This window comes from Capra hircus, chromosome 1 (genome assembly GCF_001704415.2).
Source record: "Capra hircus breed San Clemente chromosome 1, ASM170441v1, whole genome shotgun sequence".
NCBI lineage: Eukaryota > Metazoa > Chordata > Mammalia > Artiodactyla > Bovidae > Capra > Capra hircus.
In genome coordinates, this window is record NC_030808.1 from 57678847 (window position 1) to 57913144 (window position 234298).

At 42.9% G+C, this 234298-nt stretch overlaps 2 protein-coding genes across 6 annotated transcripts; one reads left to right on the forward strand and one right to left on the reverse strand.

Moving 5' to 3' along the window:
• Positions 28990-103345, forward strand: BOC (BOC cell adhesion associated, oncogene regulated). Of its 5 annotated transcripts, XM_018066629.1 has the most exons (22): positions 28992-29101; positions 29594-29650; positions 31451-31613; positions 33185-33276; positions 65646-65825; positions 66490-66768; positions 84400-84546; positions 86329-86472; positions 87745-88038; positions 88396-88668; positions 90367-90674; positions 94640-94802; positions 95211-95321; positions 95695-95901; positions 96265-96446; positions 96870-96975; positions 97238-97360; positions 99473-99694; positions 100413-100648; positions 100817-100893; positions 101381-101574; positions 102594-103342. In XM_018066629.1, the coding sequence occupies exons 5-22, from the start codon at positions 65729-65731 to the stop codon at positions 102779-102781; spliced, it is 3351 nt and encodes a 1116-aa protein (XP_017922118.1). In that variant the 5' UTR covers positions 28992-29101; positions 29594-29650; positions 31451-31613; positions 33185-33276; positions 65646-65728; the 3' UTR covers positions 102782-103342. The 5 variants fall into 5 exon arrangements, with proteins under 5 accessions (XP_017922221.1, XP_017922109.1, XP_017922169.1 ...); XM_018066732.1 differs by lacking the exons at positions 29594-29650; positions 31451-31613 and having other exon boundaries at positions 28990-29101; positions 94643-94802; positions 102594-103345; XM_018066620.1 differs by lacking the exons at positions 29594-29650; positions 31451-31613 and having other exon boundaries at positions 28990-29101.
• Positions 103445-229649, reverse strand: CFAP44 (cilia and flagella associated protein 44). The gene is made up of 35 exons (XM_005674928.3): positions 229438-229649; positions 224801-224902; positions 222138-222284; positions 221531-221690; positions 215981-216143; positions 213603-213705; positions 211391-211607; positions 209317-209431; positions 206296-206460; positions 203359-203514; positions 202600-202647; positions 201880-201979; positions 201112-201206; positions 197415-197624; positions 196700-196810; positions 181942-182103; positions 178060-178290; positions 161406-161551; positions 160571-160841; positions 157221-157276; positions 156890-157052; positions 154299-154429; positions 151055-151251; positions 147547-147721; positions 147222-147399; positions 143984-144487; positions 138406-138609; positions 137279-137474; positions 120841-120951; positions 119578-119708; positions 118386-118502; positions 117282-117483; positions 113119-113279; positions 110850-110984; positions 103445-107310 (listed from the first exon to the last, which is right to left on the reverse strand). The coding sequence occupies exons 2-35, from the start codon at positions 224895-224897 to the stop codon at positions 107137-107139; spliced, it is 5532 nt and encodes a 1843-aa protein (XP_005674985.2). The 5' UTR covers positions 224898-224902; positions 229438-229649; the 3' UTR covers positions 103445-107136.

Below are 234298 nucleotides of genomic sequence, written 5' to 3' on the forward strand. Positions count from 1 at the left end.
GCTCCCCCATCCCTGGGATTCTCCAGGCAAGAACACTGGAGTGGGTTGCCATTTCCTTCTCCAATGCATGAAAGTGAAAAGTGAAAGGGAAGTCCCTCAGTCGTGTCCAACTCTTCACGACCCCATGGACCGCAGCCTACCAGGCTCCTCCATCCATGGGATTTTCCAGGCAAGAGTACTGGAGTGGGGTGCCATCGCCTTACTCTAGAGAAAAGTGGCTGTGCCTTTATTTCCCATGCATGGCATCATTTCTGACCTAGAGTGGGCTCAGTAAAAGTTTATGAAATTAATTAATATATTTGAAAACAATAGACTGCACCCAGAGACATACCAAGCCAGAAAACTTTCTAATATTTGGATTTACAGTCCCCCTAAGTTTGGTTTGAGGAAAAAATGGCTGTCTATAAAAACAAGGTCAGTGTAACAGGGGCTGGTAGAGGGCAGCCAAGCGAAGCTGGGGTTGGGAGCCTTGGAAGAGGTGGGCTTATCTGGATGGGAATAAGTTCAGAAGAGAGGAGAAACAACTAGAGTGGTACTGAGCATGTATTTGTCAAATTAGTGATTACTCAAAAGCCCCAGTTTCCAAAGAAGCCACCAGATCTAACCTTAGTTCATCCTACCTCCATTACGCTACCCCAACCCCCAAAGAAAGTAGCAACCACCCACCACAGCTGTGCCTCATTCCTCATTCTTCATCTCCACTTTCCTTCTCTCCCCCTCCTCCCCTGAACCTCCCAGCCCCCTCCACACGCACACCTTCCCTCATGCACAGATCACAGCAGGATCACCCCATCCCCAGATGCACACTGTGCTTGCTGCCTCCCGGGCTCCCGGGCTCCTCCTGGGTTCCCAGCCTGGGAGCAGAGAAAACCTGTTTCCAGTTACGGCTTTGGTCACACACAGATGCCTTTTCCATTACTCTTGTTTTTCCTCTTGAAGTGTAACATTTCCAATTAATTCTCCACAGGGGAGGAGGCCCTGTGTTAACCACCCCCACGTGGGCATGATGGGGGGCTTGCAGGGTTTCTGGAGGCCTGCTCTGGACTGCCAACAGCTGACCCATGGGCAACCTGCAACAGGAGCTTTCTTCCCTGTGGGGGAAGGAGAGTGACCCTGTGGACAGTTTCAGGACATGTCGCAGGTTTGCCCACCTCTGTGGCTAAGGTACACAATGGGGACCCTCTTCTAAGTTCCTCTCACTGACGTTCTGACAGCCTGAAAATACTAAATGAATCTTGATGGCAAGAGAACATGGAGTTTATGTTCCAGAAGCTAGGGGAAGAGTTAGAAAATAAGGTCCATAATGTGTGTTAGTCACTCGGTCGGTCTGATTCTTTGCGACCCCATGGATTGTAGCCCGCCAGGCTCCTCTGTCCGTGGAATTTCCTAGGCAAGAATACTAGAGTGGGTTGTCATTTCCTCCTCCAGAGGATATTCCTGACCCAGGGATCGAACCTGGATATCCCACATTGTGAGCAGATTCTTTACCATCTGAGCCACCAGGGAAGCCCCAAGGCCCATAACAGATCCATGAAAATCAAGAGGATCTCCTTGTGGAGCTCCACTTTTTTACCTGCCTCTATAGCAGGGATCCCCACCTTCCGGGATCTAACGCTTGGTGATCGGAGGTGGCGCTGATGTAACAATAATGGAAATAAAAGTTAGTTGGGGCTTTCCTGATGCTCACATGGTAAAGAATCTGTCTGGAGTGCAGGAGATCCAAGTTTGATCCCTGGGTCGGGAAGATCCCCTGGAGAAGGGAATGGCTACCCACTCCAGTACTCTTGCCTGGAGAATCCCATGGACAGAGCACAATAAACAGAATGTACCTGACTCATCCCCAAATCATCCCCCTCCCCCGATCTGTGGAAAAGTTGTCCTCCACAAAACCAGTCCCTGGGGTCAAAGGTTTGGGAACCACTGCATAGCATATAATTTCCTCCAGAAATTACAGCAGGGTATAAGTGAGAATGTTAGGAGTTCCTTCTGTCCTCTGAGGAGAGTTTATATCCCTGTCCATGTGATATAAGTAAATACACCAAGTTGCTTTGAAATTGAACAGTGGACTCAGCTCAATCACTAGTCCCCACAGATTAGCCTCACAAAGAGGAAATTCAAATCTGAACTTCAAGAAAATGAAAGACTTGAATTTCATGGGTGCTGAAGTTTGGGCAGATTCATCAAAATTGCACGTTCTTAACCTGTGAGTGTCAGGTGTCGGCTGTGATGAGTCCTTGGTGTAGTTTTTTGAGCTCCAGTATTCCAGGCATTGTACTGCAAGCTTGACAGCCACTGCGAGGTTAGCCAAGATCATGGCCCTGCCGTGATCTTGTGTGGTGCAGGGCCTCCATGGGCCAACTCCATCTGTGCAGAGGACCTGGACTCCACTCTTGCCCATCTGGGGCTCCTGCCAGGAATCCTTGACATTGGAGATACATCTGATTGATTCTGGGTTTGGGAAAAGGGACTGAAGCAGAATCCCTTCAGCAGTGGGAAGAACAAAAGTCATGGGAACTGGGTTGTGGGAAACAGCAGGAGGAGGCGAGGACTTTTGTTTGAAGGGAAGAACTGGAGAGTCCTGTCAGATTTGAGGCTGAGAGAGCTCTGACAAGCAAAGGACACATGCTGTTTATAATCTTAAGTTAAGTAGGCTTGATTACACCTTGAAAGCTTTGTGGCCTCTCTCCCAGGCACCTGGGTCCAATTATCCAGGGCCCCATCTACCTAGAAGAGAAAACTGCATTTGACTCTCCCAGACTGACTTCACTCTCTCCAGACTCTCATCCTCTTTCTCACATGAACTTAAAGGAATGCAGGGTTAGAGGGGACCATGGCTGCTGAAATACACCCTCCAGGATTTCATCACTGTTTCATGTTTTACAACAGTCTTAGGTTGATCATCAGCAACTTACTCCTCTGCCCAGGTTGTCCTGGTAAGAGAATGAAATGCTTATTTTTTTTCCCAACTTCACTGAGATGCAACTGATACATAGCAATGGGTAAGTTTAAGGTGCACAATGTAACAGTTTGATATTTATATATATTGTGACATGATTACCACAATAAGGTTAGTTAACACATTTACCAACACACATAGTTATACTTTTTGTGTGTGGCAAGAGCTTTTAAGATCTACTTTCTTTCAATTCAGTTTAGTCGCTCAGTCGTGTCCGACTCTTTACGACCCCATGAATTATAGCACACCAGGCCTCCCTGTCCATAGCAACTTTCAAATACACAGTATAATATTGTTAACCACAGTTACCATGCTGCTGTATACATTTGATCCCCAGAACTTATTCACCTTATAACCGCAAGTTTGTATCCTTGGACCATCTTCATGCTGCTCCCCCATTATGCACCACAACCACCAAACCACTACTGTTTCTCTGCATTTAGTTTTTTAAGATTTGTACATATAAATGAGATCACACAGTATTTGTATTTTTCTGGCTTATTTTAGCATAATGCCTCAAGGTTCATCTGTGTTGTCTCAAATGGCAGGACTTCCTTCTTTTTTATAGCTGAAATATATATATATATTATATATATTTATATATATATATAGCTCACATTTTCTTTATTCATTTTCTATCATTGGATGCTTGGGTTATTTCCATGTCTTGGCTATTATAAATAATGCTGCTATGAACATTGGGGTGCAGATATATCTTTGAGATAATATCAGTAATTTCATTTCCTTTGAGTATATACTCAGAAATGGACTTCCTGCACCATATGGTAGCCCCATTTTTAATTTTTTGAGGGACCTCCATACTGTTTTCTGTAATGGCTGCGCCAATTTACATTCCCACCAACAGTGCACAGGTGTTCTCTTTTCTCAAGCATTTGTTAACTTTTTGATAACAGCCATTCTAGCAGGTATAGCTCATCATGGTTTTGATTTGTATTTTCCTGGTATTAGTGACTTTGAGTAACTTTTTGTGTACCTGTTGGCCATTTGTATACCATTTTTGGAAAAATGTTCAGGTCTTTTGCCCATTTTTAAATCAGGTTATTATTATTGTTGCTATTGTGTTACATGCATTCCTTATGTATTTTGGATATTAACCCCTCATCAGACATATGATTTGCAAATATTTTCTCCCATTCTATAGATTGCCTTTTCATTCTATTGATAGTTTTCTTTCCTATGCAGAAGCATTTTAGGTTGATGTAGTCCCACGTGTTCATTTTTGCTTTTGTTGTTTGTGCTTTTGGTGTCATAGCAAAAAAAAAAAAAAAATCATTGCTAAGACTAATGTCAGGGAACTTTTCCCTATGTTCTCCTCTAGGAGTTCATGTTTTCCAGTCTTACTTTTGTGTCCCTAAGCCATTTCCAGGTAATTTTTGTGAGTGATGGAAAATAAGGGTCCATGCTTTTTTGGTGTTTTTATGTATTGATTATTTAAAGGATGTATCAGGTGATTTAAAATTTTAGGGAATGGAAAAGTGGTTGGGCAATGTTCAGTGCATATTCAATACAATCAGATCACAGGAATGAGTGCTTTGAAAGAAAATAGAAAAAAATGTGGTCTTAGATATCTGGAAGTAACCTTCCAAATGGGTAGGCAGAATTTACCCAATGTGGAATAGATAATTACATACTTAGAGTGAAAGTGAAGTCAGTCAGTTGTGTCCAGCTCTTTGGGACCCCATGGACTGTAGCCTACCAGGATCCTCAGTCTATGGGATTTTCTAGGCAAGAATGCTGGAGTGGGTTGCCATTTCCTTCTCCAGATCTTCCCGACCCAGGGATCGAACTCAGGTCTCCTGTGTTGTAGGCAGACGCTTTATCATCTGAGCCACCAGGGAAGCCCAATACATACTTAAACATGAAGACTAATGGGTGAGGGGAGTTAGATCTCCTTTAACAGAGTAGCTAGGGAAAGCTCTATAATGATACATTTAAGCAAAGACCTGAAGACTGAAAGAGCCTAAAGAGCCACCATCTTCCCTGGTGGCTCAGTAGTAAAGACTCTGCCTGCCAATCAAGGCAGGAGACATGGGTTTGATCCCTGGAAATATCCCCTGGAGAAGGAAATGGCAACCCATTCCCAGTACTCTTGCCTGGGAAATCTCATGGACAGACGAGCTAGGCAGGCTACAGTCCATGGGGTCCTAAAAGGACTGGACACAACTTAGCGACTAAACAACAAAAAGTGAAAAAAGCTAGTCTTATAAAGAACAGGTAGAAAATTTTTCCAGGGAGAGGAACCAGAAAATGCAAAGTCTCTGAGGTTTGTTCAAGGAAATGAAAAAAGACCATTGTGACTACAGCTAATTTTTAAAAAACATAATGAGATAATAGTACATATAAAATTTTGCATATAAAATACTGTATTTTCATCTAACATAAAAATGCATTTCCTATGTATTACTTTTTTCAAAAATATAGTTTTAATAACTTGCAATAATCCATTCTATAAATGTAATATAATTTGCATCACTATACCTTTCAAAAAATAGTTTCCAACTTTTTGCTTCTACAAATGAGAGCACAGCTTTATATACAAATACATAAATGTCTGAATTTATTTTTGTCAGGAAAATTACCAGGAGTGGGACAACTTTGGTGAATAAACGTTTTTAAACCAAATTGCTCTCTAGAAAGTTGGTCTATGTTACTCTTAAAATTTTAAATTCCAGCAGTATATGCTGCTACTGCTGCTAGGTCGCTTCAGTCGTGTCTGACTCTGTGCGACCCCAGAGACGGCAGGCCAGCAGGCTCCACCGTCCCTGGGATTCTCCAGGCAAGAACACTGGAGTGGATTGCCATTTCCTTCTCCAACAGTATATAAAGTCCATTCAAAACGCAGTAGTAATTTGAGCAGGATTTTAAATATAAGCTAATTAAATAGAAATTCTTAGTGTAGGACACAATTAACATTATTGAGAGATGTTAGTATAGAAGTTGCTGCATAATATATAAACCCAAATACATGGAAGAATCAATATAAGAGGAAAATTATCTCAAATCAATACATGGCTTTTGGGAAATTGTTTATTTGGAAAAAGATTAGATTATCTCCTTGCTTCATACCACATACATTCCTGATGGATTAAGGTGTAAATATTTTCAAAAGAGTAAACTATAGAAGAACTCTAAGAATATGTAGGTATATACTTATAGGGGAGGAGAAACAAGAAAGGAAAAGGTTGATGGATCTAACTGCATATGGATTCAAAACTCTTCTACTCCTACAAAAGTCCTGTCAATATAAATCCATTCTCTGAGAATAAAATAGGTGCACTTAATAGGTTTCTTTGTAGTAATAGCTAATATGCAATGAGTGCTTGTCAGGCACTTGCTAAGTACTTAATCTGCTTTTTATTATTTACTCCCTGTGAGGTGGATACTATTATATATAGCTCCTGACTCAGAGGTGCTAGAGTTACCAGTGATTGGTAGATGGTCAAGCACCCGTCAGCGTGCCCAGGACACTCACTGACCAGAGGCTCTTGTTCCTCTGCTCCTCGCTCTCCCTTTGTGTCAGCCTGGCCCACTTGGCAGTCGTCACCTGCCCATCAGGGGCAGCTGCTGCTGCTGCTACGTCACTTCAGTCGTGTCCATTAGGGGCAGCAGAAGAGCACATTGTGATCTCATTCATTTCGAGAGCAAAGACTGCTGTTTTATGAACACTGGTCACCTCTGACTTTCTCCTCTACTGTCTAAGTGAACCCAGAAGTCACCACAGAAAAGGAAAATATTATTAGAACTTGTATCACTGATCCAGGGATCGTCTCCACTGAGCTGAGACAGAAAATTAACATGTTTATCAAGAAAGATGACACTTGTCAGCAAAGAGTCTTTTTCAGGCCGTCGGGATAAACAGAGGGAGTCCCTGGCTGCCCTCAGGGCTGGTCCCTGGGCAGGGTGTCTGCACAGAGCTAGTAGAACATGCTTCATCCACCTCTGCAGAAAACAGGCTTCAGACCTTATCCTGCCTCCAATCCTGCCCTAGACAGGCCTCCTCTCTCAGCCACAAGCATCTTCCTCTGTGTATTTTATTATAAGAAGATATTCAAGAGTGATTAAGGAAATAGAAATGATTTCTCAGAAAATTTTTAAAATGCTAAATAGGTATGATGTAGCTAAACAATGACTAACACTGTCCGCTTCAGCTCCTTGGGAACTCTCTTGGGCCAAGGCATTGTTTAGGCTGGCTTATGGGCCAAGGATCAGGAGATGGCTCACCCCCACGTGCCCTTCAGCCATCAGTCACCTCTTCCCTATTTACCTATGGAAAGAGCACAGACCCAGACCTGGGTTCAAATCCTATGCTGCGTGGTCTTTAACAAAATCCTTAACCTAAGACTTAATCCTAAGCCTCAGTGTCATTATCTGTAAAACAGGGAAACGGACCTAAATTAACACAGTGCCAGGAGTGGTCTGAGGATAGGAGCAATAAGTAGGCTTCTGAGGCTGACTCTTTCAACCATCAGCGGGTCAAGAGGACACCGTCGTCAGTGATATGTGTGGCACAGATGGTCACACAGTGGTGGTGAAGGTTTCATTAGAGATAAAAATGTCTCCATGGAGGGCAATGCTGGCAGGTCCAATGAGACAAGGCTTTGAGAAACCATGAGGGAATCAGTATCCACAAAGAGAGTGGAGTCTGATTACTGGTAAGTTGTATTGACTCCCTGCAGAGGGCTAGTGAGAAACAAGGCCATTAGTAAACAGCTGAAGACTGAATGTGTGAGCCCAAAGGCTTCTTTCGTAGCTTACAAAGATGCGGCTAAGAGTAGGATGTGCAAAAGACAGGTCTCATAGATAAAGCTGCAGCGCTCCAGAGATATTTCAGTGCTCAGCAAAGCAGGACTGCTATGTTAAAATCAGGGGCCTCAGTGGAAAATACTAGGACCCTGAATCAGTGTGGAATCAATAGGACAGGAGCCCCTAATTCTGCAAGCACCACTTCTTACACTTCCAGAATTTGCAGAATTGGCTCCCTCCTGGTTAGTCAGAGGTAACATTTCTCCTGGGCTGGAAGGTGCTGCAGAAGGCCCTCCCTCAGAGGCCTCAACTCCTCTTTCAGATGATAGGGTTAAATCTCCACACCCACTCCAGCATTTGTTTGTAGACTTTTTAATGATGGAGATTCTGACGGTGTGAGGTGATACCTCATTGTAGTTTTAACTTGCATTTCTTTGATAATTAGCAATGTTGAGGATCTTTTCATGTGCCTGTTGACCATCTCACCTGTTCTCTCGGTTCCCTCTCCCACTATCAAGTTCTGACTCTCACTTCATCTCACCTAGATTATTACAATTGCCTGATTAATCCTCTAGTACTCTAGTTTGTATCCTCTACCTTTTTCCACAAGCCATAACTCAAAGCATGTCAGTTTCCTGCTCAAAAACCTTAATGCTCCGTAATGACTATTAAAAAAAATCCCTAACTTTGCCTGTCAATACTTGGTCCTTTGAGCAACTTTATCTCTGTCATTTGTCAGATTTCTTCTCCTCTGAGAATGTCCCTGCTTCCTAGCTCAAAGCCTTATCCTTTTTTTCCTTTATTCACACCACAGCTAAGGTGCTACCTCCTTCTGGAAGACTTAATTGATTTGTTCACCCTCCCTTCTTGCCTCTCCCGCACTCCCCCAGTCCTCCAGTTCTGAGATCACCCAGCCCACTAGGCTGAGCTTCTCTTAAATCTTGTCACTAAAGGCCTGTATGAACGTCCAAGGACAGAGGCCTGTTTCTCCATGTCTCCATGACCAAGCAGAATGGCTGGCACATAATAAGAATTCAGAGATTATTTGTTTAAACAAAACAACTGAATTTGCTTTTCTGTGTTTCAAAAAGGTAGCCCTTTCTAAGGTTGCCATGCAGACCTCTGCCACTGCATGTAGAGCTTGGCGTGTGGTAGTATTTGAATATTATTTGGTGAATGATTGGATATTTTGTTGTTGTTCGGTGGCTAAATTGTGTCTCACTCTTTGCGACCCTATGGACTATAGCACACCAGGCTTCTCTGTCCTCCACTATTTCCTGGAGTTTGCTCAGATTCATGTCCATTGAGTCAGTGATAATATCTAACCATCTCATGCTCTGCCAGCCCTTTCTCTTCATGCTTTCAATCTTTCCCAGCATCAGGGTCTTTTCCAATGAGTCAGCTCTTTGTATCTGGTGGCCGAAATATCAGGAGATGTCATTTTTGCCTTTTCATACTGTCCATGGGGTTCTCTAGGCAAGAATACTGGAGCAGTTTGCCATTTCCTCCTCCAGTAGACTGAGTTTTGTCAAACTGTTCTCTATGACCTGTCCATCCCAGCTAGGTGGCCCTGCATGGCATGGCTCATAGCTTCGTTGAATTATGCAAGTCCCTTCGCCAGGAGAAGGCTATGATCCATGAAACTACCTTGCTTTTCCCTAGTGAAACTTTACAGCCCTGCAACTTATCACCTTAGTACCAACCAGGTAAACCTATTTTTTTCCTAAAGTAATAACGGAAAAGGGCTAAAATTCAGGCTCTCCAGAAATGGTGAGCATTTGAACCGAGTTTTATAGAAAGCCAGTTTTTATTGCCACAGAAGACCCCAACAGTCAACGATTAGCCTGGCTAGGCCCCTGCCTATCTGGATATTGGAGCTGGAGGGGCCAGAAACCAAGGGGAGGAAGGGAGAACCAGAGACAGACAGTACCAGTGGGACAGTGTTTAAATAACCAGACTGCAGCCCTGTGAAACAAGGAAGGCGCTCAGCGTCCCAACAGACTAGTAGTGACGAATGCAGAAGCATTTAGGATGGCAGTGGGTCTAGGGAATCAAGTAAGTCCAAGGGGACAAAACAAAATTGGAAACATGAATAAGTACTGGGAAGTATTTTGATCTTTCTATTTCTTCTACACAGAGTGTATCAATCATTTGTTTGGTTAATTAAGTCAATCTGGGTAAAAGTTTGTATTGTTTAGTAAACAAATTCACTAGGTAATAAATCACGTTCTATTTCTTGTCCCACACACCCACACACTCTCTGAGCTGGGCAAATCCTTTCTAACTGAGTGTACTTGGAGGGGAGGTAGAAGCAGAATGCACTAGCGTGTTTATATGTTCATACATACATACATGTGCCTTTGTACACATACCCTGGGTGTTGGGTCAGACCCTTTATAGGGATCTTTTTTCCTACCACTCATCTTACTCTTTATAAGCCAGCAGTAGGCTATGCAGGCTTCTCTCCTAAGATGCCTTACAGCATTCCTGCAACAACCCAGGACTAAAATCAAAGGTTGTGGCCACTCACAGTTTTAACCTAGGGGGCTTTTCAGGTGAAGAGTCAGAGGATTGGGGCTGTGGGGAAAAGTCTCTTGTGTAGGGTGACAGGAGGGGAAGGAGACTTTCTAGTTTCTCTACTTTTTTCCCTTGGCTTTTCTAGGTATGATCCTGCTGTGGGGCCCGGGGGCCTGCAGCCAGGAAAGGGGTTAGCAAACGTTTCCCCTCAGTGTTTCTGAGGGATTCCTGACAGAGCCCATCAGAGCTGCCTTTTATCACCGCTGCACGCTTTAGTGCATCTGTCACGGCTCTCAGACATCGTGTTCTCTGCTGGATTAATCCTGCCTGCATTCAGACTCAGGATGTGGGCCACAGGGAGGGAGCGGACAGCAGGGAGGGAGGGGAGAAGGGGTGGGAAAAGGGGTATAGGTGAGAGAAGAAAAAGCAACTTGGAAGCACCAAGTGAAAAACCTAGCAAGAAAAGGAAACTAATTTGCAAAATTAAGGGGAAAAGACAGTTTGGCCATATTAAAGCTAAAAATCTGAAAAGAGAACAAGGGACGAAACATACAGAGGAAGAGGAGTAGGCCCAAAGTCTCAGAATGTGAGGGAAACTCAGTATTGGAGCAGAGACTCAAGCTCTAGGCTAGTCCTGTCAGAGGTGGTTTATTTTTTTTAGAACATTATAAAGCAGATGGATTGTTCACCGATTCACTCTGTCACTTGGAGCACATTAGGCAAGGGCCGTTGACATGCGGGCTCCGTGCCAGCACACACTCAGAGAAGTTCTCATGGACTCAGTTCTGCCATGTCTGACTCAAAAACCTACAGAAGGAGATTCAATACCCCAGAGCCTCAGTTTTACCCTCTGTTAAAACCTGTACCCAAATCAAACCCGCTAGAAGAGCACTTTGGCATTCCCTCAGTGAAAGACACTTTCAAAAGAAAAAGACTGCTGGCTTGGCATGTGATGAATTCTAGGTACAAAGGTGCCTGTGCATCTTACTGCCCATAGAGCCACCTGCCACCCCAGCCCCAGCTGGCTGACACCTCATCTTTTCCAGTGCCCTGATTCTGAGAGTCTCTCAACTGAGAGACTAGAGGCGCAGACATAGGAGATCTCTGTCACTCTGGTTGAGCGTCTTGAGGACAGAGACTAAACTGAATTCATTTCTATTTTCTCTCTGCACTGGGGACATGACACTTAGTAAGTGCTCAGTTACTTGTGTTCGTTGTTTGAGAGGGAGTGAGGAAAGGCTGCAGAGAATCCGGGAGTCTGGACTGAGCCTCGAAGCCTCAATGTATGGACTGCATTTGGCTTACAGAAGGAACTCAGAAAGGGTGCTTCCCTTAGTAAGTGTGTGGAGAGGAAAAGAAAAATAAGGCAGAGGAACTGAGAAATAAAACGCATGCCGAGTTCAAGGAACAGAGAGCTTGTTAAGTGTGGCTAGATGGACGTCCCCAAAACCTTTGTGAGAATGGCTAGAGGAGCTACTTTTGATGTGCAAAGTTCTGATGTCTCTACACTCAGAAAAGTGGTTTCAGTAGCCCTGAGGGCCAGCAGTGATACCTCCATTTTGTGCAAACACAGCTGGTTTATTTTCTTACAGGTAGTCTGCAAACCACACTTGGAGAAGTGCAGGCCCTGGGATGTGGGAGGTGGGGGCAGTGGGTGTGGCCTGAGTGTACGGAGAGATGTGTCCGGGTTGGTTGAGAAGAGTTTGGACTCTGTCCAGGAGGGGAGCCATCCAAGGCTTCTAAGCAGGGCAGTGACAGGGCCAGATCCGTGATGGAAATCAACTGTTCTCACTAATGCTCAGGGCATTTTCTCTTTGCTTCTGCTCCATTAGATATCATTGCTTCAAGGACCCTGAACAAATAACGTTCCATTAAAGCCTCCAGGTTTTGTAGGATCCAGAGTTCCAGTTACCAGTGGAATGTGAAGTTCACAGGCCACGTTCAGGCTTGCAAGGAGAGGATTAATTAGGTAAAAAGGCAGTTGCACACATAAGTGGGTGCCCACGCCCCAGTCTGGCCTGGTGTTTTGGTGCACTCATTCAGACATACAATGCTCTTTTCAGTTCTAAGCACCACCTCTTGAAACAAGTTAAAAAGCGAGTTCCAAGTGAGATGCCCAAGTGCTGTGTTTTACGCAGGCTAATGATCAACAGCCTTCTGTTTTTATGGTCCTGGCAACCAGGCTGGGCTCTCACTGCTAAGGATGCCTTAGAAAAGAATCCCACGTCTCACATCTGACTACATGGCTGAGTGTAGAAAATTATGTTTTAGGTTTAAAAACAAAAGGGATGGCTTTACGGAAATTATTGGCTTCTATTTGTGCCTATGGGGTTTTATTTAACATTTTTTAAATGCCGTATGTTTTTCTGTGTTGGAACAGTGAAATTAAAATGGACATTTGTTAAACGTTTTCAGTTGATAAAGAATCTGCCTACAAGGCAGGAGACCCAAGTTCAATCCCTAAATTGGGAAGATCCCTCAGAGAAAGAAATGGCAACCCACTCCAAAGTATTCTTGCCTGAAAAATCCCACAGACAGAGGAGTCGGACATGACTTAGCAACTAAACCACATTATTCTTTGAACAGTATTTTCACATATAATATCTCTATTGATTCTTAATCTTATGAGATAAGTATTATCATTGTCCTTGTTTTACAGATAAGAAAATGAAACATAAGGCTTAGTGATCTGTTTAAACCCATACAACTGGAAATCGTGGCAACAGAATCCAATCTCAGGCCTTCTGATCCCAAGATCCATGATTTCACAGCTGCTGCAGGAACCCCAGTGAACAGTGAGAACAGATATGTCAGTTACCCCCTCACACCTTGACACTGCTCTAGCACAGCTTCAGAGCCAGCTGCCTCAATATTTTGTTCGTTTCAAATATTTTTGAGAAAGAAGTGTGTAAGGTCATGGAAACCATGTCTAAGTTGATGGTTAACTAAACTGGAAATAAGATTGCCTATGAGAATGAACCCGGGCTTCCCTGGTGGCTCAGATGGTAGAGGATGTGCTTGCAAAGCAGAAGACCCAGGTTCAATCCAGGGGTCGGGAAGATCTCCTGGAGAAGGGAATGGCGACCCACTCCAGTATTCTTGCCTGGAAAATCCCATGGACAGAGGAGCCTGGCAGGTTCCATAGGGTCACAAGGAGTCAGACACAACTGGTCAACTAACACTTTCACTTCATGAGAATGAAACTATAAAGTTAACTTTAGTAGACAAGAGATATCCCAGGTCAACTTATGGGGAGAATGCCTCCCAAATCTGTTAAGATGTCATGCTATAGCTAAGAAATTAGATGACAGGCAGAAAGGGGAGTTGGTCATCATTCCAGAGACAAATGTGGCAAGACCCACCTGAGCTCAGCGTAGGGGGAGATGTGGCCCCGTGACGACCCATGCAGTCCTAGTGGCATAGACAGCTTCACTGTGAGAATAGATGTCCTTTAACATTTGGACCAAAAGCCCTAGTCCCCTTGTGTTATTTCCATGCACTCTTAAGTAACCCTAAGATTTTACTTCCCTACTTAATATGTCTGAGGGGTCTGTGAGATTCAAGTCCCCAGGCTTTCCTGGTGACCCCCAATCTGGTCCCTGGCCAAGCACTCATGTACTCTTTTGAAACATCCAGAGCAAATCCTAGAGGTGCTGTCTGTAGCTCCAGAGTAGGCCTGAACATTTGTGAAGGCCAGGACTAGCCCCTGGCCGCTTGAATGGTCCTCCAGTTTTTAAATGAGTGACTTAAAATGAGAAACTGATTTTTCCATTATGATTTAAAAGAAGAAAATCCCCACCTCCCCGCTCTGTTGAGCCATTCTGAACTTACTTCCATTCCTACAGTGCATTCACTGCCAGAGAACTTCAGACACGCTGTACCCACTTTTCTCTTTCATCCCCCTCTTCCTTTTTACCTGCATGGACCCCCTTCAGTTTTTCAACTTTTTATTCAAGTAACTTTATAAAAGTTGCAGAAACAGTCCAGTGAGTTCCTTTATGTCCTCCACTCAATTTCTCTATTGTTATCATCCTTAACAACCAAGTTCAGTAATCAAAACTAAGAAACATCATTACAATACTATTAACTAAACAATGGACTGTTTTAGATTCCATCAGTGTTTCCTCTAACGTCCTTTTGCTGCTCTGAAGTCAGTGCAGGATCCCACATTGAATTCAGTTTTCACGTATCCTTGATCTTCTTAATCTGCAGCAGTTCATTAGTCTTTCCTGGACCTTGACAGTCTAATCTTGAGGAAACTGGTCAGTTATTTTATCAACTGTCCCTCAACTTTTATTTGTCTGATGTTTTCCATCTGGGGACAAGAATGTCACAGATGTGATCGGTCCTTCTCAGTGTACCATGCTGGGGTGGCATAATATCAATGTATCTTACCACCAGTGATGTTAACATTAATCACTTGGTGGTATCTCCTGGGTTTCTTCACAGTAAAGGCAGGTTTTAATCGTTGTGACTAATATTAGGGGCAATAGTTTGAGACTATGCAAATACCTTGTTGTTCTTCAAACTTTTGTCTGCTAATTTTACCATCCATCACTCAGTCTTGCCTGAAAAATTATTGCTGTGGTGTTCTAATAAATATTTTCCATTTCCCTAACTGCTTCAACATTTATTATTTGGAATTCTTCTCTAAGGAAAAGCTCCCCCTTCTACTTCATTCATTCATTCAGCTATTTATTTATATCAACCTGGATTCATGGATATTTATTTTGTTCTATGGGTTATAATCTAATACAATCCATATTTGTTTTGTTGCTAAAATTATTCCAACTTTGGTTACAGGTTGGGTACTTTGCCCTTTATTGTGGACTTCTTTGCTTCTCTAGCAGCATTAGATGCTCCTACCTCAACTTATATTTATCTCACCCCAGCCCTGGAATCCGGAGAAGGCACTGGCACCCCACTGGCACCCCAGTACTCTTGCCTGGAAAATCCCATGGACGGAGGAGCCTGGTGGGCTGCAGTCCATGGGGTCGCTAAGAGTAGGACATGACTGAGTGACTTCACTTTCACTTTTCACTTTCATGCACTAGAGAAGGAAATGGCAACCCATTCCAGTGTTCTTGCCTGGAGAATCCTGGGGACGCGGGAGCCTGGTGGGCTGCCTTCTATGGAGTTGCACAGAGTTGGATACAACTGAAGTGACTTAGCAGCAGCAGCATCTGCAGCCCTGGAATCAAACACTCTTTTAAGAATCTCTAATTCCTCAGACTGCAGAATAGGATGTAAAAACCGGGATTTAGGTGGTGGGTGTGTTCGCTCCTATTGGGATGTCGCTGCTTTTAGGCCTCGTAGCAGATAGAGCTAGGAAATCTACAGATGAATACTAGGAGCATGCTAGGTACATAAATACTCCTATGCTTCTGTCTTTCTCTCTCTCCAAACACACACATGCACACAGCCATGACACACTGATACCTCTGACTCTCATCTAAAACCTAGATTTCATTCCAGCCTTCCTTCTTCCCTTATTTGTAACTTATTACCCTGACGGTGAAAAGCCTGACTTTGATTATCTACAGTGTATTTAAGTATATGTTCAACCCTCATATATACACAAGTAGTAGATTTACTAAGTAGAATACAGTGTTTGTGTACAGTTCTTTTTGCCATTAGCTTTACAGTATCCAGCCAAAATACTGATTTCCAAAGTACTTAATTCTTTTCTTCCCCAGCCCTACATTATGATTCTGTTATTCATTTGTAATATAGTTAGGTTCAGTTGTTACAGTTTATATTCCATTTGGGGTTCCTCCTTCATCCTAGTTCATTTTTTTAAATTTCTATAGAATAAATTTTCTTTATGAAGTCTGAGTGTGTGTGTGTTAGTCACTCAGTCATGTCTGACTCTTTGCAAGCCCACGGACTGTAGCCCACCAGGCTTCTCTGTCCGTGGAATTCTCCAGGCAAGAATACTGGAGTGGGTTGCCATGCCCTTCTCCAGGGGGATCTTCCTGACCCAGGGATTGAACCCGGGTCTCTGGCATTACAGGCAGATTCTTTACCATTTGAGCTATGCAACAGTTTGTTTTTTCTTTTTTTTAATGACGTATAATTCTATGAGTTTTGACAACTGCATGTTATTCATTTTTAAGGTTTTTTTTATGTTCATAAAACAGAAATGTTTTCTGGCTCTATATATTTAGGCATTTCCATTTGTTTTTCAAAGTGTTTTATAACGTTATGAATCAGTCATTCCTGAGGGAGAAAAGTTTCAGCATCTCTGTGTTCCACATCAGAAGGCCCCAAGTTGAGGAACGAAGCTGAGTCTGCATGCAGCCACTGCTTCAGATTTGGTCAAATCATGATTTTCCATCACCTAAGGAACCCAGGTCTGCACAATCAGTTTGGCTCTGCTGTCAATCTATATTGGCTCTTAAGATATCAAATAACTGATGGGGGGAGGGCCTGGGGGACCAGGCTTGAAACAGAAAGAAATACTACAGACTGGCAGTTGCAAGGTTCCTTTTTCTTTTCCTTCCTTTCTTTTGCCCACTGCTTTCCATATTCCAGAAGTTGTTCAATGATAATTAAGGCCCAGGACCTGACTAGGGGAGTTTCATATCAGGTAAGGAAAATTGAAAATACACCATAATGTGAATGTCATCCCCTGTGTTGAGAAAAATGACAGTTTGAAATGATTATTAAAGCAGTGCAGTAGATGTCATAAGAGTAAATAGCAAGTGATAGGGGTCCTTGGTTAACAGGCACCGCTCACATGCCAGGAAGGTGAGATGGGCACAGAGGGCCAGGGGAGCTAATAACTGAGCTCGATTTTGCAGGACAGGTAGGAGTCTGGTGCAGATGTCAGAAAAGATATTCCAAGCCAGGGCACTACATACCCAAAGACCTAGAGAAATGAATGATCTGGAGTGTTCTAAGGACGTTCTATATAGTGAGGGAGGGAATGGGGAAATGGTAGGAGAGCATATTGAAGGGATACTTGCTAGGGACTAGTGTGAAAGGTGCTGTGTGCTTTGCTAAGAAGTTTGATTTCATCCTAAAAGTGGTGAGGTCGGAAAGAGGAATCGATATGGCATGACTGAATTTGCTATTTCTAAAGATGTCTCAGGAGAAGGCAATGGCACCCCACTCCAGTACTCTTGCCTGGAAAATCCCATGGATGGAGGAGCCTGGTAGGCTGCAGTCCATGGGGTTGCTAAGAGTCGGACACGACTGAGCGACTTCCCTTTCATTTTTCACTTTCATGCATTGGAGAAGGAAATGGCAACCCACTCCAGTGTTCTTGCCTGGAGAATCCCAGGGATGGGGGAGCCTGGTGGGCTGCCGTCTGTGGGGTCGCACAGAGTTGGACACGACTGAAGCGACTTAGCAGCAAAGATGTCTCTATCAGGAATGTGACAAATGGAGGCAGATGGGAAGTAGGGAGATTAATCAAGAGGTTGCTGCAATATGAGAAATGATGCAAGTCTGGATTAAGGCACTTGCAGAAGGGACTGAATGCAGGCAATAAATTCTGGGGAGACTTTGGAGGTGGCACTACAGAAGTTGGTGAGTATGGAATGAAAAGAGTGAAGGGGGAAAAGGGCGCCAAAGATGATCTCCAAGTTTTTCTAACAGTTAAATAGATCATGGTGTTACTCACCAAGGCAGTTTTAAGACTAACTTTTCTTTTTTTGTTGTAGGTTTACATCAGATAGATATAAAAAAAAGAGCGAGAGAAAGAAGCAGATTTTTTCTTTGCTAACATTACTCATTTTACTGAGGAGCATCAAATATAAGAAAGTTTCACTGCTCCATGCCATTATTCATAGACACTGCTGTAGAATAAAGGAGATGATTCCAGTCTCAAGGGAGAGTAGAAAGTTACAGTTTCAGGAAGGTTTGAGTTTGGTGTGTTCAGGCAGCTTCATGGGGATGTGGCCAGTGTGGTTGTATAGAGTCTGGTACTCAGAAGGGCCTCCTGCTCTGCGGCCATCATCTTGAAAGTCTGTCTTTGAATTTGTATTTTGGAAATGAAGTTAGACTGGACAATGGAGCATACACGGGAGGCTTGGGGTCTTGGCTCACATGGGTCCTGCCTCCCTCTGCCTTCCTGGGATAGGTTCTCAGCTGTGCAGTCCTTTGAACCCTAGTACCCTAGCTTTCCCCAGCCTTGCCCACCACGCACCTGCTCCTCAGTTGCCCTCTGCCCCTGGCGGGGGCCAGAGCACGAGTATAGGGAGCGTGGGAATACAGCATGTACCCACTGCATCTCAGAGAAGGCCAAGGCAGTGGCTGTCCCCACCCTGGGTTGGTAGATCTATAGCACTCTCAACAGACAACTGGACTCGGGCCTCTAATCCATCCCCTAGCGTATCTTGTATAGAGGTTGTGACTCCTTGGGCGTTCACTTTTCCGCTCTGGGTATGGGAAAAGGAAATTGACACCCTGATTCTTGACTGGGACCCTCCCTGCATTTTTATTTTCCACTGAATTCTGCAAATAATATAGCCTACCTGTGGGTGTGTTGACCAATGGCAGAAAATGTGGGTGGTGGAATTGTTTCAACTCATCAAGCATCCTCCAGAAACTGGGTTCTCGCTTGACCTGTCAGAGGAGGAACACGACATTCAAAGAAGGGTTAAACAGGGTGTAAAGAGAGACTGAATCAGGAACAAATCCTGTTGCCACAGACTTTCTGGAAAAGATGCAAGCCCTTTCGTTTTGGGACCAGCTGGGCAAGGTCCTGAGTCTTACTGATTGTGGCCAGACTTTTAGGGACCGGGCTGCATACACACAATAACCTATAAATCATTTTTAAAACAAACAACTACTCACAAATGAGTGCAAGTAAAACTGACAAAATCTGAATAAAGTAAATGACTGATGTATCAGAATCAAATGTTAAGGTATTGTTAAAATACCTTTGATTAAGATATTGTACTCCATTTAGGCTAGATGTTATGCTGTAGTTAGGGGGAAATCTCTGCTATTTCTTACAACCCACGTGACTCTATCTCAAAAGAAAAAGAAAAAAAAATGCAACTAAAAGTCAGTCATGTGCTATCATTTAAATGTACCATTAACATCTAAATGCAAAATACTATGCAATAGCCATCCAATTTTATATTTAAGACAAATCAGTCTTTATGTGCTTTAGTTAAGAGCCTGGTTTTTGGTTTTATAACTATGATTTCTCCTCAGGTGAAGTACCAGTTATTAGAATCCTTTCAACATTCTAGATTATATAGATCCATTAGGCTTCAACTTCTATGACAGAGATACTTTATTTTATTAATTCCTCATTTAAGTATTTCTATATTGGGCATTCACTTTGTGCCAAGTATCAGGCTAAGCTCTGGGGGTACAAAGATGAAACAGGGATTGCCTTTGTGCTTGAAGATATTCCAGTCAAGAGGAGAAGTGCTCATGATAGATGCTGTAATAAAGGTAAGAAGAGGGATCCATGCAGGACAAGTGGAATCGGAGAGGAGAGGTTCAGGCAAGTTTTCTAGAGGAAGTGATGTTCGAAATCAGCCCTGAATATTCACTGGAAGGACTGATGCTGAAGCTGAAACTGATACTTTGGTCACCTGATGCAAAGAACTGACTCATTTAAAAAGACCCTGATGCTGGGAAAGATTGAAGGCAGGAAGAGAAGGGGAGGACAGGATGAGATGGTTGGATGGCCTCACCAACTCAATGGACATGAGTTTGAGTAAACTCTGGGAGTTGGTGACGGACAGGGAGGCCTGGCGTGTTGCAGTCCATGGGGTCACAAAGAGTCAGACACGACTGAGTGAACTGAACTGATTTTAGAGGAAAATCTTAAAGAGTAAGAGGGTAAATATAAAAGAGAAGAAAAGGTTTAAGGCAAAGAAGACAGAAATTGGGCAGGCTGGGAAGCATGAGAAAGTGTGGTGCTCTGAGGAAGGGCAAGGAGATACTGGAGCACAAGATACAGGCAGATGGGCCACTGGGGAGCCAGGCTGGAGAGGTGGGCTGGACCAGAGTGTCCCCTTGTACCAAGGGAGCTGGGAGATGCTAAAAAGATTTAAATAAGGCAATGACATGACTGATCCCATCTTCACCTCCCCTGGATAAATAAGGAAAAGATTTCTGGATTTTTTTTTAATTTTTAAAGAATGAGGAAATCAGTGGGTTGTATAATTCATTTTTCCTAGTCCTTTCTTATCACAGGCAGAAGTTCATAGGCAAGCTGCTTCTCAAATGGCCCACCAAGTCTCAAATGATTCCATTTTTCAGTTGATGAATCCAACAAATAGAGGGCAAAGAAGATGAAACTGGGTTCTGAATCTGAGTTGGAGAGCACCACCAGCCCAATAGCCCTGTCTTCCTCTCAACTTCCCTTTCTTTGTCATGGCCTCTGCCCCGAGGGCTACTCCCCAAAACCCAAAGAGGCAGGGTAGGGTGGAGATAAGGTGGGGCACAGCTGGGTTTTCTGTTGCTGTGACCAAAACTCCTAGTAACTCCCTAGTAACTCATGATAGAGCAAGAAAATAATACATTGGGAGCAAAACAAGCCAGCACACTACCTGTCTCTAAGCTTGCTCTGGATTTGATTCCGCTCTGCTCAGTCCCTGATATATTGATTCCCTTCTTTGGAAGTATCTCATCACTAAATACCCTTCCAGGATGTGTGAGAAACTCCTTCCCTCTTAAATGGCTGACTGAACAAATTTAACAGAGGCTGTTACCCACTGAGTTTGGTACCAAATCTGAGGTCTCGTTCTGTTTGAATTTTTGCTTTCATCTGGAGTCTGTTGCCCCCTGCCCTCTGCTGCCATCAGCCTCACAATATCAAACAGCTGGAGTCTGGGCAGCTCCAGGATCCAAATTTCTCAGCCTAATACATGAAGGGGATAGGGGAAAAAGGGACAGAGGGAGTTGACTAAGAGAGGAGTTTCACGTGGGACTAACTGGGAACTGTGCTTCTATCAGAGGATCTTACAACTTGGAAAAATGCAGCCTCTTAAAACTCTGTGTCAAGAGACAGATTCCATTTGTTTGAGATTTAAGGAGTGTGCAAAATCAAGCATGCAGCATGGGTCATGGAAATGGCTCCGGATTTCTCCATTTCTCTGCCCTAGCTTTGCCTCTCAGAGAAGGCAATGGCAATTCCCAGTACTCTTGCCTGGAAAATCCCATGGACAGAGGAGCCTGGTGGGCTGCCGTCTGTGGGGTCGCACAGAGTCGAACACGGCCGAAGCAACTTAGCAACAGCAGCAGCAGCTTTACCTCTGACTCAAACTTTTATCAATATAACCACCACTTATAGAGCACCCACCAAGGATTACATTAAATAAATATGTAAAACAATGGTCAAGGCATTAGAACTGACCACAGAAGTGCTAGCTGTAAACAACTGGTATTCTTATACCAGATGACCCACTAAGAGTCATATACTAAGAGAGAGACTCCATATATGTTATTTTGAATTTTCACAGATGAAGAAAGGGGGATTTAGAGTATCCAGGCTCAGACAGCTGAAGACTGGATCCAAATCCAGACTGATCCCACAGTCTTGCTTTTTTATGTCATCGTCCCCTTATAGTACCCTGGTCTGTAGGCAGCCTCAAGGACATCTGAAAAGTCATTCCTTAAAGAACACATGGCTAGTAGGAACACCTGAGTTGGCAATGCTGGATGAGATAAGTCAGTCCCAGCCAGCTCAACTTGAATAGGGAGTAAATGGCATTGTACCAGGCTCACCTGTAATTCTGCCTCAACCATGCAATTTAGGGTTTAATTATATGCTGTTTTGAGTTGTTTACTAATTGTTTCAGAGGTCAATCTTTTACTTTTATTCATCATTCTTCATCTAGTCATCAAATATATTGGAGCAACTGGGCACATTCCTCCTCTGGCAGCCCTTGTGATAACCAGCATGGAGAGGTAGGCCAACTCAGATAACTATTAATGGTCTACTAAAGAGCAAATGAGGGCTAATTTGCCTTTTTTTTTTTTTTTTCCGTTTTGGGTGTGCCACGTGGCTTGTGGGATCTTAGTTCCTCTGCAGTAGTAGCACAGAGTCCTAACCACTGGACCCAGGGAATTCCCTAATTTTCCTATAATAAATTAATGAATTAAGTATTACATATATTTTGAAAATGTTTTGAGAAATTGCCTGAATAAATAAAACTTCATATATTCAACAGCTAGAATTTGAAACTAGGAAGTTAGATGCACAAATATTCTATTTCTAGTACCTCTGATCAAGATAAAAAGTCTTTATACAAACATTAGCTTTGGGAATAGGAATGTATACAAAAGCCAATTTTCTAATTACTGTTAGTATTGTGAATTATAATATCTAGCCTTTAATCTAGATATGTTAACTCATACATCAGAACTGCATTCTCTTAAGGTATTCAGTCCTTGGACTCTTCTATTAGTTGCAGTTAGTAAGTCACCTTAGCTCTTTGAATGCATTTGGATGTCCTTTAAAAAAAAAAATCAGTCATTTGGTAGCCCACAAAAGATTCCTTAATGACTTGACAAAATTCAATCATCTTCTTGATACAACTTTCTTACTCCACTAAGAAGCCTGTAATTAATTCATGAAATGGTTGCAGGGAAACCATATGTTGCACTTCAAAAATCCCAAGTTTTGGAATTAATACTAGTACTCAGTTGGTAGGGATCTTGGCAATTTATTTGAGTTTCTTCCATATCTGTAAAATAGAGATAATCAAACCTGTAGGAAAAGGTTGCTGTGGGGATTCAGGATCATATGTACACACAGAATCCAGAACAGAGGCTGTGAGAGGTAAGTGCTCAGTAAATGTTAGCTTATTTCTCTGAGAATTGTTGGGAAGATTAAATAAGATCATAAATATAATAGAGCTCACATAGTAAGAAATTATTGTTTTACTCTTCCCACTTGAGCACTGTCTCCACTGTACTGAATATTTGGCAATTGTTTTCTTTATCTAGTCTGTACAGCCATCCAAACTGGATAATTCAATCAACTCTCCACTTGGAGCCTTGTATTTGATGATCTCATTGTTGTGGAAATCTGAGAGATGAAAATGTATATTGGAGTCATGAAAGGACAGTTTTGCAATACCAACCAAAAGCCTTTAAAATGTTCTATCTGTTGATCCAAAATTTCTACTCATAGAAATTCACCTTTAGATGATCAGAATTATTAATGAAGATTTATGATAAGATGTTTAGTCAGCTGTGGTGCGTCATCATAATAAAAATAGAAATAACCTAAAAATATGACATTAGGAGGATGGTTGAATAAGTAACCTCTATTTGAATGGTATATAGATGTTCAAGTTGAACTTCAGAGATGATTTACTGACTTGGGAAAAATAATCACATTTGAATGTTAAATTTGAAAAGGAGGATCACAACTTTTATATACAGTGAACATGGTTTTACAAAATATGAAAGTACCAAATGTATAGTGAAGCAGTGAAAAGTGAAGTCACTCAGTCGTGTCCAACTCTTTGCAACCCCATGGACTGTAGCCTATCAGGCTCCTCCGTCCATGGGATTTTCCAGGCAAGAGTACTGGAGTGGATTGCCATTTCCTTCTCCAGGGGATCTTCCCAACCCAGGAATCGAACTTGGGTCTCCCACATTGCAGGCAGACGCTTTACCTTCTGAGCCAACTGATCCCTAAATTACCAAAGCATAAGAAAAAAAATACAAAATATTAAATAAAGGTATAAATTTATTGCTGTTGTTTAGTCATTCGGTTGTTTCCAACTCTTTGGAGGCCTATGGACTGCAGCACGCCAGGCTTCCTGTCCTTCACTGCCTCCCAGAGTTTGCTCAAATTTATGTTCATTGAGTCAGTGATGCTATCTAACCATCTCATCCTCTGCCACCCTCTTCTCCTTTTGCCTTTCCCAGCATCAGGGTCTTTTCCAATGAGATGACTCTTTGTATCAGGTGGCCAAAATATTAGAGCTTCAGCATCCGTCCTTCCAATGAATATTCAGGGTTGATTTCCTTTAGGATTGACTGGTTTGATCTCCTTGCTGTCCAAGGGACTCTCGGGAGTCTTCTCTAGCACCACAGTTCAAAAGCATCAATTCGTTGGTGCTCAGTCTTCTTTATGGTTCAACTCTCACATTCGTACATGACTACTGGAAAAACCATAGATTTGACTATATGGACCTTTGTCAGCAAAGTGATGTCTTTGCTTTTTAATAAGCTGTCTAGGTTTGTCATAGCTCTTCTTCCAAGGAACAAGTGTCTTTAAATTTCATGGCTGCAGTCACTGTCTGCAGTGATTTTGGAGCCCAAGAAAATAAACTCTGTCACTGCTTCCAGTTTTTCCCCTTCTATTTGCCATGAAGTGATGGCACCGGATGCCATGATCTTTGTTTTTTGAATGTTGAATTTTAAGCCACCTTTTTCACTCTCTTCTTTCACCCTCATCAAGATGCTCTTTACTTTCTGCCATTAGAATGGTATCATCTGCATATCTGAGGTTATTGATATTTCTCCTGGCAATCTTGATTCCAGCTTGTGGTTCATCCAGCCTGGCATTTTTCATGATGTACTTGGCATAGAAGTTAAATAAATAGGGTGATAAGATACAACCTTGTTGTACTCCTTTCCCAATTATGAACCGGTCACTTGTTCTGTGTAAGGTTCTAACTGTTGCTTCTTGACCTGCATACAGGCTTCTCAGGAGACAGGTAAGGTGGTATTCCCATCTCTTTAAGAATTTTCCACAGCTTGTTGTGATTCACAAAGTCAAAGGCTTTACCATAGTCAATGAAGCAGAAGTAGATGCTTTTCTGAAATTTGTTTTCTCTATGATCCAATAAGTATTGACAATTTAATCTCTGGTTCCTCTGCCTTTTCTAAACCCAGCTTGTACATCTGGAAATTCTTGGTTCATGTACTGCTGAAGCCTAACTTGATGGATTTTGAGCATTGCCTTGCTAACATGCGAAATGAGTGCAGTTGTTCGGTAATTTGAACATTCTTTGGGATTGGAATGTAAACTAACATTTTCCAGTCCTGTGACCACTGCTGAGTTTTCCAAATTTGCTGACATGTTGAGTACAGCACTTTAACTGCATCATATTTTAGGATTTTAAACAGCTCAGGTGGAATTCCATCACCTCCACTAGCTTTTTGTTCATAGTAATGCTTCCTAAAGCCCACTTGGCTTCACACTCCAGGATGTCTGCCTCTAGGTGAGTGACCACACCATTGTGGTTATCCTGGTCAGTAAGACCTTTTTTGTATAGTTTTTCTGTGTATTCTTGCCACCTCTTCTTAATTGCTTCTGCTTCTCTTATATCCTTACTGTTTCTGTCCTTTATTGTGCCCATCCTTGCATGAAACGTTCCCTTATACTGTATATCCATTTATACTGCCCTTTTAAACATCTTCCAGTTATAATCAGTTAGAATCATGTACTCAGTGAAATTGAAGTATGGATTTGTATGATGAAAGACAAAAATGAGAGAAGAATGAGTGGAAAAAATACCCTGTTAACAGTGTTACCTCTGGGTAGTGGAATTAAGGTACTTTCCTCCTTTTCATGCTTTTCTGTATTTTCTAAATTTTCTTCAGTGAACACATTTTATAATCAGGAAAGCAGATTTATATTAAAACAGAGGATAAATGATCAAATCCTTCTCTTTGCCTATATGTTAGTAATTTTCTCAGCACAATCCTTCCCAGATATCCTTCACCACGAAGGCGCTCCTTCTGTTCACAATACAAATGGAGAGCCTGCAATACACTAAGGAGGGAGCATCCTCTCTTAATGTCACTCACCGTGATTCCTTCCAGCTCACTCTGAACACTTAGTGATATGGTGACTTATATAGTGACCTTATATGGTGACCTACAGCCTCTGCCTGCCCACCCTCAACATAATAAATGTCATGATCACTTCCTTACTAAATGTTCCTTCTTGATTAAGGCCCAGGAATCCCCCAAGGAGTGAAATGCCAGAGGGAAATCACCACGAACAAGATCAAGAGTAGCAGAGAGCACCTGATCGAAAGCCCATGCTCCGTTTTGAGATGGTTGGGGGTGGGGGGTGGGAACGGGGTTAGAGTGGAGTCGGGAGGGCAGGGATAAGGAAACTAATAGAGTGGAGAGGGGAGAATTAGGCAAGGAACTTGCTCCAGGCAAAGGGAGAGAGAGAGTTTCTTACAGGAATAATAATAATAAACACAATTATGTTAATACAAGGAGCCATAAAAATAATAAACACGTGTGAGGTGCCAACAGTGTGCTTAGTGCTCCTGCAGAATTAAGCCTACTCAATTAGGTTGTGATCTGCATTCGGCCTGAACTCTATGGGAAAGAGGAGCAGCTGCATGAGCTGTCTGGGATGGAGAGAAGTACAGGCCATGGGTCTTTTCTCTTGGTTAAATACTTTTGGTAAGGACTTCAAGCTTCTTTCCTTTCTGTTGTGCTCTGAGTGGTTGACTCAGAGTTCAGGGGACACCCAAAGGCCAGAATGGAGGGAATCAAGAGTCCTAGGAGAAAGTCTTCAGAAGGAGACAATGGGAAGGGATAAGAGACATTTTGAATAGTATATGAAGAAATATGGAAGAACCAGTGTAAGAGTTCCATGCATTGGTGTCTCACATTGTCAGTAGGAGTTGTACCTGGAGTCATCTTTGAAAAGCACACAACTCCGTACTCTGCTTGAGGCTCTGGGGAGACAGAGTGTTTTCACTGCAACGGAAGGCTGGCTGGCCCATTTCCTTGGAGAATGGCCCAGGAGGGCCCCCAAGCCTTGTAACCCTGAACGCTAGAAGAGGATAATAAGGTAGAAGCTAGTATGGTTATTGAGTGGAGAGAAAAATATGTCTTGGAGAATATTAGGGGGAGAATGGTGGAGATTAAGTGGGGAGGGTGGGGGACTGGAGAAGAAAGGAGAGGGAAGAATACTCCTTCAAAGAAGGAGTTCATAGTCTTTTTCACCTTGTTGAAAATGGATCATCCCCCTTATCCACTTTCCCCTGGAGACAGACCCAAGAATCCAGGCACACGGGGCTGAACATACCAGATACATCAATAAAGAAACTGGCTCATGCCTGAATTTTCCAAAAGCATGAGAAAAAAGATAGTACAATGTATTGATTGAAAGATATTTATGTTACCCTTTTAAACATTTTTTGATTCAGGTTCAATTAAAATCATATATTCAATGTAAAGTGAATTTTTGCGGATGAGAAACTCAAGAGGACAAAACCAAAGTCAGAAAGGTTAGGTGACTTTCTCAGAGTCACACGGTGGCCCCTGCCTGCGGGGGCAGTGCTCCTGCCACACAGGTTGCAGCCCTTTCATTCACCCCACTCTAGGCCTGCCTGACCAACTTTCAGAACAGCTTTCTTCCCACTTTGGCACAAACTCCAGGTTCACTTTGAACAAATTTCAGCCTTAAGCCCCCTGGGTCTCAGTGTCCTCAAACTGCAGTGTAAGGGTACGAACTGGATGACCCTTCACTATCTCTGTTCCATCCCTTACAGATTAAGAAGACCCCATTTGCCCCAACTCAAAGCATGTTTGACTTCTCAATATCCTGCAAAAGTAGGTTTTAAAATGTGGCCAGGGACCCACAGCATGAGCATCACCTTAGAACTTAACAGAAGTGCAAATTCTTGGGCCCACCCCAGACCCTGCCGCCTCGGGCTCAGCAAGGTTTTAATAAGCCTACAGGGGGTTCTGATGTAGCTGAAGTTTGGGAGCTGATACTCCGAGTGTTATCTGCCCAACACTAAAGGGAGGGCTTAACACACGCACACAAGGAGGTATCTAACTCCTCTGCGGCCGCTCCCCCTCCCTGGCCTCAGCTCTCTCATCCTTTTCCTCAAGCCTCCTTCCTGGGATGATGAATGGAGGTCAGGGCAGGGCGCTGTAAACCGAGGAGGACGCGGCAAACTCTCTCCTCCGACCCACCGGGTAGGTCAAGGGAGGTAGCCCTGGGGCTTCGGTTTCCTTATAATTTTCTCGACAGCTGTTGCCCCATTTGGGGGTAGAGGGTAGGGGAGCATTTAATAACAAAGTCTACTTTTAATGATTTATGCAATCGTTTGTTTGCAGAATGAAGGAGACCATTAAGAAGGGCGGGGATGGGTATCATAAAAAGACCTGGGGAAAAGAGACAGGAGAGAGGAGAGGACAGTGTAGGCGAGCTAGGGTCTGAGGTGAAGCTAAAGAGCAAGTGGGGGTTCAGGGGAGCCGTGAGTGTGGGAGAAAGTTAGAAGACTTTGCTTTTGGCATGGGAAAGAAAAAGAAGCTGGGGGAAAGCACGGGATTCAGGCGCAACAGAAAGAAAGTGGGTATTAGCAGAGAAATTGAGTTTGGGGAGACTTTTTTTTTCTTCCAGCTTCCTTTCCAAGACTTTCTTGGCTCCACTTTGCTCCTCCCCTCCTCCCCGCCTCCTCTGCTCCCCTCCCCCGCGCGCGGTAATGGGAGGCTCCTAGGCAGGAGAAGCAAAAGAAGGAATTGTTTGCGAGTTCAGTCATCCAAAAAAGCTTCTTCCATATGGAGGGACGGGGTGCGCAGGGCGCGGCGTTCCCTGCCTTGTCCTCCTGCCACCGCCGCGGCCGCAGCTCCCTGCCGCGGGGACCCTGAGCCCCGGCCCGCCCGTGTCAGCCGCCGCGAGCGCACACTCACACACGCGCGCACACACTCACACTCACGCCCGCCGCAGCCACACGCGCCCGCACGCGCCCCCCTGCTCCGGCCGGCAACTTCTCCGTCCGGGGCTCCTTTGTTGCTCCCGCTGCGGCCGTCCTCCTGTTTTGTGTGTCTCTGGGTGTCACTGTGCGGGTTGTGTGTCCGTGCGGCCCCGGGCTGTGTGGCTCTCTCCGCGCCCACGGCGCTGGCCCCCGGGCCCCGGCTCGCCCTTCCTAGGAGCCCGCTGCACCAGAGGTGAGTCACGTCGCTGAAGTTTGTTTTCTTTTCATAAAAAGTTGTGTTTGTTGGTTTGGGGAGGGGAGGGGGCGGGTTGGCGGCCGCAGGCCGAGCGATGCCGAGGAAGCGCCGGCGGGTGGCTGATGGGGACGCGCCGGCGGCGGGAGCGGTCCGAGCGCTCTGCCCGCGGGCTCCGGCGGGGGCTGCGGCCCAGGCTGGCTGCGGGGTGCCGGGCTGCCGTCTCCGGGCCCGGGAGCGCTGCGTCTCGTTCCCTGCGGGCGCGGTCTGGCCGATCATTCCCGGAAGCTTCCCTTGTGGAAGAAGGGCCGGGACAGCCACCCAAACTTCCCCCAAAGGTTGACACCAGTTCCAGGCTCAGAGCGCAGCAGGGCGGTGGGGAGAAACCCACATGAAGTCTGCAAATACACAAAACTATCGCACGCCCCTTTGGCCTCTTAGTACCGTCTTGGCGTTTAAAAAAAAAAAAAAAAATTCTTTTTTTTTTTTTAGATAGACTGAACGGACTGGGAGCAAAACAGCGCCAGGGAAACATCCCCCGCTGGAAAGGTGGAAGGGCTGAGGCTGAAGTGGGGGTGTCCAGAGGTGTCTGTGGGCTTGGAGCAGCGTGCGGTCAAATGTGTGTGTGTGTGTGTTTTCGCGCACAACGTCCTCTTGCGGGGGTTTGTTTGTGTAACTGTGAGAGGTGGGGAAATGATCCCTTGGAACAAGTGGGAAGGGGCTGTGGGGAAGGGCAGGAAACCCAAGAATTTTCTGCTGGATTTTTGAAGGCTCTGCTTAACTTTCAGGATGCCAGTGTTCGTTTGCTCTTCCAGATGGTAGGAGAATTGGGGGTTGGGGGGTGGGGAGAGAACTGGAGGAGATTAAGGAGCCCTGGGGATTTGTTTGCTCGGTTTTGTTTTGGGGATGGGGTTACAGTGGCAGGGTTGCTTGGAAGGTTGTGTGCCGCCAGAGATGTGGCGGTAGAGCTAAGAATACCCAAACCACACACCAGCAATCCCGAACAGGCACTTTCTGGGTGTGGTGGGGTATTCTGCCGCTCCCCCATCCGTTCTCAGCAAGCTCAGATGGGTTCGAATAAGTTTTTGACCCGGAGTTACCTCTTTGAATGAACTGAGTGAAAAGTATGTTTTGGTTTCAGACCCTTGTGCTGCTTCCAGGTGCCCTGTACCCACCTCACATTCATCACCTGGATCTTTGTTACCCAGAACTTGGTGAACATCGCCGGTGAATGAATGAAATTTTCAAAATTCTTGAATGCACACACATTTCTGATTTATTCCACAATTGGGCCTGCAGGCAGCCCAGCCCTGTCATGGTTTGTCATCCCTTTGGATATAGCCAATAAATCAGTCTTCGTTTTCTCAAGGGCAGCATGAAACAGTCTCCTTGGACTAAGGTGGGGGCTCAGGCTCCCAAACATCTGTGTGACCTGTTTTCTGCACTTTACTTAAAGTGAATCTGAGGCAAGAGTTTGACCATTTTGAGGTGTGTAACAGGTTTCCCAGGAACGTTTCTGAGGTCTTATAATTGGTACTTTTTAATGGTTTCATAATTGAAACCCAGAAGGTTCCCATGGTAACCTTGAAGCACCTTGGGGTCCCTGGGACAGAGGTGGGGGGAGGTGGGGGGAACAGCGCTGGAGTTACGGTTTTCCTGCGGCATGAGTGTTTGAGTGAGTGTATGGAAAATGAAAGAAGTAAGAGTTGCTGCTTTGCTGACATTTCCTGCCCACACTTATTGCTCAGAGCTTGGCTCTTTAAGAAGCTGGAGGCCATCTACACCTATAAAATCTGAGGGTTGAGACACTGTCCTGTTCACCCTCTGTCAAGAGATCTCAGAAGAGTAACATTACAAGACACATTTTCTCAGGAGAAATCGCCCAAGCCACAGCGTTGGCTTTACTGGGGAGAGGAAGTTGATAGAAGCCAGGATAGTTGCTTCTTTGACCACAGCTGGGATGAGAAAGGGGGAAACAGAGAGAACCCTGCTTAGCTGTTGATTGGTTGGTCAACTTGTGTTAAGAGGGTAATTTATATTCTCTTCCCTCCTCCAAATGGGTCCAGAAATTTTCCTTTCTTTGAAATGCTCTTTCAAATGTTTGGGCTTCTAGTTCTCTTCACCAGCTTACCTGTGGTTTCCATATCCTAAGAAGGAGTAAGAGATTTTACTCGTGGAATAATTCAGTGGACTTTGCCAGGGATCCCCAGGGTGTAAGCTGGGATGGTGAGACGTGAACCTGGTGGTCATAGTCTTCCATGGGACCCTGGGGATCTGAGTTCAGTTTTTGACAAAGTCCCCAGGATGGTTAAGAAATAAGAGTTTTTCCTTCCGTATCTTTTAACCAAGCGAGAAGAAGCTGAAGAGGACCCAAGTGTACTAGATAATTGCTTCCGGTACTTTCTGGCCTCTGAATAAGAAAGTATTGACCTGGCACCAGAAGATATTGTACATTGGGAGTTTGCTTTCTTTCCTGCAAATTCCAAGCCTCCTTGCTATCTAGGAAAATAAGGTGGGTGGAGGAATGGGAATTGGGGAGGGAGAGAAGTGAAAGTGATTTGTTACTGTTTTAAAAATGTATTTACTTTAACATACGGAATTTCTTGTCATCACCATGCTTCGATTCAGCAAGCCATTTAGCAGGCGTTTCTAGTGTATCAGACCTCACCCAGACTGGGAGCTTGTTTGTCCCTGAATAGGCTTTCTTAGTCAAAGGACGGTTCTTCAAAGTACTCCGCCCAACCCCCCCCCCCGCCATTTTTATTTATTGTACAAGCATCTACTAATAATAAAATGTGTTTTAAAATTACTCATGTTCCTGTACTATAACACAACTGCCTCTGTTCATCCATGTGCATACAAACTTTTCACATAGCTGCAATAAAAGTGTAGACTCTGTAGTCAGACAGGCCTGAAGTGTCTCTATACTTTTGACCAAAGGCTCATAGAGAACAGGTATATCCAGCCTGTATGTCCCCTTTGCTATTACTGGGAACAGGCTAAATCCTGAGAGTGCTCCCACATGGAGGCTTTACATGTAATATTTTCATTTATGAGGCTAAATCAAATATTTGAGGCTGGAGGGTGCGATGGAAGATGGTGTTTGTTTTTAATCTAGAAATCCATGTTTACAAAAAGCCTTCCTAAATAGGGCTCTAGCCTCCTTGGAGCCCTCAGGGTTGGAAATGGGTAGAGAAGGGGAGGTGGAATCAGGAAGTAAGGCTTAAAGGCTCCATCTCAAGTGGCACTGCCCTGAGGATTAGGAAACTTGGATGGGAGCCCTGGCTCTGCCGTGGACCCCGTTCACACTGACTCCATCCACCGAACCGATCAATTCCTGTGTCTCCATCACTTCTGTCAGCTCCTCCCTAAGCTAGCCAGTCTCTCCTGCCCTTCCCTTTATTGTTCTACCATCCCGCCATCTTTTCCTTTCCTGCTACCACCATGCTTCTGCATGCCCTGGACAGTTGTGCTGACACATGGCTGGACTCCCCGCTGTCTACCCAATGCCCCTGCATGCCCACCCCCTGCCACCATCCATCCTTCATCAGTCCCATAAACAAGTCATCACTCAAAGTTTACAATCTAAATTTCTTAGCCCTGTCACATGTGGCTGTGTCTCATGATGATTACCTTGACAGGACCCTTCTACTCCAGCCTGACCCATCTATCAGATGACCCTTGATTTTGGTGAGTGGGGGGGTCATTCCTCACCTGCTGCCCTACCACCTCCAACCCCTTCCCTGTTAGTCCACCTTACTTTGTATGAGGGCTGCTCATAATGTGTTCTTAACAGATATTTGGTAAATATTGATGAAAATGGTAATGGTTTTGTAAGATCAATGACTGGTTTCAATGTAATCCTTGTTCTTCATCCATTGTTTATTCCATTTCTAGCAAAGGGCCAGGTACCTGGAGATGTAAGGAAGCCTATGATTTAGAAAAAACTGCCTTTTCTCCGTATTCTCATTTGTAAAATGGATTAATAAGGAATTAGTCTGGTTTATAGCAATGCACCTTATAAAAAGCAAATACTTTCAAAGTGTTTGTTTATTTTGTTTGAGACACTTTCTTTTTCCTCAGGCCCGGAACAAACTTCCTGGAACCCATGACCCGTGAAGTCTTGTCAACATTCACACCATCTGAGGCTATCAGCAATGAAGTAGAAGAAGCAGGTGAGGTTTTCTGCCCACAGTCTAATATGTCTGCTGCTTGGGTCAGTCATATTTTCACAGTTTGTCTTGCCAGGTGAGGATAGAATGTTTCTCATCCTTCAGTATTGGAAGGGTCCAGTTTTGAGTGGAATCTGGACAAAACAGGTTGGTTCAGCTCAGATACTCTTGTAGTCAGAGCTTCTTTTCCCTCGGATGACCAAGTGGACTCTCCTTTCCTGAGCCAAATTCTGTTCAACCTGTTGGATTTACTATGGATTTGGAGTCTAAAACTACTGTGGAAAAGTCCTGCTTGGGTGTGGGTGAGGAAAGCCCTGTGTTCATGTGTCTACCAATGGTATTACAGCAAATGCCTTCTGGTCTGGTGTACCAGGCAATGTTTATCTCACAAAACCTAGAGGGATTCCATGTCATTCCATCTTCCATCTTTATTCCATCTTCTGAAATAAAATTAGGAAATAGTTTGTCTTTTCCTAATGGAGAATTTGGCCTTATCTTCAAAGAAGGTCTTTGATGTTTGGGACAAAGTTATTGGGCAGTAAGAGTTTTGAAATCACAGGAGAAAAATGAGAGCCCGTGATACACAATCAACTTACCTTGCTTGCCAGAGAAAATGTTGAGAAAAGTCTCAACTACTTCTCCTGGTTAGTAACAGGAAAGTGCATAATATGGGTTGAATTTTTTAAAAAATCATCTAAAAGGAGCTGAGCAGCAGAAAATATGGCAAAGAAATGCTTATGCACCTCCAAACTGAGTTTGGACATCAGTGGACAAGGAGGGTGATGATAACTCGTGTGTTGGTTGGAGCCTTCATCCTTTCAACACATTTTTTATTGAGTGCCCGGACTAATACCAGAGCCTGCACCTTCCAGAATTCCATGACTGCAGGGAAAGGACATGCAGGCGCACAGCAATGCAGACTCCAGTGTGAAAGTTCTTGGACTGGGTAGTGAAGCGAGGCTTCCGGAGTGGGGAGAGCTAGTATCTCAGGCTGTCCTAGAGGTCAAGGTGGGGCTGGCAGGACTGAAACATCCTTCCTGCAAATGGACTTTTCCTCAGAGGATAATAGGCTGAAGAATTCTTAAGACAGGCTATTTCAAGTTCAGAGTTTTTTTTTTTTTTTTAATTTTAGTAAAGTTAAAAACTGGAATCTCTGCATTGAATACAGAATCTCAGAAATGTGAGTCTTCGACCATGATCTAAAAGCAGTGACTGATAGCTTTCAGGGGGCAAAGGAGAAACACGTGATTGTCTTTTCTTTCTCATCCCATCAGATTTTAGCTGTGAATGCCAGAAAGATGTGCCTGAATTCATCTTTTCACTTTTCAGTTTTGTTTGCCCTTTGTTCTACTGTCTGGGGTAGCTTTGCTTAGTTCCAAAGTCATTCCCAGAGTAGGAAGTGAGGAGATGTTTATTTTAGGGACACAGAAAAGTTCCTGGGCTCTCCATTTTCCCAGGACCTTCCTTGACTGCTAAGAGGTGGCTTAGACAGGATGGGAGCTCCAGGTAAGAGGAGGAGGGTGTGTGGAACCAGCTGACCTTGGAGGTCCCCTTGCCCAGGCCAGGCTGAAATTGGACCCTTAAAGGGACAACTCCCTCACCTCTCCTGGCCTGCCAATATTTTTCCAGAATAGTCCCAGCCAAGTGGCTTTACTAGCCTGAACTTACCTAACATTACAATCCCAGCAGGTTTATTAGGTGTGGGTCACTGTTAATTGGAGAGGAAAATTGGGGGGTTCTGAGTTTATTACTTTTCTGTGAAAGCAGAGGTTGCTCTTAATTACTTCACAAAGCATCTCCCCCACTTTTCAGTCTGATGACTATCATCCCACAGAGGTGTGACAGGAGCGCGTCCTTTTTTTACACACCTGTGCTCACGTGAGGAGGATTTCGTCATGTAGTCAGTCAACACAGTACCTGCTTTTGCAAGTGAGACCACATAAAGTGATGGAAATTCATGACTGTTTACTTCTGTCATTATGAATGGATGTTTTGTAGTGAACAAGTTCCATAAAAATCCGCTGTGTTACAGCCAAGAGGTAGAGTCTAATGGCTCTTCCATTGCACAGGCCTGCCAAGCAGTCACCTGCAGCCCTTCCTGGACAGCGTTGGTGGTCTCACCGTTGTGAAGACCACGTCAGCGCCAGGTGAAAGCCCCACAGTCAGGTGCCTTGTGTTCTGTAGGCTTCTGTTCCAGAGGCGCGGGCTGGGTAATCAGGCCTGGCTTTCGCCTGCCTGGACGGTGGCAGCTTGCCAGCACGTTTCACTGGGTGGTCTTCAACAATGGGAGAGAGTAGGGGTGGGGAGCTCAGCTCTCCTACCCAAAGGGGAACAAGAAGGTTGGCAGCCAATTCCCTGTCACTGAGACACCACAAAGGTCTTGAGTGTGGGTGAAAAGAACGAACAGGTTGCTGAAGGCAGTATTGTGATGGAGTTCATCTTTGTTCCCCTGATTTTACAAAGAGTTGCGTGCATGTGGAGATGCTCTCTTAAGAGGGCGAGCGTACGTGAGCAGCAGGCGCCCTTCCTTCAGGGCAAGAGGGAAGAATCATTCCCCATTCCAGCAATCATCTATGGACCCCAAGGACAGGCTGAGACCGGAAGATCCCAGAGCAAAAGAGATAGCCTTGCCTGCCTCCATCCTCCTTCTGATGAGAACAAGACCTGCCATTTAGTGAGACCTGCTGCACACCAGGGTGCTGTGCTTAGTCCTGTGAGCACTGTCCTGCAACCCCCCAGCAGTCCTGTGAAGATGGGCAGCACGATCCTACTCAGCATATAAGGGAGCTGAAGCCTAAATGACTGTAGGGAACTGTTATGGTCTCACAGCTGGTAACTGGCAGAGCCAAGATTGCACGGCTGGCTGCTAAATCCAAAACTCAGGCTTTGAGAAGAAAAAAAAAAAAAAGTATCCAGACAATCACTCCCTCTAAGCAGAGCTCCCTTAGCTTGGGAAAACTGTTTCTTTTGCAGCTAACAAAGTACAAGGGGCCAGTGGCGGCCTTTGTGAGACTTGCTTTAAGAGACATGAATTGAAAACTGGGGCCACAAATGGAAGGTCCTGACTGGCTTCGCAGCAGTCAAGGCATGAGGGAAGCCGGGTCCTAAGACCCAGCTGATGTCCAGCTCCTCAGGCAGTGCTGAAAGCTGCTGCTATCTTGGGTCTCCTTGGAATGTGTCTCCCAGCATTTTTTTCCCTCTGGGACATCATCTGAACTGGCTGTCTGAGTCTCTACTTCCACTGCAGGTGCCAGCTGAATCCATGGGCTCCTCGGATCTCTGCAAGTCTGATCAAGTAGGTCCTCTGGGCCTCGGTGGGGTGAGGGGGAAAGGAGTTTTGCCCAGCAGATACTTTTCCTGGTCGGAAGTGGCAGCTTGTGCAGAAAAATACCCTGGGGAAGGAGGCAGCAACTTTGACAGACAGGTAACTGACAGGAGATGGTACCTGCCAGGCAAATACTCACAGACCAGTCAGCAGAAAGAGTTCTACAGGCTGTTACCTGCAGAGCGAAACTGACTCACTCTCCCTACTGGCTTCCTACTGCAGAGCCGGGAGGTTCGCCTGTGATGAGCCTGCAGTTGCCCTTGGTTCCTTTTTTTTCTTTAACAAATGTGGAAAACCTGAAGCCAGGATGTTCTGGCTTTATATGCATGTGCGTGTATGCGTGTGTGTGTGTGCGTGTGTCTGTGTGTGTGTGTCTGTGTGTGTGTGTGCCTGTGTGTGTGTCTGTGTGTCTGTGTGGAGATGCGGGGATGGGACTCAGGACACCTGGGTTTAAAATATAATTATGTGACCAACTAGTTGGATAACCAAGAGGAAATAATGGGAACTCTGAGCCTTTATTACCTCATCTTCACAAGGTGCCTTCTCGGGGCACTATAAGGATACAGAGAAATGCACAAAGGAACACTTTTGATGCAGAAGGTTCTACTCACCTCAAAAGCCTCTGGCATCTGTGCTCACCCAAGATGAGTTAGGAGAAAAGACACTTGAGGGCACAGGCAGAGGTCAGAGTCTGGACCAAGGGCTGCGTCTGCTTCTGTGGCTATGTTTATTTTGTTTTCTTTCATTTTTAGTGGAGTATAGTTGATTTAGCATAGTGGACTTCCCTGGTGGCTTAGATGGTAAAGAATCAGCCTGCAATGCAGGAGACCTGAGTTTGATTCCTGGATCAGGAACATCCCCTGGAGAAGGGAATGGCAGCCGACTCTAGTATTCTTTCCTGGAGAATTCCATGGACTGGTCTGGTGATCATGGAGTCACAAAGCCCCTGGGTTCACAGAGAATTGGGCATGACTGAGCAACTAACACTTTCAACACAATTTTCATAGTTGATTTGCAGTATTAGTTTCAGGTTATAGCAAAGTGAATTAATTCTTTTCCCATGTTGGCCATTACAAAGTATTAAGTAGAGTTCCCTGTGCTATATAGTAGTTTCTTATTAGGTATCTGTTTTATATATATGTTTAGTTGCTCAGTTGCGTCCAACTCTTTGCGACCCTATGGACTGTAGCCCACCATGCTCCTATGTCCGTGCGATTCTCCAGGCAAGAATATTGCAGTGGGTAGTCATTTCCTTCTCCAGGGAATCTTTCTGACCCAGAGATAGATCCTGGAACTCCTGGATTGCAGGCAGATTCTTTACCACCTGAGCCACCAGGGAAGCCCACTTCGTATACAGTAGTGTACATGTGTCGATGCCGGTCTCCCAATTTACTCCTTTCCCCTTTGTCGCCTGGTAACCATGAATGTGTTTTCTGTGTCTGTGACTCTACTTCTGGTTTGTAAATAAGTTCATTTGTACCTTTTGTTTTTTAATAGATTCCACATATAAGTGTATTTGTTTTCTAAGAGTGGGGGCCTGAACTGAAGGCAGTTAGGTTGGAGACAAGCTGCTTTTCCCTCTCTTGTGGGAAAAGACAGTGAAGGTCTCAGGATCTAGCAGGAGTTGAGAGAAGAAAAGATCTCATGTCAAGAAGATCCTGAGAGAGGAAGGAACAGAGGAATCTGAGGAGTGTTAGGGGGACCCCACCTGAGAGAACAGAGGCTTGGAGTGAATCTTATTAGACAAAGATGCGGAAGAAACATGGTCTTTGCAGGGGGCAGCAATGTTTCTGGGGCCACTTCCAGGTTGGAGATTGAGTGGCATCCTGTTTAAGGAGGCGCTTTGCGACCAGACAGGCTCAGGTTTGTACATGACTTTGCCAGTTGCTAGGTGTATAACCCTGGGCTAGTCACCTAAACTCTGAAAACCCAGGTTCTTAAAGTTGTTGCAAAAAGGCAGCAAGATACTGCATATAAAGCACACAAAATGCACTGTGAACATTCACAGAAGGTGGCTGTTAATAAGAAAGGAAAGAAAAACAGATTAGAAGAAGTGTTCTTGCTGGATTGGGTGGCTGGGAAGATGAGTAGGTAGAAGACGCACTGATGGAACCCCAGTGGCCCAAGGCTATGTAATGATGAGGGAATGAGAAAATGGTGAAAGTGAGGAGCCCACATTGGGGCAAGGCCCCAGCCCAGAGGTACCCGTCTATACCAGTCCTCAGGCCTGGTCACTTAGGAAACAGCTTCCACCCAGCTTCTCCTTTGCCTCTTCCCTGATTCAGCACATTCCATTCTACTGGTTAGGCCCCAAACTTGAGAGTCCCCTTTGACTCTGTTCTTTCTCTCATACTCCACTATAAGTTGGCAAATGATCTTGGCTTTGCTTCTAAGATGTATTTAGAATCCTGCAACTTCACACCATCCTCGTCTTCCATCAACATTTGCTTACCTAGTCTGTTGGGATATCTTCCTAAGTGTTCTCCCTGCCTCACTCACCTCTGACCTCCCTGCCCATAGTCTATCCTTCATAGAAAAGTCAATGTCAGCTTGCAAAAGTGGAACCAGGCGAGGTCACTTCTCTGCTCAACACTCTCCATTGTTGTATTCAGAGAAAACTCCACACACCATCACGCCCTCCACATACCCTAACCCTAGCCTGTTGCATCTGTGACGTGAGGAGCACTAGATGAATTTGAGAGTGGTTCAGTTCCCCACACATGGGGACCTGGTGGGAGTTAGGCCCCTTGCTGGGCACAGAGGAAGCAGGCATGGTCTCTGCAGTGGCAGAGTTGACAGCCTGCAAGTGCAAGGAAGAGCAGGTTTGGATGTCTGCCCATGAGGGGGTAGATCTGACTTCATCTTAGTCATTTCTGACTTGGTTCTAGATTTAGAAATTAAGGAAGAGTAAAAATAGGGACCAGTATCCCAAGAGGTCTCATGCTGGCAATAAATGTGCTTGAGAAATTACACTACCGAGATCCCCAGACCCAACATCTATAGCATCTCAGGTTGCTGGGAATGGTCCAGGGCTTCCCCTCCAGATTTTTTTTTAACTTAAAAAGAAATTAGTAGCCTTAAAAAAAAAAAAAAAGCAGTTTAGGTTAATAATAAAAAATTAAGTGAAAATTACAGGGAGTTGCCACATACCCTCAACCCCCACCAATTGCTCCTATTACTAACATTTTACATTGGTGTAATGCATTTGTTACAATTGATGAGTCAGTGTTGACACATCATTATTAAAATCCATAGTTTACATTGAGACTCATTTTTTTGTTATACAATGTATGGTTTTGGCAAATGCGTAATGACCCATGTCCACCATTATTACAATGTCAGACAGAATAATAGTTTTTCCTGCCTAAAAATCCCCTGTGCTCCACCTCTTTGGCCTTCCTTCCTTTTCTCTCCCAGTTGCTGGTAACCACTGTGCTTTGTACAGTCTTTGTAGCTCATTTCCAGAATATCATGTAGTCGGCATCACAAGTACATGTAGTCGGCATCACAAGTACATGTAGTCCAGACTGGCTTCTTACACTTAGCCATCTCCTTCAGTCATTTTTTAAGCATGGCCTTCTCTGAACATGCCGCCCCCACCCCATCCATCTGGGGTACAAGGTGCTGAGACCACCTGCACTGAACCCAGGGGTCTGCAGTGCTGCCGCTCTGTCGTTGCCCATGGAACACGCCTGGCCCTGGCGCTACTGGAGTTCAGCCCAGGCTGGGAAACTGTCAGTTGCTGCCTGTGTTTTGGTTCCACATCTGGAAACATCAGCTGAGCAGACCTTCCGTCCTACTCTTAAGGAGAGAGACAGGAGGAGCCTGCATCAGGCTGTTTGCCTTCCTTCTCAGGAGTTTGTTTTATTTGCTCTGGAGCTTCGGACAAGCTGCGGGGAAGTGACCCTCCGGGGCAAGCAGGGCAGGCCGCACTCCTTCACACCACATCCGGCGGCCCCACAGCTCCCTCAGCCTCTGAGGGCGCTGCCCCAGCCCCAGTGTGTCTGCCGAGTACTGAGGGGGATCCAGCACCGGGGCTGGTTTGTGGTCATTCAGGAGGAAGAACGATCCGGCACAAACAGAGCAAAAGCATTTTCCCTGCCAAGAGGTGCTTCGTTCTGCAGTCAGCCTCAAAAGCAAACGAAGATTTCTTGGGAGTGTGGTGGCAGGAACCCCAGCTTTTAATGTCCTCACCAGCCACTTGATAGCAAGGCTCTCTGGGGATGGGGTAATGATGGATTTTATAACGGGCAGAGAAAAGGGCTCTTCCAACCCTGCTCCGCCTCAGGATCACAGAGGAAAGGGCACTGCATATGAATGGGGTCAACTGGGCCATCTGGGTGAACCAGGCTGAAAACTGCTAACCAGGCAGTGGTGAATGGAGAGGGAACCAACCCTGGGGAGCAGGGACTGAAACTTAGACCCCAGCTTTCATTGCTCCCTGGGTGGAGTAAACACAGAGCCACGGCCAGCTGGTACCTTCTCACTCCAAAGGACACCAGGCAGGTGGCTCAGAATTCAGTACACAGGAAAAAGAAGACACAGCCTCCTTGGAAAGTGAGCTCTCAGACTGTAGAAACTCCACACCCGTGACCTCAGTTCTTCCCACCTCTTCCTCTGGCTTGCTCTTTGCTGAGCCCACCCTCCCATCTGCAGCCTGCCATTCAGTGTTCTTCCTACTTGTACCCCGTGGAAGTGGAGACTAATAGTACCTGTCCAGGTTTGTTACCAAGAGGGTGAACACTAGTGTAGTGGAGTGTTTCAGTTCAGTTCAGTCGCTCAGTCGTGTCCGACTCTTTGTGACCCCATGAACTGCAGCACACCAGGCCTCCCTGTCCATCACCAACTCCCGGAGTTCACTTAAACTCACGTCCATCGAGTCAGTGATGCCATCCAGCCATCTCATCCTCTGTCCCCTTCTCCTCCTGCCCCCGAACCCTCCCAGCATCAGGGTCTTTTCCAAAGAGTTTAGTGCTCCTCAAACTCTTCAGAGATGAATTCTCTACAGACAAACTGTTCTTGCCTTTGTTGTTAGTTTTGGAATCAGGGTGGTGCGCCCTGCCCCCTCTTGTCTTCTGGCTCTCCCTCCAGCATCTGGAAGGCTGTAACTGATTATTGACCATCGACACATGGGAGGCTTGGCCCTTGTCTCAGTTTGCCTGTGGAGGCTGAGGACAGAAAACTGGTGAACATGTGAGGGTGAGGCCTGTATTTCCTACCAAATCCAGCCTTCACTCCTGAGTCACCCCCTCACACGCTGTCCCCCCGGGAGATACAGCGAGAGTCCTGATGGGGTATCCCAGACCAGCTTCTGTAGGTACAGCCAGGCTAGGGGCCTTGTCTGCTAAACCGAAAGATAAATACATGATATGACAAAGCATTTGCGGGGTCGGGGGGCTTTTTTCTCCGTGATTTTTTGGTGGAAAAAAAAAATCTCAAAAGCACTGAGTTTATAAATATCTTGTGATATTTGAAACACACCCTTTAGTACAAGGATTGGCATTCTGTACTGTGGGGGCCATGCCAGGACCTCCCCATGGCATGGGTCCCTGTTAGAGTAGGTTATGCCGGAGGGTGTGGTGTGGGCCTCGCCACGTGAGGCTCCAGTGAGTGCTGGTGGAAGGAAGTCTCCAGGGCTGTCTGAGTCCTCTATAGCAGTTTCTTTCCAGAAAAAAGCCTGTGGGAATTAGTGCAGGGTCCCAATTTTACTTACCACTACCCTCCTCCCCTCTCTCGACAAAGTCTCCATGGCCGCGGAATAGGGTGGCTCCTGAACTGCTGAGTTCTGCAGCTTTCAAAGTCAGGAGGTAAGAGGACCAGCCTGACCCACCATGATAGGCAGGCAGAACTCATTTTCCCCACACAAGGAGGCTAATCAAAGTGCTGGCACTGATGCCCATGGTCCAGACTGGGAAATTAGAGTGAGGCTTTGTTTCTTTTGAAACTCAGTCAAGATAAGGTGTGAGACCCTTCCCCGGGCGGGGGTTCTGACCTGTCTTCTACCCTCTGAAACTCATGATGCCCGCTTCATCCCGCCTCCCTTCAGTCACTGAGGTTTTACACTGAGCTGCTTCTCCAAAGACCCAGCAGTAAAGCTTGCTGAGAGCAGTGCTATTTGTGCCTCCAGGCATCTTCCACATGGCCCCAAAGACATGTTCTTAACCGTTTAAGCGTGGCCTTTCAATTGATCAGCCAACAGATTATTGAGCACCATGCCTGGGGCCCTTAAGATGCTTAAAACCCAGACTCAATATTTCCCAAGTCCAAGCAAGAGGTCATTGAACTGCATTATCTACCTTCTCTCATTGGAAGATCTCTTGACTCAGAGGGGGTGCTAGATGTCACCGTTATTGCCATCATGATTATTACTACTTTGGCTTTTGAGATAAGCTGCTGGTTTTATAATCCTTTCCCAAGAAAGGGGTGGGACTTCCTCTCTGGCCCAACACTGGGGAGCCTTTGAAGATTGAAGAGGGGTATACTGCCCTCCATTACTAGAACCTGGATGCTCGTGGAAACCTGCCTGACAGTGCTGTTCGGCTTAATTGAGGTGACATGGGGGATGGCGGGGGAAGGGTGTCCTGGAAGTTGGTGAAGAACTAAGGAGATTTGGGACAATCTTGTTCTAGTCATCCTATAGAGAAAGCAAGTTTTAGTATTATTTAAAAACTCAATACACAAGAGCAGAAAGAAGACAATCATGAACCCCGTGTACCCATTATTCAGATTCAACAATTTTCAAGACAAACAGAAGAGTTTGGGGTTTGTTTTTTTTTTTAATCTTTGTTTTCATTATTCTGCCCTGTGAGCAGATAGGGCAAAAATGAACGCCACAAGGGTCCCCTTGCCAAAAGCACTGTGTGATCGTCTCCCCATGCCCTCCTAATAAGGCCGTGTAAAGGAAAGAACACCAGTCCAGGGCACTCGGGTTTGAGTCTCAGTTGCTCCAAGCTACCCTGAGATGTTTGTGTGTCTCCTTTACCAGATGCTGAGCTCTTAGAGAAAGCTTGGACTTGATCTTTGGATCCACAGAGCTTAATACTGAATGAGCAGTCAATACATGTTGCCTTGTGTCAGGCAAGGGGTTGTGTGAGTCAGGATGGGTTCCATCCGGACAGTTGTAAGTGATGTGAGTACTTAGTTCACCATTTGGGGAGGAAAGAGGGCAGTTGATGAGTAAAGTGAGTGAAAGTGTTAGTCAGTTGTGTCTGACTGTTTGTGACTCCCGTGGACTATAGCCCTCCAGGCTCCTCTGCCTGGATTGTCCAGGCAAGAATACTGGATTGGTTTGCATTCCCTTCTCCAGGATCTTCCCCACCCAGGGATTGAACCTGGGTTTCCTGCCTTGCAGGCAGATTCTTTACCATATGAGCCACAAAGTTGAGTCAGGGGCTGTTATCTGAACCCTGGGGGGTCCTCAATGGGTGAACTATCAGGTGTGATTGTTCTATAGTGCAGGGGCTCCTGGTTTTGCCCAAAAGGAAGTCAGCAGCAAGCGAGAAAGGAGAGAGCTGGATTGGAGCTCTGCCTCGCCCCCAGGTTCAGGCGTCTGCAGGCCAGAGTATTGGGGGATAGGAGTCTAAGCATGGCAACTCCAGCTCCAGCCCCATTTTTCTGGGTGGCCACAAGCAGTCTGCAAGCCGCCTGCACCACCAGGGCCCAGAAGCACTGTTTTATTCATTTGGGAGTTGGCAAGAAGCCGGCCGGTCCAAGCATGAGGACCAGAGTCTGCTTCTGGCCTGTGGAGTGCTGCGCAGCTCAGCTGCTCTGCGGCCCCCTGGGCAGGGGTGCGGTGGTGTGAAATGGGTATTGGAGCCACTACAGGCGTGACCCTGGGTGTTTACCAACAGGGGCCTCAGGCAGGGTGTTCCAGGGCCCACACAGACCCCAGGGAGGTCTCAAGCCCTGACTTTCATCAGCGACCTACCCCTCCCTTTCCCCGTCTGGTCTTTTTCAGTTTAAACTTCCAGCTCTGTCCTCCCCTCCCATACACGCATGATGTGTATGTGAGTGTTTCAGTTTTTATTCTTGGCAGAAGTTAAGACACAAAATGGATTTGGAAGGAGATGAAACCAGTCTGGGTATATGCCGGGCAGCAGCAGCTTCATTCCTGGAGTGGGAGGACCGCAGATGGGGAGGGGTGGGGTGGGACCCACATCTCTAGGTGGGGGTGGGGAGCTGTCTCCTTCCCGGCAGGGGCCAAACTGAAAATCCATTCCTTGGGGAAGGCTAAGTTGTTAGCCCTTTGGGATGTCAGAAAGCCAGTTCCTGGGGAGCCAAAACCCTCTGGTGCGATCTGGTGTCAAGTGGGTGTGGGACCCCTAGATGGCCCACACCTGTTCCACTTCCTGGTGGTCTGTGAGCCCCTGAGACTGTTCTGCGTTTGTTAAGAGAATGGCATTTCAGGTTTTCATGTGCAAATGCTAACGTGCATATGCTTGGAAAACTGCTAGTCTCCTGCTAACTTCCCTGCCCCCCAAAGTGGGGGTGGCCCCAGCAGAGATGGCTACGGTCCAGGGACCTGTTGGAGTATCTGCTACCATGGAAGTTGTGTTGGCCCCCAAAGTAGATGCTCTTTGCAATGGTGGTCTCCTTTTGGGTTTTTATTTCTGTGGGAGGAGGAGAAAACTAGGAATCTTAAAGTCCAGAAAATATCTGGAGAGATCTGAGAGAAACGATGAGAAAACGTTTTATTCATTAAAATATATTAAGATATTCAGTTTGTAGAATAAAAAAATCTTTTAGCTTTAAAAATGGCAAAAATTTCTCTAAAAATAATACATCAGGTAACATCTTCATACAAAGCTCGCAGTTCCACAGTTTCAACCATGGCGTCCAGTGCACCCGGGGCATTTCTGGAAGCCCTTCGTTGTCCCAGTGACCAGCACATCTATGGCAGAGACTCCCAGCGGTTCCCAACCCTGGCTGCACATTACAGTTTCCAGGAGAGAGGTCTGCAAATGCTGACGCCGGGGCCCCACCTCCACAGGTTCTCACTGAATTTGCCCGAGGCGCCACTCAGGCATTGATGTGTTTTAGTGTCCCTGTGTGATTGTTCTACGCAGCCAGCGTTGGGAACCTCCAGTCTTATGGTTATTGTGTAAGAACAGAAGGAAGATGAGAGAGGCCAGATTAACAAACGGAAGAATTTTATTGTCTCTCACTACATGCTGGTGCATATTACTTGGATCCAGACTCAGTGGGCTGCTGCCAACTTTTGGACGGGATTGAGGTGCTCAGACCTCAGGACTGACTCAGATGGGGTGGGGGACAGTGCATCTTCAGAAACTGGCTGCAGAGTGCATTGTGGGACCTGTTGAACCAGTCCCTCCTGAAACATGGTAGCTAGTGCATGACTCCAACCCAGACTGATTTGGGGTTTGTTTTTTTCAGCCTTCCTCAATTTCCTTTTTTGGTTTGCCTGCTTGAGTCTATCAAAGACTCCCAAGACCAGCAGGCAGAGGAAGTAGGTAACCTTGGCTTTGACTCCTTTCCTTAAGCAAGATGCGTAAGGGCTCTAAGCCTCAGTTGCTGCATCTGTAGAATGGGGATGACAATACTATCTCCTTCACAGAGGTAGATCCCCTTGGTGGCTCAGATGGTACAGAATCTGCCTGCCAATGCAGGAGACACAGGTTCTATCCCTGGGTCATGAAGATCCCCTGGAGAATGAAGTAGCAACGCACTCCAGTATTCTTGCCTGGAGAATTCCATGGACAGAGGAGCCTGGCAGACTACAGTTCATGGGGTCACCAAGAGCCAGACATGACTGAGTAACTAACACTTCCACTTCACAGAGGTAGAGGTTAGACAAGATAATATGTGCATACTGTCTCACACATAGTAACTCAACAAATTATCATATACTCTTTTATGCTAAGTCTGAATGTTTCTTCCAATTCTGAATATTTGCTATAATCTCATATTGTGATAGAACCTGGTGTGTTATGCTCACTAAATCAGGATGAATTTTAATTACGTTTACAAATCAGTTAAATTAGAAAATTAGTGATTTAGCAGGAAAAAAGAAAGGCAATCTTTAAATGTTAATATGCCCTCCATCGTAATTTCAGCAAACTAAGTGCTTGACGGATATTTTATATAACTTACTAAACAAAGTAAATTTCAGGGTTGTGGTGAAGGTTGTTAAAAGAATATTAAATGTATTTTCATTTTTTCCAAAATACTTGTCCATCTTGTGTGGAAGCAACAGAATCCTGGAGTTTGGGGAGAGGTTCTTTACAAGCCAGAGGAATTGACTTTAGAAATGGATGCAGGAAACTCTATAGTTGTGATCATGGAGCAAAAAGCAACATCTTATAGCCCAAGGAGTTGTTAGGAAATGAGGTCCCAGGCATAGGGGAAGATAAATTTTCAGTGATGATGTAATAATATTTGGGGACCGTTATATTTTTAATCTATCTTTTTAATTACAAAAGCGATAACTATGTACCCACTTTGAATGTTTCTGAAGTGTTTAACATGAAAAGTGCAAATCTCCGACTCCTCAGAAACAACTGATGTTAACATTTAAGTGTCTCCTGACCTTATCCTGTGACAACCCAAATAGCTGTACACCACATATTCACAGGTGATTTTTAAAAATTACAAACATGGGATGCTGTTTTACAAATTGCTTTTGGGATATTCTCCAGGAACCTCTTAGGCCAACATTTCCCAAAGTGTATTTGATGAAATTCTCCTCACTAATGGTACTCTGAGGAAAAAGAGGAATGTGGTCGAGTCAGTCCAGGCCTGTGGTCAAGTCAGTCCAGGCCTGTGGTTAAGTGAGTTCAGCCTCAGTCCCCCTCTTGATGACTCACGGTGTGTAATAGCATATTAAAGGCTCTGACAAGGCCTGCACTAAAGACACCTAAGTTGGTTTTCTTAACAGGGTTTCCCTGAATTCTTTTTCTTAGCCCATTTTAACCCATGATAGGTTGTTAGAAGTGCTGTTTCAGGCCCTCCTTGCCAACCTTCCCTCTACCTCCTCCTGCTCCTCCAACTGCAGCCTCATGGGGTAGGCAGGAAGAAAAAAGCTCATCTGCTCATTTAATTAACGAAACGTGTGCTCCTACTAGGTGCCAAGCGTGCGCTAGACGCTGAGGCTCTGGTAATGTGTAGACTCTGCCCTGGGAGGCTCCAGCACAGCCCTGGTATTAGTCACCCAGGATGGTGCGCACCTGGGCCTGTGGGCGGCAGCAGGGACCCTCCATAGCTGTGAGCCGGGGGTGGGGGGGGTGGGGGGGTGGGGGTGGGGAGGGGCTCAGACTCTCCCCACCCCTTCCACCCGACCCTTCGACACGTCGCCCATCCCTCGCCCCCCACACTTTGTTAGGCTATAAATAGTGGTGCCTGACCCAGCTGGCATGATGCCATGTGTTTGCTTTCTCTGTGTGTATCAGTCCTGCTCCCAGACCACTGGGCTTCACACGCTGGGGAGAGCTGACGGAAGTTGGGGTCCCACACTTGCAGCAGAAGGCAAGGACAGACAGTTGGACTGGAGCATGCTTCAGGTTTCCAGATTGGTATTTATTTGAAGTTTTAGGTGGTTTAAAAGAGCTTTCTAAGTGAGGAAGATTGGGGGTGGGTGAGGGAATGAATGTGTATATTTGGGGGTCAGAGAGGTGAAGAAAGTCTGTTTGTATGAGGTCAGATAGGAAAAAAGTAAACTGTCATGATGCCAAAGCGTACTTACCAGCTGGAGAGCTGGAGTTGTTTGCTGTGTTAGTGCGTGTGCACATGCGCGCGCGCGCGCGTGTGTGTGTGTGTGTGTGTGTGTGTGTGTGTGTGTGTGTGTGTATGGCCTGTCCTAGAGGCACTGATGTACATGCCCAGAGCAGGGTGCCTGCGAAGCCTGGGAGGCAGGGTCTGGGCCCTGAGGTATTTACCTGTTGTTAAACCTCTTTTGTTGAAATACCAGAAGCGAATCTGCAACAGGGATCAGACTAATGGAAGACCTTCCTCAGGTGACCCTAAAGGAAGTTACTCAGATTGAATCAGTTGCTGTCATTCATTGAAAAGCTGCTTCGCACCAATTGTTACTCTAGACAGTTTGCTAATGTGATGTTTTTGCTTCAGCATTCTTGTGTGAGAGATTTTATTGTCCTGTGTCAAAACGCCTCCTCCTGAATGTCAGGGTCAGGGTTTCCTGCTTGCAGGAGAGTCTAGGAGAGACACTGCCAGTTTCACAGTACAGCTGGGTCAGAGGCCAACTGAAAAGAGGCAGCTTCTGATCCCGTCAGACCCTGACTTAGCAGTTCAGCCATTTTGCCCCGTGGCTCAGCTTTTCAGTCGAATGCTTCAGGTTTTCTGCCGGCATGCACGAGCTTGTTAAGCGGTGGGGGGCATGTGTGTCTGTGTGTTAGGGATTGATGTGTGAGTGTGTTGGAGTTGGGGCTGGTCTCGCCCAGCACTTGGCTTGAATCAGCCCCAGAAGCACACAGGTCAAGAAGTGGCAGCCTGAGTCTCATCACTCTGGGTCACAGAACCTGAGACCAATTTTGAGTCTTGAGGAAGGTACAGGTGTGGGGCCTTCGTTGCTAATCATGAGGAAGGGGCATATAAATCAACTGCAGGTGGCTGCTTAGTTGGAATTGGTGGTAATTATGCTGCCTAACAGAGTAAATCGGAGAAGGCAATGGCACCCGACTCCAGTACTCTTGCCTGGAAAATCCTATGGATGGAGGAGCCTGGAAGGCTGCAGTCCATGGGGTCGCACAGAGTGGGACACGACTGAAATGATTTAGCAGCAGCAGCAACAGAGTAAATCAATATTTTCAATACCCGTCAAAGTCCTAAGAAAAAGTTCCCTCCTGACTATGTGACTACACTTTTCTCTCCTCTCTACCATACCCTTTCACTTTTATGTCTCCAGTTGTTCATTCACTCAGCAGGTCTTTGCTGAATACCTACCTTAGACACTGAAGATGTCCCTGTAATAAGATCACCGACATTCCTGATCCCTGAAGCCTTTGGTCCAGTAGCCAGTAAACAGTTAACATGATCGTGCTTCCACCGATAAGTGCAGTGTGACAAGAGCTTCTGGTCCAGCTGCTGCCTGACATAGAGTGGATGCTGGGCATGTGCCTAGCGAAGGGAAGCCAGTTTCCTTGGGTGCCTGCTTCTCACACTCTCTTCCCTCCTCCTCCCAGGACAAATCTCCCAGGACTGTGCTAGGAATGAGCATGGATGATGGGAAGGGGGGTTCTTTTAGCACTTGTGAAAAGGACTAAGTTGGAGGACTGACCTGCTGTGCTGTGCTGGGCCTGAGCGTACACATGTGGGTGTGTGCATGTGCTCAAGTGTGTGCCACATTTTTTTTTTTTTTTTTTTTTGTCGTGACTGATGCCTTTGCTAGTAGTTCTGGTTCTTTGCCTGCACTTTATAAAACCCAGTCTGTCTTTGCTCTTTTCTCGAGGCCCTGCCGCATTGAGTAAAGTAGAAAGATGTTGTCAAAGTGAATGCTAAGTAGCTTCCAAGTTCTTCAAGGATGGAAAACTGCCTGGTTTTCTCTCCGTCCCCTCCACCCTCCATACAGTGCGTGGCACCTAGTGGGTGCTTAGTGTGGTTTTGCTGAACTGACCTGAATCCTGCCTTAAGCCCACCCTGGGATTTGTACCTCTTGTCAGGAGTGACTTTGGCGTTGCCAGCTGTTTTATCTGCTCCACTCAACATGAACACTAAGCAGAGCAGCCTTGTCTGTCTTACTCTTCTTTGGAGCCAAATCCTGTTATTTTCTGGATCGTTTGTGAAAAATGCCTTTCCTGTGGTTCTGTGTATGTTGCAGACTTGCTCTCAGGTGTATTTCCTGGGATAATACATCCTGTTCTTCCCAGGGTTCCATTGTCTCGGTGGGCACCTTTCAGCGGAATCCGTGTTCTGGCCTTCTCTGCAGCTGGCTTATGATAGCAAGGTTTGTGTTCACACACGGCTCACTTGTCCAAAGTCCTTTGTCCTAAGAGATAGGACTTAAGCTGTTAAGATCTGCCGAAGTGCTGTTCGGGTCTGGGACTGGTTTATGTACTGCTGGTGCAGTCTCCTGGAGCTGTCATTAACGCCTTTTACAGTGGATCTCACATCAGCCATGTACATCAAAAGCCTTGGAGGCGGATGCTCCTGTTTCCTCTCCAGTCACTGTTAACCATTTTACTTTATTGTTTACTTGTTTGGCTATAGCCTGGGCCATAAGCTGTGATTAGAAACAGGTAGGTGCAAAAAGAGCAGGTGGGTTGTTGTGGTTTTGTGCGCTAACTGATGAGGTTGGAGGTGGGCTCCATTCTGGGGCTGGGAGTGAGGGGAGGGTCACAGAGGGGCTGAGGGTGTGTTTTCCTTTCTGTAAACACTTCTCCATAACTTCTTGTCCCAAATGACCTGCTGTCTGACAGGCATCTTTCCCTTTTCTCTGCGAACAAGTAGAGACACCACAGAGAAATTATCATCATTATCATCATTATCATCATCAAGAAAGTGCAGAGAGAGGGCATAAATGGGGGGATGGCAGGAGAGGTTATTAGCGTAAGTGATATAAATGTTGACTAGTGTTGGGTGGAGATGGAGAGGCTAGAATTGTCTTGCCACAAACTTGGGAATTATAGTACCGTCTGAGGATCTCCCGTCTCATCAGGCTATTGGGAGGTTCTGTGAAGCACTATAGAATGTAAGTGTTACTGCTTTTTTTCCAACAAAGAATATTTCTTGAACTTCTGATGCATGTGTTGTAGGGCAGCGACATCACGCCGTTGCTTCGTTGTGTACAACTTAGAGGAGCAATGAGCAAGGAGAACATAGCACATGTGTCTGGAGTTCAAATGCAACATGTCCTTAAGTCTTAAAGGACATTAATCTCAAAGCCCACCAGGTGGCAATGCCACTGTGTGAAATTAGGCCTGCAGTGAGTGGCTTTCAGCAGAAAATACTAAGCAATTTACCCAAAGGCACCCCCCGCCCCCCATCAAGGGTGGAAGTGGCAGAGCTCCTAGCCGAACCCGAGGTTTTTCAGTACCTGATCCTACAGAGTTTCAGTGTTGTCACTGAGTAGAGAAGCTCTGTCTATGATACAAATTTCAGATGAGCCCTAATGTCCTTTTGCGGTAAAGCATCAAGAGGGGTTTTAACAACCTCTCTCCCCATCTCTAAAGGGAACAGTAGCGCTCCCTGGGCTGTGACAGTGATCATGCGTGTGTGCCCTAGCACTGGGCTGGGCACAGAGTGCGTGCTCAGCATATCCAGAGGCCTTACCCGCAGCTCTGCTCTCATCTCTCCTACCCTCCCCATGCTTTCTGTTCAGGCCTCAACTTGTCCTCTTTCTCACTTAACAGCTTTCTTTCTCCTTCTCCCATCCCTCTCTGCTTGCCTCCTTCCACACTGGCCTCAAGCTCAGGCCATGTTGACACTGGCTAGCTGAAATCCAATCACAGTAACATCCTAGATGAGATTCCTTGCAGTTCAGGGGCTACGGGAAGCCTGAAGTTTGAGGCTTAGTGGGTTCTCCTTATCTCTTCTCCCAAAATAAAAGAAGGCTCTTGAATGAAACCTCAAGAGCATGTGCTGGGGCTCGTGGCCTTCCACAAGGGCTGCCTACTCATCCAAAGGCCATTTGGGTTTGAAAAATAAAGGCCACCATTAAAGTCCTTTCCCCATAGAAAAACCCCTTGGTTCCACCACTGATAAACGTGTCTCTGCATTCCTTCTATAGGTTCATGGGTCAGATTAATGTTTTTTCTCAATCCCAAATTTCTAATCTGAATAAACCCTTTGGTTCAGCAAACATTGACTGAACCCCTAACGTGCCAAGGCTTTTCTAGGTGCTGAACCCTTTGGTTCAGCAAACATTGACTGAACCCCTAATGTGCCAAGGCTTTTCTAGGTGTTACTGAGATAAATTGGACACATCCTTGCCTTCGGGAAGTTTATATTCTGGGAAAAGAGACACATCACAGACAGACAAATCCACATATCATCATGGAAATGTTGCAGGAGGTGTGCAAACTGCTGTGGAAGCTGGGATGAGAAATAGTCACTGGAGGCATTATACAGTGATGTGGAGGTCAGTTTTGAAGGATGATGAAGGGAGAAGATGTTTCTGGGAGAAGGAAAGTGAAAAAGCAGCTTGCCCAGGGTTTAGGACTTGTGGGAGGAAGACAAGGGGAAGGTTGACTGCAGCCCAGTTATAACGAGCCTGCAAGGTTGTGTGAAGGAGTTTGAACCTTATTTAGTCATATTTCAAGTTTGGGATGCTATCAAAGATGTGAGTCTTATTAGCTCATTTGCTTGTTTGTTTTTAACTGAACTCAAAAGGAGCGAAAAATCAGTCCTAATTCCTTCACATTTTCAAATCAACTTTGAAATCAGCTTTTATTTGTTTCATATTCCCTTCTAGGCCCCTCACCCAAGTGCTTGAATGCTTTTAACAAAATGAGATCTGTTTTTTCCTTAATATCTTTTAAACATTTTTCATGTTGCTACTTGATATAATGATCACTTTTAATGGCTGCACAGTAGTCCATCGGTTATTCCACCTTAAGTTATTTAAATCAGTATGGTAGACTGAAAAGAGTTTTTAAGAGTCAGCCAGACCTCATTCAAATCTTAACTCTCTGGTTTGCCATCTGTGTGATCTTGGACAAAATATTAAATCACTCTGAGCTTTAATTTCCTCATTTATAAAATGGTTGTACACCTACTGTACAGGGCCATTGTGAGAATTATATCAAACCAGGCAAATTATGGATTGTGGCCTATAGGAGGCATTGCTCAGTGAATGAGATGACATCTGTTTGGTTGAGCTTGATGTTCAAGGAAGGTAGAAGGAAGGTAGGTGACAACGTGGAGGCTTGTTAGTTGGGCAGAGGAAAATCAGGGAGCCAGTTTGAGGGCCCTCAACATGCACTGTCTGATACACAGTAGCTACTAACACATGTGCCTACTGAGTGCCTGAGTGGTGGGTAGTCTGCGCTGGTATGTGTAGTAAATAGAAGATATACACTAGATTTAGGAGACTTGGTATAGGACAAAATATAAACACTATTAATAATTTCATATTGATTGTGTTGATAATATTCTGGATATATTGTGTTTAAAAAGAATATAAAATGATTTCTACTTGATTTTTCACTGTGGCCACTAGAAAATTTTAAATGCTGTATGTGGCTTGCATGGTGTTTCTCTGGTTGCTTGGACCAGAGTTAGAGTCCCCAGGACCAATCAGATACTGGGGTAGGGAATCGGGGAGTGGTTGGGGGAGCTCGGAGTCAAGGATACTCCCAGGTTGAGCAGCTAAGTGGATGGTGAATTGTTACATTGTTTTAGGTAAGACCAGGGAAGAGTAGATGGGTTTGAGTCTGTTTGGAGAAGAAGCAGGGGTGTCCTCTGAGCAGTGAAATGAAAAGTATTGGTCAGGATCAGAGAAGCTGTCCCTGCTTTCCTGAAGAGCTGCCATTCTGGTCTCACCACATCACACACATCGTGGTGAGATTACTGACCAGAGTGTTCACTGCTGGGAGGGTGGGAAGAGTGTGGCTGCTCTGCTGAGCTCCCCCAGCACTCCAGCACTGATCTGTACCGGAACCCCAGCTGTTCCCACTTGCTCCTTTGTGGTGACCCCCAGGTGTTCCCACACACTTGTCTGTAACACATGCAATGTGTGGAGTCAGAAAAACCAGGAATAGGACTCTGTACAGGAGTCTTCTGTTTCAATAGGAACAGAAGTTGGAGAGGAAGGCTGCTCTGCAGGGAGCGCAAGTGCCCAGGGTCCTGGTCAGCCCTGTGCAGTTGGGTGTGTCTTCACCTACTCTGGTTCGAGGTCTTCAGACCTTTATGGGTCCCTACAGCCATGAAATTAAAAGACACTTACTCCTTGGAAGAAAAGCTATGACTAACCTAGATAGCATATTGAAAAGCAGAGACGTTACTTTGCCAACAAAGGTCCATCTAGTCAAGGCTGTGGTTTTTCCAGTGGTCGTGTATGGATGTGAGAGTTGGACTGTGAAGAAGGCTGAGCGCCGAGGAATTGATGCTCTTGAACTGTGGTGTTGGAGAAGACTCTTGAGAGTCCCTTGGACTGCAAGGAGATCCAACCAGTCCATTCTGAAGGAGATCAGCCTTGGGATTTCTTTGGAGGGAATGATGCTGAAGCTGAAACTCCAGTACGTTGGCCACCTCATGCGAAGAGTTGACTCATTGGAAAAGACTCTGATGCTGGGAGGGATTGGAGGCAGGAGGAGAAGGGGACGACAGAGGATGAGATGGCTGGATGGCATCAATGACTCGATGGACGTGAGTCTGAGTGAACTCCAGGAGTTGGTGATGGAAAGGGAGGCCTGGCGTGCTGCGATTCATGGGGTCGCAAAGAGTCGGACACGACTGAGTGACTGAACTGAACTGAATTGATGGATTAGATGGATATGATGCTGACACTGACTTCTGGGTAGCATTTCAGAAAACCAAATGCTCTTTAGGTTTTAGAACTAGGAATTGAAAGTGTACCTGGCTCTGGAAATATCCACTGTACCATTTCCTGAAGGGTTGCTGGGATACAGAGCCTTGGAATCAAGATAAAAGCAAAGAAAAATGATGAGAACTTTTATATACTCTCCTTTGGTCTTGCCCAATTTCACCACCCCACCCCCCACCTGCCCTGGGGGTTGAGCTTAAAAAACCACAGATTTTTGATGGCATTTCGTGGGGAGTAGAATAGAGCAAGCTCGGAGGACAAAAACAAACCACAGCAAGCACTGGCATCTGCCTTGGTTTGAACAGTTTTATCTGACCTAGCCTGCTTGACTTTGGGCAAGGAAGGTGACAGAAGGCCCATATAGTAGGTTCTAGCATCACTCTGGCAGGGGCATTCTTAGCAAAGGTACAGCAGCATTTTGCCTTTTTTTTTTTTAAAGCCACTGTTACCCACCCAGACCCTGCTTGTAGTTGTCAGTTGGGTTAGGAGTTTCAAGTTCTTGGTTGGGGCTAGTACACCTCTAGGAGCATGTACATGGTTCATTCCTTCAACCACCGTTCGCTGAGCTCTTCCTGTGTGCCAGACCATGGGATTAAAATTTTAATTGTAGGAGAGATTGTAAAAGTTTTTATAGTCTTTCTTTGGTTTTATTTTCTATCTTGATTCTAAATTTGTGATTTTTCACGCTCACAGAACAAAAGCCTATGTTTCACAACTTACAAAACTGATTCTTTAGGAATTCTGTCAGAGCTTGGGCACCAATTTCATTTTTTCTGAGAAGCTGAAATGAACTCTGTTCTCTCCTTACCATCTCTCCCCTCCTTTCCTTCTCAGCCCTGAGGAAAGATCACCTCTGGTCTCGGGGAGCCCCAAGTCTCACTTCTGGCCGATATACTCACGACAAGGCTTCATCTGCTAGACAACCCACTCCATTGACTTGGAGGCCCCATATGCCCTTAGTTTGGCGTGGCAGACCACAAGCAGCACCAGACCAGCCAGGGGAGAAAGTTGGACCCCAGCTTGGCAGGCTGGTGTGTCCTCCTTTACAAACCCCTACAGCGATTTATTTGTAAAGTGGTTTCATCCTATTGCAAAATTTGTGACTTTTTCAAGGCAACTGTGGAGAGCTAGGAATTGACTGCAGGCTTAACAGCTTGGGGAGGTAGGTGTTGCTGACTTGAATGCCTTAAACTGACTGGGATGGGTGCTGGGGGATAGGTAGGTAGGGGTGGGTACCTAGGCATAGAAAGCTGAATAAGCAGGAAGGAGTCTGTGGTCCGAGGCCCCAGTGGGCCATGCCCACCCACCACACTGTCTCCCCACATGGGCACGGACTGCACACACCTGCGACACCACGTGCCCCGGGCCCTGCACAGATGCTGCTCTGCTCTCTGGGGAGCTCCCACTCCTTACGTCTTGCTGCCAAGCCCAGGCCCCATCTCAGCATCACCTCACTTCCTCCCTGCTGCCTTTCTGCCAGTTCAGACCTCTCTAGATTAGAGCTCTCTGGAGACCCAGTCCTTTTAAAAAGGAGAAAGAAAGAAAGAAGGAAAAAGGGAGAAAAAACAGAAAGAATGAAACTAGGCCGAAGAGGCAGTGGTGCCTTGAGCTATCTCACTGCATTACAATGAATATGGACTCTATTAAGCTCCGTTCTGCCTGTTAGTGTTTCCCCGGGCAACACAGCCCCCATATGGCAAGCATGCAGCAGATTAGGGGAGGCCCCTGGGCCTCATTGAAGGCCGGGGGCTTGACTGGCAGTTGAACCCCCTCCACACCTCCCTCTGCTCCTCACACTTGACACTGCCTGTGTTTATCTAAAGCAAGGAGGGGGGGCCATTTGGAAGGTTTTTGTCCTGCTCTGAGAGAAGGGAGAGGAGGCTGGAGGTGTGGGGTGGAGGAGGGGGGCGTTGTAGAAGGCTGCAGAGGTGGGGTGGAAGGGATAGGCGAGGAGGAAAGGCCTCATAAATATTCAAGAGGAGCCATGAATGGAGAGAGAGAAATAAAGCAGATGGAATTCCTGTTAAAGAACAGCACAATCGCCCTGTTTTGAGCCCTCCAAAAACAAAAAAAAAGAAAAGGGAATGGCCTTCTAGGAGTGTAGGAGCTGCGTTTATCCAATTAGCAGGGTTGTCAAATGGAATTTATATGGAATAGGGGTAGGGGGAGTGAGAAGCGAGTGTGGAAGAAAGGAAGTGGTTTTCCTTTTCTCTCTCTTTTCCACTTTGGCAATAACATTTGTAGAGTTTTTTTCCCCCCGTCTTTCTCTCTTTAACGGTAGATTAAAAAAACAACAACAACAACTCTTTGAGGAAATGAGGCCATTTCAGGAAAAGATAAATGTGACAAAGAAAGGAGATCCATTAGTAACTTTTTCCTCATACAGTGGAGGTGGGAGAGGATTAAATTGTCCAGTGGACAAATCAAGAGGCCAGACCTTCTCTTTACTTGAAGGCAGAAGTAGCTTCTCTCTCTGTGAGGGGGATTCCTCCCAGATACTGTGTCCAGACTCTTCCTTTCCCCTTGCCTGGATGGGAAAGGAATCTACCTTCCAGAGAAGAAAGCTCTGTCCATATTGGTTAGCAGCTTGTTTAAAGTTTTGGGTTCAGTGTGAATTGGGATTAGCTAATCTCAAAGTGCCTCTGATTATTTACTTCGCTTCTCAGAACCATCATAGTTGCCTTCTGCCTATAATGTTAATTTCCATCTCTTCTTCCTAGTCTTCTATGGCATGCTGCTGCTGCTGCTAAGTCCCTTCAGTTGTGTCCAACTCTGTGCCACCCCAGAGACGGCAGCCCACCAGGCTCCCCCGCCCCTGGGATTCTCCAGGCAAGAACACTGGAGTGGGTTGCCATTTCCTTCTCCAGTGCATGAAAGTCGAAAAGTGAAAGGGAAGTCGCTCAGTGATGTCATGACCCAATCTCAGTTTCTTCCTTGCCCCTTTTCATTCCTTTAGAATGGTCCCCAAAGTGGGGTGCAAACTCCAAAGGGGAAATACAAGGTATTCCATTAGGGCACTGGAAGAAAATAGTAGAGGTTCTTTTAAAGGTTTATTTCTGTCCGTAGAAGGAATAGGAAAGGCATTCCATTTTTCTGATATTTAGTATCAGGATTGACGATCGTGCTTTTAGTCTGTACACTGGGCAGTGATGTGGCGCAGCAGAGATCCTCATTGCTTGGAAGCCGTGACAACAGGGACCTCAGTCCATTAATCATTCACTCCCCAGCTCTCCTGTTCCTCTGTTAAGTGGATTTACAGATTATATTATTTAGTTTTAACTAAATTAACCCTCACAGTCTCTTCAAGTGGCTTAAAGAGATTGCTGCAAAGAAACTAGGTTGAAGAGTATGCTGATAATCCAGGCACTTGCAAACAGGATGAAAACAGCAGAGCTGACCCTTCTCAAGTCACATTAGGAGGTAAAAACAGTAACAGTGGAATCACATCTGATGAGAACTCAACAAATTAACATTCAAGCAGTCCCTTTGAAAGAGATTACATCAAATGATGAATCTAATCCTAAATAGGCTTTCTGCCTTAAGGTACTAGCTTAATGATATTATAAGATAGTCGTGATTAACATGTCATTAAAATATAGTTTCACTTTTCAGTTCAGTCCCTCAGTCGTGTCCGATTCCTTGCGACCCCATGAATCGCAGCACGCCAGGCCTCCCTGTCCATCACCATCTCCCGGAGTTCACTCAGACTCACGTCCATCGAGTCCATGATGCCATCCAGCCATCTCATCCTCTGTCGTCCCCTTCTCCTCCTGCCCCCAATTCCTCCCAGCATCAGGGTCTTTTCCAATGAGTCAACTCTTTACTCTTAAATTTCAGTTTGGTAGTATGTGCATTTTATTTGTAAATAAATATGTGTGTATTAGGGATATTTGCCCAGAATATTTTTCTCATGAGGGAGCAAAATCAGAAAGGTTCGGAGACCACTGTTGAAGGGAAGTGTCTAGTTGAGGCACAGACCTCCAAACAGACCCCTCCCACCAGGTTAGCATCACCCTCTGCAGTGCCCTCCAGCTCTTTACATATGCATATCTCAGAAAGTCCAGTTTCAAACCCCCCGTATCCAGAAAAACTTTTCCTGAAGGCCTAAAATTGAAGATGCTTTCCTCCCTCTGATCTCATTTGCCACTTCCCATTTGTGACTAAATTGGTGACCCATTAAGGTTTTGAAGTAAATAATGCTGAAATTGTTAGATGAGAGTAATCTCAAAACTTCAGTGGTTCTATGCAGCAATGATTTATTCTCCTGTCGTAGACTGTGCTGTCTTCTTCCCTCTTGTAGCTATGCTTTCTGAAACATGGGATGTGGTCCATTGGCAATGGAAGGAGGGAGAAGCAGCCCTAACTGTCTTGGCCTGGAAGTAACACAGAACATGCTCACTTACACATCAATGGCCGGCACGTGTCTCATGGTCACGCGGCCCTAAGCCAACTGCAGAGCAGGCTGCGAAATGAGCAGTTAATGGATATTTGCACTGATTGACCCATGTTCCAAGCTTTATTTGAAGCTTCTCAGGACAGAATCCATCTTCTAGTACTGCTGCTGCTGCTGCTGCTAAGTCGCTTCAGTCGTGTCCGACTCTGTGCGACCCCATAGACAGCAGCCCACCAGGCTCCCCTGTCCCTGGGATTCTCCAGGCAAGAACACTGGAGTGGGTTGCCATTTCCTTCTCCAGTGCATGAAAGGGAAAAGTGAAAGTGAAGTCGCTCAGTCGTGTGTGACTCCTAGCGACCCCACGGACTGCAGCCCACCAGGCTCCTCTGTCCAAGGGGCTCGCCAGGCAAGAGTGCTGGAGTGGGCACCATCGCCTTCTCCCTCTTCTTCTAGTACAGTACCTTGCATTTGCTGTTCTGTCGCTAAGTCACGTCTGACAGTGACCTCATGGACTGTGGCCTGCCAGACTCCTCCTCTGGGCTCCACTGTCTCCCGGAGTTCGCTCAAATTGATTATAGATGGTCTTCTATAGGATAGCTCATGGTGATATTTTTTTCTTCTCAGGAGTTATAATAATATTGCATTACACATAGTTTTTTTTTTTTTTAATAGCAAATACATGCACAAACTTTGGATAAGGAATAAGCTAGAAATACATCAGAAGCTGGCTGGAGCATGACTCATACTTAGGACCATCTGACCACTGTTGTTCTTCTCTGTGTGATCTCAGAGTGGTCTGGGTAGATGTTCTGGTTTTGAACTGTATTGCCTAATGTGGTAACCACTAGACCTATTGGTTAATATAAAATTAAAAATTCATTTCTTTAGTCACCTGCCAATGCAGGAGATTTAAGAGATGAGTTTCAATCCCTGGGTGGGGAAGATCCCCTGGAGGAGGGCATAGCAACCCACTCCAGTGTTCTTGCCTGGAGAATCCCATGGACAGAGGAGCCTGGCAGACTACAGTCCATGGGGTCGCAAAGAGTCAAATATAACTAAAGTGACTTACCATAGCAAACATTAACCACACTTTAAGTACTTAATTGCCACAAGTGCCAGTGGCTACTTGTTTGGACAGTACGAATATAGAACATTTTCATCATTGCAGAAAATTCTATTGAAGGCATTCTTGTGAAGAACAATAAGAGGTTGTTCTAGATTGGACTCTAAATGGTAAAAGAATGAAAATGACCACACAAAAAGTTACTATTGTAGATAATGAGCCAGGTAACATTTTTATGCATAAGGAAGTAAATTCAAAAACATTCTAAATTTGGTTCTAAAAGCAGTTTAAAGCAGTTGGTTAATGTAACCCAGAAAGTCTTTGGGAGGCAAGTGTCAGTATAGTAAGAGCGTTGGACTAGGCGTCAGGAGACCTGACTTGCAGTCCTGGATCCCTATTCTTAGTTGGGAGACTGTCCATCAGCTTCTCTGCCCCTGGCTTTCCTCATTTAGAACACCAGATTCCTGTAGGTATCTTTTCCTCGTGTTTGCGTGTGTGCTAAGTTGCTTCAGTCGTGTCTGACGCTTTGCAACCCTAAGGACCGTAGCCCACCAGGCTCCTCTGTCCATGAGATTCTCCAGCCAAGAATCCTGGAGTGGGTTGCCGTGCCCTTCTCCAGGGGATCTTCCCGACCCAGGGATCGAACCACAAATGTCTCCTGCATTGGCAGGCAGGTTCTTTACCACTAGCGCCACCCGGGAAGTCCTATCGTTTCCTCAGGTCCCTCCTAATTTAAAATATTTCCCTTTAGTTACATCTGTGGGTAAAAGCTTTTTATGTTAAAAAAAAAAAAAAATGCCCTTTCTTAAATGCTCTTCCTAGATCTGCCTATAGTCACATATGCAGCTGTCTGAGAATTCAGTTTACTTGTTTGCCCAAGATTTCCCCAGTGTCACTCCTCTGTGCACCAGGACCACCCTCCTTCTTGAGACCGAGGGCTGCCAGCCCACACCCTCCAGGCACTCAGCATCACCTTCTCAGGGCAAAACTCTCTGCCTTGGGAAAGACCTGTCATAACTCCACAGAGTTGCGAACATACGGAAAAAATGTAACTTGGGGTCAAGAATACTTCTTTTTTCATCTAGCCAGTCCTCATCAGCCAATGGAATAAGAACATTGTCAGATCTCATTCTTGCCCCTGAAAGGGTGATTTTAAGAAAGACTCGTGCGGCATGGGTGGTAGAGAGCAGTGAGCACAGCTGCCTTCCAAAGAAGGAAGCTCTGTGCTGTCCCTTGCTCTCCTCTTGTTCATGGGACATCCATAGGGGGTGTTTGGCATTTTAGACGCTGGAGGCTTCTCTCTGCGAGAGCTACAGTGCATGGCTGACCGGGGGTGACATATGGCCTCGGGCGCCCCTGCCTCACTCTCGCTTCCGCCGGCCCTCTTGGGAGAAGGTGGAGCTGGCCTCCTCCAGCTGATGATCGACTCTTGGTTGTTTGTAATTTTCTCTCGCAAAATAAATACTCCAAGGCTGTAATTTCTTGTGCTTGGTCTCAACCTTAGACATGTATTCTGCTGCTGTTGTTTTTGGAAAGTTTCAGAAACGTCTGCTTGGAGATTATTTCAGTGGGTACACGTATGTCAGCAGTTCAGCTTCTTGGATGCATTTTCTTTTATTTTTCGTGTTCAAATAACCCTTAAAAATAGAAAGTACCTAGGCCTCAGTGAGGAAGTCATGTCAAGAATTCGTTTTCCCTTCACTCTTCTGATTTTTTTTCCTTGCTCTCTTTTCCTGAGAATATGCAGAGAAAATAAGACGGATCTACACAGACTGCATTGCCAAGAAAAATAACAGGCCTTACTGTTGCCTTCACCCAACTTTGAAATTCTACCTTGTTCATTTCACAGTGGGACAAAGTTACACTGCAATTAGGTACTCCAGTTAAGCCTCACTTGCCTTTTTTATCATTTAAAAAAAAAAAAAAAAGTTCTCAGAAATCTATATTTTTGCAACTATTTTTCTAGACCAAGCCCTCTAGGTCCCTTGGTCCAGGAAGTAGCTCAGTCTCCCCAGCTGCTGAATACGATGCATCACAGGCTGCGGGGATCCCTCCACCTCCATACTGTTGTCAGTTTCTCTTTGACACGAAGGAGACCCCACATGTCCTCTTTGGGCTCATTGAGGGGTACCTGCTTAACAACCCTGTCATGGGGATTCATGAGTTAACTCCTTTCTCCCTCTTTGGACACCTGCTTCCTTACTCTCCTCCGTCCCCAGCTACATTCTTTCCTCCTTGTTGCTTTTAAAAGCAGGATGGTGTGGCTGGCACCAGTAGTGAGGTCTGTTTCCATTTTGAACCTTATAAATCATGCAGGGTGCAGAAGTAACAGGAATTGTTTGGCTGGTCCTCGTTAAGCAGGAGGGGGTCTAGGCCGAATTTCCTCAGTAAAACCTCTGTCAACTTTACAACCCAAACACCTCCGTGGCCCCCATGCGCTAGGATGAGAAACAGCCGTCCTCTCCTCTGTCGGCTTGTCTTCTTCCTGCTCTTTATTAGTCTTCATTCGGCCTCCCTGCCGCCTCCTTCCTTCCCTTCTTCCTTTCTTTCTTGGGGCATGGAAAGAGCAGGTCATGAGCAAGCAAGTTCCCTAAAATCCTGTAACTGGTCACTCTTGCCATATTCTAGATAAAAATGTTATTTCATTGAGGGAAAGTAGAAAATTAAAACTAGGATCTGGGTGATTAAAACTAGGATCTGGACACCAAAGGTTTGCTGTATTAATGAACTTTTCCTTAACAAACAGGGATTCCGAAATCTGAAAATCAAAATTTTACATTGTTAAAATTCCTCCTTGCTCTACCTCATCCTGTTCAGAGGTCAGTTCATTAAGCACCCACTGGGTGCAGAGAGCTGGTAGGAAAAAACATGAAAAGGCTACTATTGTGGTTAAAAGCACAGAACTTTGGAATGAGCCCAACCTGATTTCATTCCAGGCCTACAGTTATACGACCCTGGGCTAGTTACTTACCCTCTGGAACTCAATTTCCTTGCCTATAAAATGGGGATAACGGTCCCCATCTTATAGAGTGATTCTGAAGATTAAAAGAATACCTCATGAAAAGAGCTTAGCCAGGTACCTGTAGTGGTAACAGGCATGCCTTCCCCAGTCATGTACATCCTTAGCAGCTTTCCTTCATTTCACTGTTCTAATGGCGTGGATCTATTGGATTGTCTGAAAAAGAGCAGAAACTATCTACACCTAGAAGAAAAATACTTGTCAGGAAAAGCTTAACATTTTTCTTTCAAACCTCTTTTAGAAAATGTTCCTGTCCTTTTCCAGAACAGTGGAGGAGACTTGGAGGCGGGGTGGATCCTCTGATGTCAAGGATACGAGGCAAAGGGAAGGGTTAAAACTCAAGGGGAAAGGACTCTTTCCTAGAAAACATTGCAAACCCCAGTGCAGAGCTGGGTTCAAGATCTGGTTTGGAGGGGTGCTTGTTGGGCAGAGCTATGTAGCCCTGTTCACTCAGCAGCCAGGTGACAAGCTGAAGAGCCAGAGGACCGTGGAGAAGGGGAAGGTTTAGGCAGATCTTAAGTACTTCCTAGCACAGAGCAGGAGCCTCAAGCCCACCCTTCAGCCCCTGTGTGAGGAGCAATGGGGGCTGAGAGGCCCAAGACGGGCTCTGACACCAGCCCATGCAGGTAGCCAGAACTCCAGAGACTGCAGATCTAACACAGCCCTCAGTTGGGCAGCTTAACCCCCCTCTGAGTTTTCACGGTTGACTGTAAGTTTTGGAAAGAGTTGCTGGTTAGATAACTGGTCCAGAAGAGTTAGCACTTTGAATCTAAGTCACCTTCCTGGGAATAATTATGAAAACTGCCCCATGTGCATGATTCAGGAAGATGCATCCACTGCCCAGGTCATTGTGACGCTGCCTTCGGGGACCTGAAACTCTGAAGTCTTCCTGCCTGATAGGAGGTTGGCACACCTTGCACGTTGGTCTCATGTTCTTTCTAGAGCAGTGAAAAGCACAGACGCAAGATCGTGGTTTAGGCTGTGACAGAAGTGTGCATACATTTGCCTGATTCTGATGAATCCTTTAAACACCGTAGCCTAAACGAGGCATGAAAAATAATATTGTAGAAGAGGAGGAATTAAAATTTTCAGCAGTCAAGAAGAGAGTGGCTGATAGCTGAGATCTGTCATCCAGTGGCTGGAGGAGCAGTGCAGTCTGGACCCCAGAGACATGTTCTGGGTGGAGATGCAACAGAGTGTCAGGAGTACAGACTTTGTAGAGATGGAGAACACTAGAACTGCAGCACCAGGGGCAGAGAGAGGAACAGGGGCCTTGGCTGATACGTGATTTGTGTGTGTGTGTGTGTCTTGGGGGAGGGCAGTGCAGAGGTTACAGACAAGCTGAGGAGGGTTGGTTGGTTCCAGGAATCAAAGAATGTTAACAGAGATGTTGGTGACGAGCTGGTGTGAGTTGAAATAGATCTTTCATGAGCCTTGGACACTTTAGGGATGTTACTTGTTAGTCCTAGTAGTCGTATCAGTCGCTCAGTCATGTATGACTCTGCAGTCCCATGGACTGTAGCCACCAGTTTCTTCTGTCCATGGGATTTTCCAGGCAAGAATATTGGAATGGGTCGTCACTTCCTTCTCCAGGCGATCTTCCCAGATCAGGGAAGGCATCGGCAGGCGGATTCTTTACCACTGCACCACCTGGGGGTGATAGTAATAGCACCTAAATGAGGGATGCGGGGTTCATTCATTATACCTGTGACAGTGCTATGCACAGTGGTCCGTATTAGTGGCATGGCGTGCCACATGGCCGTGGACAGCTGGGCTCCTGCAAGAACATGGTGAAAATATCTGCCTCCTTTCCAGCATCGTTGCTAAACATTCACTGTCCCGAGCCTGGGACATGATGGCAGGTCTCAGCCTCTCCATCTGCTGGGCTCTCCTGTCCTTGTGGCTGTGGGTACCCTGGGCACGGCTCTGGCATTCTTACCATGACATCACCTTCCAGCTCAGAGGAGCAACTTAGAAGCAGCTTATTTTAGATAAGAAATGGCATGTTGTGTTCCTTGGTCTTCCAGCAGTCCAGCCAGGTCCACACTTTGGATGTCACCACCATGGGGGTGTCCCAGGCATTCTCACCGAGGCCCTTTCTCTCTCTCTTTCTCACAGCAGAGCGTGGCAGGGGATTGTGGCACCTCTTTGAGTGACTCTGGTGGCTTGGAACGTTGGCTTTGGACCCTTTGTGACGCAGCATGCCTTGTGGGATGATGACCATGCAGAGAAGGAAGCAGCCCGAGGTCACACTCGCCTGCCTCCTCTTGGCTGCGGCGGGCTGCTTCGCGGACCTGAGTGAGTGTTTTCCTTGATTTCTCTGAGGCCCCCTGGGAGGAGCACTTTGCCCCCAGTGTCAGAGAGAATCATTTGACAAGGACCCTCTAAAAAGGCCTTCTTCCTCCTGGATTTCTTCCACTGACCTTCAGGGACATGTTCAATACTATGAGATGAGAAATGAGCTCAGTTACATCATATTGGTTGTTACTTTGCTGTTTTAATCATTTCAAACATATGCTAGGGAGGAATAACAGTAATCACTGAACTGCCTTTATTGAGCACTTATTATATGAGGTTACAGCAGGCAGTTTATATGCATTGTGTGTAAGCTTCCCAGCAATATTATTAGTCCCATTTTACAGATGAGAAACTGAGACTCCAAAAGGCTAAAGTCCCCTGGCTCAGAAGCGGTGGCACTGGGATCCAGATGCAGGTCTTATTCAAATTCAAAGCTTGAGCTCTTGTCGTCCCACCATCCTGCCACTCCAGTCTACTTTCTGGGAACCAGGCCAGGTTGGGGACTGCACCTAAGGTCAGCAGAGTTTCTTCAGAGAAGGATCAGCCCCTCTCTGGATGGCTCAGCTCTGAAAGGCTGCCTGGGAGCTGTGCTTCTGAGCACATTGTGCTGTCGGTTTCTTGGGGGGGGTGTCAGTTCATCGCTGCATCCCTGTTTTTCCTCCAGATGAGGTTCCTCAGGTCACTGTCCAGCCTTCTTCCACTGTCCAGAAGCTTGGAGGAACCGTGATCCTGGGCTGCGTGGTGGAGCCCCCCTGGATGAACACCACCTGGCGCCTGAATGGGAGGGAGCTGAACGGCTCGGACGACACCCTGGGCATCCTCATCACCCGCGGGACCCTCGTCGTCACTGCCCTCAACAACCACACCGTGGGCAGGTACCAGTGTGTGGCCCGGATGCCTGCAGGGGCCGTGGCCAGCGTGCCAGCCACCGTGACACTAGCCAGTGAGTCGTGCTCCTCCGCCCACCGCCTGCTCTTTCTCTGCTCCCCGTCCCAGTCAACACCCCCCCGTTACCTTATCATAAAAGGGGCCTTACCAGCTGACCTCTCTCATCAGACAGTGGTGGCCGCCCAGTAATCTCCAGTGTCTGGGGGACCTTTGTGCTCTCTGGGTAGGGGCCTTACCAGGAGTGAGTGTCTATCCCGAAGGGGGCTTGACGTGGTTGACCTGTTTCTGTGGGCCCCAGAGCTGGGCCATGCCATGCCTTTCTACCTGGTCACTCTGTGGTCCTAGAGGGGGTGGTGCCAGCTCTTTGCTGCCCGCCCCACCCCCGCCCACTGCATCCTCACAGCAGTTGCAGTCAGAGCGTGTACAGGGCTACGCATGGTCTGAACAGATACTACGCATTTCCTCTCAGCCTCCTGCATCTCTGAGGGGCAGGCCTATTCCAAATGCCTGGAATAGAAACTAGAACACAATGAAAAGGCAACTGTGTGATAAAGAGGGAGAGAGGAAGAGATGAGGAGACACTTCGTCCAAAGAGGATGCCAAGAGAAGTCTGCTTACTACTCTTACATTTAATTACCACTTGGATATACTGTTGTCCCCAAGCTTAGTGCACACATTACCTGATTTGCCATGGGAAATGAGACTTGGCTGATTAGAACTCCCGAAGGCTACAGAGCAGCCCCAGCACCTGTTCTTATATGCTGAGTCTATGGCCAGGAAACATTTAGCCCTTGAACAATGAAGGGTTAGGGTTGCTGACCCTTTAGACAGTTGAGACTACATATAACTCATAAGGGGTCCTCTGCATCTGAGGTCCAACCAACCTCTGGTCATGTGGTACTATAGTATTTATTATGGCAAGAGACCCATGGCCAAGTGGACCCAAGCAGTTCAAACCCTTGCTGTTGAAGGGCCAACAGTATTAAGAATTACTTCCCCTTCCCTGTTGGCCCAGTCGGTAAAGAGTCTGCCTGAATGCTGGAGACCCTGGTTAGATCCCTGGGTCAGGAAGATCCTCTGGAGAAGGAAATGGCAACCAACTCCAGTATTATCCCATGGACAGAGGAGCCTGGGGGTCTACAATCCATGGGGTCACAAAGAGTCGGAAACGACTGAATGACTAACACTTTCACTTTCTCTGCTGGCTGAAGTGTAGGGAACAGGGAACCTTGTTGAGAGTTTAATGGTGTTTGGACTTACTCTTCGAGGTCTCCTGTCCCCTCATGTCCCCTCAGCAGTGCCCCTTGTCCCAGACACCCTGCCTTCATATCACCATCATCGTCTCCCTCGTTGACGTTGTAGTTCTGGGAGGCTGGGGTCCTTATGTTACGGGTCATACCAGAGGCAGGAAACTTATAAAATGCTCCTGAAAGTCAGCTGGGCTCCCTGAAGCGTGAGGCGTGAGTCCTGGGAGGAGAGTGGTGAGAGCTGGCAAAGTAGAAAAGCAGGGGGAAGAAAGACCCTTCGTTGCCTCTGGCTTCCAGATGCCTCTGGCCTTCAGTCTGTGGGAGAACAGATAAGACAGAGGCTGCCCTAGTGTGCCTGTTTCCTTGGGAAGCAGTCTAGCAGCCCTGCCCTCTGCTCAGAGGCGGTGGGGAGGAAGGCAGGGGGTCCCCAGCTACCCTCCTGTGGGCAAGGCTGGGGGGTGCTGCATCTTAAGAGCCCCACACACAGTGGGAGCCACTTTTCCTTAGTGGCTGCAGCAGTACTCACTGACCCTCAGTGCCACACCTCTAGAGAGCAGGCTTAGAGTTCGGGTTACAGTCAGGGTTCAGTGAGGGAGGCAGGCCCTGGGCCCCCAGCTGTGCTGGTGGACTAGGGGAGGGTGCTTCACTCAGGTGAGAAGGTGGGGAGGGATCATCTTGTCATAGCAAGAGGGGCTGAGGTCAGAGCTGTGCTTCTTACCGTCATACTTCTCTTGTATATTTTTTTAATGATAATTAAAATGACACATAGAAAGTTCATAATATACAGAAAATGTCTCCTCACCATCCTCGCAGAGCCACTGTCGTCATTTTAAAGTAAACCCTTCCGGCCTTCATCTGTACCCGTATTTTTACAGCACTGAAGATAGTTACTATCTTAAGTCTCTCCCCTTTGACATTGTAGGACAAGCATTTTCCATTGGCCGTATGACCATATTTGCATTTTTTGTTCAGTATAAAGTGCATCCAGTAAAGTACACAAAGTGCACTAATATCAAGTGAACACTTTGTGTTTTTTGCATGTACGTTCTGTGTAACCACCTCGCCAGCAGGCTCCTAGTTCATCTGTCTTCTGTTACCCACCAGAGCAGAAGCACAGTTGTGCACGGCCCTGGGACATCCCAGAGTGACTCCACTCTAAGGTGCTGCACCCTTCTAGTGCTGAGCAAGCAAGTCCCTGCCAGTTGTTCATCTTTACAAAGAAGAGGTGCTTTTTAGCAATGTTTGTGCCTTTGAAGGGGCCCACTGCTCCTCTAGGAGGTTTGCTGCCCTGCAGATAGTCAGCCCTTCTCTGTGAAGATCCAGGAGACTCTGTAACTTAGCCCACTCAGGAGCTAGGCTGCACCTTTCACTGTTTGGAGGAAGGGAGAGCTGGAGAGGAGAAGATTTATTTTGGAGCACTCTTTCTACTTCAAGGTGAATCTGTGTGAGGAGAGACAATTTATAGCCTTTATTTTTAAAAAATTCCTGGCCCCTCTTTCTCTGGTGCTTGAAGGGATCTGCAGTTGGCAGTGAGGACAAAGGGAAGGGTTTGGTTGCAACCCAAGGAGGCACAGTGAGAGAAGAGGGGGCTTGTGCAGAAGCCGAGGCGAGTCTTGTTTGAAAGCCAAGAGCTATTGGCGTGTCACTTAGACATGAATCAGAGGGAAATGTTTGGGCCTGACCAGAAGATGGATGGAGAAGTGCTGGAAATGGAGAGTAGGCCTGCAGGGTCTGTGTCCTGGGACAGAGGGAGTTGGTGGACTGGAACTACAGCCTCCCAGACTTGGAGGAGGCAGTGACGGGGTGACGGGAAGGTGGGAGAAAGGGGTGCTGTCTTTGGGTTAATGCCATGGGGGATTTGGCCCAGACTCAGCAGCTAGATTAAGTTTCCGAAAGCACATTCCTGAGCAGAATGGGGGCTGTGTTTTGCCAGTTGGCTGGTGTGCGAGGGAGGCTGAGCTGGAGAAGGGATTACAGGAGGCACGGTCTGCATTCAGAGGCGAGGCTGGGCAGCAGCTTGCTGGCGTGCACACACGCACGCATGCACACCCGCAGTTGGTGTTTTAAGCTTCCTTCTCCTCCTCTCCTCCGGCCTCTCCTGTGTGCATTCAAACACTTGTCCTCAGACAGAGCACGTGCTGTTTGACCTCCCTGGCAGGACGCTGCCTCCTGTGTCTTAGTGAACTCCTAGAGATCACTGGGGGCTTCCTGTGATGGGGGCCAGGAATGGGGATCCAGGGATGTGGAGGAGGCTGCCAACAGAGCTTTCCTGGTCCAGACCACTTTCTCTCTGATGCCAGGGGGTTCACTTGAACTCCACCCCTGCCTGGTGGCATCAGGTAAAATGGAGCCACATGAAGCCTCGGTGGTGCGCACCCACCCTCTCCTCTGAGTGGTCCTGCCCACGTGGAGACCTGCTGTCCTTCCTGCTCTCCTCTATGGAGAAGTTTTTTTTCTTGTTTCACTTAAGCTTTCCTTGTGGTGAATCTCTCTTGTTGCTAATGCTTCACTTCAGACCATCTTGTCTGATTCCTTTGAAATGTTTTTACTTTGATCTCCTTTCTTCTTCTTGCCTGTCTTTTCGCAAGCTTGACACCCAGAGGCCAACCATTCCACGTGGCTCTGAGGCTCCCACTCTATGCACTTGAACCAAAAGCAGACGTCGCCCACGGACACCTCATTCCTTGTTCTGGCCCCTGCCCGAGACGGCCTTAGCATCATTCTCCACACAGCATAGCAAGTAATCATGACCAGTTCAGAGCCGCATGCTATCTTCTGTCCCTTACTGCAGTTATCTACCATTCAGATAAGCTCCTACTTTCATTTTTTATCTTTTTCCCTATCTTTTAAATTAATTCTTCCAGCTATCCTATCATCCCCAGATCCTGCTGGTACTTGGAAACAGGCAGTAACTGAGTGGATGTTCTCTATCTGGGAAGATACATAATTGGCTCTATGACTTTACACTGGCTAATGTGAAGTCTTAAGCTGGTGCCGGTTTAGTTGTGAGCAGATCCATAACCCCTCCTTAAGGTCTTTAAGCCCTAGGGCCAGTCAGAGAGTGATCTTTCTTATCAGAGATCAGAGGCAAGACAGAAGAGGTAGGAGTTCCCCTTCGGCAGCTGTCTCCGTGACTCTGTGCCTTTGAGGAAAGGTCAGAAGGAGACAGGGGCCCTTTGTTACCATAATTTAACCCAGGAGTGAAATGAAGAGCCAGACTGGTGTAATGGAAAAAACATGAAACTTAAACCCAGGATCTTTTAAGTTTTAACTCTGCCACTGAAGAATTCATGTAGCTTTGGACAAATCCCTTCATCTCTCAGATGGTCACAACTGTGAAATGAGCTCAGTACTGATTACATCATCTGCCTTATGGTTTTGTTTTTTAGAGACTCAAACGAGAGAATATATGATAGTACTATCTTGAAGCAGCCTTTATTCACTCACCCATGTGGTCAACACATATTCGTGGAGCATCCTCTTGGAGGAGGCTCTGGGGCACGTTCTCTGTGCTGCCCAGCTCTGTTCTGGGAGCAGTGCTTAGAATGACACAGTCCAGGGGGCCCAAGCTTCCATCTCAGCCAGAGCCGAGAGAGAGGACTGGCTAATCAGGGGCAGAGGACAAACCCGTTTCCTGTGATTTCTGTAGCTCCCTCTCCTCACATGTTCTCCAGCGCAGATTGCTACCTCCCTGCCACTTTGAGAGCAGCCCACAGGGTTGCTGCATGGATATTGTCACTGTAGCCCAAAGAGGTGTCCACTTATGCCTTTGTTGGTTCACTGATGCGAGTTATTGCAACCAGACAGCACTGGTAGGCTGGGCTAACCCTGGCCCTTGGTGTGGTTAAGTTCCACGAACAGAAGCCATGTCTCCTCTTTCTCAGCTCCCTAAACTCTGAGTCCCATCAAACACTTCCTTAAGGTCTTCTATGCTGTGACCCTGAATTAGAACAGGCCACTAAGGCCAGTTGTCGACATTTTCTTAAAACATTTCTAGCTTCCTTTATCCTTGTTTTTAGTCAGGGTTCTCTAGAGAAGCAGAATCAATCACTACACACACACACACACACACACACACACACACATATAGACACACTTATGTAATTTTAAGGCTTTCCTAGTGGCTCAGACAGTAAAGAATCTGCCTGCAATGTAGGAGACCTGGGTTCCATCCCCAGGTTGGGAAGATCCGCTGAAGAAGGGAATGGCAACCCACTCCAGTATTCTTGCCTGGAGAATCCCCATGGACAGAGGAACCTGGCAGGCTACAGTCCATGACGTCACAAAGAGTCGGACATGACTGAGTGACTAAGCATACATGTAATTTTATGGAGAACATATATATAATTATATGTACACTCACATGTATGGGGAGAGAAATAGAGAAAGGAAAAAAGAAAGAAAAAGATTTATTTCAAAGGATTGGCTCACATGATTATGGAGGCTGGAAAGTCCAAAATCATCGGGCGAGCCAGCAGGCTGGAGATTCATGCAATCCACTAGGGAACCAGGAAACCAAACATTCTCTAGCCCTGAGTTCAATAGCTTGATGTTTTGCAGGTTGGTGTCCTGAGAACTGGGGAGTGTTTAGAATTTACAACAGTGCAGTAAGACCTGCTCTGGGCTATTGATCTCTCAGTCTGATGGAGAAGATGGACTGCAGTTTCTGTTAGCCATAAAACAAGTCAGAGCCATGAGTTGCCTGAGAGACATAAACAGATTTTAATGGGAATTCAGGGGAAGAGTGATTCATTTCCATTTCAGGGAATTGAGGAAGACTCAAGGTTGAGCCTTGAAGAATGTGTGTGGGACAACCTTTATCTCCAGGGTTTTGAGTCCTCTCATCTTTCTCAGGCCTTCAACTAAGTTCAGCTCTCTACACTGTGCACTTAGACCTAAGCCCAGTGCTGTTTCTGGGACGGTGCAGATACTTCAGTCAGTGCGGTCAGATTCTGAAATCAGGATGGGGTAACAAGAGACAGTCACCCGGTGGCTGTATTTCCCTAGGAGAGGAAGGGGTCCGCAGCTGAAAGCTGGGTCTGAAGCTACCTGCCAGACTGAGCTTGAGTCTGCCTCCTTTGCTGGGGGAGCTCTAGACAGCTCCACATGGGAGTGTAGTTGGAAAAGGAAAACTAACTCGAGCTTGAAACACAGCTGTTTTATGCCCATACATGCCGTGTGCTTTACTTTGCCAGTTGGACAAGAATGAAAGATACTGACTGCTAAGTCGCTTCAGTCATGTCCAACTCTTGTGACCCACTGAAAGATAGCTTAAAATGCCAAAGGTATTGAGCAACTTGAGTACCCTTTTAAGGAATAGCTTACAGCTTTAGGCCAAAGTCACGGTAACTCTTCTCTGCTTTCTACTAGTACAGGCAGAAATTCACACCTCACAGGAATCTCCTCTGGTATTCATCTTCAAAGGGCATGGGCAATACTAGTCCCATTGGTCTGGGACAAGCGCTCAGGCAAATGTGTGGTGTAAGCTCAGGGCATCATGGCAGCAACTTTCTGCCCCACACAGCCAGGGTTCTAGTTCTCTATTTAGCAACTGTCAATATTTACCACACACACACACACAGACTCAAAAATTCCATGGTGCATCTTCTACCAAGGACATGCTTAGAATTCCCCATTCCTCTCCTCAACCTATCCTTGGCACACTCAGCTGCAGGCTTTAATAAAATCCTAGGTCCATTTTCTCAGCTAAGAGAAAAGGGAAGGACCACACAGTGAGTTAAGCAGGTACAACTACAGATTCAATGAGCCAGAACAGACCTGGAGAAGCCTTTTGCACAGGAAGATGAGGGAAGCATTGATTAGTTTGCTTGAAATCCCTAAAACTCTTTAAGAACATGATGTATGATGGTTCCTTTAAAATGAAAACAAATCAAGAGGGAAAATGAGTTCCTTTGCTCCCCTTTTTTTGTGTGTATGTGTGTAAGAGTTTAGGGATTTCCACTCTGATCTTGTTTATAGATTTTCAACCATTTTTTGGAATCTACTGATAGTCCCGGGAACTATAGAACGGTGAGTCTGTCTTGCAAATGGGACAAAATGTTTAAATAAAGCACTGTCACTTAAGACTGAGGAAGACAATGGTAAGCAAAAGGGGGAAAAACTTACTGAGGTAGAAACAGCATGTTGTTTTTCTGTAGGGAAAACTGTGCTTAATTTTTAGTGATGGTGCTCCTTTTCTACGTAAAAACATTTGAAGGAATCATAGAGTAAGACTCAGGCATGACACTTCAGCACCCCTCTCAGCCCTGCCTCCTCCTCCAGACCCAGCAAAGCTGCCATCTCCTTGGCTCGTCTCTCACTTTCCCTGGGTGCTCTAGCTGCCTGTAACAACCTCCTTTCCCCGAAAATTCCCACTTCCCTTGGGTTAATAAGTGCAAGTCGCTCAGTTGTGTCTGACTCCTTGTGACCCCATGGACTGTATGGTCCATGGAAGTCTCCAGGCCAGAATACTGGAGTGGGTAGCCTTGCCCTCCTCCAGGGGATCTTCCCAACCCACGTCTCCCGCATTGCAGGCGGATCCTTTACCCGCTGAGCCACAAGGGGAGCCCTGGTGGCTCAGACAGTAAAGCGTCTGCCTAAATGCAGGAGACCCGGGTTCAGTCCCTGGGTCGGGACGATCTCCTGGAGAAGGCAATGGCACCCCACTCCAGTACTCTTGCCTGGAAAATCCCATGGATGGAGGAGCCTGGTAGGCTGCAGTCCCTGGGGTCGCAAAGAGACAGACACAACTGAGCGACTTCACTTCACCTTGGGTTAATTCCTTCTTGGTGATCAACCTTCAACTATCTTCTCCTCTAGGAATCTTTTCTTGACCCCCCTTTGACTCTCCAGGTCTAGAGTGGGGTCTCCTCTTCTGAGCCCCCTGCCATCCTGTGTTCACTTCTCTAGGCCTCTCCAGCCACCGTCTCTTTGCCCTTCACCTCTGTGATCACCACACCGCGGCATACGCTTGGCCTTCGGTGAATGTCTAGGGAGAGGCAGGCTCCCAGATAAGATATGTTGACGTCTAGAAGATCAAAAAGAGCATGCGAAAGGCAGACAAAGATTTCTTCACCCAGACTGTGGTATAGTAGAAGTTTCGAGGAAGTAAATAAGAAAGGGTGAAGCAACACTTGGGATGTAAACAAGCTGAAGATACAAATAGATTTAGGAAGGGTTTAGAAAAATTGATGGATGTCAGAAGCATAAAGCATAAAAGAAGTTAAGGTGTTGGTGGAAATTCTGCAACCTTTGAAGGCAGACGCCAGTGACTGTGGCTGCAGTCCTACCAGGCACCTCCCAGGACCCTGTCAGAGAGGGTGGGCAGATGGCATGGGTCGTCACCACTGCTTTTAGGACTACACAGTTCCCAAGTGTGTGTGGAGGGTGGGGGCAGCGGGAACTCCCCTGGCCTTAAGACACTGCCCCTACCTCTTCCACCTGGAAGTCTGTTTTTTCAGGGACACACTGAAGGGCTCACGTCCATTGTTCCTCTGAACGCCTTGGCTTCGGTCTTCTCTCCTCTTTCTTCCTTGTACAGGCCGCCAGCCTGCCAAACACTGTGCCAGGAACCAGTTCTGGCTCTGATGAGTCCAGACCACCGGGGTTCACATTAATTTTCCCATTGCTAAGTTTCTAGTTTATATTTGGTTGATCAGAGAAATATGTGTGATGTGGGTTGCTGGCAAGTAAATCTTTTTTTTCCTTCTTCTCTCTCTCCCCAGTGTATTTTTTCAAACCATTTTATTCCTTCTTGCAATCCAAAAGAAACTCCCTAGTTCTGCTAGCCAGCCCTACCTCACAGCAGCTCTGGAGTCAGATAAACGGGATGGTCTACAGACGTCTCTGTTCATCTGGTTGCCAGACTCAGTGGAGAAACGGCTCCCATCCTTATTTTCAAGGATTAATAGCATTTCTCGTTCTTGTGTGTCTTTTTTTTTTTTTTAATATTTTTTAATTGGTTCAAGCCAAGAAATTCCTGAAGCATTAGGCCAGTTTACTGCAAATCATTTTAATGACACTGCAAACTAGGTTCTTTCTATTTTCCTTCTCCTTCCTCTCACACTCCTCTTTTTATGCCCTGTCTCCTGTTGTGCCCACCTCCACTCTTGACTTTGATCTTCTGCCCTCTTCCCTGTGGCTCTTTCCTCTCTTCTCCACCCAGAGCTTTTTCCTGCTACTCAAATCTAGGTGCACACCCCACCTTAATTCAAAAGAAAGAAACACACGATTTAACAACTAATGTGCTTGGCATCTGCAAAGGTGTTGTTTTTTTTTTTTTTTTTTACCCTCATAGGAACTGTTTTTATTTAAGTAAAAGAGAGCATGCTTTACTTTCATCAGAAAGTATGTTTGCAAAATTTCATGTCATGTTTCCATGGCTGTCAGGAGAGTGCTTTGGAGCCGAAATTATTCATGCAATTGAACAGGCAGAAAAAAAAAAATCCTAAAGAGAGTAAATGTATTTGCCCATTCTTCCAGCCTGCAAAAGGAGAAGTGCTCACTCCACCAGCCCCCCTTCTAAATTGCCTGGAGATCGAGGTAACCTAATCTAGGCTCGCACACTGGTGAAGGTGGCAGGGATGACGCTTAGGGACACTACTCTGGCAAATTGTTATAGCCAGCCTATGTGTTGCTTTAACTGTCTTTTCGATTAAAGCCCCCCATGGTTAGGAACTATGTCTTGATCTTCTTGGTATCTTCTACAACTTCAGCCTGGCTGAGTGAATAGTGATGTCTGGAGGGATGGTATTGTGCCAGATGCCGACTACAGAATATGCTGAGTTTGCTCAGCTTTGTGGGCTCCCGTTGGGTCTGACTTCAGTGGCCTGTGTGCCAGGGCTTCGGACTGGTGATAGGTTTAGTCACTCCACAGAATGCGTGCCTCAGAGGCCTGCCCATCCCGCAGTCAACCCTATTCACACATCAAGAGCAGGCAGTTCCATCTCTACAGGCAGCACCATCAGGCTGCAGCCTCCACTCCACTTCTGCAGTCCATCACCATGACTTTCCACTTGTAGAGAATTTTCTTTCAGAGGCTTGATCTGGGGGTCATGCCAAGCCATGGCTCCTCAGGTGACTTGGAGACCAAGAGTTATGCTGTGATTCTCTTCCCATCCGTGAAGTAGTTCAGGGCAAAGAGCCCACCCAGGGAGGCAGGTGTGGGACCCTTCCCCTGCTCAGACACCGCCTCCAAGTCCATCCGTAGAGCAGCGAGTCGTGCACTCTTAATTTTACTCACCTTGTACCTTTGCCACCTTTCAAAAGGTTCAGGGCCAGGCCACAGGGTCAGTGTGTCACTGGGGTACTCCATTAGGTGAAATCTTTCTACACTTTGTAATATTGCCTGTAGACGCAGGAAGCCAGTACAGGGACAAGTTGAGCCCTGGAAGCAGGACAGCTGGGAGATGGAATGATCAGTCAGCCCAAACTTGCTGATGGCCACGAGGCTGCCCAGCCGCCCTGGAAGCACTGCCAAGTGAGCCCAATGTGGTGCCCCCGCAATCGGTGGATCGCATCCAAGCCTCAGCAGATGAGTGCAGGCTTGTCCTGTGAGCCCTGAGAACAGGCAGGAGGGAAGGGCAAGACTGACCAGACACAAGAAATACCTGGATGGATTAAAAGCCAGAATGTTTGTGATCGTTCAGCTGAGCTGATGGAGACGGGGGTGTTGTTAACTCTAGGAAGCCTCTATCTGAAGGTGCTGTCTTACCTGACTTCTTTCTTTGCACTTTTAATTTGCACCCTAAGGGAGGATGCCTCCCTGGTAGCTCAGCTGGTAAAGAATCTGCCTGCAATTCAGGAGACCCTGGTTTGATTCCTGGGTCAGATAGATCGCCTGGAGAAGGGAACGGCTGCCCACTCCAGTATTCTAGTATTCTGGCCTGGAGAATTCCATGGACTGTGTAGCCCATGGGGTCACAAAGAGTCAGACACAACTGAATGACTTTCACTTTCAAGGGAGGACTCAGGGAGAAGAGAATCAAATGAGGAAACTCCTTGAATGTAAAGGTTAGGTTTATTGATTACATGGGGGCATTTTGTGGAGGCACAAGGCACCATGTAATGGGGCATGGAAAGTATGTAAGAACTGAAGGATGAGCCTATAATGAAGATCTAACAATTCTGTATTAAGAGAATGTAAAAACAAACACGAAATATTGTGATATAATTCATAGATCTACTCAACCTTTAATTCATAAAGGAAAGATCAAAGCTAGAAGGTGGAGAGAGAGAAAGTAAGTCAAAAGGGGCTCAAGATAAAACTTGTCGATTGTAGTTTCACGAATGATCCTGATGGTGACAGCCACACTCACATGCCTCTAAAAGTTTTTATTTTCCTCCTTTTTTCCCCACGGACAAGAAGGTAGGAGCCTGATGTACCCTGGGAATGTGAAGAGAAATGTCAGAGCACATTCCATGATTGTATCCGAAGAGATCCCTGTCACCTGTGTATCAAAGCTCCTATGGAAGTGACTTATCAGAAGATAAATGTTCTGTTAAGAAATTGAGTGCTTAGTAGGCAGGGAGCTGGGCAGGGTTCTATATGGAGCCTAAGATATTAGGACTTTCTCAGAAAGCAAAAAGTTCTGGGACTAATAAAGAAGGTCTGTAAACTCAAGAGATGGCCCCAAAGACCAGGACTTCTGACCTGTTGAGAGCTGAGGGACAAGAGTGGGCCTCACGGCATTTGATTAGTGCAGACAAGTTAATAAAATAGCTGGAAGAATACACAGAGAGGATGCAAAAGAAGGGTCTGAGGGAAGGTAAGAGGATTAAAGCTGCAAAAACATTCCTCTAATGGATTTCTCAAACACACCAGCCAACAGGCAAGGGCAGGTGTCCTGTCAAACCATTTCCCCCATGAAACCTGATCTATCATTCTGCAGTGAGGCTGGAGGCCTGCTAACCCTATTTGTAACTGAAGGGCCTGCCCCTTATTCCCAGGGAAGTGCTCTGAGCAGCGCAGGGACTCGCCAGGAAACCAGCTTTGCAGACAAAGGGGCCTGGGAACAGGCTGGTTTCCTTCATATGCAGCCAACTAGATCTCTCTGCATCTGCCTCTCATCTGGTGGCTGATTAAGCTGTTATTGATCATGAAGCCTCTGCCCCTCCCTGGCCTCCTTCCTGCCCAAAAAGTACTAGAAAAGGGGGTGCTCTGAGTTTCAGATCGCTCATCACTTCATTACTCTGCCTTTGATCCCTTAGTGAAACTCAACTTATGCTCCACCAGCCAAATTGGGAGCATTTGTCTAGTGAAGCAACAGCTAAAGCTTAAGCTCAGGGTGTGGGGTGGGGGGAGGACAGGGCTGGGGACCCAACTGCTGCTTGCTTGTTTTGAAGCCAGTAGGCTCGCCTGCCAGTCGGCCCTTGTGGGGAGCTAGAAACCCAGCTGGGGTGTCCTGGGTCCTGCCTGCCTGGGCTGTTGTGCATATGTTGGCATCAGAACAGAAGGGCTGCCCGGCTGACCAGTGCCCAGCTTGTGCCTCCCTCACTGCACAGCCCACTGTTTCCAACCCAGCAGTGAATCCTCGGAGTGCGCAGAAGGCCCCCAGAAGGGGGTGTGTAGCATTTTCCAGTCTTGAGTCAGTGAGGTGTGTACATGGAGGAGAGTGTGCTCTGTGCACAGATAAGTTCTCAGTTACAGAGGGCAGGAGCCCAGGGCTAAGCTGGAAATGGCATTCTGATGCCAGACTCCTTTCAGTTACTCACATCTTTCTTGCAAAATGCTTTGTTAGGCTTAAGTATATTCTTGGCTTGAGGCAGATTTTCTTGGAATGAAGTAAAGGAGAGGGTGAAACAAAAACTCTTGGTGGAGTAGTTTTAGATTTATTAGACCATGCAAGAGACATGCTTCTCAGTGACTGAGGAATTTTCCAGATGCCCCTGGGCTCACAGTGCTCACAGCTCTCTCTGTGGGGAGTCTCCTGACTTGGCAGGTACCTGTGCTGAGGATTAAGGCTTTTGCATTGCTGAGGTACTTTGCTTATGAAAAGCAGGTAGTAACATCCAGCTAGAACTCCCTGAGCACAGGCTGTCCACCCTTTCCCACAGTCCACCATCCTCCTCGCTGAGAGAAAATGCATCAGCTCTCTTGGCTGAGAGGTTCAGCCAGGACTGGGCTATGGATTTTGGGGGGCCCAGTGCAATGTGAAAATATGAGGTCCCTTGGTCAAATGTTATTTAAAATTTCAAGGCAGTGATAGAAGAGCATTAAACCAAGCGTTGGCCTCTTCCAAGTGAGGGGCCTGGCACAGCTGCACAGGCTGCATGCTGACAAAGCTGGCCTTGAGCACCGTCTTCCAAACTCTTCATTCAACAAGGACTCAATGAACGTGGTGCCTCCTGAAGACTGGGCAGTGGGGCTTGGGGCTGGGGCACGGAGTGAAAATTGATAGTTTGCCCACTAGGAATTTGCAATTTAGTTAGGGTTGGACATCACCAACTTAGCTTCCCTCATAGCTCAGTTGGTAAAGAATCTGCCTGCAATGCAGGGGACCCAAGTTCGATTCCTGGGTTGGGAAGATCCCCTGGAGAAGGAAATGGCAACCCACTCCAATATTCTGTCCATGGAGAATCCCACAGACAGACGAGCCTAGCAGGCTAGTCCATGGGGTCGCAAGAGTCGGACACAAATTAAGAGACTAAACCACCATCACCAACACAAAATTAAATAATGATGAGATGATTCCTTAAAAACCCAGAAGGCTCCACACCCACCCAAAGGAAGGAATCCATGAGAAATCTCACCTTGACCCACAGGAACCAGTTGTGTTCAGCCTGGAAAGTGAAATGGGGCTACAGAGATGAACCACGCATTCTGTCATCATTTTTACCCCACTACTTGGCGAACCGCATGTATTTCTTCTAGGGTTATTTTCATTTCAGTTATTGTATTCTTCAACTCTGGTTGTGCTTTATACTTTCTTTGTTGAAAAGCATCTTGTAGCTTCTCATCCATTCTTTTCTCACGTTCTTGGGTCATCTTTAGAGTCATTGCTCTGAACTCTTTCTTGGTAGATTGCTTGTCTCCACGTCCCTCATTTGTTCTTGGGTTTTGTCTTGTTCCTTCTCTGGAACATGTTCCTGTCATGGCATTTTGTATCTGTATTTGTATGTATGTGGAAGGTTAGTTATGTCTCTCAGCCTTGGAGAATTGGCTCTCTGTAGGGGACTCCTGTGTTTGTATGTATGTGGAAGGTTGGTTATGTTTCTCAGCCTTGGGTAATTGGCCCTCTGTAGGGGACTCCTGTGTGTATTTGTATGTATGTGGAAGGTTATGTCTCTCAGCCTTGGAGAAGTGGCCCTCTATAGGGGATTCCTGTGTATCTCAGCCCTACACTCCCCTCTTGTCACCCTGTGGCCAGGGACCAGCAGGTCCCAGGGGAGGTTCTGACCTGTGTTTGCGGACTCAGTTCCACCAGCTGTGTGACTGTATTTTTCTTGCTTTTCTGGTGTCTGCCCTCCCAGCGTTTGACTCTGGGCTAGAGGCTTCTGCAGGCTTCCTGGTGGGAGGGGCCGGTGCCTGTCTACTGGTGGGTGGAATTGGGTCTTGGCCCTCTGGGGGTCAGGACCATATTTAAAGGTGATGTGTGCTCAGGAAGTCTTTATTTTCAAACATTTATTTATTTGGCTGCATCAGGTCTTAGTTGCAGTGCCTAGGATCTTTGTTGAGTCATATGGGACCACGCAGTGCACAGACTCTGTGCGGCGCAGGCTCAGTAGTTGCTCTGAAGCATGTGGGATCTTAATTCCCCAGCCAGGAATCCAACCTGTGTCCCTTGCACTGCAAGGTGGATTCTTAACCATTGGACCACCAGGAAAGCCTCTCAGGAAGTCTTTAGGCCGCCTGCCTGTTGGTTGTTTGGTGTGAGGTGTCCCAGCACTGGAGCCTACAAGTGTTGGGTGGGGTCAGGTCGCAGTTTTAATATTCCAACAAGATGTCAGCCTTCAGGTGAGTACTCCTGGATATGTTCGCCACCAGCTTTTATGTCCTAAAAGAGAGCCACAGCCATCCCCTGCCTCCCTGGAAGACCCTCTAAGACCAACAGGTAGATTTGGGCCAGGCTCCTATGAAGTCACTACTTCTGCCCTGGGTTCTGGTGTGCTTGAGACCTTGTATGCACCCTCCACGAATGGATCTCGGTTTCCCCCAGTCCTGTGGCACTCCTGTGATTAAGCCCCAGTGGCCTTCAAGGCCAAATGCTCTGGGGGCTCCTGCTCATCATACCAGACCTCCCAAGCTGGGGAGCCTGCCTCTACTCTCTACTCTCACTCCGATAGGAGAATTTCTTTGACATAATAATTCTCCAGTTTGTGGGTCGCCCACCTTGGGGATATGGGATTCAATTATATCTTAAGTGTGCCCCTCCTGCCATCTTGTAGTGGTTTCTTTGTGTCTGGATGTAGAATATCTTTTTTGGTAGGTTCCAGCCTTCTTTATTAATGGTTGTTCAGCAGTTAGGTGTGGTTTTGGTATTTTCGTGGGAGGAGGTGAGCTCAAGGTCTTCTATGCTGCCATTTATCCTAACAACATGTATTTCTTATTTCACATATATTAGACCTGTTTTACCTCTTTCCCGTGACCCTGGAAGTAAACACTCAAGAAACATTCCATTTTCAAAATATCCACATTTAGATAAAGATTGGCCACACGTGGATAAAAAGCTGATGGAAAATTTGTTGTGCTAAGCCCTTGAGCTCACAATGTCAACCCAGCTCAACTACAAAATCTGAGTTCACAAATAACACGCATGGGCATCTTGTACCTGACTGCAGGGGCCCAGCTCCAAGATAATCATTGATTTGGTCATCTAGTGTTCACTGAGCATCTACTTAGGCCAGAGGACAAGATAACAACACTTGGTCCCTGACCCTAAAAAGTTCACAGTTGAATACTGGAATCAAAGGGACAATGATCCTTTCATAGAAATAAAAGGGCTTTCCTGTGCTGCTCTGGCTCGACTTGACTGAGAGCTTCTAGAAAGTTGCGTTAAGTGGGAAACCTCCTGACCTCACTGAGTGCCGTGATCACAGGGCTCTCCTTGGTGACAGTAGTTTGTTTTTGGTAATTATTTCATGTCTTCTGCGAGAAACCCGACTCCCAACTGCTGCTGTTGCCTTGTCTGGGAACGAACCACAAAGGCAGGTGGAGTCTTGCTGTGAACTGCAGTTACACTGTGATGGTATCAGTTCTCAGGAGCTGAGTAGAATGTGGTGTGGTCAGCACTCAGAAGAGGTGCCTCCAGGGCTTTCTAAGCACCTTTGTGGAGAGAGTGTCTGGGTAAATATTTTCATCTCTCTTATCTTATTCTTTATTAGTTTTATTTCCTCTCTTAAATTAAATTCAGCTACAGTCCTGAAAACCGAATTTGGCATGTGGTTTTGTTGCACAAATAGCCCATTTTGTTCAGCGACATCAGTGATTTGGCTTCAAACAAAGAGAGTTTTGTTGTGTGGGCTGTTGGATTGTTTGGGAAATATCCTGCTTTTGTTCCAGATGGATCTCCATCCAATCCAGTTTAAATCCCATCTTCCTGCCACCAAGGCAAGTTAGAAGAGACTGCAGCCTGGTGTCAGGACCTCGGTTCCCCCGCATTCCACTGCCATTAAACCCCACTGGAGACATTCCTCTTTGCCTTAGAAAACCCTTTGGGTATCCACAATCTCCATCCCCAGCCCAGACACCGAATTAGCCATGACATGACATACTGTTGGCCCTTTGTTTCTGCGGATGGGAAACCCGAGGTCACGCAGGCCGACTATAAGCACCGTACAACACAATTTTATATAAGAGATTTGAGCATCTCCATTTTAGTAGCCACTGGGGTACCTGGAACCAATCCCCAAGGATACTGGGAGAGGACCACATAGCCGTGCATAGCAGGAATCAGCCTTCTGGTTGTAACTACGATTGGTCATCAAGCAGAATCTCAGGCCTTTTTGATGTGGATGTCTGATTAGGCTATTCTTTACTGAACTGGAAAAAAGACATAAGCATTCTCTGTCATTGTTCCTTTCAGTCTCCATGAGCTGTGCCAGGACATTTGTGCCTTGACCATGACCCATTTCTAGCCAGGTTCAGTGGGGCCAGTGGGCCTAGGCCCCTTGCTGCCTTAGGTCAATATAAGAGAAGAGGCTGGTCTGTGTCACAGGCACCACTTGATGGAATTCTCTACACTCACCCACCAGCAGCTTATATACAGCCAGTTGTACTCACATGCAGTGATGCGAGCCATACATTCCCTCCGGTCAACTCTAGACCACAAAAGGCTGGAGGAAGGACTCAGAGCACCCCCAGAGGACCCTTCAGCATGTGAGGTTCTTGCAGCTGTTGACTGTGACTAAAGACACTGAGGCATAAGCCCAGCCTGATACAGTGCACTGTTCACCTCTCTCTTCCATCTAGGCCCAACCAGCCCCTTCTCTTCTCTCCACAGATCTCCAGGACTTCAAGTTAGATGTGCAGCACGTGATTGAAGTCGATGAGGGGAACACAGCGGTCATCGCCTGCCACCTTCCCGAGAGCCATCCAAAAGCCCAGGTCCGGTACAGTGTCAAACAGGAGTGGCTGGAGGCCTCCCGAGGTGAGTAAACAAGCAGGAGCCTGGAGGTCGGGGCCAGGAGGGAAGTTGGTGCCTCTACAGTGCCTCCCAAACCCTGTCAATGCCCCACAGCACCTTCCCCATGCTGCTCAGCCATCTGCAACCCTAATATGCAGCTCTACGAGATACTGAAGGGCCTCAGGGTGGAGGTCCCCTGAATCTATCACAAGGAATCTCCTCATCCTTTGAGGCCCTGCCAGATGTTGCTGAGCTGTTGCCACTGGAACAGAGCTCTCAGCTCGGAGTTCCAGTCCCTCCCCGTGCCATCTTCCTGCCACCAGGCACGCACTGGAAGGCTGCCTGATGAGCCAGATGCTCCTGGAGCTGTGGGCTCCCTGGTGGGAGGCGGGGCTCTTCCCTGCACAGTAGAGCAGTCTCTCTAGAGGAATCTGAGGTTTTCCCTCTCCCCGTCTTCCTGGTGTTGCAGCCATCACAGCTTCCTGCTCAGGCCACGGTGGGCATGACAGCTGGTCCAGGGGAGACTGAGTGTTCATCCGCAGAGTGCCCACAGGGCACTTCCTCCCACAGATGACCTGCACTTAAGGCCAAGTAGACCCTGTGGCTGGACCCTACACCTCAAAATGTATACCTTTTAAAATGTCCTAGAGATTTTTAAATATTTTTGTTAACTTTCTGGTTATAAAACTTTATGGTTATATGTTTACTATAGAAAGTTAAAAAAAAGGATTTTTTAAAAGATCAAAAGTCTAATCCTGCCACTCAGAAATAACCAGAGATTAGGGTATGAATGTCTACTGTCCCTGGCAGTGGCGCCTGGAGGAGGCCTGCCCATCCCACAAGAATCAGGGGCTTTTTCCTTCCTATTTGGCATTTACTTAAGCAGCTCCCACCCGGGGCAGCCCAGTGATAGGCAGGCACCAGACTCAACAAGCCAGATTGCAGGGACATCCAGATGGCCAAGGGCAGGCCACCAGAAAGCTCAGAGCTGATGACCAGTGCTTTGCCTGTCAGGAAGTCAAACACTATCCTAGTTGCCAGGTGTGCAGATACTGTGAATCTGTCCCCTGTGGACAGAAGCTGAACTCAGCCCTGGGACCCCACCCCTGTGACACATCGATGCAAAAGCAGACAGAGCCTAGCAGGCCAGTGATGCCGAGGGAAGGGCTTCCATGGTATTCATGGAGAGGGCTAGGGTTGGGGATTAAAATATTCCTCCTTGGCTGTAGAAGTTCAGCAGTGAGGTGGCTCACAGTTGTGACCATGACAAAGGCTGATGGGAAATTCTGAAGGCAATTCCCTCCTTCCTGGTGGCTTGGAGGAGTGATCAGCTCATCTCCCGTGTATGCAGCACGGCCTCTCGGTCCTAACAAGGGTCTCGGAGGCAGCATACATCATGCCATCTTACGAGTGAAGAAACAGGATCTGAGAGGCTAATTAACCTGCCCAAGATCACACAGTTAGTGCTTGGCAGATCCCCAATCCTGCTTCCTTTCCGTGCTTCTTGAGCCCCTTGAAAATAAGAAATGCTCCTCCACAGGCCTGTGTACAAACTCAGGGTGGTGGTGGGGTGTCAGCCAGCCAGTTTGTTAGCTGGCTGTGTAGTGGCAATCCTGGCACGTCTGTACCACTTGGTGTGAGGCTTCATGGGGAGAGTAGCGGTTTCAGTTTGGACTTGTTGGGACGCGGGTCAGCTCCTGGCTTCTGCCCTACCTGCCCGAACCTTTGCGGGGGCTGCGGGGTGCACTGTTCTGGGCCCACCCTCACCCCCTGCCCCCCTACGCCCCTGCCCTGTCCGCTCCTCAGACAACTACCTGATCATGCCGTCGGGGAACCTCCAGATCGTGAACGCCAGCCAGGAGGACGAGGGAATGTACAAGTGCGCCGCCTACAACCCGGTGACGCAGGAAGTGAAGACCGCAGGCTCCAGCGACCGGCTGCGCGTGCGCCGTAAGAGGCGGGTCTTGCGGATGGGGGTGGAGCGGCTGGTGGGACATCTGGGACTCGGGATTCAGCGGCGGTGGGAGGTCCCTCCTTTAGCCAGCCTCTCTCTGCACGTGGCCCTCGGGCTTGTCAAGGGGCCGGGGGTGGCCAAGCTCACTGGTCGTGTCAGCACCCTGTGAGGGACGTCGTCTGACTCCTGCCTTTTGAGAGCTTTCCTCCGCTGTGGTACTTTTAGAGGAGGGGGACGGGTTGGGATGTGTGTTCTGGGGCAGGACAAATGACAGGAGCGTTTGTGCCTGTGTGAGGCACCGGGCGTGCTTTGCATTCTTTTGTCTGCACTGCAGAAGCGCCCAGCATCTCTCTCGGGACAGTCCCTGGAGGCCCACGTCACTCTCCATTTTTGTGAAAACAGCGGCTGCCTTGGCTGAGCGAGTCCTATGCGGCAGGCGCTTTTTCAGGTTCCCGTGTATTCAGTAGAGTGACATCTTATGTGGAGTTAGAGTTTAGAATTGGCACCAGTGGCAGATCCATGAAGCTAATGAAGCAAAGCTTCAATGGGTCCTTGCTCACCCAATTTTGTATCTGTAATACTGTGTTTTTCTTCAAGAGGGACTCCCAGCTGTGTAAGTTTCCGATCTTAACAAACACTGAAGCTTCCCTTGGTTGGTGCGTAAAGAAATATCACACAGAATGTGTGCTTCTTGTGGGGTTCTGAGGAAGGGCCCGTGTAGGAGAGCAGCACTCCTCTCTATCAGTTCTGTGCAGTTTCTACCTCACATTAAATAAAGCTCTCTGCCTCCTCAGCTGAGCACCTGATGAAATACTTGATCAGCTTTTGGATATGAAAAATGCGTATCTTTAAACCAGAAAGTGTTTCCCAGGTGGCACTAGTGGTAAAGAACCTGTCTGCCAGTGTAGGAGACATAAGAGACGCAGGTTTCATCCCTGGGTCAGGAAGATCCCCTGGAGGAGAGCATGATAAACCACTCCAGTATTCTTGCCTGGAGAATCCTATGGAATGAGGAGCCTGGCGGGCTGTAGTCCATAGGGTTGCAAAGAGTCGGACACAACGAAAGCAGCTTAGCACACGCACAAACCATAGCTTTAAAGATCTGTCCCACTCAGCCCAGCAGGATGCTCCCCACCAGGCTGTTTGATTCCAGTTCCAACCCTCCAGGCTGCGTCCTGGGGTTGGGCTACCTGAAGCAGGGTGGGGGGGGGATCCTCTGCACCCCGTCCTGGTCCCACACACGGTCCTTTCTCTCTTCGCCCCTCCAGGCTCCACTGCTGAGGCTGCCCGCATCATCTACCCACCAGAGGCCCAGACCATTGTTGTCACCAAAGGCCAGAGTCTCATCCTGGAGTGTGTGGCCAGCGGGATCCCACCCCCAAGGGTTACCTGGGCCAAGGATGGCTCCAGTGTTGCCAGCTACAACAAGACACGCTTCCTGTTGAGCAACCTCCTCATCGATACCACCAGCGAGGAAGACTCGGGCACCTACCGCTGCATGGCCGACAACGGGGTTGGGGAGCCTGGGGCCGCAGTCATCCTTTACAACGTCCAGGTGTTCGGTGAGTGCCTCCTGCAGACCTCCTTTTCCTTGGCCATCTCTTATCTACATAGCCTCGCTAGAAGCTCATAAGCAAGGTTCAGACAGGGTTACATGCCTTTTGAGAGATCACATGCCGAATGAGTGAGTGGGGAAGAACTGAGAGCATAAGAGGCCTTGGCTCCCAGGGACCAGGATGTAGGGGCTGGCAGTCCTTCCCAGCTGTGACTCTGATGGAGGAGATGTGGGGCCTTTCCTCTCCTCTACGAGTGTCATGGGTAAGGAGCGACGCTTTCCCCACAGCGGTCCCCTCCCCAGCCTGTCTGCGCCTGGGTTGAAGGACTCTGCCTTTCTTACCTCTGCTCTGGTTTCTTGGCAGAACCCCCTGAGGTCACCATGGAGCTGTCCCAGCTGGTCATCCCTTGGGGCCAGAGCGCCAAGCTCACCTGTGAGGTGCGTGGGAACCCCCCGCCCTCCGTACTGTGGCTGAGGAACGCTGTGCCCCTCACCTCCAGCCAGCGCCTCCGACTGTCCCGTCGGGCCCTGCGGGTGGTCAGCATGGGGCCCGAGGATGAAGGTGTCTACCAGTGCATGGCGGAGAATGAAGTTGGGAGCGCCCACGCTGTGGTCCAGCTGAAGACCGCCAGGCCAGGTGAGTGCAATCCAAGGGACTGGGACACCAGCTGAACATTTACAGAACTTAAATTCAAGTTAAAACCCCTGTGTATACAATAAATAAAAATGGCTTTAAATATAATATATAAATGGTTCATTTGTACTACTGAAAATCTGCACTTCTGACTTGTTAGTAAGTTAATATAAATTTGAACTTACAACTAATAATATTAGTTGCTCAGTCATTGTCACAGAATTGGACACGACTGAGCAACTAACACAGTTAAATTCAAATTTACGTTAACTTACTAATAAGTCAGAAGTGCAGATTTTCAGCAGTGCAGATAACCCATTTAAATACTGTATTAAAAAAAAAAAACTTTTAGTTTTCAGAATCTCTTGAGTTCCTAGAGTTCCATAGAACCCAGTTTGATAACCACTGTTCTAACACAAAGCAAAGCACGTCTGTCTTTCTTAGCTTGATTCATTTTGGTTGACACGTGCATAGATCATAATTTTAATAATTGCTCGGCAAAGGCCAAGCATCTCCATATAAGTAACAGGCTAGTACTTTCTGGTCTACATAGATTGAGCTGCTGTTTGCTCAGCACTGGTCTAGGCAATGTGGGGGATGCAGAGAAATGTAATAAAGACCCTGCCGTCAAGAACTTTCCTGGGAAGGAAATAAAACTTACTGAAGAATCAACTGGAGAAAAATACAACCAGGAATAACGCTGAGTCAGCATGATCAGGAGCCAACCTCCTGTGGTGCAGGAGGTCAGGTAATAAAAACTGTCATGGTCCGTGTGCAGGTTGGAAAAGAATTTCTGGACATGAGGGAGAAACAGAAGAGACTAAAGTTTACAAGAGTGGGAGATGCTGTTAGAACAGTGGGCCAGCTCAATGGAGAGCCAAATCCTTTCACAGGCTAGTTGCCAACTTTTATAGCCTCAAGACAGAAAATTCCTACTGCAATGGTGGCATTAGGTGATTGGTTAGGATGCTATAAGATGGATAATAGGGTGGGTATTTTACCTAATATGGGGTCAGGGAACTGGCAGGTTTAGATCCAGAGGCCCATGGCAACAGTTGCTATGGAGCTTGGTCACTTCCAGAGATTTTTATCTTGTGAACTTGGTACAGAGCTTCACACCTGTGATCTTGGTATAGGGCTCCACAGAAACTAGTGTTGGCAGAGTCCATGGACGCTTCCTGAAGGGAGTGAGGCCCCTCCTGCCTCTGAGAGTCTCAGACACATTTACATTCATAGCTCACACCTCCAGGTCCCCACAGTGGAGCAGGAAGAGGCCCACTCTGTGCCATGGTACAGATCCCCCAGTAAGAGGGGGACATGTCCCCATACCACGCCCGCCCCCCTCCCCACACACACTCACAGATATGAGAAAGGGCTCCTAGCACCTTTAGAGCAAATTGAGATAGTTCAGCCAAGACACACGTGAATGCAGGAAAACAGGCTGGTGGCAGGAAGCCTGGGAGGGGCCCTCAGGCTGCATTTCCACCCTGGCAGGCAGGGGCACAGCCCTCCGTCCCCACAGAGCCTGGCAGAGTATTGAGGGGACTGATGTCACCTCAGGTCCCCAACCCAGGGCTCTTCTTGCCCTAGCATCTCTTCCCTCTGACTTCTCTCCCCATTTTCTCTGTGTGGGGATGGCTGAGCAAGCAGCCAGGGGACTAACTGCTTGTCCCTATCTTCTCCCCACTGCTCATCTTCCAGGTACCACCCTGAGACCATGGTGGGATGCTCAGTCAGCCACCGTCACACCTCCAGTGCCACCCTCCAGACCTGGCGGCCCCGACCAAACGCCCAAGGGCCACCCAGGGCTATTGAGGCCCCAGGCATCAGAGCAGCCAGCCTCCCCACAGTGCCCCAGGGATCAGGGGCCGGTGGCCCCTGCTGAGGCGCCCATCATCCTCAGCTCACCCCGCACGTCCAAGACTGACTCGTACGAGCTGGTGTGGCGGCCTCGGCATGAAGGCAGCAGCCGAGCACCGGTCCTCTACTACGTGGTGAAACACCGCAAGGTATGATATCAGGTGTTGGGGCTACTTCGCTGTGAGGCTGGCTGGGGTATCTGCACCCTGCCCATCTCCCACAGAACTCCTGAAGCCTGCAGGTGGTCTCCAAGGCTGATCCCAACCTCTGTGCCCTCCAGCGTACTTTCCTACCACCTCCCAGGAAGCTGGCTGTGAGTTGGCTGTTGGGGCCCTAAGAGGCTCAGGAAGAAGCCATGGGTGTGCCTCTAGGTCTCAGGCCCGCCAACCAGCTTCCAGTCCCAAGGAGAGTTCATAGACTTCCTGTTAACCATCCCCCTCCTCTCCTCTGCCATTTGTTGTTGATGTTTTGTTGTTTAATCTAAGGAAGCTCTGCTGGGTACATACCTGCAGGAACTCGGGCATGGCAAGCTAGCTTTAGAGCCAGGAAAACAAATATTTGTGAACAAGTGTTTTCTCTGAGGGCTACAAAATGCTGCCTCAGTTCTCAGGACTCCTTACAGCTCAGGTTTGGCAAGCAGGCATTTGAGCTGAAAAACACATCATGGTGTTCAGACCTCAGCTATTTCAGACAGAAAGAAGTCTGTCCAGGTGGATGTTTTAGGGGCTGTCAAGGAGGGGATCTCTGGGTCTGATGGGATCAGGGACAGAACTGGGCCCTCCTGTCTTCTTAAACACTGTGCCCTCTGAGACAGGATGGGGCCCCCAGGCTGCCACCCTCGTTCAGGGCTTACACTCTCACCTGCTGTTCCCAGGGGAGAAGGACATTTCCTTTAAGAAAATATCCTGGGAAACATTTCTGTTTATCCCAGGTGCATGCTGGTCTCTTCCTAAGGCCATTGAAAAGTGTGAAAGTGTTAGTCCCTCAGTCATGTCGGACTCTTTGCAACTCCATGGACTGTAGCCCACCAGGCTCCTCTGTCTGTAGGATTTCCCCAGGCAAGAATACTGGAGCAGGTTGCCATTTCCTTCTCCAGGGTATCTTCCTGACCCAGGGATCAAACCCCGGTCTCCTGCATTGAAGGTGGATTCTTTACCATCTGAACCACCAGGGAGGCCCAAGGCCATTAGACAGTAGAAAACTATTGTCCTTAAAGGGTTTTAAAAAATCTTATTTGATAAGCAGTGCTTCCCTGGTGGCTCAGACGGTAAGCGTCTGCCTGCAATGCGGGAGACCAGGGCTCGATCCCTGAGTTGGGAAGATCCCCTGGAGAAGGAAATGGCAACCCACTCCAGTATTCTTGCCTGGAAAATTCCATGGACTGAGGAGCCTGGTAGGCTACAGTCCATGGGGTCACAGAGTCGGAGATGACTGAGCAACTTCACTTTCACTTTCTAATGTATCATAAATGCTAGATTTTATTACGCATTTATTTGTTGCTTATAAAAGTGCTAGTTGTACTTGGTAGAAAATATGGAAGATAAATGACTGTGGAACTGAAAACATTTATCAACTTTCCTCCCTCTCCAAAACCAAAGGAAACCACTTTTCCCCAGGGAACAGTGCAGGCTCTGCAGAAGCTGGGCTCCTGCTCTGGGCCCCTTCGTTGCTCTCTTCTCACCCTTTCCATGCTCTCTTGGAGACCTCTGGTCAGGACCTGTCCACAGAGGCACCTGTGGTCAAGCCACCTCCTAGGTGGGGGTGAGAGGAGGCAGTTTCTCATTAACCCTTGGCCTGCTGGCCTCCTCATAGGCAGCTAGCAGAGGGGGTGGATGAGTTTTTAACAAAAAGCAGTATTGTTGAGCGCGGGTTATGGTCCTAATCTTTATTTCCCCATGTAACTGGACACCTCTATCGCAGAGTTTGAGACAAAGATCAGGGCAGGCCAAATGCTCATGGTCCCCAGGAGACAAGAACCAGCGTGACAGCAAGAATAATATTTTTTGGGCCAATAGGTGGCCGTAAAACCGCCTCCCCAAGAGGCAGGCTGGCAGAGGCCACACGAGGTGATCCGGAAACACCAGGCTGAGGCCGCATTCACCCTCTCAGTGTGCATGACAGTGACTAATTGCCATTCCATTTCTTATTTTCATTTCTGAGCCCACTGAAGTGAGGCCAGCACTGGGAGGCCCAGGGAGAAGGGGCACAGGGGAAGTGAGAGGAGAGGGCCCCGCTGGGCCTGGCTCCTGTCGGGATCTGGCCTGTGGGGCACTTGGAACTGTTAGGTGGACATTGCCAAGGCACAGTTATGTTTTGAAAGCAGTTTCATTCTTGAGGGACTAACTTGTCATAAAGATCATCACACAGGAAAGGACTTTGAAAGCAAAAATCAGCCTTTGGGTTGTATTTTTTCAGCCCCCCTTTCTTGCTGGAGCCTGGGAGTCATTCATCTCATTTTCACTTTTTCACATACATGAAACCAGTTTTCATTTCCTGGTGCATCTGCAGACCCTGGGCTACTGTGTTTGGGTTTCCAGCACCATTGGGGATTCTCAGTTTGTAAAAACTTCTCCCCTTGGAACAAATCCTGGAAGCCTGACATGAATGAGCCCAGACCATCCCTGGCCTTTGAATAGTAGGTTTTGTTCTACTTTGGAATATTCTGCTTGGGGATAAGAGCTTTTCCTACCAGCTGTTTAATTCCTTCAGCAGACCAAAGCTTCAGGCCCCAGCAGGCTCTTGGAGATGTGCATAGTTGGCGGGAAGGCTGTGTCCTCAAAGATGGGGTGGGGGAGGGGGAAACAGCCTCTCGGCAACGCCTATCCGGAAGTCTGGAGCTCCTTGATTTTTTTTTCTTTACAGAGCTAGGAAATTGAAGGCATTAAAGAGTAATCTGTGATGGTTATGGTTCATCCATGGATTTTAAGTTCTGATCTAGGCCTGAGGGCAGGAGTAGAAAAAAAGAGGGTTGAAATCCTCACTGAGGGAGGAAGGGGAGGACAGGTACTTGTTGAGAACCTACTGTGTGCCAGCTTCAGTGAGTCATCGGGTTTAATCTTCAGAATAGGCTGAGAGATTTAACTTGCTTCATTTAAGGAATGAAAAGCGTAGGGGTCGGGAAGATTAGGGAAGTTGCTCAGGGTTTCACCCAGCTGGTAATCTGTGTGTGGTAAGAGACACAGCTCGGATTTGAATCCAGGACTAGTCTAGCTCCCAGACTTTCTTTCTAGGGTAGGTGCCGTTTATGAGCTTGTTTTCTGGAGTCAAGCCAGGATTTCTGCACTCACTAGTGATGTGGTCTTAGGCAAGTCACTTGTCCCTCTAAGCCTTAGCCTCCCTGCTTGTGAGGTGGGAACGGTATTAACACCCATCTCTTGGACTGCTGTCATGGAAATGCATTATGGTGCATGTAGCATGCTTTATGGTGCATGTAACCATGTGTTGTAGCACATAGAAGTTAGTGTTAGTCACTCAGTCATTTCTGACTCTTTGCAACCCCATGGATCGTAGCCCACCAGGCTCCTCTGTCCATGGGGATTCTCCAGGCAAGAAGACCAGAGTGGGCTGCCATTGCCTTCTCTAGGGGATTGTCCCAATCCAAGGACTGAACACAGGTTTCCCACATTGCAGGCAGATTCTTTACCATCTGAGCCACCAGGGAAGCCCCAGCACATCCTAGCACTCAGCAAATGTGGCCGTTTCCACTGGTGCTATTTTTATCATTCTCATTGTCATCTCATTAGAATATGAGGGTACTGTTTGGTTTCAGCAGATCGAGGAGAAAGAAGTTAAATGGGGATGTTTTTAGAAAGGGGGAGAGGCCTTTGGAGAAACTGAGTAGTGTCAGTCGGGCGTTGTGCTCCTCCCCACTGAGTTTTCTTTCATGAAATGGTTAGATGAGGGATCCAGGAGCCTGGCTTTCCTGGCCCAGCAAGGACGATGTCCTGGGCTTGCAGGACCAGTCTGCCTTCTGTAGGGCCAATCTCCCCACCAACCTGGCCCATCTCCCTCCCTTTCTTCTGCCTTCTTGGGCTCAACTCTGCTTTCCTTGTAAGCCACGGCCACTTGTAGTTCCATGCAAGAGGCTGGTCCTTATACCAGCCACCTTCTCTAGCAGGTCACCAACTCCTCTGATGACTGGACCATCTCTGGCATTCCGGCCAGCCAACACCGCCTGACCCTCACCAGACTAGACCCTGGAAGCTTGTATGAGGTGGAGATGGCAGCCTACAACTGTGCAGGTGAAGGCCAGACGGCTATGGTCACCTTCCGAACTGGTAAGGGTCCAGTATTCCCTGGCTTAGGGTCTCCGTGGGCCTGAGCAGTCCTACAAGGTCAGGTGGAAGCCCTGTTCACCTTGCTCCAGCTGTTCACCTTGAACTTTATCTTCCTTCTGGCTTCTGCCTCCCTGTGGTCTGTGTGCCCTGTCGAGGCTGCGGTCCCACCTCCCGTCAGGAGAGGCACCAGCTGGCCTCTGGCATTCCTTTGCCCCCTTCGCACTTGGGGGCCACGTGCAATTCCATGCCCATCAAATGGAGCTAAAAATCAGACCACACTTCTAATGCCCTCTGTTATCTGCATGGTCTTGTCAGACAGCCTGGTAGAACTTCAGGCAGAAAAGACTATGGAAGGAGAGCCCCAACGCACATTCTCTCTCGTGCTGATCTCAACCCATTTCTACCCAGGACGACGGCCCAAACCTGAAATCGTGGCCAGCAAGGAGCAGCAGATCCAGAGGGATGACCCTGGAGAAAGACCCCAGAGCAGCAGCCAGCCGGACCACAGCCGCCTGTCCCGTAAGCCCCCAGCAGCCCCGCGGGCGGGGCCCAGGGCCACTGCCTCAGAAGGTTCACTGCTGCAGTGAGTGGGGCCTGGGAGTCCTTGCGACCTACTCCTGGCCTCTCCCTGGTTGACCACAGGAAGAGAGAATGGATTGGACCTTTTCAAGAGCTCCTCCCTAGACAGTGACCCAGGGAGCCCTGGGATCTGATGCGGCCCGCAGGGGTGCGGGGCTGTGGGGTGGGGCTGGCTCCCTTCCCACCAGGGTGGAGGGCTGTGGGGTGGGGCTGGCTCCTGTCGGGAGCAGGCCAAGTCTAGTCACGTTACCACCACCCTCTCATCACTTCCTCCCTCCCGCTTCCTTCCTGCCACGTGGATGGTCTCCTCCAGCTCCAGAAGCTCCAGACAGGCCCACCATCTCCATGGCCTCTGAGACTTCAGTGTATGTGACCTGGATTCCCCGTGGGAACGGTGGCTTCCCCATCCAGTCCTTCCGTGTGGAGTACAAGAAGCTGAAGAAAGTGGGGGACTGGATTCTAGCCACCAGCGCCATCCCTCCCTCCCGGCTGTCGGTGGAGATCACAGGCCTAGAGAAAGGTAGGGCCCTGGCCAACTGCCCTCCCTGGTCCCCTGGTGGCCACCAGCTCCCTGGAGGAGAAGGGAAGCTTTGGGAGGGTCTTCTCTCTGCTTGTCCCCCACCCACCACCAGGCTCTCGTGGCCATTCTTGGTCATGTTACCTCAGCCCACCAAGCCCCTACTTCTGCCTCCCTCTCTCCATAAATAGTCCCAAACAACCTCCTGGCTCTTTTCTGATGAGGGTGGGAGTTCTGGAGTCCTTTAGGGCTTGCTTTTGGGGAAAGACTGCCCAGAAGACCCCTCTAGGTCCTCAGCCTGCATGGGCTGAGCGGGAGGCAGGTGGTGTCTCCTGGCCCCCCAGTTCAGGGAGTGTCTCTCCCCAGGCACCTCCTACAAGTTCCGAGTCCGGGCTCTGAACATGCTGGGGGAGAGCGAGCCCAGCGCCCCCTCCCGGCCCTACGTGGTATCAGGCTACAGCAGCCGAGTGTACGAGAGGCCCGTGGCAGGCCCTTACATCACCTTCACTGATGCCGTCAATGAGACCACCATCATGCTCAAGTGGATGGTGAGTGGTCTGGTGCAGCCGGCAGCGGAGTGACGGGACCAAGCTGTGTGCTGGACAGAAGGGGACAGCACTGCGGGCGGGAAGGAGTCACCTTTCTCCCTTGGCTCATCCTAAGCTACCTCCCCTTAGGTGTTCCTGGGAATTGGGCCGGAGAGGCTCACCCTCACAATACCCAGGAAGCCTCAGAGGGCTCTGAAGAGATGGGAGTTTGTTTCTCTAAAAGCTGGGGACTCCTAGGCTACGTAAAATAACGAGTAATCTCTATGTCATTGTCCAGAGAGCCTGGAGATCATCAGAAATGTCTGGGTCCCCAGTGGATTTTAAACTGTAGGCTGGGTGACATTTCCACCCACCAGTGGTTCTGCTCACACGATGATTTCTCTGTGCTCCATTGTCAACTTGTTTCTTCTTTATTCCCTGCAGTATATCCCAGCAAGTAACAACAACACCCCAATCCACGGCTTCTATATCTATTACCGACCCACAGACAGTGACAACGACAGTGACTACAAGAAGGATATGGTGGAAGGTGAGAAACCCTTGTGAGGTTTTCCCCCTGTTGTCAGGGGAGCCAGAAGCTGGTGAAAGGAGAAAACCTGGGCTAGCATGCCCCGTAGTGTTGGCTCTTTCATGATATACTTGGGGTCATTGGGTTCCTAGGCCCTCATGCTTCCTTCCCAGGGTGATGGCACAACAGGACCATGGATGGGCATCCAGAACACCTCCTCCAGCGGGGAGTGAGCAAACACGTGCGTGATCACCACGTCTGACTCTCTCGGTCTCTCCCCCAGGGGATCGATACTGGCATTCCATCAGCCACCTCCAGCCAGAGACCTCCTATGACATTAAGATGCAGTGCTTCAACGAAGGAGGGGAGAGCGAGTTCAGCAACGTGATGATCTGTGAGACCAAAGGTGAGTCTCTTCGGATTCGCCACTCTCCTCTTGCTCTTCCCAGCAGGTTGGGCAAAGCCACTGCTGTGTGTGCTGGGTTTCTCTTCTCCGGAATGACTCCTTATCTTCCAAGTATCCCCCCAGCTTTGCCACTTTAACCCATCTGTTCATTGGCCTGTGCCTCTTAGCAAGTACAAATGGGGATGCCATCATGATGGTTTTATGGAACGTGGGATTTAACTCATACTTGATCTCATGGACTAGAACCTGGTCTTGAGAGCTTTCTATAAACACTTTATTCCTATGATAATATCTGGTACTTACACTGGTTGCTTTACTTAGTTTAACTATAACCCAATGAGAGAAACCGAGCATCAGGACATGTTATACCTTGACCAAGGTCACACAGCTAGTTAGTGGCGGAGCACTCTGTGGACCAAGTTCATCTAACTACAAGGCCAGACTCTCTCCCTGCACTGAAACATGTTAAACATAGTCATAAAATAATAATTTTTGCCCTTGGTCAAATGGATAGATATTTCCATTTTGCAAACACTGAAAGGTGGATTGTAAGAAAACAATCTGGAGAAGATAGATCTGGAGGATGGAGACAAGGAAACAGTCGGTTTTCCTGTGACATCAGCTCGCTCTCCCGTGTGTCCTTCCTGCCCTTGTCTGTCTTGTGCAGAGAAGTGGGGGGTGCACACAGCCAGCAGTCCCCTGTCAGGTGACACAAAGTGCCCAGGGCAGAGAACAGAGCCCTTGCATGGGCTTTGCAAGGGTCTTCTGGAAGAACTGAGCCTTCAGACGGGTGGAGGGAGCCGCCTGGGGGACAGGACAAGACTGCACGTACCTCCATCTGGGAGGAGTGTGTGGCCCTGGAAGCGAGAGGGGGCAGCGCTCAGAGAAGAGGCCAGGGACGTTGGAAGGTAGTGGTATCATCCAGGACCCCGTGGGCTGTGAGGTGGAGAAGGGTCATCGTTGGATTTGTCAGGAAGGTGACTGTGTAAACTGAGGGGCGAGCACTGGGGCCGTGAAGCAAAGGTGAAGAGAAGCAGAGTGGGTGTGAGTTTCTTTTCTGAGGACGCATAGGGAGGACCAGGGACATGGTGCGTTGAGGTTGAGAGAGAGCAAAAGGAATTCAGGGTGAAGTTGAGGTTTTGAGCTGAGGTCGCACTCAGGTGGAGGTGCCCTTTATCGAGATGGGAAGACCAGCAGAGAACCCCATCCTGGGCGGAAGGAGCGAGGTGTGAACCACTTGGAGACGCACCGAGTCTGGCTCTTCTGAGACCCTGGAATGCCAGGTGTCCTGTGAGGGAGCAGGTCTCATGCCCAGCCCTGGGCATGAGGGTATCTGGCAGTCGGCAGGATATAGGCTGAAATTATGGGAACAGAACAGAGTGAAGAAGAGGAGGGAGCGTAGACTGAGAGGGACCAGGAGGACTTGTCGGTGTCTGAAGCAGAGACAGGAAGAAAAGGGCAAGGAGAGAGAAATACAACAGCAGCAGCACTCAGAGAGGTTGTGGGAAACCCAGAGGACTGTTGTATCAGAAACTCAGGGGAAATTCAGCTGGGAAAAGGAGTTGACGGCGTCAGACACACCCTGATGAGAGCAGAAGGATGAGGAGGCGCCACCTCAGGGACTGTGGATTGGTGTTTCCCAAGCACTGTCGGTCCTAGGGAGCCCAAACCCCATGTCCCAGCTCAGACCCAGGGCTTTGCATCTCCAGTGTGCCCAGGAATAGCAGCGCCACGCGGAAGTTCTTCCATTTTCAGTTCTTTTTGGTTTCATGCATTTTAAAATATTTTCTTCCCAAAGATCCCCAACTATTCTTTTAGAAAGTTCCTATACCACTTCTGCCCCAAAGACCCAGCCTGACCCTCACTCTAGGTCCATAAATATTTCAGGATATATTTTGAAATGTAAGGATCAAGTTTCTTCAGCCACACTCAGTTTCACATTAGAAGTCTGTTTTGTGCTGAGCTTGGACACCACACTCCTCTACCAGAGACACTGCCTTATGAGTTTGACCCCATTTCTCACACCTGTGGAATCAGGGTATTGTTGTCCTATTTGTCGTGAAAGAAATGTCAAAGAAATAGAGGCTGACGTGAGTTTTGTCCCCATTACAGCTCGGAAGTCTTCTGGTCAGCCCGGTCGACTTCCACCCCCAACTCTGGCCCCACCTCAGCCACCACCCCCTGAAGCCATAGAGCGGCCGGTGGGCACGGGGGCCATGGTGGCCCGCTCCAGCGACCTGCCCTACCTGATCGTTGGGGTCGTCCTGGGCTCTGTCGTCCTCATCATCGTTGCCTTCATCCCCTTCTGCTTGTGGAGGGCCTGGTCTAAGCAAAGTGAGTGAGCGAGCCTCCTCGGCACCAAGGGGAAGGAGCCCTGGGCAGGAAGAGAGGAGGCGGGGCCTTGCAGCCCCCAAGGAGGCCTCTGCCTGGATCCTAGGCACTCTGCTTCGCGCTGATGGAAGCTTAGGCTCCTGGTGGGTCCTCCAGAGGGATGGGAGAGGCAGAGGATGCTCACAGGTCTTGGAAGGTGGAGAGGCGGGAGTGGGAGTTGGTCTGTCCTCACGGCCTCCCCTGGGGCTCAGCGCTTACCTGGGTCTATCTCCTTTTACTATCTGAAGCTGCCGATTGACCACACGCACGTTGACCCCACCTCTTCCTGCCTCCTCAGGTCTGCGGCTGCCTTGAGCTGTCCCCCTAATCCTCGGTTAATCTGAGTTACCCACTGAGTTCTGCTTCAAATGGCAACACATCTGGTCGCCTTGCTTCATTTAAATATTGCGCTCCTTCTGTTCACTCACCCCTTTGTTCTCCCAGACCCTGGTCCTATGTCCCCTCTCCTACTGCAAAAAAAAAAAAAGTCTAGCTGTGAGGAAGTGGGTGACAGGAAGAATTTTCTGAGAGAATATTCTCTCACCTGGGGCAGTGTCAATTCCCTGCCTACCTCATTTGACCTTAAATCCTCAGGAGTTTTCTGAGATTCATATGGGACTTTTTTTACCAGCTGCCCCAGGCCTCCTTGACTTACTCATAGCTCTGTCTTGTGTTCTTCCAGAGCATACAACAGACCTGGGATTTCCTCGAAGTGCCCTTCTGTCCTCCTCCTGCCAGTACACTATGGTACCACTGGGAGGGCTCCCAGGCCACCGGGCCATTGGGCAGCCCTACCTCAGTGGCACCAACGGCCGGGCCTGTGCCAACGGGGTACACGTGAACAGGGCCTGCCCTGTAGCTGCCGTGGGCTACCCAGGCATGAAGCCACAGCAGCACTGTCCAGGGGAGCTTCAGCAGGTAACGTGGCTCTGGGAGCAGCGTGGGCACACAGGTATGGGGTGCCACTGGGGTGGTCGGGCCGCCTCCTGGGACTTCTTCCCTCCCAGGCTCAATCCTGGGCTGCTGGACAAAGAACGGGAAAGTTACCTGGACTCTGATGTGACCTTCTCATCACTCTTTGAGCAGCAGGAGGATGTGAACAGCGTGCTGAGGCAGACCTTCCTTGGCAACGGATATGACTCCCACAGTCCACAGATGCCCAGGTACCCCAGCCTCCCACTCCTGAGCCCCAGAGCTCGCTTTCTCCCTGGCTCCCCAAGCCTGGCATGAGTCACGGAGAGGGGAGCCCTACTGCGCCCCTCAGGGATCCCCTGGTGACAGCTTGCTCCACTGGACTCTGAGCCTGAGAGGGAGTTGTTGTGTTTGCAATTATGATGCCTTTTCTGCTCAGAAATTCTCCCCTTGCTTGTCAGTCCAGAGCAGCACCACACAGCTAGCTATATCCACAGTCCCCTGGACACCTGACTCCACACCCTTTCACATACTCGGGACACACATGGAATCAAATGGAAATAGACTAGACTTGCCCATGCAAGTGATGATGTGGCACCCTTGATGTCCTGAGGGGAGCAGCCCCTGCCCTGTGTGAGCTCTGCCTAGCTCTGGTGCCCACAGACAAGGGCGCAGCCAGGGATGTGGGATCCAGGCGCACTCTTCCCCTCCCTCCCCCCTCCGCTTCTGTGCATGCAGAGCACCCAGGTCTAACCCAGACGAGGGCACTTTCCTGTATACACTGCCTGATGACTCAGCTCACCAGCTGCTCCTGCCGCACCGGGACTGCCACCACCTCCAGGAGCAGCCTGAAGCCACAGGCCAGCCAGGCATGAGGAGTGTACCCCAGAGTCCTGGGCTGGAAGCCATGTGGGACCCTGTTTTTCACCCAGGTCAGTGCCAAGGGCAGGGCGGAATAAGATAGACATCCATGCCCCAGGAGTGACATGGAGGCAGGGAGAGAACAGTAATGCTTGAGGGTGATGCTTGGTAAAGACCATCCACAGCTTGTGTATCCAGGATGGGGGGTGTGAAGGGGAGCTGGCCGCCTCCTTCCCTGCTGAAGGCCCAGCAGATCTGCAGGAGGGTGTCCATTAGGTCCAAGCTGTGCGCTCAGAGACTGAGAAAGGGTACTTCTCCATTTCAGAGAAAGAAACCTTTTTGGTCTCAGCATTTCAAGGCAATTTGCAAATTCCTGCTGCCCCTCTCATCAAACCAAGGGGCACTTTCTCATCACTCTGAAACACCTTGCTTTGCTGGGTCCTACGTCTTTATTAAGGAATGAGGTTGCACCCATCATTAAGAAGCTAAGTTCTCACATCATAGAACTCTGTGCTTCCACCAGACTTTCCCTCCAGGGGACTTAGTGCACAGTGCCCCCCAGCCCAGCCACTGGCTTTCTTTGTGCCCATCTTTTTGATAGCTGGTTGGGCACAGGCTGGTTCAGAGAATGAGCTGATGTTTCTTAGCCTTCATGGAGTGGATGCTAGGTCAGGATGCAGATCCTGGACCCTGGCTCTGGGAGATGAAATTCCAGTACAGGCACAGTTGTGAGTGGGACACTCAACGGCCAGAAAGCATGGGGAGGCTGGACTGGCAGCCCACACCTGGAGAGAGTAGGACTCTCTTGCACAGTTCCTGGGCTCAGCCCCCCTCATTTCCACCCTCAGTTACAGGGTAAAGGCAGGAGGGTCTCCACTTCCACCACTGAAAAGTGCAGGTGGGACGTGGGTAAGAAATGGACCATGCCAGGTCTGTGACTGTCCTTAGAGGGAGTGCAGCTGTTCTTGTGTATCGATAGCTGTGGGTCTCTGTGGCTCCTTAAGGCCATGTAGCCAACTTCTGTTCCAGTGACTGAGCGCTGTTCCTGGCAGTCTGGACCCTAACGTTCCCCACTTCTCTCTCCCCTCAGGACCCCCGTGCTGCCTGGGCCTCGTGCCGGTTGAAGAGGTGGACAGTCCCGACTCCTGCCCTGTGGGGAGAGGAGACTGGTGTCCCCAGCACCCCTCTGGGTCCTATGCGGGGCAGGAACTCGGGGTGCGGCTCTCCCCTAGCCCACCAGTGCACATGTCTTTTGAAACACCACCTCCTACAATTTAGGCAGAAGCTGATATCCCACAAAGACTATATATTATTTTTTTTTAAAGAGAGGAAATTGGTATTTATTTTTCTATAATAGCCATATTTATATATTTATGCACTTGTAAATAAATGTATATGTTTTTATAATTCTGGAGAGACACACCAAGTCCTCCCCACTGAGGTCTGAGATGGAAAATAAGCCACAACATAACAGGCATCAACAAGCGAAGAGCAACACAGTCTGAGGTGGCAAACATGTCCCTTGGATCCTGTGCCACTGCCCGCGGAGGGGTGCAGCAGACCCATAGAAAAGCCTGCGGAAGGAGGACTCCTAGGCACACCATCCGCAGTGACCGTGAGAGAAACAAGGCCAGTGCCACGGCCTCAGAGCTGGAGCCACCCGTGCCGGCAGCTGGATCTGGTGCTGCTGGCAACGATTTCCCGAGATGCCCGTGAGATAGACTGAGATGTGTATAGTACTGTGAGCATTAGCAAGCCTTCCAGAAGCAATAATCTGTGACAACATATCTCTGTAAAAATAAACACTGTAACGTCTAAATAAATGTTTAGTCTTCCCTATAACCTTCAGCTTAGTCATGTATGAGTCAGCATTCTCTTCAGATGTTAGGATTCAGTCTGAGCATTTGAAGAAACATCCACTTGCAACGTTTTCAGATCCGTCAGGGAGAGATCTGGAAAAGGCGGCAAAGGTTTCGGATTTTGTCCTTTTAAATGTTGAATGTCAGTTGTGTTTTCATCAAAGCAGATGCATAGTAACTGTCCAAGAGGGAGACGGGGTACACTGGGCGAGGAGAAGCAGAGTCACCGTTCTCTGGACTTAAGGTAAAGCTCTGGGCAGCTCGAAGGAATGAGATTCGTCTTTTCTATGCAGGTGTGTGCTGACTAAGTATTTTCTCTAAAATACCATTTAGTGAAGTGCTGTGCTACACCTGAATATACGGTGCCTGGTAAAATTCACTTCCCTTTTTCCCAAAGACACAGCAATGTAGCCAGAGGACTTGACTCACTAGTTGTTTAAAATAAACGTTTACTCACTGCCCTCCAGCCGCAGGATCAACCTTTTTATGTACAAGTGGTAAAATGGAGACCAAAGCTTTTTGCTGAGAGCCCTAACACACTTTTAACTGTGTTCAGGAGGGAAATGTATCTTCTAGATTTCAGAAGAATTGAGTTACAGATGAACTGCCACTTGAGACACTTAATCCTGTTAAGAGTCATCAATGGCAGACCCTAGCTTCACACTCTAGTCACGAATTGGATAAACAAAGTCCTAGGAAAGCCCCAGGAGTGACTTTGATGGTTCTGGACAAGTGCACCCTCTGCTGGCGAGAAGTTCTTGCAGCCTTTCTCCATCCAGCAGCTAAATTGGAACATGGTTTTTAGAAAAGCAGTATATTTAAAATATTTTAAGAAATGAAATGAAGGACTGTAAGGAATATGGAAATTATAGGAAAGGAGACACAGAGCAGGGGAGAGAAGACTTCAGACAAGACTGAAGAAGCAGGGAAGATTCAGATTTCAGGCAGAATTGTGACTTCCGATAAAATCTGGCATGGAGGGCTTAGAGGAGGGAGGGGGACAAGTCTCACCTCTCAGATCTGGGCTGTAACTCATCTAGCCCACTGGCTTTTTTAAATCTTCGTTTTTTTTGTTTTTTTGTTTTTTATGCTTACTGACCCCAGTGGTTGTCAATGTAAGTTCTGGTGAATGCTATGGATGGAAGTGGTATGCTCCAGTGCTGTGCAGAAAGTAGTTTTAAATAACAACACTGAATGCTTTTAGCTCCTCAAAAATGTCCTGGGAAAGAAAAGGCACTTCTAAGGCAGGTTAAACAAGATAAATGTACATATTTAGCCAACTGCAGGAAAAGGTTAGGGTACCAGGCCTTTAAATTTTAACCTAGAAAAAACAACTTATATTTCTGTTTCATTGCATTTTGCATTTCTTTAGATTCAGGTTAATTACCGTAGTGTCTTTTAAAAGTCTGATTCAGTCAACAAGCAAAAGGAAGAGTAAGACTTAGGTGTGTGGCAGCTAGTGAGGGTGCAGAGTTCAGCTCTTGGCTAGGAGACCTAAGCTGTGCAACAGAATAGGTTGCCTTGGCAACACGAGTAACTCATTTTCCTATGAAGTTCTGACAGAGGACTCTACAGTTTCTTTTTCTTTCAATGTTGATATTTAATGATAACAACTGACCCACAAATAATTCAACTTAGACTGATTTTGGCCTCTCTCAAAGGTGGCTGCCTTCTCTAAGGGCACAGCAAGAGGCAGAGAACAGTTTGCTCAGGAAACAAGGACAGCTTTCCATCTATCCCTAGTCAGGGCTCTCCTGTTTGATATTAAACCTCCCAAAGATTCAGATGCTCATACTTAGTTACAGATGCAAGACTAAGCCTGGGATCAATGAAATTAAACTAAAGCTACCTCTATTCCTTGTCTAATTCAAAGTAAGAATGAATTAACTGTATTGTCAAATTCCAAACATACTGTATGAAAGCTTAATATTTGTAAACTTCAGTGATTTTTGTCTGGTTCAATTGGACAAAACGTAATAATCTTGACTGGTTTTACTCCTAAGTTGATATACACATGAATCCTTGACATGGCTCTTCTATAGACTGAATTCATTCATTCTGAATTAGGATTTCAGAATGAGAGGAAGCCTCAGAGCTTAATCTCTCATTTATTTGACAGTGAGGCCCAGGAAAATAGTGGACCTTACCCTGGTTCTCACCACAGCAAGGGACAGTGTCCCCTCCAAGACCACTCACTGTATCCAGGCAGCTGCTCAGGGTGGTGGCTGGCCAGCCAGTTGAGTGAGTAGGTCTGGTGTTATCCCTTCCATTTCCAGCCAAGCTTCAGATGGACACAGCCCCAGTGCACAGTTGGACTGCAACCTCATGGGAGACACAGGTTGGAAAGGCCCAGCTAAGTGGCTCCCGGATTCCTGAGCCTTCTTATTTATTCCTACATAAAAATTAAAACACTCAGAGCTAAGACTAACATATTTTTCTTAAATGCTTGAAGGGCACACATAGTTTAGGACGAAGAACAGAGAAGGTGGTAAAGGGTGCTGTCCAGTGGAGAGGCAACTGTGTCAGAGCTCTGTGCTGACAGGCACAAATGGTAAGCTATGAAAGGATGTCAGACACAGCAGGCCACCTCTAACATATACATTCCAACAAGGAACCCAAGTCCTGATGATAATTTTGGCAGCAGGCTAGCCACAGGTTAGGAAGACTTGACTTTGCTGAGTCACTTTCTGCATTGGTGCAATATTGTCTTCTTTACCTTTCCTTTTCAATGACCAATTCATATTCTGGGACAGCCTCCGAGAGGCTGTCATTAAAGTGGACCTGTTACTAGACCTATTACTAACAGGAGTCCAACTGTTGGTAAAATCATTCTTAGATGAATTCCAGTGACCACTTACCCCCAAACCAAACGGATACTCCCAAAACGTTACGTACAATCAGAAGTTATTATTAGAGATGATCTCTCAGTGATGGAATCTATTTCATTATTTCCTTATCTGTATCAAAGCCAGCAAATGACTCAAGTAGAACCAGAAGGAAAAAGGCACAGGATGTGAGAAACTGTAGGAAATGCTGGTAGAGTTGCAGACACCTTCAGAGAAGAGCCTCCTTCTTAACCATTTTGCAAAACACACTTCTCTGCTCTACCCAGAGCTGAGGAGTTTGCTAAAACTCTGGGTGATTCAGGAAGCTGATTGTTTCTTGCTTTATGCCAGCCGAAGGCCAACTGCTCTGTTCTTTGTATCCATTTCCTGAATCCCGAGCCCTCAAATAACTGACTTACAAAGTTAACAATGTCAGAATTCTAAGTTGCATTTCTTTTTCCCAGATACTGTTTGTTAGCAAAATGGTTTTTTTCTCGTGTCCTCTCAGAAAATACCTGATAACAAAGTTTATTTTCCAAGGATTTAACCATCAAGAAAAGGTTTTCTCATGGTTTGCTGAATGATAGATTTTCTTGCCAATGGCTAAACATTCAGATAACCAAAAAACAAATTTTACAAAACAGAATATATTACTGATTCTTTCTGATGGTTTGAGATACCGCCTCCTGAAACTTTATATTTGATCCAATTGGTTCCAGGCGCATCTAAAATGGTTCAGTTCAATATAAGTAGCTATTGAGCATTACAGTCAGTTCTGAGATAACCAACTGGGGGTAAATCATTAAAACTACATGACTGGATCTGGTTTTAGACTTTCAGATACATTCACTTTAAAACAGTAGGGTTATTGCAGACAACAGAACTGTAGAATTGTGTGTCGAATCATGGATGGATTTGAGGAGAAAGCAAACTTAAAGGCCCTGGAACTTCATTCATTCTCTTGTGGGTGATGAATCGGGGGCAGGAGGAGACCACCTTTCTTACGCAAAAGAGCAATCTCTTCCTTTAAGGCCTGAATCCTTTCGGCTTGGACTTGTATCAGTTCAGTGACCCTTTCTCTTGCCTCAATATCTGCTTTCCGAGGGCCCTGGAAGGCGTTGCCCTGTAGAGAGAGAACACCTCCCTGCTTTAAGCATTGTTTGGAATATGGAAACTTCTCTGTCTTCATTGCTCTATTAGGCATGCCTGCCTTGCAGTCAATCTAAAATAGCCACCGCTCTTTAAGAAGCCTTCAGTTCTTCCACTGAAATCCCACCATTGGAAATGTGTCCCTTTGTGCTAATAAGCAACTCTTACACGCAAAAATCCCCTTTAGAGGGTAACTGATTAACTGGCTATCAGTCACTCATACCCTACAGGGCTCATTGCTGGAATTCCAAGGTAAGATACCTCCTTTTCCTATATAGCTCATATCATTAGTAGATTCTCACTAAATCTGAATGCACATTAAAGGAAGGGACATAACACCTAGTATCTTCCCCCTTGCCTGCCTTCACTGCAGAGGCTATGAAAGCTAAATACTAACCTTACCCAGTTCCTCTTCCAGATGGGAGTGGCTCAGTAGATGGAGCAGAAAACATTCGCTTGCTTTCTCAATGAAAGGGACAAGAGGCTGGCATTTGGGCATCCATGACAGAGCCGAGGCAGCCGCTGTGACTCTGAAGGGAATTTCTACCAGTCACCAAGAGAATCACAGATACTGGCCATGACATCATGGCCCAATAAACCAAAACCCCCAATTCATCTCCTGCAGACTTAAGTGAGGAGAAGCGCCCCTATTTGTCTGAGCTACTCTCATTTGTTACAGGTAAATGTGTGCCCCTCTCCCCACCATGCCTAGTCAGTCTAGATGGTCACTCTGAAGTCACCATAGCTTTTCCCTCATTTTCCTTACCATATCCAAACAAATTTTGGCTACTCTTACTTTGAAATGTCTTTGGCCTTGCCATCTACACCCCACTTCGTACCTAGAGTGTTGTAAGAATAATAGTAGTGGAGTCAGCTTAGGAAGCAGACAGACCTCAGTTAAAAAACAAACTTCTCCACATATTAATTAGTAGGTTACTTGACCATTCTGAGCTTTGAAAGTCGATATTTTGAAGATTCAATGACCGCACCAATGGAATGAGACCATACCTGTAAAGCTATGAAGAGATACTATGTAAACAGACCCAGGTAATAATTTTCCTTCCTGGATTTCCTGGGTCCAAACTCTTTCCTTGCCAAGGTATCTGGACGTTCAAAGCACATCAAGTCAACAGATGTGTATTCATGGCCAACTCTGAAGGTTCTGTGTAGCCATCATCCTTCCTGGACACTGCCTTGACTCTCAGCTCAAAAACTGTCTAGTGGATAAAGGGTCTTTGACATTCAGATTCTAGTCGTCGTCTCTAATTCTAGTTGTAAACCTCCCAGAGCCTTTTATTCATTCTTTCTTTTGGACTTTTGCTCAGACCAGTGATTCTTCAATTCTAGCATGCAGCAGAGTCCCCTGGAAGGCTTGTTCTAGATTCTGGGCCCACTCCCAAGAACTTCTGATTTTGTATGTCTGACTGGGGAACCAGAATCTGCATTCCTAACAAGCTCCCCAGGGGATGCACATGCCATTCTTCACGGAAACACTTCGAAAACCCCTGTTTTAGACCATTTCCTGGGAGCTTAAAAAGTATAAACCAAGAGAAAACAGTATTACAGCATATAGTTTAGAATATATCATACCTGTGTTTGGTTCCTAGAAGGCAAGGCTTAAATAGAAACTTTACTATTAAGTATTACCCACCACATACTATGTATTAAGTAAGTATTACTATGTTAGCCTCAAAAAACCTATCAGAGCAAGTTGAAAGCCATAAAGAGTAACAAGTGTTTTTAAAAAGTAACGTGGTTTAGACTTTCAGTTCAGTTCAGACTTTAGGTCAAAGGAAATACCCGATATTGAAAATGGATGTTTGACAGCAGATTCAGGGAGCATGTTGACATCGTTGCTGCTGCTGCTGCGAAGTCGCTTCAGTCGTGTCCAACTCTGTGCGACCCCATAGATGGAAGCCCACCAGGCTACCCTGTCCCCGGGATTCTCCAGGCAAGAACACTGGAGTGGGTTGCCATTTCCTTCTCCAATGCATGAAAGTGAAAAGTGAAAGTGAAGTCGCTCAGTCGTGTCCGATTCTTAGTGACCCCATGGACTGCAGCCTACCAGGCTCCTCCATCCATGGGATTTTCCAGGCAAGAGTACTGGAGTGGGATGCCATTGCCTTCTCCAGTTGACATCGTTATTTACACTTAAATAACCTTACCTCTCTAGGGTCAAGGCAAATCCCTTAATCCGTACTTTCTGTTTGAATTCATAGCACCCAATAGGCATACGGTGAAGCTGGTCCTTCAGGCTCATTGTAATGTTCAGTTCAGTTCAGTCACTCAGTCATGTCCGACTCTTTGCAACACCATGAATTGCAGCACACCAGGCCTCCCTGTCCATCACCAACTCCCAGAGTTCACTCAGACTCACGTCCATCGAGTCAGTGATGCCATCCAGTCATCTCATCCTCTGTCATCCCCTTCTCCTCCTGCCCCCAATCCCTCCCAGCATCAGAGTCTTTGCCAATGAGTCACCTCTTCACATGAGGTGGCCAAAGTATTGGAGTTTCAGCTTTAGCATCATTCCTTCCAAAGAACACCCTGGACTGATCTCCTTCAGAATGAACTGGTTGGATCTCCTTGCAGTCCAAGGCACTCTCAAGAGTCTTCTCCAATACCACAGTTAAAAGCATCAATTCTTCGGCGCTCAGCTTTCTTCACAGTCCAACTCTCACATCCATGCATGACTACTGGAAAAACCATAGCCTTGACTAGACGGACCTTTGTTGGCAGTGTAATGTCTCTGCTTTTGAATATGCTATCTACGTTGGTCATAACTTTCCTTCCAAGGAGTAAGCGTCTTTTAATTTCATGGCTGCAGTCACCATCTGCAGTGATTTTGGAGCCCAAAAAAATCAAGTCTGACACTGTTTCCACTGTTTCCCCATCTATTTCCCATGAAGTGATGGGACCGGATGCCATGATATTCGCTTTCTGAATGTTAAGCTTTAAGCCAACTTTTTCACTCTCCTCTTTCACTTTCATCAAGAGGCTTTTTAGTTCCTCTTCACTTTCTGCCATAAGGGTGGTGTCACCTGCATATCTGAGGTTATTGATATTTCTCCTGGCAATCTTCATTCCAGCTTGTGCTTCTTCCAGCCCAGCATTTCTCATGATGTACTCTGCATATAAGTTAAATAAGCGGGGTGACAATATACAGCCCTGACATACTCTTTTTCCTATTTGGAACCAGTCTGTTGTTCCATGTCCAGTTCTAACTGTTGCTTCCTGACCTGCATACAGGTTTCTCAAGAGGCAAGTCAGGTGGTCTGGTATTCCCATCTCTTTCAGAATTTTCCACAGTTTATTGTGATCCACAGAGTCAAAGGCTTCGGTATAGTCAATAATGTAAACGGCATCAACTCAGTGTCCTCAGAGACCCAGGTGGGCCAAAACCCATTCAAGATCAAGGTTCGTTTAAAAGCCCAGCACTTAGTGTTCTTATGAGTAGCTCCCTTTACAGAACACCCCTAATTCTGATCAAGGGTCTAAAGAAAAGGAACATACCTGCTGGTTCTGTAGAGTATTCAGTCTTGAATCAAGCCGCTGCTTTTCAATACACAAATCATTCATCTGATGAAGTTTTTTGGTGTGTTCTTTCGTCTTCATCATCAATTCCCATCGAACCTGAGCAATCTTTTCCTACCAGGGCAGGAAGATGTAAAACGGATTCAGTGAATGAGAGAGAAAAAAAAAAAAAAATGTCCAGATTTGATCAAAACCATCAAGCAAATGGAGTGATATGCACATGAAAGTGAAAGTCTTAGTAACTCAGTGTGTCCGCGTCTTTGCAACACAATGAACTGTAGCCCACCAGGCTCTTCTGTCCATGGAAACCTCCAGACAAGAATACTGGAGTGTGCTGCCATTCCCTTCTCCAGGGGATCAAACCTGGGTCTACTGCACTGCAGGCAGATTCTTTACTGTCTGAGCCACCAGGGAAGCCCAGAAGTTTTTCCTGACAAACTAGACTCTAAATTCTACAAGGGCAAAGACCATGCTTATTGTACTCACGCCTGTCACATATAGTGATTGCTGCTGCTTAGCTGCTCAGTCGTGTCCAACTCGCGGCCCCATGGACTGTAGCCCACCAGGCTCCTCTGTCCGTGGGATTTCTCCAGGCAAGAATACTGGAGTGGGTAGCCATTCCCTTCTCCAGGGGAATTTTCCCAACCCAGGAATTGAACCCAGGTCCTCCCACATTGCAGGCAGATTCTTTACCATCTGAGCCACCAGGGAAGCCCTATGCACATAGGGAAATATAGTAAGCCAATAATATAATCAGAAGCAGGTGTATCAGGTGTGGTTTGATGAGGGAAAAAAAAGAATGAATGTAGGCAAAAATGAGATGAAGATACGTATCACTCCACTTCTGAGGAAGGATATTAGTATGCTGACTGAGTGCTGGTGTTCATTAATTAAAAGGGAGAATGATTGTTTAACCAGAAACTTTCCTATGTCACTTTTCCCCCCAGTGTTGGCCCAGAATCCTCAAGGTGACCAGCTTCAATGGCCATACATCTGCCAGTGGCTTTCCTTTGTTACCCTATTGCTCCAACAAATTATTTTAGATCGCACATATTATCTCCAGCACTACCCTGATAGCATCCAGTCCCACTGACACCAGCACTGGAGTAATTTGTTTCTCCACAGTACAGTGACAAATCTTAGATAAGGAAAGAAGATACCACTGGGAACCTCTCCTCCTTCTCTATCTGCTGTTAAGTCAGAAAACTACAGAAGCCGTGTGATTGGTGAGCTTATAAAGTCTTTGTAAAAGCCCCTCTCTTTGAATCAGGAATACTGCCTCATCTCATGGCTCCAGGAACAGTGTAGGCATTTAACATTTAAGACCCTACCAATACCCGTGGTGGATTCATGTCAATGTATGGCAAAACCAATACAGTATTGTAAAGTAAAATAAAAGTAAAAATAAAAATTTTTTTAAAAAAGACCCTACCAGCTAAACAGTATATACCTTGTTATAAAATCTATTACTTAGAGATGTTTTTCTAATTTTCAGAATGGAAACGACATGCAAAAGCTACATAGAATTATATAAGGAGGATCCTCAGAGCATTACCAGGTGCTACTAGTGGTAAGAAGGAAATGGCAACCCATTCCAGTATCCTTGCCTAGAGAATGCCATGGACAGAGGACCCTGGGGGGCTACAGAGGACCTCCATAGGATCTCAAAGAGTTGGACACGACTGAGCGACTAACACACACACGCACACTAGTGGTAAAGAACCCACCCGCCAATGCAGGAGACATAAGAGACAGTTTGATCCCTGGGTTGGGAAGATCCCCTGTAGGAGGGCTTGGCAACCCACTCCAGTATGCTTGCCTGGAGAATCCCATGGGCAGAGAAGCCTGGTGGGCTACAGTGCATGGGGTCACAAACAGACGGACACAACTGAAGGGACTCACCAGGCACAGAGTGCAGCAGTTCACGTCTAACACTTAGAGCCTTTACACATTAATGCGGACCTCAGAGTGGAATCTCTCGCCCTTCATGCCATGCTGCCCTCCTATTTACAAGAATCCTGGACCCCAGACTCCAGTGCTGGTGCTTTCATCCCAAGATAGACCAGTACCTCCAGTTAAGTGAATGATAAGGAAGCTGAGACAGACCATGGGGGAACTCGGTGGGGCTCACAGGGGCCTGTGAGATGCTCCAGCTGTACAGATGAAGAGATGCTCTGCAGGGACCCCCTGACAGCTCACCAGGAGCTCTTGCCCCTGCCCAGAGGGTCACCTGCCCTCTCATCCTTACCTCCCACATTTTCATTTCCTTTACGTTCGATAGCTCCTTTCGAAGCTTTTTTATCTTTAGTTCTTCAAGCGTTGTATTCACAGAAAGTGTCTGAAGGGCTTCTAGATTGATCACGCGGCCAAACTTGCTAATCATTAGTTGACTGACTGTTTCTTCCATTTCTAAAAGAAGACAACCACTGTCAGGCTGTTCAGAAGCTCCCACTGTTATTAAATGAACAGTACCATCCTAAGGAACAGCGTTTGCAAGATGATGGTAAAAGGCTTTACGTCACCAGTTGGGTTTCCTCTGCGACACTGCACCTACCGCTTTCCTCACTTAGAATGCACATTGTTGTGCTGGCTTGTCATCAACTTCAAACTCCCGTGTGAAACAGGCTCACCTTTCCCAGGCGACTTACACGCTCTGGTCTGCCCCTGCTCAGACTGTTCATGGGCCCCAGCAGGTTATAAAGCCTTTGGGTTTTAATTTTTTACTACTGATCTCTGTAACATCTTGTGCTAAGACTAAAATAGGTACTGAACAGCAGTTTCCACCTCCAAGTTATAACACTAAAATCCTGGCAGTGGCTCACAGGGTCCCACCTGCCCTGCCCCTGTTAGCTCTCACACCTCTCTCATTTACTCCAGACACCGTCTTACTTCTCAAACATTCCAAGCTCACTTGGGTATTCTCATAAGGAATCCTCTGGAATTATGCTGCCTGGAATTCTCTTCCCAATATAGCCACGTGGCTCATCCCACACAGCCCATTTTCTGAAAACAAGCTGTGAGACTGTGATAGACTCATTTCCAGTACACTCATTTCTGAAGGTGTAACCAAGTGTGACTTGTCCTCTAAGCATTAGGGAGAACCACATCTTAGCAAGTATATCACATTTACAGAGAACTCCTCGGCCTCCTACTCAGCCTCCTACAGGCCTCAGCACTCTTTCCCATTCCTTTTAGTTTTTTCTTCTTCACAGTTCTCTCCATCTAACATGCAAAGTTTTACTTTTGTTTTATTGTCTTTCCTCAACATGGGAACGCTGGAAAACCTGGAGAAAATTCCATTTGTGGGATTTTAATCAGTACTTTGGTCACCTCATGCGAAGAGTTGACTCATTGGAAAAGACTCTGATGCTGGGAGGGATTAGGGGCAGGAGGAGAAGGGGATGACAGAGGATGAGATGGCATCACTGACTTGATGGATGTAAGTTTGGGTGAACTCTGGGAGTTGGTGATGGATAGGGAGGCCTGGCATGCTGCAATTCATGGGGTCGCAAAGAGTTGGACATGACTGAGCGACTGAACTGAACTGAAGAAAGTATAACCTTGTAACAAAATTTTCTGTGACCAGAATCCCCTAAGTGAATTCTGAAGGCCCTTACATGTAACAAGATGATGCAGCTCAGTTACTGGGCAAGAATGTGTATTCAGGTATAATCGTTACCCTGAGTGAACGATAATGGCACAATTGGCATGACTTTTGGCATAAATGGCATAATTTTGCACAATCCAGGAAGGGTTATTCGTTTCTATTCTATGTGAGTGGCACCCCCATGTACTTGCATCATGTGGTGGCCATGATAATTAGTGATGCAAATGAAATAATGATTGGATTATTTGCTCTAGTGTGTCTAGCCTGTGGCTGCCTGCTTGGCCCCCTCAGTAAGAACCTTGACTCCCCCTAGCTAGCCCATATATCAGGATGCCCTCTCCCAAGGCAGCCTCGTGTACTAGGACATGGACTCTGGTCTTTGCCCTTCCCACAGCTAGTATTCCCTGGGGACAGAAAGCCTTCCGGAACACCCCCTACTCCCCATCTCCCTCCACATGGCTGCAAGCTGCGCTCTTCTTGAAAAGGAGAGAACTTACCTTCCCACGTCATGTTCTAAACTCTCCTCCTCTTCCCCACTGGGTCTGCGATGGAGGAAGGCACCAGTGAGCAACTGTGGTGTTTCTCATCACTGTTAAGCCTTTGTTCTCTGAGTTATAGGAAAGGAACCCACTCCTAGTTTCACCTTCAGAATTAGAAGATCAGTCTTTGACCAGACCCACAACTTGCTTTCAGAAAGCAAACCAGGGACGGGAGAAGAACTGAAAACCACTGAATAAACCTTGTACTACACAGAACCTTTTTTTTTTTTTTAATTTCAACTAACATTCCCAAAATATGAATACTTCATTTCATCTTCATACATTTTCCCAAACTGAGAGGTTACTCAAATGGAAACAAGTTTCTCTCATTTTCATGCTAGTTTGTTCCCTTGGTTTGACAAATAGTATTTCCAAACATAAACAACATTCACAGGCTACAGAAGCCAAAGGAATGTGAAGTACAGAGAAGCACTGGGGCGGCGACTTTTACACCCGAGAAAACTCTGTGTCTCAAATAAGTGTTATTCAAATATACAGTCCTAACACGTATTTTAAAATTTTATAATCCAGCCACCCATGAGAGCAGAACCACCACCTCACTGAAGACTGATCCCTACAAATTCAAGCAACTTGGACTGACTGACAACTATATTCCTCCCTTTTTCCTTTCCAAATTTTCTTTAAAAAAAAATATTTAATTGTAGCAAAATTCACATAACAAAATGTACCATTTTAATCTTTTAAAAGTGTACACTTCTGGGGCTTCCCTTGCTGTCTAGTAGCTATGATTCCATGCTCCCAATGCACGGTTCAAACCCTGGTCGGGGAACTAAGATTCCACATGCCACATGACGTGGCCAAAAAAAAAAAAAAAAGTGTACAGTTCTGGGGCATTAAGGTAGATGCTATTACACCACTCATAATTTTATTGTTGTTAAAGTTGGAATACTTCATCACTTACATATATGTTCCATGTCTTTACTCCATACATCTTATAGTATATACCTCAATTCCAGGTGAACTAAGAACATAAAAGTAAGGAACACTACTAACAGAGGAAACAATAGAAAAATATGACCTCAAAATAGGAAAGGATTTAAGACATACATATATACACACAATGCGCAAACTATAAACAGGTTGATAAATTACATTAAAATTTTAAATGTCTGTATCCCAAAAAGATTCACCAAATAAAAAGGCAAGATACATACTAGAAAATATTCAAAATAATGTAATAGATAAAGACAGAATATGGGGAAAAACTCCCTACAATCAATAAGAAAAGTAAAAAACAGAAGTAAAAAAATGGGCAAGGTGTATAGCAGGCAAGTTTCATACGAGAACACAAATAAATGGCAAATAAGCGTATGTGAAGACATTCAACCTCAAAGAACTAGGGAAACAAAAAGACAGTGAAATACAATTTTAACATATACCAGGTTGACAGATATATGAAAGGCTAACATTACTAAGTGTTGATGAGACTATGGAACCTAGGCAATTCTCAGCCTCCCGGGCGGTGAGGGAAACAGGAGGAAGAGAAAACAGTGCAACGAGTTTGGAGGACAACTTGACAACACCCGGGCGAGCAGAAAACGCACACACACCCCGTCTCACCCACAGTCCCCACTCCTGGGGACTCACCTCCTCCCGAGCACAGTGAGACAGGTACAGGAAGGGTCACTGAAACATTGTAATCATGAAAAATTACAAGTACCCTAAATATCCATCAACAGGAGGCCAAAGAAAAACTCTTACAGGCCAATGGCATACTATAGTAGCAGTTAAAATGGCTAATTATCTGTAGCATTACAGATTACTCTCAGAAAATGGGTTAATAAAGTGAGTTGCAAATTAAACCAAAAACATGCAAAGACACTTCATATAGTATGTGTGAATACATCTATATGTGTATGTACCTGTCTCATGGTTGATCCTGGGGAAGGAGAGAGCAGAATAATACTAGAAAGAGAAAGGCCATCAATTATATCTTCAGTGCTTTATTTCTTAAGCTTGGTAGTGGGCATTTTTTTTACATTTTTCTACATTTTATTAAACATAAAACCTTTAAAAATTGTGAGAAATTGTTTCTATGACAAAAGACTTATCCTTTTTAAAACAGGACAGTAACTTTTTGATAGCATCAGGAGAGAGAGCAAGTAGAAAGAGGAGAAGGTGTTATTTCTGCTCAGTGGTTTGGATCTGTGATGACCTACAGTTTTCAGAGCTGGAGATGACCGCTTGACAGTTCCCTCTGTAATCAATAAATATTACTAGGTAAGCCACGGGCTTACTACTCACTCTGTATTGTTTTGGCCATCTCTCTCTTTTCTCGGATGAGCTGCTTACGCCTCTCCCGGCATTCTTTGTTAAGTTTTTGCTGCTTGGAATTTTCCTCATGGAGCTGGACAATTCGCTCTTGGAGTCGTCCCAAGGAGTGGTTGGAAAAGACCAAAGTTCCAGAAAGATCACTTGGTATTTCTCCATACAGCACATACTCTATCTACAAAAGCATGACAAAACTGGTATCAGAATAGACAAAAACCAAACTAAATGTAAAGTCACAGAAAGGGATGTGCTTCTTTTTCTATCCCTTGTTAGGTCATGACCTTTGGTCTCCTAACTCTCACCACTGAGGAAGGTAAAAGCAGGAAGCTGCTTTCAAAAAGAAGTCACATTACATCCCTCTGGGACAGCAAATCCTTCCAAAATGACCACGCTGGATATCTACTGTCTACGGATGGAACAGACATTTCAGGGCTGGAATATCTGGCAAACTGCTATAGACAGTTAATCCAGTTTGGATCAGGTTAAACAAGATACATGTAAGGCTGATCCTCCTCGGTTTTTTCTTCTCAAATACAGCTTTCTCTCTTTACCTGACAAAATACATTACAAGGGGCTTTTGCTGATATGATCTCTGCATTTTAACGTAAATTGTAATTCAAGTGGGATATAGAGAGATGAACAAAGAAAAGGGAAAAAAGTATTTTCCTTTTATCTTAACCTCCCTCATTAACAAGTAAGGAATAAGGGAAGATAATTCTTACACCATTAGTCCACGTCTATCTAAAGAAGGTGTGAAAAGTGACATGTGTCCAAGAGACAAGAAGATTTCAACCTCCAAACCATTCCTTTAAGTCATAGGCTCCTCATTGCTTCAGATTTGAAGTGATTTGACTTTCAAAGTCATAATGACCACCAGGAAATATACATGTTTTGATATTATGCTTTTATAATAATCTCAGAAGGGGTAAGAAACGCTGGGGTGTCATTCTGCAAGTAGATGTCTCAGACAAGGACTGCCCTTCTCCCCACCAGTGTCCCATGAATCTTTCTCTGGAAAAGTCTGAGGGTGATGGCTCTTCTGCTCAGAGAGGGAGGGGCAACCTCCAGCCCCATCACCTGGTGGAGCTTCAGTGGGATCACAACCAGCAGTTCATTCAGCCGCTGCTGCTTCTCACGCTGATAAGCCTCCAGCGCCTCCTCTGCTGCGTTCAGATTAGTTGCCACAATTTTTACCTGCAGAAAGCCCCAAGTGCGAGATGTTAACAGGATTCGGTGAATATATACCCAAGGTGATAAATGAAGCCACTGGGGAGGAAGAAAAAATATGAGCTGGATCTGCCTTGTTGGGCTGGATTAAACAGATGATCCCAGACTGCTCCCCAGAAATGTGTATTATTCTCTTTCTACTAAGTCATGAGCCACACCACTTCTTCAATTGTCCCTATGACCCCAGAGTTGTAGAGATTTTGTGAATGAAAATGCAGAGGATGTGTTCCCATCTCCTTTTTATTTTCTGCAGGAAAATCATCTCTCAGCCTGTAGTATCTCTGTAAGGATGGTTCAAATCTTATTTGGTCATAAGGACCTCAATAAATTAGCGAAGAAAGACCTTTACGGTAATGAAATTACCAACTACAGTATTTCTAAAGTACATGCCTCATCTCCTAAAATACTTGAAAGTTTTCTAAATCATTTCCTTTTTGCAAGCGGAGAAGCAGCCTACCAAAACATTTCTGAATATGAATCAAGTGATGCTCCTCTAGGAAAGAGTACCTAAGAGGGAAACTGAGTAGATATGGCAGAAAAAATCAATACAACTGTACCGGAAGTTTAGCTTAGTGGACTCCCAAAGGAATGCATACACCTCAGAATGTCAAAGTGTTCTACTGGGGTCCAGAAAGAAAATGGAGTTTCCATTTCTATTTATTTTTATCTTATTCTTTTTATTTTCTGTTCTTGCAAATGTTTCATAATACATGAAATATAATTAGTACAATAGTTTATGGGTATAATTTCTAAAGAAATATACATTTATTGTGGGAATATGTGCTCCTTTTTTTTTTTTTTTTACTTCCAGAAGTATATAATCAAAAAAGTTTGGGGGCCAATGATTTAGAAAAAGCTCCAATCATCAAAGGGGCAATGGCCCTCAAAGACGTCTGTAAATGGATGCAACATGGGAAATGTCTCTCTTCTAACAATAAGCCCTAACTCATGCCATTGCCATGAAATAGCAGTATTATAGCTAGAAGGAGGTGTAGCATGTTGGGAGACGATAAACAGAACTGAAAAAGGCAGAATAACATACTTTTTTGGACAATGTATCATATTCCTTTTTGAGGTTATCGATCATTTTTTTTTCTTCAACTAAAGCCTCTTCAATGTCCAGCCTTTTCTCTCGAAGTTGAAGGGCCAATTCAAAGAGACCTATATCACAATCTGAAAAGACAGACAAAATGAAAGAGCAGCTCCATTTGTTAGAGAATATAGTAATAAGTGTAGACTTTGGGGCTTCAGAATTATTAATGTCCATCTACTCCAATAAGGTTTCACTACACTTACGGCTCCAGGTAGAAATTACTAATGGTATTAATAATTATGATAGAGACTTCCCTGCCAGTTCAGTGACTAAGACTCTGAGCTCTCAATTCAGGGGGCTTGGGTTCAATCCCTGGTCAGGGAGCTAGATTCCGCATGCCGAAACGAAGATCAAAGACCCCAGTGCTGCAACTGAGACCCAGCGTAGCTAATATTTTAAAGAAATAATAATAATCATGATAGTGGCTGTGATGTTAGTACTGATGTTCTGCCTGCAATGAAGGAGATCCTAGTTCAATTCCTGGGTCGAGAAGATCCCCAGAGAAAGGCTAGGCTACCCACTCCAGTATTCTTGGGCTTCCTTTGTGGCTCAGCTGGTAAAGAATCCGCCTGCAATGCAGGAGACCTGGGTTCGATCCCTGGGTTGGGAAGATCCCCTGGAGAAGGGAAAGGCTACCCACTCCAGTATTCAGGCCTGGAGAACTCCATGGACTGTATAGTCCGTGGTGTTGCAGAGTCAGACATGACTGACGGACTTTCACTCACATAAGAATCTTAAGACTGTAAGAACATTTCAGACAGTGAAAACAGTGAATATAAATTGCCAAGAATCTCCAGGAGACATAAAAATTGCCCTTAAAAACCAGGTTTGAAGTATGAAAATTTAATGGTTTGGCAAAAAGGGAGAGTTTTATAAAAATACACATATGTAGTTTTAAATACACACATGTACATATACATATATAAATTTTCTGTTTCTCGGTAAAATAAAACTTTCTGCATAACCTATGACTGAATCAACTATAGATTGTCTGCAGATTATTTAATTTGGTACTCATAAATAGCAGCCTCAAGAAATAGGAAATAAATTGTCTAGAGAGTCCCCAAAAGTATTCATTAGACTATACTTCATGCCTATTATACCAACCTTTCCTTAAATATTACGAGACAATTGAGAAACCAAAAAAGACCTTTTTGATATTATCATCCATAGTCAAACGTCACAAAGAATGCACGGTTTTATCCAACTTACTTGTTGGGCAGATAGAATCATCAAAAACCTCATCTTCAGATCCAGACTCATCCTCATCACTCTCCAAGCTGGATTCTTCTTCACTTGATTCTTCACTTTCCTCCTCTTCATCTAAGGAGAGAGAAAAACACTGTTAATAAGTAGAGAAGTTCCTGTGTTAAGATAAATCCCAGATTTTAAAAATAAATCATTGTCAATGAGTTAGTTACTAGGAAAACAAGGGTAAATAAGGAAATTACTCAATATTTTTAGAAGAATTTTAAAAAGTTAAGGACACAGGGACTGCAAACTCAAGTGCCTGCAGAAGGTTATGCAATTAATTTCAGTGCATCGAGTCAGAGAGGGGTGAGACCAAGCTGCCAAGCTGCTTGTGCTGTGACCTGCCTAATGCACCCTTGGTAATGTAGCATAGTGCTCTGACAACAGAGAGGATTTTCATAACTTCTCTGAACTAAGTAACACTAGTTATAATCTTTACTTAACCTACTTAGTGTGAATATTCATGTCCTACAGTGGAAGTATTAATATTAAATGTTTGATTTAGAGATTCTGCACCAAACCCTGTTGGAGTTGTTAGCTGACAAAGGCTCTCCTTTAACCAAACTTGAGTCAGGCTCCTCTGAGTCCTCTGTCTGGTCCTTGACCCATGCTCTGTCCTTGGCCCATTTACTCGAGTTTTAGCAAGAGTCCTGTTGAGTCAGTTTAGTAAAATTCACTACCCTTAATATCTGGTTAAATTCCTTTTTGCTTAGCCTTAATATCTTATCACTCTGGCCTGCCTTCAACAAAAATCCTGTTACATCAGTTTAGTAAAGAATTACCCTACCTGTCAGTAATTTTCCATCAACTAACCCCAATCTTACTCCTGGGCTACAAGTCTCCATTTACCTTGCATTCAGAGTTGAGCTGATCTCTCTCTTACTATAAAACCCCATGATAGTGGTCCCCTGAACAAAGTCCGCCTTATTGTTCTTTAACAAGTATCAATAATTATTATTTATTTAACAATATCATATCATATTTAATATGCTTTATAAAATATAAATTTTTTGAATACTAAAATATATCTGTTCCCAAGAATTTTAGATAAGGATTGTATGCCTCTTTCACTCAACTCTACTCCATTTTCTTTTAAAACACTTTGAGTTCATGTCTGAACAATTAACAGTTTCTATTTTATGGAACATCAAAAAATATAAAGATAAGTGGACCTCATACTCACTAGAAGACTTCTTAAATTAAGATGTCTCTTAAAATTAGTGATCTGTACCACCTTATGAAATAAATCAACAACGTTTACAATTAGGCTTTAAAATAGACTTCTGCTTTCAAGAAGATGAAGTAGATCTACTCTCCCTGTTCTTCCCACTAAATACAGCTAAAGCCCCTGGACATTAAATATAAAATGAACACAAGAAAACTCCGAGAAGTGGAAAGAAGGAGGCAGGTCTACTGTGCCCTTCGAATCTTGAGGAACAACACTGTGGTGATTTCCCTGGATTTTCTTTTTGCCATACATATCTCTGAGGTGAAGAAGACTAAGTCAGTCTAACCTGAAATACCAACCGGTAGGGACACAGGAAGGCCCAATCAGAACCTGCTCTCTTCAGCCAAATGACCAGAAAGAGGCAGATTAGCAACACAGAAAACTTGAAGAATCACTACACAAAAATACTGTGGTCCCACTCACACCCACATTGGCAAAGGCCTAATGGAGCCTAGACAAGCCAAAACATTTCACGTAAAACAGTACGATGTACATTATTTGCAAGTGCTCACAGAATATACCCTTGCCAAGCTGTAATGAGGCACCCCACCATGCCAACGAGGATGGTGTCAGAAAATGTCAAGTAAAGAGTCAAGATATTTATTCTTTCTGAGGGTAACCAGTCCCCTGACCAAGATGTCTGTGGCCATCACAGTCTGGACCTGCATTCTCAGATGGCAGTAATAAGATTCTCTTCACCCTCACCCTCCCTGCAGAGGTGGTGTCAGAAGAGGCCTGGTGGGGAGTCATGACTTCTACCATTGCCCAGAGGTGCCAAGGCCTTCCCCACCATGTTGTCAGTAGAGACTCTCTGAGGAGCTAGCCGTCCCATCTGCACACAGAAGTAACAAGGAAATCTCCCTTCCCTTCGGTGGCAATAAAACGTGAGCACCTCCACCTGGCAATAAGGAGGAGGCACCCATTCCTTCCTCTGGCAGAACAGTGTTAGAGAAAGCCAAGTAAACCAGAAGATTTAAGTAAGATACAGAGTCTAATACATAATATGAAAGTTTCCAGGTTTTAGCTGAAAGTCATACCAAGAACCAGAAAGATCCTTAACTGAATGAAAAAAGACAATCAATAAATGTTAACACCAAGATGACAGAAACAGAATTATCTGACGAAGCATTTTAAACACGCAGGATAAAAATGCTTCAGTGAGCAATTATGAACACACTTGAAGCAAAGATATAAAGTCTCAGGCTTTTTATTTATATAAGGAAAAAGTAAATGGAAATTTTAGAACTGAAAAATACAATGATGAAAACTAAGGGGTGGGGTCAACAGTAGAATAGAAGGGACAGAAAAATGAATCCATGAACTTGAAGACAGTAAAAGAGGAATTAGTCAATCTGAACCATAAAAAGAAAACAAGCTGAAACAAACAAAACCCAAACCCCAGAGCCTCAGGGGCCAATGCGATCATAATGAAAACAGTCATGGCATCAGAGTGCCATGAAGGAGTCAGGAAAGAGGAGGTCTTTAAAAGGACTTGAAGAAATAATGGCTGAAAACTTCTCAAATTGGGCAAAGTACATAAACCTACAGATTAAACTTGAATGTATTCCAAAGAGGATAATTCCAAAATCGACACTAAATCACGTAACAGTCAAATTTCTGAAAACTAAAGAGAAAAAAAATACTGAAGGTAAAGAAAGAAAAGTGATTCTTCACCTACAGAGGATAAGCAATTTGAATATCAGAGGGTTTCTCAGCAGAAACCACGGTGACCAGAAGGAAGTGGCACCGTATTTTTCAAATGTTGAAAGAAATATCAACCTAGAATACTACATTCAATGAACATGGCTTTCAGAAAAAGGGGAAATCAAGACATACTTAGATTATGGGAAGAAAAAATTTTTAAATTGCCACCAGTATACCCTCTCTAAAAGAATGGATAAAGGAAACTCTTTAAGCAGAGGGAATATTTTCTTTTTTAAAAAAGGAAATTTTGAATAAAAATATGGATAAAGCCTATATGGATAGGCTTTCCTCCAAGTGCTTAAATTATGTTTGATAATTGAAGCAAAAATTATAACATTGTCTGATATGGTTCCAGATGTATGCAGAGGAAATATTTAAGACAATCATATGATAGATGAGGAAGAAACTGGGATATAGAGGTAGGCAAGGATTCTAGACTTGACTTAAATTGGTAAAATGATGACACTGGTGGACTGGGATAAATAATGAATATATATATATATATATATAGAGAGAGAGAGAGAGAGAGCGCACAACCACTAAAAAAGTTATACAAAGAGATACATTCCAGTTCAGTCACTCAGTTGTGTCCAACTCTTTGCGACCCCATGTACCGCAGCACGCCAGGCCTCCCTGTCCATCACCAACTCCCAGAGTTTACTCAAACTCATTTCCATTGAGTTGGTGATGCTATCCAACCATCTCATCCTCTGTCGTCCCCTTCTCCTCCTGCCTTCTTTCCCAGCATCAGGGTCTTTTCAAAAGAGTCAGTTCATCACATCAAGTGGCCAAAGTATTAGAGTTTCAGCTTCAACATAAGTCCTTCCAATGAATATTCAGGACTGATTTCCTTTAGGATGGACTGGTTGGATCTCCTTGCAGTCCAAGGGACTCAAGAATCTTCTCTAACACCACAGTTCAAAAGCATCAATTTTTCAGCACTCAGCTTTCTTTATAGTCCAATTCTCACATCCATATATGACTACTGTAAAAAGTGCTAGAGAAAATAAAATGGAATCCTAAAAAATGTTCAACTAACCCACAGGAAGGTAGGAAAAAGGAAAAAGACAAAACAGATATAAAATGGCAGACTTAAACCCTAATAGATCAAATATAAGTGGTTCGATACACCAATTAAAAGACAGAGTGGATGAAAACCATTATTCAGCCACATGCTACCAGAAATTCACTTCTAATGGAACTATATAGTCAAGCTGAAATTAAAAGGAGGTAAAAGATATATCATACAACTATTAATAAAAGCAAAGCAGAAATGACTATAATAATATAGGATAAAATGGACTTCAGAGCAAGGAAAATTACCCAAGACAGAGAAAGACATTAAATAATGATAAACATGCCAATTTATCAAGAAAACATAGAAACCTTAACAGTGTATGCATAAAACAACAGAAATGTGGGAAGTAAAAACTGAGAAAAATGAGAGGAGAAATAGATAAATCCATGAATGCATTTGGAGACCTCCACACCTCAATTCAACATTTGATGCAACAACCATACAGAAAATCAACAAGGATATAGAAGACTTGAACAATATCATCAATCAACAGGATCTAACTGACAGTAATAGAACATGTCACACAAAACAGTACAATACATTCTTCGCAAGTGCTCACAGAACATAACACCAAGATAGATATGTCAGACCGTAAAACAAATCTCAACAACTAAAAAAGAACTGAAATCACACAAAATGTGTTCTCTGAGCACAACTGTATCAAACTAGAAATCAATAACAGAAAGATACCAGGAAAATCTCAAAACACCTGGACCTAAACAACACACTTCTATATAATCCATGGAATCCAGAAGTCATGATGTAAATTTTAAAACTACACTGTCCTGAATGTAAATGAGAATTAACTTCAAGTTTTGTAGAATACAACTAGAGCAGTGCTGAGAGAGAAATTTATAGTACTAAATTAGAAAAGAGAATAAATTGTCAATTCAGTGATTTAAGCTCACACCTGGAAACCTAAAAAACAGGAGTACAAAATAAACCCAAAGCAAGCCAAAGGAAGGTAATAGTAACGATAAGAACAGAAAGCAATAAAATGCACAGCAGTAAACAGAGAAAATAACTTATACAAAGAGCTGACTTGTTCTCAAAAAAATCAGTTGAATTGACAAACCTCTGATAAAACTGCAAAACAAAAAAAATGGTAATATAAGAAACAAGGTACCAATATCTAGAATGCAACAGACACTATTACTAAAGACCCTGCAGATATTAAAAGGATAGCAAGGAAATACAATGAGCATCTCTATGCACATAAATTTGGCAACTTAAATGAAACAGACCAATTCCACAAAAAATACAAATTACCACAACCCACCCAATATAAAGGAGATAATGTGAATAGTTCTGTATTAAGAACACTGAAATTCTAATTGTAAAACTACTTTGAAGAAATCTATTGGTCCAAATAGTTTCACTGGAGAACTCTACCAAACATTTAAAGAACTGCCATAAATTCTATACAGTATCTTCCAGAAAAATCAGAAAGGGGAGTTGCTTAGTTGCTAAGTCACACCCAACCCTTTGTGACCAGATGGACTTTAGCCTACCAGGCTCCTCTATCCATGGAATTCTCCAGTTAAGAATACTGGAGTGGGTTGCCATTTCCTTCACCAGAAAAGGGGAGAAGACTTCCCAATTCATATTTTGAAGCTAGTATTCTCCTGATACTCAAAACCAAATATAGTATAAAGACAGTATAGTGATCCTCATGAATACAGACATAAATTTTTTAAATTTATATTTTATTGAAGGATAATTGGTTTATAGAATTTTGTTGTTTTCTACCAAACCTCCACATGAATCAGCCATCAGTTCAGTTCAGTTCAGTCGCTCAGTCGTGTCTGACTCTTTGCGACCCCATGAATCACAGCATGCCAGGCCTCCCTGTCCATCACCAACTCCCAGAGTTCACTCAGACTCACATCCATCAAGTCAGTGATGCCATCCAGCCATCTCATCCAGCCATAGGCATACATAGATCCCCTCCCTTTTGAACCTCCCTCCCATCTCCCTCCCCATCCCACCCCTCTAGATTGATAACAGAGCCCCTGTTTGAGTTTCCTGAGCCATAGAGCAAATTCCCATTGGTTATCTATTTTACATATGGTAATGTAAGTTTCCATGTTACTCTCTCCATACATCTCATCCTATCCTCCCCTCTCCCCATGTCCATAAGTCTATTCTCTGTCTGTCTCCCCACTGTTGCCCTGTGAATAAATTCTTCAGTACCATTTTTCTAGATTCTGTATATGTGCATTAGAATACATTATCTTTCTGACTCACTTCACTCTGTATAATAGATTCTAGGTTCATCCACCTCATCAGAAAGGACTCAAATGTGTTCTTTTTTTATGGCTGAGTAATATTCCATTATGTAAATGTACCATGACTTCTTTATCCATTCATCTGTCAGTGGACATCTAGGTTGCTTCCATGTTCTATCTATTGTAAATAGTGCTGCAATGAGCATTGGGATACATGTGCCTTTTTCAATTTTGGTTTCCTCAGAGTATATGCCTAGGAGTGGGGTTGCTGAGTCATATAGTGGTTTTATTCCTCATTTTTAAGGAATCTCCATACTGTCTTCCATAGTAGCTATATCAATTTACATTCCCAATAGTGCAAGAGTGGTCCCTTTTCTCCATACCCTCTCCAGCATTTATATTTGTAGACTTTTTGATGATGGCCATTCTGACTGATGTGAGGTGATATCTCATTGTAGTTTTGATTTGCATTTCTCTAATAATGAGCAATGTTGAGCATCTTTTCATGTGTTTGTTAGTGATCTGTATGTCTTCTTTGGAGAAATGTCTGTTTAGGTCTTTCCCCCACTTTTTGATTGGGCTGTTTGCTTTTCTGGCATTGAGTTGTATGAGCTGCTTGTATTTTTGGAAATTAATCCTTTGTCAGTTGTTTCATTTACTATTACTTTCTCCCATTCTGAGGGTTGTCTTCTCACCTTGATTATAGTTTCCTTTGCTCTGCAAAGCTTTTAAGTTTAATCAGGTCCCACTTGCTTACTTTTGTTTTTATTTCCATGACTCTAGGAGGTGGGTTACAGAGGATCTTGCTTTGACTTATGTCATCACGTGTTCTGCCTATGTTTTCCTCTAAGAATTTTATAGTTTCTTGTCTTACATTTATGTCTTTAACCCATTTTGAGTTTATCTTTGTATATGCTGTTAGGATGTGTTCTAATTTTATTGTTTTACATGTAGCTGTCCAGTTTTCCCAGCACCATTTATTGAAGAGGCTGTCTTTGCCCCATTGTATATTCTTGTCTCCTTTGTCAAAAGTAAGGTATGCATGGGTTTATTTCTGGGCTTTCTATCTTGTTCCATTGGTCCATATTTCTGTTTTTCTGCCAGTACCATACTGTCTTGATGACTGTAGCTTTGTAGTATAATCTGAAGTCAGGAAGGTTGATTCCTCCAGCACCATTCTTCCTTCTCAAGACTGCTTTGGCTATTCAGGGTCTTTTGTTTTTCTGTATGAATTGTGAAACTTTTTGTTCCAGTTCTGTGAAAAATGCCATTGCTGATTTGATAGGGATCACATTGAATTTGTAGATTGCATTTGGTACTATAGTCATGTTCAAAATATTGATTCTTTCTACCCAGGAACATGGAATATCTCTCCATCTGTTTATGCCATCTTTGATTTCTTTTATTAGTGTCTTATAATTTTCTGTGTACAGTTCTTTTGTCTCTTTAGGTAAGTTTATTCCTAGATATTGAATATTCCTAGAAATGCAAGTGATTTCTATGTATTGATTTTGTATCCTGTAACTTTGCTAACTTCACTGATAAGCTATAGTAATTTTCTGATACCGTCTTTAGGGTTTCCTATGTATAGTATCATGTCATCTGCAACCAGTGTGAGCTTTACTACTTTTCCTATCTGGGTTCCTTTTATTTCTTTTTCTTCTCTGACTGCTGTAGCTAGAATTTCCAGAACTATGTTGAATAATAGTGGTGAGAGTGGACACCTTTGTCTTGTTCCTGACCTTAGGGGGAACACTTTCAGTTTTTCACCATTGAGAATAATGTTTGCTGTAGGCTTATCATATATGGCCTTTACCATGTTGAGGTAGATTCCTTCTATGACCATTTTTTAAAGAGTTTTAATCACAAATGGGTGCTGAATTTTGTCAAAGGTTTCCTCTGCATCTGTTGAGATTATCATATGGTTTCTATCTTTCAATTCGTTAATATGGGGTATCATATTGATTTTCATATACTGAAGAATCCTTGCATTCCTGGAATAAACCCAACTTGATCATGGTGTATGAGCTTCTTGGTGCGCTACTGAATTCTGTTTGCTAAAATTTTGTTGAGGATTTTTTCACCTATGTTCATCAGTGATATTGGCCTGTAGTTTTCTCTTTTCGTGTTGTGTTTGTCTGGGTTTGGTATCAGGGTGAAGGTGGCCTCATAGAATGAGTTTGGAAGTCTTCCTTCCTCTGCAGTTTTTTGAAAGAGTTTTAGAGGATAGGCATTAGCTCTTCTCTAAATGTTTCATACAATTTCCCTGTCCTGGGCGTTTGTTTGGGGGGAGATTTTTGATCACAGCTTCAATTTCAGTGCTTGCAATTGGATTGTTCATAATTTCTATTTCTTCCTGGTTCAGTCTTGGAAGATTAAACTTTTCTAAGAATCTTTCCATTTCTTCCAGGTTATCCATTTTATTGCCATATAGTTGTTCATAATAGTTTCTCATAATCCTTTGTATTTCTGCATTGTTTGTTGTAACCTCTCCTTTTTCATTTCTAATTTTGTTGATTTGATTCTTTTCTCTTTTTTTCTTGATGAGTCTGACTAAAGGCTTGTCAATTTTGTTGATCTTCTCAAAGAACCAGCTTTTAGTTTTATTAATCTTTACAATTGTTTCTTTCATTTGTTTTTCATTTATTTCTGCTCGGATCTTTATGATTTCTTTCCTTCTACTAATTTTCGGTTTGTTGCTGTTGTTGTTCTCCTATTTCCAGTTGTTTTAGGTGTAAAGTTAGGATGTCTATTTGACTTTTTCTTGCTTCTTGAGGTAGGATTGTATTGCTATAAACTTCCCTCTTAGAACTGCTTTTGCTGCATCCCATAGGTTTTGAGTTGTGTTTTCATTGTCATTTTTTTCTAGAACTTTCTTCATTTCATTTTGATTTCTTCAGTAACATGTTGGTTATTTAGAAATGTGTTGTTTAACATCCATGTGTTTGTGTTTCTTACAGTTTTTTTCTTGTAATTGATATCTTACAAATCATAGCATTGTGGTCAGAGAAGATGCTTGATATGATTTCAATTTTCTTAAATTTTACTGAGGTTTGATTTGTTACCCAAGATGTGATCTGTCCTGGAGAAAGTTCCATGGGCACTTGAGAAGAAGGTGTATTCTTCTGCATTTGGATGGAATGTCCTGAAGATATCAATGAGATCCATCTCAGCTAATGTATCATTTAAGACTTGTGTTCCCTTATTAATTTTCTATTTTGATGATCTGTCCATTGGTGTGAGTGGGGTGTTAAAGTCTCCTACTATTATTGTGTTACTGGCAATTTCTCATTTTATGTCTGTTTGTGTTTGTCTTACGTATTGAGGTGCACCTATGTTGGGAGCATAGGTATTTACAATTGTTATGTCCTCCTCTTGAATTGATCCTTGATCATTATGGGGTGTCCTTCCTTATCTCTTGTAATCTTCTTTAAGGTCTATTTGTCTTATATGAGGATTGCTACCCCAGCTTTCTTTTGCTTCCCATTTGCATGGAATATATTTTTCCATCCTCTCACTTTCAGTCTTTATGTGTCTTGAGGTCTGAAGTGGGTTTCTTGTAGACAGCATTTATATGGGTCTTGTTTTTGTATCCATTCAGCCAGTCTGTGTCTGTTGGCTGGAGCATTTAATCCATTTACATTTAAAGTAATTATTGATACATATATGTTCCTATTGCCATTTTCTTAAATGTTTGGGGTTGATTTTGTAGATCTATTTTCTTCTCTTGTATTTCTTGACTATAGAAGTCCCTTTAACATTTGTTGTAAAGCTGGTTTGGTGGTACTGAATTCTCTTAACTTTGGCTTGTCTGAAAAGCTTTTTATTTCTCCATCAATTTTGAATGAGATCCTTGTCAAGTACAGTAATCTTGGATGCAATTTTTTCCCTTTCAGTACTTTAAATATATCTTGCCATTCCCTTCTGGCCTGCAGAGTTTCTGCTTAAAGATCAGCTGTTAAGTGTACGGGGTTTCCCTTGTATCTTACTTGTTGCTTCTCCCTTGCTGCTTTTAATATCCTTTCTTTGTGTTTTAGTCATTGTTAGTTTGATTAGTATGTGTCTTGGCATGTTTCTCCTTGGGTTTATCCTGTATGGGACTCTTTGTGGCCTCTTGGACTTGACTATTTCCTTTTCCATGTTGGGGAAATTTTCAACTATAATCTTTTCAAAAATTTCATACCCTTTCTTTTTTTCTATACTTCAAACGTTAGTGCATTTGATATTGTCCCAGAGGTCTCTGAGACTATCCTCAGTTCATTCTTTTTACTTTATTCTGCTCTTCAGACGTTATTTCCACCATTTTATCTTCCAGCTCACTGATTCGTTCTTTTGCTTCAGATACTCTGCTATTCTTCTAGAGTATTTTTAATTTCAGTCATTGTGTCCTTTGTCTCTGTATGTTTATTCTTTAATTCTAGGTCTTTGTTAATTGATTCTTGCATTTTCTCCATTTTGTTTTCAAGGTTTTTGATCATCTTTACCATCATTATTCTGAATTCTTTTTCAGGTAGTTTGCCTATTTCCTCTTCATTTACTTGGACTTCTGTGTTTCTATCTTGTTCCTTCATTTGTGTAGTATTTCTATGCCTTTTTGTCATTTTTTTTTAACTTATTGTGTTTGAGGTCTCCTTTTGCCAGGTTTCAAGGTTGAATTCTTTCTTCTTTTTGGTTTCTGCCCTCCTAAGGTTGGTCCAGTGGTTTGTGTGAGCTTCATATAGGGTGAGATTTGTGCTGATTTTTTGTTTGGTTGTTTGTTTTTCCTCTGATGGGCAAGGCTGAGTGAGGTGGCAATCCTGTCTGCTGATTATTTGGTTCGTATTTTCATTTTGTTTGTTGTTTAGATGAGGTGTCCTACACAAGGTGCTACTGGTGACTGGGTGATGGCAGGTCTTGTATTCAAGTGGTTTCCTTTGTGAGTTCTCACTATTTGATACTCCTTAGGGTTAGTTCTCTGGTGGTCTAGGTATTTGGAGTCAGTGCTCCCACTCCAAAGGCTCATCAGGGCTTGATCTCTGGTCAGGAACAAAGTTTCTGCAAGTGGTTTGTTATGGCATTAAATGAGATTAAAACAAATATCCAAAAATGAGAAACCAAAGATGAACCCCAGACAAATGGCAGTTACAAAATCAGGCAAATAATAATTAAAATCATGGAATACATACATATACATATACACCCATGAGCAAAGTAAAAAATGTCCAACAAAAGTAAAGTGCAGTAGACTGGTCCGGCGAACAAGGTAAATCAAAACTTATATTTACCAGTTAAGAACAAAACTAACTAAAACACAAACTGGAAAACAAAACTAAAGCAAGGTGCCAAGTGGGGAATAAAACATTGAAAACAAAACTAACAAATATGTTGAGAGGAAAGGAAAGAAAGAATAGATGTGCAAAGTTAAATAGAGGTAGACAAAGAAGATTTGTATACATTAAAGATTAAACTGCATGGGGAAAAGAACAGTAGGAAAGGCAAACAAAGAAATAAATGTAGAACAAAATAATAGGTTTTTTAAAATTTAAAATTATAAAAAAGAGAAGGAAAATGGAAGAAGAAACAAAAAAGGAAAAAAAAAGGAAAACTCCACTGAACTGCAAAAGCCCAATGTAGAGGCAGAGGTGTATAGCAACAATAAAAAGTGTGACTGAATATACACACACACATATACACCCATAAGCAAAATCAGACCAGTGCAACAAAAATAAAGTATAATAGATTGACCTGGCAAACAAAGGAAACCAAAAATTATATCTACCAAGACAAAACTAATTAAAGCAAAAACTGGAAAACAAAACTAAAGCAAGCTGCCAATTGGGGAATAAAGCAATGAAAATAAAACTGACAAAATGTTGAGAGTAAAGGAAAGAAAGAAAAGAAAGAAAGAATAGATATGCAAAGTTAAACAGAGGTAGATGAAGAAGATTTATATACATTAAAGATTGACTGCAAGGGGAAAAGAACAGTAGGAAAGGCAAACAAAGGAATAAATGTAGAAAAAACATAATAGGCTTTAAAAAATTAAAAATTAAAATTAAAAAGAGAGGAAAAAAAGGAAAACTCCACATAACTGCAAAAGCCCAATGTAGAGGCAGAGGTTTATAACAGCAATAAAAAATGTGACTGAAACAAAAAAGAAGCTCAAAAGCTTAATTAGATTTTATAGTGCCAATAAAATCAACAACTACAACAGGTGGAGAGAATAAAGGAAAAAAAAAATCCAAAAGAATCTACAGAAAAAGTCAAAACATAAGAATAATAAATGTTTTTCTTGAGTCACTGCTATCAGAGTCCTTTCCCTTGCTGGGAGTCACAGTCCAGCTCACATCCCTAGGATGCCCTCCAACGCTGTGCTGATCTCTGGACCTGCTGTGGGGGCAGCTCAGATTCTAATCTGGTCCTACTCCTATGTGTTCTTGCCTCCAATGTCCACAGCTATCAGAACTTGGACATTTTGTTTTGTGGGAGCTCTCAATGACCTTTCATATATTCCATCAACAGAGTCTGCCTAGTTGACCATGTGGATTTAACCTGCAGCTTGTACAGCTGATGGGAAGATTTTGGGCCTTCTTCCTTAGCCACACTGCCCCTTGGTTTCAACTGTGGTTTTGTCTCCACTTCTGCATGTGGCTCGTCCACTGGGGTTTGCTCCTGAGGCTGCCCTAGAGGACTTAGCTGTGAGGGCCAGGTGTGGAGGTGGTGCAGCTGTTTGGATTGCAGGGTTTCTGGCAGCACCAGGTACTCAGGGGGGTTGATGGCCAGGGCAGCAGGAAATATAGTGCTCTAGTAGGGTATGGCAACCAGTATTGGTCAATACACTCCAGTATTCTTGCCTGGAGAACCCCCCTCCCTGACAGAGAAGCCTGGCAGGTCATAGTCTACAGGGTTGCAAAGAATCGGACACTACTGAAGCGACACTACTACGATGCATAGACACAAGACTTTTTTTTCCTGTGGCAGCTCTGCCCCCGTGAGAGTTGAGCGTGAAGGTGGTGCAGCTGCTTGGCTTGTAGGGACCCTGGCAGTGCCAAGTGTGCAGGGACATGGACTGCCTCTGTCACAGGAGTTGTGGTCCTATCAGAGCCTTTTTTGAGCCTCTTGTAGCTAGTGATCAGAAGGCCTCTTTGGCCAGGCTTTCTCCTTAGCTCTGCCCATTCAGGCACTTAGAGGGCTCCCTTGCCTGGGGTCCTTCTCTGTTGTTTGGAGCATCAGACATATAGAGGAGACCCCCTGGCTGGGGTCCTAGTCTGTAGATTGGCACATCAGGCACTTAAAGAGGCACCCTGGGTGGGGTCCTACTCTGTAGTGCAGTGCCTCAGGCATTTGATGAGCCAGCCTCTCTGTTGTTCAGCTGCTGATGCTGGCCTGTGAGGAGAGAGAGGCTATAGTGATGGCTCCACCCCCTACACATGACTAAGCAGTATCGCCTTGCTTAGGTGGCTGCCCGGCTTTCCGCCACAGGCATTTCCCATCACAATCTTCTCCCTCACCTCCCCTGGATCCATCTCTCCACAATCAACAGCAGACCTCTTCCTAGGATCGCTCCACACTCCCCAAACTCCAGCTCCTAGCCGCTGTGCCTTCCAGGGGACCAGCATTCCTGTCCAGGGAATGTATGGCTACGGCAAGGTCTGTCTGAGTCTCATTCCATTTAGGCTGCCACAGATCAGCTGTTTCACTTTCAGCCTTAAATGTTTCTCCTCTGACTCAGACAATTGCCCCGATGTGGGGATTGGACCCCAGCTTCAGTTCCCCTACCTGCCGAGGGCAGGTCCAGTCCTACCAACACTCCTGTTTTTCCCCCAGTTGCTTTGTCCTACCGAGTTTTGCATGGTTCTATATATTCTTTTCCTCTGGTCAAGTAACTCCTGTCCACTCTCAGCTGGTGTTCTGCATGCACTTCTGTGTCTGAAGGTGTATTCCTGATGTATCCATGGAGAGAGATGTACTCCATGTCCACCTACTCCTCTGCCATCTTGTTCTCCTCCCATAAAATTTCTTAATATTAGCAAACAAAATTCAACAATACATAAAAAGAATTTTACGTTATACCAGGAAGTGAAAGTGTTAGTCATTCAGACGTGTCTGACTCTTTGTGGCTCCATGGACTGTAGCCCCTCAGGCTCCTTTGCCCACGGAATTCTCCAGGGAAGAATACTGAGTGGGTTACCATGCCCTTCTCCAGGGTATCTTCCCAACCCAGGGATCGAACCTAGGTCTCCTGCATTGCAGGCAGATTCTTTGCCATTTGAGCTACCCACGAAGCCAACATTTCAGAATGCTAGCCTAGTTTTGTAATTAGTAATCAGCCAATATAATCCACCATCTGAACAGGCTAAAGAAAAAAAAAAGGTCACATAATCATCAATGCAGTAAAAAATCTGATAAAATTCAAACTCATTCATGAAAAACAAAACAGAAGAGACCTTCCTGAACTTGGTAAAAATTATCCAAGAAACACCCACAGGTGTTTTTAATGGTACAGGCAGCATACTTGATAGTGAAAGACTGACTGCTTTCCCCCTAAGATTGGGCTAAGGCAAGGATGCCTGTTCTTAGCACTCTATTTCAAGATAGTACTGAATATTCTAACCAGGGCAATAAGGCAAGAAATGGTAATTGGCATACAGACTAAGAATAAAACTGCCCTTTAGAGCTAGAAATTCCCAAGGAATCAATCAAAAACTCCTAGAATAAGTCAGGTTACAAGATACAAGATAAATATCCCCAAAGCAACCGTATTTCTATATACTAGTATGGATATGTGGACACCAAGATTCAAAACAAATTACTCAAAAAACAAAAAGGAAGTACTTTGGGGATAAAACATGAACATGAATTGTGTGTTGAAAACTACACAGTGTTGATGACAAATCAAAGCTTTAAATAAATACATACCTTGTTCATGCATTAGAAAACTCAATATAGGAAGGGCACTAATTCTCCCCAAACTGATAGAGGTTTAACACAATTGCTGTCAGAATTCCAACGATATCTTTTGTAGATATATATATATATAAAATAAACATGGAAATATAAAGGAACCAGAATAGCTAATGCAATTTTTAAAAAGAATAATAGTGGGAAGAATTAGTCTACCTGATTTTACAAACAAATGGCTCAGAGGTTAAAGCATCTGCCTGGAATGCTGGAGACCCGAGTTCGATCCCTGGGTTGGGAAGATCCCCTGGAGAAGGAAATGGCAACCCACTCCAGTACTCTTGCCTGGAGAATCCCATGGAGGGAGGAGCCTGGTAGGCTACAGTCCATGGGGTCGCAAAGAGTCAGACACGACTGAGCGACTTCACTTCACCATACTCAAGACCATAGTATTGGTGAAGAGATAGACACATAGATCAACAGAACAGAATTAAAAAGAAAAAAAACACATAAATAGGTCCACACAAATAGGCTCAAATGATTTTTGACAAAGATAAAGGCAATCCAATGGAAGAGAGACAGCCTTTTCAACAAATGGTGCTAAAAAAAAACTGGACATTCCTAGGAGAAAACAAAAACCTTGACCTAAATCTCCTACCTTATAAAAAACTTAACTCCAAATGCATCAAAACTATAAAACCTTTAAAAAAAAAAAAAAGAAAATCTTTGGGACCCAGGGCTAAGCAAAGAATTCTTAGACTTGACAACAAAACAAAACCCAAGAGAGGAAAAAAGGACAAATTGAACATTGACAAAATTCAAAACTATTGCCCTGCAAATGACCCTATTCAGATAATGAAAAACCAAGCTACAGACTAGAAGAAAATATTTGCAAATCACATATTTGACAAAGGACTAGTGGATATAACACATAGAGTTCTCAAAACTCAACAGTACAAAAGCAAGCAACTGTATTCAAACGTGGGCAAAAGACATGACGAGAAATTTTACAAAAGATACACAGGTGTCAAGTAAACATGAAAAGAAGTGCTTGTTAAATGAAACTACCCTATGCTATCTCATACCATATGCACACACACTTCTGATGGTTAGAGACCTAAAGGTTTATATCCTCTCCTCTGGAACCCCACAGTGCCTCTACACTGTCTATGTTGTAGTGGAAAAAAAAGAAAAAGAAAAAGTGTGTAATATGTCCCTTAGTTATTTCTCTATTTCATGCTAGAGAAAAAATAGAATCATATATAAGAAAGAAATACAAACCGACATCTCCTTCGACCTCTTTTTTCTTCACCCGCTTAATCCTCTTCTTTAGTACTTTCATAAGGAAATTAGCAAATTTATTGTTTTCTCCAAGTGCTGTTTGGAAACCAGCATAGAGTGCTTTTTCTTGGTCCTGGAGCTTGGCTACTTCATTCTTTTTCTCTTCCATTTCTTTAAGAGTTTCATTTATTTTCCACTAAATGAAAAAGAATATGAACAAATAATAAATAAAATTTTCTGATAAATCGGGTTCAGAGAATAATGTACATTACAGTGTAAGGTTACAGCCTACAAACATTTTTAAATCTTCTTAATAGAAGTTTACATTTCTGATATTTGCAGAGTCATTCATTTGGTTAAATTTATAATTCTTTTGTAAAAATCAATTAAGGTCAGAATCAGATAAGATAGATTTTTTTGATGTCTAACTTCCTCAAAAAACTAAATTAATTCAAAATTTTTACTTATATGTGAATGTCAGCTAATATTTTTCTGTATGTGCTCTCAAAAAAGACTCTTTCATATCAACACAAGATACCGAAAACAAAAAGGCAAATTTGTTTAGTGAAGCTGATACATCTACAAACTGACATCACTATTGTGCATGCATTATCTAATAGACTCTTTCTTCCTTTATGACAAAGATAGATGGTATAATTAATCTCCTTAAATTTACATATTCATATAATAAAGAAAATTTCCTGTGCTAGTCAATTATGTATTACTCTGAAAGTAGCTATCATATTTAAGAAATTTACCAACTCCTTTTCCAAGTATGTTCATTCATAATGATAATATATAATCAAAACTCAACTTCACATGATAGCTGCTAACAACAAAAATAATTTTAAATCCATAGGTAAACAAAACATAAGGGTCACTTTTGAAAAATTTATTCTCCTACTTTATAAGATATCATATCAAATTCACTAAAAATTATGATTCACTGTTCCCTAAGCAAGGTTACCAAAAATAGAGAGCAAACAGGGATAACAGGAAAAAGGAGGATGAAGAGAAGACAAGGAGGAGATGTAGACTAGAACAAGGGGGGAAATTAAGAAGAAAAGAATTGAGTCCCCTCCATAACTAAGGCTGTTGCCAGTTAGCAATCTTGTGACCATTCATACTTGCATGTCCTGTTCCTCTTTGTCTAATGAATTAACACGCTCCTGCAGTATGTTCTCCTGTTTTTCAAAGTTCTTCAGGAGAAGCATTTCTTGAAATAATGTGACATGGTGCAGGTCAGATAATTTCATCTGAGTATCTAACTTCAGTTTCTGATGTCTCAGGAGACGGAGTTCTGCATCAAAGGTGACAATCAGTTCTTTGATCTGAGGTGGAAAAGGATTTGAGGGTATGTTAGAAGCTTAAAACAGATAAGTGCATCTTTAAAACTATCCAACAATACTGATTTGTTTGGGTAAAACATTTTGTTTATTCTGCCCTTATTTTGGATGGAAAATTATAAAGGTGGGTGAGTAGGCACATGTGTATGTATGTAGTCACATAAATCAGTTCATCAATGGTATTAAATGAATATAAATTAAATTTATTAAATGGTAGGAATTCTTGAGGAAGTTGCAGTCCTCTAGCTATTTCTTCATCATTGATTAACCCATTGATCAAGAATGTCCTTCCTACTTTAAATCAGAGTTTTATAATAAATCTTGATTAAATCTTTGTTTAAATTGGAGACTATGAGCTCTTCATGGATATTGTTTATATTTGTCTCTACTCCATCCCCACAGTATCTCTACACTGTCCTTCACACAGTAAGCACCAAAAAAGTTTTACTTTCCTCACCTGATTTTAAAAAATTTCAAACCTATGGAACAGCAAATATTTAATAGATAAATATAATTGTAGAACCACAAGAAATTTATTCAATCTTCTTTTCTTAGTTTATTTATAGATGAAGAAATTGAGACTAAAAATGATTTCCTTGAGACCAAAACTAATTTGTTACAGATAAGAACTCAAGTAACTCAGGGCCTGGTCTAGACTTTATCCCACTGCCATTTCAAATGATCTTAAATTCTCAGTTTTACTTTTTGACACAGCTTCTCCCTCGTCCCATCCCAAAGGAGATGAAGAAAGCAAAAGACAGCCCCAAGGGCAGATTCTCTTAAAGAAATTAGTACAACAGGAAGGATACACACCATTCCATGTGTCTCATTAGGCTGTGCATGATGAGAAGCCTTGACTATGTAACGCCTATAGTGAGTGAGGGTTCAACCTAAGGCTGAGAAAGAGGAAGACGCCTGTGGGTCTGGGGCAGTGAAACTGCTAGAGAATTTCAGAGAGCTAAAATACAGAAACAAAAAGCAAACCAAGGAAAAGAAAAATGAAACTTTTAATGTTTGACTGTAGACTAAGTGGGTTCCCCTTTAATGCTGGCTTAATAAATCTGAATTATTTTTAACCTTCTTTGGAGACAGGACTATATTGTCCTTAGTGCAACATCATTCTGCAACTATACCAATAGGTGTCCAGGGTTGTAAGGGTTATGCTTGTTTTATTCTCACTATACTTCACACCCGTAAGCTTTATGAAGATAGAGTACACGTCTGGCTTGGGAATTGTTGCATCCCTACTACCTAGCTTACACTGTTTCTACACATAGAATGGCCAATAAATATTTGTTAAATTAATAACTAGTTAAAATTAAATCATTCAAAACTTTTTACAGAATATCTACTATATGTCTGGAATTGTCCTAGACACTTCAGAGGAATCAGAAGTATATATGGCCCTTCCCTCAAGAACTGTATGATCTAATCAAATAGAGACTGAAGGGAAAAAAAATCAATAAAACTAAGGCTGGTCTTTGAAAAGATAAAATTGACAAACCTTAATCCAAATTCATCAAGAAAAAAGGGGAGGTGGCCTAAGTCAATAAAATCGGAAATGAAGAAGCAGTACAACTGACACCACAGCAATGAACAGACCAATTACCAGGAATGAAGTTGAATCAGGCTGGACAGCTTCACAGGGGAATTCTACCAGGCATTTAGAGAAGAGTTAACAGCCATCCTAAAACTATCCCCAAAAATTGCAGACGAAGGAACACTTCCAAACTCATTCTATAAGGCCAGAATTATCCTGATACTAAAACCAGACAGATATATCACCCAAAAAAGAGCATTACAGCCCAATATCACTGATGAACATAGATCCAAAAGTCCTTAACAAAATATTAGCAAACGGATCCCAACAGTACCTTAAATAATCACGCATTATGATCAATGAGATTTATCCCAAGGATGCAAGGATAATTCAATAGACACAAATCAGTGTGTTGCACCACATTAACAAATTGAAAAATAAAAGCCACATGATTGTCTTGCTGCAGAAAAACTTTTGACAAAATTTAACATTTATGATAAAAACTTTTTAGAAAGGGGGCAGAGAGAGAACATAGCTCAACATAATAAAAGTCATAATATGAGAAATCCATAGCTACTATCATACTCAAAGGTGAAAAACTGAAAGCGTTTCCTCGAAGATCGGGAACAAGACAAGGACGCCCACTATTGCCACTTTTATTCCACATAATATTGGAAATCCTAGCCACAGCAGTCATACAAGAAATAAAAGAATCCAAATTGAAAAAGAAGAAGGAAAAGTATTTCTGTTTGCAGATGACATACACATAGAAAATCCTAAAGACACCACCAGACAACTACTAGAGCTCATCAGTGAATTTAGCAAAGTTGCAGGATATAAAGTTAATATATAGAAATCTTTCACATTTCCATATACTAAAAATTAATTATCAGAAAGAGAAATTAAGGAAACAATCTCATTTACCATCACCTCAAAATGAACAAATTATCTAGAAATAAATCTACCTAGGGAGGTAAAAGACCTATACTCAGAAAACTCTAAGGAACTGATGGAAGAAACTGAAGACCACAGGAACAAATGGAAAAATATACTATGCTCTTGGATGGAAAGAATCAGTATTGTTAAAATTACTATACTATCCAAAGCAACCTATAGATTCAATGCAATACCTATCAAAATACCAATGGCAATTTCCACGGAAACAGAACAATTTTTTTTTTTAATTTGTATGGAAATACAAAAGACCCCGAATACCCAAAACAATCTTGAGAAAGAAAAACAGAGCTGGAGGAATCATACTCCCTGACTTCAAGATCATGCTGCTGCTGCTGCTGCTGCTAAGTCACTTCAGTCGTGTCCAACTCTCTGCAACCCCATAGACGGCAGCCCACCGGGCTCCTCCATCCCTGGGATTCTCCAGGGAAGAACACTGGAGTGGGCTGCCATTTCCTTCTCCAATGCATGAAAGTGAAAAGTGAAAGTCAAGTCGCTCAGTCGTGTCCAACTCCTAGTGACCCCATGGACTGCACCCCACCAGGCTCCTCCACCCATGGAATTTTCCAGGCAAGAGTACTACAGTGGGGCGCCATCGCCTTCTCCGCAAGATCATACTACAAAGTTGTAATGATCAAACAGTATGATACTGGCACAAAAACAGACACATCAAACAATGAAAGGGAACAGAGAGCCCAGAAATAAACTCAGGCACATATGGTCAATTAATCAGTGACAAAGGGAGACAAGAACATACATGGAGGAAAGTCCCTTCAATAAGTGATGCTGGGAAAATGGGACAGTTATATATAAAAGAGTAAAATTAGAACATTCTACAATACCATACACAAAAATAAACTCAAAATGGATTAAAGACCTAAACATAAGACTGAAAACCATAAAATAATTGGAGGAAAACATAAGTAGAACACTCTTTGACATAAATCATAGCAATATTTTTTTTGGCTCTGTCTCCTAAAGCAAACAAAAACAAAAATAGACAAATCTAATCAAGCTTAAAAGCTTTAAGATAGCAAAGGAAATCACCACACACACACACACACACACACACACACACACACACACACAAAGAAAGAAAATACAACCTACTGAATGGGAGAAAATATTGGCAAATGATATGACTGATAAGGGGTTAATATCCAACATGTATAAACAGCTCACACAATTCGACATCAAAAAGGTGATTTAAAAATAGGCAGAAGACCTGAATAGACATTTTTCCAAAGAAGAAATGCAAGAGGCCAATAGGCACATGAAAAAATGCTCAATATTGCTAATCATTAGGAAAATGCAAATCAAAACCACAGTGAGATAATCACCTCACACTTCATAGAATGGCTATCATGAAACACACACACACACACACATACACAAACAACAAATATTGTCGAGAATATGGAGAGGGAGGTCTCTCAAAATACAACCTAAGGAAGCAACACTTAGGAAGGGACCTAAGTGTCCATAAACAGAAGAATAGAAAAAGAAAATGTGATACATACATATGTGAAATGGAATACTACTCGCCATATAAAAGAATGAAAATTTTCCATTTGCAATCACATGGATGGACCTGGGGAATATTATGATTAGTGAAATAAGTCAGTCAGAGAAAGATAAAATTGTATGATAGCAGTAATATTTGGAATCTAAAAATAATAATAATAATAAAGCAAACTAGCGAACATAACAAAAAGGAAACAGAAATATAGACAACAACATAGTGGTTACAGGTCGGGAGAGGAAAGAAGAGAGGGGCAATATAAGGGTACGAAATTAATAGGTATAAAATAAGCTACAATGATTATTGTGCACCATATTTTTTAGTAACTACAAATGGAGTATAACTTTAAAAACTGTGAATCACTTTATTATACATCTGTAACATATAACATTGTACATCAACTATACCTCAATTAAAAATTGTATAATCTAAGTTATAAGACAAAACTAACCATACAAAACAGCAGGAAAAATAAACATAAAGCATGAGGTGATTTAAGTGCAAATGGAGTTTAGAAGAAACGAGAGGCTGTAGTGAAGGCAGAAGATTATGCAGCGAGTCTGGAAGTGAGCCGAGTTTTAAATGATGGCAACTTTGAAAGGAAGTCATTGCAGGCAGAAGGAAATAGCAAAGAGAAAAGCACAGAGGAAACTCAGAAGGAGGGAAGTGAGTGGGGAGAAACAGGAAGACTGAGAAAACAGGACTGGTGGTGAATAAGGCTGGGGGCAGGTAACAGGGGGCGCCTTCAGAGTGTGGCCAGAAAGACGCACTGAGCAAGGGGCCTCTGTACAACTGGCAGAAAGGAGCTTTCCATCCAAGAGAGAACTTTTTCCTCCCCTATTCAGAGCACCTGCTGCACACAACTGGCCCCAACCTGGTCCTGATTTTCCTAGAAATAAAAATATTTGCTATTCCATGATCCTGAGGCTAGCTGTTAACTGTGAACACTCCCACTAACAGGGCAAATCATACATTAGAGAAAGAGCAGGGGTGAAAAGCAGATGGTGCCTCACTTTCACTGGAAGGTTTTAAATCATGCTCCATCCATCATCTGAAAGCTGCTCCATCACTCCTTTAGCATGCCTTTGGTTAGATACCAATTAACATGGATTTGCCCTTGATTCATAGCTTTTCAAAAAGAAAAAAGTTGATAAGCTCCAAAGTTCTATGCAGAACAGAATGATTTTCAGAAGTCCAGGGATGTGGAGGGAAGCCAAGCTATCAGTGAGTTGTGGACTGGTCAGAGTTTAGGGGGAGGTTAATGTAGAAAAGTTAAAAATAAGTAAGAATCTAGATCTAGCTCTTCCATCTTTCAGCTTCAAATAAGCAGTCGCGTTTCTTACCCGGTTGATCAAATACTGTTGCATGTACACGTGTTTGATCTCCTCCCTCTTCATAATCTCCAGCTCCACGTCAGTTGGATCTGCTTTTTCAAATTCTATGAACTTTGGAAGGTCCAGGCTGAATGCGGATGCTCTTGATGCTCTAGACAACGAGTCACGTGTCGTTAAATCCCCCTCCTTTCCAGAAGAGAGTCTGAGGAAGCCTCCAGCTGAGCCTGCAAATGCTGTCTGTCCCACCTGGTGGGCCTTTCCATCCTGACTTTTCACTAGCTGTTGCTGCTTAAAAGCTAGGAGGGTTTCATCATCATACTGAAATCTCTTTTCTGGAACTTCTTCCGGGTATATCTGAGGGACCTGGGGAATGGGCAGGTGCTTGAATATGGGAAGAGTCGACTGAATGTTCTTCAGTTCTTGCACCAGACACTGTATTTCCTCAATGACAGCCACCTTAAGGTCTCGAAGAGAGATGATGCTCTTGTTCATGTGCATTTTCTTTGAGTAGGCCTGAGAAAAGGAACAGGAGGGAAGTGAGATGACAACCCAACCACAAAGGGCAGTCTGAAATCTGACTTGATTTTGTCCCTTGACTGGTATGCCTAGCAAAATTCGAGAAAAAAATTCTTTTTGATCATTCTTGTTCACTACCAAGTTATTTTCTCTGATGGTTAGGCTTTTCCCTATTTCATCTCTCCATAAGGGGGAGACAGTCTGGATATGACCTCTGGTGTCCCCCAACTGGCTTATCAGGCTGAGATCCCCTGTCCTCCTCCCACTACTCACAGAAGTCCTTCTTGAGCCCTGTACTCAGCCAGATCCCAGGAGGGGGAAGGTCATCCTTTGGTTAGGAACACATGAGTAACCACCCATCTCTGATGGAAACTCAAATCCCATGGGCTTAAGAGACTCAGGGGTATCCACCTAGTATCAAACTACAGTTTAACCTGTTTTAATTCTGTATGTTGGCCACGTAATGTCTGTAACTCCCTGTGCAGGCAAGGTCATGATTCTGAATTTCAGTATCACGCCACACCAAGAGATTCCTGGATTCTTCCTTGCTTCCTTCTCCATTTATCTAAGCCAGGCTACACCCCTGCTTCCACTCCCTGGTGCCACAGATGCTTCCTCACCGCCAGTCCCCTCCCCAGTCTGTCTTTCTTAAATGTGCTTACCAGAGCCTATAATCACATGCAACCTTACTCCTGTGTGCAGTTAGGCAATCAGATGGCCCAAAAGCTATTAAGAGTAACTTTGTATAAATACACAGGTTAATGAAAATTAAACACCAAAAGGCACTTCTCCCAGTAGTCTTATAAAACTTACAGTGTATTTACAAGCTATCGCAACAAAATAGAGGACATGTTTTACATACTTAAGAATAAACCTTTAAAGCATTAAGATTTAAAGTCCAAATCCAGCCCTTGGGTGAGTTGGGGCCACAACTGAAGTACCTGGAGGATTGGAAATTAAGCTGAGAAGAACAAACACAAACCAGCCTGATGCCTGTAAGGCCGATGTCTTTGAAGAGCCCTATTTACATACCAAGCTTCTTTTTCTAGCTTTCCAAATATCTCACACACTAAATACTAGCCACAGGGAGGGGATGTATAATATACCGTTTCTAACATGTTTGAGGAGGGACTTCCCTGGTGGTCCAATGATTAAGACTCCATGCTTCCAAGGCAGGGGGTGTGGGGTAGATTCCTGATCAGAGAGTTAAAATCCAACATGCCATGACTATGGCATGGCATGGCATGGTATGGCATATGTCTGGTGCCACAAAAAATTTTTTTAAATTATTTTAATAAATAAAATGCTTGATACTTTTCAATGACTTTGAATTTAACCATGATAAGAATGACTGCTTATAAAGCAATCATCCTTCAATAAAAAATATATTTTTTAAAAGAATGACTGTTTATTAACTCTCTAAAGAAGACTAGGCATGTCTTATTGTTGTTCATTGGTAGAAATATTATTTGTTTTTAACAGACAATACAACTGAGGCTTTGTGAGATTTACATGACTAGCCAAGTTTATATAACTATTAAGTGGCAGAGATTAAGTGGAACAGAACTCTGATCTTCTGACCTGTGGACTAGTGTGTTCTACATTATTTAATGTTATTACTTTAATAAAATAGATTTCAGTGTAGTGCAGTTCAGTTCAGGACATCACACCTGTCCATTACCTCTAGCTGGACCATGAAATTTCAGGTTGACTGATTGGCAAATTGTGGTTGAAAAAAGCATTTTTCTATGAGAAAGGATGACACATGATAGTTGAAACAGAAATTTCCTTAGACAAACAGCTAGAAAAACAATCCAAACAGTCACTAATAAAATGTTAAAAATGTCCTTCTGATCAGAAAAATATAGTTGTGAGCTATGAAAATTTACCTGTGGCTAAGAATTGCCATACTGGAATCTTTGATGCTGGCAAGTACAGCATCTTTGGTGAAATTGAAAGAGACACTCCCTCCTCAAGATACTTGACTTCCGTTTTTCAGAAAATTATAAAATATTCAAATGTACTATACCTGTGGTATGACTTTGCACTCTTTCCAATGTGATGCCTTGAAATGGGTAATGTGCAGAGTCATAGTAGGTGGCCATATACAAAAGTCTCCTCAAAATATTAGCTCAGATGCCTTTTGAGCCTCTGAATGTGAAAAGTCACTTGTCAATTCAAAGTAAGTAATTACTAAGACAGGGAGAGGAAACTTTAGTATGAAAATAGGTATGAGAGATCAGGATGACTAGAAGCAGTTTGAAAGAATGCAGAGAGAATAAAAATGGAATATATTAATTGTTTAGTATTGGGTCATCTACAAAAGTCTGCAAGTCCTTCAAACAAAGGCTAAACACAGTAGCCTCTTTTCCTGTTTCTGGTAGTCCACAGCAGTCAAAAACAAAATCCAACAAGGATGTGTTTGTATTTCAGAGGTTCAAAGTCCATAAAATATAATGCTTTCACCCATGAAACTGGCATTGAACCAAAGAACTAATTTGAACACTGGTTCTGTGATGTTAATAATCATGGATAAATCTTTTATCTTTGGGACTCAATTTCCTCATGTGTAAAAACAGGCATTACTCTAGGGAAATGATGCAGGCCTTTTCCAATTCTAAACTTCTATGATTATATATCTTTATGGATCAGATAACAAAATGGGTGGTCTTAGCAGAATTTTTAAAAAAACAAGGAATGTCTCATCGTCATGAAAACTATGGGTAAGTACCATAGAGTCTAGGTACCCCAGTTCCTCCTCCTTCTTGGCAGCATTTATTCTCATGTGCTCAGGTATCTTATAGTCTGAGGCTGTCTTCAAATTGAAGTCTCCCATAAATAGCTGGGCCTCTTTGATGGCCTGAACATCTTTGGGATCTTCATAGTCATCATCAGGTTTACTCTTGTACCTATCAGAAAAACCAAAAACACCATAAACAGAAAAATAAACTCTAACTTTTCTACTTTATTCCAGGTATAGAATCAAATTCAATCATAAAGCAAAAGCATAACTCTGAGTCTGTGGTGCAATTTCAGAATAAAAAAAAAAAACTTACAGTTCCTCCCATTCTTTTTTTCTTTGCTGAATCTTCATTTGGGCCCTTTCAGCTTTTAATATAAGTTTCCTTGTTTTCTCAATTTGATTTTCCACCATAATTTCACTTAGGGTTTTAGGTCGAAATTTCTTCCCTTTCTCTATGACTGATTCTTCTGGCACACTAATACTTCCACCTATACAGAGCCAACAAATGTTTTCAATCTTTTTGGAATATCAAGACAAAGCTCAAATATTGTTTTCAATCTGCCACATTTTTAAAAATCCAAGAATATACCAAATCCATAGTTATGGTATATATTAAGCAATTACTATGAATTAAACCCCACTATAAGTACTTTAGAACACCAAAATAAAGAGATCTAAATCACAATTTTTACTCCTTAGAAATTTATTTTTTAAAAAACTGGTGACATAAGACATATATTAAACAAATAAAGAACATGATCATGAATAACAAACTACTGGCAGATATTGGGAAGCTGGGAAAGAGTTCTGTTTCATGATGATGGGGGAAGAGAAAAGCAAGTGAGTCATATTGGACATGTAATTTGAGGTGATATATACCAACTGTAGTGGTCTGCAGCCAATTTAAAAACTGGTCAGAAACACACAAATCTAGAACTTAAAATTAATGGCTTTATCACAGACACGTGAAAAGATGTTCAGCATCACTAGTCATTAGGGAGGGTGTTAGTCATTCAGCTTTGTCCAACTCTTTGCGACCCCATGGACTGTAGCCTGTCAGGCTTCTTTGTCTATGGGATTTTCCAGGCCATAATATTGGAGTGGGTTGCCATTTCCTCCTCCAGAGGATCTTCTCAACCCAGGGACTGAACCCGGGTCTCCTGCATTACAGGCAGGTTCTTTACTGTCTAAGGCACCAGGGAAGCCCAGTCATCAGGGAAATGCAAATCAAAAACACAATGTGATATCACCTTACACCTGTCAGAATGGCTATTATGAAAAAGAGGACAAATAACAAGTGTTGGTGAGGAGATAGAGAAAAAGGAACACTTCTGTACTATTGGTAGGAATGTAAGTTGGTGCAGGAGATTCCTCAAGAATTAAAAACAGAACTACCATATGATGATCCAGGATTCCACTTTTGGGTATTTTTCCAAGGGAAAAAGTTCCACTAACACAAAAAGATATATGCACCCCTATGTTCACTGCATATTATTTAGAACAGCCAAGATATAGAAGCAAACTAAGTGTTCATTGATAGGTGAATGGATAAAGAATATGAGGTACACACACACACAATAGAACATTACACAGTCATAAAGAAAGAATAAAATATTTCCATTTGTGACAACATGGATGACCTAGAGAGTGTTGTGCTGACTGAAGTAAGAAAAACAAATACTGTATGATTTCTCTTATATGTGGAACCTAAAACATCAGAACAAATGAATAAACATAACAAAACAGAAATAGACTCATAATACAGAAAACAAATAGCTGGCTTCCAGAGAGGAAGGGGTCAGAGGATGAAATAGGTGAGGGAGATTAAGAGGTACAAAGTTCCACTTACAAAATAAATGAGCCAGGGGGATGAAATGAACACCACAGGAAATAGTCAATAGCGTAGTAATAACTTTATATGGTAACAGATAATAACTAGACCTATCACGGTGATCACTTTGTGATGTATAGAAATATGGAATCACTATATTGTAACCTGGAACTAACACAGTTTTGTAGGTCAATTATACTTCAGTAACAGTTAATTAAAAGATGCTTATTCCTTGGAAGGAAAGTCATGACCAACCTAGATAGCATATTAAAAAGCAGAGACATTACTTTGCCAACAAAGGTCTGTCTCTGTCTAATCAAGGCTATGGTTTTTCCAGTGGTCATGTATGGATGTGAGAGTTGGACTGTGAAGAAGGCTGAGCACTGAAGAATTGATGCTTTTGAACTGTGGTGTTGGAGAAGACTCTTGAGAGTCCCGTGGACTGCAAGGAGATCCAACTAGTCCATTCTGAAGGAGATCAGTCCTGGGTGTTCTTTGGAAGGAATGATGCCAAAGCTGAAACTCCAATACTTTGGCCACCTCATGCAAAGAGTTGACTCATTGGAAAAGACTCTGATGCTGGGAGGGATTGGGGGGCAGGAGGAGAAAGGGATGACAGAGGATGAGATGGCTGGATGGCATCACTGACTCGATGGACGTGAGTCTGAGTGAACTCCGGGAGTTGGTGATGGACAGGGAGGCCTGGGGTGCTGCAGTTCATGGGGTCGCAAAGAGTCGGACATGACTGAGTGACTGAACTGAACAATTAATTAAAATAATACTATTGGTTTTATCAATTATAAATACCTACTAGAGGAATTATTCAATTTTTGTTCAAGCTACATAGAGATAATACGTTAGATATACATGAAAAATGTTAAATAATATGGATGGTTACCATTTTATTTCATATTTCAAATATATGGTACTGTGGAAAAAGAAGTTAAACATGCCCTGGGTGGCCACAGAAAGATTTGATCATTAAAGTGTATTTCATATATATGAAATAGATAACCAGCAAAGACCCACTGCATAGCACAGGGTACTATCCTCAACCTTTGTAATAACCTACAAGGGAAAAGAATCTGCTTAACGAACATATATATGTGTGTGTGCGTGTGTGTGTGTGTGTGTGCGTGTGTGTGTGTGTGTGTGTGTAAACAATCACTTTGCTGTATACCTGAAAGTAACACAACACTGTAAATCAACTATATTTCAATATAAAATAAAATTATAACTTGATCTGGATCCCCCCAAAATGGTAGCATTCAGAGAGGATAGGAGTGAATTGGTCACTTCGTTAAGGACCTGCATGTGGACATTTCAGACATGATTAGGAAGCAGCAAGCAGGACAGTCAGCTAAATGTGCCGATCAAGCAGCATGAGAAGACATGGTTGGGGATAAAATAGAGATATGTTGCAGAAGGATTAAATATGTGATAAGGGTTTCAGAAGTTATCCTAGAAGCAGAAAGGAGCCATTAAATGTTTCTCAGTGAAGAGAGTGAAACAGTAACAAAGTCAGTACTGAATCACGGGCTCTAGCCTACATCTGGCCAGGCTGCAGTGCCCTTTACCCTTGACTAGGCTCTCCACATCTGTTCCCAGAATTCCTGTCTTGCTCCTTCTCACCCCAGTCACCCTGTGGGCAGTCACAGGAGGCAGGGATTAGAGATTTATTTTCACACCTGTATTCTCAATTCATCATTCTGTTTATGTCCTTGGAAAAGAGTGTGAGTTGTGTTCTAGCCCTACAATCTGGGGTGGGGCCCAGGAGTCTGAGAACAAACACTTCCTAGGAAAACTAGCATCTGGGAAAATCCTAGATTTAAGAACAGCTGGACAAGGGAAGCAAGAAATCAGTATTACTTGGTGCTCTTATCCACCCTTAGTTACATGACTGGGAATCAAAGATTCTGCTCACAAAAAGAATTCAATTTTGAAATTTTGATAAATATGGACTCAAAAACCTTCTTGTCATTTAGGTTACCTGTATCTCTCTGGCTATCCTTTCTTCCAGTTCCTTCTTTTTCAAACCTCTCAAATTTGCTTGGTCTTCTCTCTGATTGACTTGCCCGTTTGGTTTTGGAGTATTTAGAGGGTTTCACAAGCCTATAGGTGGATATCTTGTGATCACTCTGAATGGCATGAACTACAATAATATCATTTTCCAATGAATGACGAAATCTGTGGGAAGATAAGTACTTGTAATGGTCACCATTTCAATCATGCTACACAATTATTACACAATAAAATAAAATCACAATGTACTATGCTGATAAATAATACCATTATATCATGTTGAGTCCAAAATTCAACCATGTATATACCAAGAAGGATGTAGTGGAAGTTGAATAGCACTTAAAGTAGAATTTTCTAATGAAAATACTAAACATCTCATTATTAACAGCATACCATGGTTTTGCCAGTATGTAGAAGAGTCAAAATTTTCAAACAGACTGCAGTTTATGGTAAGTGGATCATATTAAACTCTGAGGAAGTGAAATTTATTTTCCTATTATCTCATATAGTATATATACAAAATAATACATATTTCATGTAGTTACGATAGATAACAGATGGGGAGATGATAAATGTATATCATATATTACCCTATTTTCTCTATAAAAACATTAAGCTCAGGAATTCATACTATTTTCTGGTTCACCTACCTCTTATAGCCTACAGAGATTTATCTTTTAAAAGTTCTTCATCAATTTCATTGTTGCTATTTATTAGCAGCAGTTCACATTTCCTCATCTTTTAACTTTAGGATTTAATTTATTTATGTAATCATTCCTTTAAAATCTCTGTTGCATCTAAGTTGATTTATAGATCCAACATGATGGTTACCTGACTTTTGAAAAAAGCATCACTACAATCTAGTGAGGAAAGAATGTACCTATCAGCAAATGATAGTAGGTCAACTGTATATCAATGTAGAGACAAAAGACACTTGATCTCTCTTACAGCACCCACAAAAATTGTCCAAGACAGAAAATGGCAAAACAGTAGAGCTTCTAGAAGGAAATGGAGGGTTATTTCACAAACTGGAAATAGGCCAAGAATCCTTAACTACCATAAAAGCACTAACCATAAAAAGTTAGTGAAAATATAGGGACTTTCCTGGTGGCCCAGTGGCTAAGACTCCACACTCCCAATGCAGGGGGCTCAGATTTGATCCCTGGCCAGAGAAATAGATCCCACATGCTGCAACTAACATGCGGCACAGCCAAATAATTTTTTTTTAAGTTGGTGAAACTGTTGATAAAGTGAAAAGAAAAGCACCGGTAAACTGAGCTTTGTCAAAATTTAAAACTTCTGTTCAAAAAGACACTATAATGAGGATGAAAAGACAAGCTACAGTGGAGAGCAAGATATTTTACATGCATGTATACACGCATGCACAGATACGTCACTACATACATGTGTCACGTATATGACAAAAGTCTCATCCAGAATATGACTACCACAACCCAAGTTTTAAATGAGCAAAAAGACTTGAACAAACATCTAATGAAAGAGAATATACAAGTAACCAATAAGTATAAGAAAAGGGAGTGAAAACTGTCACACATCCAGGAAATGTCCATTTAAATCACACTGACACACTACTACAGAATAAATGAAATGTAAAGATCTGACACTGCCCAGTGATGGCAAGCATGAGTGTTACAGGTTGAACTGGGTCACCTAAAAAGAATATGTTGAAGTCCTAACCATCCCAGGTGGCTCAGAATATGACCTTATCTGAAAATAAAGCCTTGACAGAGGTAATCAAGTTAAAATGAGATCATTAGGGTGGATCTTCATCCAACATGACTGGTATCCTTATAAAAAGAGGGCATTTATCTGAAGAGACAGAGAGAACTCCGTATAAAGACAGAATGTTTGGAATGTTATATCAACAAGCAAACTGAAATAAGTGCTGAGCATGGATCTAGACATGGAGGCTTCAGCAGCTGTGGCGTGTAAGCACAGTAGTTGTGGGTCACAGCCTCCAGAGTGCTGATTCAGTAACAGTGGCACAGGGCTTAGTTGTCCTGCAGCATGTAGGATCTTCCCGGATCAGCAATTGAACCTGTGTCCCCTGTGTTGGCAGGCAGATTCTTTACCACTGAGCCACCAGGGAAGCCTGCTCACTGCAGCTGGAGAAAGCCTGCACACAGTAATGAAGATCAAGCACAGCCACAAATAAATATATCTAGGGGGGAAAAAAGTGCGTATGTCAACCAAAAGGTGTATACACAAGAATATTCATAACAGCATTATTCACTGTAGCCAAAAATAGAAACAACTCAAATATCCATCAGCAGTTAAATGGATGAATCAATTGTGGTATAACCATTGAATAGAATATTTCAAAGTAATGAAAACTGCTACCTGCATCAACGTAGGTAATCTTGGGCATGATACTACATAAAAAAGCCAGATACAAGAGAGTTCATACTGAAGCTTTCCATATATTTGGAAGTTCACAGACACAACTAATCTATGGTGATAAACATTCATCTCTGGAGAGTAAATACTGGGAGGAGGACAGAAGGGAACTTTCTGGAGTGCTACAAATGTTCTTACTCTAGGTAGTGGATATTTGTGTTTACGTATCTACAAAAATGTATTGAGATTTATGCATTTATGAATGTAAATTATATCTAAAAAAGGCAGAAAGAAAAAGCAGTCTCCTCTGTGAAGTCACATTAATGCATGAGAAGAATCAGATAGGAAGTTGTCATCTTTCATCACAAGTCCTTTGCTTCTATTTTATTTTTGATGCTTCCTGGGTGATTTAGTGGTAAAGAATCTGTCTTCAATGCAGGAGACGTGAGTTTTATCCCTGGGTTGGGAAGATCCCCTGCAGAAGGGAATGGCAACCCCTCCCAGTATACTTGCCTAGGCCAGCGGACTATAGTCCATGGGGTTGCAAAGAGTTGGACTCGACTGAGAATGCACACATGCATACGTGTTAATTAAATATAAGATAAATAATTTGTCAAAACCAAAAATAAATACATATGACATAATTTGGTTTTTAAAAATTTTGCAGATTTAAACAAGAAAGGAATGAGCTCAGGGAGATAGCAGCAGTGATGAGAGGATAATACTTGAGCTTTAGGAATTAGTAGGTACTGTAGGAGACTGACTATCTGACCACTTCCATAAAACCACTGGAAACTACTTTATTCAAATATCTGTTCATAAGTATCTTGACTTGCAGGAAATACAGATCCTACCTATTCTGTAGCTTCTTTAGGCTGACCTGGTGTTTCTCCTTTTCCCAAGCCAATTCCTTTTCCACTCGTTGAATTTTATTAGCTGTTTTCTTGCCAATCTCAGCACGAATTTTGGAATCCAGATCAAAATCCTGCAGATAAGTAGACTTGTTCACCAAAATGGGTACTTTTATCAATGGACCTTAGCAATCCTATTTCATACATAAATATAGATATTTAAGGTTTGTCCTCCATTCCATGCCACATCATAACTCTCTCCTGCATATCATACACTCTTATTCTAGAAACCACAGGCTTTGATTTTACTGTCACAAAGTACAGAGAAAAGTTCTCAGAAATGATGAACAATGATGAAAACAGAGTTACATATTGAAAGATTCATCTCAGTTCAGTCGCTCAGTCGTGTCCGACTCTTTGCGACCCCATGAATCGCAGCACGCCAGGCCTCCCCATCCATCACCAACTCCTGGAGTTGACTCAGACTCACGTCCATCGAGTCGGTGATGCCATCCAGCCATCTCATCCTCGGTCGTCCCCTTCTCCTCCTGCCCCCAATCCCTCCCAGCATCAGAGTCTTTTCCAATGAAGTCAACTCTTCACATGAGGTGGCCAAAGTACTGGAGTTTCAGCTTTAGCATCATTCCTTCCAAAGAACACCCAGGGCTGATCTCCTTCAGAATGGACTGGTTGGATCTCCTTGCAGTCCAAGGGACTCTCAAGAGTTTTCTCCAACACCACAGTTCAAAAGCATCAATTCTTCGGTGCTCAGCTTTCTTCACAGTCCAACTCTCACATCCATACATGACCACAGGAAAAACCATAGCCTTGACTAGATGGATCTTTGTTGGTAACGTAATGTCTCTGCTTTTGAATATGCTATCTAGGTTGGTCATAACTTTCCTTCCAAGGAGTAAGCGTCTTTTAATTTCAGTCAGCCATCTGCAGTGATTTTGGAGCCCAAAAAAATAAAGTCTGACACTGTTTCCACTGTTTCCCCATCTATTTCCCGTGAAGTGATGGGACCAGATGCCATGATCTTCGTTTTCTGAATGTTGAGCTTTAAGCCAACATTTTCACTCTCCTGCTTCACTTTCATCAAGAGGCTTTTTAGCTCCTCTTCACTTTCTGCCATAAGGGTGGTATCATCTGCATATCTGAAGTTATTGATATTTCTCCCGGCAATCTTGATTCCAGCATGTGCTTCTTCCAGCCCAGCGTTTCTCATGATGTACTCTGCATATAAATTAAATAAGCAGGGTGACAATATACAGCCTTGACGTACTCCTTTTCCTATTTGGAACCAGTCTGTTGTTGAAAGATTAGTCCCACAATAAAAAGCAATGAATGTTAACAGAACATTTGCAGAGTGTACCGAGTTAAAAAAAAAAAAAAAAGAACTCTCTCTACCCCAAAGCAACTACTATTACACAACTCGCTGCGCACAGGGCAGAAGTTCATGGCCCATGTTCATCAGCTGAACCTCCCCTCCCATGTGACCCCACCTAGGAAAGGCCGTAATGTCTTTGGTGACTTGCTGATAAAACCGAGTCCAGCTTGAATATTCTTCACCAAAGGGGCCATTTCCCCCATGAGGATACTTAGGGACCTCATGTTTCTTTATTTCACTCCTGGAAAAATAACAGGGCCCTCATTCACACTAAATTGCAAGTAACTATTTTTTCCAGATGTGTTGGTGCTCCTAGTAATGATGTATGTAAAATGCTCAGCCACAGAACTTGCCCCAATTGTTCTTTATTTTGGATTAAGTCACCCATATTCTGCAAGTGTCAATCCTTTTATTAGTATGATAACAAACATCTTTTAACCATTAAGTCAGTCTTTTCACCAATATGAGTTTATCAATGTGATTTCACCAATTTTTTTTTTAATTAAATTGGCTAAGTGCTTCTAGAATTATAGGACTGGGTAATCCACGGGTATAGTCAAGAAAATAAATTCTGGGCTTTTATTTGATTAGGTTCTTGATAGTAATTCCATTTAAGATAACAAAAATGGGGGAAAATATTACTAGCAGGTAGAAGTGGTTGTCCCATTTGGGTCACACCGAGAAGCTTTTTTGGGCTTCCCTGGTGGTTCAGAAGGGGTTGTCAATAAGGCACAAGAGAAAAATTTAATAAAAAATCAGCTTAATTTGGTGACTGTCCCCATACCTACAAATATACTGTCATTTTTTAGTAACTTTGTGGATGAACCAGTTTTTATCTTTTCAATAGAGCTGTTGAATTATACAAAAGAAGTCACAGAGAATCAAATTACATAGTATGTGCCTATCCAACAGATAAGTTGGTTAGGTATGATAATGATTGGTAACCAGATTCAAATTTATATTTATCTTATTACCAAAAGCATGTGAAGTAGCTAAACCCAGAAGTAAACTCTGTACAAAGAGACTCATCTACATCCAAACCAACTTGTGTGACAAGTTCTCCAGTAGTTTAGCTGCCAAAACACTGACCAGCCAGGCAAGGGAAATTTAAAGATGGCTTTAAGTATTCCTACTTGGTCAAATAGCAGTCTCTATTCAGAAACAGCATATGTTAAAATTAAAAGCAAATTTATTTGAGACTTACTGTCCGTTTAAACTGCATATGTTTGGGTAATTCTTCATTCATCTGTAGTAGTTTCTGTAATTGATTCCTTAAAGCTTTGATCTGTTCTCTCTTTCCAGCCTTGATTTCTTCTACTTTTTTCATTAACTTGTCATGTTCTCTTTTTCTTCTGGCATTCTCAATACTTAAAATAGAAAATTTAAAAGATAACATACCTTTAATGTAGAAACAGCAAAAGGAAAACTAGTACTTAATAATTTGGAAACTCATTCAGCTTGGTCAACTTTGCTAAAATGTTGATATATTTTGCAAAAGCCCAGACCTAGTATGTATTGATCAAAAATCCCCATACCTGTAGGCTTTAGGATCTTCAATATCTTCTGGAATTGGCTCTGTTTCTATTCCAAACTGTAGGAGAAGGAATGAAAGGTTAGCCCCTTTAAATTGTATATTTCCCTTAAAAGACTTAGTAAGTAGTAAATCGAGGGGTTTTCTCTTCGAACAATTGGAGGCCTGGAAAGTACCTTCACAAAAAAATTAACTAGGGAAAAAACTTATATTTGTTTTTACTTCCGTTAAAGGGGTAAGTAGAAAAAGAAACCCAATCTCAAGTATGCAAAATGTCAATATCATCACATTCCCCTTCTAAATATAAATTATTGATATTCATGTGTTACTAACAAAAATATGGCAAAAGAAATCCTCAAGGTCATTTATTTTCAAATACTTTTTTTAAAGCATATTCCTTTCATATATGTTTTGATTTCCTTCAAAATACCTCATGCACATACAATGAAAAACTTCAAATAAATATATTTTAAAAATTTTAAGTGTTTCACTTGACCTTATCGAAAACATTCAGTGGGAAATACACAGAATAAAATAATCCTTCTCCTTGAGAAGGATATGAAATCAGAAGTATGACTCTCCTCTTCTTAAATTAAGAAGTACTATGAAGTAAATCACTTAAAAGTACTTTGTTTAATACAGGTTCTGTCCTGAAAAATGTCTTAGGGGGCTGAAGAGGATTTGTGACCCAGTGAATGAAACAAAAAGTCCTAGTTTTCTAGCTAACCTATTCCTAAGTAAAATTGAACTTATTTTCTATTTTCTTTCATACCATATAGGTCTTTGTTTTGCTGTCATTTGTTGTAAAGAAATAATGATTCTCTTTTGATCAAGTTGATTTTTTAAGTGCTAGTCTTGAGACATATAAAATATAAATCTACATTTATGTAAGACAAGATCTATGACTTTCATAAAGTGAAGTCATAAGGTCATGACTAATGTCAGAGACAAGGGATGGCTAAAGGTCCGTCTAGTCAAGGCTATGGTTTTTCCAGTGGTCATGTATGGATGTGAAAGTTGACTGTGAAGAAAGCTGAGCACCGGAGAATTGATGCTCTTGAACTGTGGTGTTGGAGAAGACCCTTGAGAGTCCCTTGGACTGCAAGAGATCCAACCAGTCCATTCTAAAGGAGATCAGTCCTGGGTGTTCATTGGAAGGACTGGTGCTAAGGCTGAAGCTCCAATACTTTGGCCACCTCATGCGAAGAGTTGACTCATTGGAAAAGACTCTGATGCTGGGAGGGATTGGGGGCAGGAGGAGAAGGGGATGACAGAGGATGAGATTGCTGGATGGCATCACCAACTCGATGGACATGAGTCTGAGTGAACTCCGGGAGTTGGTGATGGACAGGGAGGCCTGGCGTGCTGTGATTCATGGGGTCGCAAAGAGTCAAACACAACTGAGAGACTGAACTGAACTGAATATATTTTAGTTACCATTAATCACTTAGGACAGAACTTGACTGAACTTTGTTTTTTTATTTCTCAGAGCTAAGCCCCTTGCTTCTCCAATATCAGTTGCAATTTGCAAGACTTGATACTAATAACAGCCAACCATCTCATTACATCAGCTGTTAACAGCAAATAAGTTAAACAGATGTGCTTCCAAAGAGTTCCAAAACACCTGCCAATTGTTCTTAATCCTGACTGCACTCTAGAACTGCTGGGGCTGGGGAAGGGGCAAGTTTTTAAAAATACAGATGGTCTCTGACTTACGATGGTCAACTTAGTGACTATTTGACTTTATGATGGTGCAAAAGCAATATGCATTTTGTAGAAAGCATACTTTTAGTTTGGAATTTTGACCTTTTCCTGGCAAAGGACATGCAGTAGATCCTCCCTCACAATGCTGGCGGCTGCTGCAGCCACACAACCACAAGGGTAAACAACCGGTACCCTCACCACTGGCTGTACCCACAAAACCATTATGTTCACTTCAGTACAGCATTCAACAAATTATATGATATAGTCAACACTTTATTATAAAATAGGCTTCACGGTAGGTGATTTTGCCCAACCATACACCAATGTAAGTGTTCTAAGCACGTTTAAGTTAGGCTAGGCTAAGCTGTGATATTAAGTAGCTTAGATGTATTAAATGTATTTTCAACCTAAGACAGTTTCAATTTATGATGGGCTTATCAGGACACAACCCCATTGCATCACAGGTTGAAGAAGATCTGTACTAATGCCTGGGACTCACTTTCTGAGATTCTGACCTAATTGCTCTTGGGTGGGGCTCAGGCATCTATACTTTTAAGAGCTCCCCAGTGATTCTAAAATATGTTAAGAACCTCAGACTGGTACAGAGTTTAATTTTTTACTTTGCATATTCAATTCTTTCTGATTTTGCCTTCTTAAAGGCTGCTTCAGCGACTTAAACACTAATTGCAATCATAAATAAAAGGAGACCATTATAAAAATGTGGAATGGATATTTTCTATTCAGTATGGGTTTCCATGGAGAGTTGGTACTAAGTAGAAAGATAAAGATTTTCATCTTGTTCATCTATTTTTTCTTCTGGAAAATTTCTCTTCCTGAGCTGGATCTCTTTAGACAACAGTTCATTCTCCAAATTTTGCTGCGGTTAGTAGAAATGAAAATTCACCTGCTCAAATCTTCCCTACTTTCTCTGCATGTTCTTCTGAAGTGGGCTACCTGTTAAATAGGAAGCTGATGTGTTCAAAGGAGTTTTAACTTTGGTCGAATACAACTCATTCTTTACAAGCAATTCTAACAGTTATTAGTGATTTTAGCCAAAGGAACCACTTTGATAACAGAAAATTTAGGTCTCATGATAGGGTAAAGGGATATAATTTGGGGATCCAAACCCTCAATCTTCTTTACAAAGTCAGTAATGTATTCTTTTTAAGAATATAATAATTTGACTGAGTCTTTGATAACAATGTCACATTCTAATAGTAAAGACAATAATATTTTTACAACCCCTTTCAAAGGTACAAATTATGGTATACATCCCACATATGCGTCTTCAATAAGTGAATGAATAAATAGAAAGCAAAATATATCTGAAAAAACCTGCATCCTGAAACCAAAACTTTGCAAAGTGATGGAGACTTAACAGTCTTGGATGGAGTGATGGAGAAGAATTAAGAGTCTTTTTACTTGAGGGACTTCTATACCTTTAAATAATAAATCAAATGCCTAAAGTAATAAGGTAAATTCAATACCTTTAGTATTTGATCATAGAGACACCAGAAAGGCCAAATTATAATACTGGTAGGAAGATTAGAGTGTAAGGTATTTATATCTAAATTCATCTTTAAGTGAATGTGAACATTTTAACACCAAAACATTAAAATAAAGTTACTGTTACTGTTATTAGTTACATACTCTGGGAGATGGCACTTTGGCTTTCACAACTTTCTTTAACTCAAACTCAGAAAAAATGTTGAAAACAAAGATATTACTATCTGCTCCAGCAGTCACCAAGAACCGGTCATCAAAGCTAGTAGAGATGGCATTAACACGTCCATGATTATTGTCATGCACATTGTAGTGCCAGTAGTCCTCCATGCTGGTCAACGAAGAATCATTCTTACTTAGGATATAAACTCGAATCGCTCCATTTTGCATTCCACAAAACATCATTTCTCGGTTAATACTATGAAACACAAGGAAAGTACATTGTTCTTCATATTAATCTGAAAATGTTTAATTTTAAATTAATCAACAAATGGCTAAAGTTTTAACAACAAAGATGTTATGGAGTAAATTGTATCCCCACAAAATTCAGATGCTGAAGCCCTAAAAAACTATGGCAGCTCTAGTAAACTAATACAAAAGGGTAGAAAGAGAAAGAGACAATTTGAAATCTGGAGCTATTATATTTGGTCTTTAAAAGAATGATCAGCATACATGCTTAATTCTCAATTATTCAATTTGTGATTTCTCCAGAATCATTGTAACCTGGAACTTTTAAAATCTGACCACGCAGCAAAAATGGATACAATTCAATTGTGTAATAAATTCTGACAGAATGTTTGACAGGAAGGTGGAAGTAGTTTCAGGGTTAGCTTTCACTCTACTGTAGTCATTTGATCTAACTAACCATTGAGTATTCCTCCATTTGCACAGATCTTTAGAAATGGTAATACTCATGATGGAAAAAACAGACAATAATGGGATGCAGTTTTTTTTTTTTAAAGAATTCTGAAATTCTGGTCACCTGAAAGTGATAGTTGTGATGGGATTATCCTCTGTATCCTCAAGAAGACGGAAATCAAAAGGTTCATCTTTCCTTACTGTGTTATCACTGCTTTTGTCATCTGGGGGGAATTCACAGTGGTACAGAAAACCAGAATCATAGCCACCCTAGAAAAGATCAAACCAACATAGAAGATAGTTCCTGAACATAAGACACATATGGCCACATAAGGAGTTTTTGATAATTTCAAATTTTAACACATACAACAGATGTCTTAAAACATAAATTTTATATAATTTCTATGATTATAGATAAGTTTTATAAAGCATGTCTATTATTCATTTATATTCAGCCATACAATTATAAAAATAAAATACCTTACAATGATTTGTTCCCACTTAAAACACAAGAGAGATATCACTTCTATCTACATACTGAATTCCATTTTATTTCAAGGATTATTCAGTATAAGTAGTATTTAACAATAGAGTTTTGTAGATCATGCTTTTCAGAGATTTCCAGTCTAGGACATTTTTTTTCTCTCTCTAACAGAACAACAGACTGGTTCCAAATAGGAAAAGGAGTGCGTCAAGCCTGTATAGTGTCACCCTGCTTATTTAACTTATATGCAGAGTACATCATGAGAAACGCTGGACTGGAAGAAGCACAGGCTGGAATCAAGATTGCCAGGAGAAATATCAATAACCTCAGATATGCAGATGACACCACCCTTATGGCAGAAAGTGAACAGGAACTAAAAAGCCTCTTGATGAAAGTGAAGGAGGAGAGTGAAAATGTTGGCTTAAAGCTCAACATTCAGAAAACGAAGATCATGGCATCTGGTCCCATCACTTCACGGGAAATAGATGGGGAAACAGTGGAAACAGTGTCAGACTTTATTTTTGGGGGCTCCAAAATCACTGCAAATGGTGACTGCAGCCATGAAATTAAAAGACGCTTATTCCTTGGAAGAAAAGTTATGACCAACCTAGATAGCATATTGAAAAGCAGAGACATTACTTTACCGACTAAGGTCCGTCTAGTCAAGGCTATGGTTTTTCCTTTGGTCATGTATGGATGTGAGAGTTGGACTGTGAAGAAGGCTGAGTGCCGAAGAATTGATGCTTTTGAACTGTGGTGTTGGAGAAGACTCTTGAGAGTCCCTTGGACTGCAAGGAGATCCAACCAGTCCATTCTGAAGGAGATCAACCCTGGGATTTCTTTGGAAGGAATGATGCTGAAGGTGAAACTCCAGTACTTTGGCCACCTCATGTGAAGAGTTGACTTCATTGGAAAAGACTCTGATGCTGGGAGGGATTGAGGGCAGGAGGAGAAGGGGGTGACAGAGGATGAGATGGCTGGATGGCATCACTGACTCAATGGATGTGAGTCTGAGTGAACCCTGGGAGTTGGTGATGGACAGGGAGGCCTGGCATGCTGCAATTCATGGGGTCGCAAAGAGTCGGACATGACTGAGTGACTGAACTGAACTGAAGACAATTGCTAATCTTGAAAATGGCAGCTGAGAAATTAAGAAGCTGAGCAGGCAAATCTGTAGTCTCATGGGCTTAGAAAAAGGCAAAGAATTCCCAGGGTCCTCCAAGAAGCAGGAGCCATTGTAAACACACCTTCCACTGGGCTTTCCGTTGCAATCCCAGAGCACTGTATCCCACTTGTATGAATAAACTAGAAATAGATTGGCCCTCGCAGAAAGTAAAACCTAATTTCAAGTCATCTCAATCACTGATTGGATGAAACTGACTTAGGATTTCTAGTTGCTTTCCAGAACTGAAAATAAATTTCCAGGCGATAATAGCAATATACAGAGACTCAACTTGATGCTACAGTTTTTCATAAAGACTAGCATTCAATTAAAGAGAAAGCAAAAAAGCAACTAAGTATATTAACAAAGTCTTGACTGAAAATCAAGAGAAAAAAACAGATCCAAGAAGCAAAATTATAAGAAATATTGATAGAGGTGTTTCCAAAATGGACTCCAAAATAATTATGATTAATATATTTAAGGACTTTTGAAGGCAGAAAAATTTAGAAGTCACTAGGATCTATGAAAAAGTAGATAATGGGAAAAATGAAAATTCTAGAACTGAAAAATAAAATGACAGAAGTTAGAATTCAATAGATTGGTTTTAAAACAATTAGACACAGCCAAAGCTAGAGTTATGAAGCTGAAACAGGATCATAAAAAAATAGACTAAGGCAGGAGAGAGAAAATAAAGATGTAAAAATTTTTAAAAAGGAGTGTAAGATCTGTATGAGACATAATGATAAGTATTAATATACATAAAATTGGAATTTCAAAAGACCAAAAATATGGACTAGAAACAGTATTGTCATTTATAAATGTCTGAGACGTTTCTAAAACTGAATAAAAATGTGTTAAAGTACAAGAAATACTAGTGACCCACAAGCAAGATATATGAAGAATTTATACCTTTTAACATGAATTTCATAAAACTCCTAGAAGAGCGCATAGGCAAAACATTCTGTGACATAAATGATACCCATGTTTTCTTAGGTCAGTCTCCCAACATAATAGAAGTAAAAAAGAAATAATAATAATAATGAAAACAAATGGAACCTAATCAGACTCACAAGCTTTTGCACAGCAAAGGAAACCATATAAAAAACAACAAAAACAAAAAGTCAGTCTATGGAATAGGAGAAAATATTTGCAAACAATGTGACAAGACAGGGGCTTACTCTCCAAAATATACAAACAGCTCATACAACTTCACACAGAAAAACAAACAACCCAATCAAGAAATGGGCAGAAGACTTTAATAGACATTTCTGCAAAGAAGACATATAGATGGCCAGGAGGCACATGAAAAGATGCTTAACATCACTAACTAGAGAAATAAAATTCAAAACTACAATGCAAACTAAAAATAGAATTGCTGTATGATTCAACAATCCCACTCTTGGGCGTATATCCAGACAAAACCATAATTCAAAAAGATACATGCAACCTTATGCTCATAGCAGCACTATTCAATAGCCAAAACATGGAAACAACCTAAATGTCCATTGACAGATGGATGGATAAAGAAGATGAAGTACATATGTGCAACAGAATGCTACTCAGCCATAAAGAAAATGAAATAATGCCATCTGCAGCAACATGGATGCAACTAGGGCTTATGATACTAAGTGAAGGTAACTCAAAAAGAGAAAAACAAGTATCATACTATATCATTAATATGCGGAGTCTAAGATATGACACAAATGAACCTGTCTACAAAACAGAAACAGACTCATAGACATGGAGAACAGACTTGTGGTTGCCAAGGGGATGGGGGAGGGAAGGGCTGAGACTGTAGGATTAGCAGATGGAGACTATTATATAGAGATGGATAAACAAACATGGTCCTACTTTATAGCACAAGGAAAACTATATTCAATATCCTGTGATAAACCATAATAGCAAAAGAATTTTTTAAGGAATATCTATAAGTATATAACCAAGTCATTTTGCTGTATAGCCAGAGATAGGCTCAATATTGTAAATCAACTATACATCAATAAAAAAATAGTTTACACATTTTAACACAAAATCTTCAAAGCAATGAGAAAAAAAGATGCATAAGGTTACAAAGAAATAACAATAAAAAGATGTAGATGGTAGAATGGAAGACAAAAGATGATAAAGATATAGTATTGAAAAGAAAATATACAGAAGAAACAAAAAAATTTTAAAGCAAAATAGGCACAATAAGGCAAAAAAAACCCTCATACATACATATATATATGTGTGTATATATAAATAATTTGACAATGAGGTGTGGGGAAGGATACACAGCATTAAACACCCAAAGATCTTTTTTCTCTAGAGCTAGTAAAAGAATAAATTTATGTGAAATTATGGGTTTCAAAGGTGGTGCTAGTGGTAAAGAACCCGCCTGCCAAGGCAGGACATGTAAGAGACACAGGTTCAACCCTGGTTTGGAAAGATGCCCTGGAGAAGAGAATAGCAACCCACTCTGGTATTATTGGTATTATTGGGGTTCTAAAGGCAAGAATACTGAAGTGGTTTGCCATTCCCTTCTCCAGTCGACCACATTCTGTCAGACCTCTCCACTACGACCCGCCCATCTTGGGTGGCCTCATGGGCATGGCTTAGTTTCATTGAGTCAAACAAGGCTGTGGTCCTAGTGTGATTAGACTGACTAGTTTTCTGTGAGTATGGTTTCAGTGTGTCTGCCCTCTGATGCCCTCTTGCAACACCTACCATCTTACTTGATGGCAAAATGATAGGATACTGAAAGAGGAACTCCCCAGGTCAGTAGGTGCCCAATATGCTACTGGAGATCAGTGGAGAAATAATGCCAGAAACAACGAAGGGATGGAGCCAAAGCAAACACAATACCCAGTTGTGGATGTGACTGGTGACAGAAGCAAAGTCCAATGCTGTATAGAGCAATATTGAATAGGAACCTGGAATGTCAGGTCCATGAATCAAGGCAAATTGGAAGTGGTCAAACAAGAGATGGCAAGGGTGAATGTCGACATTCTAGGAATCAGCGAACTAAAATGGACTGGAATGGGTGAATTTAACTCAGATGACCATTATATCTACTACTGCAGGCAGGAATCCCTCAGAAGAAATGGAGTAGCCATCATGGTCAACAAAAGAGTCTGAAATGCAGTACTTGGATGCAATCTCAAAAATGACAGAATGATCTCTGTTTGTCTCCAAGGCAAACCATTCAATATCACAGTAATCCAAGTCTATGCCCCAACCAGTAATGCTGAAGAAGCTGAAGCTGAACAGTTCTGTGAAGACCTACAAGACCTTTTAGAACTAACACCCAAAAAAGATGTCCTTTTCATTATAGGGGACTGGAATGCAAAAGTAGGAAGTCAAGAAACACCTGGAATAACAGGCAAATTTGGCCTTGGAATGTGGAATGAAGCAGGGCAAAGACTAATCAAGTTTTGCCAAGAAAATGCACTGGTCATAGCAAACACCCTCTTCCAACAACACAAGAAAAGACTCTACACATGGACATCACCAGATGGTCAACACCGAAATCAGATTGATTATATTCTTTGCAGCCAGAGATGGAGAAGCTCTATACAGTCAACAAAAACAAGACCAGGAGCTGACTGTGGCTCAGATCATGAACTCATTACCAAATTCAGACTCAAACTGGAGAAAGTAGGGAAAACCACTAGGCCATTCAGGTATGACCGAAACCAAATCCCTTATGATTATACAGTGGAAGTGAGAAATAGATTTAAGGGACTAGATTTGATAAATAAAGTGCCTGATGAACTATGGACTGAGGTTTGTGACATTGTACAGGAGACAGGGATCAAGACCATCCCCATGGAAAAGAAACACAAAAAAGCAAAATGGCTGTCTGGGAAGGCTTTACAAATAGCTGTGAAAAGAAGAGAAGTGAAAAGCAAAGGAGAAAAGGAAAGATAAAAGCATCTGAATGCAGAGTTCCAAAGAATAGCAAGAAGCTATAAAAAAGCCTCCCTCAGCAATCAATGGAAAGAAATAGAGGCAAACAACAGAATGGGAAAGATTAGAGATCTCTTCAAGAAAATTAGAGATACCAAGAGAACATTTCATGCAAAGATGGGCTCGATAAAGGACAGAAACGGTATGGACCTAACAGAAGCAGAAGATATTAAGAAGAGGTGGCAAGAATACACAGAACAACTATACGAAAAAAGATCTTCATGACCAGGATAATCACGATGGTGTGATCACTCACCTAGAGCTAGACATCCTGGAATGTGAAGTCAAGTGGGCCTTAGAAAGCATCACTACGAACAAAGCTAGTGGAGGTGATGGAATTCCAGTTGAGCTATTTCAAATTCTGAAAGATGATGCTGTGAAAGTGCTACGCTCAATAAGCCAAAAAATTTGGGAAACTCAGCAGTCGCCACAGGACTGGAAAAGGTCAGTTTTCATTCCAATCCCAAAGAAAGGCAATGCCAAAGAATGCTCAAACTACTGCACAATTGCACTCATCTCACATGCTAGTAAAGTAATGCTCAAAATTCTCCAAGCCAGGCTTCAGCAATATGTGAACTGTGAACTTCCAGATGTTCAAGTTGGTTTTAGAAAAGGCAGAGGAACCAGAGATTAAATTGCCAACATATGCTGGATCATCGAAAAAGCAAGAGAGTTACAGAAAAACATCTATTTCTGCTTTATTGACTATGCCAAAGCCTTTGACTATGTGGATCACAATAAACCATGGAAAATTCTGAGAGAGATGGGAATACCAGACCACCTGACCTGCCTCTTGAGAAATCTGTATGCAGGTCAGGAAGCAACAGTTAGAACTGGACATGGAACAACAGACTGGTTCCAAATAGGAAAAGGAGTGCGTCAAGCCTGTATATTGTTACCCTGCTTATTTAACTTATATGCAGAGTACATCATGAGAAACGCTGGGCTGGAAGAAGCACATGCTGGAATCAAGATTGCTGGGAGCAATATCAATAACCTCAGATATGCAGATGACACCACCCTTATGGCAGAAAGTGAACAGGAACTAAAAAGCCTCTTGATGAAAGTGAAGGAGGAGAGTGAAAATGTTGGTTTAAAGCTCAACATTCAGAAAACGAAGATCATGGCATCTGGTCCCACCACTTCATGGGAAATAGATGGGGAAACCGTGGAAACAGTGTCAGACTTTATCTTTTGGAGCTCCAAAATCACTGCAGATGGTGACTGCAGACATGAAATTAAAAGACGCTTACTCCTTGGAAGAAAAGTTATGACCAACCTAGATAGCATATTCAAAAGCAGAGACATTACTTTGCCAACAAAAGTCCGTCTAGTCAAGGCTATGGTGTTTCCAGTGGTCATGTATGGATGTGAGAGTTGCACTGCGAAGAAAGCTGAGCGCCGAAGAATTGATGCTTTTGAACTGTGGTGTTGGAGAAGACTCTTGAGAGTCCCTTGGACTGCAAGGAGATCCAACCAGTCCATTCTGAAGGAGATCAGCCCTGGGAGGTCTTTGGAAGGAATGATGCTAAAGCTGAAACTCCAGTACTTTGGCCATGTCATAAGACCTGACTCATTGGAAAAGACTCTGATGCTGGGAGGGATTAAGGGCAGGAGGAGAAGGGGACGACAGAGGACGAGATGGCTGGATGGCATCACTGACTCGATGGACATGAGTCTGAGTGAACTCTGGGAGTTGGTGATGGACAGGGAGGTCTGGCATGCTGCAATTCATGGGGTTGCAAAGAGTCAGACACAACGGAGCGACTGAACTGACTGACTGGTATTATTGCCTGAAGAGTCCCATGAACAAAAACCCTGGAGGGCTATGGTACAGTTCAGTTCAGTCACTCCGTCATGTCTGACTCTGCAACCCATGGACTGTAGCACATCAGGCTTCCTTGTCCATCACCAACTCCTGGAGCTTGCTCAAACTCATGTCCATCGAGTCGGTGATGCCATCCAATCATCTCCTCCTCTCTCGTCCCCTTCTCCTCCCGCCTCCAATCTTTCCCAGCATCAGGGTCTTTTCAAATGAGTCAGTTCTTCGCATCAAGTGGCCGAAGTATTGGAGTTTCAGCTTCAACATTAGTCCTTCCAATGAATATTCAGGACTGATTTCTTTCAGGATAGACTAGTTTCATCTCCTTGCAGCCTAAGGGACTCTCAAGAGTCTTCTCTAACACCACAGTTCAAAAGCATCAGTTCTTCGGTGCTCAGCTTTCTTTCTAGTCCAACTCTCATATTCATATATGACTACTGGAAAAACCATAGCTTTGATTAGATGGACCTTTGTCAGCAAAGTAATGTCTCTTCTTTATTAATGTGCTGTCTAGGTTTGTCATAGCTTTTCTTCCAAGGAGCAAACGTCTTTTGATTTCATGGCTATGGTACATAAGACCACAAAGAGTCAGACAGGACTGAAGCAACTGAGCATGTATATTAAGATAAGGGTATATATTATGATCTTTAGAATCACCACTTAAAATAGTAAAAAAAAAAAAAAAAGAAAAGAAAAGAAAAAGTATAATAGAGGAGGAAAATTGGCAGGGGTGGGGGGGAACTACCTAATCATCTGATAGAAGGTGAAAAGGGGAATATATAACTGGAATTGGTGTGATAAATGGAAATAATAGGACAGTAGATTTAATCCAAAATATATTAGTCACTACATTAAATGTAAATGGACACAGCATTCTATTAAAATAAAGATTTTACTAGAGGATTAAAAAGAAAAGGCCTAACTTTGTGCTGCTTACAAAAGATATACTTCAAAATAAGAATATCAAATGTAAAGGAAAAAGAAGAATCATCAACAGCTCTGAGTTTTGGCTTAGAAACTGGGTGGATGGTTGTTCCATTTACTGAGATGGAGATAGAGCAAGTTTCCATACAGCAAGTGTGACTTTTAAAGTTCTATTTTGGACATGTTTATTTTGAGGTGCCAAGTAGAGATGTCAAGTTGGATGTTCAAGGCTGAATATGAGAGGAGATGTCAAGACTAGAGATAAACATGAGATCTGCTGACATATAATTGATATTTAAAGCCATGGGACTACATGAAATCATCTAGTTAAGAAGGAGGCTGCCCAAGAACTCGAACATCCTCAAGTTCTTCAAAGTTAAAAGCTAGTTCAACAAAGAAGAAGCCAGCAAGAGAAGCTAAAAAGGAGTGGCCTGGCCAGCAGAAAGTGGTGTCATAGAAGCCAGGCCCCCCTCAAAATGCTTTAAGAAAGATGGAAGGTCAACTCTATCACATGCTTCTGAGAGGCCAAATGGACAGAGAAGTGGCCACCGGGCTTTACAGTATGGAAATCTTTGATGATGTGAAATTGTGAAGATTAAAAACCCAACTGGAATGGGTTAAAGACCAAATAGGAGATGAAGAAATGAAGCCAATGATTACACACAACTTTTTCAAGAAGTTTTCCTATAAAGGAGCAATGGATGAGAAGAAAGGATGTTAAAGAAAAAAATTTAAGCTGATAAGTATTAGGAGCATGTTTATGTGCTGATGATAAGAAATGAGCAAACAGACAGAGATTGAGGATACAGGAGACCAGCTCATTTATTTCAGAAGTAAAACCTTTGAGAAAGTGAGAGGAGATGGGATCAAGAGGCCATTTGGAAGAGTGTCCTTGGAAAGTTGTAACAGATGAATCACCAATTGTTAACAGTAGCAGACAAACTTGTATGGATCCCCACAGAACATGAGATCTAAGACTAGATAAGGAAATTCCATCTGACTGTTTTTATTTTCTCAGTGAAATGTGAGATGGGAATTCCCTGGCAGTCCAGTGGTTAGGACTCAGTGCTTTCACCACCAGGGCCTGGGTTGAATTCCTGATAGGGGATCTAAGATCCCGAAAGCCACACAGTGCAACCAGAAACAACAAAACAGAAACAAAAAGAAAAGAAAACGTGAGGTAAGGTTATGACTAGAAATTGAGGGAAGGTGAAAATGACTGATGGGAGAAGAATTAGTGATCATTTGGAAAGTGGGAAAGTGGAACCAGCCTATAGTGTGAGCACTGTGAGATATGAGAATGGTGGTCATGGCTTCAAAACAAGGCTGGTTTTCTACAGCATCTGTGTGGTCCAGGCACAGAGCTGGCAAATGGGTCAAACAGGGTTAGTGTCACTGTCTCTGAACCATACCATAACCTTGCTTGCCAGTGTAGTTTAATGGTTAAGAGCTTGGACCCAGACTGCCTGAGTCCAGATCCTGTTCCACCTCTAATTGTATGACTACAAATAAGTTACCTAACCTCTCCCTGCATGGTTTTTTCTTATGTAAAATACAAATTATTAAGAGCACTTATTTTATAAAGTGGTCACTTAGAATGATGCATGATATAGAATAATCAGGTTTCCAGATTTTTGCAAAAAGAAAACAGAATAAACATTAAATGAACTTATGGTAATCATTTTATGATACATGCAAGTCAAATCACTATGCTATGTAACTTAAATTATACAGAGCTGCATGTTAATTATATCTCAGTAAAACTAGGGAAAAAAACTTTAAATCCAGGGTGCATGGCTAAATTCGAATTTCAGATAATCAGCAAGTTTATCTTTAGTATAAGCATATCCCATGTAGTATCTGGCAACCCTAAAGCTAATAAGCATTAAATATGTTTGTTAGATAATTAGTAACTATTGCATGTTTCAAGACACTAGAACTCTGTTCTACTAGAGTTGTTTCTGTACCCTTCCTGATATGAAGATGCTTCCAGAGGGCAGGAGCATGTCCTATTTATCTCTTTACCCCTTGAACCCCACACAATAGAATCCATCAATAATTGTTTTATAAAGCACAGAAAACAAAAGGTCAAGGTGCTAATACATGGAATCTTAAGGTGCCTTCATCACTACTTTCCATCCTTCTTGCTGCTTGCCTCCTTAAAAATTGCTATCAAAGATATATTTCTAAGAAATGTTGAAGAGGAGTCACATGAACTCTCATCACTCCTTGCAACAACAGTCCTTAGCTAGGCAGTACTCTGGCCTGGCCAAGGATCTGAGACCATTTACAACTTAGTGGTAATCTTTCACATATATTTCTTTTTTTAAATATAAATTTATTTATTTTAATTGGAGGCTACTGACTTTACAATATTGTAGTGGCTCCACCATACATTGACATGAATCCACCACAGGTGTACATGTGTTCCCCATCCTGAATCCCCCTCTCACCTCCCTTCCCATCTGATCCCTCTGGGTCATCCCAGTGCACCAGCCCTGAGCACCCTGTCTCATGCATCGAACCTGGACTGGCAATTCATTTCACATATGATAATATACATGTTTCAATGCCATTCTCCCAAAGCATTCCACCCTTGCCTTCTCCCACAGAGTCCAAAAGACTGTTCTTTACATCTGTGTCTCTTTTGCTGTCTCACATATAGAGTCATCATTACCATCTTTCTAAATTCCATAGATATGCATTAATATACTCCATTGGTGTTTTTCTTTCTGGCTTACTTCACTCTGTATAATTGGCTCCAGTTTCATCCACCTCATTAGAACTGATTCATATGTATTCTTTTTAATGGCTGAGTAATATTCCACTGTGTATATGTACCACAGGTTTCTTATCCATTCATCTGCTGATGGACATCTAGGTTGCTTCCATATCCTGGCTATTATAAACAGTGCGGCGATGAACATTGGGGTACACGTGTCTCTTTCAACTCTGGTTTCCTCAGTGTGTATGCCCAGCAGGGGGATTGCTGGGTCGTAAGGCAGTTCTATTTCCAGTTTTTTAAGGAATCTACACACTGTTCTCCATAGTGACTGTACTAGTTTGCATTCCCACCAACAGTGTAAGAGGGTTCCCTTTTCTCCACATCCTCTCCAGCATTTATTGCTTGTAGACTTTTGGATCACAGCCATTCTGACTGGCGTGAAATGGTACCTCATCATGGTTTTGATTTGCATTTCTCTGATAATGAGTGATGTTGAGCATCTCTTCATGTGTTTGTTAGCCATCTGTATGTCTTCTTTGGAGAAATGTCTGTTTAGTTCTTTGGCCCATTTTTTGATTGGGTCGTTTATTTTTCTGGAATTGAGCTGCAGGAGTTGCTTGTATATTTTTGAGATTAGTTGTTTGTCAGTTGCTTCATTTGCTATTATTTTCTCCCATTCTGAAGGTTGTATTTTCACCTTGCTTATAGTTTCCTTTGTTGTGCAAAAGCTTTTAAGTTTAATTAGGTCCCATTTGTTTTTTTTTTTTTTTGCTTTTATTTCCAATACTCTGGGAGGTGGGCCATAGAGGATTCTGCTGTGATTTATGTCAGAGAGTGTTTTGCCTATGTTCTCCTCTAGGAGTTTTATAGTTTCTGGTCTTACATTTAGATCTTTAATCCATTTTGAGTTTATTTTTGTGTATGGTGTTAGAAAGTGTTCTAGTTTCATTCTTTACAAGTGGTTGACCAGTTTTCCCAGCACCACTTATTAAAGAGATTGTCTTTTCTCCACTGTATATTCTTGCCTCCTTTGTTGAACATAAGGTGTCCATAGGTGCGTGGATTTATCTCTGGGCTTTCTATTTTGTTCCACTGATCTATATGTCTGTCTTTGTGCCAGTACCATACTGTCTTGATAACTGTGGCTTTGTAGTATAGCCTGAAGTCAGGCAGGTTGATTCCTCCAGTTCCATTCTTCTTTCTCAAGATTGCTTTGGCTATCTGAGGTTTTTTGCATTTCCATACAAATTGTGATATTATTTGTTCTAGTTCTGTGAAAAATACCATTGGTAGCTTGATAAGGATTGCATTGAATCTATAGATTGCTTTGTGTAGTATACTCATTTTCACTATATTGATTCTTCCAATCCATGAACATGGTATATTTCTCCATCTATTTGTGTCCTCTTTGATTTCTTTCATCAGTTGTAATGGTGAATGGAATTGTTTCCTTAATTTCTCTTTCTGTTTTCTCAGTTAGTGTATAGGAATGCAAGGGATTTCTCTGTGTTAATTTTACATCCTGCAAACTTTACTTTACATTGATTAGCTCTAGTAATTTTCTGGTGGAGTCTTAAGGGTTTTCTATGTAGAGGATCATGTCATTTGCAAACAGTGAGTTTTACTTCTTTTCCAGTTTGAATTCCTTTGATTTCTTTTTCTGCTCTGATTGCAGTGGCCAAAACTTCCAAAACTATGTTGAATAGTAGTGGTGAGAGTGGGCACCCTTGTCTTGTTCCTGACTTTAGGGAAAATGCTTTCAATTTTTCACCATGGATGATAATGTTTGCTGTGGGTTTGTCATATATAGCTTTTATTATGTTGAGGTATGTTCCTTCTATTCCTGCTTTCTGGAGGGTTTTTATCATAAGTGGATGTTGAATATTGTCAAAGGCTTTCTCTGCATCTATTGAGATAATCATATGGTTTTTATCTTTCAATTTGTTAATATGGTATATTACATTGATTGCTTTGCAGATATTGAAGAATCCTTGCATCCCTGGGATAAAGCCCACTTGGTCATGGTGTATGATCTTTTTAATATGTTGTTGGATTCTGTTTGCTAGAATTTTGTTAAGGATTTTTGCATCTATGTTCATCAGTGATATTGGCCTATAGTTGTTTTTGTGTGTGTGTGTGTGTGTGTGTGTGTGTGGCATCTTTGTCAGGTTTTGGTATTAGGGTGATGGTGGCTTCATAGAATGAGTTTGGAAGTTTACCTTCTTCTGCAATTCTGGAAGAGTTTGAGTAGGATAGGTGTTAGCTCTTCTCTAAATTTTTGGTAGAATTCAGCTGTGAAGCTGTCTGGTCCTGGGCTTTTGTTTGCTGGAAGATTTCTGATTACAGTTTCAATTTCTGTGCTTGTGATGGTCTGTTAAGATTTTCTATTTCTTCATGGTTTAGTTTTGGAAAGTTGTACTTTTCTAAGAATTTGTCCATTTCTTCCACGTTGTCCATTTTATTGGCATATAATTGCTGATAGTAGTCTCTTATGAGCCTTTGTATTTCTGTGTTGTCTGTTGTAATCTCTCCATTTTCATTTTAAATTTTGTTGATTTGATTCTTCTCCCTTTGTTTCTTGATGAGTCTGGCTAATGGTTTGTCAATTTTATTTATCTTCTCAAAGAATCAGCTTTTGGCTTTGTTGATTTTTGCTATGGTCTCTTTTGTTTCTTTTGCATTTATTTCTGCCCAAATTTTTAAGATTTCTTTCCTTCTACTAACCCTGGGGTTCTTCATTTCTTTCTTTTCTAGTTGCTTTAGGTGTGAAGTTAGGTTATTTATTTGACTTTTTTGTTTCTTGAGGTAAGCTTGTATTGCTATGAACCTTCCCCTTAGCATTGCTTTTACAGTGTGCCATAGGTTTGGGGTTGTTGTGTTTTCATTTTCATTCATTTCTATGCATATTTTGATTTCTTTTTTGATTTCTTCTGTGATTTGCTGATTATTCAGCAGCATGTTGTTCAGCCTCCATGTTGGAATTTTTAATAGTTTTTCTCCTGTAATTGACATCTAATCTTATTGCATTGTGGTCAGAAAAGATGCTTGGAATGATTTCAGTGTTTTTGAATTTACCAAGGCTAGATTTATGGCCCACGATGTGATCTATCCTGGAGAAGGTTCCATGTGCACTTGAGAAAAAGGTGAAATTCATTGTTTCGGGGTGAAATGTCCTATAGATATCAATTAGGTCTAACTGGTCTATTGTATCATTTAAAGTTTGTGTTTCCTTGTTACTTTTCTGTTTAGTTGATCTATCCATAGGTGTGAGTGGGGTATTAAAGTCTCCCACTATTATTGTGTTATTGTTAATTTTCCCTTTCATACTTGTTAGCATTTGCCTTACATATTGTGGTGCTCCTATGTTGGCTGCATATATATTTATAGTTATATTTTCTTCTTGGATTGATCTTTGATCATTATGTAGTCCCTTTCTTTGTCTCTTTTCACAGCCTTTAGTTTAAAGTCCATTTTATCTGAGTATTGCTACTCCTGGTTTCTTTTGGTCTCTATTTGCGTGGAATATCTTTTTCCAGCCGTTCACTTTCAGTCTGTATGTGTCTCTTGTTTTGAGGTGGGTCTCTTGTAGACAACATATATAGGGGTCTTGTTTTTGTATCCATTAAGCCAGTCTTTGTATTTTGGTTGGGGTATTCAACCCACTTACATTTAAGGTAATTATTGATAAGTATGATCCCATTGCCATTTACTTTATTGTTTTGGGTTTGAGTTTATACACCCTTTTTGTGTTTCCTGTCTAGAGAATATCCTTTAGCACTTGTTGGAGAGCTGGTTTGGTGGTGCTGAATTCTCTCAGCTTTTGCTTGTCTGTAAAGCTTTTCATTTCTCCTTCATATTTGAATGAGATCCTTGCTGGGTACAGTAATCTGGGCTGTAGGTTTTTCTCTTTCATCACTTTAAGTATGTCCTGCCATTCCCTTCTGTGCTGAGGGGTTTCTATTGAAAGATCAGCTGTTATCCTTATGGGAATCCCCTTGTGTGTTATTTGTTGTTTTTCCCTTGCTGCTTTTAATATTTGTTCTTTGTGTTTGATCTTTGTTAATTTGATTAATATGCGTCTTGGGGTGTTTCACCTTGGGTTTATCCTGTTTGGGACTCTGGGTTTCTTGGACTTGGGTGACTATTTCCTTCCCCATTTTAGGGAAGTTTTCAACTATTATCTCCTCAAGTATTTTCTCATGATCTTTCTTTTTGTCTTCTTCTTCTGGGACTCCTATGATTCGAATGTTGGGGCGTTTAACATTGCCCCAGAGGTCTCTGAGGTTGTCCGCATTTCTTTTAATTCTTTTTTCTTTTTCCTTTCTGATTCATTTATTTCTACCATTCTATCTTCTACCTCATGTATGCTATCTTCTGCCTCCATTATTCTACTGTTGGTTCCCTCCTGAGTGTTTTTTATCTCATTTGTTGCATTTTCATTATATATTGACTCTTTTACTTCTTTTTTTAAAATTTTTTATTTTTACTTTATTTTACTTCACAATACTCTAGGTTAGGGCTTTTCGCAGGATAGCTATCCCACAGTCTGGGTTGCTATCTCAAGTTAGTTCCCTCAGATTGCCTTTGGGGCATTCAGGCCCAGTCCTTACCCTAAGCAATGCAGCCTGCGCCTCCCTGTCCAGCCCCCACTTGCTAGTGGTGGAAGCAAGCATTTGGGCTGTTTCTCCACTGGAAGTTGCCTTTAGGCACGTAATCTGTGGGTTTTAATTATTTATTTATTTATTTTTCCTCCTGGTTACGTTTCCCTCTGAGATTCCAGGGCTTGCCACAGACCACCGGTAAGAGTGCTTCCTGGTGTTTGGAAACTTCTCTCTTTTTTATACTCCCTTCCTGGGATGGATTTCCATCCCTACCTCTTTTGTCTCTCTTTTTATCTTTTATATTTTGTCCAACCTCCTTTCGAAGACAATGAGCTGCCTTTCTGGGTGCCTGATATTCTCTGCCAGCATTCAGAAGTTGTTTTGTGGAATTTGCTCAGCATTCAAATATTCTTTTGATGAATTTGTGGGGGAGAAAGTGGTCTCCCCATCCTATTCCTCCACCATCTTAGGATCGCCCCCTTTCACATATATTTCTATGTGAATTTGTGACAAATTTATTATATAGTGAAGGAAATCTTGTTTTGCAATAAGATCAATAAAATATTTTATTAGAGTAGAAAATATGTATTTAGGAGATGTACTTGTCACACTATGGTAACATTCCCAGGTATCTGTCTCCCATTTTTCTGTGCTTCCTTATTAGCCAAGTCCCAGTTTCTTTGATGATGGCACTGTGATCATCTATTAATAAAAACAACCATTTACCCAGATTTCCATGTGGCTACATAGCATAGTTGTAGGTAATGAAAGGTAAGCAAGTCCAGTGGATTGTGCTGCCATCATACTCAAAATTTTAAAACGACAGACTCACCTGGAAAACCTCTTAGCTCTTTGCTCTTCTATCTTTGATTCTTCTTCCCTTTGACCTTCTGAAACATGTGTGATTGTCATAGATAAAAGATATAGTAGATAGACATATAAAAGATTTTAAGATGATATAAAAACTAACACATTCATTTATCAAAATCCAAGCCTTCAATAGTAGATGACAACTGAAGTCTTAGCACAGAGTAAGGAATTAAGAATGTGATAGAAAATAATAAATATATTGGATTAGTACTGAGATAAAAATTTATTACATTATTACTCACCAAAGAAACCCAGAACTTTCCTGGCTCAGAGTAAAATCCACAGAGGATGTGACAGGGGGTTGAAGGAACAAAGATTTCGGGTAAGGGCTCCTCTTCCTCCTCCTCCTCTTCTTCCTGGAGTTCCTCTTCCGCATCTTCGCCCATCTCTGTTTCTAGCCTTTTCCTTCTTTCTTGCTTTTCTTTCTCCTTCAGCTCCTTTTGTTTCTTTCTCCTTTCAATTTCTATTAATCTCTTTAGCAAAAGAGATGAAGGGATTTAAGAAAAAACTGTAATTCATTCATTCACACTATTAGAAAATAGAAGATAGAGCCCTAGGAAAATTCATAGCTCTAATGCAACAAATAATGTCACTTAAAAATTATTATCAATTTGGTAAGAGAATAGATTTTGTATGATTTCAATACCTTTAGACCATGAAATTTTTATACCTTGTTTTATGTCCCTGGATATGTTCCAGAGTCTGCTAGTTTATAGTCTATGGGAACTTGAACAGAATTAGTATCCTACTACTGTGTGAAAATTGTATAAATCTTAATTACGTTGAATTGGTTCACAGTGCTTTCCAGGTCTACTGTATCCTTCTACTTCCCTATATATTCATTTTATTAATTTCTGAGAGTTTGATATTGATAAAACTCTTATTTATTTTAAAAAATAATTGTAATATATGGTAGAATTATATGTAACCTTGTTCTGTATTTTCCAAGTCTCCTGTAAATGTGATATCATACTTTCATAATTTAAAGATAAAATTTCTTTTTAATTATTATCAATTTGGGAATATATCTTTACCATTAAATTTTTAAAATCTTTGAAATGACTTTCTACATAACTCTCACTGATCCTGGTTTTTTGTTTTCTTTATAATATTTATTTAGACTGATTGATAATTGGTTTACAGTACTGGTTTGATTTCCTCATACATCAACATGAATTTGATCCCAGTTTTATAGAAATTATTTTGCCTTTGTTCTTAATAGAGAAGCTAAGTAAAATTTTTCTCATAGCTATCATTGTCAACCCATGAATTCTGTGGATTGAAATAGTCCGTAAAAGAAGGTGATTTACCGTTGGTGGCAAAGTGATTTATATCCTTAGCCTCTGCTACTGCTGCTGCTGCTACTTCTAAGTCACTTCAGTCATGTTCGACTCTGTGCGATCGCGTGGACTGCAGCCTACCAGGCTCCTCTGCCCATGGGATTTTCAGGGCAAGAGTACTGGAGTGGGGTGCCATTGCCTTCTCCGATCCTTAGCCTCTATCAACTGGGTATTGCAAAAGCTCCCTAACACTAGCATCCTGACCTCCCATCTTTCACCTTTTTATTGTTTACCCTGGAGAATTAACTTCCAAATTTATATGACCGATCATATCAATCCTCTTCTCAAAAACTGACAATATATATGTTTCAATGCTACTCTCTCGAATCATCCCACTCTTTCCTTTCCCCACTTGTCCTTTCAGCTCAGTTCAGTCACTCAGTCATGTCTGAGTCTTTGCAGCCCCATGAGCTGCAGCACGCCAGGCCTCCCTGTCCAACACCAACTCCTGGAGCCTACTCAAACTCATGTCCATTGAGTTGGTGATGCCATCCAACCATCTCAGCCTCTGTTGTCCCCTTCTTCTCCTGCCCTCAATATTTCCCAGCATCAGGGTTTTTTCAAATGAGTCAGCTCTTCACATCAGGTGGCCAAAGTATGGGAGTTTCAGCTTCAACATCAGACCTTTCAATGAACACCCAGGACTGATCTCCTTTAGGATGGACTGGTTGGATCTCCTTGCAGTCCAAGGGACTCTCAAGAGTCTTCTCCAACACCACAGTTCAAAAGCATCAATTCCTCTGTGCTCAGCTTTCCTTATACTCCAACTCTCAAATCCATACATGACTACTGGAAAAACCAAAGCCTTGATTAGATGGACTTTTGTTGGCAAAGTAGTGTTTCTGCTTTTAATATGCTGTCTATGCTGGTCATAACTTTCCTTCCAAGGAGCAAGTGTCCTTTAATTTCATGGCTGCAGTCACCATCTGCAGTGATTTTGGAGCCCAGAAAAATAAAGTCTGACGCTGTTTCCACTGTTTCCCCATCTATTTGCCATGAAGTGATGGGATCAGATTCCATGAACTTCGTTTTCTGAATGCTGAGCTTCAAGCCAACTTTTTCACTCTCCTCTTTCACTTTCATCAAGAGCCCTTTAGTTCCTCTTCACTTTCTGCCATAAGGGTGGTGTCATCTGCATATCTGAGGTTACTGATATTTCTCCCAGCAATCTTGATTCCAGCTTGTGCTTCCTCCAGCCCAGCACTTCTCATGATGTACTCTGCATATAAGTTAAATAAGCAGGGTGACCACATACATTCTTGACGTATTCCTTTTCCTATTTGGAACCAGTCTGTTATTCCATGTCCAGTTCTAACTGCTGCTTCCTGACCTGCATACAGGTTTCTCAAGAGGCAGGTCAGGTGGTCTGGTATTCCCATCCCTTTCAGAATTTTCCACAGTTTATTGTGATCCACACAGTCAAAGGCTTTGGCATAGTCAATAAAGCAGAAATAGATGTTTTTCTGAAACTCTCTTGCTTTTCTGATGATCCGGTGAATGTTGGCAATTTGATCTCTGGCTCCTCTGCCTTTTCTAAAACCAGCTTGAATATCTGGAAGTTCACGGTTCATGTATTGCTGAAGCCTGGCTTGGAGAATTTTGAGCATTACTTTACTAGTGTGTGAGATGAGTGCAATTGTGCGGTAGTTTGAGCATTCTTTGGCATTGCCTTTCTTTGGGATTGGAATGAAAACTGACCTTTTCCAGTCCTGTGGCAACTGCTGACTTTTCCAAATTTGCTGACATATTGAGTGTAGCACTTTGACAGCATCATCTTTCAGGATCTGAAATAGCTCAACTGGAATTCCATCACCTCCACTAGCTTTGTTCATAGTGATGCTTTCTAAGGCCCACTTGACTTCACATTCCAGGATGACGGGCTCTAGGCGAGTTATCACACCATTGTGATTATCTGGGTCGTGAAGATCTTTTTTGTACAGTTCTTCTGTGTATTCTTGCCACCTCTTCTTAATCTCTTCTGCTTCTGTCAGGTCCCTACCATTTCGGTCCTTTATCAAGCCCATCTTTGCATGAAATGTTCCCTTGGCATCCCTTGGTCTGTCCTTTATGTAAAATAGACAGCCTGTGCCCATGTTCTGTGACAACCTAGAGAGGTGGGATGGGGAGGGAAGTGGGAGGGAGGTCCTAGAGGGAGGGGACATATGTATACCTATAGCTGATGTATGGGAGAAACCATCACAATATTGTAATTATCCTCCAACTAAAAATTAAATTAAAAAATACTAAAAAAAACACTGTTAACAATTTATTCCAGTGGCCTAAGAAATAAAACATCTTGGCTAGAATTTAAGGGGTCCTTTGTGGTGGTCACAGACTCCTGTCAAACTCCTCTACAAACTGCATCCCTCTGTTTCATGGCCCAGTCTTCATTTCTTGAAAACAACAAAACTCTTGCAATTCTGCCTTCCCTCAGGATGTTCTCCCAGCTTTTATTGCCTTTCCATTTTTAACCTCTCAAAATCCTTCCCTTTCATTAAATACTAAATGTCTGCTCAATGAAGTCATCCTTGACCTCCTCTCATCCTTCCATCAGAACCATATATTCTTTCCTCTGCATGGCCCTAAAATTCTTTTCTTTGCACTGTGATTTTAGTATCTATTTATTACCTCCTTCTAATACAGTTAGCTGCTTTCTACCAGATAAGCTCCTTAAATTAAAAGTTTGTATCAACTTCTTCATATTTTCCTAGCACTTAACATGGGCTGTTTTATATCATAAGAAAGAAAATAATTAGAAGACGATGCTTCAAGGATATTTCATACCAGAATCTTAGATTTGACACTTGTGAAATGGAAATATTTTAAACACATGTCTTTGATTTCATAGGAAACTACATCACGGTCCTCCTTGTCCTCCTTTATAGCTGGAAACGGAGCTTCAAGAACATAGCCATCCTCGCAAATAATCAGCAAAGTACTTTCAGGCTAAAAAACAAAGATTAAGCAGATCGTTTACATTTAGGCAAGCTTTTAGAAACACAGTTCAAAAATATTTTAAACTATAATTTTAAAATTATAAAAACTGTAATTGCTATGTATACTAGCTATTTTAAAAGGATACTATTACCAGCAATAATCACAGTGAGGAACTAAGTCAATCTTATCAATCACTATACACATTAATACAATTATATCATTATTAATTAATAAACCAAGTGTTAAAATTAGATTTATATTTGTTTTATAGATGCCCTCTTTTCTGAGCCAAAAATTAGGTTGTGAAATACGTCAGCTGAAAGGGCAGAATATTAAAATTAGGACTTCCAAGGAAAATCTGCAGTATGTGGACAGCATATACAACCTCTGCCTCCTTTGATGAATCATCCTCTGCTTGAATTCATTTAATGTGAATGTCCCAAGATTCTTGTTCTTTCCCCTCTTTTTCTTTCTCTCCATAAACATTCCCTGAGAAATCTTGTAGCCATCATGGCTTCATTACCACTCACAAGCAATTAGACTCTGAATTCATCTCTCTAGTCCAGACCTCTCTCCTGAGTTTCAAAATCATGTATTTAACCACATGTGGGAAATTCCCATCTTGATACTCCATAGATACATTATTCAAGATGTTTATCCTTTCAGTTATTTTATTCCATACTTCTTTATTACGTACCTACTATGTACTCAGAATTTTATAAAGTGCTAGAGGTAAAATTATAATAAAAATAGGAATTGTCTCTGCCATTATGGAGCTTACCTCCAATGGGAAAGCTTGTCACTTAACAAATCATGTAAATAAATGTAAATTATAACTGCAACTAGTGTTGCAGAGGTACCACAAGGAGGTCGTAAAAGGTTTCCTGAGAAGGTGGTACCTAAGTCTCGATGTGAAGGATGAGTAGAAGATTCTTTCCATAAGGACTTGGGGGAGGGCTTGAGGGAATATGCTATGTAAAGAATACACCATGTGCAAATATCCTGTGGCACATATGGGCTTTTAAGAAAGTTGTGGCTTTGGTGGTATCACTAAGGTCAAGAGAACAGAAGTGAGAAGAGAGACTGGGACAGAGCCTCGGGGAAGCAACACTTAATGCCTGAATGAAGAAGGCTGAGAAGAAGTGACAAGATGTTGGAGAAGAAACTAGGAGAGCATAATGTCCCAAAAAGTCAAAGGGAGATGGTATTTCAAAGAGGAAATGAAGATCAACAAGGTCAACTGAGGCTAAGAGAGCAAGAAAGATAAGAACTAAAACTGTTAAATGGATACACTGGTATCTCTGGAAGTGTTAACCTGGTGCGATTATGAGATAACAAACTTGTAAGAGCCTGTGAAGGAAGAAGTAGGATGTAAGGAAATGCAGCTCATGGGAATAACCAACCCCCAGGAGGAAAATGGAAGGAGAAGGATGCGGCAGTGACTAGAAGAGGACATGAGGACAAGGAATTTTTCCTGAACAAGTAAGAGGGCTTGAATATATCTCAATATTAATGGAAGTAACTCATTAAACAGGTGGGGTTAAATTTATATGACAGAAAAGAGAAAACAGTGTGAAATGTTGAAAACAGTGGGAGTAGATTCCCAAGGTCACAAGGGAGAACTGGCCTCAAGCAGGAAGACACATAGCACCTCTACTGTAAGAAAAAAAAGCGGGGGGAACGGGTACCTGCAGAAGTAATAGGATTTTACATTTGGTAGTGGGAAGGTGAAGGAGTTCCTGGCATAGGTCTCCTACTTGTTTGGTGAAGCAAGTGATGCTGAGAATGAGAGTGAGTGAGCAAGTGGGAGGTTTGAAGCTCTGGGGAGAGGAGGAGTTTTTAAATGATCATTGAGAGTGAAACAGAGTTGGTAAGAACAACATCATAGAATCTCTAAGCCCTACTATGAACTGTGTTGAGGCCATTTGAGTCACTAAATCATGAAGAAGCTAATCTTTTCTGTTGTATGACTATCTGTAACTGCCCTTGGTAATCACTGTAGGCAAATATAGATCAACTGGGGACAGTGAGGGATGGATTTTTGCCAGAAATGTACAAAAAAAAGAGAAAGGAGCTCAAGTCATTGGAAGAGCGTTACTGAACCTTATTGATAGAAAGAATCATGACATTTAAGCCAGATATAGGAGGAACTTAAGATAAGAGTCTTAACTTAAGACTTCCCTGGTGGCTCAGACGGTAAAGCATCTGTCCATAATGTGGGAGACCCGGATTTGATCCCTGGGTAGGGAAGATCCTCTGGAGAAGGAAATGGCAACCCACTCTAGTACTCTTGCCTGGAAAATCCCATGGCCGGAAGAGCCTGGCAAGCTACAGTTCATGGGGTCGCAAAGAGTTGGACACAACTGAGTGACTTCACTTTAAGACAAGATGGACTAATAGGTGAGAGAAAACAAATGGGGAAGGAACAAGAGGAGTCTTCAGAGAACAAGTGGAGCAGAAGTAGCCAAGTGAACAGGCTGGACATGAGAGAGGCTGAGCTCAGAATGTGAGCTATCTGAATTGCTTATTGTTCAGTCGCTCAGTTGTGTCTCTTTGCAACCCCATGGACTGCAGAATGCCAGATTTCCCTGTTCTTCATGATCTTCCAGAGCTTGCTCAAACTCATGTCCATTGTGCTGGTGATGCCATCCAACCATCTTATCTGAACAGTTGACTTTTAAAGCTGAGTTCTTATGAGATTTTGTGGTTGAAATCGTGTCCCCACAAATTCATATGCAGAATGTGACTGTATTTGGAGAAAGGGTCTATAGAGTGGGCCCTAATCTAGTAGGACCAGTGTCCTTATAAGAAGGGGAGACTAGGATACAGGGGGAAAACCACGTGAGGACAGAGTGAGAGGGTGGCCATCTGCAAGCCAAGGAGAGAGGCCTCAGAAGAAGTCTAAACTGTTAGCACCTTGATCTTAAACTTCTAACCTAAACAATCATGACAAAATCAGTTTCTGCTCTTTAAGCCACACAGACTGTGGTTATTTTGTTATGGAAGCTCTAGTAAACTAATCAACAGGTGGTCATCGTGCCCAGTGGGTGGCTCTGAGTGTGTGGATAAACTGTAAAGGTCATGGGAAATGAAAAGATCAAGAGGCTGATGCGACTTAATCAACTAGGCACATGGTGTTAACATCATTCAGGACAATTGGTTACACTTTGGATGAAGAGAAAGATGACCATAGTCTTAAAATTTTTAAAGGGGGCAGATTTGACCAGGTGGTCAGAAGATAACAGCAGTATAAAAAGAGAGAATGTGATGTAGCCAAGCTATAAGAGCCTCAAAGGAGCTGTGTTTTATGAGTCAAATCAGAAAAGTAACATATATATTGCCACAAATGAAATCAAAGTAAACCTCTATACTTCTCTCCCTCACCCTGAACAGGTATAATGAATGCTGAGAAGTTGATGTATATCCTTTCATACTTTTCTCCTCAGAATAGAATTTTTTCAAGAAAGGAAAAGGGTATTCATTTATTCTTTCAGTGAAGATATGGTAAATCCATATTCATGAAAATAAAATAACCAGATGCATTAGAAATAAAACATCAGGAATGAGTCAACAAAATTTTAAAAATCCATCAAGATTTTAGATGTTGAAATGCTCAGACATAGCCAAAAAAACAATTATGCCTACCATGCCTAAGTTACAAGAGAAAATCTTAAAATATCTGCAGGAAACAGTTTTATCTATTAAAACTAACAAAACAGATATGAAAAATAATCAAATAAAACTTCAAGAACTAAAAATACAAAAGTTGAAATTAATATGGTGAAAGAAAGTGAAGTCACTCATGTCTGACTCTTTGCAACCCCATGGACCTACCAGGCTCCTCTGTCCATGGGATTTTCCAGGCAATAGTACTGGAATGAATTGCCATTTCCTTCTCCAGGGGATCTTCCCTATCCAGGGATCGAACCCAGGTTTCCCACATTGTAGACAGATGCTTTACCGTCTGACCCACCAGGGTGACTTTAATACTGATAACTGAAGAGATAACTAGTCAGTAGAAAACAGATGAGAAGAAATCTATAAAATATGACTTAGTTTTTTTTAAGTTAGAAGATACAGAAGATAGGGAGAATAAGATTAAGAGATTCTAACACACTTGATCACATCTGAAAGGGAAAAAAACAAAAGCAATTATTTCAAGACAAATTGATTCCATTTTCCCCCCAGAATTGATACAAGTTACAAACCCATGGATTCAAGCACCTACATACATCAAAACAAAATTGCAGAACACTAAAAACAGAAGAGTTGACTCATTGGAAAACACTCTGATGCTGGGAGGGATTGGGGGCAGGAGGAGAAGGGGACAACCGAGGATGAGATGGCTGGATGGCTTCACCGACTCGACGGATGTGAGTCTGAGTGAACTCCGGGAGTTGGTGATGGACAGGGAGGCCTGGCGTGATGCGATTCATGGGGTCGCAAAGAGTCGGACACGACTGAGTGACTGAACTGAACTGGAGAACAGAAAATCCTAAACACTGCCAAAAAAGGACAAATTATTTTCAAAAGAGTGACAATCACACCAACAGGTAGTAGAAGTAACTGAAGTTAGAAAGCACTGGCATGGCATCTTGAGTGAGCTGAAAGAAAATTACTGCCATCTAGAATTCTATGCCAACAAAAATATCCTTTAATACTATAAGAAAATTTTCCAGAAAAAGTTAGAGAGCTTGCAAATAGCAGACCTGCAAATAAGAGGAAAAATTCCCAAATGCAAGAAGGAATAAATAGCAAAGAAAGTGGTCAATATGTGGGTGATTTTTAGTAATGGTTAATTGAATATATCTTGTGAGATTTAAAAAATACAAGTCTTAAAAACCAAATCCTCCTACAACTATTGCTGGGGATGTGGATTGGTGCGGCCAGTTTGGAGAATAATATAGGTATTCCTTCAAAAACTAAAAATAGAGTTACTGTATGATCCAGTAATTCCATACCTGTGCATATATCTGAAGAAAATTCCAATTCAAAAAGATACATGCACCCTAATACTCACAGCAGCACTATTTACAATAGCCAAGACATGGGAGCAACCTAAATGTCCATCAACAGAGGGATAGATAAAGAAGATGTGATATACATATAATGGAATATTACTCAGCCATTAAAAAGAATGAAATAATGCCATTTGCAGCAACATAGATGGATCTAGGGAGAAGGCAATGGCACCCCACTCCAGTACTCTTGCCTGGAAAATCCCATGGATGGAGGAGCCTGGTGGGCTACAGTCCATGGGGTCGCTAAGAGTCAGATACAACTGAGCGACTTCACTTTCACTTTTCACTTTCATGCATTGGAGAAGGAAATGGCAAACCACTCCAGTGTTCTTGCCTGGAAAATCCCAGGGATGGGGGAGCCTGGTGAGCTGCCGTCTATGGGGTCGCACAGAGTCGGACACGACTGAAGTGACTCAGCAGCAGTAGGTGTATCTAGAGATCATCATCATAAGTGAAGTAAGTCAGACAAATATCATATGATATTGCTTATATGCAGAATCTAAAAAAATTATACAAAGGAACTAATGTACAAATCAGAAACAGACTCACAGACATAGAAAACAAATTTATGGTTACCAAAGGGGGAAGGGGGAGATAAATCAGGAGTTTAGGATTACCAGATACAAACTACTATGTATAAAATAGATAAACAAGGTCCTACTGTTATGGCACCACCAAATCTATTATCTTGCAGTAAATTAGAATAGAAAAGAATCTGAAAAAAAATAACTGAACCACTGTGCTGTACACTAGAAACTCATGTTGTAAATCACTACAATTGTAAAAAATTTATACATATATATGTATATATCTTAAAAGATTATTTTTAAAATACACAGCAATAGAATATCATTCCAGAAGGAAGGTAGAGGGAAGATTTCTAAGGTGTTTGCATTCATTGTCTTGGGTAAAGAATTAACATTAAACTTTCAGAAGTTATGGACATATGTTAAAATGTAAAGTATCTATTAAAAGAATAGAAATAACTGTATAACTTCCAAACAAGCAAAAGGAAAACCAGAACGATTATTTAAGGAAAAACAATCCAAAATAAGACAAATAAGGAAAGAAAAATAAAGAAAATAAGGGTTGAAAAGCGCAAAATAAGATGGTAGATTTGATCCAAATTATAACTTTATATAATTAATAGAAATTATATAATTATATGTAAATTATATAATTTCTATTATATAATTATATTACTTGTAAATTAATTAAGTGCTTCAGCTAAAAGGCAAAGATGATCAAATTGGATATTTTAAAAATCCAACTGTTCCCAGAAAGACACACATAAAACAAATAATAGAGATGAAAAATTCACTTCATAATAAAAGGTTTAATTTATCAGAAAATTGATGAGTTAAATTTGTAGGTACCTAATAGGCTTCCCTGTTGGCTCAGATGGTGAAGAATCTGCCTGCAATGCCTAAGACCCAGGTTCAATCCCTGGGTTGGGAAGATCCCGTGGAGAAAGGAATGACAACCCAGTCCAGTATTCTTGCCTGGAGAATTCCATGGACAGAGGAGCCTGGTGGCTACAGTCCATGGAGTTGAAAAGAGTCAGACAGGACTGAGCAACTAACACTTTCACTTTCACTAATATCATGACTTCAAAATATATAAATCAAACAACGACAGAACCACGAGGGAAAAAAATAAAGATTTTTTAAAGTCTCTCAGTAACCAGCAAATAGAAAAATCAAAGTGATATAGATAATTTAACTATATAATTAAAATTCTGAGCTAATAGACATAAGCAGAAACTGCATAGCAATTTTAGAACAGGCTACAAACAGTATCACATGAAGAATATTTATAAAGCACATGAAGAATATTTACAAGTACATGAAGAATATTTATAAAATTTGCCTCAATTTCAAAAGATTAAAATAATAGAGCTAAAGTAAAATGCAATTAAACTCAGATGGCAAAGAATCTGCCTGCAATATGGGAGACCCAGGTTCAATCCCTGGGTCAGAAAGATCCCCTGGAGAAGGGAGTGGCTACCTACTCCAGTGTTCTTGCTTGGAGAATTCTATGGACAAAGGAGCCTGGTAGGTTACAGTCCATAGGGTTGTAAAGAGTGAGACACGACTGAGCGACTAACACTTCGTTCACTTCATCGATAATTTAAAAGTAAAAATTCCATGTGTTTAGAAATTAAGAGCAAGCTCCAGAAGTTGGTGATGGACAGGGAAACCTGGCATGCTGCAGTCCATGGGGTCTCAAAGAGTTGGACACAACTGAGCAACTGAACTGACTGCCTAAGAAATTAGTATTTCTAGAAGAGAACAACATGCAGAGTAGGACAACACTGGGCTCAACGCAAGCCATAAACGCATTAAAAAAACACCTACATATGGATCAGTTCTCACTGAAAATAAACTAGAAACTAATCGAAAGGTCTTCTGCAACCAAGGCTACAAAAGAGATCCACAAGGAGTTGGGTAGGGAGGAGAAGCAATCAGGTCAGGATTCATGCCCCTAGGAGAGAACACAGAAGAGGAGGGGGATTTCACAGCTCAGATATCATCCTTGCGAAGTGAAGTGCACATAAAAATGCATATTAAGATTAATAACTAATGTAAGTATCCATCTCATGAAATTAGAAAATAAACCCTAATACAGTAGGTATGAAAGTGAAAGTTGCTCAGCTGTGTCTGACTCTTGGCCACCCCATAGGATAGTCTACGGAATTCTCCAGGCCAGAATACTGGACTGGGTACACGTTCCCTTCTCCAGAGAATCTTCCCAACACAGGGATCAAACCTATGTCTCCTGCACTGCAGATTGTTCACCAGCTGAGCCACCAGGGAAGCCCAAGAATACTGGAGTGGGTAGCCTATCCCTTCTCCAGCAGATCTTCCCAACCCAGGAATCAAACCAGGGTCTCCTACATTGCAGGCAGATTCTTTATCAGCTGAGCTACCAGGGAAGCCCACAGTAGGTATAGGATCATAATAAAAGAACATAACTTAATGAAAAAAAATAAAATAAAATCAATATAGTGAAAAGTTCCTTGGAAATACTGACAAACTTCTAGCAAGAGGGAGGAGGAAAATAACCAATATAAAAAAATAAAAAGGAAAAATCTCTATAGACCTTGTGACATTAAGAATATTATGAAAATTACAGACAATAAGAAACAAGTTCCCTAGGGGGGAAAAATGTGCTTACCAAAATTAAATCAAGGACAGATCTGATTGGAACCATAACAGATCCTAAATAGCCAAAGCAATCTTGAGAAAGAAGTCAAAGCTGGAGGCATCATAACTACCTGATTTCAAACTATTCTGTAAAGCTATAGTAATCAAAATATAGTATTGTCATAAAAAGTCATAAAGATCAATGGAACAGAATAGAGAACCCCAAAATAAATCTACATACATATGATAAATTATGATATACCCGGTGAATGTGAAGAAGCAGCTCAGAGCACGTTACATGATTGCATCTGAACAGATACCTGTCATCTGTGTATCCAGAGCTCCTATAAAGTGACTTATCAGAAGATACATGTTCCATTAAGAAACTGAGAGCAGGGAACTGGGCAGGGTTCTGTATGGAGCCTAAGGTGTTATGGACTTTCTCAGAAAGCACAAAGTTCTGGGACTAATAAATAAGGTCTGTAAACACAGAGATGCCTCCAAACACCAGGGTTTTTGACCTGCTGAGAGCTGAGGAACAAGAGTGGGCCTAGTGGCATTTGATTAGTGCAGACAAGTTATAAAATAGCTAGAAGAATACATACAGAGAGGATGCAAAAGAGCGGTCTGGGGGAAGGTAAGAGGATTAAAGCTGCAAAAGCATTCCGCTAGTGGGTTCCTCAAACACACCAGCCAACATGCAAGGACAGGCGTCCTGTCAAACCATTTCCCCCATGAAACCTGATCCATCATTCTGCAAGGAGGCTGGAGCCCTGCTAACCCCATTCGTAACTGAAGGGCTTGCCCCTTAAGCATGCACTCTGAGCAGCAGCACCAACAATCGAATTAAAAAATGGGCAGAAGATCTGAACAGATATTTTTTCCAAAGACGAAAGAGACAGACAATGAGTACATAAGAAGATGCTCAACATCACTAATCATCAGGAAATTACAACTCAAAACCACCTCACACCTCTCAGAATGAGTCGCTTCAGTCACAGTTCTTTGTGATTCCATCAACTGTAGCCCATCAGGCTCCTCTGCCAAAATAGCTATTATCAAAAAGATAAGAAATGCTGCCTAAGACGTGGAGAAAAGGGAACGCTTTTTGTTAGTAACATAAATCAATACAGCCACTACTGAAAACAATGTGGAGATTCCTCTAAAAATTAAACAGAACTACATATAATCCAGCACCTTCACTTCCAGTTACTTACCTGAGATAATGAAAACATTAACTTGAAAAAATACATGCATCCTCATGTTTATCACAACATTCTTTACAATAGCTAAGACATGGAAACAATCTAAGTGTACACTGAAGGATGAATGGAGAAAGAAAAGAAAATATTCCATTATGATTATATAACACAATGGAATATTATTCAGCCATAAAAGAATGAAATCTTGTAATCTGCAACGATATGGACAGACCTTGAAGGTGTTACGTTAAGTTAAATAAGTCAGAAAAAAAGATAAATATACTATGATTTCACTTGTATGTGGAATCATAAGGGAAAAAAAAAATAGATGCAGAAAACAGACCGGTCATTGCCAAAGTAGCTTGGGGATGGGTAAAGCAAATGGTTCAAAAGGTACAAATTTCCAATTATAAATTAAGTCATGGGACTGTAATGTACAGCATGATGACTACCGTCAATAATACTATATTGCTGACTTGAATGTTGCTTAGAGAATAGATCTCAAAAGTTCTCATGTACAGTGACAGATGTTAACTGTACTTATTGTGGCAATCAGTATGTGGCAAATCATATGAGTATCAAATCATGTTGTTTATTTAAAACTAATTTATGTCAATTATACTTTACAACGGAGAAGGCAATGGCAACCCATTCCAGTGTTCTTGCCTGGAGAATTCCATGGACAGAGGAGCCTGGTGGGCTGGCAGTCCATGGGGTCACAAAGAGTCGGACATGACTGAGCAACTTCACTTTCACTTTTCACTTTCATGCATTGGAGAAGGAAATGGCAACCCACTCCAGTGTTCTTGCCTGGAGAATCCAGGGATGGGGGAGCCTGGTGGGCTGCCGTCTATGGGGTCGCACAGAGTCAGACACGACTGAAGCGACTTAGCAGCAGCAGCATACTTTAAAAATTTTAAAAGAACTATGATTTCCCAGGTGGCGCAGAGGTAAAGAATTCGACTGCCAATACAGGAAACACAAGACATACAGGTTCCATCCCTGGGCCGAGAAGATCCCCTGGAGCAGGAAATGTCAACCCGCTCCAGTATTCCTGCCTGGCAAATATCATGAACAGAGGAGCCTGGCGGGTTCAGTCTATGGGTCACAAAGAGTCGGACATGACTGAACACACACACACACACAATTATGAAAGTCACTGAATTAATTTTTAAAAATCACCTCAGATGCTATGCTCTGATGAATACATTACCAAGTCTGCCAAAAATTTAAAATTTTAATTTAAACTCTTGAAGAGGATAGAAAATGAGGGATATTTTACAATTCATCTTAGGAGATTAAAAAATTTTAATAACAAAACTGAGGAACTATGAAGAAGGAAAATATTAGCCAAACCTTATTTATAAACAGATGAAAACCCCTATATTAGCTATATATTAGCTAACAATTCAATAACATGAAAAGTTTGCTAAACTAGCTAAAGACATCACAGAGAAATCAGTATAACTATAGCTCTGAAGCCAAGATTGCAGGAGAAGGGAAGCTAGTTGAGGTGAGGTGAACATTCTTTGCACTTTTTCTTCTCAGGGCATTGGCCAACTTACAGAATGGGACCTAGAAGCCAAACGGAATGCAGTGTTCTAGAGCTTTAGGCATTCTCTCAGACATAAAGAATAGACGCTTTCAAACTGTGGTGCTGGAGAAGACTCTCGAGAGTTCCTTTGACTGCACAGAGATCAAATCAGTCAATCCTAAAGGGAATCAACCCTGAATATTCATTGGAAGGACTGAAGGTAAAGCTCTAATACTTTGGCCACCTGATGCGAAGAGCTGACTCATTGGAAAAGACCCTGATGCTGGGAAAGATTGAGGGCAGGAAGAGAAGGGGACGACAGAGGATGAGATAGTTGGATGGCATCACTGACTCAATGGACTTGAGCTAGAGCAAGATCCGGGAGATGGTGAAGGATACAGAGAGACCTGGTATGTTGCAGTCCATGGGGTCACAAAGAGTTGGGCAAGACTGAATGACTGAAGAAAAAAAAACAACAGACACAAGTTGAAATTCAAAGCAACCAACAAGAAAGTTAGAACTTGAGGGCACAGGATACCAGAGAACAAGGAAATGCAGAAATGTGAGCCTGACATTCTGCTGGGCATTTGCCTTTAAAACATTTACATGACCCTAAAGCTGCATGGGAACAGGAGTTGCTCATTTCATCCAAAAAGTCACATTATTGTTTACTTAGTTTCATTTTTGAATGATACTAACACTGGGCATAAAGTTGTGGGGTGGTAGTTATCTTTTTTTAGCAGTTTATAGTTCTATATCTATTGAAGAAATTCATTATTAAAAATCCTCCTACAAACAACAATTCAGGTCCAGAGAATATAAAAGACTTTCTTTTCAAAAATAAGGCCAGTAATATCTCAATTTCAAAGCTGGTAAGGACAGTATCACTGTTACGTATGTACATATAAAAATCCTTATTAGAATATTAGTAAATTAGTTAGCATTAGTCACTCAGTCATGTGTGACTCTTTGAGACTCCATGGATTGTATCCCATCAGGTTCCTCTGTTCATGGAATTCTCCAGGCAAGAATACTGGAGTGGGTAGCCATTCCTTCCTCCAAGGGATCTTGCTGACCCAGGGACAAATCCAGTCCTCCTGCACTGCAGGTAGATTCTTTACCATCTGAGCCACCAGGAAAGCCCCCATTAGTAAATTATGTGCGTATGTTAAAAAATAGTGAGTTGATGTGTGTCAGGATAAGAGGGAGGTCATTTTATGCAGAGAAGATCAAGTTCAAAGCTTAATGGATGAAACAGAGAGAAGCAAAGAGGACACGGAAGAGACAGATTCAACAGATATTCAAGATGCATAAACCAACGGCAGGGCTTGGTGAAGCAGGGTGGTCAGAGGTCAGGAAGAGATGGCTCAAAGATTTCCTGGTTTAGGAAACAAGAAAAATGGTGCTCTCAGGAAACACAGGAGAGAGAGAAAAAAAATAACATTTAGAGAAACTCCAATGAATTTCATTTAGAAACCTCAAAATTATCCCCAGAAATTCAAAAGATCATCAAGTTCTGTCAATTCTACCTAGCTTTTATCCACACCTTGGTGTCGTCATCTTCTCTGGAACACAGCTGCCCAATAGATCTACCTGCCTCACATCTGGCTCCCTTATAACTTCTCCCCTGTAACTACTGCCTAAGTGATCACAGTAGGGACAACTGCAGGTAGAATGGTTATTTGAATGATGTACTCTTACTGGAAAATAAAATAATGGGCAGAAGCTTAATGCATTCAGGAAGGTTACAGGACTGACCACTGAGCTGGTAGGGGCAAACAGCTATTGCTACCTGGACAACTGAAGTGTGCAGCTACAAACGGTAATTTATTTTTTCTCCCACTTTCTTTATAATATAATTGACATAACATTGTATAAGTTTAAGATGAACAACATGATGATTTGATACATGTATATATTGTGAAATGAGAGTAATTTACTTTTACGTTAGTAACTCCCAAACAATGTTAGAAATACAAGTGCTAACTGGAACCACTGCCTGAAATGTCTTTTTATCTGTTTTGATGGAGGGAGTTCAGTTCAGTTGCTCAATCGTGTCCAACTCTTTGCGACCCCATGAACCACAGCGTGCCAGGCCTCCCTGTCCATCACCAACTCCTGAGTTTACCCAAACTCACGTCCATTGAGTCAGTGATGCCATCCAACCATCTCATCCTGGTGGAGGGAGAGAGGGGTCTTTTCTTCTTACTTCTTTAAAAATGTCTTATTTTGAAATATTAATTTATAGGAAGTTACTAAGATAGTACAAAGAGGTATCATGTACCCTTTGCCCAGTTTCTCCCACTGGTCACCTCTTATGCCCCAATATCAAAAGCAGGAAATCAACATTAATATAGAATGTCTGCATAGTTCCATGTCATTTTATCACATGTGCAGATTCAAGTAATCATCCATAGCAAGCAAAATACAAACTACTCCACCACCAAAAAGATCTCCTTCAAGCTGTCCCTTTATAGAGACAAACCCACCCCTTCCCCACCCATCATTCCTAACTCCTGAAAAATGTTGGGCTGCTTTTTTTTGTAACTTTGATATCGGGATAAATGATTGAAGGATGTACAAATATGTTGTGATATAACTGCTCATGCTTGAACACAGAGCATCTTCTGCAGCTCTTATTCCCTTCACCTACACCACTTGCACTCACCTCCTCTCTGACGCATTCTGCCAATTCCTTAAGATTAAGATAGAATAATATAACATAACATGTTAACTTCTCCCTTTCTTGATATTCCCCTGCTCTATATTCATAGTGCGTACGTGCCAGTTAAGTCGCTCCAGTCGTGTCCGACTCTGCAACCCCATGGTCTGTAGCCTGCCAGGCTCCTCTATCCATGGGATTCTCCAAGCAACAATACTGGAGTGGGTTGCCATGCCCTTCTCCAGGGGATCTTTCTGACTCAGGAATTGAACCTGTGTCTCCCTGGGGCTCCTGCATTGAAGGCAGATTCTTTACTGTTGAGCTACCAGAAAAGCCCCATATTCATAGTACATACTATCTACACCACTGATATATTTTAGTCACCCATTCCCTTGTGAAACCTTAAATAATTCTATCACTGAACAATATAACTTCTTAAAATAAATTACAGATGCTATCCTCAAAATTCTCATAGTACTTCTATGTAGTTCATCGGTATTATTATTATGCTAGGACCCTAGTACAGTACCTGGCTTAGACAATCAACATTCAGGTGACTGAATTATCTTATGCCCAAAATTAGGGAAATTAGAGGCATTTAATAAGATTAGTAATCAATGCTGGATCACCATTGTCTGTTACGAAACAGGCAATGAAAGTTAGAAAAGAAAATGGAGGTCAAATTCAGACAGAGGAGCAGGAAAGCGATAAAGATGAGGGCAAATACATTCAGACCTTAGAAATGAACTTAATGTCAGAAGGACTGCCAGACCCAAGTTTCATGATAAAGTCTCTGTTGTTGAAGCAAAGTCTGATATAATAGACTGATTAGATTATGGAAGAGAGAGGAGGTAGTAGGGGTATGGAGGGTGGTGGCTTGGAGCTCCTGAGTGATGTTTCACTAGTCAAGCTGAACAGCTTCCTTGGCCCCTCGCTGCAGGACCCAAGAGCAGAGCTAGTAATTCCACCCACTATTTTCTAACAGATCACTTCACTATGTAGTAATTGAGATTTAAACATGAAGACAAACAACTACTTACATGAGAGCTTGAAGACCATGTTAACTGGCAAACAGGTCCAGGAGTAGTAATATAACCAATAGGCTTATAGCCCCTTTCCACTTCAAAAAAGAAGACAGTTTTATCTTTACTCTAAGAAAAAGAGAGATATCCAAATATATATTATTATGAAATCTATTCCAGAAAGTATAAAGAAATATTTAACAGCTATATTACACCCACTATATACTTATACCTATAATGATCATATATCCCAGATTATTCTGGGAACATTCTTACTTCAAATATTGGCTTCATTTTCCCTGTGAGAATGTTTGACAAACCTGTCACATGTTTTCTTGTGTTTCTAAAAAAAAATAATCACCATACCTGTGTATGAATTAATTCACAAAAAAATTCCACAATGCATATGCTCACCTAGTTATACAAAATGAATTTACATGGTTATTCTCTTCATTTAAAATACTGACCATACATAAAGCATGCTGCATTATTCCAGCTGAGAATTTCTGTTCATTTAAAATAAGCATTACAACTCAATTTGTAAAAATATTTTTAATATTTTATAGCCAGGCACAGACTATACTGAAAGAATGTGAATACAAAGAAAACAAAAAATAGATATATGTTCTTGGAAAGAAATATAAGGAAAGACGACATTATTAAGTAGGAAGACTAATAAGGCAAGGTTAACCACAAAAATTCAATAGGAAACAAAAGGAAATCTACTCCTTACCCCTGTGGCTAGAACTTCTCCATCACGATCATAAGCTAAAGCAGTGACAGCAGCAGTATGAGGTTTGAAAACCTGTTTCAAACGAATATCTGCATCCAAAACTTTCTTCCGTCCCACAAAAACCGTGAGCCCTTTTGGATCATAAAGTTCAAGAATTCGAACAACGCCATCTTCAAATCCTGCAGTAATCTGTGCTCCACCATAGCTTATCTTGGACAAAAAAGAAATGCAAGGTTTCCAAAATTAGTTACTTAAGAGAGCTACACTGCATTATGGGCTTTCCTGGTAGCTCAGATGGTAAAGAATCTGCCTGCAGTGAAGGAGACCCAGGTTCAATCCCGGGTCAGGAAGATCCCCTAGAGAAGGAAATGGCAACCACTCCAGTATTCTTGCCTGGAAAATGCCATGAACAGAGGAACCTGGCAGGCTACAGTCCATGGGATCACAAAGAGTCAGACATGACTGAGCAAATTACAGATATTTCTGTATTTTATTTAGACTTAAGTAATTTAACTAAATAACTGGGCTTCCCTAGTAGCTTAGTTGGTAAAGAATCTGCCTGCAATGCAGGAGACCAGGGTTCGATCCCTGGGTCAGGAAGATCCCCCTGGAGAAGGAAATGGCAACCTACTTCAGGACTCTTGCCTGGAGAATTTTCTGTATTTTATTTAGACTACAGTAATTTAACTAAATAATGAACTAAAATAATGAACTTAAAGGGCCCATCGATAATTCCTTATACTGCTATGGTAAACTCCATCTCTTCTAGGACAGTCTATTATCACTGCTGACCATGAGAGAAGTAAACAAGGACAATTTATCTACTATGTGCCAGAGACCCAGCAGCAGCAACCCAAGAGTAAGCAGAAACAGCCTCAACCCATTTCCACAAATTAATGGTTGAATGGGAGGACATATTGTTGTTGTTCAGTCACTAAGTCATGTCCTACTCTTTGTGACCCCATGGATTGTAGCACACCAGGCTCCTCTGTCCTCCACTATCTCCTGAAGTTTCCTCAAATCCATGTCCATTGAGTTGGTGATGTTATCTATTCATCCTCTGCCATCCCCTTCTCCTTTTGACTTCAATCTTCCCGAGCATCAGGGTCTTTTCCAATGAGTCAGCTCTTCACATCAGGTGGCCAAAGTATTGGAGCTTCATTAATCAACCACACAAAGGAATGTGGAATTACAAACTTAAATAAGTGTTAAAGGAAAGAAACATTCTCTGAGAATGTATAGCAAAGAAAGCTGACCTAGACTCAGAGCTTCCTTAAGGAAGATACGGTGAAGCTGAGAACAGAGGGGTGCCCAGGAGTTCAGTTCAGTTCAGTCTCTCAGTCGTGTCCGACTCTTTGCGACCCCATGAATCGCAGCACACCAGGCCTCCCTGTCCATCACCAACTCCCGGAGTTCACTCAGACTCACATCCATCAAGTCAGTGATGCCATCCAGCCATCTCATCCTCTGTCGTCCCTTCTCCTCCTGTTCCCAATCCCTCCCAGCATCAGAGTCTTTTCCAATGAGTCAACTCTTCGCATGAGGTGGCCAAAGTACTGGAGTTTCAGCTTTAGCATCATTCCTTCCAAAGAAATCCCAGGGCTGATCTCCTTCAGAATGGACTGTTGGATCTCCTTGCAGTCCAAGGGACTCTCAAGAGTCTTCTCCAACACCACAGTTCAAAAGCATCAATTCTTCGGTGCTCAGCCTTCTTCACAGTCCAACTCTCACATCCATACATGACCACTAGAAAAACCATAGCCTTGACTAGACGGATCTTTGTTGGCAAAGTAATGTCTCTGCTTTTCAATATGCTATCTAGGTTGGTCATAACTTTTCTTCCAAGGAGTAAGCGTCTTTTAATTTCATGGCTGCAGTCACCATCTGCAGTGATTTTGGAGCCCCCAAAAATAAAGTCTGACACTGTTTCCACTGTTTCCCCACCTATTTCCCATGAAGTGATGGGACCAGATGCCATGATCTTCGTTTTCTGAATGTTGAGCTTCAAGCCAACTTTTTCACTCTCCTCTTTCACTTTCATCAAGAGGCTTTTTAGTTCCTGTTCACTTTCTGCCATAAGGGTGGTGTCATCTGCATAACTGAGGTTATTGATATTTCTCCTGGCAATCTTGATTCCAGCCTGTGCTTCTTCCAGTCCAGCGTTTCTCATGATGTACTCTGCATATAAGTTAAATAAGCAGGGTGACAATATACAGCCTTGATGTACTCCTTTTCCTGTTTGGAACCAGTCTGTTGTTCCATGTCCAGTTCTAACTATTGCTTCCTGACCTGCATATATGTTTCTCAAGAGGCAGGTCAGGTGGTTTGGTATTCCCATCTCTTTCAGAATTTTCCACAGTTTATTGTGATCCACATAGTCAAAGGCTTTGGCATAGTCAATAAAGCAGAAATAGATGTTATTCTGGAACTCTTTTCCTTTTTCCACAATACTCCACGGTTCCTACTTAATCTAGCCTCATCATTGTTCCGCCTCTATTTCCTGCCCTTAGTTCTCCTTCTGATCTTGATCCCATCATGAAAGTCCCCTCCATTCCAGCCACCTCTACATTTACTTTGGGCCTGGAACATTTTCTCTTTGATTTCAACTCAAAGGATTAAGGATAAACCATTCCCTAAATATTCCCATGACATTTTATAAAAACATGGCTGCAAATTCTTCGATATACCTCCTACAGAAAGATAGTTGAATTTCCTCTCTCCGTGAATCTGTGTGGTGCTTGTGGCTGTTTCATCCCCTGAGTATAGTACAAGTGATAATATGTGACTCCTAAGGCCAGGTCATGAAATGACAGCAGCTTCTGCCTTCTTTGTTGGAACATAAGATCTTGGAGCCCTGAGCCACCATGAAGAAGTTTGACTGCCCTGAGGCCACCATCCTGTGATAATGACCTCTCTGTTTGGCATGGGCTTCAGGTAAGCACTCCTATTAGCATCACAGCTTAACCCAGCCTTCAACCCAGGTGCCAGACTTGGGACAAAGAAGCCTTTAGATGACTCCAGGCCCCAACCATTCAAATCTCCCCAACTTAAGCCATGATACTGTGAAGAGATAAACCATCCCTGCTGTCACCTGTCTGATTTCCCAAACTGGAGTATGTGAGCAAAAAAATGATTGCTTTTTTTATGCCACTACATTTGGAGTGGTTTACTACACAGCAACAGACAACTAGAACAAAGGTCTAATTTTTTCCCATTATTTAACATATCACATAAGTTTACTTATTTTGTTTATTGTCTGTCCTTCCCACCATCTCCCATGGGGGTGTAACATTCTCCTATTGGGGTAAAGGTTCATGCTGGCAAGTATTTTGTCTTTTTGTTCACTGCTATATTCCCAGAATCTAGAAATAGGCCCAGCACATTGTAGACATTCTAGAAGTACATAAAATGAACCAGAGTCAAACAGAAGATAGATACACAAAGTTCTATCAGGTAATTACTTTTTAACACAAAATTATTTCTAAACTTTAGGTGGCATAAGGATAGACTTTTCATTAAAAACACAATAGCAAAGTCATGATATGATTTCTATCATAGTCTGAATGGACAAACTAAGTTTGAATTTTTGTTCTGCTCTAAAATCCAGAGTCATAAAATATCTATATTTCTAAGAAATAGGATTGATATATCATATTTACAAATAGATTCTTAGTAAAATCCATTATAATAAGCTTACCAGCCGTGGTACCCAAGCAAGGGCAGTACCTCCTTGCTTGAATTTCATCTGAAGCAAAGGAGTTTTGCCAGCAAAGTCATAGCATCTAATAGAGCCTATAGAAAGATAGTTTTAAAGAAAAGAGTTATATATATATAGTGTGTGTGTGTGTGTGTATATATATATATATGTAACAGCTCTAATTACCATGGTGCACTTTATATCTAAGCACTATAACAAGAAATGTCATAGAAAATCAACTGACATAGTCTTTCTTTACATTAGTTAAAATTTTACATGTATACCCTCAGTCAGGTAATTTATAAACATGAATACATGCTATGCCATTTTATAAAAGGGACTTGAACATCTATGGATTTTGGTATCAGTGGAGTCTTGGCATCAACCCCACCACCACCACAGACACTGAGAGGCAACTGTACTAAAGAGAGCAACTGCTGATTGACTAGGGAGTCAGTTTCACCTTCCACAGTCCACAGAGATTTACCATAAGTCAAGAAGAAAGAAAGGACATGGAAAGAATAGGAAAAGCACTACTGTGGAGAATACCAAGATGAATGGTATTTTCATGAGTAATTTATTGATATAACTTTTATGTCTCACAATAACCAAGGCTGCTATATTCTCGGCCCTTCCTCTCTGCAGAAACTTACCTCATTAGTATCAGGAGGCTTCCCTTTTGGAAAAATTCTCAAATGCCTTAATCAAACACATTTTAAAATGTACTGAAAGTAAAACACAAAAGGCCAGATATGAGTTCTTACTTACAGTCCAAGCCGGTAGTGGCCATGAGGTAAGTGACAGGAGAGACGGCCAAAGCTTCAATGGCTCCAGAATGGAAGGAGAACAGGCATTCTGGGTCTTGGGTCTGATAACAGAGAGATTCTATTAGAGTTCAAAGTCAGGTTAATGTAGAATTAAAGCCAAGTTTAAATAAATGCAAATAGGACTCTGTGTCATGTATGACTTCATCTGAATAGAAATGAGAAAAGGCATTATAAGATAGCATTATAAGATGGCAAGAACGCTGAAGTTCAGAATTAGGAGAAAGAGAATACTGGCTTTACACTTGATAGCTGTGTGATTTGGTACAAGTAACTTTAAATGCCAGTTTCTATTTCCTCATCAGTAAAATGAGATGATGGAAACTGCCTCCCTACAAAACTGAGCAGTTGAGAAGATTATTTGAGACAATATACATTAAAATGTCAAATGTTTATGAAAACTATAAAGCACTATAAAATGTCAGGCATTGTCATTGCCACTTTTCCTGTAAATTTTTTAATGAGATAGAATCTTTTTCATATAAAATTTTTTATGTAAAATCATAACAGGAGAAAGACAGAGAATATAAATTCTTTGGATATGTTGAACAAGTTTTTGATGGGAACAATGATCAAATATGGAGAAAGATAAAGTATCTTAAAGAAGAATAACGACCATTTTACTATGAGAGTTTGAAACAAATGAGAAAAACAGGTAACTTACAATGTTTGAAAAGCTAAGGTCAAGCTTCCATATGGCTCCATTGGAATCCTAAAAAATTAAATACTCAATAATATTTTGTTCACCATTTTGAAATTTTATCAAATTAAAGGATTTTCTTTTTATGATTTAAAGGACCAACAATAGCAACACTTACATATATTTTAAACTGTGATTGAAATTTAATAATAGCAAACACATAATAAAGCAATCTCATAAACCTTGTAGTCAGTTTAACATAGTAAAAATGCTAATTGGTTTTCTGTGTGTAAAATATAGGTCAATTAAATATTAGCTTCCCTGATAGCTCAGTTGGTAAAGAATCCACCTGCAGTGCAGGAGACTCCAGTTCGATTCCTGGCTTGGGAAGATCCACTGGAGAAGGGATAGGCTACCCACTCCAGTATTGTTGGGCTTTGCTTGTGGCTCAGCTGGTAAAGAATCCACCTGCAATGCGGGAGACCTGGGTTCAATACCTTGGTTGGGAAGATCCCCTGGAGAAGGGAAAGGCTATCCACTCCAGTATTCTGGCCTGGAGGATTCCATGGACTGTATAGCCCATGGGGTTGCAAAAAGTCAGACACAACTAAGTGACTTTCACTTCAGTTCACTTCTAAATATCAGAATTCAGGGAACTCTTCATTATACTATCAAGAGCAGTCTTGATAGTTCTGTGGATTTACAGTGACAGTAAACTATAATACTATGTTAATTTTATGTCCAGATAACTTTCAAGAGCAAAGAGAAAATGGTGTTTCTTACCTGAGCCAACCAAAAGTTATTTCCAACTTCATTCATTTTTATCATAGAGAAGAGTCTGACATTCTTATCTACTTGAAGTTCATTAATGGGTTCAATCTCTAGTAATCCAGTCTCATCTATAACATCAGCAGTGTCTATAGTCTCAAAATCCCATATCTTAAAAAATAAGAAAATACCTTAATGAATTAGCAGTTTCTGAATATGTATTTTCTAAGTCAGAATGGATATATATTTTCTATGCCAGGAAACACCCCATTTTTTTCAAGTCATTTCTTATTTCATGAAAATTAATGATGAATAAATATAATTAAAACACCAGACAAAACCTAACCTCTGAGATTGTACTCTGAGAAATAATGAATTATTATAATTTCCTCTTATTTATGGAGATTGGTGAGAAAAAGTCTGTTCTGAATAAGAATTCTAGTTTGCCCAAAGTAAACTTTATTTCAAAGTTTCTATTAGGTCTTTCTGCATATAAAGCGGCTGTAAGGAATAAATGGTTCAGTCATTCACTGAAACATTATGACAAGCCTTGTATTATATCAGACCCGTTGGACCCTAGAAAGGAGACATAGATCTTCTTGCTGAATGATTCAAGAACAATCTTCATTAAGCAGGGGTGGGGGGTGGGAAAGATATAGGTAAATATCTTCATGAGATAATGTTTCTCCTCCTTATCATGGATTTAGACTATACTCTTCAGGTAACGACTGTTGTTCTTAGGATAGAAGACCAAAAGAACACTGGGGAAGAAGGAGGCAGCGCAGTTTTTAATGTGGTAGAGAGACTCGAAGGGACTTTCTCGGGGAAATGCCAAAGCCCAGGCTGGATGGTTCTGCAGGCACATCCTGCTACATCATCCTAGACTCAGCAACTCAGACTTGGGAAGGACTGGTGTTGTCCCATTGAGTACCCTCATGGAGGAGAGTCCCGTATCCTAGGGTCAGACTAACTCCTGGGAGTTGGAGTGGGTTTTTCCTAAAGGGCGAGAGGTAGAGATTTACAATATAAAAGACTGAAGAGTTGAGGGTGGGCTTTGCAGAGGGGAAGCAAGCTTAGAAATTAGTGATGGCCATGAAGGGATCCTCTGTGAAGTATCCAACTTCTCTTGAAGTTTTCCTCCACTTGGTATCTTGATGTATTTGGGGGTGACATATGCTTTGGAAGGATAGTGAATGTATTCTATAACATAATAAAGGACATAAAAGATTCTCAGAGAAATGAGCATAACAGAACAAAATTAAACTTAACAGGGGTTCAAAGAGCCAACGGTAAGAGGACAAACTGTGGAAGACATGGCTCTAATATATTGTCTGAGCCATAAGTAAGCTCAGTAAGTGTCAGAGTAACCTCAGATAGTTGAAAAAAAACAAAAATGGTCTTACTCCTGATAATACCACTTCCTAAGGTCCGTCTAGTCAGGGCTATGGTTTTTCCTGTGGTCATGTATGGACGTGAGAGTTGGACTGTGAAGAAGGCTGAGCGCCGAAGAATTGATGCTTTTGAACTATGGTGTTGGAGAAGACTCTTGAGAGTCCCTTGGACTGCAAGGAGATCCAACCAGTCCATTCTGAAGGAGATCAGCCCTGGGATTTCTTTGGAAGGAATGATGCTAAAGCTGAAACTCCAGTACTTTGGCCACCTCATGCGAAGAGTTGACTCATTGGAAAAGACTCTGATGCTGGGAGGGATTGGGGGCAGGAGGAGAAGGGGACAACAGAGGATGAGATGGCTGGATGGCATCACGGACTTGATGGACATGAGTCTGAGTAAACTCCAGGAGTTGGTGATGGACAGGGAGGCCCGGCGTGCTGTGAGTCACGGGGTCACAAAGAGTCGGACACGACTGAGAGGCTGAACTGAACTGAAAGAATGTCCTGCGAATACTACCTTAAGAATATTTTCTTATGAAAGGCCCCAGAAGAAACACATACTGAGGGGACCACAAAGTAAACCAGAAGACTGCAGGTTGGCCAGCAACAGCAGGGCAACTACACACGGGGGACGGAATAAGAGGTGTGACTACAGCCAGAAAGACCAAGATGCAGAAGCAATGTCCCAGATTAGTCTTGTGGGCAGGGCGGTGTCCACGGGTGAGGACAAGCAAGTTCATTAGTATAGGAGGTAACGGGTGGGCAGCAGCCATTGGCAAACCCCATCAGCTCACCTGTGTATTCCTAATTGGTAAAATCAGTATAAATGAATAAATAAATGTTTGGCCTTATTGTCCCTAGAAAGTGACCCATTTATAATAGGCATTTTGGAAGGACATTGGAGTCCACTGTTAATATTGTGCTAATTCATTTTCTAAAGCTACTATTTCAACAACAGAATCAAAATAACAAAAGGTCCCCTCAGAAAATTTCAGTGGCAAGATATTAATGAATGTTGACTAGAATTTACATAGACAGTTGGATCATAAAGAAGGCTGAGCACCAAAGAATCGATGCTTTCGAACTGTGGTGCTGGAGAAGACTCTTGAGAGTCCCTTGGATTGCAAGGAGATCAAACCAGCCAGTCCTAAAGAAAACCAACCCTGAATATTCACTGGAAGGACTGATGCTGAAGCTATACTACTTTGGCCACCTGATGCAAAGAGCCGACTCATTGGAAAACACCCTGATACTGGGGAAAAGATTGAAGGCCAAAGGAGAAGAGGGTGGCAGAGGATGAGATGGTTAGGCAGCATCACCTTCTCAATGGACATGAGTTTGAGCAAACTCCAGGCAATAGTGGAGGACAGAGGAGCCTAGCATGCCACAGTCCAAGAACATGAATTAGCAACTATAAATCTACCACAAGAGAAGCATTACTTAAAATGAGTTGGCCCTTCTTCAAGTGACCTTTGTGAGAAATAAAAATCTGATAAAACCCATAGGGTCACCTACAAGACTTTGATGCAGGTGCTACTGTTCAAGTTTAGAGAAAACTTACCCTAACACATCCATCTGACCCAATGGTGATGACTTCGCCCTCGTCCAGCATTATCTGGTTAATGGGACCCTGGTGACAAGGCTTGCCTGCAGCTCGACTCAGCTCCACTTTGATGTGGCCTCCTTCCCAAACCAGCATGTTGCCCCATTCTGACCCTGAAAGCACCTGGCAGGTGTGAGGAAAGGACAGAATGTACTTGAGACAGAAAAACATATATATTTGCCTCAAATAGCTAGTGAGAAATGTTTAAAGATTTTTTCCTGGTTATGAAAATAAAATTTTCAATTTTTAAAACAAGAAAATACAGCTAAGAAAATTCACTGCCCCAGAAACAACCACTTATCACAATATGTAGTTTTATATAATGATGTCAGGCAGTATGTTGGTGGTTACATTTTCAAACACATCTGCAGATTTCTTTGTACATCTCTTAAGGACATAACCCAGGAGTGGAACTACTGGGTCAAAATTTAGAGATATGTTTAAAGTTCTTGATAGATGAGAGCGATAATAATCAAATGTTATAAAAGATGTTTGATAAATTGTGAGGCCATTACTGCAAATTATAGCAGAACAATATCCAATTTCAAACAAGGATAATTATCTGGAACCACCTCACATTAATGTGTTTAATCCAGCACATCCCAAAACATGTAGCACCAAACACCAACTCTTAAGATAACTGAACTACTATTACATAGTAAGTAATACTGATTGAATATTGACTCCATGCCAAGCACTGCTTGAGCACTTAACACACATTATTCTTTAATCCTAAAAACCATATGAACTAGGTACATTTATTGAGGATACCATGTGCAGTTGTACAGGTTGGGCACAGTTTTTCTCACTGGCACAAAGAAACCATAGGGCCAATGGAATTCCTATTATTATCCCCCATCCTACAAAGTAAAAAGAAAACGGAAGCATATTAATTACCTTGCCCCAAATTACCCAGGAGTCAGGGTTCTAAACCAGGCACTCAATTAACACTGCCTCAGTAGACATATGCTAGGATAAACAAAGTCAAACAAGTTTCTTTTCTCTAGAATCCCTTGGAAGCTTTAATACAGAAGTGTTCACTGGGAATCACTGTAAGAAATTTTTAGGTACAAAGGAATTTGACCAGGAAAGTATTATCAGGGAGCTTCTGTGTAAAAGAATACTGCATGAAATGTCCTTTGGGGAACTCTGATCTAATTCTTGCCTGTCTGCTCGAGGACTCAGCAGCCCCATGGCCCTCTCACTGAGAGTCACTTATGACCTTACTCAGTCTTTGTTTATTTCTCCAGCCTGCCTATTATCTATTCTATCTGTCGAGCCTCAGCCTACTTGTCTTTCTTTAGACTTGGTTTTTTTCTGTCCAGTAACTAAAGCCACCCAAAGTCACCAAAGTCTATATCACTCATTCCTTTCTGAAATGTCACTCATGTCTAGCTTTCCGTTTCCATTTGTCCTGAGAAGAGTCCAGACTCTCATCATCTCTTCTTGGATAAAAGCAGTATCTTCCTCTGAGCTCATCTCCATGACTCCATTTTCCTAACTTGCTTGGCATTTTGTGGCCAAGCTTATAAATAACTTTTTCCGCTTGTATCTCTGCTCTTCCAATGCTTAATAGTTCCACCTGACTGTTCAAGTCCTCGTACATTAGGAGCCCACCATACTTTTCAATCTAATTTCCCACTCCTTCCCAAGATGAGTGCTTCAAATTAATCCTGTAAATATGTAATATTTACTCTTAACTCTAACTATTTCCTTTTGTGGCTCTCATTTAAAATGACTTTTCTCCCCTACATCTACACAAACTCTACTGAGCCTTTTCAAGATATATCTCAAACCAAGTTTTTAATGATCTTTATCTTAGCCTAATTCTTAGCAGAATTTGAAGCTAGAATGATGTATCATAGGTTTAGATATATAATTAATGATTTGGCCAGCATCCAAGGCTTTTTTATTTCCTCCCATATATCATTATTTCAAATTGATAATTTTCCACTAGGCAATGACTAGACTATTTGGTTTCTCAGAGTAGTATTTGTATATTGGCACTTTCTTATACTTGAGATGATCACAAATACTATATAACCCACATCTCATGTCTCCTGCATTGGCAGGTGGGTTCTTTACCACTAGAACCACCTGGGAAGCCCACAACTCAACCTACTAGGAAGCCAAATACCATATTAATGGAAATTTTATCCTACAGGCAATATGTCTATAAGTTTTATAAGAAGAAAAGACTAAAATGATAGATTAAAATTGCAACATTGTACTGCTATTTTTAAAACGGATAACCAACAACAGCCTACTTTGTTGGAATTCTGTATAGCACATGGAATTCTGCTCAATGTTACATGGCAGCCTAGAGAGAAGGGTAGTTTGGGGGAGAGTGGATACATGTATATGTATGGCTGAGTTTCTTCGCTGTTCACCTGAAACTATCACAACATGTTAATTAACTATACCCCAATACAAAATTAAAAGCTTTTTAAAAAAAACTTTGCAGTGTTGCAGATATCACTATAAAGTGTCTCAATCTTCCTGAATAATAGTGAATGAGTGAGTGAATGATAGTCACTCAGTTGTGTCTGACACTCTGCAATAATCTGGTAATAAAAACAAAAGCTGTAAGACTGTATAACCTTTGACCCAGTAAATCCTCTTGAAGCATCATGGCGAAGAAGACAGGAGGGAGAGAAACACTACAGGCATTGCAAATCCATGACATAATTAAAATTTAAAGTGACAAGTATGTCACTGCATTAATATATGAAAATGCCTGCATACTTTCTATGTACATATAATATTTAGTAAAGACAAAACGATATGTACATGTGGACTAGTTTCACAGAATTAAAACTGATAATCTGAAAAGGCAAAATTAAATGCTCATTATATTTACAATTATCATATCTATTATTGACAATATTGGCAATGCTTTTTAGACTGTATAGCATGCTTTCATGCATGTACATCACTTCATTTCATTAATTTCATTATTGTAGAATAGCCTGTACTCACCTTCCCATCTGGGAGCTCCATGTAACCTTCTATATCAGTAGTAGCTGTTTTGCCAAATCGACCCAGTGAACCCTGAAGTTTGAGGCCAGTGAATGTTAGAGCCATTTGCCAGAACCTGCAAACAATGAGAGATTGAATGTACCCAAAAGAAATCTTACTTTAACTTTAATGTCAACCATTTACATATTTAAAAGTCACATATTAGTTCATTTATCTATTCATTCAGTTCATTTGTTTTAAGCATCAACTACCTGTCAGGCAAAGCTCTAGGCAACATGAATTCAGCATCAAGCAAAATAGTCCAAAAAGAAAAAATTTCCTGCCTTTGTCAATCTTACATTTCAGAGTTGTGTTGTCCTATGCAATAGCCATATGTTTGACTATTTTTATTTAAAGTAATTATATTAAATAAAATTTAAAAATTAGTGTTTTATTCAGACCAACCAGTTTCAAGAATTCAGTAGCTGCACGTGGTCAGTGTCTCTAGACTGACCAGCACAGGACACTCCCACCCTGGAAGAAAGTTCTACTACACAGTACTGCTTTAGAGGATGTAAATATTCTCCAAAAATTCTAATTTACTTGCTGTGTAACTTTGAGTAATTTTCTTGATCACATTGTATCTTCCTTCTTTTACATGTAAAATGAGAATATTATTTACACCAACCTTATGAAATTGTTGAAAAAAAAACTCTTAGAAGAGTGTCTAGTACATAAAATCAATAAATATTAAGTTACTAATATCTTGTTTATAACCTAAACAAATGAATAGTCAGAATGAAGAAAATTATGTTGAAAAAAGAATCTGACCTACCAACTGGATGTAAAATAGATAATGGACAGTATTAACAAGTTAATAACATGAAGCCAAGAGCCTAAACAATCAACATCCTTCTCAGAGGCTGTGGTAGGTCCTTGATCATACGTTTCCATTTCCTCTGCATTTCTTTTTATACTGTTAGGGACCAAACGACGGTCTCTAGGACCTGAGTCATGTTTACCAGAAAGAGACAGGATATGCGCTCATCCTGCCTGGCCAATCATGTAACTCCAGCTACTCCTGTAACTGAGACAAAGAACTGCCTGTATATAAGCCGCCATACTACTTTGTTCGGGGCTCTTGTCAGATTCCCTTGTGTGGGATGAGACTTGGGCCCTAGCACGCTAGGAATAAACAAACTCCCTCCTTGCGTTTGCAATAGTGTGGTGGACTTGCTCTCTCGGTCGGTTCGGAGATACGGGCTCGGAGCATAACAATACCACATTACACATGAAATCCTTTAAAGTCTCTCTTTCTCCAAAGATATAGTACATAGAAAATGTACACTTTAGTAAGCAATGGGAAAATTAAAAATTTGCAACCTATAGTTAGCAGAGAGTTAGCTGAGACTTCTCAAGATTCAAAAATCTGTTCAATTATTCTATATTTTAAAAAGACCAGTTTTAAGTTGGAATAAAAAGAATTTAGGATAGATTACTTCTCATAGACACTGGAAGCAAGTTATGGGCAGCTTGAGAGTAGTGCCAGAAGGTTGTTAAATAGAAGACAAAATCACTTCATCCTGAACAAAGAACAGTGTGTGATACAGTGAAAATACCCAGATATCAGAGATCAGGAATAGGCTCTGCTACCATTTAGTATTAAGAGTCAGGTGTCAAGAATACAACTGTCTGTTATAACTCTCATTTCACAAGTGAAGACTGAGTTCAGAGACATCAAAATGACTTGTCCATCATACAGAATCATTTCAACACACTGAATAGTGGATCTGAAAGACAGTATGAACTTGGACACAGCACGCCAATGTTAGCAAGACATTACACAAACTCTCCTGGGAAGTGAAGCCTATAAGAAGGCAGCAGGCTAAATTCAAAGCCCTTCTTTCATCTGTGCTGTTTTCAGTAATAAAATCTCCATAACCAGCTAGAAAAGTTGCACTATAGTTAGTTTTCAACATAACGCATTTAAAAAGTATCCTAATGTTAACATCAGCAAAAGTCTGCAGCTGATCAAACCTCTTAGAAAAGGTCCTAACAATAAACAACTAGCATCTGTATCATGTGTGCAACCTACTTGATGTGGCCTGATCCCGCGGTAGTGAGCTGCTCATCATCTTCAGGATTGAAAGTAACCTTAAAAACTTCCTGGGAGAAAGCTTTTGTCCTCAGTATAGGCTTCTCTTCTTTCCAGTTCCAGATGGTCAGGGTGTAATCAGGGCTGCCACCGACAGAAGCCAGCAGGGTACCATCGAAGTTAAAGTCCACGTACGCATAGGCCAGATCAGTTCCATCTGAAAGGATGAGGAGATGAATGGGAGTCTAATAACAGAAATAGCACTTCACTTTCAAAACTATATTATTTCAAAAATAAAAAAGCAAGAGAGAACACCCGTAGTGATGTGCGTTGGTGGAAGAATGTCAAGAATCCCATAAAGAAACAATTTCAAAACCATTCATCACCTCTGGCTGGAGAATGTATTACACAATATGGAGGGAAGGGGTAAGGGTGAAGAAGTCTTAACCACATTTTGCCTGAGAAAGATGCATTGAGAATATATTCTATTTTACGAAGCAGGGAAGACATGTTAGACAGCATGTCTAACAAAAACATGTTAGACAGCAGAGAGAAGTCAATTTAAAAACTGCCACTGAATTTTTCACAAAATAAAAATGATGACTCTCGGTTTCTGGTTATGCATGTGAGGAGCTAAGAAGTTACCATTCCATCCTAACAACAAATAAAAAGCTGAAAAGACGAAAAAAACCAACAGCTCTTCTTGAATCTGTAAGAGAGGGAAGAAACCGGGGCAAAGCCCTGCCCCTGAGAACCGAGAGACCGACAGGAAAATATAGAGATACTCAGGTCACCACCAGAGAAGGCAATGGCATCCCCCTCCAGGACTCTTGCCTGGAAAATCCCAAGGACGGAGGAGCCTGGTGGGCTGCAGTCCATGGGGTCGCTAAGAGTCAGACACGACTGAGCGACTTCACTTGCACTTTTCACTTTCATGCATTGGAGAAGGAAATGGCAACCCACTCCAGTGTTCGTGCCTGGAGAATCCCAGGGACGGGGGAGCCTGGTGAGCTGCCATCTGTGGGGCCGCACAGAGTCGGACACGACTGAAGTGACTTAGCAGCAGCAGCAAGTCACCACAGCAGAGATTTCCAAGCGGAAACAGCCAAAACAGCTTCAGGAACCACTGCCCGCAATAAAACCTGAACTCTGGTTGCAGGAGGCTGTGTGGATAAGTCTGAGAATTAAAAACTCCAGGGGAACCAGCCACAAGGTGGCCCCAACAATGTTGTGAGATTTATCTCCAGGAGCTTGACTAGATTCCTAAACTAAAAATATCCAGAAAAAAATCTCCAGAGGATTCCAGGAGAGGGAAGGAGAAAGGAGCCATTTTGAAATACCCAGAGTCCTCTGGTCTTAATAAGGTCTGCCCTCAGGGGAAACTCATTAACTAATTAACCAGAGCCTGAAGAGCTGGGGTTTATCAGCAGCCTAACTGCCCTGCGGAAGGAAATATTCAACTCAGCCATCCTCCCCCACCTAAGCTGGGAGAGAATGCTGAGAAATGTTTGTGAAGTTCAGAGTTCAGAGGCATAGGCTCACCAAAAAAATGAGACCTAATCATAGAACTAAAGAATTCTTTCCTTCCCTCGCAACCTACCACCAGGTTACCAAAAGCCTGTTTACCGCAGTTCTTTTTACCCAATACATCATGTCTCGCTATTCAGAAAAAAGGCATACCAAAAAGCAAAAAAAAAAAGAAAAAAAAAGACAACTTGAAGAGATAAAGCATTCATCACAACCAGATATGGCATAGATCCTGGAATTATCAGATTGGGAATTTAAAACAACTACAATTAATATGCTAAGAGCTCTAATGGATAAAGTAGCCAACATTAAGAGCAGAAGAGCAATGTCAGCAAAGAGATGAAAATCCTAAGAAAGAACCAAAAAGTGGATCATCCTTAATAACCTCATCCCATCAGCTGCAAGCAGGAAGAAGCAGAACTGGGGTTTCCCCTAGGAAGAAGAACTTCTGCCTGAAGACATAGAATCAATTCCCGCCCAAGAATTTCCATGCTGTGAGTGTTCCCTACAAACTTCAGATCTGCCAGCCCCCAATTATATAAGCTAATTCCTCCAAATAAATCTCTCTTCTCTCTCCAATCCGTTCTGTTTCTCTGGCAGACCCTGACTGCTACAGTAACGTGAGGTCATCTTGAGAATTCTGTTCACCTTAAACGTGAGATATTTTAAAGATTCTAAGACTCACCTTGAAGGATTCTATAGGGCCTCATTGAAGGATATTCATAAATGATTATCTTTGGGAAAACTCCTTTTTCTGCTACCGTGAAATAAGTTTTATCAGGGTGAACCTATAAAAAACAAAAGGTCACTAAAGTATTAAAAGGGAGATTTTCATATAAATAGTTATATTAATAAGTATTCAGAACCTGTTACTTTATAATTAGTTTATTAGGATCCACTCCAACAGAAAACTCAAAGCTGGATATCTACTAAATACTTGACAGTGGATATAATTTAAACTGAGAACTAGAAGGGTACGCCCTTAAGTATTACTTTCATTAAGAGTCATGTTTAACTCTACAGTTTTTTAAATTGCCATCTGAAGAGCTAGAACCACGGGTCTCAATCTTTAGCAGACATCAGAATCACAAGAAGGGCTTATTAAAGCGCAGACTGCAAGCTTTAACACTGGAGTGTCTGAAGCAGTAAACTGGGGCTGAGAGCTGAGATTGTGTATTTACACGTCCATCATTTTCCCAGGTGATGCTGGTGCTGCTGAATCTGGGAACCGCTCTTTGAAAACAATTATCAGACTGTTCACCTTGCATACAAATCAACCTACCTTCTCGAATAGAAAATTCATGTCTCAGAGTAAGCTGTGTCACAGTTTTTCAACTTTCACCTAGCCAGCAGTACATATCTTAGCATTTCAAATGATAGCCATATACATTGGATGGAGTCATATGTTCATTCCTGTTATTTTTGTTCATTGACACAAATAGTTTATCCAGGGAATATTTACTGTATTTCCTCTGCATCTGACTTAGAAATATTGTATCTTTCACACTTTCAGTAACTTTACACCCATTTCTGCACACCAGGCTCTGCACTAGTTCTGTCTGGTCTGCTCACAACCAGTAGGAAGCACAAGGGAAAGATTAGATGTTCGGATCACGATCCCTCTAGAAACCCTCTTGAGCATCTCATAGGGGCTGCTTGTATGAGCCCCACAGCCCCACAGCTTGTATGAGCACCCACGTCCATTTCTCCTCCTTTCTCTTTCCCTGTGAGGTCTCTCACAGATTAATCTCAACAGATGCCCTTCTCCTGACACCAGTGATGCTGAGAGGACCACTCAGGCTGCCTGTTGCTGGTGAGAACAGATCTGGGATGCCTGTTTTAAGGAGCACAGAGTAGAGAAACAACCAAGGGAAAAGCCGCTGCTATTCAGAGGTCAGGTAAGATAGGTAGAAAAGTATTCTTTTGATGTGGCCACTAATAGGGTCATTGGCCACCTTAGTGAGGTGATAGGAAGAAGACAGCAGAAGTTCAGCTTTGAGGGAAAGATCAAAAATCAGGGGGTAGGGCTTCTCTGGTGGCTCAGTGGTAAAGAGTGCCTGCCCATGCATGAGAAACGAGTTCAACCCCTGATCCGGGAAGATCCCACATGCCACAGAGCAACGAAAGCCACGTGTCACAGCTCTTGAGCCTGTGCCCCAGAGCCAGGGAGCCACAACCACTGACGCCCAGGTGCCCGAGAGCCTGTGCCCCGCAGCCAGAGCAGCCACCACAATGGGAAGCCCCCACAGCACACTAGGGAGCCGCCCCTGCTCTCTGCAGCTACAGAAAAGCCCGGGCAGCAACGAAGACTCGGCAGAGCCAAAAATACATCTTTCTAATTATATATTTTAAAATGTCAGTAGGTAAAGAGAATGCATGGTTAGAAAGGGGCTTTTTTTTTTTTTTTTTTTAAATCAGGGCTTGAGGCTTTCAGGATCTTAATTCCCCAACAAGGGTAACCAGTGGACCCCCAGTGAAGTCCCAGAGAGGGGCCTTTTAAAATGAGAACAAGGTGATTTAATAGTATTCTTTCCTGCTGAGGATGCCCAAAGAAGCAGAGAGTGAAGATACAAGAGAGAAAATGACTAATGGAGACAGACACCTGGGAGGAAGGAAGAGACAGACTTAAAATCACACATCTTTTTGTCGACTATTTGAAATTACTGAGTAGACAATTATACTTCATCTCCTAATGTTCAACTCTATACTTGCATTTTATCTGGCATTTAGCTCTAATTATTACATGAACTACCACTCATGTTATTCATCTTAGGATTTTTGCAGAATGGCAAAATAGCATTTAATGTAAAAAACCTGCATGACTCTAGGAAAGTCACTCAACCTCTATTAACCGCATTTCCTTATCTGTAAAATGAGATGACAATATTAGTAATATCAATATAAATAGTGTAATATTGCATGAAGCTAATGTCAGTGAACGTAGTGGTTATAATCACGAATTGAAAACGCCTTAGAATAAAGATTGCTGTGCACCTCATGCAATCCCATGACTCCAAATAAACCCACAATTGGGTTGCTTTTCCTAAATCACCAAAGGCATACCCCAGTGACACCAATTCCGATTCCACTGCTACTTCGCAAGTAGCTCTGTTCTTTGGTTTTCAGATTCAGAAAAATCAACTGGTTCCCAGCTATGTACATCACGATACTGCTTTCCAGAAGTTTCAGGTTGGCCCGCTTTCTGGAGTCATAACCAAAGGAATGTCTGTGGGTAAGTTGCTAAGGAAAAGGAGCAAAGCACAGTAACCATGGGGGGTGGCGGTGAGTAAGCAATGAAATTAATATATTTTTTAAACCCATACCCTTAGTAGCTAAATTTTATACCAAAACAGTTTTTTAATGTATTACTAATGTAACTAAAGACTCTGATGCTGGGAGGGATTGGGGGCAGGAGGAGAAGGGGACGACAGAGGGTGAGATGGCTGGATGGCATCACTGACTCAATGGACATGAGTCTGAGTGAACTCCGGGAGTTGGTGATGGACAGGGAGGCCTGGCGTGCTGCGATTCATGGGGTCACAAAGAGTCGGAAACGACTGAGCGACTGAACTGAACTGAATGTAAACTTATTTTTAAATTATGTGAAAATTGTCTTACTCTAAGTTAATAATTTAATTTTCCTAGGAAAACCCTGAAAGCACATTAATTTTAATTTTGTTTTCAATAAAAAATAAAGTTGAACTTTCAATTTGAGTACTATAGGTTTCCCTCGTAGCTCAGTCAGTAAAGAATCTGCCTGCAATGCAGGAGACCCAGGTTTGATTCCTGGATCAGGAAGATCCCCTAGAAAAGGAAATGGCAACCCACTCCAGTACTCTTGCCTAAAGAATCCTATGGACAGAGGAGCCTGGCAGGCTACAGTCCACAGTGTCACAACAGTCAGACCCGACTTAGTGACTAAATCACCACCAAGGAGCAAAGGCACTCCCTAAATAATTTCATTTTCCTCTCTCCTGCTAACATTTCCTTTCTGTATCACTAGTATACACAGGTATATAGATGAATGTGTGTGCATTGATGCTATAGAGTATAACTTCATTAATTCAAAATAGGTTTAAAAAATTGAGCTGTAAACTATTTTCAAATGTACATTGTTACTATACTCAAGTTCAAATTAATATAATCCAAAATATGACTATAATAATTAAATGAGATCAACCTATTAAAAAATTATCGTTTGCAAAGAAATATATTATACAGTGTAACTTAAATAGATTCTTATTTTCCAAGAATTCATTACTGAACACAAAAGTTGAAGGTACACAAGACAAGTATCTATTTCTTGAGCCCGTGGTTTTCTTTTTAATCTGATTTTAGAGGATTCCTCATATGTGTTAGTAAATACTTTCAGAAAAAAAAATTATACAGAGATTTTAACAAGAGGATCTGTAGGATGTTAAAAAATGATCAAATTTTAACTAGTGCAATTTGAATTATGAAATATAAATTATAACTAACAACAAGTAACTATACCTATCTCATTGCCTAATAGTTAAATTGAAAAAGAGAGAGAAAACATTTCAGGGGCATTTGTACAAGAAAAAGGAATTTTATAAATTTAAAGACACAAATGCCTAAAATGGAATCTTATGAAGAAATGCAAATGAATATGTGATCTAAGATCTAGATGAAGCTATTCTTGCCTTATGGAGAATACCTGGGGCTGCCTCACAAATAAAGACTAGAATCTAACAGAGCCTGGATTTTGTTATTGTTCAGTCACTCAGTCGTGTCCAACTCTTTTTGACCCCATGGACTGCAGCATGCCAGGCTTCCCAGTCCTTCACAATCTCCCAGAGTTTGCCAAACTCATGTCCATTGAGTCAGTGATGCCATCCAGTCATCTCATCCTCTGGCATCCCCTTCTCCACCTACCTTCAATCTTTCCCAGCATCAGGGTCTTTTCCAATGAGTCAGTTCTTCGCATAAGGTGGCCAAAGTATTGGAGCTTCAACTTCAGCATCAGTCCTTCTAATGAATATTCAGGACTGATTTCCTTCTGGACTGACTAGTTTCATTTTCTTGCAGCCCAAGGACTCTCAAGAGCCTTCTCCAGCACCACAGTTCAAAAGCATCAATTCTTCGGTGCTCAGCTTTCTTTACAGTCCAACCCTCACATCCGTACATGACTACTGGAAAAACCATAGCTCTGACTATATGGACTTTTGTCAGAAAAGCAATGTTTCTGCTTTTTAATACGCTATCTAGGTTTGTCACAGCTTTTCTTCCAGAGTGTCTTTTAATTTCACGGCTGCAGTCACCTTCTGCAGTGATTTTGGAGCCCAAGAAAATAAAGTCTGTCACTGTGTTCAGTTTTTCCCCATCTATTTGCAAAGTGATGGGACTGGATGCCATGATTTAGTTTTCTGAATGTTGAGCTTTAAGCCAGCTTTTTCACTCTTCTCTTTTCACCCTCATCAAGAGGTTCTTTAGTTCCTCTTCTCTTTTTGCCATTAGAATGGTATCATCTATATCTGTGATTGTTGACATTTCTCCCAGCAATCTTGATTCCAGCTTGTGCTTCATCCAGCCTGGCATTTCACGTAATGTACTCTGCACATGGGCTTCCCTTGTGGCTCAGCACTTGCAGTGTGGGAGACCTGGGTTCGAGCCCTGGGTTGGGAAGATCCCCTAGAGTAGGGAAACGCTACCCATTCCAGTATTCTGGCCTGGAGAATTCCATAGACTGTATAGACACTCAGACATGACTGAGTGACTTTCACTCTGCATATAGAGCTTTCTACGTGGTGCTAGTGGTAAAGAACCCACCTGCCAATGCAGGAGACACAAGAGATGCTGGATCTATCCCCTCAGTCAGGAAGATCCCCTGGAAGAGGGCACAGCAATCCACTCCAGTATTCTTGCCTGGAGAATCCCATGAACAGAGGAGCCTGGCGGGCTATAGTCCATAGGGTCACAAAGAGTCAGACATGACTGAAGCAACTTAGCATGCTTGCACTCACTCTGCATATAAGTTAAATAAGCAGGGTGACAATATACAGCCTTGACAGAGCCTGGTATGGGGCAGGAAGTTCTCCTTTTCCCTCTCCTTAATCACTGCTCTCACCTTTCCTTCTTCTTCCTCTCTTTTCCCAGATACCAGTGTAACACTCTAGGGGGCTAGAGGTACATTTGTAACTATGAAGAGAGAAATGAGGTACAATCCCCTCACTAATTTGGATGATAGAGAATCAGAGACATGCTCATTCATCTAATATTATCATCGCTGATTTCAAGGGGGAAGCTCTGCCTTGCAGCTGCATTGATTGAGAGCCCTTTCCAATGCAGAATGGGTAAGACTGTATCTTCTCAGACACGCTCTTTCTAAATCAGTCACAACCTGCTTGAGGACAGAGATTGCTTCTCATTTATCTGTTTCCTGGAATGCCCCCCAGAGTCTTGAACACAGTAGGCTAAATGAATAAATGAATGCATAACTAGTGTCTGAACTCCCCCTTTTAAACCCAGAAGACAAGGCAGTCCATAAGCAGAGCTCTGAAAAACGTAAAAAATGTGTTCTGATACATCTCCAACTCCCTTGTGTTTTACTTCATCCTTCCTTCTGGCATCTTTTCTTAACTTCTTACCAAAGGCCTAGGGACTTCACTGTCCGTCCATAGCCACCTGGGACCTCCACTTTAAAATGGTGTTTAAACACTATCTTAAGTTCTGTTTAGTGTCTTTTACAAATTATGCTGTGGTTTAGGTGATATTTTATAAACTACACATTTATTGATTGATTTAGAAGACACAAATTTTAAATCTGATATATATAAAGCATTTTAAAAGTACCTGGGGCACACACATGACAGCTGACTTCTTGGAGCTTCTCACAAGAAACAGAGATTATTGGTTCCATCTCCAGAAAGTAGGACAAAGTCTAATGCAGGACATCCATAAAGGCAGATTTTGATTCAAGATCTGGAAGAGCTCTCTAATAATGGAAGCTATTCAAAAATGGGATCAGCTGCTTTGTGACTGCCCTGGTTTTGAAAGTGATCAAGACAAGCCCAAAGCTTACACATTCACTCATCCAGCATGAGTAGAAAGGATTCATGCACTGAGTCAAAAGTCAAGATCTCTCTGGCTCCCTGATTTATAAACTTGGCATCTCTCTCTAAAACAGAGATCCTTGTATTCTGAAGCAGCAAGTCCCTAGTGTTGACAGCCAGGAGAAGGCAGCACAATGAAAACTACCCGAGAAGTTTTTCAGAGTACATATCCCCAAAGCCCCATCCTCATGGAAATAATGCCAGTAGGTCCAGGAAGCTTTCTGAGCATGTGCATGTCAGTAGAAGCTTCTAGATGACTGATAAACCACCTCATTTTAAAAATAGGCTAGAAGGCCAACAGCATAACTTTCATTGGTCCAAGGGCTACAGATTTATTTTTTTAAAAGGCCCTCAAGAGAGAAAACTCCAGGTTACAAGTTTCAGAGTGAATTAGTTTTAGTTGTACCTAGGATTGGAGAAGGAAACAGCAACCCACTCCAGTGTTCTTGCCTGGAGAATCCCAGGGACGGGGGAGCCTGGTGGGCTGCCGTCTATGGAGTCGCACAGAGTCGGACACGACTGAAGCGACTTAGCAGCAGCAGCAGCAGCAGCAGCAGCAGGATTAGAAAAACAGAGTTAGAAGCTAAAATAACAATCTGGTCAATCTTTAAATAAAAAGCAAAACTGAGTCAGGAAGTACACTGCCCTAGCTCTGTACTGCTGCTATTGCTGCTAAGTCACTTCAGTCGTGTTCGACTCCGTGCGACCCCAGAGACAACAGTCTACCAGGCTCCCCCGTTCCTGGGATTCTCCAGGCAAGAACACTGGAGTGGGTTGCCATTTCCTTCTCCAATGCATGAAAGTGGAAAGTGAAAGTGAAGTCGCTCAGTCGTGTCCGACTCCTAGCGACCCCATGGACTGCAGCCTACCAGGCTCCTCTGTCCATGGGATTTTCCAGACAAGAGTACTGGAGTGGGGTGCCATTGCCTTCTCCACCCTACCTCTGTAAGCACCCCTTTCATAAAGGGCCTAAACCTCAGTGTTTAGGCCATGTGGTCATAATCACTGCCCTTTGGAAGGTAAACATACTAAACTGCTAAACAAAGGCCTTAATGGAAATTGTCTTCAAACCAGTGCCTTACAAACCTACATCATAAAGTGACAGCAAACCCCAAATCCCCTTGTTAATTATCCTACTTTTATATTTCTCTATAGACTCTTATTCTCCTATTAAAACCTGTACTTTTGTTCCCTGCTCCCTCCTTAGGGTTATCTTCTCTTTAATTTATCTGATAAATAATGTGAAAGTACTAAGGCCTGACAATGGCCATGTTAGTGTTTTAAGAAGGGGGATCAATGATTTTCACTTGACAGGCACTGAAAAAGGGTGCCAAGCTGGTAGAGATAAATGGGAATAAAAGTCCTCCTGGTTTCCTTCACATCAGATCTCCTGAAATGATAGCCAGAAAAGCATTATTTCTTTTTATGGTTATTTGGCTTCTAACAAAAGCTTAGTCTAAATTAAGACCATGGCTATAGTTTGCCAACCCCTGACCTAAAAAGCTGAAATTCCAAAATTATACAAGACTGGAGTGGATACACAAGTGTAAGAAGATCCAGCGGTATGTTTGAATCTGGAGTCACAAAAGGCATTGAGACAAGCTCCATGTAATCGTAGAAGAAGCTTTCTGATATTTTCCTCTTAACTTCTTCCTCTGCCTCTTCTGCATCTGGGGCAGGAGTTTCCATATACCGAGATTCTAAAAAGTTAAAAATATTTTAACTAAGAAGAGTGTCTGATCAATCCTCATATCATATTTCATGAAGACAAGAGGAATGTAACTAGCCCATAATACTCTAGCAGGAACTACTACTTCTGGCCTGAACACAGGATGTACCACAAGTGAGCACGTGGTTCCAGCAGTCTCAAAAGACAGCACATGATCAGTTTCAAGGAAGAGTTATTCTCACTAATGTAGGGTGGATCATTCCTTATACCATCCCACTGCCCAGAAGAATCCAGTATGAGTATGTGATTCTCAGAAATGAAATATACAGCTCCAGAGCTGCTAAACCACCCTATCAGAATATGTTTTATGTTCTTTCTTTTATCATTCCCCACATACCTTGCAAACATTTCTTTTATGGATTTACAACTGTTAAGTTAAAACAGGGACAATCACTGATAGAAAACTAATAAAAATTACCTTCAAGGCTTTCTGCATAGTCATCTTGAAGTGAACTTGAACTTCCTTCCACATATGATTCATCATCCTCTATATATGATTCTTCCCCTTCAGTAAATCCTTCGCCTATGGTATTGTCAATAGACTTGTGATCCTCTTTCATAGCAGCTATTAAAAATAAATTGTTTTAATAATTTCTAAATTTGAATTAAACATTTTCTTACTTTCAAAGAAGCTAATATGTCCAATTCATGTGTACTCTAAATTGAATGAATTTTAAACTCAAAAATTCTTTAAAAAAACATTTTATTTGGTCACTTTTGTAGCTTTACAAAAATTGTTTCAAGCTTTTCCTGTGAGTTAATCTCCATTTTCACTTCATTACCAGTTTATTTCCTATCAAAACAGACTTATAAGAAAGTAAAAGGTAAAGAAAAAAAGATTGGCTGGTATGCTGCTATCATTTTTTCAATTTAATTTGATTTGACCAACCTGTTATTTATATGGGACCTTTTAAGGGCTTCCCTAGTGGCTCAGGTGGTAAAGAATCTGCCTGCAATGTGGGAGACCTGGGTTAGATCCCTGGGCTTGGAAGATCCCCTGGAGAAGGGAACAGCTACCCAGTCCAGTATTCTGGCCTGGAGAATTCTACATAGTTCATGAGATTGCAAAGAGTCAGACATGACTGAGTAACTTTCACTTCACTTTCATGCCAAAGATAAGTAAAGCTGACTGAGCAACTAAGCACAGACAAGAATAAACTTCTCTGGGTGTGACTATTTATCTCTGAATGATACCCCAGGAATAAGTCAGATTATTCTCTTTAGAACAAGCTAGAAGAGAAAGAGAACTGGAATGGGAGTAAAACAGACCTGCTAACAGGCCTAAGTTAGCATTCAGATCAAGGCCAAACATGAGTGTGGTTCAAATATACCATGTCAAGCAGGTGAAAGGGCCAAGTAAAGTTTCAGAATAACAAGGCAGAAATGGTAAGTGAGCTAGAAATAAGTGGAACCACATAGCAGATCTAGCTGTGAAAGTGAAAGTGTCAGTCCTCAGTCGTGTCTGACTCTTTGCGACCCCATGGACTGTAGCTCGCCAGGCTCCTCTATGACATTTCTCCAGGCAAGAATACTGGAGTGGGTAGCCATTCTCTTCTCCAGGGGATCTTCCCAACCCAGGGATGGAACCCACAGGCAGATTCTTTACTGTCTGAGCCAAGATCTAGCTGAGATGAAGGTAAAAGATGAGAAATAAGGCCCAAGACTAATATGAATGGGGCAAGAAAGCTGGGCCAAGCCAATGAACAAGACAACAGGATAGGGTTCTATAGGATTCATACATTTGGATGGAAAGGAAATAATCCTGGACACCTAGACGTGGCCCCATTTCTTGAATTGCCCCAACAGGGACCCTTGGGTAACTATTCTCCAATAATACCACTGAACAGATATCTTAGCTCTTCCATGTGACTATCACAATCAAATATTATTTCCCTGTCTCTAGATTACAATATTAAAAGCTTGATACCCAAGCTGCCATGAAATGAATTAAGGCTGCCAGCTTGGATAATGGAATTGGGAGTGAATACACGCGAAGGGGAGTAAATCATTTTTCTAAAAATGAATATTCTGAGCCTAGATGAAGGGCTGTGACACTGATAGGAAAAGTGGAGCTTGGAAAGAAAAAACTAACAGGTGGTGCTGGACAAACGGTCATTATCATTAAATCCATCCATCCAGGAAAATGCTGCAAAGGACTGGAAACTATACAGTAGACGATCCTCTGTGCAGGAAGCAGAGAGGAGTGTAAATAGAAAAACAAAAGAGATGCAAACTGAAGTTTTTTGAGGAGAGTGATATCTGGGGAGGATAACTCTAGTGGAGGTATGGTCAGGATGACTTGAGTAGAGATCCTTGTTACAAAAGTCCAAGCAAGAGAAGATAAACACCTAAAATAAAACATAATATGGAGAAATCATGGATTGGCCAGATAATGCCTCAGATAAACTGAAAGAATTTAATGTACAATTTATAAGTAAATTGATTTCCCCAGGACCTGATCTCCTCTAGGTGAATACTAAAAATTGTATTTCTGAAGCTAGACTTAGGGCTAGAAACTAAAAAAAGTCAAGATTCCACTAAGCTACCTCACACCATGATGCCCAGTCAGAAAGAACTGGCACTCTTTTAAAAATCCTATTACAAAATCTTCACTTTCCCTTCTATCTTCCATGTATAGTATCCAATTTAATTCTCAGACAGCTCACATGGTCATTTTGTGGGTAGAATAACTGAGGTGCAGAAAGCTGAAATAATATATCTAAGATCAAGCATCTCTAAATAGTAGACCCAGGACTCAAAACTGAAGTCCAGTTCTCTTTCCACTACACTGTATCAGAGGGGCCCATTAAAGAGCTCAGAGACCCGACAGGAAGGAGCCAGACCAGATGCGAAGATGGGTCACTATCAGTATAGAGATGATAGTAGCTTCTCTGTTCTTTAGGAGCTAGACATAAAATGATTAAAACACAGAATCTGCCCCCTAAAGAACTTAAGAGTTTAGTAGAGGAATTAAACAAGTAAACTTTTCTGTCATATAAACTTAGATATGCACTCTTTAAAAATTATTTTATCTAAATTTAATAATAAAGACCCTAAGTGTACACTACAATCTTTACTTACTTCCTGATGGAGATCTAGAGGAATGAGACTGCCTTCTGTCACTCTTGGATCTATCTGATTTCTCCCCATCAGCATCCTGATCATCTGGTTCCTTCATTTTCTCTGTAAGCATAAGATTGAGACAGAGAAAGGGAGAGGGCTATAAGACAGAAATCAGAATTCTTTTCCGCTCAACAAATTCCACAAGCACCAAACACCATATGTGTTGACAATCTTATGTTTACACAGTATCAGAAATGACTTTACCAGCAGGAGGCCACACCTACCATCAGAGACCTCTGCAGTGTGGCAAAATAGAGTCAGATACTCCCTTCCTCCAAGCAAACTTGTCACCATGGTGCCCTCTGGTTTTCCAGAGGTCCACAGTGGGACACCACCCAAGTCCATCATCATTCCCTAAATGCTCCACCATTAAAATTAACCCTCTGCCATCCTGCCTCAGGTTCATCCCCTCTACTTCCTCTTTCCATCATCAAATTCCCCTGGTGTTGCTAACCAATTTCAATATTTAAATATTTGTTGAGGACATATTCTCTGTATCAAGTCTTACGTTAGGCACTAAATTACAGTACTGAACTAGAAAGATACAACCCTTGACTTAGTGGAGCTTGTTTAGAAAGACAGGTATTAAAAAAGCAATTAAAATGTAATGAGTTTTACAAAAATTAGGGTGCTGTGGGCACATATAGCAAGAAGATGAAACCATGTCTGGAGTTAGCAAAGAGGCATTTGAGATAGGAGATTAGACGAGGTTGGCCAGGCATGAAGTGGGAAGTGAGGGAGCTTCAGAGAGATACTTGCATCTGTGAAGGGCTGAAAGCAGGCTACTGGCTAGATCAGGAGAGTAAAATGGACATTGAAGAGGAGGCAGGCAGCAGATTATATAATTGTCTCTAAGTTTTACTGAGGAGTTTAGAACTTATTTCTATGGCAATTGAATGCCACTGAAGGTCTTTAAGGAGGGGAAAGACATGAGATGTTTTCTCTGTCCTCTCTATTGCAGCTCTTGTAGATGAAAACATCTACTATATCTTTCTTCTAAGTTTTCCTTTCCCTGCACCAAACATTGCCTGTTTCCTCAGCATTCTTCTATGGCATGGCTGGCAGGCCGAGTAGAAGTTCTATCTGGATCAGATCTGTGGTTAGATTCAGGTTTGAATCCCAGTTTTGCCTAAAGTTTAGCTAATAAAACTTTACATCAATTCCTCTGCTGTAAAACGAGAATGTAGAGAAAACGTCTTATAAGGCTACTATGAAAATTAGCTGAACTCCTGCATTATTATACCATTCTGATCTCCAAAGACTGTCTCCCCAAAGCAGCTATGATCTACACTACATGATCAGTGCAGGAGAGGGTAGGATGACTCCACCTGCCTTCATCTTCTGAACATAGACTGTAATCCATCTGTTTTCTTGCACTGACATAACAATGACACCCTCTCTTGATTTTTTGTTCATTTTAATTCTTTTAGAATGAAGGAATTGGGAAGTTGTAACCTGGTGAGGCTTTGATGACAGAGAGACTTGTTTGGCCAAGAAAAAAAGGTTAGCTTGGCCAAAGTCCAAGCTCCTAACATCCCTTAACCTGTTAGTCCTTTTATACATAAAATGGGGATGATAAGGTTGTCTGGCAGAATCATTGTAAATATTAAATGAGATCTTTTATACCCACAGTCCTCAACTCTGGCTGTACTTTACAATCACTTGGAAAATGTTTCACAACATAGCATTCTTACGGTCTCACTCCCTATGTAATTCTTTTGGGCAGACAGAGAATAGGAACCAGAGGTAAAGATCAGTGATTTAGACTCCTTTTTAGGTCCTGGAAAATGGGCATTATACTATCACTACTATACATTCTCTTTAATACAGCGAGGGCTCAATAAATATGACTAAATCTTGACAGTTGAAAGAGGTTTAATCTTATTAGGTCCAACCTCTCACCCAAGATAAGTCACATATCTACAGCTCAAGCCCAGCACCACTAGAAAAGTAGTCTTGGCTCTTCCTGTTACTAGTTGTGGGGTGTTGAGTCAGTATTTAACCTCTCTGTGCCCTCTCATCTATAAAGTGCAATACCTACTTCCCAAGGTTGTTCTGAGAGCTCAATGAGTTAATAAAGTTTTCAAAGAACAGTGCCTGACACTCACTATATAAAATAGGGATGAATGTATCACTTCCTGAATAAAGGAACAAATCAAAGAAAACACCAAGAGACACCAGCTTCAATTTAAACATATTAGAGAGTGAACACATTCTGTTAATGAGTACTTTCTATTTCTTAGTAAGCTCATTTTATATTATACGAAATCTCCCTTTCTGCAGCTTGGATCTATTTGGCCCTTATTCTTCTGGGAACACATAGGACAAGTTTTTCTGTTTACTATAGCCATTCAAATAATTGTAGCTGGTTTACTTTCCTCCCCAGATCCTCTTTTCCAAGCTAAAGCATCTCAATTCTTTCAACTATTCCTCACTAACATATTTTCAACTTTTTTCAGCATCTGGACAGATCAAGAAATTAATCCCCAGTGCATCATATACCCCTCCCAATTTTATATGTACTTTGAAGGATCTGGACACTTTCCAGAAGATATGAACCATCACTTTACTGGTTAGGGACATTGTGTTTTTTCAAGGTAGCCTAATATTATGCTATCTGCAAGGGTGGGGTGAGCAGGCTCATTATATACTGACTCTTCATAATCCATTTGTGGCCAACTAGAATCACTAAACCTTATTTGTGTGTTCCTAACCATGTCCTATCTTATACAACTAAACTAGCTAGGTTTGGGTGGAGAAGGCAATGGCACCCCACTCCAGTACTCTTGCCTGGAAAATCCCATGGATGGAGGAGCCTGGTGGGCTTCAGTCCATGGGGTCACAAAGAGTCGGATACGACTGAGCGACTTCACTTTCACTTTTCACTTTCATGCATTGGAGAAGGAAATGGCAGCCCACTCCAGTGTTCTTGCCTGGAGAATCCCAGGGACATGGGAGCCTGGTGGGCTGCCGTCTATGGGGTCGCACAGAGTCGGACACGATTGAAGCGACTTAGCAGCAGCAGCAGCAGCAGCAGCAGCAGCAGCAGCAGCAGCAGCAGCAGCAGCAGCTAGGTTTGGGAGTCTATTTGTAGAACTATCTTACATCTATTTTCATTAGACTCACACTCACTGTTCCAGCCTATGGCTAATCCTGTTAACTAACTCACTAGGTAGACTGTGAAGTTTTGAGTCAACCCTGAAGAAGTATAAAGACAAAAGAAAATTACAGTACACAGTGATGCAGAATATGTGTTGCTAGAAGGAGGTTGGCTAGAAGCCAGACAGAGAGCTCCCCAAGGTAACATTACTCAGATTCATTTCCTAGATTCCAGAGTCAGTCCCCACTCTCACAAACTCAGGGTGCCAGAGATGCTCACGTTGAGAGTCATACATTCCTGCATAAAAACAGACACTCAGTTTTTACTCTACAGTGTGAAATACAACTGTATTGGAGAGAGAATAATAGCTCGTGGGTTTTGTTGTTGTTGTTTTTTTAATGTTTACCATGTGTCAAGCACAGTTCTGAGGATCTTACACATACTGTTGACTGTTTCACGTATTTCTCGAAACTCCATGAGTTAGGTACATTTTACAGATAAGAAAGCAGAGCAGTTCCTCTTTGAATCCTTTCCTCTCACCCAGCTCATGCAATTGACTTCCAAGTCCTGTTGCCCAGTGTCCAGTTCTGCCTTTTGTGTACATCCTCTGCTTCTAACCCTACCGTCACCATCCTAGTTCCGGTCCCCATCCTGTCTCACCTCTACCATTACCACAGCCCCATTCTCTCCCTTCTCTGGTCCGTTTCTACACTGCCTCTTATTATTTCTAAAACTCAGCTTTTAGTGTGCTGCTCTTCCTGTTTAAAACGTTGTGGTTCCTCGTTGCCGCAGAGTAAGAACTCAGATTCCTTGGTGTGGCACAAAGGTCTTCACTGTAAAGTCTGAAGTTCATCTCCTGTCACCTTCCCCCTTCCTGAACCCTCCTCAGCCCCTCCTCCTTCCCGAAAGTTTTAGTCAGTAGCCAACTGGGACAACTCAACTGTTGCCTGGACATGCCGCCTACTTGTACGCTGCTATTTCCTACTGTATCTTGCCTGTGCTACATACTTGACCTGTATTATCCTAGTTAATTGTAACAGGAACTCCATGAAGTAAGCACCACCACCTTCCCTGCCTAGATGAGGAAACTAAAGTGCAGGTCAACCTGCCAAGTGTCACACGGCTTAGTGTGGGATGGGGTGTCTTGCTGACTGAGAACCCAGGCACTTTCCCACCAACCACCCCACCTCCCCGGCTTTTGGCTCAGCCGGGTCTGACTCAGACTCCAGCTGTCCTCTGTCTTCCTCCCTAGCTAGATTATGAGCTTGTTGCAGGCAGGAACCGTGTCCACTTTGTATCTACAGTGTGGAACCCCATTCCTGCGAATGCTGTCACTTCAAATGCTTAGCGAACTGATCCATAGACAGGATAAGGAATATGTTTCAATGAAGTCCGGAAAACACTAGTTCAGTTTAAGAGAAGTCCAAATAGAGCTCACGGCGCCCTTACTCACTAACAGATTTGAGGGGGAGGTTGTGGGAACTGCCAGGCTTACCTAAGGTACTCCACGGGCGCTCGGCTTTTGGCTTTCGCAGTCACAGCATCAGTCCCAGTTCTCCGTTTACAGCGGTTACCACAGCAACGCCAACACACCTTCCAGATGGGAGGGGACTGCCGGCGCATGCGCTGCCGGAGGTGACTTTCTGGGTCAGCTCAATCTCATTCGCCCTCTAGCCCCGCCCATTTCGTGGCCCAGGATTCAGGATCAAAGCCAAACAGCCCAGCATCCTACTAGTTTATCATCCCAGTTTAATATGTATGTCTAGCTTATGATTATTATCCTAAGAATGCTTTATTGGTAACTTGAACACTTTGAAAGGTATGCCCAATAATACAAAATGGCTCAAAGCTTCTCTGATCACAGACTATCATTAGCAAAGATATACGTCACAGAGACATTTTTGTGTATTTATTTTATACTATGTTATCTCAGTTGGTCTTTAGGAGTAATATTTTGTTGTGGGCTCTTTGGTCGCAGGACTCTAAGTGCACAAAATATAGACTTGGCTTGACAGATTTCTCAGTTTAGCAGTTTGCTCTCCTAACTGCTCCGTGGCACAGCTAGAGATCATTATTATTTTTAAGCACCTAACTAATGTTACTGGTTACAAAACATTGGTTTTAAATGGCTACAACCTTGCAATATGTGACAAAGAACTTTGCATCCAGAATTAAAAAAAAAAAAACTCATGAATTCAATTAAAAAAAAACCACCTAAATTTTTAAATGGCAAAGGACTTCGAATACTTCACATCAGATATAAGAACAGTCAATAAACACATGGAAAGATGCATAGCAGTAGGCTCTACAGAGTTGCACACCACAATGCATACATTTCATACTGGGATGGGTAAACATTTAAAAATCGCCAGTACCAAATGTGGAAGGATGTGGAGCAAATGGAACTCTCATATATTGCTGTTGAAATGAAAGGTAATACAACTACTTCAGACACACCAATTGGTAGTTTCTTTAAAAGTTAAATATTTACCAAGTCATTCCATGTCTAAGGTATTTTTCCAAGAGAATAAAAAATTTGTTCATACAAAGCCTTACATGTGAATGTTCATAGCAGCCATATTCACAATAGCAAAAGAATTGGAAACCACCAAAATGGCTATTGACAGGTGAATGGATAAATATATATACAATGGAATACCACTCAGAAGTAAAAAGGAAGAAACTGATACACACAACTTGGATGAATCTCAATTAGGATGAGTGAAAGAAGCCAGGTACAAAATGTTACAGTGTGTGTGATTTCATTTATATAAAATGCAAACAGATCTATGATGATCAAAAGCAGATCAGTAGTTGCCTAAAGCTGGAGCAAAGGGAGAGAGACACTGCAGAGAGACAGAAGACTCTTCTGGAGATGAAGCACAACTATCATTCTGCTGATAGTGCTGTGTGTATACACATCTGCCAAAATCAATGAATTGCTGTCTTTAAACATATGTATGGATGTATTTTACTGTATATAAATTATTTATCATGCTAATAAGAAAAATAGCTATATAATATTCTATTGGTTTCTTTCACATTACACAATGATTTTCCAAAAACTGTGTATTATGCATTTATTGCTAATATTGGGCTTCCCAATGGTGCTAGTGGTAAAGAATCTGCCTGCTAAGGCAGGAGGCCTGGGTTAGATCCCTGAGTCAAGAAGACCACCTGGAGAAGGAAATGGCAACCCACTCTAGTATTCTTGCCTGGGAAATCCCACATACAGAGAAGGCTGGCAGGCTACAGTCCATCGGGTTGCAAAGAGTCAGACACAACTTAGTGACTAAATAACAAACTTATTTTTAAACAGCATGTTAGTTATTTTCAAATAATATGCTCAACATGTTTTATTTCTGCTTTAAAACATCTTTAAAACACTGGACCCAAATATTGAGAAAAATATAAATGCACTATAGAATGTCTTTAAAAATCTAGAAATACAGAGTGAATAGTGCATTTAACATCCCCAAACTGGCAGTCATTATGGAATCCTTGTGAATCAGGTCCTGTTCTTAGCATATTCACATCCATTTATCTCACGTAATCCTCACAATCCTATAAGAAAGGTAATACCTCCATGGGAGAAATTAACTTGACCAAAGGACACAGCCCAAGTAACAGAGTTAGCACATGGATACAGGTTTTCTGATGCCAACACTTGCACCCTTAGCCACCAGGCTATATTAGTTATTTCTTTTAAGTTAGTAGAAGTCCAATACTTGTTTTAAAAAAGAGCTTCATGTCCTGGGCTTTACTTCTTATAAGCATTCTAACATTGGGTAACTTATTCCACCTCTAGAGCTCAACTTCCTCATCAATAAAGAGTGGGATGGTATTTAAACATACTCAATTCATAGGTTAACTGTGAGAGTTAAATGTGGTAAGGGGCTACTGCAGCTTAGCACAGCACCGGCCACAGGAATGGATCAATAGAGAACAGCTCTTATCATTACGGTGCTTCCATACCATACACACTGGAAGAAGGCAGCACAGCACAGATTTTGAAAACAGACTGCCTAGGTTCCCATCGAGTGCCACCACTCCCAACTTATGTGACCTTGAAAGAGGGCTTACCTCCTTGAGCCACATTTCCTCATCTGCAAAATAAGGATGATATTAATAGTGGTGTTGTTGTTCAGTCACTTAGTCATGTCCAGTTCTCACGGTGTCATGAAATCATGTGGTTAAAACAGAGCCTAGTGCTTAGCAAACAGCCAACTATTATTAAATTCTGCTAATCCAAATGGTTTTGCTATGCGACTTCACTTTCACTTTTCACTTTCATGCATTGGAGGAGGAAATGGCACCCCACTCCAATATTCTTGCCTGGAGAATCCCAGGGATGGGGGAGCCTGGTAGGCTACAGTTTATGGGGTCACACAGAGTTGGACACGACTGAAGGGACTTAGTAGCAGCAGCAGCAGCAGCATAGGAATGATTATATCACAACTGTGGATTTAGCTATCCACATATAGTTTTCCTCCCAAGCTGTAATCTGGAGAACTGCACACTTTATTAAAATATAGCAAGTGATCACTGGCTTTCTTGGGCATACTGGAGAAGACATGTTACCAAAAAACTTGCATCTAAACCCAAGAAACACAAGGAATCTGAGTTTGGGCTGTTAAAAGTAAATATAAGTAGTACATCACAGTCAAACACAGCAGAGTTCACTGGTCTGCAGTGCTATAGATCCATGGTTCCCAAGTTTGACCATGAACCAAGCCACATGAAAGGCTTATTTAAACAGACATTAGAGTTTCTCTTTTTTTTTTTTTTTTAGGTCTGGGGGCAAGGAGATCAACCCTGGGATTTCTTCGGAAGGAATGATGCTAAAGCTGAAACTCCAGTACTTTGGCTACCTCATGCGAAGAGTTAACTCATTGGAAAAGACTCTGATGCTGGGAGGGACTGGGGGCAGGAGAAGGGGACGACAGAGGATGAGATGGATGGATGGCATCACTGACTCGATGGACGTTGAGTCTGAGTGAACTCCGGGAGTTGGTGATGGACAGGGAGGCCTGGCGTGCTGCGATTCGTGGGGTCGCAGAGAGTCGGACACGACTGAGCAACTGAACTGAACTGAACTGAACTGAGGGCCCTCAAAGTTTCATTTCTAGTAAGTACACCAGGTGATGCTGATGCTGCTGGCTGGGGTTCCTGTTTCAAGACCCACTGATGCTGTTGGTTCTGAAAGTTGATACTGCTGCTGCTGCTGCTGCTAAGTCACTTCAGTCGTGTCCGACTCTGTGTGACCCCACAGATGGCAGCCCACCGCGCTCCCCCATCCCTGGGATTCTCCAGGCAAGAACACTGGAGTGGGCTGCCATCTCCTTCTCCAATGTATGAAAGTTGATAAACAGGCACTAATAAAGGCAGTTTAACTGTTCAGTTTAGTTCAGTCACTCAGTCGTGTCTGACTCTTTGCAACCCCATGAATCGCAGCAATCGCAGCACGCCAGGCCTCCCTGCCCATCACCATCTCCCAGAGTTCACTCAAACCCATGTCCATTGAGTCGGTGATGCCATCCAGCCATCTCATCCTCTGTCGTCCCCTTCTCCTCCTGCCCCCAATCCCTCCCAGCGTCAGAGTCTTTTCCAATGAGTCAACTCTTCACATGAGGTGGCCAAAGTACTGGAGTTTCAGCTTCAGCATCATTCCCTCCAAAGAAATCCCAGGACCAATCTCCTTCAGAATGGACTGGTTGGATCTCCTTGCAGTCCAAGGGACTCTCAAGAGTCTTCTCCAACACCACAGTTCAAAAGCATCAATTCTTCAGTGCTCAGCTTTCTTCACAGTCCAACTCTCACATACATGACAACTGGAAAAACCATAGCCTTGACTAGATGGACCTTTGTTGGCAAAGTAATGTCTCTGCTTTTCTATGCTATCTAGGTTGTTAATTAAAACCGAATATGCACTAATTTATGATTTGGGGATAATAAATATCTTTATAGTTTCCCAAACTTGGCTATTCACTGGAATCATCTCAGAAGGATTTTAATAGACTAGTGCTTGTCTCCCCCACCCCCAACTCCCCAGAGATTCTAACTTAATTGGTCTGGAGTGAGGACTGGGAATTGGGAACTTTAGAAGGTCCTCAGATGACTCTAAGGGCATCTGAGCTTGAGGAGCATTACTTCAGAAGGCCTAAGAAAGAAAGCCTCCTTACTCTGCATCTATTATTACTGGAGTTTTTTCAGTCTACTTTTGTATCTTATCAGCAAAAACAAACATTAACAGGATGAAGACTTACATGCCAGTCCCACAGGTTGCCAGTGAGCTACCGGTAAAAGTTCTTTGCATTGCTTCTCAACTCTGACTGCACATGAAATCACTCTAAGCA

Excerpts from the sequence above, each read along its gene's own strand:
- BOC (XM_018066620.1), top strand. The coding sequence starts at position 65,729 with ATGCCTTGTGGGATGATGACCATGCAGAGAAGGAAGCAGCCCGAGGTC. Across the intron at positions 65,826-66,489 it reads GGGCTGCTTCGCGGACCTGA|ATGAGGTTCCTCAGGTCACT; the intron begins GTGAGTGTTTTC and ends TTTTTCCTCCAG. Across the intron at positions 96,976-97,237 it reads CAAGAAGGATATGGTGGAAG|GGGATCGATACTGGCATTCC; the intron begins GTGAGAAACCCT and ends TCTCTCCCCCAG.
- CFAP44 (XM_005674928.3), bottom strand. The coding sequence starts at position 224,897 with ATGAAGGAACCAGATGATCAGGATGCTGATGGGGAGAAATCAGATAGA. Across the intron at positions 209,432-211,390 it reads GCGGGATCAGGCCACATCAA|GTTCTGGCAAATGGCTCTAA; the intron begins GTAGGTTGCACA and ends CATTGTTTGCAG. Across the intron at positions 203,515-206,295 it reads GGTCAGATGGATGTGTTAGG|ATATGGGATTTTGAGACTAT; the intron begins GTAAGTTTTCTC and ends TTATTTTTTAAG.